General features: G+C 41.2%; 5 protein-coding genes across 18 annotated transcripts; 2 read left to right on the top strand and 3 right to left on the bottom strand.

The window, feature by feature from the left end:
- The first annotated feature begins 392 nt into the window (after nt 1–392).
- LOC127452178 (gastrula zinc finger protein XlCGF49.1-like) lies at nt 393–9,812 on the top strand. Its single transcript, XM_051717483.1, has 2 exons — nt 393–649; nt 8,116–9,812. Exons 1-2 carry the CDS (start codon nt 568–570, stop codon nt 8,667–8,669), a joined length of 636 nt encoding a protein of 211 aa, XP_051573443.1. The 5' UTR covers nt 393–567; the 3' UTR covers nt 8,670–9,812.
- A 528-nt stretch (nt 9,813–10,340) lies between these two features.
- Nucleotides 10,341–23,244, bottom strand: LOC127452171 (gastrula zinc finger protein XlCGF7.1-like). 2 transcript variants are annotated; one of them, XM_051717470.1, is made up of 4 exons: nt 22,509–23,244; nt 20,194–20,266; nt 15,906–16,829; nt 10,341–14,318 (listed from the first exon to the last, which is right to left on the bottom strand). In XM_051717470.1, the coding sequence occupies exons 2-4, from the start codon at nt 20,264–20,266 to the stop codon at nt 14,290–14,292; spliced, it is 1,026 nt and encodes a 341-aa protein (XP_051573430.1). In that variant the 5' UTR covers nt 22,509–23,244; the 3' UTR covers nt 10,341–14,289. The 2 variants fall into 2 exon arrangements, with proteins under 2 accessions (XP_051573430.1, XP_051573431.1); XM_051717471.1 differs by lacking the exon at nt 20,194–20,266 and having other exon boundaries at nt 22,509–23,241.
- LOC127452166 (soluble calcium-activated nucleotidase 1-like) lies at nt 10,341–64,913 on the bottom strand. 6 transcript variants are annotated; one of them, XM_051717457.1, is made up of 11 exons: nt 64,867–64,907; nt 54,994–55,656; nt 52,804–53,007; nt 47,570–50,527; nt 47,192–47,361; nt 46,245–47,091; nt 45,299–46,127; nt 43,084–43,189; nt 42,387–42,884; nt 12,759–12,805; nt 10,341–12,678 (listed from the first exon to the last, which is right to left on the bottom strand). In XM_051717457.1, the coding sequence occupies exons 1-4, from the start codon at nt 64,868–64,870 to the stop codon at nt 50,157–50,159; spliced, it is 1,242 nt and encodes a 413-aa protein (XP_051573417.1). In that variant the 5' UTR covers nt 64,871–64,907; the 3' UTR covers nt 10,341–12,678; nt 12,759–12,805; nt 42,387–42,884; nt 43,084–43,189; nt 45,299–46,127; nt 46,245–47,091; nt 47,192–47,361; nt 47,570–50,156. The 6 variants fall into 6 exon arrangements, with proteins under 6 accessions (XP_051573417.1, XP_051573418.1, XP_051573419.1 ...); XM_051717458.1 differs by having other exon boundaries at nt 42,387–42,828; XM_051717459.1 differs by having other exon boundaries at nt 42,387–43,189; nt 64,769–64,913.
- Nucleotides 56,801–142,405, top strand: LOC127452149 (transmembrane channel-like protein 6). 8 transcript variants are annotated; one of them, XM_051717405.1, is made up of 22 exons: nt 61,388–61,693; nt 71,300–71,394; nt 80,441–80,492; nt 82,104–82,218; nt 82,304–82,444; nt 82,530–82,673; nt 85,823–85,931; nt 86,028–86,115; nt 90,083–90,325; nt 90,802–90,974; nt 91,071–91,215; nt 96,243–96,398; nt 104,153–104,307; nt 113,153–113,243; nt 115,355–115,452; nt 115,528–115,623; nt 115,729–115,804; nt 115,911–116,044; nt 116,496–116,663; nt 126,275–126,353; nt 141,826–142,007; nt 142,097–142,405. In XM_051717405.1, the coding sequence occupies exons 4-22, from the start codon at nt 82,119–82,121 to the stop codon at nt 142,149–142,151; spliced, it is 2,433 nt and encodes an 810-aa protein (XP_051573365.1). In that variant the 5' UTR covers nt 61,388–61,693; nt 71,300–71,394; nt 80,441–80,492; nt 82,104–82,118; the 3' UTR covers nt 142,152–142,405. The 8 variants fall into 8 exon arrangements, with proteins under 8 accessions (XP_051573367.1, XP_051573365.1, XP_051573366.1 ...); XM_051717407.1 differs by lacking the exons at nt 61,388–61,693; nt 71,300–71,394 and adding an exon at nt 56,801–56,943; XM_051717406.1 differs by lacking the exon at nt 71,300–71,394.
- On the bottom strand, nt 67,001–76,416 carry LOC127452175 (synaptogyrin-2-like). The gene is made up of 4 exons (XM_051717481.1): nt 76,190–76,416; nt 73,446–73,683; nt 70,264–70,400; nt 67,001–68,444 (listed from the first exon to the last, which is right to left on the bottom strand). The coding sequence occupies exons 1-4, from the start codon at nt 76,286–76,288 to the stop codon at nt 68,241–68,243; spliced, it is 678 nt and encodes a 225-aa protein (XP_051573441.1). The 5' UTR covers nt 76,289–76,416; the 3' UTR covers nt 67,001–68,240.
- Nucleotides 142,406–243,793: the final 101,388 nt, after the last annotated feature.

Here is a 243,793-nt window from a genome sequence, read left to right as displayed (position 1 = left end):
ACTCTTGGATATTTGTTTTATATTGAATGATTCCAAGCAAAACAATCCCATGAGATCAGCAGTTACAGAAATACTCAAATCGGCCCGTCTGACACCAACAATCATGCCACGCTCCAAATCACTGAGATCACATTTTTCCGCATTCTGATGGTTGATGTGAAAATGAACTGAAGCTCCTGACCCGTATCTGCATGATTTTATGCATTGCACTGCTGCCACACGAGTGGCTGATTAGATAATCACATGAATAATTAGGCACCTAATAAAGTGCTCACTGCTCAGTGAGTGTGTTTGTCTGCAATTTACAACGTCTCTGGTTCAAGCTTTCAGTAGGTGGCGATAATGCGCTATATTTGTTTGTGATTCGCGCTATTAGACAAGAAGAAGATTATTCTCTGCAGAATGAGAATGAATTCGTCAGTTTCAGTTCTTTCAACAAGTTTTATTGAAGATTTTAAACGCTGTTCCAGTGTTTATTTTCAAGCAGAAAGCGGGAGAATTGCGAGTTGTCTGTAAATCAGCAAAACTCCAGGAAACAAGTGAAATCTGTGTGACACTGTTGTAAAGATGTTTATTAAAGAGGAGAGTGAAGATATGGGTTATCCAGAAGCATGCAGAATTAAAACAGAACACACTGAGGAACAAACAGGTTCGTGTTCAATCTTCATTCTTTACTTTCAGACAGTTAATCTGGGGGGTATTCCAGAAAGCAGGTTAAGCGATTTACCCTGGTAAGTTTACTCAGGTGACTGGTTCAACTTGAGGTAACTTTCAGGGTATGTTAGTAGCCATAGCAACTTACTCTCTGATCATAACCTGCTCCGGAGTAGGTTATGTTCCAGAGTTAGTTTATTTCAGGTAAATGTCAGTAAGTTTCAGAGGTTGTCCGCGCATGCGTGCACTTTTGATAGCGACACAGTGGGCGTGGAAACTTAGATTTCGCACACGATTGTACTTTTAAAGCAATATTATGGTAAAATGCAATCTTTACTTCACCTCACAAATCTTGTTCTGCCCGACATTTCCAGTCTCACACACCGCATATTTGCATTCAAAAGTGAACAAGTGTACACTGTTTTTTTAACGATTTTAATACTGTAATATTTTCAACGTAGAACACATTGGAAAGGCCTCCACATTCTTCACTGTAAACAAATGGCTTTATGTATTTATATTTAGCTTTTCTAATAAATAATTGTATTTCAGGATATTAATTTAATGAGCATATCTATAAATACATTTATTATAGCACCCACATTATTTTTTTTACAGTTCCTTCAGTCAGTGAATATTCATGTTATTTATAACATTATATTCCATCAGTATGCAGGTTATGTCTGCCAATTCAAAGCTTAAGCAATTAATCACTCGTTCTTCTTCTACACTAACTAGATAATATGTGATCATTTCACAGACCACAGATATAACATTATGGTTAGAGGTTAGAGATTTGATTTCTTCTCACTTTAATTCATGGACTTAAAGAAATGCACACATTTCCAGACTTGTTTATTGTACTTGCTTTATTATCTGCTAATATAAATGAGACATTCTGTCATTTACAGTCACCTACAGTGCTCTCCTTTAGCTGGTGGTCAAGTGATTCAATTAAAAGATGTCTTTCTGGTGTTCAGCCTCCTTTACTCCATTTGCAGCTGTATATGTTCCTTTTCTAAATTACATCTTTCAATATGAACATTTTACAGCTTCCTTTACTATTAGGAAGATATGAGACTTTTCTCTAACATTGAGATCATGAACATCTATAATGTATAATCAGACACATGATCTTCAGTTAAAACAACATAATTTCATTCAGTACCAAGTTGTTGGAGGTAGATGGATCCTCTACATGAGACTGCACGGCCATGGCCTTTTAGGAGACAAGACAACAAACAAGTTTTATTTTTGCCACACCAAATAAGAAAATGACATATCTCTGTGGTCCTCCATCATTCTCCACCTATGTTACAGCAGATCTTCATCTTATGAGTAATCATGAGTGTCCTACTGATAAACATTACATTACATCTATGACAAATTCTGACAACTGTGGGAGATCCTACAATTGAAAGAGGGTCCAGTATTACAATGAACCATCTGCAACTGTGGGAAATTAAAGGTGATATGATTCACCTTTGAGTTTTTAGAAGACCCGATGTTAAACTGAGTACATCAGATGGTATAAAAAATAAAGGAAATACATTCTGTTCGCATGACATACAGTAAAATAAAATTAGCATGCACAGAACATGATTAATCAAATTAAAATATACATTGGTGGCCAAAAGTTTGGAATAATGTACAGATTTTGCTCTGGTGAATAAAAGTACTAATTTCTTTCCATAAAAGTGGCATTCAACTGATCACAATGTATAGTCAGGACATTAATGAAGTGAAAAATTACTATTACAGTTTGAAAAAAAATGTTCAGAACTTATTAAACTACTTCAAAGAGTTCTCATCAAAAAAATCCTCCATGTGCAGCAATGACAGCTTTGCAGATCCTTGGCATTCTAGCTGTCAGTTTGTCCAGATACTCAGGTGACATTTCACCCCACACTTCCTGTAGCACTTGCCATAGATGTGACTGTCTTGTCAGGCACTTCTCACACACCTTACAGTCTAGATGATCCCACAAAAGGTCAATGGGGTTAAGATCCATAACACTCTTTTCCAATTATCTGTTGTCCAATGTCTGTGTTTCTTTGCCCACTCTAACCTTTTCTTTTTGTTTTTCTGTTTCAAAAGTGGCTTTTTCTTTGCAATTCTTCCCATAAGGCCTGCACCCCTGAGTCTTCTCTTTACTGTTGTACATGAAACTGGTGTTGAGCAGGTAGAATTATATTGTAGACTGTAGTGTACACCTTTGAATGAAATCTTCAGTTTTTTGGCAGTTTCAAGCATTGTATTGCCTTCATTCCTCAAAACAATGATTGACTGATGAGTTTCTAGAGAAAGCTGTTTCTTTTTTGCCATTTTTGACCTAATATTGACCTTAAGACATGCCAGTCTATTGCATACTGTGGCAACTCAAAAACAAACACAAAGACAATGTTAAGCTTCATTTAACGAACCAAATAGCTTTCAGCTGTTTGATATAATGGTAAGTGATTTTTCTAGTACCAAATTAGCAATTTAGCATGATTACTCAAGGATAAGGTGTTGGAGTGATGGCTGCTGTCTAGATTTGATAAAAACTGACTTTTTTCAAATAGTGATGGTGCTGTTTTTTACATCAGTAATGTCCTAACTATACTTTGTGATCAGTTGAATGCCACTTTGGTGAATTAAAATACCAGTTTCCTTCCGAAACAGCAAAATCTGTTCATTATTCCAAACTTTTGGCCACCAGTGTATAGTAAACCTATCATCATAATATTCATAGAATATGAATGTTAATACTTATACTGAAGTTCACTGCAAACTAATAACATAACGGTCGATCTATTAAAAATTAATGTAGGCAAGAGATGTCTAATATTAATGTTGAATTAAGCTTTTACATGTATGGTAAAACTTTATAGTTTTATTAATTAAAAAATTCACGCAATGATTCAGTATACTTTCTGTCAAGCAAACTCTCAGTCCTAAACCGATGCATCTCCTATCGCTATTACGATTGAAGATAAAGTAATGCTTGTTTGCTGTCATTAAAACGTAATGTTCTGTGTCACTGAAATATGGCACGTCTTTCTTCTTAGCGTCTGTTTCCATGGTGACTTGAGAATTCGGCGATCTGCTGAGAATGCATTTCTGAGTTCACCGTGAATGCACACAAACTCTGAGTTTCAAACTCATGGTTGAGTGAACTAACCCCGCGCAGGTGTTCTGGAACCCACATACCACGAGTAAGCAAATTTCGAGTTAATCAGCTGAGAGTTCAGGTTTAATGTCACAGTAAGGGAACCTTGCTTTCTGGAATACCCTTCTGTGTGATGTTTTTACCTATTCCCATTAAGATTGTTGTGTTTGCATTTCATAAGTTATATAGTGGAACTATCACAGATGAGGGCTGTAACAAGCATCTGTGAATGAGATGTGCATAAGCATAACATGACATTAAAACCATCTGCCTAATATCGTGTAGGTCCCCCTCATGCCGCCAAAAAACTCTGACCTGTCGAGGCATGGACTCCACAAGACCTCTGAAGGTGTCCTGTGGTATCTGGCACCAAGATGTTAGCAGCAGATCCTTTAAGCCCTGTAAGCTGTGAGGTGGGGCCTCCATGGATCAGACTTGTTGGTCCAGCACATCCCATAGATGCTCAATCGGATTGAGATCTAGGGAATTTGGAGGCCAAGTCAACACTTTGAACCCTTTGTCATGTTCCTCAAACCATTCCTGAACAATTTTTGCAGTGTGTCAGGGCGCATTATACTGCTAAAAGAGGCCACTGCCATCAGGGAATACCATTGCCATGAAGGGGTGTGCATGGTCTGCAACAATCTTTAGGTAGGTTGTACATATCAAATTAACATCCACATGAATGCCAAGACCCAAGGTTTCCCAGCAGAACATTGCCCAAAGCATCGCACTGCCTCTGCCGGCCTGCCTTCTTCCCATAGTGCATCCTGCTGCCATCTCTTCCCCAGGTAAACGACGCACACACACTTGGCCATCAACATAAATGCATGATGCATCAGACCAGGCCACCTTCTGCCATTGCTGCATGGTCCAGTTCTGATGCTTACATGCCCATTGTAGGCACTTTCGGTGGTGGACAGGGGTCAGCATGGGCACTCTGACCGGTCTGCGGCTACGCAGCCCCATATGCAGCAAGCTGTGATGCACTTTGTTCTGACACCTTTCTATCATGGCCAGCATTCATTTTTTCAGCAATTTGTGCTACAGTAGCTTCTGTGGGATTGGACAAGACAGGCTAGCATTTGCTCCCCACACGCATCAGTGAGCCTTGGGCGCCCATGATCATGTTGCAGGTTCACTGGTTGTCCTTCCTTGGACCACTTTTGGTAGTTACTAACCACTGAATACCGGGAACACCCCACAAGACCTGCCGTTTTGGAGATGTTCTGACCCAGTCGTCTAGCCATCACAATTTGGCCTTTGTCAAAGTCACTCAGATCATTACGCTTGCCCATTTTTCCTGCTTCCAACACATGAAATTTGTTGCATGCTGTTTATTGCCTTATTTTGGTTTAATGCATTATCACAGTTAATAGATTATCATTCTCTATCTGTTAGTGAGCGTAAACACTCATATAAATGGGCACCATACAATTTATGCAACTGTATTGTCATTTATTTCTCATTCAAATCAGCATACATTTGTTTTAAAGGCACATTTATGGTTTGTGTTACAATTGCCAAACCTTAAATAGCCAAAGTCCAAATTCCAAGCTTTTAAAAGACACACATTTTTCAAATTAGAAGCTTTTAATGAATTAGCCAGCAGTTCCAAGTTAAAGGATTAAATATTAAAACTTTTTTTTTTGTCGGGGGCCTGGGTAGCTGTAACAATGCTGGCAAAGACAGTGATGAAGACAATGACGATGAAGTAACGAACCCAAGTGCAGATTATTTTTCATATGTGGACCCAAAACCCTGACTACAAACGTGATCTAAACAAAAACAAGACAATGGCAAACATGAGGGCTTAAATAAAAGGACATGGGTAACAGGTAAACAAGACAACCAATCAGAAGACTAAACAATAAACAAGATAACAAGACTAAATTAACTTAAACCAATGAAAAGACAAGACTAATAACAAAGTAATCAAACAATGAACCAATGAAAACAAGACACATGAACAGGGGAAACACATGACAAGATCACATGAGGGAACAGGAAATGACATGACAGGAACAGGAACTAAACTTGAAAATAAGACATGAAAACAAGAACAAAACACATAAACATGACAATAGCTCAGCGAGTATTGACGCTGACTACCACCCCTGGAGTCGTGAGTTCAAATCCAGGGCGTGCTGAGTGACTCCAGCCAGGTCTCCTAAGCAACCAAATTGGCCTGGTTGCTATGGAGGGTAGAGTCACATGTGATAACCTCCTCGTGGTCGCTATAATGTGTGGTTCTTGCTCTCAGTTGCCTCCGTGTCTGAGACCGTCAATCCATGCATCTTATCACGTGGCTTGTTGAGTGTGTTACCGTGGAGATGTAGCACTTGTGGAGGCCCACACTATTCTCTGCGGCATCCACGCACAACTCACCACGGATTGACGGTCTCAGACGCGGTCTCAGGCGGCAACTGAGATTCGCCCTCCACCACTCTGATTAAGGCGAGTCACAACACCACCACAAGGACAGAGCGCATAAAAAAACTAAATATCAATATCTGTAATGTCCACAATGAGCTGTGAATTATCGGTTATTGTATCGGCCTAAAAATTCCATACTACTAACAATGACTGTAAATTGCTTTTTTTATGAATACATTTGTACCAAAGGTCTTTTCTCCATTTTGATAAATGGGATCGCTTCTAACTGTTATGTGTTTGTACTGACCATATAATAATAATTACTATTAAGTTACATAGTATATCACCCACAACATTAAAACCACTGACAGGTGAAGTGAATAACATTGATTATCTCATTACAATGGCACCTGTTAAGGGGTGGGATATATTAGGCAGCAAGTTAACAGTCAGTTCTTGAATTTCATGTGTCAGAAGCAGGAAAAATGGGCAAACGTAAGGATCTGAATGACTTTGACAAGGGCTAAATTGTGATGGCTAGACGACTGGATCAGAGCATCTCCAAAATGGCAGGTCTTGTGGGGGTGTTCCCGGTTTGCAATGGTTAGTACCTACCAAAAATTGTCCAAGGAAGGACAACCAGTGAACTGGCGACAAGGTCATGGGCGGTCAAGGCTCATTGATACGCGTGGGGAGCGAAGGCTAGCCCATCTGGTCCGATCCCACAGAAGAGCTACTGTAGCACAAATTGCTGAAAAACTTAATGCCATGATAGAAAGGTGTCAGAACACACAGTGCATCAAAGCTTGCTGCGTATGGGGCTGCGTAGCCGCAGATCGGTCAGAGTGCCCATGCTGACCCCTGTCCACCGCTGAAAGTGCCAACAATTGGCACGTGAGCATCAGAACTGGACCATGGAGCATTGGAAGAAGGTGGCCTGGTCTGATGAATCACATTTTCGTTTAGATCATGTGGACGGCCGGGTGCGTTTGTGTTTTTTACCTGGGGAAGAGATGGCAGCAGGATGCACTATGGGAAGAAGGCAGGCCGGCAGAGGCAGTGTGATGCTCTGGGCAATGTTCTGCTGGGAAAGCTTTGGTCCTGGCATTCATGTGGATGTTACTTTGACACGTACCACCTACCTAAATATTGTTGCAGACCATGTATTATCCTCTTTCAGCAGGATAATGCGCCCTGCCACGCTGCAAAAATTGTTCTGGAATGGTTTGAGGAACATGACAAAGAGTTCAAGGTGTTGACTTGGCCTCCAAATTCCCCAGATCTCAATCCGATTGAGCATCTGTGGCATGTGCTGGACCAACAAGTCTGATCCATGGAGGCCCCACCTCGCAACTTACAGGACTTAAAGGATCTGCTGCTAACATCTTGGTGCCAGATACCACAGAACACCTTCAGAGGTCTTGTGGAGTCCATGCCTCGACGAGTCAGGTTTGTTTTGTTGTGGCTGATCGGTGTATACCATTAAGTTACAGTAATATAATGCCGGTCAATGTTTTTGGGCAAATTAAACTATGTAGGCAAACACTTTGCATACATATAGATGTGATCAGGTATTTGCCTGATAAATTATATTTTAAGCTAAAATTATGTTAAAAGCGACTAATCGAGTTATAATCTGGTAAATGCTTTCAGTTCGACCTGCTGTTTTGGGAAATTCATCAAAACTACTGTACGGCATTCACGATACAATATAACTGTGACAGAGAAGTTCTTTCCAGAAAGCAAGCACTGAGACTTTGTGTTCTACTTTGTCTTGAATGTTGAAGAATGTTGTTTACTGTAGTTCATAATGCATGCTATAGGCTACATAAATGCATAGCCAACATATACCCCACTTTTTGGCCATTTAAAACAGATAAATTAAAGAATATAGATAAAGGCCACATTTATTGATTTTCATATTTTCTTTTTAGACTTAATGGAAATGAAAAAAGAAAATCAAGAACTGATAGAAGAGAAAGAAGGAAGTCAAGAACTGAAAAAAGAAAATCAAGAACTGATAGAAGAGAAAGAAAGACAAGAACTGAATGAAATGGAGGAACAACAGAATCCTGATCAGTTCATAACTGGAGAAAATTCACAGACTGGGAAGAATTCTTCAGTAAACAGAACTCAAGCCAAAAATAATTTCACATGCCATCAGTGTGGAAAGAGTTTCACACAGAAAGTAAATCTTAAGAGACACACAATAATTCACAGTGGAGAAAAACATTACACATGCCCTCAGTGTGGAAAGTGTTTTCTGCTTAAAAGAACCCTTGAAGTTCACACGAGAATTCACACTGGAGTGAAGCCTTACACATGCAATCAATGTGGAAAGAGTTTCAGTTTGTCACACAACTTAAAACGACATGAGAGAGTGCATACTGGAGAGAAGCCATACCACTGCTCTTCATGTGGGATAAGTTTCTGTCAATTAAGGTCTTTAAGAAATCATAGAAATGGGCATTGCCAAGAGTTGTTGTAGTGAGCAAACTGCAGGAAATGGTATGTCATTGGTATGAAATTTAGAGAAACTCAAATGATAGAATTGCTCTTTTGAAAGAAATATTATCGTAAAGGCTCATTTGCTACATTGCATTTACCTGTAGTGATGAATCAGCTGTCCTTCTATGTAAAAGGGTAGTAGGATGTAGAGCTGGGTGATATAGTGAAAACAAATACAGTTGTTCTGAATGTATTCAGAATTAAATCACATTCAAACTCTTTTTCAAAAGTACTGATCATCCACCTGTCATCATATTTCAGAAAGCTGAGTTAACCAACTCTGACAAACCCTGAACTCTTAGTTGATTAATCTGAGAATTGATCCCAGAATACCAGATTTGAGTTAGTTTACTCAACCCTGAGTTTGAAATTCTGTGCACAGTCACACTGAACTTAGAAAGGCATTCTCAGCAGAGCGCCCAATCCACGAGTCACAATGGAAACAGACGCTAAGAAGAAATGTGCGCCATATTTCAGTGACGCAGATCTTGAAGTCTTAATGACTATGAATGAGCATTATAACGTCATCTTTACTCGTAGTGATAGGGCATGCATCGCTTTAGGACTGAGAATTTGCTTGACGGAAAGCATCAATGTGTGAGTTTTTAAATTCATATAGTTTTAACACTTATAAAAACCAAATTCAACATTTACATTAGACCTCTCTCGCACACATTAATGTTTAATAGGTTGACCATTGTTATTTGTTTGCAGTGAACTTCAGTATAGGTATTATCATTTATATTATACAGTATTAATGTTATAAAAATGGCTTACTATATATTATTTTATTTTAAGGTTAATTTTACTGGTATTTTACCATGTACTGTGCATTATTGTGCTTTTTTTTATTTCACTGTATGTCATGTGACCTGTATGTACTCCTTTTATTTTTAATTCCATCTGATGTACCCAGTTTAACATTTGGGTTTCTAAAAATGTGCATCATATCATATCATCTTCCATTTTCCACAGTTGTCATAATTTTCCATAGATGTAATGTAATGTTTTTCAGTAGGACACTCATGATTATTCATAAGATAAAGATGTGATGGAGGACCACAGAATTATGTGTCATTTATATCCTTTACTTATTTGGTGTGGCATTAAAACTTGCTTGTTGTTTGTCCTCTAAAAGGCTGGTCGTTCTCATGTACAGTAAGGTCCATCTGCCTCAAGCAACTTGGTACTGAATGAAATGTTGTTTTAAATTGAAAGTCATGTGTCTGATTATACATTATAGATGTTAATGATCTCAAAATTGGTGGTCCATGAGATGATCACATATTATCTATTTAGTGAAGAATGAGTGAAGAATTTTATTGCTTAAGCTTTGACACAAAATAATGAAGCAAACAAAAGTTGAAAACACAATGAACATTGGTCCCAACACAACATATGGTAATTGACAGAAAATAAATATTTGTAGAGACATTTGAAGTCGCTCACTGCTGAAGTATCCCGAAAAACACATTACTGGGTTTCCACAAACTCTCACATATCCAGACCTTCAGCGGCACAAGATTGCAGCTTATTCTATCCAAGAACTGATATTTGAAGTGATCAAACACAGTTCATATTGTTGATATGCCATTTTAAAGATGGTGTTTCTAAGAAATACATCAGAAATATAAAAGACTAACATGAAAAAAATAATAAAACATTTTTTATTGTACATTACAAATAATGCAATTGTACAAAAAACACATGGAAAAATAGCAGAAATACATAGAGACTCTCAGACATATTACACGGAATATAGTTTTGCTTGAATAATGACAACATGACAAACATGAATGGAAAGCAAGTCCTGCAGTCTCTATATAGTTAACGGCAGAACAAAGTGCGATTCTATGTGCTCATTTTCATTCTGTTCCTCTCTAGACAGCAGCACAGTGCACTACACTATTTGGACTACACACACATTTCAAACAAGGTGACAAATTTAACCTCAACAATTACATCATAAATTACAAATTACGATAATTTCTCCAAGAACACAAGACTTTACACAACTGATGAATTGAATTAAAAAAAGAACAACAGATCATATCTACACACACTTGTACACAAACATGTCCAGACAAAATAAGGTCGAATATTTTTATAAAAAGGCTGTGACATCAAGGCTGTCTTTGATTCGGTCTGTCATAACGAACTCTTCCTAAAACAGATTCCGAATGAAATAGGAGGAAATGATTCTGATTTATTTATACACTCACACTAGAGGACAGAAACCGCACTGAAGAGTCAAGAGGATGGACTTCACTTCCTCACTCACTGCAGTCAATATGAGGTCATTAGAAACACACACACAACACCTCAGTTCAATATGAGTCATTTACAGTGTGTTCTTCTGTCATTATCTGAGTGTGACCTGCATTAACACACACTACAGCATGACTGAAAGTGTCAATTTACTGTGTTTTTAGTGTGTACTACATGTGTGTACTTCTGAATACTTTGACATTGTGCTTCTACACAGTCATGCACATTTGAATTTAATAGAGAGAGAGAAAAAGACAAGATTTTGATTTTGTGTGAATTATATACGCACATACATCCCAGATTAGATTACACAGTGAATGTGTGTACTGTAAGTGTGTGTGTTAGAGACGCTGTAGAAGGACAGAATGCCGGCTGGACAGTCCAGATACACTCCTACTCTATTTGAGCCTCGTGAACGAGTAGATATGACAGTTTCTTTATCATTGTGTCTGACAGTGAAATTGTTATTAGAGCAGATCAGACTCCAGAACTTTTCACTTTATCCAAACCAACAGTCATCACTCCCTCCTTTCCTGTTGATTTCTTTATATGTCACTGATATATAAACTAGTGATCGACCGATATGGGTTTTTTAATGGCTGATGCCGATATATCACACAATTTAATATAGTAAATAACAAACATAAAATTGCTAAAATTCTTATTTAGCAATATATTTACTCAATTTCACAGAACACTTTAACTTTGTAAAAAAAGAATCTAAATAATATTGTATTTTAAATGGTAGATAGCAGTTTCTTCTGATTTCTGTTTAGTCATCAAATTTGAGTAATTTATTCGCACATGAAGAAATAGTTAATATATTAGGAAGAAGGAAATAACAGTACACACAACCGTGGATGGCATGTCCACGTTAGCAATCGCATTTTCTCAAAAAATACATCTTTTTAAACGAGATATCTGCATATTTGCAGACGGTATATAATAGAAGTTTTATTGATATTTGCCTTTTATCATTAGAAAAGAAAGTTAAAAGTGACAGGGAACTGCTGAGGAGAGGCTGATAGAATATGTTCTTTAAAGGTAAATAAGTGAGGGCTCCACAGGATGCTGAATCTGTTGAAGTTGTGTGAGGTTGGTTTATTACCTCTGTTTAAACTAGATATGTGCATATTTGCAGATAGTATATGATATTAGCTTTATTGATATTTGCCTTTTTATCATTAGACAAGACAGTTAAAAGTGACAAGGAACTGTTGAGGAGAGAGAGGGAGAATGAAACATGCGAGCGCTTTCACATTATGAGCTCAAACGTGTCTGTCGTAGCTCTGATATGTGGACCGTTTAAATGACGCTGTGTTGCACACCAGTCTGTTATTGTAGGTACACGATGCACGTAACAACAAAACGAACCGTGACTGGTCGTTTACGTGTCTCAGTCTCTTCACATGCAAGCAGCTGATTCTCAGAGTCCTCAAGAAACAAATCGGCCAAACGGGAAAATGTACTGGCCGATGCAATAATTAAAAAAATCTGAATATCGGCCTTGGCCGATATATCGGCCAATCACTAATATAAACATCACGTCCACTGCATTCAAACTCCCAGTAACAGCATCCAGACAGACTCTCTCTACACATAACCTCAGGATACACAACAAATCTCTATGGATGATCAGGATATGACTGATGCTCTTCAACACGTGTCACCTTTCTAATGAGCGTTTACTGTGTTTGGATCCAGTGTGAGATCACAGGCATCTGAACACATGAAGAAAACATTTACAACACAACAATCACTGAGGCAGTGTGTGTGTGTGTGTGTGTGTGTTTGGACTTACATAGATGTAGTCATGATGTAATCATGAACTCTCCCCCATGATTCACACTATAAAAGACAAACACACACAGGTCAATTTCTTTCCCTCATATGCAGTAAAAACTGTCTGTCTCTCACACACCTACTTAAACACACAGGGGGAAAAAAATACAGACATCAAACATCAACACAGATTTCTTACACACACAATAGTGATGAATGAATGCTACATTTATAGCGCTTTTCTGACACTACACTCAAAGCAAATTACATATTGAACAGGGGACTCTCCTCAACCACCACCAGTGTGCAGCATCCACAGTGCGCTAGTACACTCACCACACACCAGTTGTTGGTGGAAAGAGAGTAGAGTTATAGAGCCAATTAATGGATGGGGATTTTTAGGAGGTCATAATGACGAAGGGCCAATGGGGGGAATTTAGCTAGGACACAAAGGTTATACCCCCTACTCTTTTCGAGAAGTGCCCTGGGATTTTTAATGACCACAGAGAAAGTCAGAACCTCGGTTTAATGTCACATCTGAAGGACGGTGCCTTTTTACAGTATTGTGTCCCTGTCACTATACTGGGGCATTGGTACCAACACAGACCACAGGGTAAGCACCCCCTGCTGGCCTCCCTAATACCTCTTCCAGCAGCAACCTTAAGTTTTCCCCAGCAGGTCTCCCATCCAGGTACTGACCAGACTCAACCCTGCTTAGCTTCAATGGGCAACTGGTCTTGAACTACAGAGTGATATGTCTACTGATCAGAAAATATTCAATCATATTTCATGAAGATAAACTGAAAGTGATAGTATTTTTTATAATGCTTTTTATAATGCATTGTTTTATCACTTGGATATATATATATATATATATATATGTTTTATTTTTTTCACTTTTTGGAAACATTGGTGAATCAAATAATAAAGGTGAAAAAAGTCAAATAATAAACAAAACTATGCAAAGTAAAAGGATATACAACCAAGACTACATGAAATACAAGTTGACAGATGAATCACACTTATGTTTATGCTTTTGCACAGCAGAGGCAACGCGCTAATGAGAGATGAATTGCCGTCAAATGGTCCTTTTACATTAAAAGCAAATGATTGCTGTTAGCACATTCAGACCTTTACAATAGCTGGTGCTAATCAACAAGCAATTTTACCACACTATGGTAGGTGGTGTAAAGCACCTTTCAGCTGGTCTGCCCTTCATCTTTCACAGATGAGAAGAAGAAATTACTTGACAACAGGGGTGTGCAGTCAGCACCTTCAAACCCTTCAGAGAAGAGGTGACATAAACTGAGATGGAAATGCTGTTCAAATAATGAAACATTCTTCCCCTGTTTATTTAACAATGTATGTGCTTTAAACAAATAAATGCATTACAATATTTAAATATACAACTTAAAAAACAACTTAAATATAATGTACACCATAAATATCTTCACATTGTTCCTGTTTGACGGATACCATATGGGAAGAGCTGTAAACTGATACCTACCTGTCGCAAGATTGTCTGTGACTTCTCTTATAAAACAGCAATTTTATCGTAGTAAACTCCACACATAGTTCACTATAAAAGGATTGTTAAGTATATAAAACATTATGTTAAAGATTAGCAGACAGGCAGTCAATTCATTAAGTGAACTGTTTCCACTCAAAAGTAGTTTATTCAGCACACTGAATCAACTCCTTAAGGCCCCGATATACTTCAGAAGAAGTTCTTCTTCATTCTTTGTTCAGTAGTAAAAAGAAAGTTCTAAACATCCAAGTAACGGTATACTGTTTGCGAACATTCAGACACCGGCCACATCGCTTTGGTTTTGATACCATAGCAAAAATATGCTAATATGATAATGTGCTATTGAACACACCATTTTAGTTATTTTTAATTATTTAATTATTATTTAAAGAATTATGGTTTAATTATTATTATTTTCCAGAAGTTTCCAGAACATTTTTTAAGTTGATTTTAGTTTCATCATCAAAATGGTGTCTAATTAATAAATTCTTAAAACTTTTAACAAGTGAAAATAGAACTTTTAAACATCTCATTGCATTTTGTTTTGCCAAAATGTTATTCAACAACTGTCTTGCTTGTGATATTTTGATTAATTATTATTATTATTACAGTGAATATTACATTTTACAATTGTAATATATTTTTATTCAATTTCAGGCATCTAGATTTTATTTTGAATCGTGCTTTTATTATGACGTGTTTTTTTCCGCAAGCTTCACTTTTCCAGATAAACAGTTCACGACACAGTGCAGTGTGATCATTGAAGACGTTTAAGTCACGTCTGAAATCTCATCTCTTTACACTGGCCTTTGAGTCTGACAAGTTAAATGTCGGACACATTTTTGAAGTGTTTGTATTTTAGATTACTGGTGTTTGCGTATGTGGTAATCTTGATTTTTTTACATTATATTCCTATGAAGCACTTTGGTCAACTCTATGGTTTTAAATGTGATATAAATAAAGCTGAGCTGAGATTAAAGCGCAAATGCTGTGATTTTAATTATATAAATATATATTTTACATGTGCTGCGTGGTTCACAGTAGATTAGAGCTCTGCTCTGTCATCTCATACAACATGAATGATTCTCAATGTCTGTGGAGTTTCTAGTGGATGAGCGGTCAGATTTATTTAAACTACGCAGCTCATCCACAGTAAGATTGCTGCCTTTAGTGGTTTAATAAATCACACTTGGACATGTCACGATTCTAATTTGACTAATTGTCCATTTCAGTGTACAAGAAGTAACAAAGTACACTTTCAAAATAAGCCAATGAGCATTTTAAAGCTGTCGTGTGTCAGTCATACAGCACGCTGGTACCGGATAGAGTCGGTGTTCGGTACTACCGGTACTGCAGAAACACTAGTATCGTAACATCTTTTTTATTTTAGTATCGTATTAGTACCGAAGCACCGGTCATTTTGACAACAATAATGGTACTATACGCATGTTATTTATTATAGTCCAGACTTTAAATGCAACACTAAAGTTGTGCAAAATGTAACAAAGGGTCCCTGCTCTGTCTCTGTATTTACCAAAGGGTCCTTAGTTTGAAACAGGTTGAAGATACCTGATCTAAACTATAACAGTGAGTTCTGCTATTACAGTGACAAGTTTATTTCAATCTCATATTACTTACACAAAGACTTTGGATGACACCTTTTCATATGAACCATTAGATTACTAATTTGGATGAAACTCCTCCCACATGAAGTGCAGTGGTATGGCTTCTCTCCGGTGTGGATCCTCTCATGTGATTTCAGACTTGATGACTGAGTAAATCTCTTGTCACAGTGTGAACACTTGAAAGGTTTCTCTCCAGTGTGAATTCTCTCATGTATTTTCAGGGATCTTCTCTGAGTGAATCTTTTGTCACAGTGTGAACACTTGTAAGGTTTTTCTCCAGTGTAGATTCTCTTATGTGCTTTAAGGGATTCTAACCGAGTGAATCTCTTGTCACAGTTTGAACACTTGTAAGGTTTTTCTCCAGTGTGACTTTTTTGGTGCTGTTTCAATTCGCCGACTGTAGTAAAAGTCTTCACACACTCAAAGCACACATAATTTTTCACACCGCTGTGTATATTCTGGTGCTTTTTTAAATCGTTCAGATGTGCAAAACTCTTTCCGCACTGATGGCAAGTGTGCGGCTTCTCTCCAGTGTGAACCTTCATGTGACTCTTTAAGTTTGCTTTATCATTGAAACTCTTTCCACACTGATCACATGTGTACGGCTTCTCTCCAGTGTGAATTCTCAAGTGCCTCATAAGATGTTCCTTTCGTATGAAACGCTTTCCACACTGATTACATGTGTACGGTTTCTCTCCTGTGTGGATTCTCATGTGATTCCGAAGTTTCGCTTTAATTGTAAAACTCTTTCCACACTGATGACATGTGTGCAGTTTCTCTGCAGTGTGAACTCTTTTGTGTTTCGAAAAGGATTCTTTACGTGTGAAACTCTTTGCATACACAGGGCAGGTAGCAGATTTTTCATCTCCTCTTCTCTTCTCTTCAGTGTGTGAGTGATGATAATGATTCTCCTTCACTTTATTGACTTCCATCAGGTCTAAAATGAACATAATAAAGTGCAGTTTTATAAGCAAGTGCAAAATAGCTACACAGCTTTCCAGAAACCAGATCTCAAAACTCAAAAACACATGATTTGACTAGACTAAGACTTTAGTGATGTGTCACTTATTAATAAAAATTATTTAGGGAATACTGAAAGAATTTATGTTTATATCTGATCAATCCATTCGGACAGCGATAAGCTGAAGTGTGCGTAATTCTAGCGATTGTAGTCGTGGCCACCAACAAAATTTCAAATATAGTGAAAACACGATTTATGAGCATGTAGCTGGTAGGAGAGCACGGGTAGGACAAACAGAATATCCGTAGGGATGCACGATATATTGGCTGCCGAATCCAATATATTATTGGCCGTTAACCGGGAAAATCAAAATATTATTATCGCGCCGATAATGGAATTACCGCCAATATTTACGCTGTTAATTTGGTATGGTTCAGTCACTTGTGGCTGTCCGAGTCTCTGCCTGAATGAAATATGCTTGCAGGCAGTCAGAGATTCTCAGCCGCAAGCGACTACATGTGCACACACAACATGCCTGTGTGAATGAAAGCAAAGCTCATATTGCTCTGTGTGGATTATTTTAACATCTCTGCACCTTGTTACGTTGTTTTGGGTCTGGTTTTAATTCGAGATCGTCTGCTGTGAGTAACGACATGCCATTTCCCATATTCTGTTTATGTTTCATGAAGCAATAAATTAAAACATCACAAAAACATGTATGTATGTTACTTGGGGGCGATCATTTTCACTTAATGAAACATAAACAGAATGTGGAAATTGCACATTGTTACTTGCAGCATGGCATTGCGATTAAACAATCCTCAAAACAACCTAACACAATTTATAGATTTTGAAGAATGTTTCACAGAGTGCATTGAGATGGCGAAGATAATTTGTGAGTGAAACGAATGTGAGTTGAGACTTTTCTAATGTTGTGACTCCTGACTAGACTTGCCACGATATCATAATTTTCACACTGGTGCGGTGTTCACGTTCAAACCGACTAACACCGGTATAGTGGTACTATGGGGTAATTTTCGTTAAGCAATAGGCAACTTGATTTCAAACTTGGAACTTTATTTATTTTAACTACAAATTCAAGTGAAACTGAAAAAAAGGAAATGCAATTAAAATGGAACTTTTTGAAAACTTTTTGAAAGATGGCTTTTCAACAGTTGTGAAGGGCATCATCTCTTTGGAAACTAATCTAATTCATCCATGCATTCTCTACCGGTCACAAAATTTCACAATTTGTTCACAATATTTTTATTTAAAAAAATAAAAATAATAATCATATATATATATCCATCCAATTACATCGTCAACCCCCCGACTGAGGGATCGGTGAATATTCTTGCTTTAGTTATTTTTCATTGAAAATTAAATTCATTTATTTAAAAAAAATAAAGAAACTAAAATCAAAGACATTTCTAAATTCAAATTGCACTTCATATGAAAAAAAAAAGGCATTAAAATAACAAAGAGGTAAAAAAAAGAAACATATTTAACCACCTTTCCATTTACCATCACGCAAGTGTCCGTCTATGACAACAGGCGGAATATTACTAATAAAATTAAGATCTGAAAACAATTATAAATGTAAACATAATTATAATAGTAATAACAATCACTGAAATATAAATCATGGTTCGAGGTGAATGTGTTTTTGTATTATTTAATCACAGACGTATAGGCTGCAGAGTTGCGCTCACAATGAACTGCTCTGTGGAAATAAAGCGAACTGAACTCAGACTGAGACTGAAACAACGAAAGAGTGAGAACCCTTTACATACGAGTGTTCCACAAGACTGCACGCCTCCAAACAAACAGCGCATCAGACATGCACATAGACTGCTTTTCTGTCATCTGTTCTTAAAAATATAATAAAGTGTGTTTCATAAAGCGCGTGTCTGTGTGTCTAACAGCATTTCTTGTGTCATTCCGAATCAGAGACGTCTTATAGTTGCCCACCATGCACATTATATTTGCTACCTGCAATTAAACATCTTCTGTCAGTGTGCGTGTCTGCCTGTGTAATTTGATACATTGGTAAAGAACATCTGGCTTTCAATGCATTATTTAGGTTCATTTATCATGGGTCGCAAACTCTTCATTAGGAAACTATTCTTTATTTAAGGCTATTCTATTTGTTAGGTTATTGTATTGATATTGGAAGTTCCATTCATAATGTTTCCACCTTTTACCCGGTATAAAATTTCACACCGGTGTTGTCCCTTGTACCAAGTAAAACCAGTAACACCGTACACCGTGGCAACTGTACTCATGACTATTCAACCTCTATAATGTTACCTATTCCCATTATGATTGTTGTGTTCACATTTCATAAGTTATACAGTGAAACTGTAAAGGATGGGCACTGTGACAATCATCTGAATGAGACACGCATAAGCACATACATAATACACAGACAGTCTAGCTGCTTTCATAAATCTTACACCATGTATACAGAGTTTAGTGTCTGTTTTGTGTGTTTTGTTGTTTTAATGTTCGTTACATGCTGTTTATTGCCTTATTTTGGTTTAATGCATTATTACAGCTTCATTATTCTCTCTCTGTTAGTGAGTCATCAGGATTATCGTAAACACTCATATAAATGGGCACCATACAATTTATGAAAGTGTATTTTCATTAATTTTTCATTCAAATCAGCATATGTTTTATAGACACATTTCTGGTTCATGTTACATCTGCCAAACCTTAAATAGCAGCAAGTCCAAATTCCAAGCTTTTAAATGACACATATTTCTCAAATGAGAAGCTTTTAATGAATTAGCTACCAGTTCCAGGTTAAAGAATTACAAATTAAAACTTTTTTTTAAATATCTGTATCGGCCACAATGAGCTATTAATTATCAGTTATCAGCCCAGAAATTCCATATTGGTGCATCCCTACAATGTCCAACGAATATTGAACCTATAACTAACTTTACTGCATTTTAGAAGCATCGGTGGCAGTTTCAATATTAGATACAGTTGAAGTCAGAAGTTTACATACACTTAGGTTGAAGTAATTAAAATTCATTTTTTTAACCACTCCACAGATTTCATATTAGCAAACTATAATTTTGGCAAGTCTTTTAGGACATCTACATTGTGCATGACATGAGACATTTTTCCAACAATTTTTTACGGACAGATTGTTTCACTTTTAATTGACTATATCACGATTCTAGTGGGTCAGAAGTTTACATACACTAAGTTAACTGTGCCTTTAAGCAGCTTGGAAAATTCCAGAAAATGATGCAATTAGCTTCTGATAGGCTAATCGGTTAATTGGAGTCAACTGGAGGTGTACCTGTGGATGTATTTTAAGGCCTACCTTCAAAAATACCTCCACAAGACTGGTTCATCCTTGGGATCAATTTCCAAATGCCTGAAGGTACCACGTTCATCTGTACAAACAATAGCATGCAAGTATAAACACCATGGGACCACGCAGCCATCACACCGCTCAGTAAGAGATGAACGTAATTTGGTGTGACAAGTGCAAAACAATCCAGAACAACAGCAAAGGACCTTGTGAAGATGCTGGAGGAAACAGGTAGACAAGTATCTATATCCACAGTAAACGAGTCCTATATCGACATAACCTGAAAGGTTGCTCAGCAAGGAAGAAGCCACTGCTCCAAAACCGCCATAAAAAAGCCAGACTACAGTTTGCAAGTGCACATGGGGACAAATATATTTTTGGAGAAATGTCTTCTGGTCTGATTAAACAAAAATTGGACTATTTGGCCATAATGACCATCGTTATGTTTGGAGGAAAAAGGGTGAGGCTTGCAAGCCGAAAAACACCATCCCAACCGTGAAGTATGGGGGTGGCAGCATCATGTTGTGGGGGTGCTTGCTGCAGGAGGGACTGGTGCACCTCACAAAATGGATGGCATCATGAGGAAGGAAAATTATGTGGACATCAAGACATCAGCATGAAGCTAAAGCTCGGTCGCAAATGGGTCTTACAAAAGGACAATGACCCCTAGCATACCTCCAAAGCTGTGGCAATATGGCTTAAGGAGAACAAAGTCAAAGTATTGGAGTGGCCTTCAAAAAGCCCTGACCTCAATCCGATAGAAAATTTGTGGGCAGAACTGAAAAAGCGTGTGCGAGCAAGGAGGCTTACAAACCTGACTCCGTTACATCAGTTCTGTCTGGAGGAATGGGCAAAAATTCCAGAAACTTATTGTGAGAAGCTTGTGGAAGGTTAACCAAAACATTTACTCAAGTTAAACAAATTAAAGGCAATGCTACCAAATACTAACAAAGTGTATGTAAACTTCTGACCCACTGGGAATATGATGAAAGTAATAAAAGATGAAATAAATCATTGTCTCCACTATTATTCTGATATTTCACATTCTTTTTTTTTATCCCCTTTTCTCCCAATACGGAATGCACAATTCCCACTACTTAGTAGGTCCTCGTGGTGGCGCAGTTACTCACCTCAATCCGGGTGGTGGAGGACAAGTCTCAGTTGCCTCCGCTTCTGAGACAGTCAATCTGCACATTTTATCACGTGGCTCGTTGTGCATGACACCGCAGTCTCCCAGAACGTGGAGGCTCATGCTACTCTCCGCGATCCACGCACAACTTACCACGCGCCCCATTGAGATCGAGAACCCCTAATCGCAACCATGAGGAGGTTACCATGTGACTCTACCCTCCCTAGCAACCAAGCCGATTTGGTTGCTTAGGAGACCTGGCTGGAGTCACTCAGCAAGCCCTGGATTCGAACTCACGACTCCAGGGGTGGAAGTCAGTGTTAATACTCGATGAGCTACCTTGGCCCCTGACATTTCACATTCTTAAAATAAAGTAGTGATCCTAACTGACCTGAGACAGGGAATGTTTTCTACGATTAAATGTCAGGAATTGTGAAAAACTGAGTTGAAATGTATTTGGCTAAGGTGTATGTAAACTTCTGACTTCAACTGTAGCTCCTGCTTCAGTTTTACTTACTGTGAGTAAAGGGGAAAAAAGTATATTAAGATTACTTAAACAGCGTGACTTTCCACGCTATTATCACCAAATCCTGTCTGTATGGCAAAGATTTTCTGTCCGACTGAATGCTTCTGAGCCCAACTTGTTTATGATCAATCTTATATTGTATTGGCAAGCGTTTATTGTTTTAAACAATAATTAAGAGGAAATATTTTTGTGTATTTTGCCAGGTTTTCAGAGTAATTAAAATACTACATGGAATATTATCTGTACCTTTAAAAAGTAATTTGTTAAACTGCAGTACCGTTTAAAATTATTTAGAATGTTTTTTTTGTTTTGTTTTGTTTTTTTTAAATGGTCTTACAAATGGTGCCAATTTTAAAATAAATGGTGAGCATTTACAAGACCTGTACATGGTCCTTATACTGCATAAATTCTAACTTCAAACATTGATTCGTCATTCATTTTGTTTAATCGTTTTACCTCATTTGACATTCTAAAGAACAAAACAACATGGCTTAAAGTTTGTGGGCAATTTTCATCATCATTTTTACTCAATTTTGGTTGGTATATTTGGTTGTCAGACAAAAGCATTATGTCAGAAAATATTAGAACTGAGAGAGAGAGAGAGAGAGAGAGAGAGAGAGAGAGAGAGAGAGAGAGAGAGAGAGAGAGAGAGAGAGAGATTGAGATTACCTGCTTCGGTCGCGACTCTCAGCTGTGATCTTATTGGCCTCTAATATTGATCGGCAGTAATTGTATTTGATGAAGAACGCACTTCTCGGCTGGTAAAACAGGACGTTCTGTTGTGTGAAGAGATTCCAGACAGACGTGTTTCTTCTTCTTCTAGTCAATGGCGGATCGCAATTTATCAGTGCATTACCGCCACCTACTGTTAGTATGGACCAGAGACGATAAACTGCAATGTTTTCTCACTATCTGAAGAGTTTCTTTACAGTATAAAACTTCAAACCTCCGATATTATAAAGACTTTTAAGAGATTAGTGACACATTTGTGTTTTAAATAATCTTTTTTTTCCCCTCCAGATTCAACAGTTGAAGAAAATGGACAACACATTTATTTTGTTCTGTTTGTGTGGTCTGGTTGGTGAGTTATAAACGCGTATCTTCCGTTTTAGTACAGAATAATAACCCCCTGTTTAAATCTGATTATTATTATTTTAACTGTTATTTGATCTTGTCCTTCGGGTGTGTTTGGTGTTGAGTGTCTGTGATGGAGAGAGATTTTGTCACTCTACACAATGATGTCACTGATGTACTGAATGGAGGTTTGGAGCTGGAAACATTTACATCTCTAATGTGACCGTGAATATTACTGCAGTACAAATGATAATGAGAGATTCAACGGCAGACTGCAAGTGGATCAAAGTGGATCTCTCACCATCACAAACATTAGAACAGTGGTTCTCAACCTTTTTTGGATGAACCCCCCTACTTCATTACCTGACCTCATGCCGCCCCCTTCCACCCCCATACCAAATTATGTGACATAATCTGAAAGCTGAGATATTTATTGTATAAGAAGAAAATATAAAACATAAAACTCAATATTTTTGTTATTTACTTAATTTGCAACTTAGTTTAATAATTGTACAGTTTTCTTCATAAATTCAGCAGGCTTTTGCACTATTAATGTGAGACCAAACCTTGCGTTTCTTGGATTCAAGCAAATGAGGGCTTTATCTGGGACCTATAAAATGAAAATGCGAAGACAGAAAATAATAATGTGATATTATTATTATTATTATTATTATTATATTTCAAAAATAAGTGAAATGACCAATAATATTGCATACTTTGTCCCAGTGAAATGCTCATTCTACAGTACGGCACTGATTTAGAGTTGGATGCAGATGTAAATTTTCTGGTATTAACAATGGTGAGGTTATCTACAACATAAGTAAAAAGTAAACACCTGATATATGTGGCTAAATAATTCTGACAGTGTGACTGTTGGTACTCCTTTCATCAGGCTCTTATTGATTCAAATCTCTTAGAATTTCTGAAGGCAAACAAAACCAGTTATATTTACACTCAAAAAAATATTTTAGCCTATTTTTATTTTTTATTTTTTGGATTTACGCATTTTACTCGTAATATTTTTTTTTTCATGTATTTTGCATTTGCCCATATGAAAATTTACCATAGTTTTTTTGTTTTCTTTTAACTGTGTTATTTGTAACAAGACCATAGTTAGCACATGGAATATGGATTTTCATTACCATGGTTAGATGTAACTTGATTTCTATAAAACTAACTATAGCATTTTTTTTAAATTATAAACCATAGGCCTGAACACATTTAAAAACAATAAATGCAAAATATAAGTAAAATACAGTGTTTACGACCGCCGTTATCAACCGGACACTGAGCACCTGCGACTTGGACGTTGCGAATGCAGGCCCCCCCGACTTCGCGCGCCCGACCGCACCACACTCACACCCACTGCCAGGTGGTTGTGATGAGTTACGAGGACAGTCAAAAAGTCCCTCCTCATACATGGAGCAAGGTAAGTGCTTCGAGGGCCCCCTCAGCACAGCCACGAGTTGGAGACGAAGCAAGGCTCCTCGACGTGGTGTCCCCTGCTCTCCCCCGCCACGAGGTCCCACCCACAGGTACGTTAGATGCAATTGTCCCCTTAGTGCCCCTTGCCCAGAGCTTGGATGCATGGTTAGCACTTTTCAACCCCTTGCGTTGGCTGGCCAGGACCATCTGACTCGGCTACGCGATTCAGTTCGCCAGGCGCCCGCCCCGGTTCAGCGGTGTCCGCTTCACCTTGGTGCAGGGCGAGAACGCCGCCACCTTGCACGTGGAGATCGTGACCCTTCTGCGCAAGGGTGTCCCTGTCCCTCCAGCCGAGATGAGGAAAGGGTTCTACAGCCCTTACTTCATCGTGCCAAAGAAAGGCAGTGGGTTGCGGCCAATCTTGGATCTGCGAGTTTTGAACCGGCCTTACACAGTCTCCCGTTCAAGATGCTGACACAGAAGCACATTTTGGCGTGTGTCCGGCGTCAAGATTGGTTCGTGGCGGTAGACCTGAAGGATGCGTACTTTCACATCTTGGTTTTACCATGTCACAGACCCTTCCTACAGTTTGCTTTCGACGGCCGGGCGTATCAGTACAAGGTCCTCCCCTTTGGCCTGTCCCTGTCCCCTCGCGTATTCACGAAGGTCGCAGAGGCAGCTCTTGCCCCGTTAAGGGAAGTGGGTGTCCGCATACTCAACTACCTCGACGACTGGCTGATTCTAGTACACTCTCAAAAGTTGCTGTGTGCACACAGGGACCTGGTGCTCAGGCACATCAGCCGTCTAGGGCTTCGGGTCAACTGGGAAAAGGAAAAGCTCTCCCCGGTTCAGAGCATCTCTTTTCTCGGCATGGAGTTAGACTTAATCTCGATGATAGCACGCCTTACAAGCGAACGCGCGCAGTCGGTGCTGAACTGCCTGAAGTCATTCAGGTGGAAGACAGCGGTTCCACTGAAACACTTTCAGAGGCTCCTGGGGCATATGGTATCCTTGGCGGCAGCCACGCCGCTCGGGATGATGCATATGAGACCGCTTCAGCACTGGCTTCAGACTCGAGTCCCGAGATGGGCATGGTGCCGCTATCACGCCACTCTGGCCACTCATTTCTGCGGGCAGGAGTCCCCCTACAGCAAGTGTCTAGATGCATCATGGTCACCACAGATGCCTCCAAGTTGGGTTGGGGTGCCGTGTGCAACGGGCACACAGCTGCTGGCTCCTGGACAGGACCACGGCTGTGTTGGCACATCAACTGCCTCGAGTTGCTGGCTGTAATGCTCGCCCTGCAATGGCTATTGCCGTTGATCTGGTGCAAGCATGTGTTGGTCCGGTCGGACAACACAGTGACAGTAGCATATATAAATCGCCAAGGCGGCCCACGCTCTCGTCACATGTCGCAACTCGCCCGCCATCTCCTCCTCTGGAGTCAGCAGAGGTCGCTGCGGGACTGAGGTCGCTGCGGGCCACTCGTATCCCAGGCAGCCTCAACGCCACAGCAGACGCGCTGTTGCGGCAGGCGGCGCTCAGCGGAGAGTGGAGACTCCACCCCCAGGAGGTCCAGCTGATTTGGAGTCGATTCGGCAAAGCACAGGTAGACCTGTTCACTTCCCGGGAATCCTCCCACTGCCCACTCTGGTATTCCCTGATGGGAGCCCCCCTTGGGACAGATGCGCTGGCACACAGCTGGCCCCAGGGGCTGTGCAAATATGCATTCCCCCCAGTGAGCCTAGTTGCACAGACCCTGTGCAAGGTCAGGGAGGATGAGGAACAGGTCACCCTAATGGCGCCGTACTGGCCCACTCAGGCTTGGTTCTTGGATCTCACGCTCCTCGCGACAGCCCCTCCCTGGCAGATTCCCCTGAGGAAGGACCTCCTCTCTCAGGGACGGGGCACCATCTGGCACCCACGCCCAGACCTCTGGAACCTCCATGTCTGGCCCTTGGATGGGACGCAGAAGACCTAAGTGGCCTACCACAAGCAGTGGTAGACATGATCGCTCAGGCCTGGGCTCCCTCTATGAGGCAGCTTTATGCCCTGAAGTGGCGTTTGTTCGCGAATTGGTGTTCTTCCCAAGGTGAAGACCCCCAGAGATGCGCAGTTGGGTCAGTGCTTTCCTTCCTGCAGGAGAGGCTGGAGGGGCGGCTGTCCCCCTCCACCCTGAAGGTGTATGTGGCCGCCATAGTGGCACACCACAACGCAGTGGATGGTAAGTCCTTAGGGAAGCACAACCTGATCATCAGGTTCCTGAGAGGCACCCGGAGGCTGAATCCTCCTAGGCCACGCCTCTTTCCCTCATGGGATCTCTCCATGGTCCACCTGGGCCTTCGGAGAGCCCCGTTTGAGCCGCTAGAGTCAGTCAAGCTGAAAGCCCTCTCTTTGAAGACGGCCCTCCTGATTGCGCTCACCTCCATCAAGAGGGTTTGGGACCTGCAGGCCGTCTCTGTCAGCAATACCTGCCTGGAGTTCGGTCCGGTAGACTCTCATGTGGTCCTGAGACCCCAGACAGGCTATGTGCCCAAGGTTCCCACGACCCCCTTCAGGGATCAGGTGTTGAGCCTGCAAGCGCTGCCCCGGGAGGAGGCAGACCCAGCCCTGTCTTTGCTGTGTCCAGTGCATGCTTTGCGCATCTACTTGGATCACACATAGAGCTTTAGACGCTCTGAGCAGCTCTTTCTCTGCTTCGGCGGACAGCGGAAAGGGAATGCTGTCTCCAAACAGAAGCTTGCCCACTAGATCGTGGATGCCGTCGCTCTGGCATACCAAACTTGCCCCTTTGGGAATACGAGCACACTCTACAAGGAGTCTGGCATCCTCGTAGGCATCCTAGCAGACATCTGCAGAGCAGTGGGCTGGGCAATACACAATACCTTTGCAAGATTTTACAATCTCCGGGTTGAGCCAGTTTTGTCCCGTGTTTTGTCAGGTACGAACAGTTTGGTAATATGGAACAGCTGGCCGGGTGTATCGCTTGCGTATAGAGCCTTTCCCCTCCATAAGGCGAAGACATGCACTTCTTCTCCCATGCGAGTTCATGAACCTGTGAACCCTGGATGTCCTTCCTCCCTAGCCCTGTGGCTCACGAATTCGGCGGAGGAAATCGCAGCCGGAACCAGTACGTTTGCTAATATGCCCTGTACTGGGGTAGGTGCTCCACAGGTGCCGGTTACTCCGGTAACCTCCTGTGATGTATTTTCCGAAGTATGGTCTCCCTGTCAGCAAACCCGCGTCTCCCTTGGGCAGAGCCCTCTCTGCCCCCGGTCGCTGTGTTGTAAAGCTCCTCCACTTCAAGGCAGGACCTACCACCGTGCCTCTTCCATGTGTGGCTGGTGAGTCCACGTGACGTATTGCCACATGTTACCTCCCCTTCGGGCAGGATGTGGTCTCCGTGGGGTCTTTTCCCCCTGAAAGAATAGGAAAGGGAAAGAACACCTTCCCCGATGCGTATAATAGCATTAGATGACCTCAGCCGAATCTAAAACTCTGTGGAGAGAAACATAGAGAGAAAAGGCCGCGGCTTGCGCTAGTTACGTCGCTTCCCCCCCTCTGGGATGTGGGGAACTACATGACGTCTTGTGGGGCGTTGGGGGAGGTTACGTGCGGACTGATGCACCTGTTATTACGCACGCAGCAGCTTGCTTGCACCTGCATCGGCAGTTCACGTAACATGGTCCAGCTGTTGTGGCATTTTTCCACAGGGACCCCTAGTGTCACTACATCGACACAACATCGAGTGAGTGACAGAAGGGGAACGTCACTGTTGTAACCTCTGTTCCCTGATGGAGGGAACGAGATGTTGTGTCCCTCTTGCCACAACGCGGTACTATCCGCTGAAATGGCCGGGACCTTGTTTCGGTTCCTCAGCACAAAACCTGAATGAGTGGTTGCGAGCCAGCTCCTTTTATACCCGTATGTCCGGGGGAGTGGCATGCAAATTCCACTCGCCAATTCTCATTGGCCTTTTCTCAAAGATTAGAGGTGTTTGGGGCTCCCAAGCGCGACCCCTAGTGTCACTACATTGACACAACGTCTCGTTCCCTCCATCAGGGAACGGAGGTTACAACAGTAACCAAGACATTGTCCTTTGTCTTTGAAGACTGTAGTGTACACCTTTGTATGAAATTCTCAGTTTTATGGCAGTTTCAAGCATTGTATAGTCTTCATTCCTCAAAACAATGATTGACTGGCGAGTTTCTTGAGAAAGTGGTTCCTTTTTTGCCATTTTTGACCTAATATTGACCTTAAGACATGCCAGTCTATTGCATACTGTGGCAACTCAAAAACAAACACAATGTTAAGCTTAATTTAAGGAACCAAATAGCTTTCAACTGTGTTTGATATAATGGCAAGTGATTTTCTAGTACCAAATTAGCAATTTAGCATGATTACTCAAGGATAAGGTGTTGGAGTGATGGCTGCTGGAAATGGGGCCTGTCTAGATTTGATCAAAAATGACTTTTTTCAAATAGTGATGGTGCTGTTTTTTACATCAGTAATGTCCTGACTATACTTTGTGATCAGTTGAATGCACTTTGGTGAATTAAATTACCAATTTCCTTCTGAAACAGCAAAATCTGTACATTATTCCAAACTTTTGGCCACCAGTGTATATATAAGGACACAACCAAGAGCTTCAGTATTAACTGTTTATATAAAGTACTGCAGTATAATTTATTCAGTCCTCTGTGAGACCCGAGTGTGACTGCTGTGACATTTTCCATTTACCTTTTCGATTTGTAATTACTAACTAGCACCAAATAAACATGCAAAAGAAAACAACTCTACAACATATAGTTTTCCCAAAAAATTATGTCCACATATGTGGACAGCAGGACCAAGTTGTGAAATTTTAAATAATACCAAGCTATACAAAGAAAGTCATATTTTTTTTTTAAATCAAATTGTTTATTATGTTTTCAGGAGTGTTGGTTATCATGTTTTTGAGACGTTATAGACATTTCATCAGAAATTAGCATAATTCATTCTGATTCAAAGTAATGGCCAGCATCATCCAATCACTACCATCCATGTTAAAATAAAATTATACATTATAAATTCTGAATCTATGTACTGATTAGTGATACCATGTCTGCCAAACATATTGAGTGGTCCAAGCATTATTTGCAGCCTGAAACTGAACTTTTGATAGGAAGTTTGGATTGAATGTACTTAGCTGCATAGAGAGCTATAGGATGCTCCCTTGCTCCCTATTTAGTGAATGACTTAACCTCCAGGTACTGTCTGTCTGGACTGATATCAGAACAGCTCAAAATGCACCTTATTTTCATCCTAACTTCATATAAAGCCTCTGAAAGAAACATTTTTCAGCTTTTGGATGCATCCATAAATTCTCAGTGTGAAAATATACAGTAAATACAGGATTTCTACGGAAAAAATGTGCTGAAGTACACATTAGTGTATATTTTGTTTAACAGCGTGTTTTTTCATGATAAACTGCTCAAATTTTTAAAATGGCATATCGGATGAAACTAGAGACTCTAATTTTGAACTCAAACAGTTTTCAATATAAAAACCTAATTAAGTTTCTTACAGATGTATTTTTTTTACGCCGTTTCTCACAAAGACAACCTCAGCTGTGGTCTGTGCCATGTTGTTTTGTCACATGACTCCATCGAAATTTAACCATTTGTTGGCAGCCCAGGTTGTCCTGAACTGAAATCAGTTGGCTTAAATTAATTTATGTGATGAGTATAGTGAAGCAAAAATACAACGTTTAACATGTGGTTAAAGACTTGTGTGCTGAACATTCCTATGTAGATAATGGTGTAATATATTTCTAACAAGGCCGTAACCATGTGTTGAACATTGTTGAACAAACCATTTTGGCGTAAAGGCGCTGAATGCAATAATTTTTGAATAAATGCTTTAAATGCGATAATGGTTTAAAAAGATCCATGTTTTTTTTAAGTTCACACAGTACAAGACAAACACTGTGTCTGCACTGCTAGCAATGCATTGTTTCAATCATCTTTTCTTTTTTTGTGCTGTCTCAAAGTAAAGATGAATATAATTAAAATTTATTTTCATCACTGATGTATCTGTAAAATGACACGACTGTGTCAGCTGGCTAGCAAAAATAAATAAAAATAAAAATAAAAATATATATTTACTGCCCTCAATTTGTCCCTTTTTATTTGAATTTATTTGAATCTTAACATAATATTTTGTTCAAGAATCCTAACGCTGCTCTTTTTCCAGTTCATATTGATGAATCCTGTCAAGCTCCAATGATTAAAAAAATACCATAAAAGTAGTCTATACAACACAAAGCTGGTCTATGTCCCCAGAAAGCTTGGAATATAGTGCACACTGTTATGATGTCTTTATACTGAACCTTTAATAGAGCTTTAAAGTATTTGTATTTTGAAGCTTGACAGATCCTGCTCACTATAAACTGTTATTCTATGGAATATTGTTAGAGCTGCTTAAAATATGTATTTAATGTTTCAAGAAAAAGTAAAAGCATATGGGTTTGGAATAACATAAGGGTGAATAAATGACAGAATTTTCCATTTTAGGTGAACTACTGATGGCTCACTTTTTTAGCACAGACCTGACAAGGACATACTCAAAATAAAACTGTTGCTGTTCATGAACCCTGGTCTCTTTTGAAAGAATACCACTTAGGAGATGCTGTACAAAAATCATAATTAATAAAAAGCCATAAAGAAATTATTTAGAAAATCTTAAATTGATTGTAAATTATTATCTAACAATATTTGTATAAAAATTATATGACACTGTCCTTGCCACAACCTAAAAACTCAATGGAAGCCACAAGTCACTGGTCTTACCATGTTCTAGTTATAATCTGTGGGTGGTAATGCTCAACTTTGTGTTTTAGACCCTTTTCTTAGACAATGTCAAGTGAATTTTCTTAAAAAGCTACTTCAAAAGCTTGCTAAATTACCACATTCATTCAATTACTTTAAATAAACACACATTCAGTCTTTGTCTTAAGCCTGATATGCTGAAAACTGCTCTGTTGTTTTCACATTCACGATTATCAGTGACAAATGAATTACTTACTGTAATGATATATTTTCAATTCAAAACGACGAGTTTTGCCAAATGGTGAATATAGTTTGCAGCCTTGGAAATTACTGTCAACTGGTACAACAATTCATTTATAAAACAGTGGGCAAACATTGCATGTTTGGTTAGATACTTACATCTCACACAACACTCTTAACCTGAACTGCTTGCTAGTTAGTTAGCATCTTAAACTTGACCCCCGCCTTTATCAGTTTGATTAGCCATCTCAAATGACATTGACGAGTAGTGTTAGGCTACTGAGCATGCTAAAAATGAAACTTTTGTTTAAACCATTATGTTACTCCTGCAACAACTTAAAAAGGTTAGTTTACCCAAAGATGAAAATCCTCTCATGATTTACTTACATGTAAGCCATCCCAGATGTGTATGACTTTCTTCTTCAGCAGAACCGAAGTGAAAAAATGTTAGCACATTTCAGCTCTTTTTGTCCATACAATGGAAGTATACAGTTGCCATCAGTCTGCTGGCTATCTGATGGTCCAAAAGTCATATTTAGGCAGCATAAATGTAATCCACCTGACTGCTGTTTGAAATGACCTAACTCTCGAATGACATTCATTCCTCTATTGTATACAAAGCATGCGCTTCTGACTTCTTGCGTGAACACGCTATTGCGCTTACGTCAATTATGCGTCGACTGATGGCAGGAAGCGATTTTTTAAAGTTAATAAAGTTTTAATTTTCGATTATTGTTTTACACAAACCTATCAATTTGCTTCAGAAGACATTAATTGAACGACTGGAGTCATATGGATTACATTTATGCTGCCAAAATATGACTTTTGGACTGTCAAATAGCCAGCAGTCTAATGGTATCTATATACTTCCACTGTATGGACAAAAAGAGCTGAAATGTGCTTATACAACTCATCACTTCGGTTCTGCTAAAGAAGGAAAGTCATACACACCTGGGATAGCTTAAAGGTAAGTAAATCATGAGAGGATTTAAATTTCTGGGTGAACTAACCCTTTAAACCTTAGATAAGAAAACTGAAGGAAGACTTTTTGAGTTTCTATTTTGTAGCTTAGTTGTCTTTAGCTTATTAATGCAGTGAAATGTTCTCATTCACTCTTCTGTCCACAAAAACCCGGTGTTATGGGGGGTTATTTTAGATTTGGATAGTAAATTTCAGCAGCCAAACATATTTGGAATTATGCAAATATGCAATTAGTGAATCTAGAGTGCTGTAAATATAATGCGCTCATCACACCAAACTCAAGCATGTCTGTTAACTCTGCATGAGAGGGAATTTGTCTCACTCTGAAAACACTATCATGAGCCTCATGCATGCTCAGTATATGTGTAATACTGCACAATATAGAGAACAGAGCTGTACATACAGCAAGTGCAGAGCAGTGCGTGCAGACTATTTTAGTACTTTTTTTTAGTATTTTGCAGTACTTTGTTTACTTAATGTAAATCCCTTTCTCACTAAAGGCCACGTGTGGACATTCGGTTTCGATGGCAATCCCTTAATAGATAAGTACACAATCTCACACATATACATGGTAATGCCCTGCACATGCCCTGTATGTGTGTGAAAGCGAGAGAGAGAGAGAGACAGACATACAGCACACAGAGAGAGAGCATTCACGTACAGTATATGATGCATTAGATTTAATTACGTTTTTGAATTGAGGTCTTGGCTGATTTCTTTTGATTTTCCCATGATGTCAAGCAAAGAGGCACTGAGTTTGAAGGTAGGCCTTAAAATACATCCACTGGTACACCTTCAATTCAGTACACCTATCGGAAGCTAACTGGCTAATTGTCTAATGGCATGACATCATTTTCTGGAATTTTCCAAGCTGCGTAAAGGCACAGTTAACAGTGTATGTGAACTTCTGACCCACTGGAATTGTGATATAGTTAATTAAAAGTGAAAATAATCTGTCTGTAAACAATTGTTGGAAAGATTACTTGTGTCATGCATAAAGTAGATATCCTAAATGACTTACCAAAACTGTAGTTTGCTAATATTAAATCTGTGGAGTGGTTAAAAACTAAGTTTTAATGACTTCAACCTAAGTGTATGTAAACTTCTGACTTCAACTGTAAATTGCTTCGGACTATATTTTGTAGGGCCTTTCAGATGATGAAAAAACTGTGACTTATATTCTGGAAAATAGAGTAATCCTACATCAGTTCTCATATAACAGACAATATGATCTTGACTGTTGATGTGTGTTTGTAAATTATCTCATTTTTTTTAGTGACAGAGGAATTCTGTTGTTCTGTGACTTCAGATCTGAGTTCAAACCCTTAATACCTGAGAGAGCTGGATCTCAGCTACATTCACCCAGGAGACTCAGGAGTGAAACTGCTCTCTGATAGACTACACAATCCACACTGCACAAACTTAAGTATGTTCAGTACTTTCAATCATTCTGTCTTTGGTAAATGTGACAGAGACACATTTTGGGGGGATTCACTAAGAATGTATTGTGCTCAGTAAAAGCGGCGGTTATTTGCACATGCTGTCTGTGCAGGTTTAGCACCTGATTCATTAAAGGAATTATTCAGATCAGCGCGTGCACACACAATTCCGATCTTCCCATTCTGATTGCTATATTAGTGGTGGATGCAGCAGACCACCGTGGTCTGATACACCCTGCTGGAACTGTACAGCATCACTAACCTCTGTTATCTAGACTCTTGAATCATCTTTTTAAGGAATAATTCACCCAAAAATGAAAATGTTCTCATTATTCACTTATCCTAATGCCATCCCAGATGTGTATGACTGTTTTTCTTCAGCAGAACACAAATGAAGATTTTTAGAAGAAGATAGAGCTCTGTCAGGTCTTTATAATAGAAGTACACGGGTGCCAGCACTTTGAAAGTCCAAAAGTCATATTTAGGCAGCAATAAAGTAATCCACACAACTCCAGTCGATCAATGAATGTCTTCTGAAGCAAATCGATATGTTTGTGTAAAAAAATTAATAGATAATTAAAACGTTATTAACTTTTAAAAAGCCCTTCCTGTCAGCAGCTGACGCGAAGCGTGATGTAAACGCACCAGCAAGTTCACACGAGAATTATGAAGTGGAGCTTATTTAAAACAGAAACGCACGTCACGCGAGAGTTCGGCCATGTCAAACGGCATCAGAGCCCTGGATGGAAGTGCTAATTATAGGTTAAAAACTTTTTAATTATCAACTTTCTTACATAAACCTATCGATTCGCTTCCAGAAGACATTCATTCATCGACTGGAGTCACATGTATTACTTTATTGCTGCCTATATATGACTTTTGGACAGTCAAAGTGCTGGCACCCATTTACTTCTATTATAAGGACCTGGCAGAGATCTATCTTCTTCTAAAAATCTTAATTTGTGTTCTGCTGAAGAAAGACAGTCATACACATCTGGGATGGCATCAGGGTAAGTGAATAATGAGATAATTTTCATTTTTGGGTGAACTATTCCTTTAACTGCAGAAAGTGCGCTTGACAACACCGCACATCTGGATATATGCCAGATTATTACACTGTTCTACATCATTTGATAATTGATGAATTACTGCTGATATGATGGATAGAAAATGTACACAAATATCTCTTTTAAATCAAATTCATTTTACCGCCTGCTTTAATCTGGTGGTAATAGTGTAATGTAAATTGCGCCAGGCAACATTCGTGAATGAAGAGCAATCTACGTATAATGAGCCTAATTCACTTAGAAAGGAGGCGTGTTTGCACTGAAAGAAATTACATACTTCAAAATCCAATGGTAAAATATGGGATACTTCACTGGCTACTGCCTGAACCTCAGATTTAAAATGAACTTTCCCAAATTTACTGCAACAAGCTTCCAGCCAGACCGCAGGGCACCTCACCAATAGGATGGTGTCAGAAACAGTGGACTTGGAAGCAGAGAAATAAACTATAATGTCTTTATTGAAGTAAAAAATGAGCAGAGAGAACTGGCAGACAATAATTACTTCTCCAGAGCAGAGTGTGAAAAATGGCAGTTGAGCTTGTAGATACGATAGACCAGAGAGTAATCCGTAACCAGGCAATAGTCGATAAAACAGACAATCAGGCAGAACAGGCGAACAGATCAAAACAGGGAGTACAACACTGGGGTACACAGGCAAGATCAAAAACACCAAACAGACAGAAAACAAACCAACTGCATTAAGATGTTGAAAGGACAATCTGACACAAAACAGCAAATAAAGGGAGCTTAAATAGATAAATAAAACGGGGTAAGAGGAAACAGTTGCAGCTGATAATGAGCGGCTGTTATAAAAAGCTGGAGCGAATCAATGAGGCCATTGCAACCGCCACTCGGCACTTGTCAAAATAAAAAATAAAAAAACACACCAGGAGAGGGAAACATGATCACGGACATGACAAGAGAAGGTGAATCACTCAGAAACCCTGACAGATGGACTAAACTCTCTTAAAAATAGAATACATAGACCAGGGGTGCCATCATCACGTCAAAGTAGTATTGCCAAATTTTCACGGCAAGGCGTATAATGCAAGAAAAAGTGGGCTTCCTGCTACAAAGCATGTTTTTTTTATTTTATTTTTTTTATTTACTGTACGTAAGCATATTATTACTGCATACTTATATACTGTATAAGTATTTTTGTGAATTTATTGTCTGTTACATCTCTTACTTTGCTGATATGTTATCAGTGGTGCCTGCCAGATTTAATCTTGGGGTACACACAGGAACATGACCAAGTAAAAAAGTGTACCCTTATTATCTGGGGGGGTCCGGGGTCATGCACCCCCATGAGAATTTTATTTTACAAAAACAAGACCAAAGCGTTCAATTATGGTGACTTTGATTTAAGCATTTTTTATCTTCCTCAGTATGTGCATTGACATTTATATAAATATTTGCTAAAAAGCATTCTTAAAAGACTTTTTCACGTGACACAGCACTAGTTGAAGTTTCTCAAAGTTACCTCTCTACTGATTTTAGATTATTATCCACTTCATCCAGCGTTCTGTTTGATATTTTTATTCTAAAAGATCCAGAAACTGTTTAACTGCATGACAAATAATCTCACCAACTGCTACCTCTAGTTTTTTCAGATGTAATTCTTTTTAAGTATACAGCCTACATTATAGCCCTTCTTTATTCACTTGTTTCCCAGCTAGACTTGCATTTATATTGTTGTTCTTGGCAGATACCTTTAACAAAAACATTTGTTAAATTAAAAAGATATCTCAGCTAAATATTTTATTTCTGTCAAAATTACTCAACTTAATGTTGTTCCCTACATAAATGTCTTATTTGTATATACAGGTTTGCAAAAACATGAAAATGTGAAGTGATGACAGACATAGCCAATTAACAGTCAATGCTCAAGTAAAATGCACTGAACATGTTAACAGATGAAATCCTATAAGAGGGGACCTTGTTGCTAAATCAGTTTTGATGTTTACTAAAGTTTATGTTATTTTTCTAAAATTATGACCGATACCCAACCTAATAGTGTACCTATGCAATCAACTCATTTCTCTGCGACAAAAATGTAAACTGCAATGGGTAGGGGAGGAGGATATTGTCATATGAGAATTATTTTATGGTAGTCAAATAAAGAAAAGCCTCCATGCTCATAGTGCTATGGAATGAGATCTACTTTTCAATTGTGTTATTGGAGCAAGATCTACCATGTATAATAAAGTCTATACATTATCACAATACCAATATTGCAGTAGTCAGTAGTGAAATTTGACGATTCGCAATACCAGCTTCAATACCACAACAAATAATAACACTAATTAATATGTTAATTTAATACGTTTTTAATTAATTATTCAAGACTACTAAACAGTCAGTAATAAAATAACAATAAAAAATGACACGCTTCCTGCCTCCTCCTCCACGTGACTCGTGACCTTACCAATGAGCTTACGTCATCCCTCTCATGAGCGCGTGTCACAGAGATGTACGGAAGTGAATATTTGTAGTTAAAAAGTATATAAGTATTGTTTTGTTTCTAAAAATAATCAATCGTTTGGGTTCAGAAGAACTTTATTTGTCGACTGGAGTCGTGTGGATTATTTTGATGCACCCTAAATATGCATTTTGGACTGTCAAAAAAATGGAGGACATTCACTACATTATTTAAAGGAGGAGGCCTGAAATGAAATCCTAAAAATCTTCAATTCTGTTTTGATGAAGAAAGAAACTCAGATACTTCTTGGATGGACTGAGGGTGAGTAAATTATCAGCAAATTTTCATTTTTGGGTGAATTATTCCTTTAATGCTGCTGTTGTTGTCTGCTGCCAGACTGCTAATGTGTTACTACTATGAATGGTTTCATTATGAGCAGATGTTTTACAGTAGCACTTGTTGTTTTGTAAAACATATTCTGATTGTCTGATACATGTAGGCTTATCTTTATTCTTATAACTATTTACTGTAATTACCCAATAATGCTGGAGATCCTATAGTTTGTTCTTTACAAATGCATATTACTCTGAGATTTGATACAGTAGGCTAGGGTCACTGAATCTGAAAAGTCAAAATTCATAGCTACCGAAATATGTTACCCCTCTTTATTTCATAATAACTGACTATAATGTTTAATAAAGTGACTCTTGTGATGTGTCAGCTCCTCTTCTTTCTATTTTATGAAGCATATTGATCAGATATTTATATATTTATAGATACAGTAGGGTCACTGAATCTGACAGGTCAACATTATAGCTACTGAAATGTGTTACCCCTCTTTACTCTAAGTCTATAAGTCTAAGTTCATCAAACTCATTCTGGTGATGTAAAATTTTCTCCTTTTTCTTATAGGTTTATTCTTGTTGTCTTTTGAGAAACAGCAGGGTCACCAATTATTAGACATTACCAAAATATTGTACCCCTCATTTAAAAAAAAAAAAATCCTCACCAAGCTAATTTATGTGATGCCTTTTAGGTTATCCTTCAGAAGGTTTGTTCCTTATGGCACCTCTAATACTGCTGAAATTTCTCTTTGTTTTTTTATTTTACATTTATGTTTGCATATCACTGAGAATTTGTAACCATTAAAATTATATTTTACTGAGATTCCCTCAGGAGGCTTTTCTGCTTACTAAGAGTATTCCTAGAATAGAAGAGATTTAATTTTAATTTCACAAGTAAAATTAGAAATGAGTTATGATTTAGCTAAGGTTGAAATGTATTTATACAGGTGCATCTCAATAAATTAGAATGTTGTGGAAAAGTTCATTTATTTCAGTAATTCAACTCAAATTGTGAAACTCGTGTATTAAATAAATTCAATGAACACAGACTGAAGTAGTTTAAGTCTTTGGTTCTTTTAATTGTGATGATTTTGGCTCACATTTAACAAAAACCCACCAATTCACTATCTCAAAAAATTAGAATACATCATAAGACCAATAAAAAAAAAACATTTTTAGTGAATTGTTGGCCTTCTGGAAAGTATGTTCATTTACTGTATATGTACTCAATACTTGGTAGGGGCTCCTTTTGCTTTAATTACTGCCTCAATTTGGCGTGGCATGGAGGTGATCAGTTTGTGGCACTGCTGTGGTGGTATGGAAGCCCAGGTTTCTTTGACAGTGGCCTTCAGCTCATCTGCATTTTTTGGTCTCTTGTTTCTCATTTTCCTCTTGACAATACCCTATAGATTCTCTATGGGGTTCAGGTCTGGTGAGTTTGCTGGCCAGTCAAGCACACCAACACCATGGTCATTTAACCAACTTTTGGTGCTTTTGGCAGTGTGGGCAGGTGCCAAATCCTGCTGGAAAATGAAATCAGCATCTTTAAAAAGCTGTTCATCAGAAGGAAGCATGAAGTGCTCCAAAATTTCTTGGTAAACGGGTGCAGTGACTTTGCTTTTCAAAAAACACAATGGACCAACACTAGCAGATGACATTGCACCCCAAATCATCACAGACTGTGGAAACTTAACACTGGACTTCAAGCAACTTGGGCTATGAGCTTCTCCACCCTTCCTCCAGACTCTAGGACCTTGGTTTCCAAATGAAATACAAAACTTGCTCTCTTCTGAAAAGAGGAATTTGGAACACTGGGCAACAGTCCAGTTCTTCTTCTCCTTAGCCCAGGTAAGACGCCTCTGACGTTGTCTGTGGATCAGGAGTGGCTTAACAAGAGGAATACGACAACTGTAGCCAAATTCCTTGACATGTCTGTGTGTGGTGGCTCTTGATGCCTTGACCCCAGCCTCAGTCCATTCCTTGTGAAGTTCACCCAAATTCTTGAATCGATTTTGCTGGACAATCATAAGGCTGCGGTTCTCTCGGTTGGTTGTGCATCTTTTTCTTCAACACTTTTTCCTTCCACTCAACTTTCTGTTAACATGCTTGGATACAGCACTCTGTGAACAGCCAGCTTCTTTGGCAATGAATGTTTGTGGCTTACCCTCCTTGTGATCAATGATTGTCTTCTGGACAACTGTCAGATCAACAGTCTTCCCCATGATTGTGTAGCCTAGTGAACCAAACTGAGAGACCATTTTGAAGGCTCAGGAAACCTTTGCAGGTGTTTTGAGTTGATTAGCTGATTGGCATGTCAAAATATTCTAATTTTTTGAGATAGTGAATTGGTGGGTTTTTGTTAAATGTGAGCCAAAATCATCACAATTAAAAGAACCAAAGACTTAAACTACTTCAGTCTGTGTGCACTGAATTTATTTAATACACGAGTTTCACAATTTGAGTTGAATTACTGAAATAAATGAACTTTTCCACAACATTCTAATTTATTGAGATGCACCTGTATAATCTGAAAAAGTAGGATACAAGGTGTATGAAAAAGTGCACACTGCAAAACAAAGCAAAACTAAATAAGACTTTTAATATTATGTAACTATAAATAACAACAAATTGGTGTCAAATCTGCTCACAGATCAACCTTTTACAAAACAAATACAGTAATACATACTGTAGTCTATAATACAATTATGTACACATGTATGTTAACTGTTTACTGTCCCTTATACATGACATTGTGTTTTTTTAAGTTTACAACACTATTTTACAATCAAATACTAATTTAATCTTGATAACCAACACCTTAATCTTGATAACCAACACCTCTGGCAATCCCCCTCCTGCTACTCAACCTGCACTTAAGATCTGTGAAGATGATGTGTGCCGTGTCTTTCGAAAACAAAATATAAGGAAAGCACAGGGCCCAAATGGTGTTTCACCTGCATGTCTTAGATCCTGTGCTAACCAGCTGGCCCCCATCTTCACACTGATTTTCAATAGATCACTGGAGCAGTGTGAAGTTCCCTGCTGCTTCAAACACTCAATCATCATTTCTGTCCCAAAGAAACCAAAAATCACAGGACTTAATGACTACAGACCTGTCGCCCTGACGTCTGTGGTCATGAAGTCATTTGAGAGACTGGTGCTGGCCCACCTGAAGAACACCACTGGACCCTTTCTAGATCCCCTTCAATTTGCTTATCGAGCAAACAGGTCTGTGGATGATGCAGTCAACATGGGATTGCATCATATCCTGCAACATCTGGACAGAACAGGGACATATGCAAGGATCCTTTTTGTGGACTTTAGTTCGGCTTTCAACACCATCATCCCATCTATACTCCAGAATAAATTACACCAACTCTCTGTTCCCTTGTCTATCTGTCAGTGGATTACCAGCTTTCTGACGGACAGGCAGCAGCTTGTGAGACGGGAAATTCACTTCCAGCACATATACAATCAGCACTGGTGCCCCCCAGGGATGTGTGCTCTCCCCACTACTCCCTCTACACCAACGACTGCACCACCAAGGACCCCTCTGTCAAGCTCCTGAAGTCTGCAGATGACACCACTGTCATCGGCCTCATACGAGATGACGATGAGTCTGCATACAGAAGTGAGGTTAAACAGCTAGCTGTCTGGTGCACTCAAAACAACCTTGAGCTGAACACACTCAAAATGGTGGAGATGATTGTGGACTTTACCCCAACACTGTCCCCCCTCACCATTCTAAACAGCACTGTGGCAGCAGTGGAGTCATTCAGGTTCCTGGGCACTACCACCTCACAGGAACTGAAGTGGGAGACCCTCATTGACTCCATGCAAAAAAGGCCCAGCAGAGGTTGTACTTCCTTTGCCAGTTGAGGAAGTTCAACCTGCCACAGGCGCTACTGATACAGTTCTACTCAGCAGTCACTGAGTCTGTCCTCTGCACTTCTATAACTGTCTGGTTTGGTTCAGCTAAAAATCACTTTGGACCCCACTCACCCTGCCCACTACCTTTTTGAACTGTTGCCTTCTGGCCGACTCTTCAGAGCTCTGAGCTTGTGTGTTCTATATATACTTTTTCAAAGTTAACAGGTTAAATGCATGCTGGGCAAAGGAACTCCTTCTCAATCCCAACACAGATGGAACCATCTGCTGCATTTTTCACATTGAATCTGAACAAGAAAATCAGAAAAAATAAATAAATAACTGAAAGCCACAAAACAAGCATATAAATGTTTTAATTTCTGTTTTGCTTTTTCTCTTGATGCCACATAATACCTTCACTTATTACCTAATAATTTTATAATTTTTATTAAGTGCAGATTCTGATATGAATAACAAAAAGCTCATATAAAAACAAGCTTAATGTATAGTTCTTAGTGCTTTTTGGAAATTATTAAGCCACTTAATGGAAGATACATGTCAGACAACTTTTGTGTAAATGAGAAAAAATTCCATACACTTTCCATGTTTTTATATAGTTTATATATTAGTGTATAAGGGACAGTGTAACGGGGAACACCCCATGTTTTAGGTAGAGAAATATTGTTAAAGTACTCATTTTTGTCTACAGAGCAGAATAAAAAAATAAATAAATAAAAACTCTTATGAAAAAAAACACATATTGTGTATCAGTGATGGTACACTAGCATAATAATTCCATGTAAACAATTTGTCTAAGAAAGACAAAGCATTTACACGCAAAAGCACTCTGCTAAAATTGAATGAAATACGCAGTCTTACCCAGTTGATTGTGGAGCAACATCTCTTTCTTTTAGGCTTTATCCCATCTTGCAAGCCATAGTAGTGACACATCTCTGAAAGATCATCTAGAAGAAACACAGCCATAGAAGGCCATACCAGGAAAATATTTCCCATAACACGTACATTTAAGTAGTTACACAAAAATTTTATAAAATGCATAATTTAGATATCCTGTTTTATTTATAAATAACAGAGTTTAATGTAACACTCAGACATATGTTGAAAGACATATGTGGTATGTGTTACCTATAATTATTAAATATACTGATAACAATAAGTGAGGGAAAATGTGAATGTTCCAATTTATTAGCATTTTCTAATCTAAATTAAGCAAATCTGTAGAGTAAACCAAAGAATAAAACCTGTCTCTTCAAGAACTGTGCGTGCCATCTCCTTCCTGTACTTTTCTAAGTCTTCTTCACTTAAAGGGAATTGAATGCAATCAACTGTCTCATTACAGAGGACATTTTCAGCAAACTGAATAAAAAATATAAATAAGTTAAAACACACACACACGTATTGGAATATGTCGCTCATTATATAAAGGTCTGTGCCCATAGTAACAATATAATGTTTGATAGTAAAAAAATCAGGAAATACTGGCAAAATAACTGTTTCTCAGCAAAACATTTACTGAAAAATCTATCTATCATTCTATCTACAGCATAACACATACTTTCAGGGAAAATACTCTGCATGATGTAGCATCCTATTGCACTGGGTGAGGAAGAGTCTCACAGGTCCACTTTTCAACTGCAAAACCCCTGCTCTTCATGAATGTCCTAATTATAAAATTCATTCTATGAGAGTCAATTAAATCAATGTAAAGAACATACAGTATAGTTAACATATACAGCTAACTTTAGTTAAACTGCTTAATTTGCTTTTGTACAATTTTCACGTTACATGGTCAATACATGTATAAGCTTGATAAACCAAACATAATTAATACTAATTACTGTAATACCCATTGCTTTCACCTGGTAATCACAACTGTTTAGCATATAAGTAGAACTGTGTGTGAGAGTTAGAGTAGAATAGGGATGCACCGATCCGATACCTGGATCGGTATCGCTCCGATACTGACATTTTAAATGGATCAGGTATCGGTCCGACGAGCCCGATCCAAATCCAATACTGTGTGTCAGTCATGTTCGTTACTGTCAACCTCAAAATATGACATAAAAGAACCATTAAAACACAAAGTAGTTCATATGACTCCATGCATTTTATTCAAAGCCACTTGAAGACGTGCGATAGCTCTGTGAATCACAAAAGGCTGTGTTTAATAAGTAAATATATAAAATGCACGTGCAGCGCCAGCCCGTTATTGAATGGCGCTGCTCTGTTTACACACACACACACACGGCTATTTTTAGCCTTCACGTGGTGTGCAATATTTCAGCGCTACTCACGAACAACATCTCAGATGTAGATGCTCAAAAGTTCGGTTCACTTATAATATGCATTTAGAATGGCACTGGAGGTGCTATTTTACCAGAATTTGAATAAGAAGCGAATTAAACTACTGTGAACTTACCTACAAACAGGACTTCTTGAGAGTTCAAAATGTCAAAATAAAAGCATGAGGGTTTAGAAGTTAAAGGTGTCACAGAGAGACTCATGGACGCAGAGATATGAACTCAGTAGCAGGGTTTATTGAACAGATGATTGAAACAGTGATGTAAACATTGTGAGTAAATCCAGTTGAGCAGAGTGGCAAACAGCAGGTGAGTAATATCCAGACAGGGTATAGACACAATGAACAGATAACTCACAACAGTCTTATGATATGTGCAGGCAATAATGAAGACACAGGTATGTTTGACATAGTAGAAAGGTCTGGAGTCTCAGAGATACTATCGATGAGAACAGACAAAGAGTGTGTGTGAAAGCGGGTATATATGCAGTCCTTGATTAGCCACTAATGATATGCAGGTGCGTGTAATCAGAACTCATGGGAGAGTGAGCACTGATGGCAGTGAGGAAGAAAGAGAGAGAGAGGCTGGTGGATCCATGACAAAAGGTGCACGATTGAGATATATTACTATATATTACTATTATAATATATTATTATTATTATCATTTGTTTACAAATGATAATAATATTTAAGTTGAATGTGTTCCAAAAAATAACTGTGTGAATGAAAAGTGGACTGATGTCTTACAACTAAATTGAACAAAAAAGAGATCTGAATCCTTAAGAGTCCAGATACAAGTTGGAAAAAAACGCTTTTTTTCTACTGATGACTTATACTGGAATTACTGTTCATTTTGCTGCTACATTATCCAGTATACTAGTTAACAATGAAGTTTTTCTTAATAAGCTATACATTTATATTGAAATAATGTGTAGTTAGAGGTTTGTGTTTCTTTACATATTAAAGAGTACTCCCAATTAGTTCCACACAATAATGTAAAGATATTCTAAACTGGTTATGCAAAAAAACAACACTGGTATCGGATCGGGATCGGTATCGGCTGATACTGAGATTTCCGATATCGGAATCGGATCGGAAGAGAAAAAGTGGTATCAGTGCATCCCTAGAATAGAGTAGACAAGACCGCAAGAGAGAGGAACACTTGAAAGAGGTAAACATGGACCCAAGTCAATGAAGTGCCTCAATAAAGTGATACTGTTAAAAAGAACTGATAAAAAGTAATTTATAAAGAACATTTTAGGGGTTCCAAATATGAAGCACATATAGAACAATTTTGGTTTCTATATAGAACCTATTGTTCCATGAGTAAGATTTTGAAAGAATGACTATTTGTGTTACAAGCGTGATCATGTTGGAATTTTGTATTAAGAGTTTTTAAAATTGTTCACATACTTGTGAAAATTGTACTAAAGCAAATGTAAAAAACTGTAATACTAACACCAACAGTACCTTGTGGACTCAAGGCATCTTGTCAGCTTCCGAGGAGTTGCTTTCAAAGGATCCAGCATGATCGTCCTCTGCTGTTTCGGGAAAATCATCTGAAATTTTAAAACCCCAACACACGCCAAACTGTCACATTACAACTCTTGGTCCATCATCATCTTTATGCTAAAATGTGTTGATAATATATCAGTTCTTTGTTTTTCAAGTCTCACCATCCAGCATCCAGTGATGGTGTTCATTCACAATACCCAAAATAAGGTTAAACCTTATAGGATCAATCTGAAACAAACTGTACATAATCTACTGCACTCACAATATTATAGTATTATTAGTTGTTGGCTTTATTACAACTACATGCAAGCATACACATCTGTTTTCTTACCTTCAATTTGGTCTTTTCATTTTCCAGATTTCAGACATTTCAAATGAATCTACAAACAGGGCCTGCTCCTGATGGGTCTTGTTGTATCTTCTCATGAGAATGAATAAATATTAATTCACAACCTTGGAATAAAAAGTACATGTCATGCAAAGATAACATGTATATGCTGAAATGTTAAAACTGTATTGTCAGGTAAACAAAATGATGTGGTTGTTACTATCTATAATAACTGGGTTCAATTTTAACTTGACAATAAGCTACAAAATTCTCAGATCAAATCAGATAGAAAGTGCTGTTAAACTATGCCTTTTACTCTTTACAGGGCCATTCTTACGTCACTCTCCAGCTCTTGATTGGGGGCAGTTCTTGCTATGTCCCACAAAAAAAGTTTATACGGTCCTATTCTTGAGAGAAGCACGTGAGGACACTTCCCATCCCAAGCGTCTCTTATGTCTGCAGATAATACATAAAGATATTTGTCTTAAATAAATAAACAAATACATAAATATTTTTATCTAAAAATAAAGATCTGGTTATTTCTGAAGATCTTGTGTACTCTGGGGAACTTACAACTTTCAACTGTATCATGTGTTGTGGTGGAGGCAGTGGTGGTGGCGTTGGAGACAGTGGTGGTGGCAGTGGTGGTGTTGGAGGCATTGGTGGCAGTGGAGACAGTGGTGGTGGTATTGGAGGCAGTGGTGGCAGTGGAGACAGTGGTGGTGTTCGAGGCAGTGGTGGCGTTGGAGGCAGTGGTGGTGGTGTTGGAGGCAGTGGTGGTGGTGGAGACATTGGTAGTGTTGGAGGCAATGGTGGTGGTGGTGGAGACAGTGGTGGTGGTGGTGGAGACAGTGGTGGTGGTGGCGTTGGAGGCGGTGGTGGTGGCGTTGGAGGCGGTGGTGGTGGCGGTGGAGGCAGTGGTGGTGGTGGTGGAGGCAGTGGTGGTGGCGGTGGAGGTGGTGATGTCTTCTACTGGGGGGCTATCATCTCCAGAGGTGGTTAGATTTTGAATGTGCAGGGGACTGTCTTGTATTAGGCCTTTTCTCTTTGCCTTTATTTTATGAGGGATTCTTGGCATCTCCTCTATATATGGCTTTAGATGGTCTATGCTGACTTTGGGGAGAACCTCGCCACAGCTATCCACAAGGTCAACAGATTTCCCCTCAACTCGGGTCACTGTAAAAGGACCAAGGTAGTCAGGATCAAGCTTTCTCCCTTTATGTTGCTGTGATCGAACGTTTTGTCTCCATACAAGATCACCAGTGTTGTACAATGTACCCTGCATTTTTTCAGTCCTTTCTTTTTTTTTTCCTACTGCATCCTGATTTTGTTTCCATAAAACCTGGAGAATTTGTTCATGCCGTTTTATCCCAGGAAAGACCTCCTCTTCTGCAACCACTTCCTTTATTGCACTGTCAACCTACACATGATAACCAAAAAGTTTAACTATTCAAATATTGGATCAGAAATCTGGACTCAGGAACAGGCAGAGATAATGAAATTTGATTATCTTCTCAAACCTGGTAGTGCTCTGGGTTTTCTGAAGGGTAGTGTTTCTCTGCCAAACATTAGGAAAAACGGAGAGTGTTTGGTTGATGGAGACTGTTTCTTGGGCCGGATTCCAAACATCACCGCATCCAAATACTGGTCCCACGTGTTTGATTTACTATTGACCAGTTTTCCCAGGGCCCTAGGTTTTCAGACATCACATTGTATTGAGTTGAAATAAAATAGATTTATATATATATTTTTGGAATAAAATAAACTGTTTCAGCGCAAAGAAAGAATAATTATAAGAAAAACAAAATCAGTACAGATGCAATAATGTTCCAGGCAGCACCTCTGGCATTTTGACCCCTAATAACAATTTAATTAACAATAATTAATCCAAATATTACCTCTGTATTGTCCCATTCATTTTCTCCACCAATCCATTGGTTTGATGATAAGGCGCACACAAGCTCCTTTTAATCCCCAAAATTTTGCATACATCTCTGTTTAACTGAAAGTACAAAATTCACTCATTATAATACAAAAAGTAATTAATTAAATATTTAATAATGAGGTGTAAAAGACAGAAAGTACAATAAAATAAAAATTTATATTTCAACTTATAATTTTTTAATGAACATTTTAGTGTATTTTTACATTTTGATTATTTACATTTATGAATCTATACCATGAAAAACAAAGAAATTAAATTAGACTTTTCACTATGGAAAAATTATATTTGCATTAACAACAACATATGTGATGATTAATGCAGCATTAACAATCCTTCCTTTCCCTGATCTGTACTTCAACTTGGGAATTAACTTTGGCTGTGTCTCATTTGGAAGGTTGCGTCCTCCTGAGGTCGTATTTCTCGGCCGCATACGTCTCGTTTCATAAAAGCGAGTAGGACACTTCAAATGCGACCTTCCTTCACGGGAATTCAGAGGATGCATGAGGTGTATCCTTCGTGGGCACTCACAACCCACAATTCTTTGCTTCAATGGACATGTGTAAAAAAAAAAAAATAACAACGCCAATTTGCCCGTAAATATGATGTTCAAACGCGAGTAATGATAATTCCCAAGTTGAAGTACCTCAATGGATGGGCGCAGAGTATATAATATGTATAATTTTTAATATATAATTAAAATAAAGTATTAGACTAAAAATACACCTGTAAAATCTATTTTCTTTTCTCTTTACATCATTATAACTCTCCTAAAATGTACCTCATACATTCCCTTCTATAGGGACTTTGTTCCCTTCTCACTCAAAGCGCTCGCACTTGTTTAAGAGTGGCGTGCTGTCATAGCAACCATGATACGTTCCGTTTCCGTTTGTTCTATGAAGGCCGTCTCGTTTAAATGAGATTTGTTGAAAGGAGGACGCTCGGTATACTGCAGCCTTCAAAGGACGCATCCTACCTAGCACGCAGCCTTCGAAACGAGACACAGCCATTACTTGCGTTTGAACATCATATTTACGGGCAAATTGGCGTCATTTTCTTTTTAGACATTTCCGTTGAAGCAAAGAATTGTGGGTTGTGAGTGCTCATGAAGGATACACCTCATGCATCCTCCGAATTCCCGCGAAAGAAGGTCGCATTCAAAGGCTGCATTCGAAGTGTCCTACTCGCTTTTCTGAAACGAGACAGCCTCGATGACGTATGCGGCCGACAATTGTGACCTCCTTCCAAACGAGGTGAATTGGTGAATTTTGGTGAATTGCCAAAACGCAGGTTCATGCTATAGAGTCATTGTAAGTTCTTCAGGGTTAATACTTTGGACTTTGCCTATTTTATCACCGCCAAAGTGTAATTTACAAAGTGTAATTTTTGAAATGCCATGGGAAACATGCTTTTTGGCACCACATAGTGTAGTTCAGGTATTTAAGCTAAGGGGGAAGACAATAACCAACCAGTTCCTGACACCTGGTTAAGGCCCTGGCAGTAACATAACTATAAAATGAAGTATTGTTTTTTTTATTACCCATATGTTTTAAAATGATCCTTAATCAACAGTTATTCATTATTTTAAAATAAAAAATCAGAACAGAAGCATACTCTTCGTGACCTCCAAATACATCAGCTTGCAATATTTGTTAACAGTAATTATGAATGAATGTGAGTTCTGTCTACATTTCCACTGATATGTTGTATGCAGCATTTCGTGTTGGTTCACTTTGAATGTGCTTTTTTATTTTTTTATAAAATCCCTAAAACCATGACAAATACAGACTGATAAAAAAAACTTCAGGTACATCAATATGATTCTTAAAAATAGTCAAGCACACATTTTCAGAAAACATAAAAAAAAAAAACAATAATAAAAAAAAAAAAACAATGATGCATCAATGGAAAATAATCATTCATAATTTTGAGACAATTCAGATTTTTTATATTTCATATATATATATATATATATATATATATATATATATATATTTATTTATTATTGTATCTGATCTTTTTACTTCATTTAGATCAAAAGAAAAACAAAAACACACATTATGAGAAATATGACATTCAGCAAAAACACATGGCAACCTCAGTGATGTTTACAAAATATGTATGAAAATTATGTTGTGTTTTCTATTGTATAGCACTTCATTCTGTTACATTCGTGACAAGTAAAGTACTGGCATGAGACCACTTGCTGTTGTAGCAAAGGTCTTTGTTGAGAATGGCAATAATAAAAAATAACAATTATATATATATAAAAAAAATAAAATACAAATTGTGCTTTTGATTAAGGCACTGACAAGTCTCATATACAAATTAAAGCATGACAATCCTAAATCATTTAGTCTAACTAACCAGAACCCAACTTTAGGCAATGGCTGCCAACAGCCAGTTGGCATTATGAGAATCAATGAGAGAAATGTCAATTCTTCATCTATTTCAACATAGAGACACCTCATTGTCCACATCTAGATGTAAATCATCTAGAAAAAGGGCATTAACCAGTTCTTGGCACGTATATGTCTCTAGCACTAAATGAACTCAAGTCCCTCATACTTTACGTCTCCAATCTTAGTTTCAGGAAGTAGAATTCGCCCATCCAGGGTGAAAACCACAATGTAAGTGGCAATTTTCCCAGCATCCTCCTCAGATTTGAGGGCAACAATAATCTGGTCGTCTGTGTTTGGGACAAACTTGAAGGAGGAAAAGCCATGGGTAGGGTTCAGAGGTCCCACCTCTCTCGCTTTGATGTCCTGGAAGTCTGGAGAGCAGCTGAGCATTATATTGATGCCCCGCCGCTCATCCGCGGTCTCATCGTACCGCTCGCTGCTAGCACGCCGTGGCAGGAAGAACCAACGTTGCAGTGTGTCGCTCCAAGCTGCCGACTCATGTATGAGGTACCCTGAGACGACCATACAATTAATTAACAGACATGAAGCATTCTTAAAAAATACTGAACAAAAGCGGATCTACAGAAACCTGTCAAGAACATATCCGTGTCATATATCAGGCTACGCAAGATTCACCCGTTTATACACTCACTGAGCACTTTATTAGGAACACCTGTACACCTACTTATTCATGTGATTATCTAATCAGCCAATCATGTGGCAGCATTGTAATGCATAAAATCATGCAGATACGGGTTAGGAGCTCCAGTTAATCCTCACATCAACCAACAGAATTGGGAAAAAATGTGATCTCAGTGTTTTTGACTATGGGATGATTGTTGGTGCCAGACGGGCTGGTTTGAGCATTTCTGTAACTGCTGATCTCCTCTGATTTTTACGCACTAGAACGACGTTTTCACATCTCTAGAATTTACTGAGAATGGTGCCAAAATGAAAATCATCCAGTGAGCGGCAGTTCTGCGGACGGAAAAGCCTTGTTGATGAGAGAGTTCAATGGAGAATGGCCAGACTGGTTCGAGCTGACAGAAAGGCTATGGTAACTCAGATAATCACTCTGTAAAATTGTAGTGAGCAGAACAGCATCTCAGAATGCAAAACACGTCAAACCTTGAGGCGGAAGGGCTACAACAGCAGAAGACCACGTCGGGCACTTTATTAGGACTAGGGCTGCAACTAACAATTATTTTGATAATCGATTAATCTTCAATTATTTTTTTCGATTAATCGAAAGGAAAAAAAACCCCAAAATTTTTATTTCCTGTATTTTATTAAAATGTGATTTATTTTTTTATTTTTATTAAATTATAAAGAATATTTGGTTTGATTTACAGTGCTGAATTTTACTACATGATTTTATACTCTCACAAAACTTTGATCAAAGCCTGAATCATGAAAAGTTAAGTTTGAATGTATTGTTATTATTAATAATATTATTACTTTCAGGACATATGAACAAGTTCCTTTCCTTTACTTGTAAAGCTTAACAAAAAGTACTATTCATTAAAGAGTAAAATGATCCATCAGGGATGGAGTGGGACAAAAAAAATCAGTCCATCAGAGGGCAAAATTACACCAGAATAAAAATATTAATAATTCTTCCCATCTGAAAAAGACATAATTATGTTACTGATTACATACATTAAGAATTTAAATTCATATTGTAAGTTTTAAAAAAGTATAGTCACTCATTACATGTTTCTAAACTATTCTATTTGAAAAAAAAAAAAAACAATTAATGGTAGTGTATGTTTATCAGTAAAATAACATTTTCCATAGAATACATGTACTGGTGAAATTAGACATTACATTTGACATTATCAGGACTATCAAATATCAGGACCCTTAGTATTATTCTACATTATATTCAGCATACAGTATATATAGTACAATCATCAGATTTACCCTTGTGCTGAAAAGTCTCATCCTAGACTTTTTGTCTAGACATCCTAAGCTCATTGCATTACATGCGCTTACATGATGAGAAGAAACCATCTAAAACATTTTAAAAGCTGGCACACTTGGACCTCTGAGACATTGTGACATTCATGAAAGCTGCATAATTGATCACATTGAAACTGAAATTGCAGTATGATGTTGCACGTGTGTAATCAAAATGATGGCTCTCCCATTCTCCACTGCAATCGGTTTGATTGATGTGGATGCGCGCGTGCGTGCTTGATAAAGTTTAATGGAGACTCGCATGTAGTAAAGACAAACGGTTTTGCGAAATGGAAATACGCGCCTGATTTTGAATTCATAACGTATACAATACAAAATAGTAGTAAAATGTAAATTATGCATTGGAGAGAAACAAGTCTTAAGCGCATTAAAACAGCACAAACCCTCTTTCAATGCACCTGATTCAGCAACCGCTGCAAAATGGCACCGCGATATGCCGAAAAGAGCGTTTTTTTCCCCCGCTTCAACTTGTCTCCGTCGTTTTTCAAACGAGTTTCATCATGCAACACATTTTACACTGGGCTGTAAAGTGACATCACTGACAGAGGATCTCCGTGATGAAATTCGTTGTCGATAATTTTCATTATCGATCATTATCAATTTTATCGATTAGTTGTTGCAGCCCAAATTAGGACCAGTGTTCCTATAAAGTGCTCAGTAAACGCAATAAGCCACTTCTGACATGATAATGGAAAAGTTTGCACCTGTTTGCAGACAATTAATACAAAGTCCCAAAGCTCTAGTCTAACTGGTATTTCACATTTCACTACCTATACATGTCAGATGTCAGTGAAAGGCTGCCGCTTACCGGGAGGACTGATACCCGCGGCGCTGCGGAGAGAGTTGTATTTAGGCACCCAGTTCATGTGCTGCACATCTCCATGGAAACCCACCACTTTCACCCACTCTGGATTTTCATTGAGCACCTCTCCTGTGGTGGTGGTCCACTCCTTCCCCAAACCTCCCACGTATAAATGCTCGTCCTTCACAGCAAGCCACTCTGCCTTAAACCCTGAGACAGAGAGAGAAAGAAAACGAGAGCCTAGCTGTAGTTTTACAGAGTTTTATATTTCGATAGTTGACATAAAATACTTTTGGAAAATGTACATGTCTAGCGATGTGACATGCTATACCCCATTTTAAACATAATTTTGGTAATTGACCCTTCACTAAGCTCTGCCCCTCTTGGTTACTATCAGTCCCTCTTACAAGCTTTGCAGAAATTGCCATAGGAATAAATGGGAGATTGCCATGAATGGTGAGTTTTTTGGCAAAACTACTCTTATAAAATGAATGGATAATATTTTTACATGGGCTGGAATGAAGAATGACATTGCAAAACATTTTAATCTGGCTTTTTTTTTTTTTTTTTTTAAGAAGTTGTAAAATTACACAGTAATTAAAAACCGTGGAGACTGTAAATCAGAATCTAGACAAACAGTTATCACAGTCACTCAAAAAGAGAAAAGCTTCATTTGATGGCGACAATTACACACCTGATAACATTAGCTTAAGTGAACAGAACTGCTCATAATGTCTCATAACACATTCACTAAGACCTGAATCAATACATACATTAATTAACGTTAAGTTATTAGCTTTAATTTATCTTGGAGCAAATGTATGTGTCCTTGCTGATGTTATACATGTTTATTTGGAAATGAAGACTGACACATATTTCCATCTATAGCATGTTCTTCTGAAGATTTATTTAAAACAAAAAATAAAACCATGTGTAACCTCTCTGGGTACCTTGCATCACTATTATAAACGACACGGCGTCAAAAAAAAGTTTTTTTTTTTTTTTTCATATTTTGGGATAGAAATTATCCAATTCTGCTGAAAACTATTTAAACACACATGACTCCCATTGATTCTCATTAGAAAAAGCAAATGCTTGTCAGATGAAAATGGTGAACGGCAACAGTTGCTTGGTAGGATTGGTCAGTAACATTTTTAATGCGGGTCTTAGTAAAGAGTCAATTGTTTTATAATTATACATGCAGATTTATGGAGCTAATATTAACTGAGAAACTTCATGGAATATTTGGACTGTTATAATTGGAATATCCATGAAATTATTAAGTATCCATTACACTTTTAAAAATGTATTTTTCATGCCATTTTTTAGTGGTCATACTATTTAAAATGCGAAAAATAATTAAAAATAGTGAAAAACTTAAAAGAAATGGTAACCAGTTACAGGACCTAAAAAAAAACATGAATAAGCAAACAAATAAACAAACAAATCTAGATTGCTCCCATTATACTCAATGCAACTGTGTACACTGGAAGCAGCAGCACATTCAGTTGAAAGACACATGGTTCCTATTTTGACAAGCTACTTTTATTTTCCTGTCCATTTAAAATAAATCATGTAATTTACAAATATCTTGTGTGAATTGATTGCTATACATTTTATTTGTTATATATTTAACTAACGTAAATTTAAATACATTGTCACGTCAAATCTTGTGATTGCTTTTAGATGCTAAATTAAATTACCTTAGATGTTCTTATAACTAGGAGTATGACTCATAAACAAAAAGACATGATGTGCCATGTCTGTAGTCAGGTCATGTACAGAATGTGCTCATCCAGAATGGTCTTTTTACTACAGAAGTATTTGTGCATTTGCAACTGTAACCCACTAAGTAGCACTATAACCAAACAATTTCAATTTGATCTCCATTTACAAATCAAAATGTCACTATTCTAGTCTATTTCATGTTCACTTAAAGGTGCAAAAATAAATAAATAAATAAATAAATAAATAAATAAATGTCCCTTTGGGCTGCCTGCCGATAATTTTGCAAATGAGTTTTGCATCTGACTTGTATGTATTTCCCGCAGCAGCTTTACCACAGGGATAAGGGTCATTCTGGTTGGTGTAGTGATTCAAGTCATCATTCAGCTCAAATCAGTGGAAACACTGGCGAGTTCTGAGAAGTACTGGTATAGGCACCATTTCAGCGGCAAAGGTACTCGAGACACTAACCTTTAGAAACAGAGCCATCACCATCTGGCAGTATGACCCAGGGAACTACCTTCTGTCCTTCTATGTTATATACTACGCCGGTACGATCATCCACACTGTACAGTTTCCCATTAAAGACCACTAATTCAGAGAGCTCCATGCCTCGACCCTTCTCTGCCAGGTGGCTTTCCAGGACCACCAGGTCCTGGTCCCACTCAACCGCCACCGTATCTCCACTCTCTGACACCAGAAGATAACCCTTCAGCATATAACTGAACCATGTCAGCTTCTTTTCACTGCGCGAGTTTGTGTCCAGGTCAGCGATGACCCCAATACGGTAGCGCATGCCCTGGGTTGTGTGTTCTGGCGGACTGAGGGGGTAAGTGTCATTGTAGTGGTCCTCCGCTTGGATCTCTGGATGGTTCAACCTCAAGCCATATCTGCCGTTTCGTTGAGGATGGAAGGGCAGAAACTGCATGTAGATGAAGAGGACGAGGGTAAGCGCTGACACGACCACCACAATGGTTTTCCATTTGATGCGGAAGCGGGAGTCCGTCGTGTTAGTCATGGAAGCGAGCATCGGGAGCCCTCCAACAGTGATGCGCAGAGAGTTCATAGGCTCATTTTGGTTAAGACGTGCATAGCCTGGAGAAACAGGCATGGAGGAGGGCGTGGCAGCCACACCTGAACAGGAAACAGAGGGTATAGTTACAGTTGAAGTCTGAAGTTTGCATACACCTTAGCCAAATACATTAAAACTCAGTTTTTCACAATTACTCACATTTAATCGTAGAAAACATTACCTGTCTTAGGTCAGTAAGGATCATTACTTTATTTTAAGAATGTAAAATGTAAGAATAATGTTAGAGAGAATTATTTATTTCAGCTTGTATTTCTTTAATCATATTCCTTGTGGGTCAGAAGTTTACATACAATTTGTTAGTATTTGGTAGCATTGCCTTTGAATTATTTAACTTGGGTCAAATGTTTTGGGTAGCCTTTCACAAGCTTCTCACAATAAGTTGCTGGAATTTTGGCCCATTCCTCCTGACAGAACTGGTACAACTGAGTCAGGTTTGTAGGCCTCCTTGCTTGCACATGCTTTTTCAGTTCTGCCCACAAATTTTCTATCAGATTGAGGTCAGGGCTTTGTGATGGCCACTCCAATACCTTGACTTTGTTGTCCTTAAGCCATTTTGCCATAACTTTGGAGGTATGCTTGGGGTCACTGTCCATTTGGAAGACCCATTTGCGACCGAGCTTTAACTTCCTGGCTGATTTCTTGAGATGTTGCTTCAATATATCCACATAATTTTCCTTCTCCATGATGCCATCTATTTTGCAAAGTGCACCAGTCCCTTCTGCAGCAAAGCACCCCCACAACATGATGCTTTCACCCCCATGCTGCACGGTTGGGATGGTGTTCTTCGGCTTGCAAGCCTCACCTTTTTCCTCCAAACATAACGATGGTCATTATGGCCAAAAAGCTTTTTTTTTTAATTTCATCAGACCAGAGGAAATTTCTCCAACAAGTAAGATCTTTTCCCCACGTGCACTTGCAAACTGTAGTCTGGCTTTTTATGGCAATTGTGGAGCATTGGCTTCTTCCTTGCTGAGCAGCCTTTCAGGTAATGTTGATATAGGACTCGTTTTACTGTGGATATAGATACTTGTCCACCTGTTTCCTCCAGCATCTTCACAAGATCCTTTGCTGTTGTTCTAGGAATGATTTGCACTTTCCGCACCAAACTATGTTAATCTCTAGGAGACAGAATGCGTCTCCTTCCTGAGCGGTATGATGGCTGCGTGGTCCCATGGTGTTTATACTTGCGTACTATTGTTTGTACAGATGAACGTGGTACCTTCAGGTGTTTGGAAATTGCTCCCAAGGATGGACCAGACTTGTGGAGGTCTTGGCTGATTTCTTTTGATTGTCTCATGATGTCAAGGAAAGAGGCACTGAGTTTGAAGGTAGGCCTTAAAATACATCCACATATACACCTCCTATCAGAAGCTAGAATTGCCTAAAGGCTTGACATCATTTTCTGGAATTTTTCAAGCTGCTTAAAGGCACAGTTAACTTAGTGAATGTAAACTTCTGACCCACTGGAATTGTGATATAGTCAATTAAAAGTGAAACTATCTGCCTGTAAACAATTGTTGGAAAAATGACTTGTGTCATGCACAAAGTAGATGTCCTAAAAGACTTGCCAAAACTATAGTTTGCTAATATGAAAGTTTTAATGACTTCAACCTAAGTGTATGTAAACTTCTGACTTCAACTGTAGGTCCACGTGACACAGTTAAGGTGATGTGTGATACTTTCTCCTATCAAAGTATTACAGTATATACAGTCAACTATTAGTAGGTTGAATTCCTGAAAAATTTGAACACTGTTGCATTATCAAATCTCTGTTTTTCTTTGTTGTTTAAGTATCCCAACAACTAACATTGGCTCAACCAATGCCATGATTATGGGGGCAGGGGGGAAACAACTATGACTTTTGCAATTACATTTGTTGACACTAGTGGTGCAGAAATTGCACACTTCAGCTTTAACAAGATATTTCCACCATATGTAGTTAAGCTGTTCATACTGAAAATTATTTTATTGAGGTAACACAATGGCTATATCCTCGTGGACATTGTATTTTGGCTTCGCTATATGCAATGCATAATTTAAATAAATTTAAACAGACTGATCTCAGTTCATGAGACATTGCGGTCAGTAAAGGGTTACATTTTCATGTGAAAAAACAACATGGTGCCGACCACAGCGGAGTTTGTCTTTGGGAGAAACATCAACAAAACTACATCTGGTAAGAAACCTAATTAGGTTTTAATTTGAAACCTTTTTGAGTCAAAAGATTAGAGTCTCTAGATTCATCCAATATGCCATTTTTAATTTAATTTTAACTTAATTTTGCCATACATTTTTAGGAAAACTATTTTTTCCTGTTTATTATGTGCTACTAGTTACAAATCAAAAAGGGAAATGAAAAATGCACGCAGCAGTCCCACTCACGTCTCAGGAGGTTAAAGTTGTGACATCACAAATCAGACATTGCTATGGCTAAAGAGCAAGATGTTTTACTCTACACATGCAATATCTAGCTGATGATATATTGTAGAGCATAGTATAGATAACTACAAAATGTATATTTATTATAGAGATTTCCATGACCTTTTCATGCCTGAAAAAAAAAATTCCTTGATGTTTCTAGGTTTTCCATAACCGTGGGAACCATGTCACTCAAAATGGGAATAAAAAGAAGAAAAAATTCAAATCGGTCACACTAATGTGTATGCACATTCTACACAAACAGGCGATGTGCATCTATCAAAAAGGTGATTGGCTCTTTTAACTTAAAGGCGGTACTTACAGCCGCCATATTTAACATTGCGATTTCTACCCTTCGGTTTCCTATGAGTGGGCCGTCTTTTCCTTATGCCGTCTCTGGTCACCGCATTATGTTGCTGCTTATTTGCATTAAGTTAAACTTTTCTCAGCCTTGTTCCTTGATATGCCCAAAGTTGTTGTCACTCCTGTCACCTCAAACTGCCAACTCTCAATGGAACTGAATGACTTCTGTTCACTATGATGCTTTAAATTGCTGCCAGTGTGAATTCACAATCTGTTTCAAGCGTAACCACCTTCTTGCAGTGCTGATATACTTGTTTAGCAGCTTTCTTCTACTATCTATTCCTCTCAATCTTTAATTCATTCATTGAAACATACCAGAAGTTTTTACATTTACAGTTGGATATTTTCCCAGCTCAAGTGCAAGACACCTCAACTAGTTAGTAAATCTCAAACATTTACTACTGACTAGATTCTCATTTAACTAACCTTTTTAAATTTTAAAAATGTAAACAAAATTAAATGCTCACATCAAAAACAAAATGAACAAACAAGTGTTAGAAGAACATTCTGGTCCTACATAATTTGGACACAAGACACCAACCACTTACCAGCATCTCTTCTGTACCCGAGTTGTCAGACTATGACAGGACACATTGAAAGGCATAGCAACACTTTCAGTAGGAAATGAACAGTGTTGACGTGGAGGTAAGGAGTGGCTTAGTGACCCGAGATTAGGCAAATAGAGTGAAAACAGGTATGGCTGGATAGTGAACCTGCTTGGTGGTTTAACACAATTGTTACTTAAATAACTAATTACAGTAATGGTAATTAGCAGCATTAATATAGGTTCTAACTGTAGTAAAGATACAATTTAAATCTTCAATCTGGTTTTAATGGCAAAAATTTTTGTTTAATATTTGATAAATTCAACACTATGTTCGCAGTTTAGGGCCATGACTGCAAGCTAAGTGTTTGACCAAATTTCAAAATATATATTTAATTTGCATATGGTTACACTTCTGTTTACTTTTATTTGATAGCTGAGACACTGTTATCTTATTTCCAGTTACATATAATCAGGGTTGGGAGGGTTACTTTTGAAATGTATTCCACTACAGATTACAGAATACATGCTATAAAATGCAATTTGTAACGTATTCCGATTACTCAAGGTCAGTAATGTAATCTAAATACTTTGGATTACTTCTTCAGCACTGGTAGATTTTTTCAATTGTTTTGACTATAAAAAATAAGCCAGTACAGTAAGTTAAAAACATATTCTCTGATAAAAGCCTAAATTGTTATGCAGTGTTGCTTCTAAAACAAGATAAAGCAAATGTATCTTGTTTTAAGGATTTTTAGATATTTTTACAGGAAAACAATACAAAATTTCTCATCAAGAATAAGATTTTTGCCCTAATACCAAAAGTCTTACTAGAAAAAAAGAAATTATGATCTAACGTGGATTTTCTTGATAAAAAATATGATCATGCCTGGTAACACGTGCAGGTAAAATGGCTAGAAATAGCATTTTAGCTTAGCGTAAAGCTGACAATTTACACAAGGTTTATTTCTATTTCTTGTGCTCCAAACTTACTTCAAACTTACTTCTCTGTCTGCTCGTATAAATGTAACACATCTTAGTGTTTCACCGCTTTTTTCAAACATTATATGGATAAATGTTTTTCACCTGAAAGGACTAAATATTAAATGAAACAAATGACAATAAAATGCAAAGTAATCTCTTCAGTAATCAAAATACTTTTTGAATGTAACTGTAATCTAATTACCAATGATTTAAATTGTAACTGTAGTGAAATACAGTTACTTATATTTTGTATTTTAAATACGTAATCCTGTTACATGTATTCCATTACTCCCCAACCCTGAATATAATTTACGCTTATGTTGGCCTGTGGTGTCAATGTAGTGCATTGTATTTTAATCATTCTTTTAAAAAGTATGCTTTTTGTCACAGACACACTTCGTTTTAGAAAAGGATTAACACTAGTCCAGGGGCCAGATTCACAAAATGTTCTTAAGAAGAAATTTCTTCTTAACTATCATTTTCTTCTTAATTTGTAACTTAAGAAAAAAGTTAAGAATATTTTGTATTCCCGAATAAACTTCTTAAGAAAAAAGATAAGAACTTTCTTAAGATTGTTCTTAAGAAAAAACTTAAGAAGAATTCAAATTCTCAAAAAAAAAAAAAAAAAAAAACTTAAATATCATCGTAAATAACATCTTAAAGTTAGGATAACATCACAGTTGTCTTAAATCCTAAAAGGTAAGATGTTTTATGAATTTACTGGGTTTTTCTTGTTGAGTCTTTATGTAGAAAATTTATTTTAGACCGAAAAACGTTTTTGACTGTTTTGTGTTTAATTATATGTTTATTTTCACCTTGTACTAAACCATGTAAATGTTATCACCAAATTCAAACAATAAATGTTGTTTTGAAGCTTCTTAATGTGGTGACCAATCATGCTAATGGATGCACTACATATAACGCTCTCTCCGCGATCTTTAGAGTTCATAGAAACATAATAATTATAACATTAGAAAGCTGAGACTCTTTTTCACCCCCCCATCCACATCCCTATCGGACTTGGGCACAGTGGAGAAAGCCTCCACCACCTTTCCCATTTACCCGCCTCTTTCCGACATGATATAATTATCAAGCTTCTCAAGGAGAACTTTTTCCTTGCAGTAATTTCCTCAGCTCTTATCTGCTGAAGTTTTTGTTTCTTTTCTTTCCTCCATGTCAAATTAAAAGTTATCAAATGGTTAGCAGCAAGTAAATTCTCCTCTGACTGTTAATGTTGTTAAACTAACACTCACACACTTTACATTCAAAATAATTATCGTGAGATGCTTGCTACTTAAAACAAAAATAAGGTTAATAGATATTTTTCGTTACGATTTACCAGTGTTGAAGTACTGAATTTGTTGTAGGCTATTAGACAAGGCAAGCCAATGAGCAGGCTGATCAGACAATGTCAGCCTGTCTTTTTAATCTTAAGAAAAATTGTACACAGAGACGTTACAACGTGGTAGGCAAACCAGGCAATTGCCTGGGGCCCCGAGCTGGAAAGGGGCCCCCTCAAGGACAGCTGATTACATTGGACCACAGCAACGACAACATGGAACCCCCTTAAATTCTTTGATGGTACAAGACACTGCAATGACACGTACGGAACCCCACTAAAGGGGCCCCCATGCTACGAGCTTGCTGTCAAAAGTTTCGTAGTTTCAGAGCGGCAATTAAATGACGGACCATGAAGCGGATTTACCCGTCCGGGCATATTAAAAGGAAACGAAAGCAAGAGGAAGAGGAAAAGAAAAAACGAGACCGTGGTAAGTGAGAATCTGTTACATTGAATGAAGTAGTAATGTCAAGGGGTTTAATTTGTCCCACCATGCATCAGAAAAGTTGGTTGTCATTTGTCTGTTCAATGCTAACAACAGCTAGTTAATCAGTAGACTAGCTTACTCTGTCTAAAACGTGTGTTGCATAAACCATAGCTAGTATATCTCTGTAAATTTGTTTTTACAATTGTATAAAATGTTAACATAAGCTATGTTCTTCTTGCCAATGTCTGTGCTGTGTATACAGAACCTTGCATAGTATAAGTTAGTTATGCCAAGCGTTTAATTTCTCCCATTAGCAGCATAATGATTTGGTTGTCAATGGCTAACAACAACGATGCTAACAACAGTTACTTTGTCAGTAGACTAGGTTAGCTTGTTCTGTCGAAACTGTCACAGTAACAGATATAATATCTTCCAAATATGTTACTAATGCATATTTGGAAGATATTATATCTGTTACTGTGATAGTTTCGACAGAACAAGCTAACCTAGTTATTTTATATATCTCACTGAATTTGCTTGTAAAAATGTTACAGTAAACAAAATGTTAACATAAGCTAAAGTGTTGTTGTTGCCAATGGCTGTTGGTGAATTATTTCACACAGGTCCCTTCTGCCTGGGCCACCAGAGTCTCTAGAAATGCCCCTGACACTTAGGAACGTTCTTACAAACTTCTTAGAATTTATCCAAAGAACGTTCTTAATTTTTTTTCTTAAGAACATTTTCTTGAATCTGGCCCCAGGACTATATACAGTATATTGTATCTTCTGCATAATGCCGCAGCCTGTTTCAGCTTACCCCCGCCCCTTCTGCCCCGTTTCGCGGCCGGCCCACCGGGAAAAGTCCCGGTTCTCCCTATGGCCAGTCCGCCCCTGCTATTGGGAGACTGATGAAGCGACCGATTTTAAGATTATCGTCATCTGCACAATTTCTGTTTTTAAATATTTTGTGAATTTCGAGGAAATATTGCGTATTATTATTATTATTTAGTATAATATCGACATTATCATGGTAATTCAAATCTTTTCATTATCAAAGTCTAAAACCTCCATAATGGTTGACCACAAATCTATATATTGATCCAATAGTAGGCACTACCAAACAATGTAGTTAAGAAATCCATAATTGTTGCAGAATTACGGAAGCTCTGAACCGCAAGGTGAAAAAAACAAACGAGTGAAAAAAAAAAGAATACTGTCTCAGTTCCTTCCTGAGCCTAAGTCTTAAAAAAATTTCTCTCTTCCTAAATTTTTTTTTCTCTCTTCAAAAAAAACAAAACATTTTTTTCTCTATTCAAAAACCTTTTTTTCTCTTCAAAAAAATGCATGCGGTACCAACCTTGGCCACCAGGTGCCACTATCAGTAAACATGTAATCTTATGCTTTTAATGCTTTCTCTGTTGCTATATAGCTGCATAATACATTTATTATTTATTTAAGGGTTTGCAAAGTCAATCTACTGTGGATTGTTAGCAATATCAAATGTTTGCCAGGATAACTGTACTTGTATTAATGGGATCAACCTGCAGTATTTCTGTATAGCACTTTGGTTAGCCCGCTCGCTGTTTTTAAAATATGCTCTATTTGTAATTAGCAGTACCAAAACCCCCCCAACAACAGAAATCATTATAGTTTTATAGCTTCACGCCCATACTGCTAATACAAAACAGGTGTGTGTAGCCTACTAGTCTTCCACCCGGCGGAACCCAGGGAGCGATACTATAGGTGATTCCTCACCCCTCACCAATTTGTTTGGGATGAGCATTTTACATCGGCGTAACTGTCTAGCTCATGTTTAGACAGACCAACAATATTTTAATATTTATTTGACATTCTTCATCTGGAATTCTTCACTTCTGCAGTAGACAGTGTGTTTCAAAAGCATAGACAACTTGTTATATTAAAATATATTATTATAATTAAATTCCACCATGAAAGTCTGCACATGACATCCCTGTTCAGTCGCGAGGATTTAATTTATAAATGATCTTTTCGTTTAGAAATTAGATTACTTACAACAATATTAACATTACCAGATGGACCAACTTCAAAAGGACATACATAATAATAATAATTTCTCCATGTTTCCCGTTTTCCTCAATACTTTCCTTCGCTTCCACCATGTAACACTGAGCAAACGGCATAGATGGTTTAGAAAGACCAACAATAAAAAAAATTTTTAAAGATCCAGTTGGTACATGACAACTAATGCCATATCAAACATATGCAACCTCATTTTGTCTTGATTAAGGTTTGCAAACCCTTAAATAAATAATAAATGTATTATTCAGCTATATAGCAACAGAGAAAGCATTAAAAGCATAAGATTACATGTTTACAGATAGTGGCACCTGGTGGCCAAGGTTGGTACCGCATGCATTTTTTTGAAGAGAGAAAAAAAAAATTTGGGGGGAGAAAAAAAATTTTTGAAGAGAAAAAAAAAACATTTAGGAAGAGAGAAAAAAATGTAAGACTTATGCTCAGGAAGGAACTGAGAAACTATTTTTTTTTTTCACCTTGCGGTTCAGAGTTTCCGTACAGAACTAAGTGGACAAATTTCAATCTTTCAGATGCTGCTCTTTCATTTCTTTAATCACGTGATGTAAACAATCACCGCTGGACCAATCAGAAAGAGCTTTTGACTCTACGTGTATCCTCTTTCACTGCTCCTTTACAATCTGATATTTGTTACTAACCAAATAAACACACCATAAAATACGCTACAATTATATTTATCCCTCTGTCCTGTGAAATATTTGATCTAAATGTGCTGATTGTATTTATAAAGTATGTTTGATATGAATCACCTCTTGACATAAGCCCTATACTGAGATCAGCCTTCACTTCCTTCTACAATCTCACATGAATCTGTCCTATACAAACGGAGAGCTATTACTCTTAAATTTCAGTAAACTTTTTTTTTCTTCAGGTGTAAATCTATTTTCACAGATTCGTGATTCCACATAACAATGTCATTGGTCAGACAGAAGCTGGTTGCTGCATAAATACAGTGCAGTTTTCTTTAACTCGAGAGCTCGAGCATTATATAAATATGGCTCACCTTACGGATGGGCGGCAGACAAGGCTAAAAATGAGTCCGTGCTCTGTTGATGTTCAAATCGCCACTCTTTGATGTTGTAAACTCTCATTCCTACATACCCATTCAAGCTGCTCTGCGCGTCCCGTTCACTTCCGCATTCGGGGGCGTACTCGCGTGCTGGACGAAACGATACTTTACGCTCATACTTGCGTAGAATTTACGCAATATTTTCTATTATTTAATGCAAAAGCACTGGGGGTACAATACAAACACAGCTACAGAATATGAAAGTACAGAAACATTACAAACAATGAAATAAATCAATATAGTAAGTAATATGTTAGTGTTCCATTACAAGCATAATTGTTCGGAATAGGATAGTACCATACTACTTAGTAGCAAGCATGTAAGTATACTATTCTGAACTTAGCCAAAAGTCATTATTATTTCAATTCTGTTTGGTGTCTCTAGTGATGCAGAAATCACACAAGAAATATCATGTATGTTTATATGTTTTCTCTTGTAATTTAAACCATTTAGGCAAAACTAGGTGTTAAAACTAAAGTTCTTCCATGAGCTGTGTCCAAATATGCATACTTCCCTACTAAATAGTATGCCATAAAGAGTAAACCAATGGATGTAGTATGTCTGAGTCCTCAGTATTCGTAAAATAGTAAGTGAGAAAAGCCTGATGACCTACTTTTCCAGAGAGTTAGAATGCCAGATTGACTGGCATTGGGGGTGCCAACAGGGACATTTCTAGGCATAGCTAAGGGAGGTAAACGAAGTGGCCATGTTTACATCGCATACATACCCGTAAATAGGTAGTTGTGCCCCTGCACATAAGACATCATGTTCAAATGCTGGATTTCAAAAACAACGGCGGAAAACTGCAAATTGAGCGTGTATAAGTGCTATATACCAAAAAAAGAGTTCCTTGTGCTTAAATAGTACTTGTTGTTTTTTTGTTTTGTTTTTTTCTCCCCAATTTGGAATTCCCAATGTGCTCTAAGTTCTCGTGGTGGCGTAGTGACTTGCCTCAATCCGGGTGGCGGAGGACGAATCTCAGTTGCCTCCATGTGTGAGACTGTCAATCCACGCACCTTATCACGTGGCTTGTTGAGCGCTTTACCGCGGAGACATAGCGCGTGTGGAGGCTTCACACTATTCTCCACGGCATCAATGCACAACTCACCACGCGCCCCACCGAGAGTGAGAACCACATTATAGCGACCACGAGGAGGTTACCCCATGTGACTCTACCCTCCCTAGCACCCGGGCCAATTTGGTTGCTTAGGAGACCTGGCTGGAGTCACTCAGCATGCCCTGGATTTGAACTCGAGACTCCAGGTGTGGTAGCCAGTGTCTTTACCACTGAGCTACCCAGTCCCCCAAAATGGTACTTTTTTAACAAAACCAGAGTAGATTATTTTCACATTTGTTGTTATTACATCATATATTCAGGTCAAGGGACAATGCCCACACTCCTGGATGAAGCATGCCTGGGAATGTATTCATACTACTCACCTGCATACCTAACAAATGTATTTTTTAAGTGCATACTAAAAGTTCGCGATTTTGGACACAGCTATTGTAATGGAGTTTGTACGTTGTAGCACTAGCATCTTCAGTAGTGACAATCAAGGAGCTGTGACAACTTTGCTATGTCCACCACATAGCACCTATGTACACCAATAATATTTGCCTACACCATTAGGGGGCACAGCATGTTGAAAATGACAAATGACATGCATTGGATGGTTCATTCTTCCCAAGTTTGCGTTTGACTCCACCAAATGAACTCTATATTTAGACTTTGATGTAAAAGTGGATCAACCTGGACTTTATCATTTATTATTTCCTCAACTAAATGTGGAGTAACTGAACAGCCATTTATGCAATACATTAAACATTTGTAATATTCTGACCTTTATATAGGCTACCCTGCTAGCTGGATGCTACTGGACATTTAAATAGACACTATAATACAGAGCATATGTCTGTACCAGTTTGAGAGGGTTTTTTTTAAATGAGCATCCAAAAAAATAAAAGTGAATGAGGCTGTCCAAGGCTGTCAGTCCCCCACATTTCTCCTTCTGTGTCAACTAATGGACTGTGCCAAGTGATATGCACCATTATGATGACTATATACCAGTTAAGCTATTTAAACAGAGAATCCTTTATATTTCCTTGAACCGTCTTGTTGGTAATTTGTCCATCAGATTTCCAAAGGCATACCACAAGTCTTGAAAATGTGTTAACATTCAAACAATCAAGTGTTTATTGGACAGCATTTCTTTACAAAAAAGAGAATGTTGCAATAAGTAAGAGTTGCAATAATAAAAAAACAGGAATACAAACCAATTATGTGCTAAGAACAGAATTGTGAAAATGAAATAAAGTTGTCTGCCTTGAACAAAACAACTCTAGTAATTATCATTTCTTATTTCTTATCATTTTTGCATTCCAATTTCCAAATTTAGGGTAGTAAAAGTGGTCTAAAAATAGTCAAGCAGAAATACATTTACAGAAAAAATCCTTGAAAATGCCAAGATACTAATTCAAAACAAGGCACAATTTTAATTGTAAGAGGTAGAAATCTTCTCTGAAAAAAAAAAAAAACAATTGCTAGAATTTGAGCAATTTTACATTTTATGATTAACATTTTGACAATCAGGTGCATAAAGTATACAAAAATAAGGCTTATCTACACAAGTAAACGGTCCATTGTTACAAATGAAATTTAAGCACTTTACAGTAGTTTCTTTGGTAGTCAATTTCCTACCTCACAACATCAGTCTAACAACTCATCAATGAGCTCTTCATTCAGTTTCAAGAAGAGTGAAGTTATTAAAACCATTTAGTGCATAGAAAGGTTTATTTTCCTTTTTATGGCAACAAAGACATTTGGCAACAAATTCAAAGTACAGCACTGATGTGTGTTAATGTATTTGGCACATGGAGTTTGTTGAGCATATCAGTAGTTTTGTTCTGATTTTGCTTTTTTTTTTTTTCCAACACCAGTTTGGAAACCAAGCCACTTTTAAGGAAACCACTGCATGTTTGTTCTATAGTGACTGTTAAATTTTTCTTATATTATATAATTGTGTAGAGCATGAAATCGATCATCTTCTAAATGTAAAACCTGCAGTTATTATTCAATCTTTTCAGTGGAACTCAATTTGGAATAAACCAACAATACAATTATTAAGATAATTCTGCAAATGTGCAAATAAATTTTGCACTTAGGGTTATATTAAGCATTTACTAGAATCAGAACAAAATAAAAATAAATAACTTCTTCATGCTCTTTAAAACATAAAAATACACACAGTCAAAGCATACCAAGTGTCAACCACAGGACATAATTTAAACTCTTATAGAAAAGTAAAACAGTGGCGTGGAGAGTATGAATCAGTCTACACAGATGAGCCTTTCAGAATTGTGTTAAAATACCTTCTCGATGCTTGTAAGGACACGAAACAGCCATCCCTTAGTAGGCAGGAGGCTGGTACCCTCCCTCTCCAGAAGAAGTGGTTGCGAATGGGGACTGCTGGTAACTCTGTGAAGCACCGGCAGGGTAGGGATATGCCGCAGGGTATGGGGAAGTGTGGTCACTTACTGGATCAGTGTAGCCTGTATCAAAACTGTCCACTCCTTGGCGGTATCGTTTCAATGCAAACACGGTAAGCAGCGCCTTGAGGAAGAAGATGATATTTGTTTTAGTTTATCAAATTGAACAAATACAAGGAGATAGGGGTGGGTGATAAGACCAAAATTATGGTATGAGTAATTTTATATCTCTGTAACTATATCACAATATAGTTATTTTTGCTTGAAACTAAAAAATGTATATATAAATAAAATATGGGTTTTGTCCAGATCTATTAAGTTATTCAGAAATACATTAAAAATGCAATTCTTACAAAACTATTTGAATACACCTCTACTTTGATAAACATGTTTTCAATTTCTGAATTTTCTTCAAAACCTTTACTGTAATATTTTTTCGGGCTTTAAGTCAAAAAAAGTGGTGTAACTGTCCAGAGTAAAAAATAAATAAAAATAATTAAAAGCTGAAATAAAAAAAGTAGTAATCTTTTACTAATATTTAAAACAATTTTGTCAAAGTCAGGTGGTGTAACCAACATAAAAAAAATAGATGTGTGAAGTTTTTACAAAATATCAACTATTTCTATGAAATGCACAATTGTTCACAACAAATGGATTAACCCCCCCCCCTCAAAAAAAACAAAAAAACAAAACGTAATGATATTTGTGACTCATAAAGTCATGATTTGTAAAAAAATAAGATCAACGCCTTTTAACTGAAGGTTGCACCACTTGACATTTTTGAAGTCATTAAATATTTGTTTGTGCACAAAAATGCTTAAAAAAAAAAAAAGTCAAATATGTACAGTATGAAAGCAACATGGTCACAAAGAATACTTTTCTATGAACTTGTAAATGTGTTTTAAACTAGATTTTTAAAAGATTTATAATTTTTATCATCTTGGAAAACCGTATTTGTCAGTGACCCCTTTGACCATGTAATAATGCTTACTTTTTTATCGTTGTCGGCATTAAATCAGAATTAAATAAATTACAAATGAAAATGACTAAAAATGTTTTGTTTTACTTTTTATATTTGGAACTTGCTTCATGCAAACCAAAAGGTAAGACTAACAGACAAATGAATGATATGTTTTGCATTAGTAAAAAAACCCCCAGCTGATTCACATTAACACTCGAATTAAAGTGACAGTTCACCCAAAAATAAAAATTCTCTCATCATTTACTCACCCTCATGCCATCCCAGATGTGTATGACTTTCTTTCTTCTGAAGAACACAAATTAAGATTTTTAGAGGAACATTTCAGTTCTGTTGGTCCATACAATTCAAGTGAATGTGACCAGAACTTTTAAGGTCCAAAAAGCACATAAGGACAGCATAAAAGTAATCCACATGACTCCAGTGATTAAATCAATGTCTTCAGAAGTGATATGATAGATGTGAATGAGAAACAAATCAATATTTAAGTCCTTTTTTACAATAAATCTCCACGTTCACATTCTTCTTCTTTTGTTTTTGGTGATTTGCATTCTTTGTGCATATCGCCACCTACTGGGAAGGAGGAGAATTTTTAGTAAAAAAGGACTTGAATATTGATCTGAAAATCTTGTTGTGTTCTGCAGAAGAAGAAAGTCATACACATCTGGGATGGCATGAGGGTGAGTAAATGATTGGGTGAACTATCCCTTTAAAAACAAAAGACTCAAAACATTAATACATTATAAATATGATTAGATGAGGCGTGTTCAAAGTCGTTGTAGACTAGCCGAAATGCGAATGCGTACCTGTGATGGTGTGACTGCATATCAGTAAAATTCTGTATTGATGTGCCAAGTTCTGACATTGCTTGTCAACCGTAAATTACCTACAGTTACACCATGTCTACACATTAAGCTGTCTAAACTATGTAGCAGGAGGTCTAATATAGTGAGATTGTGCTCACCCAGGTGGCAATGGAAAAGAAGGAGAAGGTCACCACAGCTCGGGCCGCATCAGCAGGGATGCCACCCGTACTGACCGTGTTTGACCACTGATTAGCTAGAACACAGAAACACACAAACCACAGGAACGTCCATACACCTGAAGAAAAGGGCAAGAGAAAGCAAAAGATTGAGAGTACATGAGGAATAGAAAGTGTAGCTCTGGTTCAAAACCTAGTGAGCTACCTACAGCATTTTAAGGCATCATATTCACGCTTGAAACATGAAGTCTGTTCCAAAAGCAACCTATTATTGCTGCCTTTTAAGATACCTTGTTTTTGCAAGCGAGAGTAATGTTGACTATAAATACACTACATGCGTTTCATTCTGTACTGAAAAGTGTCGGGAACCAATAGCTCAATCGAATTACAAATGGACTATTTTACCCAATATTTGTGTGCACTATGTAATTTTATACTTATTGGAGTGTCAGTATGTTATCTTAGCAACATGCTAATGGAATACTCCATTGGAATCAATTGTCAGGGTGCAATATATTATATATCTATAAAATGACAATTATATGGACAAAAATGAATAATATTATGTACATACAAGTACATTTCCATTTTGTCCCACTGAAATGCCCACTTGACAGTAAAGCATTGATTTTTAAATTTTGTAAACGTACTGACATTACTGTAGTAATTAGTCAAATGTTAACACTTTTTTTTTATGCTGGGCTAAATTAAAATACTTCGACAATGGGAATGAGTCCTTACTGATTAAAATACAGTTATCTGAAGACAAACAAAGCCCTTTTTTAAACTAGTTTAAATGCAGACACATTAGGGGTTATCATCATAGAAGTTTTAAACAAATAATCAATGCCAAATCTGCTACCCAGCCCACGCTTCTCGCAGCAATGTTTATCAGAATCAGAATGAGCTTTATGCCAAGTATGCTTACAAGTACAAGGAATTTGCCTTGGTGACAGGAGCTTCCAGTACACAACAATACAAAACAGCAACAAGACTTTTTTCTTATTTCCTTATTCAGTGTGTTCCTGGCCTGACTGTACAAGACTTTATCCCCACATCTGTAAGCATCCTCTTTGGCCTGACGGAGCTGCCTGAGTTCTGCTGTAAACCATGGTTTGTCATTGTTAAATGTTAAATAAGTCCTAGTAGGGATGCACATATCCTCACAGAAACTGATATATGATGTAACAGTATCTGTGAGCTCATCCAGATTGGTGTCTGCAGCCTCAAAAACACTCCAATCAGTGCAGTCAAAGCAGGCTTGTAGTTCCCGCTCTGCTTCATTGGTCCATCTCTTTACAGTCCTTACTACAGGCTTAGCAGATTTTAGTTTCTGTCCGTAGTTTGGAAGAAGATGAACCAGATAGTGATCAGAGAGTCCCAAAGCTGCTCTAGGGACAGAGCGATATGCATCCTTTATTGTTGTGTAGCAGTGGTTTAGTATATTTCTGTCTCTGGTGGGGCATGTAATGTGCTGTTTGTATTTGGGTAGTTCACGTGTGAGGTTTGATTTGTTAAAATCCCCAAGAATAATAATAACTGAGTCCGGGTATTGTTGTTCTGTGTCTGTGATTTGATCAGCCAGCTGTTGCAGCGCGGCATTCAAACACGCGTTTGGTGCGATGTAAACACTCACCAGAATAAACGAGGAAAACTCCCGCGGCGAGTAGAAAGGCTTACAGTTAATAAAGAGCACTTCCAAATTAGGACAGCACATCTCCTTTAACGTTGTTACATCTGTACACCAACTTTCATTGATGTAAAAGCATGTTCCACTGCCTCTCGTTTTCCCCGTTAACTCCGTGATGCGATCCGCTCTGAACAGCTGAAAGCCCGGGCAGATGTAACGCACTGTCAGGTTTCTGTGAAGCACAAGGCAGCAGAGGTTGAAAGGTCCTTGTTTGTGCGGGTGAGGAGATGTAGTTCGTCCGTTTTGTTAGGAAGAGAGCGGAGATTCGCTAGATGAATACTCTGCAGCGCTGTTCGAAAGCCGCGCCAACGGAGCTTGACCAGCGCGCCTGCTTGTCGAACTCGCCTGTGTCTCTTGAACAACACAGCCGTGCCTCCAACCAAAATGTCCAGCAAAACTGAATATTCAAAAAAATCGGGAAAAGATTGTCTGGCATATGCTGTCGAATGTTCAGCAGTTAGTCTCTGGTAAAACTGACTGGAAAAAGATTACTAAACACAGGACAAACAAACAAAAACAACAAAACAATAGGAGCACTCCACACTGAGGCGGCCATCCGCTGCGCCATCATGAAACTGATTTTTTTTTTATGGGTTTGTTCCATTCAGAAGTGATCATCCTAATGCACTATACCCTTCGAAGACTGGAGCCCTGTCTGGAGCCCTGCTAGGCATCTGCGTACAGGACACGTGACACAGATTTAGTCATCAGCTTAGTGCTCGGGCAGTGAACGCTCGATTTTTCTAACCACGTGTACTCTGAACGCACAGTATGCACATGCGCCTGGAATTATTTGCACTAATTAGCGGGTCCACAAGGTGGCAACACTCACAGTTGAGCCTTTGCTTTCAAGAACAAGTGCTAGAAGAAGATGTAATTGCCAGTAAACAACATGAGACGAATTTGGAAACAATAACCGTGGATGTGCACGTCAAGAGCGCGTGTGTGAGGAGGTCTGGAGATACCTGCATTTGTATAACTCCAGTCTGAAGGAATATAAAGGCAACTTTGTTTCTAAACTCCTAAAGAGAAATAGTCCAGTGTCTCATAGCAGTCATAGCGCGCAAGTGCCAACCTCCTGTGTATGCGTGCCCAGTCAAATAAAGTATACTTTGAAAGGATAGCATTCGACTGTACGCAGACGTTAAGCGTTCGCTTTAAAACCGAAGTATACTTTGGGCTTTAGAAAAATTGGGCTGCATGCATTCAGCGCTTGAGCACTCTGCTGATGATGAAATTTCCATCACGTGTCCAGTACGCAGACACCTAGCATTTGCCTCTAACCGAAATATATGTTGGGCTCTTGGAGGCAGTGAAGCAACTCACTAATGTTTTAGTACAGAGCCTATATCTGGCTCTTAGACACTGAAAATGACAATAAATTAGTCTATTATCAAAGTATGCATACTGTTTTAATAAAAATTAAACCTGATAATGATAAAGATAAATAACATAAATCGTCCATAAATCTTACCAGAGAAAACAAGATCACCCAGGATGATGTATTTCCTTTCCTTGGCATTGCTGATTTGGGGGAAGTAGGCATCCAGCAAAATAAAGATAACACAGGCCAGGAAGGCTAGAACTCCGATACTCACTCCATAGCTGCAAGCACTGTCACTCTGATTGAAAATGCACTTGGTGTCTTTTCCACTACTTTCGTTTAAGTAGCCTTCAGAAACGATGGTAGCAAACACCACTATGGAGAAGAGCTGTGATGGAAAGTAATAGGGCTAAATCAAAATTAGGAATTAAAAGAATCACAGTTGAAATCACATACACTAAAATCAATAAACTATTGAGAGCACTGCATATATGACAGAAAATGTACACACACACACACACAAAAAAAAAACACCACCACCACGTGTTGAATGGAAGGTATGGCCCTCTCATAACATGTTTGCTTTGATCATTAAGAACATCAACTGCCAATTATCAGTAAAGTGGGTAAAAGTAGGTGAGTTATATGGGCATTTGATAATTACACCTACAATTTTCTATCTATTTAGGCTGTCTCAATTGCTTCTGTTTCTTCATGTAATCCCAGACTGTCTCGATGTTCAGTAGGGGGCTTTGTGGGGGCCATGACATCTGTTGCAGGGCTCCCTGTTCTTCTATTCTAATCTTTTCTATTTGCAAAAGTAATGTTTGGGAGTCTAAAATTTATATTTCCTATTGACACACTAAAGCTGAAAATATAAATAACCATCTTAAGACAAATGCTTTTGTGAAACATCTTAAGTGCCTAAAACTTTTGCACAGTATTGTATATGTAGGTAAATATAAAAACAAACTGTATCACTGTATTGTGGAAAAACTGGAAAACATGCATTAATTATCTTCAACTAGATTTTTATTTCATTAAACATTTTGAATGTACTTGGCTACAGTGGCTGAGAGGATGAATTTAAAAATATGATTTAAAATCAATTTTATGTCATTTGTTAAGCAAAATTTTTTCGAAATGGGGCCCTGGGTTGGTCGGTTGCTTGGGGCCACAGAAATCATAAACCCGCCCCTGCTTAAGACCCAGGTATACTTCGTTTTTGCCCATTCCAGATCGCCTCGCGCCCGCAAATGAATAGGAATGCGTTCGATGCATGCGCACTACAACTGCTTTGTGACACTCTTTTAATATACTCAATGGCCAGCACATACGCAGAGGACGCGCACAGATGAGGACCGCGTGTGCGAGTCAAGAAAGTCTAGGCGGCATGCCGTCAAGCCACGTGGCTGTGCTGATGACGCAATTTGCATCACACATACTATGTGCGGAGGGATCCGCAACGCGCACACCCTAAAGGCCCAGGTGTACTTCAATTTGCGTGTTCCGTCTCATGCACGGTTGTGCGCACAGCTTTGAAAGTATACCTCATGCGGTTGAGCGCGAATGGACGAGTTCGACACATGCGCAGTACAATTGCTTTGTTATACGCAACCAGACATTAGAGGGCAGCACCGACACAGCACCAAGTCGTGTCATTTACAGGACATCCGCTCTGAAGGATGCAGAAGAAAACCTGAGGATTCGCCATTAGAGGAGGCAAGAACAACAACAAAACAATGGAGAAGGATATGTTCTTCGACTACTGCTTGACAGTACAGCCCAACTGTGTGTATTGCTACCTAGTGGACTCTTCTATCTCAACAGTCAAGCTTGTGCATGCACGTTTGTCCACATGGACAGAAAAATCTGGCTGCACGCGGATGTCCGCAGACACTCTTGGTGATGAAAATTATGTCACGCAGACCATCGCGGAACGCGGACAGGCGAAGTATACTTTGGCCTTTACAATGGAAGTGAATGGGGCCAGTCCATACATGCTAACATACACACTGTTTCAAAAGTATAGCCACAAGATATATACATATAAACATAAGATATATACATGTTTACATGATTTTAGTGTGATAAAACCTTATCTGTGCAAAGTTATCCAATATGACATATTTGTTGCCATGATGACATAACACCGGTAAACCCTGTCATTGATTTTATCACACTAAAATCATGTTAACAGGTATAATGTTTATGTTTTGTGGCTATACTTTCGAAACGGTGTGTATTTTAGTGCTCATGGACTGACCCCATTCACTTCCATTGTAAACGCCTAACTGTAACCTCGGTTTTTGCCTTTTTTATTTATTTATTTATTTTTTAAAGCAGTCAAGGGACGAGTTGAAATTCACTTCTGTGGTCCTCAACATTATGCAACAAATTTTGTTTACTTAGCGTAACGTGTATTGAACACACACCATTGTGTCACAATACTTTTTTGTCTTCATTTTGAACAGTATTATTTCAAACCTAACAAACTTTATTTTGTGAAATGTTTTTCCATCTTTCTTAATTTAAATGCTAAGTGACTAACTTTTTTGACAACAACAGCACACATTTACTGTAGTAGTTGGTATAACGCCAGCTAGTGCATGACGTACTCGCAAAACTAGCTCCACTAAAAGAGTGTGAGTTAGCCTAACTGGCACGGTTTTGACATCTTGATATACCCGACTTGTAGCCTTATGACCGAAACTCCCTCAAACTCCAAAACCTTTCCATCCATATGGGTCTGTGTTTTTTAACTTTTGCAAGTAGTAAAGCGTTGTTCGCCCTACATTCTCTCCACCACTGTTTTCAGGCCAGCAGGAAAGTTATAAACTTGCTCATCTGGTGAGAGCATTAGCTCGATTAGCTAACTATGACTGTGATCTCACCCAACTGAACAGCCGGAGTATCGTTTGCGGCTGCTTTATAAAGCCCGAGAAATCAAAGGCTCCTCCGGCCAGCGATGCACCGTAAGCACCCGTCTCCATTTTCGGCTTTTCGTGCGACTCTTGCCCCTCTTCTTCAGTTGTCAGATCTCCGGCAGAGGGTCCAGCTTGGTAGTGTGCTCTGCTGTTTACTTTAGCTCTTGTTTCCTGAAAGTACCGCTGCACCACCCTTCAAAGAAATACACGTCAGTCAGTAACGAACATTTCCACATGAGCAGGAGTGAGATCGAGTCACTGGAAGATTTACACAATATTTACAGCTCCTATTATGCATCAGAAAATTACATGTCAAGATATCACTTAACTTACACTGTTAGAAAAAACATATTAATGTAGATTGTTCTTCAATACGCAGACACCAAATGATTTACAAATGAATATATTAGAAGAATATTTCAGCTCTGTTGGTCCATACAATGCAAGTGAATGATGACCAGACCTTTGAATCTCCAAAAAGCACATAAAGGCAGCATAAAAGTAATCCACATGACTCCAGTGGATAAATCTATATCTTCATAAGTGATATGATAGGTGTGGTTGAGAAACAGATCAATATTTAAGTCCTTTTTACTATAAATTTCCTTTTTCACTTTTACATTCTTCTTTTGTTTTTGCCGATTTGCATGCTGAAGTGCATATCGCCACCTACTGGTCGGGGCTGATCAAAGGTGGACATTTATAGCAAAAAAGGACTTCAATATAGATCTGTTTCTCACCCACACCTATCATAACACTCCACTGGAGTCTTATGGATTATTTTTATGCTGCCTTTATGTGCTTTTTTTGAGATTCAAAGTTCTGGCCACCATTAACTTACATTGCATGGACCTACAGAGCTGAGATATTCTTCTGAAAATCTTCATTTGTGTTCAGCAGGAGAAAGTCATGCACATCTGAGATGGCATGAGGGTGAGAAAATGATGAGAGAATTTTCAATTTTGGGTGAACCATCCCTTTAATTATTTTAAAGGCAACATAATGTACATTTAGAACCAAGGTTGGCCTCTAGATGGCAGTTTTATGCTTTGTTTTGGGATAGTTTGAAATTTGTTTTGAGATTGTCAAGCTCAGCATGTTATTAATATCAGCATAATTCTGTTTGTTAAAGTTCCAAACTTTTAAATACAACTGCAAACATACAGATGTTTCAAATAAGTAATGAAAGAAATTGAGCCATTCAAGTAGAACAGACCCTCAAATTGCTTTGTAATAGACTTCCCTATTTCACTTTAAGTAAAATTACAGCTCTTGCACTTCAAACCTAGGCCAGCAGTAATATGTGTGTTTTTGGCAACGATATGTTTGTTGTTTGTTTCAAGGAGCTTCATTTAATGATTTAAATTATTTATTTTACATGGCATGCTAAAACATGGTCAGACACTATACCCAACACCCAAAAATGAAATTTTTTTGTCATTTGCTCACCCTCAAGTCATTCCAAAAGGAGATGTTAGGCAGAATTTTAAGGACTCACAGCCATAGTCCCCATTCACATTCATTGTATGGAGGTGGGAAAAAATGCAATGAAAATGAATGGTGATTGACACATGGGGGCTGCCATGTTAGACTCACACGACCAGCCGAATACTACTCGCTTAATCTCAGTAACCGTCCTGTTATTTGACACTTTCACTCATTGATTAAAGTAATCATGGCTGACTTTATGAATACTACATTTCTACAATGACATCTGAAACTGAAAACTATTGATTTTAAATGATGCTGCATCCAAGCCACTAGGTGTCAGTGTAAGTCCAAGATGACACAATGACAAAAGTTACTGAGTGCACCTTTAAGTCCAGAATCAACTTTATGCTGCTTTAAAAACACATTTTGTGTAAAAATTAAAAGGGAGAATGTCCAGTTTACTCATTTCATTTACCAGAAAGCTTAAGATTTCATGTAATTTACACTGTAAAAGGGGTATTTTAATTAAGTATTTATTTCTACCTGATCTTAAAATTATTACCTTTGTTGGTATAACTTACAGTAATGTTATCAGATTGATTCAGTCAATCATTTAAAATGAAAAATTAATTTAGATGTTGAAGCACATTTTTCCTAACACAAGCTACCAACCTTTTTACATATATCAAGTATACAATATGTATATCAAAGGCAAAACACAGTAACAACACATATCGTCCATATTAAGTCTATTAATTATGACTGGAATTGGGTCTCTTTCTTTCTTATGAAACACACAACGTAAACACATTTGTCCTGTGAAAACATTTGTGGATGAAGTTTGGTTTTATTGAAAGTGTGGGGGACATGTTCCGCGCATGTTCTACACGCATGGGTGTGGATCCCCCGGATACATGGTGTTGTGCTTCAGCAACCCTACTGCATGCTTACCAACTGTGGGGAAAAGATTCCAACTTTTATTAGAAATAATTCAGTTGTTTTTCCAACAAGAAGAATATGGCAAGAATTATTGAAAATGACGGACAGGAAAATAATGTCCTCTTTGTTTGCCTCTTTGATAGGCAATACAGTATTTTCTCATTATATTTTGTTGTAATACATTTATAGAAACTCAATTTAAGATATTACATAGAAAACACAGATCTCCATACATACTTAATACGATAGATTCCTCACACTGACCTCTATGCTCAAAATGCAAAGTTGGTATAGGAATATACACTCACTGACCACTTATTAGGTACACCTGTACACCTACTTATTCATACGATTATCTAATCAGCCAATCGTGTGGCAGCAGTGCAATGAATAAAATCATTCAGATACGGGTCAGGAGCTTCAGTTAATGTGAAAAAAAATGTGATCTCAGTGATTTCGACCATGGCATGATTGTTGGTGTCAGATGGGCTGGTTTGAGGATTTCTGTAACTGCTGATCTCCTGGGATTTTCACGCACAACAGTCTTTAGAGTTTATTCAGAATGGTGCCAAAAGCAAAAAACATCCAGTGAGCCTTATTTCTGCAGATGGAATGAGAGAGGTCAATGGAGAATGGCCAGACTGGTTTGAGCTGACAGAAAGGCTACAGTAACTCAGATAACCACTCTGTACAATTGTAGTGAGCAGAATAGCATCTCAGAATGCACAACACATTGAACCTTGAGGCGGATGGGCTACAACAGCAGAAGACCACTTTGGGAACTTTATTAGGACTTTATTTTATTTTTTTGTATTTTATTTACATAGTGTTCCTAATAAACTGCTCAGTGAGTGTATGTTCATTATTTTTGTAACTGCCCCTCGATTGTTAGATTTTGGTCCCTAATTTATCAGGAATTAAGATTCATTTTTCAACAAAGAATAGATTGGGATTCAGGTCTATATCTTTTAAGCCTATCAAGTAGGCAGGAAAAAATTAACTCCTATAACATGATGCTGTTGTATAAACTCTTGCTCCTAGAAAGAAAGTGTATTTTGTTTAATTGGATTAGTGAAAAACAACAATTACACAATTGTACAGAGAAATCTTCAAAGTTTTGCCCATGGAAAGACATTGCAAGAACTAAAGGGAATGATGATAATAATTATTACAGTGTGTGGAGATCAGTTTTAGATCATGTCCCTAATGACTTGGTAGATATCGCTGAGAGGAAATTATGTGCTAGAGTGGTTCAATTTTAACGAGACCTAGCTATTAATTGTGTACAGATTGTTATAGTACAGACTGTTATATCTCGATATTGTGAGAAAGCCGAAGGGGATTTTCTCTCTCTCTCTCTCTCTCTCTCTCTCTCTCTTCTTTGTTGCGTGTGATGGTGGGTTAGGGGGGTAATTTGTATTTATTATTTGTTTCTTGTATGTTTTTTTTTATGTAGTTAAAAAAAAAAAGTATTATATCTGTCAATCAGCTTTTTTTTTTTTTTTTTTTGGAAATATATACAAATGAATAAACATGAGGTGGCACCCTGTGTTAAGACATCTGAATGAGCTGGAACTCTCTCTATAGCAGTCAATCACCTGCCTTTCATCTTTGTCCCTTAAGGGTGCATATCAGGATACATGGAGGTCAACAATGGCAGCATAATTCTGGATGCTTACCAAGGCCCTTTATGTTCATCTTTGAAATGTTGAAATGAAAGACACTTCTTGTTACTTCCTCCTGCATGCTGACCGTGGTTTGTCACTTTATTTGCAGTCTCTTAACTGTGAAGTGTGTCTGCAACTCACAGCACGCATATTGTCACTAGATACATTTGAATTTTTTCAGATCTGCACAGTGACCACTGTGTTTGAAAATCTGTAGAGCAGCAGCCATTAACGTGAGTATCGCAATTTGTTGCACTATTTCTCATGCTGTTATCTATATGAGTCTGTGGTGTTCTGCTTCAAATTTGCCAAAATTATTAATTATGTTTACATGCAAAGTTTTCCAATTAAGCTTTTAATTCTGGCTAAGCCTTTTTTCTAATAAGATGTTTACATGCTTAATAGTTATTGGAATATTCCAATGTAAAATCAACCTACTCCGAATAAACTAAGACATGCATGTTCTTTCCTGCTAATCAGATCTGGAACTACTTGCATTTTAGTCATTTTGAACAGTAATTTAATCAATTAATTAATTCTCATTCATGTCTTTAACAATTACACACAATAGCGCTATTAATTAAAAAATGTTGTTTATGAGACTTCTACAAATGTAGGCTATGTTATTTCTTTAAGTGTTTGTAAAATGTTAGTTGAAAAAGTGTCCTCCTCACTCCACAAAGGTGTTCAATAGCTTGACTTTTCAAAATTCTGATTAATAGAGACATAATGTATTCCTGCTGTTGTATTAAGATTTCTAGAAACCAGAATATTGGCTCAATCTGGTTATGACAATCAGCTTAATGTGTTTACATGATGTTTACGTATTCAGAATATGACCAAATTCTGATGAATATCGGTCTATTCTTAATATAAATTAATATCGGAATATTCTGCTGTCTTATTAAGATTTCTGGAAAACAGAATTTTGACTCATTATGGTTATGACAATCAGGTTAATTTGTTTTCATGATGCTTATGTAATCAGGATATGACTAAATTTTTATGAATATTGGGATATTCTGAATATAAATTATTATTGGAATACAGTATTCTGTTGTCTTATTTAGATTTCTAGAAACTAGAATATCGTCTCAATATGGTTATGACAATCAGTTTAATTTGTTTACATGATACTTACATAATCAGAATATGTCCAAATTCTGATGAATATTGAAATATTCTGAATATAGATTATTATTGGAATAAAGTATTCTGCTGTCTCATTCAGATTTCTAGAAACCAGAATATTGTCTAAAAATGGTTATGACAATCAGCTTAATGTGTTTGCCTGATGTTTATATAATCAGACTATGACCAAAATTCTGTTGAATATCAGAATATTCTTAATATAAATTAATATCAAAATATTCTACTGTCTTGTTCAGATTTCTAGAATCCAGAATATTGGCTCAGTATGGTTATGACAATCAGGTTAATTTGTTTACATGATGCTTACATAATCGGAATATGACCAAATTCGGATGATTATTGGAATATTCTGAATATAAATTATTATTGGAATACAGTATTCTGCTGTCTCATTTTGATTTCTACAAACCAGAATATTGTCTTAAAATGGTTATGACAATCGGGTTAATGTGTTTACATGATGCTTATATAATCAGAATATAACCAAATTCTGATTACTGTGGAAGTTTCTTAATATAAATGAATATCAAAATATTCTGCTGTCTTATTCAGATTTCTAGAAACCCAAATATCGTCTCAATACATTTATGTCAATCGGATTAATGTGTCTTGAAAAAATCTATATTTTTCAAATATTTTGTGGGTTTTTGAGTCATGACCCATCACAAAATTTCCTGCTCTGATGCATGCAGCTCTAGGTGGCCTGGATGGCCTCTAGCCTGATCATGGAGACTGTTCCCAGTGGAGATGGAGCCCAAGACTTGATCAAGCTGCATGCTGTTAAGAGTCCCCACAGAGGAGTGAGATGTAGGTACTCAAACAGATAACACAGTGTTAGTTCTCTGTAAATGCTTTCAATGAAGCCAGAGGAATGACTCTATTTTGCTTGTAGTTGATCTGAAACATGAGAATCAAAAAGACCTGATAGAGGAGGATAGTTGCCAAGAGCCCAATCAGACGAATTCAATGCTGAGGAATGACTGGTCCACTTTAACCCAAAGGGTTCTTTCCTCCATGCCTAGTCGCTCTATCGGTGAGAGATCATTTTGGTACTGTCACACTGAACATCTGGGAGTTTCTATATCTATGAGTACCTACTGTACATCTCTTATTCTCAGGATGGAGTCAGACAGCTGTGCTCTCCCAAAATCAGAGCCGATCCAACCAGACACGCAAAAGACGACCTTATAGCACTGTCTCCACCACACCCTGCACTACAGAGCAGGACACTTTTATAAGGCTGGAAGACTACTCCAATGATGGTTTGGAACAGTACACCAAAACACTGACAATGCCAGCTATATTAACTGTGCATTTCTTTGTACAAGACACAATCTCATGTACTTCATCTACAGTTATGTCGATGATAGTGTGCAGTTATCGTAGATATATGGGTAATTTACACATAACATCAAGAGGTAAAAATCTTAGTTACAGTGAGGCACTTACAATGGAAGTGAATGAGGTCAGTCCATAAATGCAAAAATTCACACAGTTTCAAAAGTATGGCCACAAGATGTAAACATGATCCCTTTAAGCTCAGATGTGCTATCTTGCTATCTGGCTACAAACACCTTTGCTGCATCCAAAACTGCGTACTGTCACAGTATGTACTGTATTTGATGAAGGACGCACTTATCTGCTGGCCGTTCTTTTAGGTATGCATTCGAGTAGTATGAATAGATTTCATACATACTTCATCTGGGGATGTTGGCATGTAATAACAACAGCCATAAAAACTGTCTGCTTTGGTTTTGTTAAACAAGCACCATTCAGGGGGGCCCGGGGAGACTACCACACTTGGAGTCATGAGTTTGAATCCTGGGCATGCTGAGTGACTCCAGCCAGGTCTCCTAAGCAACCAAATTGGCCTGGTTGCTAGGGAGGGTAGAGTCACATGGGGTAACCTGGTGGTTGCTATAATGTGGTTCTCGCTCTCGGGGCGCATGGTGAGTTGTGAGTGGATGCCGTGGAGAATAGTGTGAAGCCTCCACACACGGTCTCTGCGGTAACCCGCTCAACAAGCCACGTGATAAGATGCATGGGTTGATGGTCTCAGACGCAACTGAGATTCGTCCTCCACCACCCGTGGGTGGGATTGAGGTGAGTCAATACGCCACCACGACGAATTAGTGCGCATTGGGAATTCCAAATTGGGGAGAAAAAAAAAAGCACCATTCAAGTACATGGAACAATTATCTTTGTATGTATAGAACCTACAGTTCGAAGATTCACCATCGTTAATTTAAATCCAGTGTTTTGAACATGATGTCTCATCAGCTCCCGAGGGATTATAGGATCATTAATTGTCCAGTCAATCCACACTTCAAAATCTCGCCGGAAATAGGTCATCCGGGCATTTCTCGCTTACTGCTTCATGACTACTGTAGATTCAGACATACTATTCCATTGGCATACTGTTTTTGGCATACTATATAGTAGAGAAGTATGGATATTCGGATGCAGCGCTGGATCAGATAACGTCATCAGAAATGCTGAAGCGTCATGTAACGTTAAACCAATAGGATTGGGTTCAAATTGCTCCAACCAGTATTTGGACAGAGAGTCATGTGATCAATCACTGTAATTACATATGGCCACCAGGAGATGACGCCAAGTACATGACACAGACTCAATGATAACTCAAATCGTATAGAATGAAACCCTGTGAAATCGTATTACTACAATCATGTCTGCATGCTATGCAAACCTTTAGTCATTGTTGTGTTTGCATGTGTAATTAGTTCATATGTACAATTATTATGTTTTATTTGTTTGGAGAGGCTTTTGGACACTTGGAGACATTTTTGGACACTAGGGTAAATTATATTTGTAGTGCTATAACTTTTGATTGCTTTGTTGTATCAACACACAATTATACTCAGTTACAGGTGTAAATTTAAAAAAAATAAAAGCAGTTTTTTTGAGCCACCTAATATATAATGTAAAATCAGAAAAATAAGAAAAAAAGTTACTTTTTTGTCTCAAGATTTTTTTTTGTGATTTTTCAGCAGTTTCTTAGACTGAGAGTCTCAGAATTTATCATAATCTATATCATAAAAAAATCAAAAAGTATTCTTTAAAATGATACCAGACACTTCGATCATACCATTTACTTCACTGGCTACCTGTAGCTGCCCGCATCAGATTCAAGGCTTTGACTCTGGCATTCAGGACAGCCAATGGAACTGCACCCTCTTAATTCAATTCACCAGGTCTATGCTCCAACTCGCTCTCTGCAATTTATGAATGAGGGGCGCCTGGTGGTCCCATCACAAAGAGGCTCAAAATCTATTTCACGATGGTTCACTTTCTCTGTTCCACTGATGTGGAATAAGCTTCCAAACTTCACACGATCTGCTGATACCATCTCAACATTCAAGAACCAGCTGAAAACACATCTGTTCCGCAAGCACTTAACCAATCCACACTAATTGCACTTACGATTGAGCTGAACTTGCACTTACTGTACACAATATATATATATATATATATATATATATATATATATATATATATATATATATGTGTGTGTGTGTGTGTGTGTGTGTGTGTGTGTGTATATATATATATATATATATATATATATATATATATATATATATATATATTTACTTCTCTCTCTTTCATCTGCGCTAGCACCAATACTACTCCAGCCACCTTGAGAGCTTGGCAGTACCATACTGTAGATGTTGTTGAACTTTGTATGACAAATAATTGCATGCTTTGATCCTCATTTCTAAGTCGCTTTGGATATAAGCATCAGCTAAATGAAAATGTAAATGCAAACACTTGACCATCCATGTTATTTTTTTTCTGTTGGGTCATAAGCCTTTCATTTTGAGTATACCACTGAAACAGGAAATCTTTAAAAATACCCTCAATGTTAACACCCTCAAAAGTTGTAATATTGGATTTAAATTTACACAGATAACGTTTGTAGGTGATATTATCACACTAAAATCATGTTAACACATTTAATGTTTATGTCTTATGGCTATACTTTTGAAATGGTGTTTATTTTAGCATTCATAGACTGAACCCATTCACTTCCATTGTTCAGTGTTTTTATTTGTTATTTTAATTACATTTTTTTTTTTTTTTGTGGTAATAAACATTATGCCACAAATGCTGTTCATTTAGGTTAACTTGTATTGAACTCGGAACATTCCTTTAAATGATCCTGCGGTGTGACACATGCATGCTTAAAAGTACATATATTCCATGTAGTCTCTCAATAATATAAATTCATAAAAGCTGTATCCATAATAATTACAAAAGAATGAGCAAAATGCTGTTAAACAGTTTTCGATAAAATATAGCAAGTGTTCATGTACACTCCACACTACTTCAGTGAGACTCTCTTTGTGAGCTTGGTTTTGAATCATCTTTCTCTGTGTTTTGGTCTTAGTGACCCAAACGAAAGGGTTGCTAGAGAACCTGCAGGGTTTGTCTGCTGGTGAATGTGTACGTCTCTTGCGTGAGATGCCTCTTACCTTCTCTGAGAAGCGTCAACTCAGGTACAACATTCAGCTTTAAATTATCTAACTTCTGATGGAAGACTAATGGAAGACAGCCTCTTTATAATCTTTGTGTATCTAAATGTGTCTCATTAGAGCTCTGGCCTGTGTTGGGGAATCGGGACAGTCTCTATTTGCTAAAAGAGCTCTGTGTTGCCATCAGGTTAAAGCTAGTGTCTTGAAGGTGAAATCCTTTTACTGTGTGCACATCAACATTAAGCAGTTACATTAAAATAAACATTATTTGATGAATATTTGGCACTCTGCATGAATAGGGTACAAAACAGGGCCAATTTTTTGTCGTATTATTATGTATGATTTTCCGGCAAGTTAAAAGTAACGAATAATATCCTGGGCCAAATGTTCTAATAGAATACAAATATGGCAGAATGACATTTGCAGATGTAGCCTAAATGAACTTTGTCACTCAGTAGGGGCTAGTTTGCAGTGTTGGGCAAGTTACTCTAAAATAGTAATAACAAGTTACTAATTACTTATATAAAATTGTAATCACATTACTTTGTTTATTACTTTTCCATAAAGTAATCACATGACTAATTACTATACTTTTAAGTTACTTTCCTTCTTGTTCATTATCGTACACACTTCAGCTGTCACAGAAACACAAACACAAACATTCACATGAACATAATTATGTTAAATGTATTTTACATAATATTATTTTAGAAATATGTGTAACCCGAGTAATGAACTTAAGTAATTGTCACGGAATACTTAGCAGGAAGAAGGACCCAAGCGCAGGAATGAGTGCAAGTAAATGTATTTATTAAAACAGAAAAACAGGTAACGCAATAATCTCACAGTGGGAGAGAAAACAAACCAAAACATAAACTAGAATAAAGACAAATAACTAGGACCAACCGGGAGCAGGAACAAGACTGGAACAGGAACAGAACTGGAACTGGAATTGGAACAGGAACAAAGGTCCTGTAGAAAAGGTCCAAATGATGTGGTGTTTCTTGAATTTTGATGATTCTTAAGTGTCAGAATTTTATGGAATACATTTTTTTCTTAATCATGCAGGTTGTATGCAAAATTTACAGATGTTTAAATTATACAAAATTTTACAGATATTACGTTTTTGCAATTAAATAAAAAATGTTTATTAAATATACATTTTTAACAGATTTTGTCAAAACTATGATGACATTAATATATGATTTTAATTGTATGGAAAAAGTCAAGAACAACATGGCATCTGTTGTTGCTTAGGCCATTTTTGCTTTTAAAATGTAATAAGACACCAGTTTGTACCCTGTAAATGGAGAGTGCCACTTCTAAATATATTAAAGGGGTCATGAAATGCTCTTTTATATATATATATATATATATATATAGATTTATTTAGTGCTGTGAGTCGATTACAATTTGTAATCGCATTTTTTTTTAATCGCGATTAATCGCAGATTTCGAAAGTGCTGAAATTTGACACTATTTATACTTCTTTTCCTGTCAAAATGCTTTTATTTCTATCTTAAGAAAGAAAACAAAACAATATGTAGCAATATAATGCTTTATTAACATTTTCCAAACAAAGACTTCCACAATATAAAGATAGAAATGCACTAAAATATCACCAATTCAAGTAACATTAAACATTTCCCAAAGTCTAAGTGGGAGTTTGACTAATTGAAAGACTACTAGTGCCCACATAGGTTGCATATTCATTGCAATGTGCATTAAATCTCTTAAATTGAAATCCTCCACAACACTAATCTGCCAGCTATCCGCTTTTTTTTTACAGCAATCATGAAGTTGCATTCATGATTTGCATCAGGGCGGCATTGCTTTGAAATCCAAATGAAGAGCGCATGCAAACAAAAACGTCTCATTCTGCGTTTTGGTGATAGTTAAGATTCGATGTGCTTCTGTGGTAATTAAAATGCGCCTTACACAGGTGGAAAAATACTTGAAGTCCCATCTGGGCTTGTTTCGTACATCAAATAGCGTTACGAGCTCCTTCATCATTTTTTCACAGAAATGCTGTTATGTGTGTGTGTGCAAAGATTATTTTATTTACTGAGATAACCTCCACGGCTCTATCATAGGAGAATGCGTAACGGTCAGCTAGCGTGTTACCATAGAATGTCTATGGGACTGCCGCGTTATGCTGTTTTATGCTAAGCTTGTAGGCTCACCTTGGTAGAAGTGCTCTGGTGTGTGTGTGTGTGTGTGTGTGTGTGAGTTGGTTTTTGTGATTTACGAGGAAATTTTTTTAGGTTACACACTAATAATTACGAGGGTATTATGCTATAAATGTGGCTTATGAGGACAACCCTAGTGTCCCTGTAATTCAAACGGCTTAAAAAACATCCTAAACAATGTTTTTTTGAAAATGTAAAAATGGCAAAAGGTTTCTATGAGGGTTAGATTTAGAGGTAGGTGTAGGGTTAGGGGTTTGTACAGTATAAAAATCATTGTCTATGGAGAGTCCTTATAATGATAGGAGTACCAACATGTGTGTGTGTTGTGAAGTGTGCGTCAGTGTAATGATTCCAGGTGGACACATTGATAAACCAGCGTTTATGCTGTATTAATGGTAAATGTGTTAATCGCGATTAAGTAAAATTAACGCGTTAAACTTTTTTAATTAATCGCATGTATTAACAAGTTAATTCTGACAGCTCTAGTTTTATTATCTTCCCTGAGTTCCACTGATAATGTTAGTAATGTTTTTTTTATTTTTTATTTTTATTTATTTTTTATTTTACAAAAAATAAGAAATCATAACTTAGTAATATATGATCATTTTCCACCCTGTCTCTGGCCCTCTGGTCTGAAATGCTCGGTTTTGGCCTAAGCGCTTCCTTAAAACTTCAGCGTAAACACCCACTGTTATGATTGGCTAACAGCGTGCAGCCCCTCGAAATCATACATATTTTAAACTCAGTCGGAAGAGAATGAACAAGCTCCACACCATTATAAAATGAAATTTCAGGGTTTACACATAACGCATATCCAACACATTGCACCTGAATATATTGAACTGTTCATCTCAAGCACAACTGTTAACACTCACACGCTGTCTACACCGGACGCGAGAGTCGCGTCAAAAGCAATAGAACCCATTATAATAAACGATGCTGTCTACCATGAAAGCGTCTGTTGCGGCATGTCACGTTGCTCCGACAGTAAACAGATGTCCCGTTCCATTTTGCACTACATGCGCTGGCGCTACTACTTCCAACGATACAAATAAAGGTTTTACAAAGTTTGTGTTGATGTTCCAGGTGTAGACAGCCTCAAGCCGTTGCATTGTGTTGCGTCGCATTGCGTCAACGGACACGCTTGGTGTAAACAGGGTTTCAGGACCATAAACTCAAATCAAAAAGTCATGACATTTCAAATATTCATGAATGGAACTTTTTACTTACTGTTTTGCATTGGGTCCAAGTGTTTTTAACTGCCTCATCCTTCAATAACAGCTCCTTTGCAAAACTTGAATCATTTTATGACTGTTCACAAGCAATCCACACTGAAGACACATCCACATGATGCACATACATAGTCTAAATCACACACATCCAGTTTCCAGTGTCATCCTGCACTGAAATGCACATCGCTGGAAACACATCTAAACAGTCAAAGACATCCATCCAGTGCATGTTTTCATACACCAACAATTAAAAGTAGTGCAGATGGGTGAAAGAACACGTCCACGACCATAAAGCGTTTGTGCTCAAAACAGCAAGAGGCAGCAGCTGAATGACACCGAATGCCTTCTCTAGAGTTGTAACTTGACACAGCATCTTTTAAAAGCGGTGCAAGATATGTATCAAGTGGTCAAAGACGTCTGTCTGTGCATGTTTAAATACAATAATAATTTTAAATAGTCCAGATGGATCCCCTTTGGTGTTCAGTAATAGTTAGGCCAAAGCAGGCCTTGCTTTTCCTTCTCTCTCAGTTAACGAACTGAAGCACCAGTGGGCGGGGCCAAGGGTGCGATGATATAAAAGTAGACGTAGAGTAGCGTTTATTGTAGAAAGACCTCTCATATGTCAAAATATCAATGAAAGTTTGATTCATCATGACATGACCCCTTTAAAATGAGATTTTCTGGAGTGTTTAATATTGAAATTAAGCTATTTCTAATTCTTAGACCTGAATGCACACCTGTTTTTGATGCATAGGTCCTGTGTGGTGGCTGGTCAGGTAGACTACAGCTGTGGCAGGGTGTGCTTAAAAGCATCAGCGCCCGCTTTGGCACTGGGGTTCTGTCCTATTTTATCTTCCTCAGAAATCTATTACACTACAACATCCTCCTCTTCCTCATCAACTGCCTCTTTCTGTTCCTGCCACAAATCACAAATCCCCCTCACTCAGAAGCCAGAACCACAGCTGCCCTGACAGACCTCTGGCTGCTTACTGGGACGGTAAGGATGCATATTTGGTAGGAACTTTTTATCAAGGCCATTTGCCAGTGTTGGACAACTGGGAACATTGTCCCCCATTAGCCCTGTTGAAATATGTTCAGTTTTGTTCAAGGTGATTTAATCAACAGTTATTCAATAACTGTCCAATAAATGAAAGGATAGTATTTGGGGTAAAAAGCCCCCTGTTGCAGGAGTTAAAAGCCCCCATAAAACACATTGTTTTTCTTAAGTGGGGCAAATTGATTTGTTATGATGAATGATCAAAGTGTGCTCACATTGACTGATCCAATCACATTTGAGATTCATTTGTTTACAGAATACTTGTTATAAAATGCCAAATGTGATTAAAATGAAAACAAGTGTTACTATCTTATGCAATTTGCTTCTCAGTTAAATTTGTCTTGCTTTAAGAATGCCTAATCAAAAATATTGATTAAAAAATGATTTTTTGCAGTGTAGTCTTTCTTCCTAAACAGGGTATTCTTACAGACTCTGGCATGTTTTATGGTTACTATTCCAACTCCACAAGCGGAAACTACAGAGCTAAAAATACAATGATGATGTGTCCTGAAAATTACAACATACCACTGGCGTATATATTTACCATTGGAATAGGCCTTTTTATCACCTGTGTAATGCTAGTGTACAGGTTTGTTTCTCTTTCTCTGTAATTCACAAATTGTGTCAATTCAGTTTTACATCATCACTTGCCTATTCACTGAATCAACTTTTGTTTCACTTGTAGCATGTCTAAATCATTCGGGAAGAGTTTCCACATATTCAAGTCTAATGGTTTCCTGGCTTTGAAGGTGTTCTGCTCATGGGACTTTAAAGTGAGCAGGAAAAGATCTGTTAAACAGCAGTCAGTGAACATCTGTAATCAGCTGAAGGTTTGTAGAAATATATTATTTAATTCATGGTAGGATTGTATGCTGGAGAGCACCAATAATTGCACTACGATATGTGATGCAAAGACAAATTGAAGTCAAATGTATTTTTTCAGTTACAGGGACTTTTATGTCCCATGAGTTAATTTTTATTAAAACTAAGAGATTTCAACTTTTTGTTATATGAAGGTCATATTAAAACTGTCAGAAAACTTTTAAAAACTTTTGGTACTTATCAAATGTCTTTTATGTATAGATTTTATCATTTCACCATTGTCCCCGACCCAAACATTTGAAAGTCCATCATAGAAATATTACTTATTACATTTTAAACTGTGATAATCTAAACAAAGAGTGAAACAAGCGTAAATCATTTAAAGGTATAGTTAACCCAAAAATGGAATTTCAGTCATTGTTTATAAAATATTGTGCTCAGTGATGTCATACAATGGCAGTTTATGGTGACTACCACTTCAAGCTTCAAAAGATAGGGCGACATTGGGGCTTTCATTAGAAAACATTTGTTTATCTAAAAACAGGTCCCCCTCAGCAAAGCGACAACAGAACACAACACAGCTGCACACAAAACAGAGAACAGAACTTACTTAACATGTCTGAAGAGTTTGTAGTCGAAGAATTGATGCATTTCTATGCCCAGCCTTATTTTTCGGAGTACTTGGAAATCAAACAGAAATATAGAGGAGGCTACAGGCAGCCACAGTCGTGCCGTGACCTAATCTGACAGCAAACGACACGCGGTAAAATTTATATTTTCTATATTAATCAGAGTTGTTGTCCTAACCAGCAGTGACGAGTGATGGTACATTCTTTCGATCACTTGTTTTCTATTTTTGCGGGTAATGCCATCCACTGTGAACTGGCACCGGTCCAAAAACAAAAAATAAATAAAAATAAGGCTGGGCATAGAAATGCATCAATTCTTCTACTACAAACTCGTCAGACATGTTTAATAAATTCTGTTCTCTCTTTGTATGTAGCTGTGTTCTGTTCTTTTGTCACTATCACTGTGGTGGACCTGTTTTTAGATTTTTTGTGCATTTTTTATGAACATATTTTTGCTTGAACGGCCCAATGTTGCGAGGGGGCTGTGTGAAATCTTGCTCTCATGCCCTATCATGAATGTGCACAGGAGATCAACAGTCAGTGAACATCTTCACTAAATAATACATTAGATTTCAGTTTGTTTCTCACCAAACCTTACTGTATACTTTCATAACAATCCTGAGTCTCATGGAATAATTTATTAGACTTCTGAATTATATTTTTGTGTTCTTTTGAAGCTTGAAGAGGTAGTCACTATAAACTGCCATTGTATGACATCACTGAGCACAACATATTTTCACAATTTCTCCCTTTGTGTAGAGAAAAAGAAAGAAAGTCATAAAGGGTTATAACAACACAGAGGTGAGTAAACAATGACTGAATTTTCATTTTTGGGTGAAATATGCCTTTAAGTATTTATTGTGTGAAAATGATATCAGTTGCCCTCAATTGTTTCCACCACAATTTTGTCCCAAAAGTGTACAAGGAAAAACAAAACAAAAAACAAAACAAAACAAAACAAAAACAATGAAATCCCTGGCAGTTATCCCTTGTGAGCTGATGATTGTGCATCATTTCAGTCATTTTAATGTTTGAAGAAACACTCATTTTTGCACATTTTCTGTTCTAATCGTGGTCAACATACTAATACTGTAGCTAGTGTAAAAAACTTGCAGTAGGTCACATATGCAATGCAAATGTGTAAGGTTTAAATAGCATATGACAGAAACGTCTTTAGAGTAGAAAAGAGAAGTCAGTGAAGGCTTGTGTTGTTGGTAGCATCTTGCACATTGATACAGATCACACCTAGAGAAACTCTTCAGACTTCAGGCTTGATTAATGTGCTTATTTTGCATTGTGACATTATTTTTATGACAGTTAGACACAGCTGTCATTGCTGTAATGCAAAAGTTCTCATTCTCATTACAGTAATGTGGAGGAAAAAACAGCAATGAAATATTAAGCTATAAAGTGTTTCTACATTATGGTAGTATTTGATGTGCTGCCTTTGATTAATGTTGATTTAAAACATTCTTGTTTTACATTATTTTTCATGCTATTACAGTAATGAGAATCATTATGAAGAGTAATACAAATTACAAAGAAATAAAAAGTAGCATATTTTTAAGTTTGTGTAAAGTGTTCTTAATAGTCATGAAAATAATATCACGATAAAAAAAAAAAAAAAACAGGCTTTATTGTCATTAAAATGTATTGTAAAAAAATAAAAAAATTCTTCTTTAGATTCACCAAAATACTCCAAAACTCCATGTGCTGTGAATGCAGCATGAATATCGCTATACTTTAACTTTTTTTTTTTCTACTTATCCTTGCTGGAAATTACAGCTAAAACCAGTTTAAAGAATTTTTGGAACATGGTCCAAGCTGGATGGTTTCTAGCTGGTTCATGCTGGTCTTTAGCAGTTCCAAGCAGGACCTGGCTCAGTTGGGTTAATTTAAGCTCAAACTGGTTTACATGAAAGCAGATTTGTTGCTGATCCGAGATGATCAATCAGCCCGTCTGTGTCTCTACTGGCTGATAATCCAGCTAGTCAACCATCTATAAACCAGGGGTTTTCAAACTGGGATCTGGGGACCAGGTTTCCGCTCGCGAGCGTTTGGAAGTCCGTAGAAAAACAAATATTTTTACTAAATGTAATTTTTATATTAAATATGTAAAATATGTTTAACTTGTTCATTTTTAACACAGTTTTACCATATCTGACATTACCATTTCATTCTTTTTCAAGACTGGTTGAAAATCATGAGATTAATCGTTGTTATTATAATTTAATAAAATATTTCTTTAAAACAACGACAATGTAAAAGGCAATTAATTAATTTAGCAAAGACCATGTTTTATTTATAATATCACAGTTACTATTTTTCTCACACTGAAAAATTGGTCTGTTGCAAAATAGTTAATGAGAATTCATCACAATACCTCTAGGTGGCAACTTTGTAGCAATGCGTACAACTTCATTAGTAAGAAAACGTATGACACACATGTGTTTTGAACCCGGAAGTGTCACTTTCTTCTGTATTACACATCAGGGCTTTTAACATAAAAGGTGCTGTAAGTGATTTTTTTTTTCATGGAAAGGTATTCAAAAAATGTTCCTACTCCCTGAAAGATATTAATGAAATAAGTGTCCTGAGATATCTCACCTGTCTCTGTGACAGCTCTAGACTCTGTAAACAGCAAACAAAAATGTGTCCGAGGACCACGGTCTCTGACGCTTTGTGCCTGTCAATCATTTTCGCGTTCTCATTGTATTGTTGTTGCAGCAAGTTATTGAGGCTTAAAGCCATTTTTATGCCAGGTTGTTCATAACAGTTGTCAGTTGAAGGCGCTATATTGCTATTTTTGCTGTTTCTGCATGATATTGTTCTCAATAAAACTCATTTGGTAGCTTTGGAGTGCGGGGTTTTGGAAAGAGGGGGTGTGGCTAATCAAATGGCTCAGTCTCATGAAAGTAGAATTACTTTCAGCACCTTTAATATCATGGTTATGTTTGTGCTCTGGGTAGGGTAAGGTGTTACACTTGATGGTTAGGTTCAGGGATGGGGTTTGGGTTAAGGGTTAAAGTTACAAAAACACAGTTTTGTATTAACATGGAACAAATGCCACATCTGGAACTACAAGGACACGAGGGAAGCATCTCTCATTGGTGGGTGTATTACTCATACTATTTTGTACGAATGAACTCGCCACCTCGTATTATTGTGACGAATTATCGTGAGATTGGGTTTGTCTTTATACATGAAAATATACAGTATATTTTACAAAGGGGTCCTCACAATGGGATCAACATATTTGGGGGTCCTTGGCATCAAAACGTTTGAAAACCTCTGATGTAAGCCATCTTGGATCATCTATCAACCATTATATACCCCCCCCCCCAAAAAAACCCTCCTGCAACCCTAAAGGGTTAGCTGACCTAAAAATAAAAATTCTCTCATTATTTACTCACCCTCATGCCATCCCAAATGTGTGTGACTTTCTTTCATCTGCTTAACACCAATGAAGATGAAAATTTTGGAGCTCCAAAAAGCACAAATATTTAGTGTAAAAGTAATCGATAAGACTCCAGTTGTTAAATCTATATCTTCAGAAGCAATATGATAGGTGTGGGTGAGAAACAGATCAATATTTAAGTCCATTTTTACTATAAATTCTCCTCCCTGCCCAATAGGCGATATGCATGAATAATACTAATTGCCAAAAACAAAAGAAAAGAGAGAGTGGAGATTTATTATAAAAAAAAAAAATGACTTGATCTGTTTCTCACCCACACCTATTATATCGCTTCTGAAGACATTGATTTAACCACTGGAGTCATATGGATTACTTTTACACTGCCTTTATGTCCTTGGAGCTTCAAAGGCCTGATTACCATTCACTTGCATTGCATGGACCTACAGAGCTGAGATATTCTTTAAAAAATCTTTGTATGTGTTCAGCAGAAGAAAGAAAGTCATACACATCTAGGATGGCATGAGGGTGAGTAAATGATGAGAGAATTAAAATTTTTGGGTGAACAATTTTTTAACTTTAAGGATCTGTAAGCACACTCTAAAAAAGGTACAAGGCCATCACTGCTACCCTTGTTTTGGGTATAATTGTACCCTTAAGGAGATAAAAGGTATGTTTTAAAGTCTATAAATGTACCTTGCTACACAATAATTCCTTAGATACAATTATTTACCCAATTCGAGTTATACATTTTAACTAGAGGCACAGAAAACATTCCCTTGAGTTTACCACCTCATTGACGGCCCTTGTACCTTAAACCGTTAGTTTTTTTGTTTTGTTTTTCAGAGTGCAGAGTTTGCTTTTCATAATCATTGTAATTTTTTCAAGTAAGCTGTGTGCAAGTTAACTTCCTGAAAGTTCTGTTTGGTGTGACTATAGTTATGCAGAAATGTAAAATTTACAGTCTCTATGCTTCTTTTTTGTGTTTTAGGAGACGTTGTCGGAGCTCAGCTGCAGTAAAAAGAAGAGAAACGTGAGGTCAACACTGGGCTGGTTAGCTATACACACACTAGCATGGACCATTTGCCTAATTAGCATAGCTGTGTGCATGCTGGCTGTTTACTACTTCTGCTGTGACATTGACCAGGTCAGACTCGAATATATATTCATCATGATGGTCATTGAGCAAAGGCTTATTTTCAGATATGTGTCTATTTGAGTCTGTGGTGCTCTGCGTTGGCAGCTGAAAGCTTATTACTAAAGAAATACAATTAGTGGTGCTTCAGACCAGTCACATCCTGTTCAATGCACAGAGCGGAGTCACTTCTGCAACCTCATCATGTACAAATAGCTTTGTGCATCTCCAAACTGTGTTCTCTGGTTGGCCATTTTCTACACATTTCTTAATGACATCTTAAACTCGACATCTTAAAATAATTTTTCTGTGAACTGCTTACTCACTATATGGTCAAAAGTATGTGGATAGCCAAACAACACTCCCATATGTTGAAATTTTACATTCAGAACCTTGACCATTAATAGGAAGTTGGACTTCCTTAACAGCTTCCATTCTCCTTAGAGGGCTTTCAACTAGATTTTTTTAACATGGCTGCAGGGATTTGCTCCCATTCAGACACAAGAGCATCAGTAAGGTCAGACACTGGTGTCGGGCATTGGGGCATGGCTCGCAGTCGGCGTCCAACTCGTCCCAAAGGTGTTCAGTGGGGTTAAAATTTGGACTTTGTGCTGGCCAGTCAACTTCTTTCACACCAAACTCAGTAAACCATTTCTCTATGGATCTCAATTTGTGCACAGGGGCAATGCCATGCGAGAACAGAAAAACGCCCTCCACAAACTGTTGGAAGGACACAGTTCTGTAGAATGTCACTGTATGTTGTACCATTAAGTTTTCTCTTCACTGGAATTAAGTGGCCAAGCCAAAAACATTCAGTAGAAGTAAATGTCTGCATACTTTTGGCCATGTAGTGGTTTTATTAACTGTCAAGGTCATTGTTGTATCTGTTACCGTAATCTAATTTTAGTCAAAAAGTGTAATGGCCCAGATATACTTCATATGAAATCGAAGAACGAACAGGTATGATGTCATTTAGAACAAAATTTGGCCAAAAAGAAGGTGTATTTGCGTTCATTTCGGTGTTTCGGAACAGCTCGTCTGGGTAAACTTTTAGGAAAACATCTAACCAGCTGCTAAACACATTCTTACTGCCAGTAGTGTTCCATGCCATCAGTAGGTGTAACATGAAGCTCCACCTACTACTACATTTATGTTTATCAGTCAGTATTCAATGTGAACACACCGGCATGCAAGACCATGTCATGCAATTTTTTGTTCTGTTTAATTAGTCTACAAAAGAAATCAAATCTACTCAAACACTATCAAGTGCCCATTCACTCATGTGCCATCTGCAGTGAAAGCCATTCACACATCTGTCCAAACTATGATATACCTCTCTTATCATTCTTTTGTCTGTATTTTGCCAATTATTACTCTTTTATACACTCATCATTGCAATAGTATCAGTGTCATCATAAATTACAATAACAGAGTGTAATAGGTGCGTATTATAGTGTGCTAGCACATTAGCATCATGAATTCACAATGTAAACAAGACAAATTAAACATTTTCTACTGCATATATATTACTTTAAATCATCATCGAGTGGTTAAAACAACTTTTACTGATCTCATGTGAATTCTACTCATAGAATAAGGCCTAATGTCATTGATAACACTTTTAAATGTCACATTAGTTAAGGTTTTACATGTAGTGTCCTCATATTTAAATGTACTTCTAGATGGTCACGTGGCACCATGCGAGGGTTGGACGTGTGAACGGCGACCTCTGCGCACTTTGCTAGTTTTTAATACTTTTTATGTCATAAACCAGTGAGATTATATACACCCTGATCCATAACTGTTCTATGAATGCAAATGCAAAGAATGCAAAATCCTCGGGCTCTGGAGACATTAAAAGACACTTATGTGCTCAAGCTGATACCCCAGACAGGGCCGCAGACCAGGGATTCAGTTTGGACGGTGCAAAAGGGTGAGATTCAGCGTCAACTGTCGAGCATGTTGGCAATGCTGGCAAAGGTCGTAGCGGACTTGGAGGATCTTGCTGTAGTACGTCGATCAATTATGGCCATGGAGACGAAATTCACTGAGAGAATCTCTCAGTATGTTTTGTGGAGTAACACTCCTTCGGAGCAGTTTGTGGATGAATCTGCACGTTATATGTTCTTATGCCTTCTATTGGTTGGAGATTGTTGTCTGGAATATTTCTTGCAATCATTCGAGTGATTAAGGCACTTGTTGCTCTTGTGTAACAGCCGAGTGGGCCTGACTAACTGAATATTCACTTGACTGTCTGAGGAAACTGAGTGCCTTTTTTGTTTCTTTTTGTGCTTGGTCCGCCTAGCGGCTGGAGTTTGTTTTATGGAGGAACACACCTTCGGAACAGTTGTGGATGAATCTACACGTCTTTGTGTTTATCCCGCCTATTGGCTGGAGTTTGTTTTATAGATTATTTTCTATTATGTAATTCTGTCTCAAAAATTTGTGTAGAAGCACCGGACTTGAGCAATCCGATGGCAAAGTTGTCGCGGGGCTCTCGTACATGGCCTGTTTGAGTTTAGAGGGATGGACGCCGGTTGGCGCAGGTTAATGCGCGGGTTAATGCGCATGTTTTTCTTTTTTATGTTTTTTTTTTTTTTTTTTTTTTCTGGGGGAAGTTTGGGGTTTGTTTGTTGCTCTGATGTCGGAATGTGGTCTTAATAATTTTGTTTGTGGCACAATCTATTTTTTCTAATATGTCAAAATGTCAAATGTTAATATGAGTGGATTGTCTCTCTCCACGTGGAATGTGAATGGGCTGGGGCACCCCATAAAAAGAAGGAAGGCTATTTCTTTTCTTAAATGTAAGAAATATGATATCGTGTGTCTTCAAGAAATGCATTTTTCCCCGCAGGAAGCTGAAAAGTTTGGGAAGATATGGGGTGGGCATGTTTTCTTTAGCGTTGGCTCAAGTAAGAGCAGGGGAGTCATTACATTGATAAGTAAACCTCTACAATTCAAATGTCTCAAACAGATTAATGATAAATTAGGAAGAGTCATTATTGTTTTAGCAGAAATTCAGGGGCAAAGGTTGAATTTGGCTAATATTTACGCACCTAACGCTGATGATCAGGGCTTTTTTATAAATCTTGAAGGGATGTTACAAGCTGCTGGCACTCCTCATGATATAATATTGGGAGGAGACTTTAATCTTATAGTTGGCGCTTTAATGTATTAATTTGGCAAAATCCTGAATTTCAACAAATGATAAAGGATGAAATAAATGTGTATATGGAGACCAACTGGTCATCAGTATCCTCTGTGGGCGTGGCTTAGGAGGCACTTAAAGTGGTTCTTAGGGGTTGGATCATACAGTATGCCTGATTCATCAAAAAATCCAAAGCACAAGAACTCGTGGAGTTGGAAAGGAATATTAAAAGTGCCGAGGTAGAGCTGAGGCACCGAATGTTGTCTGATGGCCTCAGAGAATTGACCCGATTGAAATACCGATATAATACTATTTTGTCACGGAAGGTGGAGTTTTGGCTATTCAGGGCAAGACAGTCATACTTTGAGTCAGGGGACAAAGCAGGGAAGCTTTTGGCTAGATATATAAAGCAGAGAGAGTCTTTTTCTACCATTGCCTCAGTGAAATATGCTTGTGGTGAAATATTTACCTCAGCCATTGATATTAATAATGCTTTTAAAGAATTCTATCTTGATCTTTATAGTTCCACATCTTCATCTACCGATGAAGATATTAGAAACTTTGTGGAACAATTTGAACTCCCTAAACTGATGACTGAGCAAAAAAATTCTCTTGATTCTGAGATAACCTTGGAGGAGCTCGGCAAGGTAATTAAGGCCTTGCCTACAGGCAAGTATCCGGGGCCAGATGGTTTTGCCGCTGAATTTTTTAGATCTTATGCTACAGATCTGGCTCCACTTTCATTAGAAGTTTATAAGGAATCATTGAAGAATGGAAAGCTTCCACTAATCATGACACAAGCCCGGATCAGTCTGATTCTTAAAAAGGACAAAGATCCAAGCGAGTGTAAGCGTTACCGTCCAATTTCCTTGATCCAGCTAGATAGAAAATAGAAAATATTGTCAAAAATCCTGGCTAACCGATTAAGTAAAGTTATGACACCTCTTATACATACAGATCATTTGGGGTTATTTGTGGGCTGCAGCTCTTCTGATAACATAAGGTGTTTCATCAATATTATGTGGTCAGTGGCGAATGATTAGACCCTGGAACTATTAGCAGCCGCGATAAGAAAGAAGGAGGATTTTCCAGGGGTGATGGCGGGAGGTGTTGCGCATAAGCTTCTGCTTTATGTAGATGATATTTTATTATTAATCTCTGACCCTTCTAGATCTATGCCCTGCCTCCACAGAATTATTCATTCTTTTTCTAAGTTCTCGGGATACAGAGTTAATTGGTCTAAATCTGAAGCTTTGGCTCTGACAGCATACTGCCCAATAACGGCTTTTCAGCCGGATGCCTTTCAGTGGCCCAAACAGGGCATTAAGTATTTGGGTATTTTATTCCCAGCAAATTTCTGTGATTTATGTTAATTTTGACCTTTTAATAAAAAGGTTTTTGAGCGATGTGGGCAGGTGGGCTTCATTACATTTATTGATGATTGGGAAGGTTAATGTTATTAAAATTAATTGTGTTCCAAAATTCAACTACCTGCTACAGTCACTCCCTATAGATGTCCCCCTCTCTTATTTCAAGCAATCTGATAGCATAGCGAAGTTCTTCATTTGGAATGGGAAACGTCCCAGATTCATTTCAGTAAGCTGCATAGGCCGATTGATAAATGTGGGATAGGCCTACCCAAGATTTAGTTTTATTATCATGCATTCTGTCTCAGACATTTGGCTCATTGGACACTTCCACCTGAGAGACCCCCTCCCTGGTTTTGTATTGAACAGGAAGTTTTTGCCCCTATTTCACCATTGCAAAGCCTTTCTATCAAACTAACCATAGAAGTTAAACTACACCCCATTATCTCGCATTTACACTTGGTATGGACAAAAGTGTCCATAGTGTTTAATTCAGACATTTATTTTAATGTTGCCTCGAGCTTATGGCTTAACCACAAATTATGTATTAATGTCCCCTTTCTGCTGGTTAATGTGTTCCGACCTATATAAGTGCAGAGTGTTGAGATCCTTTGAAAATCTGGTTCAACATTTTGGGATTCCTAGATCTCAGTTCTTTAGATATTTACAGCTGCACCACCTGCTCTGTACTATTTTTGGGAGTATCATACACCCCCCTAAAGCAGCAGATACTCTGGGAGTGGTGATTACTGCTTTTTGAAAAGGTCATGAGGCATCAGTGTATTACTCCCTGCTAATTCAGAGTCTGGGGGATGGAGCTTCAACTTCTCTCAAGAGATTATGGGAGAAAGATTTAAACTTGGTATTAGAGGAGGGAGAGTGGGCTAGGATTCTAAAAAACATCAAGTCTGCGTGCGCCTTATGCAATTAAAGATTTTACATAGATTCTATTGGACCTCCTCTAGATTGTATAGGCTTGGTCTTAAAGACACACCCACCTGCTGGCGATGCCAATCAGAGGATGGAGACATAACACATGTCTTTTGGGGGTGTGTTAAGATCCAGGAGTTTTGGTTGAAGGTTCTTGAGTCGTGTGTGTGATGTATTGGGCACTCGGGTTTCATTTTGTCCCAGACTCTGTATTTTGGGCAGTGGGGCAGTCATCAACGTTGAGAATAGACACATAAATAGTTGGGTACTAACCAGCATCATGATCACCAGACAGATTCTTTTAAGGGGTTGGAGGTTTGCTGGAGCGCTCTCATTTCAGGAGTGGTGCTTGGAGATGGGGAGGGTGGCGGCCTTTGAAGAAGGGTCTTTTAGAAGACTAGGGAAATTGAATTTGTTTATGGAGAAATGGGGCGGATATCTGACGTTGCTGGACGTGTGACTATTATTATTATAATTATTTAATTTTTTGTGTGTGTGTGTCTATAATCATGAGTATATACTCTTATGTGACCACAGGGATGTTTGTTGGGGGTCAGGGCGGGGTTGGGGATTGGGAGGGGGGAGGGGTGGTTGTGGGGTTTAAATGTTGATTCCATGTGTATATGTTTTGCTCTTCTTTATTTAATGAAGGAATCAATAAAAAAAGTGAATTACTTCTAAACGCCTCACACAGCAGTGTGGCGAGTGTCCGAATGTTGACAAACAGTATACAGTTGCTCGGCTGTTTAGAACTTCTTTCTACCCCTGAACGAAGAAGAACTTCTAAGGCAGTATATCGAGGCCTTAACGCATAACATTTTTAATTCTTGTAATCAGATAACAGTTACTGACTTTCAATCAAGTTAATTACTTTTAATACATTACTTGGTTTATGCTAAAGTAGTATTATTTATGTAGACTACATTTAAAACATGAATTATGCTCATATGTTGCCGTTTCTATGAAAGCACGCACCCTCTAAAGAGTCACTGTAAGGGCTAAATGAGTTTTGCTGTGTATGACTCATGTGCAACAATGAAAAAAAAAGGAAATACAGACATTATTTTGAATTTGTTGAGTAGAAAAACAAACTTTTCTGTGGAAAGCATTTTAGAAAGTAACTTAAAAGTAAAATAATTAGTAATATGATTACTTGAGGAAGTAATTAGTAAAGTAATCTGATTGCAATTTTAGAGAAGTAATGAGTAAGTTGTAGTGGATTACTTTTTTGAGTAACTTACCCATCACTGGTCTAGGTGTATGCTGAAACTGATTTAGACTACATCCACGCTAATTTGGATACATTTGAAAAGGTGTTTTCATTTTTGAAACGCTCTCCGTCCAAATTATGCTGTGTCAAACGTTTTCCATAAGTTGTTTGTCCACACTCAAATGTCTGAAAACACTAAAACCCCCTTACCGAACATGTGAAAAAAAAAAACATAAGAAATGTAAGCCCAGCGTCATTTCCATGTACGATCTGAAATACAACTGTCCTTGTGATCCGCTGTTAGACAGCAATTCCAAATAAACTTCCCATCGCTTTTGAAGGAATACAATGTGAAGGTTGTACAAAGTACCATTTATCTTTAACAATGTTATCAAAGTGGATATCAGACACAATAACACCGCAACAACATGGGCCACCATCTTGATTGTTTTGGGTTGAATGGATCACATGACTGTGTCACATGACAACAAATACGTCACAGTTTTTTTTTTTTTTTTATATTTCCGTTTCCCTATCCACACTACAACACAAAGATGCTGTTTTCAAATTTATCCATTTTAGAGCATTTTTGAATAGCTTAATTTTTCGCTGGCCATCTCAATGTGGATGGAAGGCCAAAAGGTAGTGAAATTAATGCGTTTTCAAACAAAGTATGGATGTGACCTTACTAATTTAGCCTCATTAACAGGAAAACTCACAGATATTGAATCTAGTCACATTATTTGATAAATGTAACCACATTTTGTCTAAAATAGAAAATACATTTTTAAACTAACAAACAAAACTTTTATTTATTTTTTCATCAGAATATAACCAAATTTGCATTATATAAAATAAAATAAAATAAAGTATTTTTGCTTTTATTGAAATTAAAATATTAGCTTCATGCATATTCTGAACAAATGACTTTGTCATTTGCTTTGTCCTTTTCAACCCTGTTATGCTGTGAAATTTCTCCCTTTTACAAATGAAAAACAAAATTCCATGCACCGTTTCCTGAGAATAAGCCTTATCTGATCTGCCATAGTGTTTGTGAAAACTTTATTTGAAAAAATTATACATTGCATGTGCATGCCTGTATCACATGTAGGCAAGCTCTGTTAAGGAAGATGATCCTGTGAGTTTGCTGATGTTGCCCGTGGTCGTGTCTTGCATCAGTCATCTACTGCCTGGTTTTTTCAACATCTTATCTTGGGCGGAGCATTATGAGTCACCAAACGTTCACATTTATGTCTCCATCATAAGGTCAGTAAAGGCACTTTACACTTCCACACTATTTACCACTTATTCACTTCCTGTCTAACTCTCCTGCGTGCAGCAGGAAACAACATGCTTCATTTGATCATTTTATATTGCTGCTCAATCAAGCATGACTTGTTTAAGTATTGTCACGACATGTCTCTTTAACACTGCTAAATTGCTAACTTGCTGCAAAATAATGTCTTTTCTATATATATTTTTCCTTTTACAACAGTAATTACAATATTTCATATACAGTATACAACTGGCCATATACTATAATAAATCTCTCACACACACAAACACACCTGGCACTGACGTGCACAGAACAGGGGCAGCAGGGGCACAAGCCTCTTTTGTTCACAAATCTAAAGGTGCCCTTTTGGTTGTCCAGAAAAAGGGGAGACATTTTAATAATTAAATTAAAATAGTTAAATAAAACAAAATTAAAATCTTGTCAGTCTCACAATAACAGTAATAATGTGTTATGTGATTTCTTTGTAAATCACGGGCGTGTTAATGAAAAGTAAGTGGAGGCGCATTTTAGAGCGTGCGCTACAGCAGATCGGGGGGGTACCAGTTGCAAGTGATCCTCCCTATTCCCTACTTACTCCGAACTGCAGAGCCCTTTAAGGGGGTACTCTGAAGGAAACATGGCATTACTGTCTGAATGTACCCTTCGCTAACAGTCTTATGGAAGGGCCCTCTGAGAAAAGATTCATTTTCTCACTTTCATTTTGAACAAGCTTTTGAGTGGCATCGCCCCGGAGCATCGAAGTGCCATTACCTCAGACGAGTAACAGGTCAGATAAAAAGTCCACATTTTTTGTGCTTAAGTTCATCAAAAGAATAATACTCAACTGCTAATGCATTTCCGCTTTCAGTGATTTAAATTAGTCATTTATAGAATATTGACATAAATTGAAGGAGCTGTCAGGTTCAGCCAAAGCCAGTTTGGTTTTGTTGAAACTAATAAGCCATTAGACTAATCACTTTCAGAAAAATACCATTAGGCTACCACAGTACCGCCACTCCCTATACGCATATTACGCAGTCTGCGTAGGGCACCAACTCCCTAGGGGGGCATATCATACCCTAGTGGGGCACCAGAAACTCCACCGGCTGCCCTCACTCGCATGTTATACGTTATTCAAGCACCCTGTATCATTCGCGGAACACAGTCGATCACCTCGCACTCACGTTTTCTCATCGTGCCTTCGCACCATGCACCACATTACCAGGGTAATGCCATGGTATTGAATGATTGAACATGTTCATATTTCATGATACTGTCATGGTACTCCAAGGTACTTTAAAAAATACCATGGTTTTACTATGACATATGTCATAAACATGGGGTTATCACAGACCATGTCTGAAAATAAATAAAAAAACAACAAGTGTATTACCATGGTGCTTTTTGTGAGAAATATAACAGAATAGGCTTTTATTTGTGAAAAGGGAAAAATTGAATATTGTGTGTATATATATATATATATATATATATATATATATATATATATATACTATATGGCCAAAAGTATGTGGACACCATATGTGCTTGATGAACATTTGATTTCAAAACCTTAGGCATCAATTTCCCCCTTTGCTGTAATAACAGCTTCCACTCTTTTGGGAAGGCTTTCCACTATAATGTATGTAGTAACATGGCTGCAGGGATTTGCTCTCATTCAGACACAAGGCTATCAGTGAGGTCAGGAACTGATGTTGGTCGATGGGGCCTGACTTACAGTTGCTGTTCCAGTTCATCCCAAAAGTGATCAGTGGGGTTCAGGTCTGGGCTTTGTGCAGGCCAGTCAATTTTTTCCACGCCAGACACAGTAAACCATTTCTTTATGGACCTCACTTTGTTCACAGGGGCATTGTCATGCTGGAACAGAAAAGGGCTATCCCCAAACAGTTGCCACAAATTTGGAAGCACACAAAGCCCAAGCCAAATTCGTTAATTAGAAGGGGGTGTCCACAAACTTTTGGCCATATAGTGTATATACATACAAGAAAATTGTTAAATACTCAAAAAGCAGGGGCCATGCAGGGAGGCGCTGGTGAGCAGACATGGAGTAAGTTGTGTTTTTGATGAGCTCCGTTAAATTTAGTTAAATTAATTATATTTTTGGGCGTTTTATTGCTTTAAATTGGCACTAAAACATTCTGTTGTAGTGCCTCTTGTTTTTGAACAACTTTTTTTTTAATTACTGCGGTACATAAATGGCAAAAAGTCTGCGACAGTACACATATATGGGGAAAAGTATTGCGAGTAGGCCTGGCACCTCATGCAGTGACCAGAAATCGCCGGAGAAACAAACAGAAATGGTGGATATGAAAGCAGAAATTCTGTCGCTGATGAGAAATGATATCCCTACGCTGCTCAGGGCTGAATTGAAGACTGTTCTTGTGGACGAATTCAACAATTTGAGGTCAGAATTACACGCCATTAAAACGGAGGTTGTCGGCAACATCGCGCTGTTGCACTCAGATTTAGAAACTATAAAAAAGACGGTAACCGATATAGAACACGGGTTATCGGCGTGTTCAGATGATGTGACCTCATTACAAGCATCTGTGCGTAAACTTGAAACAGCAGTTGCGGGTCTACAGGAGAAATGCATTGATATGGAGGGGAGGATGAGGAGGTCAAAGATCCGTATACTGAACGTGGCAGAGGGGCCAGGTTCGAGCTCTCCAGCCTCAGTCTCAAAGCTGCTAAAAGACGTTCTTGGCATGGACAGGGAAGTGCTTGTGGACAGATCACATCGCGGTCTCCAGTTGAGGCAGACTGGGGGTAAACCTCGGGTAATTGTGGCCAAATTGCATTATTTCCAGGATTGTGTCGAGATTCTACGCAGAGCCAGAGAGGCTGGACCCCTGCGATTCAAAGGATCCACAATTTTCATATTCCCATACTATCCTCCCAGCGTGGCTTGCGCAAGATCTGCGTTTAATGATGTTAAGAAGTTGCTACGAGGCCAAGATGGAGTATGATACGGCATCTTTCACCCAGCGAAGCTTCGAATCACTCACAATGGCAACGAAGAGGAGTTTTGCGACCCAGTCGAGGCCATGGCATATGTGAAGAGAAACATTGTGTTAGATAATGTTGCATAGCAGATAAACTTGTCGAGGACAGATACAGCATACATATTTACACACACTTAACATGTGTTTTCTTTTTTCTCTCTTTTTTTTCTATCTCTCTCCAGTTGGTGAGTAGATGACTTTGCTGTGAATATATTGTTTAATATTTAAAGATGTATGGCATGGTACTATATTTGGCGGTAAGACTTTTTTTTGTTTTTTGTTTTTGGACATGTTAATATTCATTAATATGTAATTTTTTATTTTTGTAAAAGGACCACATTGCCTTTGAGACTAATATTGTTAATAGGTTATACGCTCTTTATTTTGACTAGGAGTGCCTGCTACACTGTGATTTTCCCATAACAAGCACTTAAATGGGTGGATGTCTTTTCAATGGGTTTGGGGTTCACACTGCTCTTTTGGGTGAATGGGGGTGGGTTTTTACTGCACCAGATTCTTATTTTGTACTTTACTCAATCTGCATTTTTTCTGTTAATTTAGAGGAGGGACTACTGTTATACTTGCTCAGATCCTATGCGGTCATGGCTGGATTCTGTTTTTTTTTTTTTTTTTTTTATAAAAAATGGTTTATACAGCCAGTAGATCAGTAAACTTTACAACATGCCAGTTGTCCTAGCTAATGTATATGCACCAAATTATGATGATAGTCTTTTTTTCACAAACATTTTTTCTAGACTACCAAAACTGGACACACACTATTTGATACTAGGAGGAGATATGAATTGTGTAATGTCTTCATTGTTAGATCGTAGTTCTATCAAAGCTACCATTCCATCCAAATCAGCTGATACCATTAAATTATTTCTTGACACATATGGGATATCTGATGTCTGCCGTTTTCGCAATCATGGGTCAAGAAGTTATTCTTTTTTCTCACCTGTTCATCAAACTTATTTGTGTATAGACTATTTTTTCGTAGACAAGAATCTTCTCCCTTTAATTAGTTATTGTGAGTTTCATGCTATTGTTATCTCAGATCATGCCCCGCTATCAATGACATTATGCATACCAGTTACATATGACAGATATCGTCCCTGGCGCTTAAACACTTTGTTGCTTTCAGATGAAGCATTTGTTAAACTTAAATCGTCTAAGATAAAAACATTTCTTGAACATAACCAAACCCCGGGAATGCCTTTTTCAGTTATATAGGAAGCAATGAAAGCATATTTGAGAGGAGAAATAATATCTTACAGTTCCCACATTAGAAAAGCACAAACTGCCAGACTTGAGAAATTAGAAAATGCTATACTAAAAATAGATGCAACCCTGACCCAGAAATCATCGCCTAATTTATATAAACAACGATTATCACTTCAAACAGAATATAATCTTTTAAGTACTAAACACATTGAAAATCTGATGAACAAAACATGCTATAAAACATATGAACATGGTGAGAAGGCTGGGAGAGTTTTGGCTCATCAACTGAGACAAAAGACGGCGGATCACACTATATCCCAAATAAATGATAAATTAGGCCTTAGGTATACAGAACACTCACAGATCAATCATTGTTTTTATGAGTTCTATTCAGAATTCTATACTTCTGAATCCCATAAGGATAAGAAGCTGTTTTCTTCATTTTTTGATAAGATTACCATTCCTCCAATTGACAGCGAGACAGCAGTTGAACTCAAAACTCCCTTTTCGGTTGAAGAAATTAACGCCTCAGTAATATTAATGCAAAATGGAAAATCGCCTGGCCCAGATGGGTTTCCGAGCGAGTTTTATAAAAAATTTAAGAATGAATTATCTCCACTTTTATTAAATGTATTTGAGGAATCTTTTTCTTCTGGTACCCTACCTCCAACTATGCGACAAGCAGTCATATCACTCATTCTCAAGAAAAAAAAAGATCCCCTTGACTGTGGCTCTTATCGCCCCATCTCTCTTCTTAATGTGGACAGTAAAGTCCTGGCTAAAATGTTGGCTCGTAGGTTAGAAACTGTTCTGCCTTCTATAATATCCAGTGATCAAACTGGATTTATCAAAAATCGACAATTGTTTTTTAATATACGTCGGCTCTTAAATATTCTTTATGATCCCACTCCATCTGATGTCCCTGAGGTAATACTATCACTCGATGCTGAGAAAGCTTTTGACCAGGTGGAGTGGGACTATCTGTTTTATGTTTTGAAGAAATTCGAGTTTGGTTCAAAATGTACTCAATGGATTAAAGTTCTTTATACATCCCCTGTACGTACAAATAATAACTTATCTCCCTTTTTCTCTCTACAGCGTGGCATGAGACAGGGTTGTCCTTTATCACCCCTTTTATTTGCGTTAGTAATTGAACCACTAGCTGTGGCTTTACGTGAGCAGATTGCTATTAGGGGAATTCACAGAAGAGGTATCGAACATAAAGTTTCTTTCTACGCAGATGATATGCTTGTATACTTATCAGGGCCATGCTAATCTTCTCTGTATCAATCCAGTTTTTTTGTATATGTGCTTGCTAAGGCATGGCCCCTGCTTTTAGGGTGACACACACACACACACAGCTCCGTGTGTCTTTCTCTCTCTCTCTCTTCTCTCTCTCTCTCTCTCTCTCTCTCTCTCTCTGAAGTCCCCGGCTCCTCCATTATCCCTCTCCCGCTGATTGGGCAACTCAGCGCCGAGCATGCATCCTCATGTCCTTGCCACGTCCTCCTCCTCGTCACATGCATCACGCAACTTTCAATATTTATAAGTGACATTTAATAATAATAACATATGGGAAAAAAGCTAAAAGCTCAGAGTGGCTCATAATAAGCAGACTTGGCAACAACTTTGATTATCTTTCTTATATCAACCTATATCTATTCTCTTACAATAACAATTTTATTTCCAGATCTGTTAATAGAAGTTTAGCATAATATATTACTATTATTTGATGAAAATTTCAAAAAGTAGTGAAGCAACTAGTGTGATGTAATCAACATACAGGAAGCCATTGCGTTGGCAAAAAACAATGATGCCACAGATATGACCCCTTTTGACCCTCATGACTGTTTGTCAAGGTCAATAATTCTCTAAAAATATAAACAAATTTTTATATTTTCAGTTTATCCCAGAGAAAATATATATAAAGCCAATGTATGTAACTTTTTCGGTGTTACTATACTTTCTCTATCCCAACTTAATATGCAGAGACAACTATAAGTAAGCCATTCATTGGTTAACTTCCTCAAAAACTTTAAAGTCTGTCTTTGTGGTGCTATAAACATTGAAGTTTGTTTTGAGCGACCCATCTAGCCTGACACAACAACATTGGCTTGACCAATGGCTCAAGTTTGTGGTAGGATTTTCTGTTTGCTCGACCAGTGGCAGACAGAGAATGTATACGGAGCGCTCTTTGAAAACAAACCTTGCTTTGAAATCGTGTACTGTCAGAGTATGTACTGTATTTGATCAAGGATGCACTTCTCGATCAGTAAAACAGTATGTTCTTTTAGGTATGCATGTATGAGTAGTACTGTATGAATAGATTCTGGACACACCTCATCCGGGTATGTGGGTACTGACCCGTGACCTGAATATATGAGGTAATAACAACAATCAATCTACAAAATAATCTACTCTAGTTTTGTTAAACAAGCACCATTTAAGCACAAGGAACAACTTTCTTGATATATATAACAAAGGCTATCCTGTCTGGTCCGAACCGAAAGAAGATCTACAGTGGCACAAGTCACAGAAAACTTTAATGATGGTTAGAGGAATGAGTCACAACACAAAGTGCATCGCACCCTGCTGCGTATGGGGCTGCGTAGCCGCAGACCGGTTAGAGTGCCCATGATGACCCCTGTCCACTGTTGAAAGCACCTACAATGGGCTTTGGAGCTGGACCTTGAAGCAGTGGAAGAAGGTCGCCTGGTCCGATGAGTCCCATTTTCTTCTAGATCACGTGGACGGCTGTGTACGTGTGCACCGTTTACCTGAGGAAGTGATGGCACCAGGATGCACTGTGGGAAGACGACAAGCAGGTGGAGGGAGTGTTATGCTCTGGGCAATGTTCTACTGTTAAACCCTGGGTCCACCCATTCATGTGGACATCAATTTGACACATGCCACCTACCTAAACATCGTTGCAGACCAGGTACACCCCTTCATGGCAATGGTATTCCCTGATGGCAGTGGCCTCTTTCAGCAGGATAATGCGACCTGCCACACTGCACACATTGTTCAGGAATGGTTTGAGGAACATGATAAAGAGTTCATGGTGTTGCCCTGGCCTCCAAATTCCCCAGTTCTCAATCCGGTTTGAGCATCTGTGGGTCCGATCCACGGCAGCTCCACCTCACAACTTACAGGACTTGAAGGATTTGCTGCTAATATCTTAGTGCCAGATACCACAGGACACCTTCAGGGGTCTTGTAAAGTCCATGCCTCTGCAGGTCGGTGCTGTTTTGGTGGTATGTGGAGGACCAACAGCATATTAGGCAGGTGGTCATAATGTTTTGGCTTATCTATGTATATCACTTGCAGTTGAAAATAGCCACGCGACTCGTGATTCATTGCCGTTCCTTTAACTTTTTCGCACGTGAGTTTCTCCTGTACTGATGGACCCCCCCCCCAGCATGGGTTCTTTAATGCGTGCTGTAATAAAAAAATAATAAATATTTACCTTGCACTGAAGGACAGATTATATCACAGCAGGTGCACTGAAGGTCAGTTTATATATTATCAAACATATAATGTGGTTTTTAGATGTTTATAATGATTGAATATGATAGATAAGATGCGATCGTTAATGCTCTTGCCGGCTATGCGTGCCGTCATATTGTTAACATGCAATGCAACATGGGATTCTGAGTTCATGATAGAAGCATAGAAGATTCTAAAATACTAGCACTTCCACTTTCCCAACACTGGAAGTGGTTCGAATGAGTGATGGACGGAATGCGAGAAAGCTCGGGTGGACTGACTAGTTTGTATATTCTTTGTTTGACGTTAGAAAACATAGCCACATCGCTGCATCCAATCAGTGCGCTCCGATGGTAATGGCTTTAAACGTTTATTTAGTGATTGTTTGAATGTTTGTAACATATAAAAATAAAGATATTGTGATGTTGAAAAGACTATCTGAGCAGCTGGTTCATTATGACAACTGCTTTAGTCACTCATTTGCTTGTAAACAGCAGCATGAATGCAGATTACACTGGTTTGATCGTACACCTCTGAGCCCAGCCTAGTGTAATCACACTGGTTTGATTTCAAGTGCGAAAGGGTAAAATCCAGCATTTGAACGTGACGTCTCCTCGGCTCCAGAGGGATTATGGGATCGTAAAGTGTCCAGTCAATCCAGACTTCAGAATCCCGCCGGAAACAGTAGGTCGTCTGGGTATTTCTCGCTTACTGTTTTATGAATATTGAGGATTCAGACATACTGTTTTTGGCATACTATATAGTATGGATATTCGGATGCAGCGAAAGTTTATTTCTTCAGTACCGTTCGGTGAAAAAAACCCTTGTTGCTGGGTCACTCACGGTTAAGTTTAGGGAAAGTGTTAGGTTAGGGGCTCCCTATATCTTTAATGTCTATTGTCCTACTTCTCTCATGTGATTTAATTAATTTTCTTAATGTGAGTAATTCTGTAATACTTATCAAATTGTCTAATACTAATGTACATTTACTAGTAAAACTTGGCACAATTCATAATCGTGAGTTCCTGATAAGTTTGTTAACATATAAATAGACCGTTATCAAATGAATCAAATATCATTTTTGTTTCTTCCTTTTTCACAGGAACTTGTTGTTGAAGGGTTGTATTTTTAGTGTGTTGTGTTACCACTGGCTGGGGAAGATTGCTGCCAAGCCGGAAGCACAAAATATACAGGTGACCAGAAAACATGAAACCTTAAGTGATCTTTCTGAATCTAGTTACGCAATGTTGTTACAGGTGTTGCAAATGACAATCATGGCAATCGATCAAGCTGTCAATCCCAACCATTAGGATGCATGTGGATAATAACTTTGTACTTTTTATTTTTAGATGTACAGTTGAAGTCAGAAGTTTATGTACACTTAGGTTGAAGTAATTAAAACTCATTTTTTAACCACTCCACAGATTTCATATTAGCAAACTATAGTTTTGGCAAGTCGTTTAGGACATCTAATTTGTGCATGACATGAGTAATTTTCCCAACAATTGTTTACAGACAGATTGTTTCACTTTTAATTGACTATATCACAATTCCAGTGGGTCAAAAGTTGACATACACTAAGGGTACGTTTACATGACAACGATGTACAGTACTAAAAACGGAAACGTTTTTCCTTTGCGTTTTTGAAAAGTTTTGCGTACAGACGACAACGTTGTCAAAACGATCCCCGTTCACACGGATCCGTAAAAACGACTAAGAATGCTGTATTATGCATGCCAGGCCAGTAGCTGGCGATGTCACTTTGTAAAGAAACACTACTCACCTGCACACATAAGCATTCTTCCACAGAGTGGTGAATACAAACAATGAAGATGGCGAAAGCATCGAGCAATTTTGTCTGGACAGACGATGATGTTGCTTTATTACTACAAGTCTTGAGCAGCACAAACACAGTCCTGTAGTCTGCCATTGTAGTTTTGAATGTCTCGCTTTTTGTATGTTTACACGGAGACGATAACGGCATAGTTTTCAAAAACTTGCACTCTGAAACCCGTTTTTAAAAGTTTGCATTTTCAGGCCCCAAAACGCCATTGTTGTGTAAATGAACAGCCAAAACGCATAAAAGGTTTTCAGTTTTTAGTTGAAAATGTTGTCGTGTAAACGGCCCCTAAGTTAACTGTTCTTTTAAGCAGCTTCTTTATGGAAAATTCCATAAAATTATGTCAAGCCTTTAGGCAATTAGCCAGTTAGCTTCTGATAGGCTAATTGGCTAACTGGAGTCAATTGGAGGTGTACCTGTGGATATATTTTAAGGCTTACCTTAATCAGCCAAGACCAAGAAAACTGTGGACCTCCACAAGTCTGGTTCATCCTTGGGAGCAATTTCCAAATGCCTGAAGGTACCATGTTCATCTGTACAAACAATAGTATGGAAGTATAAACACCATGGGACCACGCAGCCATCATACCACTCAGGAAGGAAACGCATTCTATCTCCTAGAGATGAACGTAGTTTGGTGGGGAAAGTGCAGATCAATCCCAGAACAACAGCAAAGGACCTTGTGAAGATGCTGGAGGAAACAGGTGGACAAGTATCTATATCCACAGTAAAATGAGTCCTATATTGACATAAGCTGAAAGGCTGCTCAGCAAGGAAGAAGCCAATGCTCCAAAACTGCCATAAAAAAGCCAGACTACAATTAGCAAGTGCACATGGGGACAAAGATCTTACTTTTTGGAGAAATGTCCTCTGGTCTGATGAAACAAAAATTTAACTGTTTGGCCATAATGACCATCGTTATGTTTGGAGGAAAAAGGTGAGGCTTGCAAGCCGAAGAACACCATCCCAAACGTGAAGCATGGGGGTGGTAGGATCATGTTGTGGGGGTGCTTTGCTGCAGGAGGGACTGGTGCACTTCACAAAATAGATGACATCATGAGGAAGGAAAATTATGTGGACATATTGAAGCAACATCTCAAGACATCAGCCAGGAAGTTAAAGCTCGGTTGCAAATGGGTCTTCCAAATGGACAATGACCCCAAGCATACCTCCAAAGTTGTGGCAAAATGGCTTAAGGACAACAAAGGTATTGGAGTGGCCATCACAAAGCCCTGACCTCAGTCCGATAGAAAATTTGTGGGCAGAACTGAAAAAGCATGTGCGAGCAAGGAGGCTTACAAACCTGACGCAGTTACACCAGTTCTGTCTGAAGGAATGGGCCAAAATTCCAAAAACTTATTGTGAGAAGCTTGTGGAAGGCTGAGTTTAAATGTATTTTAGATGATTATTATATGACAAGGGTTTGTTTACAATATAAATGTTTTCAATTGTGTTTCCTTGCAGTGCTGGGAGACATTTGTTGGTCAAGAGATTTATCGTCTGGTTTTGATGGATCTCATATTTGCAGTGCTTTACATCATCTTTGGAGAGTTTCTGTGGGGGTGAGTTCATGTGATTCTGTATTGTGACAGTGACTGATGTTCACCTGGGTTTGTTGATGCTTTCTGTCCCCTCAGGCAATGTACTCAAAACATATCATTGAGAAGAAGGAAACTAGTGTTTGACATTGCACGAAATGTGCTGGAGCTAATCTATGGTCAAACGCTTGTGTGGTAATGTCATCTCCCTCTGCCAGTCATGAAGAAACATATCATCCCCACTTGAGCTGTTGTTCAGTTTGTTTCTCTCAAACAGTCTTTTCTTTGTTCTCTTTGTAGGATTGGTGTGCTGTTTGCCCCGCTGCTGCCTGCAGTACAAACTGGGAAACTGTTTCTCCTGTTCTACATGAAAAAGGTGAAGGGATAGTTCACCCAAAAAATTCTGACAAATGCATAAATGTAAATGTAAAATGTAATATCCACTGTTCACTGAGGGCCTATTTCTCTCACCCCCTTAATAGACAAGTTTGATGATGAACTTCCAAGCACCCAGGAAGCACTGGAGAGCCACACAGATGAGCACCCTCTTCATCACCCTCCTGTTCTTCCCCTCCTTCACTGGAGCCCTTGCATGTGTCGTATATACAATGTGGAGGTATGATAAGACATTTATAATCACTCTCTGCAAGACACTGCCTATGGAGGACTAAATCTGCCAAAATCAAAATCAAATAAAAACATATTCCACTGTACACTGCTCTAATCGGGACTCTATAGCTTTGCTTGAATGTAAAAGCCACACCCCCTCATTATCATATAAGGACAAAGAAATACCTAAATAAATAAATGAAAAAATAAATACAGACATGAATATATGTAAATACATTTAAATAAAAATGGATTACACTAATAAGTAGTTTAATACAAAAGTAAATAAATATGAACTATTGTTTAATTAGAATGACATCCTATAAATAAATGACATTCAAGTCCTGGTAATGCACGCTGCATGCGAGTCCAGCACACAAAACAAATTATTTCCATAATAGTTGATGTTACAATGTGAGTGTGATTTGTTAATTGGTTTATTTGATCTGTTCTCTTAGGATCAAGCCGTCGTCAGGATGTGGGCCATTCAGGAACCTCCACAACATGCTTCTATCAGGCAAGCAGTGCCTGTACGACTCGAACCCCAGTATGGCCTGGCTGAGCTGGGCGTACACCTGCCTGGTGGACAACCCTTTATTCCTTTTCATTATCGCAGGCCTGTTGCTGTGAGTATTTTTTACTCATGGGTTTGGTGGGTCAGTATAGATAGGTTTTATGTGACTTGGTAACACACTAGAATAAGGTTCTAAATGTCAACACTTGATAACTGAGAGTCTGTCTGCTCATTTATAACACCACCACCAAGGTAAAGTATCTCCTCTTGTTCTTTGAAAACAGTGTTATGTACAAAGGAGTCCAAAAGCATAGGTTTGTGTAAAAACACTATTGTTTTTTAGTTTGAGGTGTAGTGAAGCGATTGCCGACATCACGCTGTCTATGTGATTTCCCTGACAACCAAAGCCATTCATGCACACACAATGTCAGGTGGCTTTAAAAAGTAGACTATACCAGCCATATATGGTTGCCAGATATTCATCTTCGCAAAACAGCAAGTGAAAGCTAATTCTGACAGGCAATTTATGTGTTGGACCCGGAAAACGTGTCTCGAAACCGAACTTGTCTTAAAACTGATTTCAATCTAAAATAGTAAGTGAAAGCTCAGACTATATCCAAAAATAAATTCTCTAGCAATCGATAACCTAACAATTGAGTTCTGGGAACACAAACATTTAGACATGAGTCTGTAACTGGACATGTACCATTGGAACCCACGATAAGAAAACAGTGTTTGTCCACGTAAGCAAACTTAAATCCAATGTAAGTCCAATTAAAATATCAAATCTTTTGGAGATATGTGCCTTTCATTAGACTGCGATGATATACAACTTTTAAGGATTAAACAGTTAAAATGTCTCATGGGTTGGTTTGTATTGCAGTTTTAGGGTCACGGTGTCTGTATAGATAGGGTTCCGATGATGTCACGACAAGCACCGCTGCCACATTATCTGGAGACACAGATCAAAACAGTTCTCTGCTAGTGCGGTGGGAGAAAGAGTATTACTAAATACCACATAGTTAGGTACAGTATTTCAAGTTTGGTATAAACTATTACGTTTATGTACCATATGACATAGTATGTTTTTATTTTTAAATGGTAACCAGTTGTATAGTGCTATAATCTGGCCAACGGGTGAAAAAACGCAAAGGAGTGCACATCAGAGAATTTTGTAGAAAAATATGGAATACATAGTTAGTGTAATGGTAGCCAGCTGGTACGTGATAATTGTGCAGTGTGTAAACCTCACTCTCCTGGCCTTAAGGGATACACTAGTGACTGAGGCTAGAAGCTATGGCTTTTATAGCCTCCTTGTTAACGCATCCGACTCCCCTGGTGGGGATCAGCGGTTCAAATCCCACTCGGGGCAGGTCGAGTAGGACCGGAGGCATTAGCAAGGATAAATAGGAAAAAAAACTTTCAGTTAAGTGTATTCCGATCACTTATTTTAAAATAAATCTAGGAAATTTAAGGATATATATATCCCATTGTTACTGGAGTAATACAGACAAATGATTCTCCCATATGTTAGTGTTGTTCTGTTGCCATCCTGGCCCTTTAGTCAAATATTTTTATCTCTTGTACACCTGTGTAAATGCAATAAATTTAATCTTGAGGTTACAACACTAGCATTCTGTGCCTTGTTTACATAAAGCAGTCAGGACTCAAAACCATTAGCATCCGCATGCAAGCTTGCTTTCATATCTTGTGAGTAGGCTCTTATTTGCTGAATACTTCAAAATTAATAAGTGTTTGACTGTCTCAAATATTACATTTATTTTCAAGTAGACAATGTTACTTTCAAGGTAATACAAAACATGGCTGGGTCATGTTTCTAAAGTCTGTAGTAAACATTCTCAGTCACTGTAAATAAAGCAGGTATCAGCAAAGACAGAGTTATGAGATTATGAATAAAGGGAATAAAGAGACCCTTTTGAATTTATGAATGTGATAGGCTTTTTTATATATTCCTTGATCACGGTTAATGAAGTGAGCTAAAATCGTACAGTAGAGTTAAATCTATAAAAAATAAAAAAAAATACTAAAAATAAGTGATATTTCAATTCTAATATTCGACCATTACTTTGAGCTCAATGACTTCAGATAAACAAATACATAGTCCAGACCCAGTAACATCTTTTTATGTCTTTGTCTGAACAGTAGCATTTGCATATATAAAGTTTACCCATACCTTTAAGAAGAAATATTTAGTTTATTAATTTAGTATCATTTAGCATGTGCTACCATGTGTTGTTGGTGGCAATAATGCGGTCGTCTTTTCGATTGTTCTTTCCCACTGGAAAAAGTTTAATGTCCAGCACCCATCCACAGACGAAATAATATATGATTTTGAATATCTTCTCTGACTCGTTTAAGCACTAAGAGTGTGCATGAAGTTTTGAGGATATCACAGCATATGGGTAATATCAGAACCAGAAGCATTTTTTTCTTATAAGTTGGAAGGATCCAATCCACCAGTTAAATTTATCTTCAAATTTATCTTCTCTTAACAGCTTTGTGAAAAATAATCCAATGTTTCTATATAAACTTAAATGTTTTTTTTACGGTCACAATGTTTCAAATTTCTTTATATATCTTGTTGGAAACTCAGTGCTTTGTTTACTGGTATCTCCATCTAAAATAGCGGAGGGGGTGTCTTTGAAGACGTAATCAAATACTATCTATGGTTCCCTATCTGTCACTCACACTACGTTGTGTCGATATAGTGACACTAGGGGTCATTCTTGGGAGACCGAAACACCTCTGGTCTTTGAAAAAAGGTCAATGAAAATTGCATACCACTCCCCCGAACATACGGGTATAAAAGGAGCTGGTATGCAGCCACTCATTCAGATTTTCTCTTCGGAGCCGAAGGGTCGATGCTCACTGAGCTAAATTCTAATGGCTGTTCATTCACCTCTGCTGGATCACTGGTGCACTGCAGAGAACGCCCCTGGGCGCTTCGGCAGAAATAAAAGAGTATATTCTAAAAGAGTATATTTCTCTAAATGAGCGGCACACATGGAACGTCTTTTTAAAGATGCCCTTCCGTTTGTTTGTTATTCCTCGTTGCGTTCGTTTTCTCTCACCTTCTGATGGTCACGATCGCTGTCTTTCGTGTCTGGGCGCTACCCACGCGGAGACAGCATTCGTGGATGGATCACGTATTCATTGCGAGAACATAACCATGGCATAACATAATCCGACTCAGTCCTTCTACCTACGGGTATGAGGCCAGCACGGCTAGCACTGGAGGCGATTTGGGGACCCCAATGGGACCACCTCCACCGGGTATCCCCCCACGGACCTTCCATTCCCCAGCACGCTCGTTTGCCCTGATCGGGCTTCCGGATGAGTCCGCCGGCTCATCTCACGGCAAGTTTGACCTCTTGTTCGGAGCCCACGAAGGTGATGAGCTCTCGAGCGCAGCATCGGAGAGCGGGCTCGTCCAGTCGGACGCAGAAGCCTCAGCTGGGCTCCCCCCCTCGGGTACGGTCGCCCAGTCACAGGCTGACGCGGAGATGATGGACATACTTTCCCGGGCAGCCGCGAGCGTCGGGCTAGAGTGGAACCCTCCGCTCTCCCCTGAATCTTCGCGGCTCGATGATTGGTTCCTGGGCTCACGGTGCCGCTCACGGCAGCCGACAGCCACGCCCCGCCCCAGTTCCTTTCTTCCCGGAAGTGCACGAGGAGCTGTCAAGGTCATGGGAGGCTGCTCGGTTTTACTGCTCGGTCCCGATCTTTCAGTTCCCCCACCCTTACTACCCTCGATGGTGGGGTGGCCAAGGGCTATTTGGTGATCCCCCCAGTGGATAAGGCGCTAGTGGTGCACCTATGCCCGCAGAGCGCCGCCACCTGGCACAGGCGCCCAAAGCTCCCGTCCAAGGCCTGTTGGTTTATGTTGTCCCTGATGGCCAAGGCCTACGGTGCTGCTGGACAAGCCGCCTCCGCCCTGCATGCCATGGCTCTCCTACAAGTCCACCAAGCCAAGGCACTAAAGGAACTGCACGAGGGTAGTTCCGCCCCAGGATTGATGCAGGAGCTGCACTCGGCGACCAACCTCGCCCTCCGGGTGATGAAGGTCATGGCACAGTCTCTCGGGTGGGCGATGTCCACCTTGGTGGTCCAGGAGCTCCACCTTTGGCTCAACCTGGTCGAGATGGGAGAGGCCAACAAGGCACGGTTCCTTGGCGCCCCCATTTCCCAGGTTGGCCTGTTCGGTGACACCATCAAGGACTTTGCCCAGCAGTTCTCGGCGGTGAAGCAGCAGACGGAAGCTATCCGGTACATCCTGCCCCGGTGTGGCTCAAGATCCTGCACCCCATCTGCTCGACGCCAAGGCCGTCCTCCTGCGGTGACTGTACCGGTCTCCGCCGCAGCCTGCCCCCACGGCCTGGCCCCGGCGTGGAGCCCACCAAAGGAAGCAGATGCCACCCGTCTCACGGCTGGCTGCCAAGAACCCGAGAAAGGCTTTGAAGCGCCCCTGAGACGGGCGACCCAGAGACGAGGAAACCCGCTGCTCTGGAGCTGGAAAGCAGACCATTCCATCCCCCGATGGAGGGCCGGGAGGAGAATCATTTGTTACTTTTTCATTGAATTTTGCCGCATTCCCAAGTGGCTGCGGTACCCAAGAGTTCAGCAAAAGAGTGGTTTCCTTGTTCCCTGGGTCACATACCCGGTGCGCACAGCCGTCATCACGACCACCGTCCACCATTCCATTTTGGCAGGTTTGGCGCTCCAGCGGCGGTCTCCCCGCCCCTGCATGCCCAGCTGTGGCACAAATCTGCCCCCGATGTGACGGTCTCCACGGTCACGTGGACAGGCCTCTTCCTCCCCCGTCCCAGGCTGTTCTGGGGGTGGTCACAAGGAGCCAGGTAAGTGCATCGATGTCCCTGAACTCAGCACGGCCACGACATGAGGTCGCACCTCAGGCTCCTCCCCGCCGCGAGGCCCCACCCGCCGGTACGTCCAACGAGATTGTCCCCTTGGTCCCCCTCGCCCGGAGCTTGGACGCGTGGCTTGCGCTTTCCAACCCGTCACGATGGCTGGTCCGGACAGTCCGACTCGGCTATGCGATTCAGTTCGCCAGGCGTCCGCCCAGGTCCAGCGGCGTCAACTTCACCTCAGTGAAGGGCGAGAACACCGCTACCTTGAGCGCGTAAATCGCTACCCTCCTATGGAAGGGTGCGATAGAGCCTGTTCCTCCGGCCGAGATGAAGAAGGGGTTTTTCAGCCCCTACTTCATTGTACCGAAGAAAGGCGGTGGGTTGCGGCCAATCTTGGACCTGCGAGTACTGAACCGGGCTTTACACAGACTCCCGTTCCAAATGCTGATACAAAAACTTATTCTAGCGAATGTCCGGCATCAAGATTGGTTCGCGGCGGTAGACCCGAAGGACACGTACTTCCACGTCTCGATTCTACCTCGACACAGACCCTTCCTGTGGTTTGCATCCGAGGGTCAGGCGTATCAGTACAAGGTCCTCCCTTTCGGCCTGTCCTTGTCCCCTCGCATCTTCATGAAGGTCGCAGAGGCAGCCCTTGCACCACGAGGGGGGCATTCGCATCCTCAGCTATCTCGGCGACTGGCTAATCCTAGCTCACTCTCGGGATGTGTTGTGTGCGCACAGGGACCTTGTGCTTTCGCACCTCAGCTGACAAGGGCTTCGGGTCAACTGGGAAAAGAACAAGCTCCTCCCGGTTCAGAGCATCTCTCTTCTCGGCTTGGAGTTGGACTCAGTCTCGATGACGGCGCACTTCAAAAACGAATGCGCACAGTCAGTGCTGACCTGTTTGAAGGCGTGCAGACAGAAGACAGCGGTTCTAATGAAACTGTTTCAGAGGCTCCTGGGGCATATGGCATCCTCAGCAGTGGCCACTCTGCTCGGGTTGATGCATATGAGACCGCTTCAGCACTGGCTTCAGACTCGAGTTCCGAGATGGGCATGGCACTGTGGGACACATCGCGTGGCCATCATGCCAGTCTGTCACCGCCTCTTCAGCCCTTGGACCGACCTCACATTTCTATGGGCAGGAGTTCCCCTAGATCAGGTCTCCAGGCATGCCGTGGTTACGACAGATGCCTCCAAAATGGGCTGGGGCGCTATATGCAATGGGCACACAGCCGCCGGCTCCTGGATGGGCCCGCGGCTGCGTTGGCACATCAGATGCCTTGTTGTTGGCAATTCTGCTCGCCCTGCAGAGGTTTTGGCCATTGATCCAGGTCAAGCATGTGTTAGTTCGGACAGACAACACAGCAACGGTGGCATACATCAACCATCAAGGAGTTTACGCTCCCGTTGTATGTCACAACTCGCCCGCCGTCTCCTCCTCTGGAGTCAGCACCTCAAGTTGCTGCGAGCCACTCACATCCCAGGTGACCTCAACACTGCAGCGGATGCACTGTCATGACAGGTTACCCTCAGGGGAGATTGGAGACTCCACCCTCAGTTGGTCCAGCTGATTTGGAGTTGATTCGGGCAGACACAGGTAGACCTGTTCACTTCCCAAGAATCCTCCCACTGCCCGCTCTGGTACACCCTGACCGAGGCACCTCTCTGTATAGACGTGCTGGCTCACAGCTGGCCCCCTGGACTACACAAATATGCGTTTCCCCCAGTAAGCCTACTTGCACAGACCCTGTGCAAGGTCAGGGAGGATGAGGAGCAGGTCGTCCTGGTAGCACCTTACTGGCCAACCCAGACATGGTTCTCGGACCTCACGCTCCTCGCGACAGCCCCCCCCCCGGTGAATTCCCCTGAGGAAGGACCTTCTTTCTCAGGGGCAGGGCACCATCTGGCACCCGTGACTAGACCTCTGGAATCTCCATGTCTGGCCTCTGGACAGGACATGGAAGACTTAAGTGGCCTACCACCCGCGGTGGTAGACACAATCACTCAGGCTAGAGTCCCCTCTACAAGGCGCCTGTATGCCTTGAAGTGGCGTCTGTTCACTAAGTGGTGTTCTTCCCGACGCGAAGACCCCCAGAGATGCGCAGTCGGATCGGTGCTTTCCTTCCTGCAGGAGAGGTTGGAAGGGCGGCTGTTCCCCTCCACCTTGAAGGTGTATGTAGCCGCTATAGCGACACACCACGACACAGTGGATGGTAAGTCCTTAGGGAAGCACGACCTGATCATCAGGTTCCTGAGAGGCACCAGGAGGTTGAATCCCTTCAGACCGCGACTCATTCCCTCATGGGACCTCTCTGTAGTTCTTCAGGGTCTACAGGGAGCCCCCTTTGTGCCTCTGCAGTCAACTGAGCTTAAGGCACTCTCTTTGAAGACTGACCTCCTGACTACGCTCACTTCCATCAAGAGGGTAGGAGACCTGCAAGTGTTCTCTGTCAGCGAAACGTGCCTGGAGTTCGGTCCGGGCTACTCTCACGTGATGCTGAGACCCCGACCGGGCTATGTGCCCAAGCTTCCCACGACCCCTTTTAGGGATCAGGTGGTGAACCTGCAAGTGCTGGGTTAGCCTGTCTCTATCTTTTGGGCAGTCGACTTGTTCCTGAAGGGCCGTTCGACACTCATAACAGCGTTGGGGGAGGTTACGTGTTGGCCTGGTGCGCTGGCTATGAGGCAAACAGTGGTCTGCCCGTCACGCACCGCCGTTCACGTAACACAGTTCAGCTAGTTGTGGCGTTTCATATAGGGACCCCTAGTGTCACTACATCGACACAATGTCGAGTGAGTGACAGATAGGGAACGTCCTGGTTACTTTCGCAACCTCCGTTTCCTTGATGGAGGGAATGTAATGTTGTGTTCCACCTGCCACAGCGCTGGACTACCCGTTGAAATGGCCGAGACCTTGTCTCGGCTCCTCAGCACAAAACCTGAATGAGTGGTTGCATACCAGCTCCTTTATACCCGTATGTTTGGGGGAGTGGTAAGCAAATACCCCTGGCCAATTTTCATTGGCCTTTTTTCAAAGAACAGAGGTGTTTCGGGCTCCCAAGAGTGACCCCTAGTGTCACTACATCGACACAACGTCTAGTTCCCTCCATCAGGGAACGGAGGTTACGAAAGTAACCAGGACGTTCGCTATTTGTTATGTTCAGGGAAAGAAATAGTGCTGCCAAATGCAAAGTGAGAATTATCTTTACTTGGTAACAAACACTTAAACATGCTTCCTTAACTTTAAATATTTTCTAATTACTATCCAGCATTGCTGATCAACAGATTATGTTTTGTTTTGGGTGCTGGTTCCCCAGCATGGGATGCTGGTGTGCTGGTGTCTCCACAAGGCTTTTAAACTATCTTAACCAGCTTCTTCAGAAAGGCAATGCTGGTCAACTATTTTCACCAGTTATATTTTGCTGGTGACAAACATGGATATGCTGGTCCACCTGTTAAACCAGCACCAAACCTGCACTAACCAGCATAACTAACCTAGACCAGCATGGAAATTGCTTGCTGGTTAAGCTGGTCTTTTTAGCAGGGTAAATCAACATTTTAACTTAAAAATACCTGCATTATTATTTCAAACTGAACATACAGTATATTCAACATTCAGTAGCATCACTATAGAAGGAATACATTGTTGTAAAAATGGATATGAGTAGGGTCGTAATGTGGCTCAAGTGTTTTAATCATAAGCTGAAATACCAAATCTTTAACAATGGAGTATGGCTACGTATATTTGGCAATAACATTCTAATTTTTGTAAGCAAGTATGTAAACGCAGATGCGAGCACTTGACTACCACATCGCCAACATGCTGTCTGGCTGAACATGCTTAACGTGTTTTCTTGCGTTAATGTGGACAACAAACCTCAGAAAACCGCTGGAACAAACCTCAGTACTCAAGGGGGCGACAGAGTTACCTTCAAGCATCAGTGCCATTTAACTGGATGTGTTATTATTCTTGTAAGTTGCTATAAATATTTTGACTATGTCTTACTTGCTCCGCAATATTCTCTTCAAACTGTTGCACCGCCATGACAGTAGTTGTCTTGAAACAGACAAATCGCATTAAAAGTGGAATATTAATGTCTGCTATAGCGCCTCTTGTGGCAACATTGAGAATGCAACACGTACTTGCGCTGTGTTTAGAATTGTGGTCTGACACATTTTGGAATGCAACAACTCTCAAAATTGAGTTTGTATAGCTGAAAGCGTCTGCGTTCACGTACTTGCGTAGAGTATGATTCGGCTTTTATGCTCCAGATACGTTGACAGAATTCAAATGAACTGCGATACAAAAGCTGATCTCACAGTGAAATCAGAAACAGTAGGTTGACTTATCTTTTGCTAAAATTGGTTTGTGCTTACCGAAATGCAAAACAATGCCCCCAGTGGCCAAAGCGGTAAGTATTTTTGGGTCTATGGACATGTGTTAGTTCCATTTTCTGATTGGAATGTCCAAGGAGAGGCGCCAGAATTGAGTTGTGAAGCGAATTGTTTTCAACTGTAATACAGTGAGGAGGAATGCATATTTTATAAACTGAACCCCCTCTCCAAACCTAAACCTATCAATCAGCAGAGTAAAAATGGAACCTCCAAATCACTTATCGCTGATTATGCGATTACTTCCTGGTTCCAATGAAGAATCTGATCCCAGGTCTCCCATACTGCTGATGCAACACTCTTCACTTCCCATGTGATCATGTTAAAAGGATTGTTCATGTTAACTACTATGTCAACTAATGTTAATGTATACAACCTTATTATAAAATGAAACAAATTATTCTTTTTTTTAATTGCCCTCTTTGTCTCTTTCCAGAACTGTTATATACATTCACATACAAATTTTGGATGGACAAAAAAAAGTTATTGCAGTGTTACAGCAACAAATAGACTATGTGAGTATTATTATCCACTTTGAATGAGTAAAATCCTTTGAACTCCTAGAGGTAATTTTTTTTCTTTCTTTTTTTTTTTACCCAGATAGTGAATAAGTAATACAGCAGTAAGAGGGTGATAAAGCAAGAAAAGTATCCTAACTATATTTTTACATCTTCTGAAGAAAATGTGGTGCTTGCCATGATGTTAGGGTGTTATAAGTAGTTGCCAGGTAGTCGCAATGTGGTTACTAAAGCCGGCACCACACTAGCAGACTCAAAACAACTTGATTATGACCGAGAGTGTCACACATGCAAACTGTTTTGCTGAGATTTCGCTCTCTTCAGTCGGAGGTATGATGCAATTGCCAATACAAAATGGTGGAGGGGTGACAGACATACAAACTCACTGCAACTCTCTCTCTCTCTCTCTTTCTCTCTCTCTCTCTCTATCTGATTCCCTATCACGTGGAAATAGTTGAAATAAGAACAGGAGTACCGCGTGAGCATAAACAATTGTAAAAGAGTGATTTAGGATGCGATTTTTAGAGTAACTTTACTTTGCGAAAGTGTTTGTGTATTGATCCCCTCTAGGTTTGCCGTAGATTGCGTATGTCCATATCCAGCTTTCAGTGGGTAAAGAAATTATTATTAAATAAAAACAGACTCTTGTGTCTTCGCTTTCTGATTTCATTAGTCATTTTAGTGTGGAAAACATGTTTGGTGACAGAATCACAAGAGCCCGCCCCTGCAACAGAACAATTTTTTCTGTCATGTTGGATTCCTTTTTTCATTGCTGGAACCATTAACTCAGCAGAGAGTCCTGACGGTCAAGAGATTAACGATCTCTCGTTGGCAGACGCTAATGCCCCCTCTGTCTCTTACCTACTGGTCGGCGATTATGTACATGAAGCTCACACCTGAAAATCACTGGAAAAAATAGGTTAGTGTGATGCTGGCTTTGGGTGTTCTAAGTGGTTGTCAGCACATTTCTATGGGGTTGCTATGGTGCTCTTGGTGGTTTTCCAGGGTTTACTGGGTGATTTCTATAGTATGTGGTTACTTACTGACCCAAGTCAAAAGAGCCCACCCCATGTCTCTTTGGTCTTTAGATATGGCTCAAGTCCAACTTTTTTTCACGTATGTGTTTTATTGCAATAGCACACCTTATGTCAATTCAGTTAGGACAACACTCGGAATAGAATAACATATATTTTTTATTATATATATATATATATATATATATATATATATATATATGACATGGTATGGGCTTGGTCTTGGCAGACTAGATCTGCTCTACGCATGCTGCTGCTACTTGACATAAGTAAATATGCTGCTGCTGTTGCACGGAACCCATGCGCTGCTTCTACTGAACAAATATAAAATCCCCATCCCCGTAGAGCAGATCTAGACATGTGGAGGTGGAGGGAGACACGCTGCGTGTTACCATGCTGCTGCAGCCGTGCCACAACGATGCATAGGCAGATTATATATATATAATTTAAGGACAAAAGGGGTTCTGGTTGGTTAACATAGCAAGGAGTGCCAGGATGACCTATCAGCCTGCATCACAGAGTTTCTTAACTGAATCTAATTTGACAATTAAGCTGCATGATTTTAGGTTTCATTCATGTTTGTAGCATAAACGGTGCGGTACACACCGACATATTGTACTTATGGTTAGAGGTTTGTTCAAATAGAACAGTGTTTCCCAAACTGGGGTAAGCGTACCCCTCGGGGTACGTGAGGTGACGATGGGGTTACGCGAACAAAATACTGGGATTTACCGTACTTTTTAGGGATGTCATAAAATATCGAAATATCAATTATTGATTGGCACATTATTTTATCGATATATTTTTGAGGCATCAATATATTAAAATGAGCCGACATTTAAATTAAAAGCCCAATTGGCATGCTTTCCAATTTACTCAGTTGGCCTCTGTTTAACAGTCTGGCGTAATAGCATTGGGAGACAACAAGAGGGCGATATACCATTTACTGAAGGCGGTCACGATCACACATAAACACACACACAGGACGAGCTGAAGCAGCGCAGATGGCAGTCCAAAGTTACAAAGGTTTTTGTACTTCAAGAATTAACAAAGTGATGTTGACTGGTTTGCAGGTTAGTGAAACTGGTGTAACTGAAACTTATTATGCAATTTCTCTGTATGTAGCCTTGAATATGCCTTTTCATTTAAGCTGTCAAACAACCACAAATAGACATATTTGTAACTGAAAATACATTGTGTAGGCTCTATGAAAGATACTTATACACAATATACTGTATCATCCAGTTTTACTAGAGTAAATAATATTTGTCCTTTGATAGGGCTTTCAGGGCTTTGATAGGGCATTATCCTTTCGATAATGATTTGAGTCGAAATTAATGGAAAACTATGCGACTTGTGCTCCGTGGCACTTCAGAATGTTGATGCTAAGCATTGATATATATATATACATCGATAATCATTGGGAAAATCTTCCGATTATCGATACGTGAAAAAGGCATCGACCCCAAGATCTTTTAATTTCATCCCAGTCTAAAATAACATTCAAACCAAGTTCATGTATTTCTCATTAGCAAATAATAACTTTGTGCACCCTCTAGTGTAGAAACACCAAACTGATTGTGTTATAAATGTCCGATAAATTGTATACAATGAAATAACCCTATCTTTTGCGGTTAAAAAAAATGCATCTACTCATGGGGTGTTTGTCACACAAGTATCTTTTTTTCTGCAGCCCAGCACACTGATAGGTGAAGTAGCTGAGTGATAGCAAGTAAAATTGATTCTTCACAGTTTTACCAGACTCGCACTTGTCAGTCGTCCACAATTTTAGTTTATATATATATATATATATATATATATATATATATTATTATTATTATTATTTTTTTTTTTTTTTTAATCGCAGTTTTAAACGTAATTTGTATAAGGTGAGATGCATAGGGAGTTTTGATTCTGATGGTAAAAGTTTTGATGACAGGTTTCAGATGTCACACACTGGTGTGACCAAATCATTTTGCACATTCATATGCAGTAATTTTCACTCACATTTGCTCGCACCCTAGAGTTTTTTCATTGTTGTATGATGTTTTTTCAGCAAATGAGCTCAATTTCGCTGACAGTGTCAAATGTGACAATGGGCTCTATTTTCGTGAGTGCGCTAAGTGCCGCGCTAAGCCCATCTGCAATGTCTTACCCAATTTTTGTGAGAGTGATAATTCTAAGTGCAACTTTCGTGCCAGCGCAAAGTGCAAGTGGGCGTGGGAGGGAGTGTTTGTGCTTCTGTGGGTGTATGTGCACAAACTGAAGGTGTACTGGATGTAAATTAAGTGCCGCAAAGCGCAATTTGCTATTTTCCTGAGAAATATGTCCTTGTGCTAAAATGTTTGGTTCGTTAGTTGGTGCTTGAGGGCATGGACTATATAATATAATGCAGACGCAGGAATAACGGGAGAAGAACCTCAGAATTAAATGGCACTTGGTCCAGCTTTTTTGTGGTTTGCACGGGCGATTTCACCAACCCCACTTGCGCTTAGACTTAGCACATGCTTGCATGAAAATACCAAAACTTCATGGCCATGCCCATTGACTTTGCTCTTATGACTTAAGGCATTGCCCTGCACTTAACGCTTGCACTCTTAAAATAGGGCCCATAAAATGTGATATAACGTCATGGTTACTTGTGTAACCTCCGTTCCCTGATGGAGGGAACGAGACGTTGTGTCGATGTAGTGACACTAGGGGTCACTCTTGGGATCCCGTGACACCTCTGGTCTTTGATAAAAGGCCAATGAAAATTGGCGAGTGGTATTTGCATGTCACTCCCCCAGATATACATGTATAAAAGGAGCTGGTATGCAACCACTCATTCGGGTTTTATGCTGTAGGGCTTTACTGGTGTGTTTAGATCAGTGTTACTATTAGAAATAATTAATAATTATTTATTTAGTTATTAATTAATATTTAGATTAATTAATTGAATCTAACTCATTAAAACCTCATATGGGGCTACAGTAAATGTAGTGCGCTACGTTTAGGAGCGGGTTTGGTTATCAGCAATAATTATCAAAGATAATTATTAATTATTAAAATCAATAGAACATTGATGAGAATCAATGTTAGCTTTTTTTAATCCTTTAAATCAACAATTATCAAAGATAATCGTTAATTGTTAACATCGATGAAACATTAATTAAAATTAACACTAGCTTATTGATCATTCAAATTCAACAAACATCAAAGATAATTATCAATTATCAAAAATCAATAGAATATTAATAAGGATTAATACTGACAGGGCACCACCCTGGAATCAGGGACTAATAACCAGATAGTATAACAGTCTCAATATTAGATTGTTTTCTTAGGAAAATCGACATCCGAAGAATATCGATTTTCGGGAAAAAAACAATGAATGAAGGCTTGAATCCAAGCACTGACATCCCACCAGCATGATGGGATGTCAGCAAAACAAACCAAAACACTTCTCTTTGTAATATAAACAAAGTTTATTTATGCAGTAATATCAATTAATAATTAATAAAATGCAGTCAATAAACTTCCGACTTACAACTACAAACTAAACAGTGATATGATTAGATATGGAAATAAAAATAATCCTATAACACATAAGGTGTGTGTGTGTGACAGTGTGTGTGTGTAAGGAGGAACGCGCACAAAATGGCGGACGTGACTCTCGTGGAGAGTATGTCACGCGAGACTTCCGGCCAGGGAATATAACCGCGAATGGGGGCGGAGAGAAACCAGTCAATGGCGTCTACCAGTTACCGCGTGTATCCGCTTGTATGATAGCTTAGGGACAAAGCTGGGCTTTAGTATTAAGCTATCTAGGAGCCAAAAAAGTGTGCCAGAATGTTTGTGAGGGGTCGTGTGCGTGTGTGTGTGTGTGGTTAGTATGAGAGAGAGAGAAGGGAGGGCCCTAAAGCCGATTTCGCGATCGTGGGAGAGAAAGCAGCTGTTAGTTCATCGCTCAGAGACGCGGTGGACGGCTCGTAAACAGTCCCGTGTTCTTTGACTCTTTAATGGATGAACTCAGTTTACCTGTCTCAACCGCGATGGCGAAATTGCACAACAGTCCAATTTGGTTGGACCACAATACAGCAAAACAAATTCGTGATAATTAATACCCTGAGTATTAATAATGAACTGTACAAGCAAAAACCTTGAAACACAAGAATAACACACTATAATATTCTATCTCTGCCCAGACGTAAACCTCTTACTTGAATCGCATGAGGACACAGGTAGAATGTGTTTTCCTCCGTCCTTTAACTCTGACCCGGTTCCTTGAGGCTCGGGTGATGATGGGAGGCCGTTTCCTCGCTCTGTCGGTGGGCGGTACGGCTGTTGATTCTCGGCGGGCTGGCGGAGAACTCAGAAATGTCGACTTGATTGAAGATGGAAGAGAAATCTTTAATCTCTTCACTTCTGTAGGCAAACGATGAAGATGCAGATTGCTCGGCGTTCTACTTCGGATCCGTTAGAGTGTTCGGTTGAACACAGAGTAATCTCAACTCGTCCAGCGAGATGGAGATTGTATGGCCACAGTTTCAAGTCGTACATTACTTCCTTATCAGGGAACAAAGTTTGTGAACACTACTGGGAATTAATGGTGCATGTCTTCAGCTCAAAAGAAGGTGGAAGGCACTATGTGCAAGCAATACACCCGGCCAGCTATCCCGCCCTGGATCAACGGCCGAAACCTCTGCAGGGCGAGCAGAATTGCCAACAACTCGAGGCAGTTGATGTGCCAATGCAGTCGCGGGCCCGTCCACAAGCCGGCGGCTTCGTGACTGTTGCAAACAGTGCCCCAGCCCGTTTTGGAGGCACCTGGAGACCAGTTCTAGGGGAACACCTGCCCGTAGAAACGAGAGGTCGGTCCAAGGGCTGAAAAGACGGTGACAGACTGGCGTGATGACCACGCGATGTGTCCCACGGCGCCATGCTCATCTCGGGACTCGGGTCTGAAGCCAGTGCTGTAGCGGTCTCATATGCATCAACCCGAACGGGGTGGCCACTGCTGAGGATGCCATATGCCCCAGGAGCCTCTGAAAAGTTTTCAGTGGAACCGCTGTTTTCTGGACCACCTGGACCACCTGGGATGGGGGAGGTAGAGGCCTGCTCTCATGACCCGTGGAGACTGTCACATCGGGGGCGGATTTGTGCCACAGCTGGGCGCTCAGGGGTAGGAGACCTTGGCCGTCAGAGATGACGTAAACCTACAGGCCTTGGACGGGGGCTTCGGGCACCCACGCCAAGTGGTGGCGTTCTGTGGGCATAGGTGCACCGCGAGCGCCTTTATCCACCGGGGGATTGCCGAATAGCCCTTGGCCACCCCACCATCGAGGGTAGTGAGGGCGGGGAAGCTTAAAAGATCGGGACCGGGCAATAAAAAGTGCCTCCCACGACCTTGTCTGCTCTTCATGCACTTCCGGGAAGAAAGGAACGGGGGCGGGGTGTAGCTTTGGGCGGCGCCACGAGCCGAGGAACCAATCATCGAGCCGCGAGGGTTCAGGGAAGTGCGGAGGGTTCCACTCTAGCCGATGCTCGCGGCTGCCCGGGAAAGCATGTCATCATTTCCGTGTCAGCCTGTGACTGGGCAATCGTCCCCGAAGGGAGGAGTCCAGCTGAGGCTTCCGCGTCCGACTGGATGAGCACGCTCTCCGATGCTGCGCTCAAGAGCTCATCACTTTCCCGGGCTCCGAATAAGAGATCAAACTTGCCGTGAGACGAGCCGGCGGACTCATCCGGAAGCCCGATCGGGGCAGACGAGCGTGCTGGGGAATGGGAGGTCCGCGGGGGGATACCCGGCGGAGGCGGTCCCATTGGGGTCCCCAAATCGCCCCCAGTGCTAGCCGCGCTGGCCTCATACCCATGGGTAAAAGGACCGAGGTGGGGAGCCTCTGGGGTGGCTTGCTTTCTTATGAAGGCGAGCTGCGACCGCATCGTTGCCATGGACATGTCCTCACAATGAGTACATGACCATCCACGAACGCTGTCTCTGGGTGAGCAGTGCCCAGACATGAAAGACAGTGATCGTGACCGTCAGAAGGCGAGAGATAACGAGCGCAATCAGGAATAACACACAAAGGAAAGGCATCTTTATAAAGACGTTCCGTGTGTGCTGCTCTTTTAGAGAAATATACTCTTTTAGAGAAATATACTCTTATTTCTGCCGAAGCGCCCAGGGGCATTCTCTGCAGTGCACCAGTGCAGAGGAGGGAGAAGCCACTGAAATGCGGCATCAGATCCAGCAGAGGTGAATGAACAGTTGTGGGAATTCAGCTCAGTGAGCACGACCGTTTGGCTCCGAAGAGAAAATCTGAATGAATGGTTGCATACCACCTCCTTTTATACCCATATGTCTGGGGGAGTGGCATGCAAATACCACTCACCAATTTTCATTGGCCTTTTATCAAAGACCAGAGGTGTCTCGGGCTCCCAAGAGTGACCCCTACTGTCACTACATCGACACAACGTCGAGTGAGTGACAGATAGGGAACATGTTTGATATAAGAGAGTTGTTTTACAAAGATAATTGTGTTAAATACACATATTTTTTAAAATACCTTGTGTGAATGTGATCTATGCATTAGAGAGGGGGACGCAAAAGTATTAAATGTTTGAAGGGGTACACCACTAAAAAGTTTGGGAACCACTGAAATAGACATAATCTTTTGTATTAAGGAGGTTTGCCATAGTAATCGCCACAATAACCTTATAATTATGACATTTGGTTTTCACCCTTTTCTTGGCTGCATTAATGGGTAAACAAATCTGACTTTCTTAGGAGGGTGAAGATAAGAAGTTCCTTATAGCTAAACTGCAGGCACTCAATGAGCAGAGTGCTCATGAGTTATAACTCAAAGAATTCAGGTGAGACTTTCTTTGTAATCCTCTGAATTCTTTTTGGCACATTCCTTTGTACATTCTAGATGTTTGAATTTTCATTTGAGTCACAGATAAATTGAAATACCACAGCTTTTATAGTTGTTGTTCTTGTTTTCCCTCCTTCTGTAAAGGGGTTGTTTGTATCAAGGAAGGCTGGATTCTACAGAAAATTTGCAACAATACCTAATCCAGGAAACATGAGACCTGAAAAACCAGTGCATAGTAGATGGACTAGAATTAGAGCTGCTTGCTGGACTCAAATTACATGTGTGCTTTGTGGTGTTCTTGTGATGTAATCATGTTAAACTTTTTTCTTGCATCAGTTATTTATGTTGCATCTTAACGGCAACATTTTGGTATGATTAAGGAAATGATGATCATTTTAAATGATGAAGACAATCAATACACATTTATTTAGCGTTTCCCATTACACGTTAATGAGATTCAATTAAGTTTATTGTTTTGCTGTTATTTGGAGTTTTAAGATTAACAAATAAATGCAACATTTGAAGTTTTAAATGAGCAATATTTCTGAATAATTGCTGACTTTGTTGGTGAATGCCAATTATGGAATTCTGCTGTCAAATATTTTTGTATAAAGACGTCTAAACTTTATTATTGACATTTCTCGGGCAACCAATTTCCTTAGGACATTATCCTAATGTAAAGTCATTATATAATCCCTTATTTATTGTTGTTGGTGTATTTTATTTGCATGCAGGGGATGAAGTGCAAACGGCTTTACCGTACAAAAAAATATTCAAAGGAGACTACCATGCAATTGAAAAGTCATTAGACTTGAGGACAGTCTCAGTAGGACATTATTGTCATATGTAGTACAAGGACAATGCAGTGGGTCAAGTTTTGGTTTCTTAACTGTCATTTAAACTGGCCAGATTTAATTCTGAAGAAAGCTAAGAATGCCAGAAATGCATTCTCAGAGGGAGGATCTTACATATCTTGATCTGATATCCACTGTATAAAAGTGTTTTCTTTTGTGTTGTTAATATCACGCCATATCAACTACAGAAACTGTCATTCACTCACCCAAAGGAAGGTACGTTCAGCATGTATTTCTTCTTGTACTGTATACTTTTTTTTTTTTTTTAAGTACTATTACTTTAAACTATTCTGCATCTGTCAATGATTAGATTAATAGGATAACCATGCTGGTTTTGTATAACTGCTTGTTTATGGTACATCAGCACATAAGCTTGGAATTGTTTTCTATTCATTATTTATAGATACTGAGTTTGTATAGCAATGAAATCCACACGGCCCTTATACATCAGACTCCCAAAAGAATATGAAAGATCTGTTCAAGAATTTGGAGAATGGGTAAACTGTTGTTATAATTTTTTTATGCTGTAATTTTTATGTTATGCTAATAGTTTGACAACTCTGATAGACGTCATCCTCTTTATCTTTTTCACAGGACCATGGGATTGTTGTTGTAGACTTGAATCCTTGCTTGACAGAAACTGGGCTTCGGTCCTACTTCCAAAAGTTTGGGACAATTACAGAATGTGCTGTAAGTGCTTTTATAATGGAAACTTCTCATTAGCGACTTACATTGTTGTTGTGGACTCACTCGTGTTCACAATATAGTGAACACGAGCTCGGGCAATAGCAGTGGTGTTGATTCAGTAAACATTGAGACACTCATGACTTAATGACACGATTATGAGGTTGCACATTCAACACATATTAATCAACAACATCACTGTAAAATATACTATCGTACATTTTCATTGTTGAAGTTAAAAAGTACAGTGCTATTATGAAAGAGAACTATGGAAGATGCCACAGAATAAAAAATTGAAGTGGTAAGTCTGGTTTTATATCACAATTATGACTTTCTCACAATTACAAGAAATAAAGTTGCAATTGTGTGATATATTATAAACTTGTAATTGCTAAAATGTATAATTGAATAATAAACTCACAATTGCCTCTTTATTTCTTGCAATTTCAACTTTATTCCTCAATTGCAACTTTATATATCGCAGTTATGTTTATATCACACAATTGTGAAACAAAGTCAGAATTATGAGATATAAAGTCAGAATTGCCTTTTTAATTTTTTTATTTCATGGCAGGATCAAAGAACCATAGAGAATCAGAATCAGAATGAGCTTTATTGCCAAGTATGCTTACACACACAAGGAATTTGTCATGGTGACAGAAGCTTCCAGCGCAAATGCAACTGTATATACATACATACAAACATATACATTTAACATATATACATATAGTGACATAAAAATAAAAAAAAAATAAGATATAACAGATGAAAAAAGATAAATATACAATAGATCAATAATGTTGTTCGAATATTTTATATACAGAGATACAGTTATGTGCAGGTGATGTAAGGTATTGAAGAGGTAGAATATGTTAAAGAATATAAATGAAATATGGATATAAGTAGGAACGGATGGATTGAATATTGCACATGGTTGTATTGGCAAAAGAGAACATAAGCAAATAGGTAGATAAGAATAATCGCTCTGGTTACGACTGTAACCTCAGTTCCCTGAAAGGAGGGAACGAGACACTGTGCCAGTTGATTCCAATATGGGGATCTCCTCCTGAAGCCCTTTACAATCATGGAAATCTATTGGCAGATGGCGCTTGGCATTCCGCCCCGGATGCGTGCATCATCGTAGACATATAAACTGGAGCACAACACCATATCATCAGGATTTTCAGCAGAAGGGAGGAGAGCACATCTCTCAATCCCTTTACAGCAAGAAATCAGTAGTGTCAAGCATACTTAGTGTCTTGTTCCCTCCTTTCAGGAAACCGAGGTTACAGTTGTAACTAGAGTGTCCCCTTTCAAGTCTTGCATCTCGTGCTACTAGCCAAAAGGGTAGAAAAGTTCAGACATGATCTCCCCTTTGTATTGAATAATAGAAAGGAAGGAGAACCAAAATGCACAATAAATGGGTTAAAAGTCAACAATGACACTAGCCATCGAATAGTGAGACGATGTACAAATACATATACAAATGTATGGTATGCATTCACACTTGCAGTGAGTGAAAGCAAATAATGGCCACAGACCGATAATGCAAAAAGAGTATGGACGTGAGACAAAATCTGTCTGAGTAATCATCTTGAATGAAGACTTCCGAGGAGAGGATGCCGTAAAAGCAAGATGGATGCCCTTTGACTGAAGTAGCATTGGGTTCGAGTCCACATTAGTCGAGTCCGAGTCTTTAAACAGTAGAGTCTGAGTCGAGTCCGAGTCCAAAAGAGGCCGAGTCGGACTCAAGACCGAGTCCATAAGAAGCCAAGTAAGAGTCGAGTCCGAATGAATCTGTTCATGAATCTGAATTAAAACTGTAACCGTAAACTCAACATCAATATTTTAAGCTTATTTTAAACTTCACAACTAAGAAAAAGAGTTTGTCAATATAAATGTAACAAAAACACCTCTGTTGCATATCATATTCACATTTTACGATTAGAATCTTGCTGAACAGACTTCAAAGTGGTTTCAGAATGAAAGCATATGCTTTAGGTGTATGAAGACAAAACTGTCCTTCAACACAATTCTTATTGCGTTCTGTTGACATTTCAATTATTTGTTGCTTTTTCCCCTCCACTCAAACATAGACCAAAAGTGAAAGCTGCGTTAGTGATTACAACCAAGGTTATTATGTTTCGAATTTTAATTTAGTTTTTATTTCTACTTCAATTTGTCAATTCAATTTAGTTTAGTTTTATTTAAAATTATCCCTATCTAAAGAAATAATAGTCTATACTGAGATTTCTGTCTGAATCTTTTTTCTCTATCTGCCGATTGATTTGGGAAAATACAGTAGAAATGAGTCAACACAGTAGTAATTAGCACTCCCTGAGAAGTTCCGTCTCACGATTTGACTGCAAATGCTACATCCAAAAACAGTGGAAAAGCCCACTGATAATATTGGGGCCATGTCGTCACGGACATGATCTTCTAGTTAATTAGTAGGAAACCGCACAATGTAGGGCAGTTCTGCGTGCTGCTGGTGTACCTAAATCCCTGATTCGTCCGTGTGCATCTTGCAACAGCTGCCGCAGAACATAAAACTATTTTTTTTTTTTATATATTTGCTTGAGTGGCAGCCGTGTTGGTCTGCAATCAGTCTGAAATCTTTAAATACCAACCAAAGAAAATTTGACTGAGCTCTTTAACCGCAAAAACATGGAGAATAATAATTTTGAGATCAAAGAAACCTTGTTGGAATGCTACTTGCTGAAATAAGAATAATAATTTTGAGTCATAAATTTAACAGAATTGTCCTTCAAAATGTCAGATGTAGGCTAAAAAATGACGTGCATAAGTTACCAAGTGGTTTACAATAAATAAATTTAAAAAATACAAATAAAAAACGTCATAACCAAATAAATTAATCTCGTAACATGAAGTTTAGCTTCATACACAAACTGTCATCGAATAATACATTTATTTTATAGTCTATAATTAAATTATAAACAAAACATTTCACTGCCCAAAATATCCTAATATTTTATTGTGCATGGTTGAATGTTGTGAATGGTGGACAAATGCTGTAAAAGAATGTATTTTAAGCAGCTCGTCAATGCTTTGAAAATAGTCAATCAATAACAAATAGATGCTGTTTATCTGTTTAGAGTTGCTGTCTGCTTTATCAGCTTCACCCCCCCCCCCCCCCCCCCCAGACTATTTAAAAAGTTGCACAGTTAATTCATCAAGCTATTATGGACCAGTTCAAGTTGACAACACTGCGTGGACCACAAGAGACTACAGAAGCCTACATGTGTAGATACATTATGCCTAAAAAGACTTAATATCCAATATTAATACTATTTATGTATTTTTATTTCAATATGCTGTTTTTAGTAAACTGTGAGAGACATGATGTGGGTGACTTGACTCAATGAAGTTCTTGATTTTAAGTTTTTAACCATGATGAAACCGCAATGCGAGCACCGTCTTGGCTGCACAAATGCCACATGCAATTTTACCAGTTGTCAGGTCCCGTGTCGTGTGAAACTGCCTTGTTTAGTTTCTATTACATTGGATACATGCCTGTCTTTATGTTTTCATCGTGCCAGCCACCTTGGTAGTCGATGTTATACAGTAGTTTCTGTAGTAACTTTCAAGCGTATTGGTTGACTGAGTGTGCCTGTGCAACTCTGGTTACGTCTACGACTTCAGGGGCTAATACAGCTGCATGCAGACAGAGATGTGTTCATTAATTTCTGTTTTGTTATTTATTTTTATTTTTCATTGCATCACAAATATCATGGACTCGGCTGGACTCGAGAAAATCCAGAGTCCCAAAGGCTCAAGTCCGAGTCAAGTCCGAGTAAAAATGCCTCCGAGTCTGTGACTAGTCCAATTCCGAGTTCCCCAATTCTAGACTGAAGCCCATTGTCATGAGTAGTTTTGTGCCTTGTGCAACTGCAACGGGGTTCGAAAACTTCAATCATGGCACACAGCCAACAGAAACACAACTAGTGAACACACTGTAACTGTGTTCTCATTCCTGCCTCTTCAACGGTTGATAAGCGAGAGGGCTACTATGTGACATGAAGGTGCCTAAAATAGTTGTCATGCAACATGGCAGTCTTCCAGCATGGTTTCACCAACAGTAAAAACGGGCATCAGAGTGACCTGTGTCATGGCATAAACTCGTTCCCAGCTCGCAACAGCGGGGAAAGTGAGAGGGCTTCTAGCCGACGTGGAGGTGCCTAAAATCTCCTCGTTGCAACATGGCAGTCTTCTGGCATGGCGTCAACAATAGTGAAAACAGGCATCGAAGTGACCTGTGTAACGCCACAAACTTGTTCCTGGCTCGCGACAGTGGGGAAAGCGAGGGGGCTACTAGGTGAAATGGAGGTGCCTTAAATCTCTGTGATGTGACATGGCAGTCCCCTGCAACAATACCATCAAGAATAGTACAAAAAAAAAAAAAAACAGGGCAATCTGTCCTTTGGTTACAGAGAAGATGTCACACTCTCGTTCCTGGCTCACAACAGAGGAAAGAAATTAGAAGTTAATTCCTGACAAATTTAGGCAGGATCGTCACTCCACAGAACCCGGGCTGCACAGAGACCTGCCAATCTCCTGGATTCTCCAGATCATCACGGCTGTACTGGGCAGACAAAGCCGCTTTGATGGAGAAGAGAAGAGATGCAAGGCCCAAGATGGTGACAAATAATAATCAGACTCTCCTTATTCTATATGCTGACTTTGTGGACTCTCTTGTGCGGTTCTTAGAGCCGCAGAAGCTATGGAGGGAGGAGAGGGGACTGGTTCAGTTTCCAGAATGAAAACGAGTCGAGAGCAAAGCATCTTGAGTTTCATGCACTCACAGTGAACACAATAAGTCTCAACGAGCGCCGCTTATAAAAAACAACTCTCATGCCCATCAGGCAGAGGGATATATCGCTCGTCTTTTCATGTGCCTGTGGGAACATTTGCAAAACCTCATCTTTATAATGAAGCTGTTAAGCAAAAGGCTCTTTTTGTTTCTTTTCACTGAAAGAAACACACAATAAAACATAATGCACAGTATTATAGCAAACACATTGTGTTAAAACAAATAGAAATGATCCACTCACTGTAAAAGTGTGCCATTTTAAAAACGAAGCAATGACTCGGGCTCCCAGAGCATGAGAGATGTCATTGCTACCCCGAAGAAGCAAATTCTGATGAAATACCATTGTGCTCCGGTTTACATGCCCGCAGAGCCAAGTGCCATCTGCCAACGGATTAGCGTGATTTTAAAGGGCTTCAAAGATCGTCATTCCTGGGAGAAGTTCCCCATAGTGTCAGCATCTGACAGCGTCGAAGGGACCAACTTGAAAGGGAACTATGCTTTCCGAATTCGTAAAGATTTCTGCAGCTGGATCTACAGTTGTGCGCATGTGCAAATTTGCAACTGTGTTCCTACACTAACTTCTTTTAATGGATATAAAAGGCACAGCGCATATGATTTTGTAAAATATTTGAAAAGTAATTACATTTGTATACTCCAAACACTAAACCTAAATATAACAGTAAGCTGTTTTGGTCTCTATATTATCACTTGTAATAGATGAGACGTGAAAGGCACAATAGTGCGCAGCTGATGTTTGGTGGTTTTCACAGATGCACTGGAATGGGACAGACCTAGAAATGGCTGACACCCTGGCCAGTGCACTGACTACTGAGCTGGATAATGCACGTACATCTCAGAGATGTCTGTGTTAGATCTTTTCATCTGGAAAGCATCACAATCTAATTAACATCTGCTAAATATCTTAAAGATCTGATTTACAAACATTCTAAATCATTAATGTCTCAAAGACATCTGATGAATGTCTTATTGACATCTGAGAGGAAACGTCTTATAGACGGATTGCAGATGAACAAACAATTTAAAATATACATCTTCCAGATGTAAACGCACACATCAAATAAATGTCTGGGTGATGTACATGTGCTATCAGTGTAGGAAGCTGATTGAGACAAAACACTAGTATTTGTGATGAACTAGTCAAATGTGACAAACTTTCCTTGTCATGTGTAACTTTCCCCCAATGAACAGATCAAGACTGACAAGACATCAGGTTGGCCAAAGGGTGTGGGGTTTGTCAGATATTCAACTTCAGAGGAGGCTGAAGCAGCAGAGGCAGCTGGACCGCCACATCTTGGAGGGTTTCAGACGGATATCTACAAAGTTGTTACACCAAAGGTGTCAAACTGCAGTTTTTGCCCTAACAGAGCAAAGTCAGCAACATCTTAAACATTTATGATCAGATATGAAGCATCAAGACATACTCTCAGTTACAACTTTATCATCTGTCTGTCCTCAACAGGTTGCAGAGCCGGTTACTCTCCAATAACAACCCTTTCATTCAAACCTTCACATGAATTAGAAATGCCATACAGACACACCATCAGTTGCTGGCTGCAGTGATTTTTACACTAAACTCATACTCTCATATTACTCCCTCAAATTGGAACTAAATGTGTTTGTACTATATGTTATACCAATTTATTGTCATATTTTGTACTTTAATTATCACCTTCATATTCTCTTTTGGTTTTTGATGTGATTTTATGTATGTAAAATGTATTACTGTAAAGGATGCCTTTTATGTTAAAATGTTGAATAAATTAATTCTAAAAGCAGTTCTCATTGACTTGCAAGGTATATTTATTTGATTTATTTCTGTTATTTTGCCCACTAATGTAACAATTTAGGTTACACAGCAGATTTCACATAGTGTCCAGATGATGACAGTGTTTTATAAATCACTCCATTACTAAAAATCACCTTGTCATTTCTTTCTACATATTTACGCATTGATGGGGCGTGTATACATCAGGATATATATATATATATATATATATATACACTATATTGCCAAAAGTATTCACTCACCCATCCAAATAATTGAATTCAGGTGTTCCAATCACTTCCATGGCCACAGGTGTATAAAATGAAGCACCTAGGCGTGCAGACTGCTTCTACAAACATTTGTGAAAGAATGGGCCGCTCTCAGGGGCTCAGTGAATTCCAGCATGGTACTGTGATAGGATGCCACCTGTGCAACAAGTCCAGTCGTGAAATTTCCTCGCTACTAAATATTCCACAGTCAACTGTCAGTGGTATTATAACAAAGTGGAAGCGATTGGGAATGATAGCAACTCAGCCACGAAGTGGTAGACCACGTAAAATGACAGAGCGGGGTCAGCGGATGCTGAGGCGCATAGTGCGCAGAGGTCACCAACTTTCTGCAGAGTCAATCGCTACAGACCTCCAAAGTTCATGTGGCCTTCAGATTAGCTCAAGAACAGTGCGTAGAGAGCTTCATGGAATGGGTTTCCATGGCCGAGCAGCTGCATCCAAGCCATACATCACAAAGTGCAATGCAAAGCGTTGGATGCAGTGGTGTAAAGCACGCCACCACTGGATTCTAGAGCAGTGGAGACGCGTTCTCTGGAGTGACGAATCACGCTTCTCCATCTGGCAATCTGATGGACGAGTCTGGGTTTGGCGGTTGCCAGGAGAACGGTACTTGTCTGACTGCACTGTGCCAACTGTGAAGTTTGATGGAGGAGGGATTATGGTGTGGGGTTGTTTTTCAGGAGCTGGGCTTGGCCCCTTAGTTCCAGTGAAAGGAACTCTGAATGCTTCAGCATACCAAGAGATTTTGGACAATTCCATGCTCCCAACTTTGTGGGAACAGTTTGGGGATGGCCCCTTCCTGTTCCAACATGACTGTGCACCAGTGCACAAAGCAAGGTCCATAAAGACATGGATGAGCGAGTTTGGTGTGGAAGAACTTGACTGGGCTTCACAAAGTCCTGACCTCAACCCGATAGAGCACCTTTGGGATGAATTTGAGCGAAGACTGTGAGCCAGGCCTTCTCGTCCAACATCAGTGTCTGACCTCACAAATGCGCTTCTGGAAGAATGGTCAAAAATTCCCATAAACACACTCCTAAACCTTGTGGAAAGCCTTCCCAGAAGAGTTGAAGCTGTTATAGCTGCAAAGGGTGGGCCGACGTCATATTGAACCCTATGGATTAAGAATGGGATGTCACTTAAGTTCATATGCGTCTAAAGGCAGGTGAGCGAATACTTTTGGCAATATAGTGTATATATATATACCAGCTCCTTTTATACCCGTATGTCCGGGGGAGTGGCATGCAAATACCACTCGCCAATTTTCATTGGCCTTTTATCAAAGACCAGAGGTGTCTCGGGCTCCCAAGAGTGACCCCTAGTGTCACTATATCGACACAACGTCGAGTGAGTGACAGATAGGGACCGGTCATTAAGAATGCCTATTGATCAAAACAGGTAATTTAAAGAATCTTATGCTGTGCATAACATAATTATTATTCATGAGTTTTGCAGCACTGCCCCCATAGTACAATTTTCCGTAAAGTTTTATTTTTATTTAGGCCTAAATTTGTGTTAATCTTGGCTTTCAAATGAATTATTCCAGCTGAATTGCTTTAATATTTTAATTGCATGAAAAACAAAAAGCGTTAAACATATTTTGAATAAATTGTACACAGTATAATTGTACACAGCTGACGCTACATTTACCACGTTACCATGTTTTCCATTGGGTCAAAACATCCTTAAGCAGCACAAATGTGCTGTCCAGGTGCTGCAACTGCGGCATCTTTTGGCCTGTGCGACTAAACCTCCCTGTAACACGTTTCTAAGTTCGTGGGCAATGGAGTCAGGAGACAGTGAACAGTCAAAGGTGAGTATTTTATTACTCTCTCAGCGTCATACAAAACTTAAACAAAAAGGTCTCTTGGTGGCCAAAACATACAAACAGGTCAATAGTATTTATTTTATAGCTTCACAGGAACAGGCTCTGGTCTCTCTCTCCCACTCTGACTCTCTGGCGTGCCTTTTCAGGTCTCCCTCTGCCATCACTATAATTAGAGACAGGTGTTAGAGTACACACAACCCAGGTGACGAGCCTTACCACTCTCCCGCAGACCGACACATGATCTCGCCCCCCCATGCCACATACCCCCACTGCCGACTCAGGCCGGGACAACATCTGGCCTGCCTACTCCACCCACATTTCTGGAGAGAAAGTCAGCCACAACCATCTGCACCCCCGGTCTGTGGACCACCTCGAATTTAAAGGGGTGAAGAGCCAGATACCAATGGACGATCCACGGTGGAGCCACTGCAGAGGAGTGTGATCAGAGCAGAGGGTGAAGGCCCACCCCAGCAGGTAGTAGCATAGGGTAAGAAGCCCACTTAATCGCAAGACACTCCTTCTCGATGGTACTATATTTTGTCTCCCTGAAGGAGAGCTTGTGACTAATAAACAGCACTGGCCTTTCCTCCCCTCCCACCTCCTGCGAGAGCACCGCCCCCGGCTCCGTCAGATGCATCAGTCTGCAAAATAAAGGGGAGAGAGAAGTCAGGTACATGTAAAAGCGGCCCCCCACAAAGTGCAGACTTTACCTTCAGGAAAGTCTGTTGGCACAACTCTGTCCACTGGACCGAATCAGGGCCCCCTTTCTAGTAAGGTCTGTCAGCAGGCTGGTGACATCAGAATAACTAGGCACAAACCTCCGGTAGTAGCCAGCCAACCCCAAAAACTGCCTTACCTTCTTTTTGGTCTTGGGTAGCGGGCAGGCCGTGATCGCTGCGGTTTTGTTAACCTGTGGACGCACCTGCCCATGACCCAAGTGGAACCCCAGATATCTAACTTCTTCAGCCATTTAAGTTCAAGGTGGTCCACAGACCGGGAGCGCAGATGGCTGTCGCCGACTTCCTTTCCAGAAATGGGGGGGTAGACAGGCCGGATGTCTCCCTGGCCTGAGTCGGGCTGTGGGGATATGTGGCAGTGGGGGCGTGGTTGAGCGCATGTCCGGAGAGAGAGAAAGCGGTAAGGGCGCTTACACCTGAGCTAAATTATGTCTAACACCTGTCTCTAATTCCCGTGAGCTTGAGGAGAGCAGCATATAAACAGCCACGCCACCGCCAGAAGAGAGAGAGAGAGAGAGAATCTGGCAGAGTCTTTGTGATGATTAAGTGGCTGTGACTAGGAGCCTGTGACGCTAAAGAGTTTGTGAAGCTGAAGAAGTTACTGTGCCAGTGTGACTGTGTTATCCCTAAGTTTGTGATTAAAAGCTCACCTGAGACCTGAACCTTCCTGTCCCAGTGATCTCATTCCCTCACACTCGTCAATTCACAGCATTGGATGAGCGTCAAATTTGGACACCACATTCATTTTCCGGTAGTCAACACAGAACCAAATCGCTGTGTGACTCTTCTATTACGCCCATTTCAAGCATTGCCGGTGGATTCACCAACTGACATTCACCGCACACCGTGCACCATTTGCGTACATTGCCGTGAATGCCTGGCCAAAAGACACGGGCCATTACGCGGTTCAAAGTCTTTTTGTGACCTAGATGACCAGCCATTGGGTTATAGTGAGCCGCCTGGAAGAGTGTTTCCCCGACGGCTCTTTGGTACTAATAGCTGAGTTGTATTCTCTTTGGTCTGAGCATCCTGCGTCACTCGATACAACTGCTCTTTGATAATAGAAAAGTACGGGTATGTGAGCACAACATTAGGCTGGAGCTGTTGACCATCAATTACTTTCACTTGGTCAAAGGTGTGCTTTAGGGACTCGTCACATGACTGCTCCAGGGAAGCCCCTGAGTACGGGAGTTCCCTCGTCTGCATCCTTATGATGCGGAGCAGACATCAATGGACCTGGCACCACCTCTCCAGCCATATCGTCGCATGTCACACACCGCAACACCACTTTGCAGGACCCATCCACACACATTACCCTCAATACATTTTTAAAGCCAGGCCAATTGGTTCCCAGAATTAATGGAGGGGTGAGGCGGGAATTAACCGCTGTTCTCGACTCTATGCCTTTTTCCCCTGAATCGTATCTCAATGGTAACCACCTGATACTTGTGAATGTCATCATGCACACACACCCCCCTCACCCATTTATTCTTATCAAATGCCCCGCCTTGCACCAATGACCCACTCAGACATTCCTCGAGGACGCTGGGAGATGAACTGCTCCAGTACAACCAGATCGATGACATCCACGGCGCTGAAGGTTCCTTCTGCCAGCAACCATTTCCGGCCAGCATCCCGGTGCTGTTGGGCAAAAGTGAATGGGTGGTTGTGCCTCCCAAAGCTCAGGGACCTGAAGAGCTGATGACACATGACCACGCCCCCCATGCCGCACTCCCACTACAACACAAACTGTGCAATGCACTGTCCAAGCGCCACAACTGTGGTGTCTTTCGGGCCATGCGACACACTCCCACTACACTGCAAACGCGCTGTCCAAATGCCACAACTGTTCACGTGCCACAACCGCGGCACATCTTTCAGACAATGTGTCTCAGCCTCCATGGCTCCGTAACACATATTATGCCACTCATACCAAACAAACCGTCACCCACCTAGCAACTGACAACAATCGGGCTGTTTCAGGTCTTCCCTAAACAGTACACCATAAGCCTGCATCTCTGCATCAATCAATTTAATTAGAAAATAGCCTACCATACGCCCTCACGTCAAATGCCGTGTTCAACCCCTTCATACCGCAGGGTGAGTTCTTGCTTATTTGCAGTGTAAACTTTTCACACGAAAACAGAGAGTCTTCCTGTTAAACGCCGCATGAGTCCGTGCTCGAGGATTCATCCCATTCATCCTACCATTGTATGCCATGCGGGCCCATGCCTGCAGATCCAGCTGCTTGCAGCTTCAAGCGAGCTCAGTAAAATTCAGCATGAACATTCTCACACAAATCGTATGCTCTCCCATTGAATGCTGTGTGGTCCCATGCCTGAGGATTCAGCCCGTTCATAAAGTAAATGCTCATGCAAGCACATATCCTGACATTGCCTCAGATATGTTCCAGATGCCTTAGTTTTTCCATGCAACTTATTCTCTCTGCCAACATCCATCCCTTCCTACCCATGGGCCATTAGACTGGATTCACACGTGAAGCTGCCTCCGCTGGAGAACCCCGCTCCAGACCCATTCCCCTCTTCACTTTATCCCCCTCCTTTCTACCATTTTAATTTCTCCAACTCTGGAACCGTTGCCTCCGCAAGCGAACTTTGTCTCAAATCCCTCCTCAGCTAACCATAATTAAAGCAGAACATATTCCAGACTCCAAAAAAAAAAAAAAACCCTGACACCAACCCCAGTTCCTCCCCGTTCAGAACTGAAATTCTTAGAAACCCCTTACCCTAAAAACATATCAGACAGCTTAGAAATGCTTCAAAGATTTCCACCTAAATTACAATCTGCCATTTCCAGATTTTTCTCTCCTTGCCATGTTCATCTTTGCCTTCTTTGGCTTCCTCCGTTGCTCCGAACTCACCACCACAAAAAAATTCAACCCAAGAATCCATCCCACCATTTCAGACCTCCACATCCTAGACAACGACACATCAGATACTTCATCAAACAAAGCAAAACAGACCAAACCAAAAGAGGGCACCCAATTTGAATTTTCAACCATCCTAATCCCATCCAGCCCTTCCAATCGATAGCCCACTATTGACATTACAGAGGATCCCAAACCAAATCCCCTCTAGATCCTTTCTTCGTCAACGACAAAAAATCAAGCAGTATCCCGATTCTGGATCCAAAAACACCTCAAATCCATCCTGCTCAGTTCCGGCATCTCAGATAAACTATACTCAAGCCATTCCTTTTGCATCGGCGCCGCAACCACAGCAGCCCACAAAGGCCTGCCCGAACACCAAATACGATTACTGGGCCGCTGATCATCCGACACATATCTCAGCTACATCCGCACCAACCATCTTCATATAATGAAAGCACATCAAGCCCTAATCAACTAACCACAACGTTCACATTCGGGGTCAGGGGGACGCTTGCTTCATCCTTGACTTTCCAATAGGCCGGCCCCACTGTACAGACACAGCAGGGGTCCACCCTGGCCTGTCAGGAAGCCCCTCGTCCCACTATGCAGGACGGGCCTGCCTTAAGCACTCAAAGGCTCTCCTGTTCGAATCGCAGTGGGGGTTCTCGTACTCGAATGCAGTGCGAGCTAACTCGCATTTATTTGTATCGTGGGCTCCCCTGTTCAAAGTCCAGCAAGGACTCCCCCGTTCGAATGCCATGAGGGCCCCCCATTGTCAGGAGGAGAGGCTGAGGTCGTTCCGAGTGCCTAGGATTCACTCCTACACTTGGGGCGATCTGCCCTAGCAGCTGGGATTCACGCCTCCGCCTGGGTGGGTCAGACTCCTCCAGTACAATCCATCAAGGTCTCTTCCGGTCAAATGCAGCGAGAGCCCCCGTTTGATCGCAGGTTGGGCTCGCCTGCATGAGCGATTGCAGTGCCTCATCCCTCGGGGTTCACCCGTTCACTGCACGGGCCCATCCGTCAAACTCATCAAGCCTGAAGGGAGACTTAAGGTTGGTCCAGGCGGCTAGAATTCACGCCTCTGTCTGGGTTGACCTGCCCTAATGTGGGGGGCGGCCCCCACGTTCGGGCGTAACGATCCCTCCAGCACTTTTCAGCTCTCTCAGAGCTCATTTCCATGCGGCCGTACCCGCCACTGTCTCTTCAGTGCTTCCATCTATTTTCATTCTCCAACTCTACCTATTCTACACTTCCCAGTTTCCTATCCCCTGAGCGGACCCTAGTGTAAGGCTGCCTCCAATAGCAGCCCCCGCTCGTTCTATCACACTTTAGCACCTATTCTCACCTCTCACAGGGCTCAGCAAGCACCTCCCCCTCCCTCAAATTAATTTAATCGTTTCATGCTCTTTTTGGGGGGTACAAGAGGCATAATTAAATACTTTGTCTCATCTCAAATACAAGGCTCCTTAGACAACAGCTCGCTGTCCAATTTTCTGGCATCTTTTGGGGGGTATTCGTGCTCAGGTCAAGCCACGAGTCTCATGCCCTTTGCACAGGACAGAGAGCCACAAACATTTTACACTATCCTCTAAGCAGGATAACGTTAACTTGCGAACTACTAAAATGGAGTTTTATAAACAAGGCTTGGGAGGAGCAAGGTAATTTAATCCAACCAATCACATCGCTAGAGTAAGCGTATATAAACAGCCGCTTACCTCTACATGGCGTAGAGTCTTCCGGCAACCCTCCACCTCCCCTTTCTCCTTTCTCCTTCTATCTATTTACTAATAACTAATCTAAGTCCGGAGGGGTATTCATGCTCAGGTCAAGCCTCGAGCCCTTCGCACAGGACAGTGAGCCACAAACGTTTTACACTATCCTCTAAGCAGGATTACATTAACTTGTGAACTACTGAAACTGTAATTCTGAAGAAAGTTGTTTGTTGGAAGAATCAAATGAGAAATATTAACTTGCCCAAATATTTGAAACATATTTTATTGATAAGGTAACAAGTATGATGTAGGTCGAGTGGAGAAAGACAATCACTTACCATCTCATGAAGTATTCTGGGCCACCACCTGCAGTTTTATAAACTCATCAGTCAATCATTGTTTTGAGGAATGAAGGCTATACAATGCTTGAAATTGCCAAAAAAAAAAAAAAACTGAAGATTTCATACAAAGGTGTACACTACAGTCTTCAAAGACAAAGGACAACTGGCTTTAACAAGGACAGAAATAGATGTGGAAGGCCCAAATGTACAACTTAACAAGAGGATAAGTACATCAGAGTCTCTAGTTTGAGAAACAGACGCCTCACGTATCCTCAGCTGAAAGCTTCATTGAATTCTACCTGCTCAACACCAGTTTCATGTACAACAGTAAAGAGAAGACTCAGGGGTGCAGGCCTTATGGGAAGAATTGCAAAGAAAAAGCCACTTTTGAAACAGAAAAACTAAAAGAAAAGGTTAGAGTGGGCAAAGAAACACAGATAACAGATAATTGGAAAAGAATGTTATGGATCTTAACCCCTTTGAGCTTTGTGGTATCAGCAATACTGTAAGGTGTGTGAGAAGTGCCCGACAAGACTGTGTCGGGCACAGTGCTATATGAAGCGTGGGGTGAAATGTCACCTAAGAATCTGGACAAACTGACAGCTAGAATGCCAAGGATCTGCAAAGCTGTCTTTGCTGCACGTGGAGGATTTTTTGATGAGAACACTTTGAAGTAGTTTAAGAAGTTCTGAACATTTTTCAGAGATTACGTTGCATTTTTTTTTGTCATTTGTTTCATTTAATATTTAGTCCTTTCAGATGGAAAAATTTATACATATAAATGATGCAATCCAAAGTGCATTTGAACAGTGATGAAACACTTTCTTATGATGTGTTACATTCATACGAGCAAACAGAGGAGTAAGTTTAAAGTAAGTTTGGAGCAGAAGAAATAGAAATAAACCTTGTGTAAATTGTCAGCTTTACGCTAAGCTAAAATGTTATTTCTAGCCATTTTACATGCACATGTTGCCAGGCACAATCATATATATATATATATATATATATATATATATATATATATATATATATATATATATATATATTTATCAAGAAAATTCACGTTGAATATTCACGTTTTTTTATTTATTTATTTTTAGTAAGACCTTTGATATTAGGGCAAAAATCGCATTCTTGATGATTATTTTTGTATTGTTTTCCTGTAAAAATATCAAAAAATCCTTAAAACAAGATCAATTTGATATATCTTGTTTTAGAAACAACACTGCATGAGATATTTAGGTTTTTCAGAGAATGTATTTTTAACGTGTATTTTGTCTTACTGTACTGGCAGAATTTTTATAGTCAAAGCAAGTGAAAAAATCTACCAGTGCTGAAGAAGTAATCCAAAGTATTTAGAATACGTTACTGACCTTGAGTTATCTAACGGAATACGTTACAAATGACATTTTACAGCATGTATTCTGTAATCTGTAGTGGAATACATTTCAAAAGTAACCCTCCCAGCTCTGTTGGCCACCAATGTATATATTTTATTATTTTAAATGTTTGGCTGTCATAAAATTCTGTCTCTTTACCAAGATCTTTTTCAACAAAACACGTGTATTGTATTGTATTGTATTATGCATTGCATGACTGAGCCCTCTTTACTCTGCACATATGAATACATAATAGTGCATTGTAAGACTGACGTAGTGTGTATAGCTATAAATCATTGCTGACTGGCACATAAGGGTGCTTTCACACTGGCAGTTTAGTCTGAAACAGAGCACGGTTTGCATGAAAAGTTAATGTGAAAGCTGTCATGCGGGTAGCACACCGCAGTACCGAACCCGAGACTACCTGTAGGAGGTGGTCTGAGTTCGATTGCACGGGACTGTGGCACGGTTCACATGATTGAGAAAGCAACCTGGGCTGCATCCCACTTCACTTTCAACATCAACTCTCTAACTCCCCTAAGCACTTCCCCTCGGGGGAATCCCCGGCGCCATTTTGGATGTCTGTTCCACTTCGTTAAGTGAGCGAGGGAAGTTTCTGTTGACAGACCCTCAACCCCTTGATTTTGACTGAGGGAGTAAACCCACTGCACGTCTTCCACCAGTAGTGGACACTTGCGCAACGTAAGCAGTGACGCACATCCGATTCCATGAGACGGAGTGAAGTTTGCAAGGGAAGGGGATGCAAATTTAAAATGGAACGCAGCCCTGCACTGGGGTCTGCACTTGTTCAGGAAGTAAAATGACTTGCGCATGCGTTTTTGCCGATTTAAGCATGATGACATCATCAGTTGTACAAAAACAAACACACACACGTGCATCATGAGTGGCAGGGAAAAGATGAGGTGCCTTTTATATATGTGAGTGAGTGAGCTTGCAACCAGCTGTGTCCTCAAAAAAGATTGTTTGTGAGCATAAGATATAGTCTCTTTCCCCTGGACATGTACAACTGCTGAATGACAGCATGCGAAGCACAGAGGCGCAGTGTCATTCATGCTGGTGTGCATAAAGACACAAAATTAATAACAAACACACATGTGCATGTTTGTGATGATGCAAATCGATGACGTAAAAGTGCCGGGATTCAACAGAATCATACATGAGTCTGAAACCAGACCAACGCTGTGTGGGGCACCGGGAAAAATCGCACTCGGATTCAGACCGCAGAAAACGTGCCCAGTGTGAAAACCACCTAGGTCACAATAGAACTTTTTCACACTCTGGGTTTTGGAACGCGGAAATAAACGATTGCAGGGTAACCTTCGACAGAGGTGAACGGGAGATCACAGCAAATATTATTTTCACTTACACCAAAATAAAAAATCCACTCTTACATTTGAATGACTTTCCAGAAGAGTTAAAAAATAGACAGCGGTGGATTAAGACAGTCAGATGGGAGAAGTTGCGAGATTTACTGTCACTCTCTCAGCAGCTGTAATAGAAACACATTTTTTAAAACTAATTCCAGGGTAATATAACAAAGCATAAAATTATAAACTTACACTCAATATTTAAAAAAATTATCATATAAAAAAGTTTGCTAGATTTATGCTGCTAACTAAGGTGGAAACACGTCATCACAGTCTGTGCAAAAAGGTGTATTACAAACACATAAGGATTAAGTGTGTGTCAGCTATAGAATGTCTGAAACTTTTTTGTCCACCAGCCACAGTGGTGGGTGAACGCGTAATTGTACCAGCCACTTAAATTTTTTTTTACCAAATTTCACAGTGAGTGCGAGCCACTGTGGCTTGAAGGCCTCTCCAGGTCTCTGTCTAACCATTAGATGACCAGGTGGAGGATCGGTGATGGTCTGGGGGTGCTTCAGCAAGGCTGGAATAAGGCAGATTCATCTTTGTAAAGGACGCATGAATCAAGCCACGTACAAGGTTATCCTGGAAGAAAACTTGATTCCTTCTGCTCTGACAATGTTCCCCAACTCTGAGGTTTGTTTTTTCCAGCAGGACAATGCTCCATGCCATACAGCCAGTTCAATAAAGCTGTGGATGGAGGAGCAGTGGATGGAGGACCACCAGATCAAGACCCTGTCATGTCCAGCCCAACCTCCAGACCTGAACCCCATTGAAAACCTCTGAAATGTGATCAAGAGGAAGATGGATGGCCACAAGCAATCAAACAAAGCTGAGCTGCTTGAATTTTTGTGCCAGGAATGGCATAAAGTCACCCAACAGCAATGTGAAAGACTGGTAGAGAGCATGCCAAGACGCATGAAAGCTATGATTGAAAATCAGGGTTATTCCAATCAAATATTGATTTCTGAACTCTTCCTAAGTTAAAACATTAGTATTGTGGTGTTTAAAAATGAATATGAACTTGTTTTCTTTGCATTATTTGAGGTCTGAAAACACTTTTTTGTTATTTTAACCAGTTGTCATTTTTTGTAAATAAATGCTCAATGACAATATTTTTATTTGGAATTTGGGAGAAATGTTGTCAGTTTATAGAATAAAACAAAAAATTTCATTTTACTCAAACACATACCTATAAATAGTAAATCCAGATAAACTGATAATTGTGCAGTGGTCTTTGTAATCTTTTCCAGAGCTGTATATACAGTATATACACTACCGGTCAAAAGTTTTGAAACACTTGACTGAAATGTTTCTCATGATCATAAAAATCTTTTGATCTGAAGGTGTATGCTTAAATGTTTGAAATTAGTTTTGTAGACAAAAATATAATTGTGCCACCATATTAATTTATTTCATTATAAAACTAACATTTAATAAAAAAAAAGTTTTTGAAATTGATGACTTGGACCAAATAATAAAGAAAAGCAGCCAATAAGTGCCCAACATAGATGGGAACTCCTTCAATACTGTTTAAAAAGCATCCCAGGGTGATACCTCAAGAAGTTGGTTGAGAAAATGTCAAGAGTACATGTCTGCAAATTCTAGGCAAAGGGTGACTACTTTGAAGATGCTAAAATATAACACAGTTTTGATTTATTTTGGATTTTGTTTAGTCACAACATAATTCCCATAGTTCCATTTATGTTATTCCATAGTTTTGATGACTTTACTATTATTCTAAAATGTGAAGAAAAATTAAAATTATAATAAAGAATGGTGTTTCAAAACTTTTGACCAGTAGTGTATATATTATTACTAATTATGGCTTATAATTATAATATTATTTATAATTAAAACATAATTTATGTAATATATATAATTTTAACAATGATATTTTAGAATATAAAATATAACATATAATACCAAGCTATAATTATTATAATAATGATAATTTTGCAACATTCAAATGGAGGCTAAAGTGCACAAAAATAGAAACTTCTCATTCAAGAACCTTTTCTGAGGTTGTACTGAAGCATGACACATATGGCAATTCAACTGTTGTCCTAATGTTGATGCATCCTGAGATGGTCTGAAATCATATGCAGCGTTCTGATAGGCCACACACACACGGCAACTAAATTCAATTGGCAGTTCACCTTTTAGTGCTAAGGAAGTGACAACCGCATTATACAACCGAATTAACTCCCGAAAAATTCAGGTAGTGACAACCGCATTCTCAAAAAGTTCACATAGTGTGTACAGAACCGAACTGACCGCTCACGCCGTGCCAGTGAGCACCAATAAACCTCTAAACACAGCAAATCAGAAAAGCACATCGATGGGTTTTCTGTCGTCTGTTCTTCAAAATATAATCAAGTCTGCTTCTTCAAACACGTGTCTTTGTGTAAAATGGCAGTTCTTGTCATATGTCACTCCGGGATGTCTACAGGTCGCCTACCACAGTGGCGGGTAGATGAGCAAAATTACATTTTAAGAGCAATTTTAACCGTTGCCCATGTTGAAGTGGGACATTGGTTTGAATGGGAACTGGTGATTACATTTGTCAGAGCAGTAAATCGCATGTTGAATTCTTTTATTTGCAACACTAAAGCATCATATGCTGATATGTGTCACTAATATACTTTCAATTGTTTTTATTTTTTATAATGAATAATGGCTTGATTAACTATAATACTTTGAGTAACTTTCTTCAAGCATTAAATATAACAAAGTGACTGACTAATTAGAGACGGAACACTGGTCCAGTGTTATTGATTCCAACAAAGACAAGAATAAATTTAACCACAGAATTATCCATATGGAATCAACTTACAACCTTTTATACTATACTGTATAGTGTCCAGTACGTCACACACAAAGCTCTGGACCCTCAACCAAAATTCCTTGATCTTAACACATCCACAAAACACATGGGTTGTGTCCCCGTCTTCTGACTGGCATCACCAGCAGGTGGGTGTGTCTTTATGACCAAGCCTATACAATCTAGAGGAGGTCAAATAGAATCGATCCAAAATCTTAAATTGCATAAGGCACACCCTTGCATCTCCAGATGCAGACTTCACGTTTTTTAGAATCCTAGCCCACACTCCCTCCTCCAATACCAAGTTTAATCTTACTCCCATAATCTCTTGAGAGAAGTTGAAGCCCCATCTCCCAGACTCTGAACTAACAGGGAGTAATACACTGATGCCTCGTGACCTTTTCCAAAAGCAGTAAAGACTACTTCCACAGTATCTGCCACTTTAGGGGGGTGTATGCTACCCCTAAAAATAGTACAGAGCAGGTGGTGCAGCTGTAAATACCTAAAAAACTGAGATCTGGGAATCCTAAAATGTTGAACCATATTTTCAAAATATCTCAAAACTCCACTGTCATATAGGTCACCGAGTGCAGTAACCTCCCTCACAATCCACTCTGACCAGCAGAAAGGGGATTTATTAATACGTAATTTTGGGTTCATACAAATGTTCGAGGCAACATTTAAATAAATGTCCGAATTAAACATACCGAGTGCAAATGTGAGATAACGGTGTAACTTAACTTCTGCGGTTAGTTTGATAGAAAGCTTTGCAATGGCAAAATAGGGGCAAGAACTTCCTGTTCAATACAAAACCAGGGAGGGGCTCTCTCAGGTGGAAGTGACAAATGAGCCAAATGTCTGAGACCAAATGCATAATAATAAAACAAAATCTTGGGTAGGCCAAGCCCACCTTTGTCAATCGGCCTATGTAACTTAATGAAATGTAATCAGGGACGCTTACCATTCCAAATGAAGGACTTAGCTATGCTGTCAAATTGCTTGAAATAAGAGAGGGGGACATCTACAGGGAGAGACTGTAGCAGGTAGTTCAATTTTGGAATACAATTCATTTTAATAACATTAACCTTCCCAATCATAGATAATTGTAATGAAGCCCACCTGCCCACATTGCTTGAAAACCTTTTTATTAAGGGGTCAAAATGAACTAAATCACACAAATTTGCTGGGAATAAAATGCCCAAATACTTAATGCCCTGTTTACGGCTGAAAAGCCGTTACTAGGCAGTATGCTGTCAGAGCCAAAGCTTCGGATTTAGACCAATTGACTGTATCCTGAGAACTTAGAAAAGGAATTAATAAATCTGTAATAAAATATCATCCGCGTAAAGCAAAAGTTTATGCGCCATACCTCCCACCATCACCCCTGGAAAATCATCTTCCTTTCTTATCGTGGCTGCTAATGGTTCCAGTGCAGAACAATAATGGGGAAAGAGGGCAACCCTGCTGGGTGCCCCTGTCCAGAGTAAAATAATCTGAAATTAATCCATTTGTTTGCTTCTACCGGGTGTCTATAAAGTAACTTAATCCATCCAATAAAAGCATTCCCGAACCCGTATATTTCCAAAATCTTAAAAAGATAATCCCATTCTACCATATCAAAAGCCTTTTTGGCATCAAGTGAGATGGCTGCAACCGGAGTCTGATCATTTGCCACTCACCACATAATATTAATGAAATGCCTAATGTTATCAGAAGAGCTGCAGCCCCGAATAAACCCCACCTGATCTGTATGTATAAGAGATGTCATAACTTTACTTAATCGGTTAGCCAGAATTTTTGACAATATTTTTACATCTACCTGGATCAGGGAGATTGGACGGTAACTCTTACACTCGCTTGGATCTTTGTCCTTTTTAAGAATCAGACTGATCCGGGCTTGCATCATGGTTGGTGAAAGCTTTCCATTCTTTAATGATTGTAAAGAATGGAATGATTTCGTATAATTTTCTAACAAAAGTGGAGCCTGTTCTGTACATAAGATCTAATAAATTAAGTGGCAAAGCCATCTGGCCCTGGGAACCTTGCCTGTAGGCAAGGCCTTAATTACCTCGTCAAGCTCCTCCAAGTTTATCTCAGAATCAAGAGAATTTTTTTGCTCAGTCGTCAGTTTAGGGAGTTCAAATGGTTCCATAAAGTTTCTAATATCTTCATCAGTAGACGAAGACGTGGAACTATAGAGATCAAGATAGAATTCTTTAAAAGCATTATTAATATCAATGGCCGAGGTAAATATTTTACCACCAGCAGATTTCACTGAGGGAATGGTAGAAAAAGACTCTCTATGCTTTATATATCTAGCCAAAAGCTTGCCTGCTTTGTCCCCCAACTCAAAGTATGACTGTCTTACCCTGAATAGCCAAAACTCCACCTTCCGCGACAAAATAGTATTATATCTGTATTTTAATCGGGTCAGTTCTCTGAGGCCATCAGACGACACGAGTTCTCGTGCTTTGGATTTTTTTGATGAATGAGGCATACTGTATGATCCTGCCCCTAAGAACCACCTTAAGTGCCTCCCAAGCCATGCCCACTGAGGATACTGAGGACCAGTTGATCTCCATATAAACATTGATTGCAGACTTTAACATTTGTTGGAATTCAGGATTTTGGGGGGATACATTAAAGCGGCAACTATATGATTTTTTTTCTCTGTATGTGGCAACACCTCTAAACTCACCAGGGCATGATCTGAGACTAAGATTTTTCCAACTGAGCAATCAACGACAGATGAAATGAGGGACATAGATATAAAAAAAAATCTATTCTAGAATAAATCTTATGGACTGATGAAAAAAATGTATAGTCCCTACCAGATGGGTTCAAAAGACTCCAAATATCTGTAAGACCAATATTTTTACACATCCTGTGAAGCATCAATGTTGCTCTAGGGGACACTTTTGCTTCACTATGATCAAGGACTGAGTCCATCAAAAGATTCAAGTCTCCTCCCAATATTATATCATAATAGCCAGCGGCTTGCAACATCCCTTCAAGATCTATAAAAAAGCCCTGATCTGCAGCGTTAGGTGTGTAAATATTAGCCAAAATCAACCTTTGCCCATGAATTTCTGCTAAAACAATAATGACTCTTCCTAATTTATCTTTAATCTGTTTGAGACATTTGAACTGTAGATTTATTTTTCAATGTAATGACTCCCCTGCTCTTACTTGAGCCAGCACTAAAGAAAACATCATGGTTACTTGTGTAACTTCCGTTCCCCGATGGAGGGAATGAGACGTTGTGTCAATGTAGTGACACTAGGGGTCACTCTTGGGAGCCCGAGACACCTCTGGTCTTTGATAAAAGGCCAATGAAAATTGGCGAGTGGTATTTGCATGCCACTCCCCCGGACATACGGGTATAAAAGGAGCTGGTATGCAACCACTCATTCAGGTTTTATGCTGAGGAGCCGAGACAAGGTCCGGCCATTTCAGCGGGTAGTTCAGTGTTGTGGCAGGAGGGACACAACGTCTCGTTCCCTCCATCAGGGAACGGAGGTTACACAAGTAACCATGATGTTCCCTATCTGTCACTCACTCGACGTTGTGTCGATGTAATGATGCTAGGGGTCCCTATACGAAATGCCACAACTGGCTGAACTGTGTTATGTGAACTGGCGTATGTGATGGGCAGACCACAGTGTGCCTCGTAGCCAGCACGCCAGGTCAACACGTAACCTCCCCCAACATAGTTATGAGTGTTGAACGGCCCTTTGGGGACAAGTCGACTACCCAAAAGACAGAGACAGGCTAACCCAATCGTGGCCTCTTTTCCCCTTCTTTTTTCCACTCCCTATAAAAGAAGGGGGATTATCTGACTGGGCCGCCAGGTCTAGTCAGGGGTGTCCCTTCCAAGGGGAGGACACCGCAGATACCACACCTCGCCCAAAGAGAGGGGGGGATATTTAAGTGGAAAAATGTCACATGGTCTTGAAGAGCCTTCAAGGTAGATCCTACCTAATGGGGAGGAGTTACTACAAACATGGAGACTGGGACAGAGGGGCTCTGCCCAAGGAAGATGCAGTTTGCCAACAGGGAAACGAATTAGCGGAAGATATACATCGCATGGGGTTTGCCTTACAGGGAACCGCCACATGCAGAGCACCTACCCCAGAACAGTGCTCTTAGTTAGCATGTGTACTGTGCTGGCAGCGAGTCTCTCCGAAAACTCAACTGCCACAGGGCTCAGAGGAAGTCAACCAGGGAACATAGTTTGTGAACACTACTGGGAATTAATGGCGCACATCTTCAGCTAAAAAGAGGTGGAAGGCGCTATGTGCAAGCGATGCACCCGGCCAGCTATCCCAGGCTTATCCGCTTGTATTGCGTGCCACTACCTGGGATGAAACCGGTTCCACACGGAGGTTGTAGAACCTTGCAAAGGTGTTGGGTGTTGCCCAGCCTGCTGCTCTGCAAATGTCTGTTAGAGAAGCACCCCTGGCCAGGGCCCAGGGGGCCACTACACCCCTGGTAGAATGGGCTCATAGCCCTACCGGGGGCGGCATGTCCTGGGTGTGATATGCCATTGCTATGGCGTCAATGAGCCGGTGGGCGATCCTCTGCTTGGAGACAGTGCTTCCTTTCCTCTGTGCACCAAAGCAGACAAAGAGCTGCTCAGAGATCCTAAAGCTCTGTGTGTGATCCAAATAGATGCGTAAAGTGCGCACTGGACACAGCAACGACAGGGCTGGGTCTGCCTCCTCCTGGGGCAGCGCTTGCATGTTCACCACCTGGTCCCTAAAAGGGGTCATGCGAACCTTGGGCACATAGCCCGGTCAGGGTCTCAGGTTCACGTGAGACTAGCCCGGACCAAACTCCAGGCACGTTTCGCTGACAGAGAACGCTTGCAGGTCTCCTACCCTCTTGATGGAAGTGAGCGCAGTCAGGAGGGCAGTCTTCAAGGAGAGTGCCTTAAGCTCAGCTGACTGCAAAGGCTCAAATGGGGCTCTCTGTAGACCCTGAAGAACTACAGAGAGGTCCCATGAGGGAACACGGCGCGGCCTGGAGGGATTCAGCCTCCTGGTGCCTCTCAGGAACCTGATGATCAGGTCATGCTTCCCTAAGGACTTACCGTCGACTGTGTCATGGTGTGCTGCTATGGCGGCAATGCACACCTTCAAGGTGGAAGGGGACAGCCTCCTTTCCAACCTCTCCTGCAGGAAGGAAAGCACTGATCCGACTGCACATTTCTGGGGGTCTTCCCGTCCAGGGGCCACACATGGAGATTCCAGAGGTCTGGTCGCAGGTGCCAGATGGTGCCCCGTCCCTGAGAAAGAAGATCCTTCCTCAGGGGAATTCGCTGTGGGGGGGCTGTCACGAGGAGCGTGAGGTCCGAGAACTATGTCTGGGTGGGCCAGTAGGGTGCTACCAGGACGACCTGCTCCTCATCCTCCCTGACCTTGCACAGGGTCTGTGCAAGTAAGCTCACTGGGAGAAATGCATATTTGCGCAGGCCAGGGGGCCAGCTGTGGGCCAGCGCGTCTATGCCGTGGGGGGCCTCGGTCAGAGCGGGCAGTGGGAGGATTCTTGGGAGGTGAACAGGTGCACCTGTGTCTGTCTGAATCGACTCCAAATCAGCTGGACCACCTGAGGGTGGAGTCTCCACTATCCCCTGAGGGTAACCTGCCATGACAGCATATCCGCTGTAGCATTGAGGTTGCCCGGGATGTGAGTGGCTCATAGCGACTTGAAGTGCTGCTGACTCCAGAGGAGGAGACGACGGGCGAGTTGTGACATACAACGAGAGCGCAGACCGCCTTGGCGGTTGACATACACTACCGTTGCCGTGTTGTCTGTCCGAACTAATATGTTCTTGCCCTGGATCAACGGCCGAAACCTCCGCAGAGCGAGCAGAATTGCCAAAAACTCGAGGCAGTTGATGTGCCAATGCAGTCGCGGGCCCGTCCACAGGCCGGCGGCTGTGTGCCCATTACAAACAGTGCCCCAGCCCGTTTTGGAGGCATCTGTCATGACCACGACGCGCCTGGAGACCAGTTCTAGGGGAACACCTGCCCGTAGAAACGAGAGGTCATCCAAGGGCTGAAAAGACGGTGACAGACCGTCGTAATGACCACGCGATGTATCCCGTGGTGCCATGCCCATCTCGGGACTCAAGTCTGAAGCTAGTGCTGAAGCGGTCTCATATGCATCAACCCGAGCGGGGTGGCTACCACTGAGGATGCCTCAGGAGCTTCTGAAAAAGTTTCAGTGGAACCGCTGTTTTCTGTTTGAACGCCTTAAAACAGACCAGCACCGACTGGGTGCGCTCATTCATGAGGCGCGCTGTCAAAGAGACTGAGTCCAACTCCAAACCGAGGATGCTCTGAGCCGGGAGGAGCTTGCTCCTTTCCCAGTTGATCCGAAGCCCTAGCCCTTGGTGTGAGAGCACCAAGTCCCTGTTTGCGCACAACATGTCCCGAGGGTGAGCTAGGATTAGCCAGTCATCGAGATAGTTGAGAATGCGAATGCCCACTTCCCTTAATGGGGCAAGGGCTGCCTCTGCGACCTACGTGAAGATGCGAGGAGACAGGGACAGGCCGAAAGGGAGGACCTTGTACTGATACGCCTGACCCTCGAATGCAAATTGCAGGAAGGCTCTGTGTCGAGGAAGGATCGAGACGTGGAAGTATGCGTCCTTCAGGTCTACCGCTGTGAACCAATCTTGATGCCGGACGCTCGCCAGAATGCGTTTTTGCATCAGCATCTTGAACGGGAGTCTGTGTAAGGCCCGGTTCAATACTCGCAGGTCCAGGATTGGCCGCAACCCACCGCCTTTTTTTCGATATGATCAAGTAGGGGTTGTAAAACCCCTTCTTCATCTCGGTCAGAGGGACAGGTTCTATCGTACCCTTCCATAGGAGGGTAGCGATCTCCGCGCGCAAAGTAGCAGCTTTTTCGTCCTTCACCAAGGTGAAGTGGATACCGCTGAACCTGGGCAGCCACCTGGTGAACTGAATCGCGTAGCCGAGTCGGACGGTCCGGATCAGCCATCGCGACGGATTGGAAAGCTCAAGCCACGCATCCAAGTTCTGCGCAAGGGGGACCAAGGGGACAACGTCGTCGAACGTACCGGCAGGTGGGGCCTCACGGCGGGGCGGGGCGGAGCTCGAGGTGCTACACCACGTCGTGGCCGTGCTGAGTCTAGGGTCATCAAAGCACTTACCTGGCTCCTTGTGACCACCCCCGGAACAGCCTGGAGACTGCCACATCGGGGCAGGAAAAACCCGTGGACGGTAGTCGTGATGACGACCGTGCACACTGGGTATGTGACCCAGGGAAGAAGGAAACTGCTCTTTTGCTGAACTTTTGGGTACCGCAGCCACTTGGGCATGTGGCAAAATCAAACAAAAAGGCAACAAAAGATTCTCCAATGGGGGATGGAGTGGTCTTCTTACCAGCTCCAGGTGAGTGGGTTTCTTTGTCCCTGGGTCGCCTGTCTCAGGGGCGCTTTGACGACCTGTGTGGGTTCTTAGCGGCCGACTGTGAGATGGGTGGCATCTGCTTCCTGTTGTGGGCTCCACGCCGGGGCCGGGCTGAAGGGGCAGGCTGCAACGGAGCCGGTGCAGTCATGGCAGGGGGACGCCCTTGGCGACGAGCAGACGGGGTGTGGGAACTTGAGCCGCGCCGGGGCAGGATATGCCAGATAGCCTCCGTCTGCTGCTTCACCGCCGAGAACTGCTGGGCAAAGTCCTTGACGGTGTCACCGAATAGGCCAGCCTGGGAAATGGGGGCAACAATGAACCGTGTCTTGTTGGCCTCACCCATCTCGACCAGGTTGAGCCAAAGGTGGCGCTCCTGGACCACTAATGTGGCCATCATCCACCCGAGAGACTGCGCCGTGACCTTCGTCGCTCGGAGAGCGAGGTCGGTCATCGAGCGCAGTTCCTGCATCAAATCTGGGGCGGAACTACCCTTGTGCAGTTCTTTTAACGCCTTGGCTTGGTGGACCTTCAGGAGAGCCATGGCGTGCAGGGCAGAGGCGGCTTGTCCAGCAGCGCTGTAGGCTTTAGCCGTCAGGGACAACGTGAACCTACAGGGCTTGGATGGGAGCTTAGGGCGTCTGCGCCAGGTGGCGGTGCTCTGCGGGCATAGGTGCGCCGCAGGCACCTTATCCACCGGGGGAATCGCCGTATAGCCCCTGGCCGCCCTGCCATCGAGGGTAGTGAGGGCGGGGGAACTGAGGAATCGGGGCCGGGCAGTAAAAGGTGCCCCCCACGATTTTGTCAGCTCCTCGTGCACTTCCGGGAAGAAAAGCACTGGAACGGAGCGTGGCTGCTTTGAGCAGCACCGTGAGCCCAGGAACCAATCATCGAGCCGCGAGGGTTCAGGGGAGAGCGGAGGGTTCCACTCTAACCTGACGCTCGTGGCCGCCTGGGAAAGCATGTCCGTCATTTCTGCATCAGCCTATGACTGGGCAATCGTCCCCGAGGGGGGGAGCCCAGCTGAGGCTTCTGCGTCCGACTGGACAAGCCCGCTCTTCGATGCTGCGCTCGAGAGCTCATCAGCTTCGTGGGTTCCGAACAAGAGGCCAGACTCGCCGTGAGACGAGCCAGTGGACTCATCTGGAAACCCAACTGGGGCAGGCGAGCGTGCTGGGGAATGGGAGGTCCGCGGGGGGATACCCAGCAGAGGCGATCCCATTGGGGTCCCCAAATCGCCCCCAGTGCTAGCCACGCTGGCCTCATACCCGTAGGTAGACAGACCGAGGCGGGGAGCCACTGGGGTGGCTTGCTTTCTTACAAAAGCAAGCCGCGACCGCAATGTTGCCATGATCATGTTCTCGCAGTGAGAACATGAACCATCCACAAACGCTGCCTCCGTGTGGGTCGCGCCCAGACATGAAAGACAGCGTTCATGACCATCCGAATTTGAGAGATAACGACCGCAACCAGGAATAACACAATCGGAAAGGCATCTTTAAAAAGACGTGTCTTTAAAAAGACGTTCCGTGTGTGCCGCTCTTTTAGAGAAATAAACTCTTTCAGAAAATATACTCTCTTTTTTCTGCCAAAGCACCAAAGGGCGGTCTCTGCAGTGCACCAGTGCAGAGGAGGGAGAAGCCGCTGAAATGCGCCATCAGATCCAGCAGAGGTGAATGAACAGTAATAATTCAGCTCAGTGTGCATGACCGTTCAGCTCCGAAGAGAAAATCTGAATGAGTGGTTGCATACCAGCTCCTTTTATACCTGTATGTCCAGAGGAGTGGCATGCAAATACCACTCGCCAATTTTAATTGGCCTTTTATCAAAGACCAGAGGTGTCTCGGGCTCCTAAGAGTGACCCCTAGTGTCACTACATCGACACAGCTTTGAGTGAGTGACAGATAGGGAACATGTCCACCCCATATCTTCCCAAATTTTTCAGCTTCCTGCGGGGAAAGATGCATTTCTTGAAGAAACACTATATCATATTTCTTACGTTTAAGGAAAGAAATAACCTTCCTTCTTTTTATGGGGAGACCTAACCCATTCACATTCCACATGGAGAAAGACAATCCACTCATATTAACATTTGACATTTTGACATATTACAAAAAATAGATTGTGTGTCAAAAATATAATTATAAAGACAACATTCCCCATTAGTGCAACAAACAACCCCTGAGCTTCCCCTGAAAAAAAACCCCCAAAAACCCCCAGAAAAAACAGAAGAGCTCGTCTAGGAATTTCACCATATCTCAGCCTTCTTCGTTCTCAGGAATTCCAACAGTTCAGATGTTGTTTCGTCGATTACGATTCTCCAAATCCTCCAGTTTTTCCCAAACACGTTGCAAATCCACCTTGGTCGCTAGCGTGTTAGCAGCTAATTTCCACTCCGATGACTCCAGATAATCGATCCGTTTCTCGACGTCCCCCATTCTTGTAACCAACTCAGTGAATTTCGTCTCCATGGCCGTAATCGATCAACATATTACAGCAAGATCCTCCAAGTCCACTACGACCTTCGCCAGCATTGCCGACATGCTGGACAGCTGATGCTGAATCTCTTCTGCCGCACAGTCCAAACTGAGTCCCTGGTCTGTGGCCCTGTCTGGGGTATCAGCTTGAGCATGTAAGTGTCTTTTAATATCTCCAGAGCCCGATGATTTTGAATTCTTTGACATATTGTCTTCATAGAACAGTTAAGAATCAGGGTGTATCGAATCTCACTGGTTTATGACACAAATAGTAATAAAACTAGCAAAGTGCGCAGAGCTCGCCGTTCACACGACCGATCCTCACATGGTGCCACGTGACTCCGATTATGATATATTTTTAACTATTGAAAACAATTCTGTAAATCACATACACAGACACAATTTATTATATTGTTTTAAATAAATCAATCAAAATTGTAACTGAATCTGACAGCCAGTAATTACAGTATACTCTACTGAATTTTCTTAGAATGGTTGAATTACTGAAAAAAAAAAAAAAAAAAAAAATATGAACTACATTTTCTAAAGTTTACAGGCTTTATAAATTTGTCAAACAATTTCAAGATTTAAGATAGAAAATCTTAAGATTTTGCTTAAAATCATGTTTCTGAAGAACTTTCTCATGCTTTCACAGAGTATCATTTATTCTTACCCATTAGTCAATTTGGCCTTTGTACTTGCTCTCCACCAAAAATTTGCACTGTTCTGAAAGATCATCTTTTAATTTAAGATTCACAGCTTTCTTGTAATTCATGAGTGACAGGGTGAGTGATTGCTTTGTATGAGTGTTAATATTTCTGGAATGCTTAAAATCCCTTAGATGTCAGTATGTTTAAAGGAAGAAGTTCAGATGAATTTTCTTCATATTTTATCTGGTGTTGTTGACAAATCAAAAAGATCAACAGTCTCCAGTGCTGACAGAAAGCATAACACACCCAGCTTTCATTGAACAAGAGTGCTTAAAATCAGCGTTGGAATCATGCAATTGTACAACATTTAGTTGGTTTCACCCTGTTTTTCTTCCACAGCGTAGTGATGCTGTCCTGCTCATGGCTAAGATGCTGAAAGTGTTTGTTGAAGGTAAAACAAATTATACCTCATTCCATTTGTAAAAGGTCATCTGGAAAATAACTGTTCTCTCTTGAGCAGTTGTACATACAACCCCAAATAATAGTTTGTAGAATTGCGAATGTTTCAGTACCTATCCATGATAAGACCTAGGATGACTTGCATGTATTTTCATCATTGTAAAGTCTGTCTTCTTAAATACCCCTGGTTCTTTCTTTTAATGCTATTAATGTGATGTCTTAATGCTTTAGAGGTGGCACGCAGAACAGTTAAACAGGCCGACAGTGAGGACTGTGACACTGTTGATATTGAGCACTTTGAAAAGTTTCTGCCACAGTTGGTGAGTTAAAGGTTGTTCTTAGGCCATTTTTGCTATGGGTTTGTGAAAGTAAGTGAGTGAAGTGTGCGCAAGTACAAAAATTTAGTGTGGCTGTGTTAAGCACTCTTCCAAAAACTAAATAAAATAAAAGCTCTCTTCTAATACCTTATCCACACTAACGATTCCTAACATCATCTTTATACAAAGTATGTGGTAATGGAGAGCACTTTCAAAATGCTGACTTTTTTTTCTGTAGAACACAAATGAAGATTTTCAGAAGAATATCTCAGCTCTGCTGGTCCATACAATACAAGTGAATAGTGGCCAGAATTTGGAAGCTCCAAAAAGCATATAAAAGCTGCATAAAATTAATCCATGAGACTCCAATGGTTAAATCAATGTCTTCAGAAGTGATATGATATGTGTGGTTGAGAAACACCTTTTTTACTATAAATCTACTTTCAAACAGCTGTCCTATGCACATTCACAAAAGTTCTTCTCTCTTCTGCTTTTATGCTGTCTTTATGTGCTTTTTGTAGCTTCAAAGTTTTGTACCATGTTGACTAGCATTGTATGGACCTACAGAGCTGAAATATTCTCCAAAAAATCTTTGTTTGTGTTCAGCAGAAGAAAAAGTAATACACATCTGGGATGGCATGAGGGTGAGTAAATGAGCGAATTTTCATTTGTGGGTGAACTAGACCTTTAAGTAATTTCCATATTAATTAATAATTTATTTGTTTCATATTCATTTTATGTAAAACCAATGTAAAAAAATTGTGGTTCTGTGCTCTAAATGTTTTTACCGAACTGATTTTTTATGAAAATTAATGTCAGATATCATTATTATTTGCTATCAGTCTGCAATGCATCATTTTGCGTATTCTGTAACAACTGCTGCAGTTTCTCTTACAGTCTAATGTATAATTTTCTATGTAGCTTTATAGCTTAAATTTTCGCTGTGGAGCCAGAAGATGGCGATGTTACCTAGTTCTATGGATCACAAACAACCTGGATTTCACTTCACTTCCTTTGGAGCTTTCCATTTGCAACAATCTTGTCTTAACTGTGTATGTTTTTCATGTTTTTAATAAAAAAAAAATTGTATTAGTCACTTTACTTATGTATTCTTGTTATCTTTTTTTATCAGTCTATTCAACTGTTATGTTGTTTAGTAGTTTAACTGCAGCAATGCTATACGAAGATTGGCCAGTTGGAATGCCTGCTGGTTACCAGCGGTGTTATTGCCTCCTGGTAAAGGGGTCTTGAGTCTCACCCCGTCGTGGCTCTGTAGGCCACCTGTGCTCTGCTCAGCAGCAGGTGCTTCCAGCATGCTTCGCCCCGCTCCCCCATCAAAGCCTCTTGAAGCAGTTGGAATTGATTAAAGTAATAAGGGAGGCAGCAAAGCCCCTTAGATGATGACAAGTGGCAGGATAAATGAGCACCCCCCTCCAGCCACTTTGAAGTTCCCCTTTCCCCTCGCTGTCCTGCAATGTGGTATAGTTGAAGGTGTCACGGAGGTGAGAGGGCACAGAGCGGAATGTGTGTGTGTCTGTGCGCAGAGAAAGTGTAAGCCTGTTAAAATTATTGTGACCACACGCATAGTTGTTCGGTTTTAGAGGAAGCATAACAAAGCAAACTGGAACAGAAGAACATGACACAGGAAGAAAGGGGTGTAATTTTGAAGGTAAATAAACAAGACGTTGAGTCACGTAAGGGGGGCTCCCAGTCTTTCATCATGGCAGAGAGAAAACATTTTGCTCTGATAATTGTGCCCTTGGAGTCAGTTTAACCAGAGGTTTTCAAAGTCTTAAGCAGTCAAAATGTACAAGACTGCCCCCCATTGGTATTTTATTTATACATTCACAAACCACTTTAATAGGTACACCTGTACACCTACTTATTCATGCAATTATCTATTCAGCCAATCTTGTGGCAGCAGTGCAATGCATAAAATCATACGGCTCAGGAGCTTCAGTTAATATTCACATCAACCATCAGAATGGGGAAAAAAATTGTGATTTCGACCGTTGTATGATTGTAGGTGCCAGTCGTACTGGTTTGAGTATTTCTGTAACTGCTGATCTCCTGGGATTTTCACGCACAACAGTCTCTAGAGTTTACTCAGAATGGTGCTAAAAACAAAAAACATCCAGTGAGTGGCAGTTCTGTGGACGGAAATACCTTGTTGATTAGAGAGTTCAGCGGAGAATGGCCAGACTGGTTTGAGCTGATAGAAAGGCTACGGTAACTCGGATAACCACTCTGTATAATTTCAACCGTAGGTAAATGCCGTGCTGGTATACGGACAAAATGGAAGTCTTGCTCATGTGATATTGCTTTTATACAACAGTTCAACAAACAAACAAAAAAATAACTAAGGAAAACTAAGGACTGTCCCAAAAAATGCACTTGTGTGTGGAACTACTTTTTTATACCACGGATTCAGGATCTGCCATTGCTAGTTCGAAAAATGCACCCAAGTCTTCATTACTAATTCAAAAGCGTCACCTTAACCTGATGCCAATAAGTTTCCAGTAGTGAAGGTTTGCTTGCTTGCTTTTATTATTGTGTTAGCAGAGTACCTAGAAAGCTTGGGTTGTTTGTTATAGGAAACAAAAAGGTTCGTCTTACCTGAACAGGCACTGACTATATTTACATGGACACCAGCAAGCAGCTTATTGCGAGAAAGCAGTGTATTGCGAGAAAACTGCGTTCTGGTTTATGTGCACTGTATAAGCACCGTACACTTTACTCCTATATAGATGTGGCTCAGCCAGTAAGCAGCTTTCTCCACAGCAATTTTTCCCTGCGATGCTTGCGTAGATAACAAACATGGTATCCGAGGAAGACTTCTCTATTTTATTCTCCACTGCTTTAATTTATTTCTAGATATTCCAGAAATGTTGCTGTTTTTTTCCTTAACTTACTAGTAGGATTTCCCCTCTTACATAAAACTCTGGGATTCCCCTCCATGAGCATGACATTGGTGTGTATAAATGGGTATAGTTTATAGTGTATGTGCTTTTCACACTGTAGTCCCAGAAATTTTTAATTCTTTAATTCTTTACCACTTTGTTTACTTGTTGTTGGGCTTCATCCTATGATGTTTGTCTCCGGTCTGTTCACGCACATGCGCACTCTTCAAAAACCTGTTAGAACAGTGCTCATGTGTTTACACGACCACATTAAGCCGAGTTCTCTGGGAGAAACCTATAGGTGTATTAAACTCTTTCTCTTAATCTCTTAAACGGCATAAGGAAATCGGTGTTCCTATTTACATGATGTTTCAGAACGGCGCTTTCTGCAAAAACCCTGGAACAAACCGTTTTCTTAAGTGCATGTAAATGTGGTCACTGTTGTTAAAGGCTTGGAGATTTAACTGCAATACATGTTGTGTACCAGCCTAATCACTTCAATCAGGATTCCCACACTGCAAAACATCATGGTTACTTTCGTATCCTCTGTTCCCTGATGGAGGGAACGAGACGTTGTGTCGATGTAGTGACACTAGGGGTCACACTTGGGAGCCCCAAACTCCTCTGCTTTTTTGAAAAAAGGCCAATGAGAATTGGCAAGGACATACGGGTATAAAAGGAGCTGGTATGCAACCACTCATTCAGGTTTTGTGCTGAGGAGCCGAGACCAGGTCCCGAACATTTCAGCGGGTGGTTCAGTGTTGTGGCAAGAGGGACATAACATCTCGTTCCCTCCATCAGGGAACGGAGGTTACGAAAGTAACTATGATGTTCCCTTTCTGTCACTCACTCGACGTTGTGTCGATGTAGCGACACTAGTGGTCCCTATACAAAACACCACAACTATCTGAACTGTTACGTGAACTGGTGGTGTGTGACGGGCAGACCACTGTGTGCCTCATAGCCAGCGCACCAGGCCATCACGTAACCTCCCCCAACACTCTTATGAGTGTCGAACGGTCCTTCAGAAACAGGTTGACTGCCGAACGATAGGGACAGGCTTGCCCAGCCGAGGCCTCTTTTCCTTTCTTTTCTCCCCAAAAAGAGTGGAATTTGTTATCCGACTGGGAGCCATAAGTGTCTGCGTCGGGGGGTGTCTCTCCCAAGGGGAAGACACCACGGATACCACATCCCGCCCAAAAAGGGGGGGGGGTATTTTGAGTGGAATACGTCACATGGTCTTACCGAGTCTTGTCGAAAGTAGTCATGTGGAGAGGTCCCATGGTAGGTCCTACCAGAAGGGGGTGGAGTTTCTACAGAGCATGGCAACCAGGGGCAGAGGGGCCTCTACCCAAGGAAGATGCAGTTTACCGACAGGGAAACAATTTTGCGGAAGATATCATATGGGGTCACCTTCGGGGAACCAGCACATGTGGAGCACCTACCTCAGTACAGGGCACATTCTGGGCCAGCAGCGAGTTTCTCCACAAACTCAAATGCCAGAGGGCTAAGGAGGAAAGTCATCCATGGATCACAGTCTGTGAATACGACTGGGAGTCAAGAGCACACATCTTCACCTCAAGGGAGGGGAAAGGCGCTATGCGCAAGCGGTACACCTGGCCAGCTGTCCCAGGACTTACCTGCTCGAGCCTGCCAATACACGGGACGAGACCGGCTCAACCCGGAGATTGTAGAACCTCGCAAAGGTGTTGGGTGCTGCCCAGCCCACTGCTCTGCAGATGTATGCCAAAGAGGCGCCTCTGGCCAGCACCCAGGAGGCTGCCACACTCCTGGTAGAGTGGGCTCGTAACCCCACAGGGGGTGGCACGTCCTGAGCCTGATATGCCATCGCAATGGCGTCAATGACCCAGTGGGCGATCCTCTGTTTGGAGACAGCGCTTCCTTTCCGCTGTCCACCAAAGCAGACAAAGAGCTGCTCGGAGCTTCTAAAGCTCTGCGTGCGATCCAAATAGATGCGTAAAGCTCACACCGGACACAGCAATTCCAAGGTTGGGTCTGCCTCCTCCTGGGGCAGCACTTGCAGGTTCACCACCTGGTCCCTAAAAGGGGTCGTGGGAACCTTTGGCACATAGCCCAGTCGGGGTCTCAGGATCACGTGAGAGTAACCCGGACCGAACTCCAGGCACGATTCGCTGACAGAGAACACCTGCAGGTCCCCTACCCCTATGGAAGTGAGCGCAGTCAGGAGGGCAGTCTTCAAAGAGAGTGTCTTAAGCTCAGCTGACTCCAAGGGCTCAAAGGGAGCTCCCTGTAGACCCCCAAGGACTATCTACTGCATCGTGATGAGCCGAAATAGCGGCTACATACACCTTCAAGGTGGAGGCGGACAGCCACCCCTCCAGCCTCTCCTGCAGGAAGGAAAGCACCGATCCGACTGCGCATCTCTGGGGGTCTTCGCGTCAGGAAGAACACCACTTAACGAACAGACGCCACTTCAAGGCATACAGGCGCCTCATAGAGGGATCCCTAGCCTAAGTGATCGTGTCAACCACCGCGGGTGGTAGGCCACTTAGGTCTTCTGTGTCCCGTCCAAGGGCCAGACGTGGAGATTCCAGAGGTCTAGTCGCGGGTGCCAGATGGTGCCCCGTCCCTGAGAAAGAAGGCCCTTCCTCAGGAGAATTCACCAGGGGGGTGGAGTGGGGCTGTCATGAGGAGCGTGGGATCCGAGAACCACGTCTGGGTGGGCCAGTGAGGTGCTACTAGGACAATCTGCTCCTCGTCCTTCCTGACCTTGCACAGGGTCTGTGCAAGTAGGCTCACTGGAGTATATACAAGTAGGCGTATTTGTGTAGTCCAGGGGGCCATCTGTGTGCCAGCGCATCTATACCAAGGGGTGCCTCGGTCAGGGTGTACCAAAGCAGGCAGTGGGAGGATTCCCGGGAAGCAAACAGGTCTAACTCTGCTCGACCGAATCAACTCCAAATCAGTTGGACCACCTGAGGGTGGAGTCTCCAATCTCCCCTGAGGGTAACCTGACGTGACAGTGCATCCGCTGCGGTGTTGAGGTCGCCCGGGATGTGAGTGGCTCGTAGCGACTTGAGGCGAGTTGTGACATGCAACGGGAGTGTAGACCACCTTGACGGTTGATGTACGCTACCATCAATGTGTTGTCTGTCCGGACCAACACATGCTTGCCCTGGATCAATGGCCGAAACATCCACAGGGTGAGCAGTACTGCCAACAACTTTAGGCAGTTGATGTGCCAACGCAGCTGCGGGCCAGTCCAGGAGCCAGTGGCTGTGTGCCCATTGCATACGGCACCCCAGCCCATCTTGGAGGTGTCTGTTGTAACCACGACACACCTGGAGACCTGCTGTAGGGGAACCCCTGCCCGTAGAATTGCAAGGTCGGTCCAAGGACTGAAGAGGCAGTGACAGATCGGCATGATGGTCACGCAATGTGTCCCATGATGCCATGCCCATCTCGGGACTCAAGTCTGAAGCCAGTGCTGAAGCGGTCTCATATGCATCAACCCGAGCGGTGTGGCCGCCGCTGAGGATGCCATGTGCCTCAGGAGCCTCTGAAAAAGTTTCAGTGGAACCGCTGTCCTCCGTCTGAACGCCTTCAGACAGTTCAGCACTGACTGTGTGCACTCGTTCGTAAGGCGTGCTGTCATCGAGACTGAGTCCAACTCCAAACCGAGAAAAGAGATGCTCTGAACTGGGGAGAGCTTGCTATTTTCACAGTTGACCCGAAGCCCCAGTCAGCTGAGGTGCCGGAGCACGAGGTCTCTGTGTGTGCACAACAACTCTCGAGAGTGAGCTAGGATTAGCCAGTCATCGAGATAGTTGAGGATGTGGACGCCCACTTCCCTTAGCGGGGCAAGTCTGCCTCTGCGACCTTTGTGATGACACGAAGGAACAAGGACAGGCCGAAGGGGAGGACCTTTTACTGGTACATCTGGCCTTTGAAGGCAAACTGCAGGAAGGGTCTGTGTCGAGGTAAGACCGAGACGTGGAAGTATGCGTCCTTCAGGTCTACCAACGCAAAACAATCTTGATGCCGGATGCTCACTAGAATGCGTTTTTGCATCAGCATCTTGGACGGGAGTCTGTGCAAAGCCCGGTTCAGTACTCGCAGGTCCAGGATTGTCACAACCCTCTGCCTTTCTTCGGTATGATGAAGTAAGGGCTGTAGAACCCTTTCTTCATCTCGGCTGGAGGGACAAGCTCTATCTCGCCCTTGCGCAGAAGGGTAGCAATTTCCGCACGCAAGGTAGTGGAACCTGGGACGGGCGCCTGGCAACTGAATCGCGTAGCCGAGTAGGACGGTCCGGGTCAGCCATTGTGACAGGTTGGAAAGCGCGAGCCATGCGCCCAAACTCCAGGCGAGGGGACCAAGGGAATGATCACGTCGGATGTACCGGCGGGTGGGACCTCGCGGCGGGGCAGAGCTCAAGGTGCCATGTCGAGGGGACTCGAGCCCCGTGGCCATGCTGAGTCCTGGGACATCGAAGCACTTACCTGGCTCCTGCCGCCCACCATAAGATTGGCCGAGGAGGGGGGAGGAGGAATCTCGTCCCCGTAGTCCACTGGAACCCCTCCCGTGTGGGCATGTTTGTGCCACAGCTGGGCGCACAGGGGTGGGGAGTCCATGTGGAGCACCATACCTGCCAAAATGGGACGGTGGATGGTGGTCGTGAGGACGGCCGTGTGCACCAGACATATGACCCAGGAGACCAGGCTTTTGGGTGCCGCAGCCTCCTGGGCATGCGGCGACAAAAGATTCTCCTCCTGGCCTTCCACCGGGGGATGGTGTTGTTTGTCGACCAGCTCCAGAGAAGCAGATCTCCTTGCCCCTGGGTCACCCGTCTCAGGGGCGCTTCTGCTTCCTGCAGAGGGCTCCACACCAGAGCCGGGCCACGGGGGCGGGCTGCGGCGTAGAGCCGGTGTTGATGCTGCAGGAGGTGAGTTGCTGCCCTTGGCGACGAGCAGACAGGGTGTGGGGTCTTAAGCCGTGCTGGGGCAGGATATGTTGTAAGGCCTCCGTCTGCTTCTTCACTGCCAAGAACTGCTGGGCAAAGTCTTCGACGGCGTCGCCAAACAGGCCAACCTGGGAAATGGGGGTGTCAAGGAACCGTGCCTTGTCCGCCTCTCCCATCTCGACCAGTTCAGCCAAAGGTGGCACTCCTGGACCACCAGGGTGGATATCGCCTGCCCGAGAGACCGCACCGTGACCTTCATTGCCCGGAGAGCGAGGTCGGTCGCCGAGCGCAGTTCCTGCAACAATCCCGGGTCAGAACTACCCTCATGCAGTTCTTTTAGTGCTTTGGCTTGGTGTACTTGCAGGAGAGCCATGGCTTGCAGGGCAGAGGTGGCTTGTCCAGCGGCACCGCAGGCCACAGTCATCAGGGATGATGTAAACCTAAAGGCCCTGGACGGGAGCTCTGCAGACACAAGTGAACCGCGAGCACCTTATTCACCAGGGGGATCACCGAATACCTCCTGGCTGCTCCACCATTGAGGGTAGTGAGAGCGGCGGAACTGACAGACCGGGACCGGGCAGTAAAAGGTGCCTCCCATGATCTTGTCAGCTCCTCATGCACTTCCGGAAAGAAAGGGACCGGGGCGGGGCGTGGCCGTGGGCAGCGCCCTGAGCCTAGGAACCAATCGTCGAGGCGTGAGGGTTCAGGGGAGAGTGGAGGTTTCCACTCTAGCCCAACGCTTACGGCCGCCAGGGAAAGCATGTCCGTCATTTCCGCGTCGGCCTGAGACTGGGTGACCATTCCCGAAGGAGGAAGCCCAGCCGAAGCCTCTGCGTCAGACTGGATGAGCCCGCTCTCCGATGCTGCGCTCGATAACTCATCGTCTTCCTGAGCTCCGAACGAGAAGTCAAACTCACCCTGAGACTAGCCAGCGGTCTCGTCCGAGAGCCGACCAGGGCAAGCGAGCGTGCTGGGGAATGGGAGGTCTGTGGGGGTATACCCAGCGGAGGTGGTCCCATTGATGTTCTCAAATCGCCCCCAGTGCTAACCGACGTGGCCTCAAACCTGTAGGTAGAAGGGAGCCACTGGGGTGGCTTGCTTTCGTAAGAAACGCTCGACCGCAACATTGCCATTGTTATGTTCTCACAATGAGGACATGACTCATCCACGAACGATGTCTCTGCATGGGCAGTGCCCAGACACGTAAGACAGCGATCGTGGCCGTCAGAAGCGGAGAGATAACGACCGCAACCGGGAATAACACACAAACGGAAGGGCATCTTTAAAAAGATATTCCGTGTGTGCCGCTATTTTTGTGAAATGAAAATATACTCTTTTAGAATATACTCTCTTATTTTCGCTCTGCCGAAATGCCCAGGGGCATTCTCTGCACTCCACGGGTGCATAAGGGGAGAAGCCGCTGAAATGCGCCGTAAATCCAGCAGTTTTTAGGTGCGTCTTTGGAGGGAATTGAATTCAGTGCACTGAATACAACCGCTCGGCTCCGAAGAGAAAATCTGAATGAGTGGTTGCATACCAGCTCCTTTTATACCCGTATGTCCGGGGGAGTGGCATGCAAATTCCACTCGCCAATTCTCATTGGCCTTTTTAAAAAAAAGCAGAGGTGTTTGGGGCTCCCAAGAGTGTCCCCTAGTGTCACTACATCGACACAACGTCGAGTGAGTGACAGATAAGGAACCCGTTTTCTTACTCATCATTTTTGTCTTATTTATTTTAAATGAAAAACTTCTAAACATCCTTAAAACAAGATACATTTACCTGATAAGCTAATTGACATATTAAGTAATGTTTTCAGAGAAATCTTACAAAAATTTAGAGAGGTTTATGCTTAAAACAAGAAAAATAACTATTTGCCAATGGGCGAACAACGTCATGGTTACTGGTGTAACCTCCGTTCCCTGATGGAGGGAACGAGACGTTGGTGTCGATGTAGTGACACTAGGGGTCACTCTTGGGAGCCCGAGACACCTCTGGTCTTTGATAAAAGGCCAATGAAAATTGGCGAGTGGTATTTGCATGCCACTCCCCCGGACATACGGGTATAAAAGGAGCTGGTATGCAACCACTCATTCAGGTTTTACGCTGAGGAGCCGATATAAGGTCCGGCCATTTCAGCGGGTAGTTCAGCGTTGTGGCAGGAGCGACCAACGTCTCGTTCCCTCCATCAGGGAACGGAGGTTACACCAGTAACCATGACGTTCCCTATCTGTCACTCACTCGACGTTGGTGTCGATGTAGTGACACTAGGGGTCCCTATACAAAACGCCACAAGGCTGAACTGTGTTACGTGAACTGGCGGTGTGTGGTGGGCAGACTTGCTGTGTGCCTCATAGCCAGCACACCAGGTCGACACGTAACCTCCCCCAACACAGTTAGGAGTGTCGAACGGCCCTTTTTGGGGACAAGTCGACTACCCAGAGATAGAGACAGGCTTAACCCAGTCATGGCCTCTTTCCCCTTCTCTTTTTCCACTCCCTAAAAAAGAAGGGGGATTATCCGACTGGGCCGCCAGGTCTAGTCGGGGGTGTCCCTCCCAAGGGGAGGACACCGCGGAGACCACACCTCGCCCCAAGGGAGGGGGGGATATTTAAGTGGAAGAATACATCACATGGTCTTTCAAACCATGTGGAGAGCCTTCAAGGTAGATCCTACCCAATGGGGGAGGAGTTACTACAACATGGAGACTGAGGGGCTCTGCCCAAGGAAGACGCAGTTTGCCAGTAGGGAAACGAACTAGCAGAAGATATAGATCGCATGGGGTTAGCCTTACAGGGAACCGCCACATGCGGAGCACCTACCCCAGAACCGGGCTCTTAGTTAGCGCATGTACTGGGCCGGCAGCGAGTCTCTCCGAAAACTCGACTGCCACAGGGCTCGGAGGAAGTCAACCAGGGAACAACCTTTGTGAACACTACTGGGAATTAACAGCGCACGTCTTCAGCTCAAAAGGAGGTGGAAGGCGCTATGTGCAAGCGATACACCCGGCCGGCTATCCCGGGCTTATCCGCTTGTGTTGCGTGCCACTACCTGGGACGAAACCGGTTCCACCCGGAGGTTGTAGAACCTTGCAAAGGTGTTGGGTGTTGCCCAGCCCGCTGCTCTGCAATGTCTGTTAGAGAGGCACCTCTGGCCAGGGCCCAAGAAGCCGCTACACCACGAGTAGAATGGGCTCGTAGCCCTACCGGGGGCGGCATGTTTTGGGCGAGACATGCCATAGTTATGGCGTCAATGAGCCAGTGGGCGATCCTCTGCTTGGAGACAGCGCTTCCTTTCCGCTGTGCACCGAAGCAGACAAAGAGCTGCTCAGAGAGTCTAAAGCTCTGCGTGCGATCCAAATAGATGCGCAAAGCGCGCACCGGACACAGCAACGCCAGGGCTGGGTCTGCCTCCTCCTGGGGCAGCGCTTGCAGGTTCACCACCTGGTCTCTAAAAGGAGTGGTGGGAACCTTGGGCACATAGCCCGGTCGGGGGTCTCAGGATCACGTGAGAATAGCCCGGACCGAACTCCAGGCACGTTTCGCTGACAGAGAACGCTTGCAGGTCACCTACCCTCTTGATGGAAGTGAGCGCAGTCAGGAGGGCAGTCTTCAAGGAGAGTGCCTTAAGCCCGGCTGACTGCAAAACTCAAAGGGGGCTCTCTGTAGACCCTGAAAAACTACAGAGGTCCGATGAGGGAACAAGGCGTGGCCTGGAGGGATTCAGCCTCCTGGCGCCTCTTAGGAACCTGATGATCAGATCATGCTTCCCTAAGGACTCACCGTCGACTGCGTCATGGTGTGCTGCTATGGCAGCAACGTACACCTTCAAGGTGGAAGGGGACAGCCTCCCTTCCAACCTCTCTTGCAGGAAGGAAAGCACTGATCTGACTGCGCACCTCTGGGGGTCTTCCTGATGGGAAGAACACCACTTAGCGAACAGACACCACTTAAAGGCATACAGGCGCCTCGTAGAGGGAGCCCTAGCCTGAGTGAATGTGTCTACCAACGCAGGTGGGAGACAGCTTAGGTCTTCCGCGTCCCGTCCAGGGGCCAGACATGGAGATTCCAGAGGTCTGGGCGCGGGTGCCGGATGGTGCCCCTTCCCTGAGAAAGAAGGGCCTTTCTCAGGGGAATTTGCCCGGGGGGAGCTGTCACGAGGAGCGTGAGGTCCGAGCACCACGTCTGGGAGGGCCAGTAGGGTGCTTACCAGGACGACCTTCTCCTCGTCCTCCCTGACCTTGCACAGGGTCTGTGCGAGCAGGTTCACTGGGGAAAACGCATATTTGCGAATGCCAGGGGACCAGCTGTGTGCCAGCGCGTCTATGCCGAGGAAGGCCTCGGTGAGGGCGTACCAGAGCGGGCAGTGGGAGGATTCTTGGGAGGCGAACAGGTGCACCTGTGCCTGACTGAATCGACTCCAAATCAGCTGGACCACCTGAAGGTGGAGTCTCCACTCTCCCTTGAGGGTAACCTGTTGTTACGGCGCGTCCGCCGAAGTGTTGAGGTTGCCCGGGATGTGAGTGGCTTGCAGCGACTTGGTGCTGCTAACTCCGTTGGAGGAGACGGCGGGCGAGTTATGACATACAGCGGGAGCACAGACCGCCTTGGCGGTTGACATATGCTACCGCTGCCGTGCTGTCTGTCCGAACTAGCACGTGCTTGCCCTGGATCAACGGCCGGAACCGCCGCAGGGTGAGCAGAATTGCCAGTAACTCGAGGCAGTTGATGTGCCAACGCAGCTGCGGACCCGTCTAGAGGCTGGCAGCTGCGTGCCCGTTGCCAACAGCGCCCCAGCCCATTTTGGAGGCGTCTGTCGTGACCACGACGCGCCTGGAGACCAGTTCTAGCGGAACACCTGCTCGTGGAAACGAGAGGTCGGTCCAAGGGCTGAAAAGACGGTGACAGACCGACGTAATGGCCACGCGGTGTGTCCCGTGGCGCCATGCCCGTCTCGGGACTCGAGTCTGGAGCCAGTGCTGAAGCGGCCTCATATGCATCAACCCGAGCGGGGTGGCCACCGCCGAGGACGCCATATGCCCCAGGAGCCTCTGAAAATGTTTCAGTGGAACCGCTGTTTTCTGTTTGAACGCCTTCAAACAGGCCAGCACCGACTGGGCGCGCTCGTTCGTAAGGTGCGCCGTCAAGGAGACTGAGTCCAACTCCAAACCGAGAAAAGAGAGGCTCTGAACCGGGAGAAGCTTGCTCTTTTCCCAGCTGACCCGAAGCCCTAGTCGGCTGAGGTGTGAGAGCCCCAGGTCCCTGTGTGCGCATAACCCGTCTCGAGAGTGAGCTAGGATTAGCCAGTCGTCGAGATAGTTGAGAATGCGAATGCCCACCTCCCTTAACGGGGCAAGGGCAGCCTCTGTGATCTTCGTAAAGACGCGAGGAGACAAGGACAGGCCGAAAGGGAGGACTTGTACCGATACGCCTGACCCTCGAACGCAAACCGCAGGAAGGGTCTGTGTCGAGGAAGGATCGAGACGTGAAAGTACGCATCCTTCGGGTCTACCGCCGCGAACCAATCTTGATGCCGGATGCTCGCTAGAATGCGTCTTTGCGTCAGCATCTTGAACGGGAGTCTGTGTAAGGCCCGGTTCAGTACTCGCAGGTCCAAGATTGGCCGCAACCCACCGCCTTTTTTCCGGTACAATGAAGTAGGGGCTGTAAAACCCCCTCTTCATCTCGGCTGGAGGGACAGGTTCTATCGCGTTCTTCCGTAGGAGGGCAGCGATCTCCGCGCAAGGTAGCAGCGTTTCCATCTTTCACCAAGGTGAAGTGGACACCGCTGGACCTGGGCGGATGCCCAGCGAAGTGAATCGTGCAGCCGAGTCAGACGGTCCGGACCAGCCCTCGCGACGGACTGGAAAGCGCAAGCCATGCACCCGAGTTCCGCGCAAGGGGGACCAAAGGGACAATGTCATCGGATGTACCAGCGGGTGGGACCTCGCGGCGGGGCGGAGCTTGAGGTGCCACACCACATCGTGGCCGTGCTGAGTCCGAGGACATCGAAGCACTTACCTGGCTCCTTGTGACCACCCCCGGAACAGCCTGGGACGGGGGAGGAAGAGGCCTGTCCTCATGACCCGTGGAGACTGTCACATCGGGGGCGGATTTGTGCCACAGCTGGGCGCTCAGGGCGGGAGACCGCCGCTGGAGCGCCAACCTGCCAAATGAGTGGTGGACGGTGGTCGTGATGCCAGCCGTACACACCGAATATGTGACCCAGGGAACAAGGAAACCACTCTTGCGGAGCTCTTGAGTACTGCAGCCACTTGGGCATGCAGCGCAATTAAATGCAAAAGGTAACAAAAAGAAGATCTGCTTACCAGCTCCAGAGCAGCGGGTTTCGTTGTCCCTGGGTCGCCCGTCTCAGGGGCGCTTCGAAGACCTCCGTGGGTTCTTCGGTGCCGGCTGTGAGACGGGTGGCGTCGGCTTCCTGCGGTGGGCTCCACGCCGGGGCCGGGCCGGAGGGGCGGGCTGCGGCGGAGCCGGTGCAGTCACCGCAGGGGGACGCCCTCGGCGATGAGTAGATGGGGGGATCTTGAGCCACGCCGGGGCAGGACAAGCCGGCTAACATCCATCTACTGCTCTACCATCGAGAACTGCTGGGCAAAGTCCTCGACAGTGTCGCCGAATAGGCCCGCCTGGAAAATGGGGGCAGCAAGGAATCGTGTCCTGTCGGCCTCACCCATCTCGACCAGGTTGAGCCAAAGGTGGCGCTCCTGGACCACTAGTGTGGCCATCGTCCGCCCGGGAGACCGCGCCGTGACCTCCGTCGCTCGGAGAGCGAGGTCGGTCGCCGAGCGCAGTTCCTGCATCAATCCCGGGGCGGAACTACCCTCGTGCAGTTCCTTTAGCGCCTTGGCGGACTTGCAGGAGAGCCATGGCGTGCAGGGCGGAGGCGGCTTGTCCAGCAGCGCCGTAGGCTTTGACCGTCAGAGACGACGTAAACCTACAGGCCTTGGACGGGGGCTTTGGGCATCCACGCCAGGTGGCGGCGCTCTGCGGGCATAGGTGCACCGCGAGCGCCTTTATCCACCGGGGGATTGCCGAATAACCCTTGGCCGCCCCACCATCGAGGGTAGTGAGAACGGGGAAGCTGAAAAGATCGGGACCGGGCAGTAAAAGGTGCCTCCCGCGATCTTGTCAGCTCTTCATGCACTTCCGGGAAGAAAGGAACGGGGCGGGGCGTGGCTTTGAGCGGCACCGCGAGCCCAGGAACCAATCACAGAACCGCGAGGGTTCAGGGAAGAGCGGTGAAATCCACTCTAACCGACGCTCGCGGCTGTCCGGGAAAGCATGTCGTCACCTCCGCGTCAGCCTGTGACTGGGCGATCGACCCCGAAGGGAGGAGCCCAGACGAGGCTTCCGACTGGACGAGCCCGCTCTCCGATGCTGCGCTCGAGAGCTCATCACTTTCGCGGGCTCCGAATAAGAGGTCGAACTCGCCGTGAGACGAGCCGGCGGACTCACCCGGAAGCCCGATCGGGGCAGACGAGCGTGCTGGGGAATGGGAGTTCCGCGGAGGGATACCCGGCGGAGGCGGTCCCATTGGGGTCCCCAAATCGCCCCCAGTGCTAGCCGCGCTGGCCTCAAACCCGTGGGTAAAAGGACCGAGGCGGGAGCCTCTGGGGTGGCTCGCTTCCTTACGAAGGCGAGCCGCGACCGCAACGTTGCCATGGACACATTCTCGCAATGAGAATGTGACCATCCACGAACGCTGTCTCCGCGTGAGCAGTGCCCAGACACGAAAGACAGTGATCGTGACCGTTAGAAGGCGAGAGATAACGAGCACAACCAGGAATAACACACAATCGGAAAAGCATCTTTAAAAAGACGCGTCTTTAAAAAGACGTTCCGTGTGTGCGCTCTTTTAGAGAAATATACTCTTTTAGAGGGGAAAAATGCTCTTTCAGAAAATATACTCTCTAGTTTTTCTGCCGAAGCGCCCAGGGGCGTTCTCTGCAGTGCACCAGTGCAGAGGAGGGAGAAGCCGCTGAAATGCGCCGTCAGATCCAGCAGGTGAATGAACAGTAGTATTCAGCTCAATGAGCATGACCGTTCGGCTCCGAAGAGAAAATCTGAATGAGTGGTTGCATACCAGCTCCTTTTATACCCGTATGTTCGGGGGAGTGGCATGCAAATACCACTCGCCAATTTTCATTGGCCTTTTATCAAAGACCAGAGGTGTCTCGGGCTCCCAAGAGTGACCCCTAGTGTCACTACATCGACACCAACGTCGAGTGAGTGACAGATAGGGAACTTATTTCAAGGAACTGAGGACAAACAAGTTACTACATTGACAGAGTATTATAATTTTGTTTCTTGTTTTAAGAAGAAAGTTCACTAAAATGAAAACAAGACTTAAATTAATTTGACAAGCAAACTGAAATATTATCTTGCTCTAAAAGTGTTTAGATATTTTTACTGGAAAACAAGACAAAAATACTGATTAAGAAATGTTTTTTTGCAGTGCGTAGTCATGGCAAACCTGGAAATATCAGGGAATTTAAAAATTGTGATGTCCAGGCCTGAAAAAGTCACCCAGATTATTTTTTAAAATTCATAAAAATTTCTATGGTGAATATAAATGTTTCTAATGATCAGCAGAAAATAAGCCTAAAACACTAATCACATAATTTATTAATGTTGCAGTGCATGCTGGGAACTCACAAATCATCAACATTGTTTAATATGAAATTGTTTGTTCATAGAACACTGTTAGCCAAGTTGGGGAAATATTTTTGGTCTAACATGTGTTTTTATGTAGATGCAAAGTAATTCACATTTCGTAGTATCTGTCACTCAAAACCCCCCATAAGCTGGATAAAATACAATTTAGTTTTTTACAGTGTGGAAAAGATTGAAAAGAATTTCCAGAATGTATGGAAATCAATTGTTCAAAATGTGTGGGAACCCTGTGGCTTTTGCGGTCCATTATTTCTCCTGAAAACAATTTTCTAAAATCTTGCACTTGCAGTTCACTTCAAACTTGGCCTATTCTTTAATCTTTAATGCTAGTTAAATAAGGCATTTTTGATTGGTTTGTTATCATTTCTTTATTAAAATGCAATTTTTTAAATAGGAATGCATTCTTACAAAGAGCATATCTGATTTTACAACTCCCCATATTTAGTGCTTTTATTGTACTTGGACCTCTAGTCATCTCCAACAGAGTAGACCCTTATTCTGGGTTGTGACAAACATTTTGGGAAAGGTTTTGTTCAGACAAAATATGAAAGAAAGAACAAGAGCAAATTAATGTGAAAAAATATGAATACTTTGATATCGGTTGTAATCTTTGTAGCGGACCATCAGAACACCTAAATGGCTTACTTTCCTCTTTAAGAAATTGTTAATTTAATAGCAAAAACAATCTGTATTTAATTACATTGGGTGGTGCTGTCTCAAGAACAGTCACTTATTTACATGAGTCATTTTAAATGACTAGTTACTCTAAAAGTCAGAGAATTAATTATGCAGGATTGAAACACTGATCATTTGCAGCCATTTTATGCGACAAATGATTTTTTGATGTTAAGAAGAACTTATAAATTAATTTTGATATATCAGTTTTTGGCATTTCTATTGTTAGTATGTAGTTCTCTTGGTCCATTTTAGATTTTGTCCATTTTTAGTTTGAGGTTTGGTGTATCATTGTAACTCATTGTACATCTCAGTGGAACAAATTACCTCTAAAGGCAGCATTATTAAACATTCGAAAGCAGTTAAGAATGGAGGGGTGGGTTGAAAAGAGTAATGCATTAAAAATTTTCTTGATCCAACATTAAAAGGCAGGGAGTGTCAAAAGCCATTCCAGACACTCTGGAGAAGCTCGGGAGTGCTGAGTACTTTCCCCCGCTAGACAGATACTGATCCATCTCCAATTCAGCAGCAGAGTTTGAGCGGGCATGTACATAAGTCAGTAATCAGGGATGTAGATTGTGAGGATGATCTCGGCTGATGTTACAGAGTTACTGCAGCGAGACACTGTTGAATGCTCTACAAAGATGAACCACATCTTCTAAACTAGCTCTATGAGATTTCATAAAAAACTACAAATCCTCATTAAAAGACATAACACAATGTATGTACATAACTCACTTTTTCACTTCTGGCAAAAACATTAACTTTTGGTATAGTTTCTTCAACACAACAACCATCATGTTACCTTCTAATATGCTCCTTTGTTCAGGCTCCATTTATATTCTCTGAAACTGAGAAATAAACCAAGTCATCTCAGACAAGAACTTAATATAACTTTTGGAATGCACTCTGTACATGTGTTGTAAATGATAGCATGTCCATGTATGGTGCGAGTATGCTCTCCAACTGTTTGTAAAGAGCTGTAGTATGTGCTTTGTTGCTAGGTGACTTCAAACTTTGAAACAGTTGAGTTGGCATCAGCATAAACAGTCATCATGAGCCTGATGACATAAATAGGTCTGGTTTTATGTCATCTCATTTTCTTTACTTGTTCTACAGTATTAGGTATTTTCTCCAAGTCATAAAAATACATAATCCCATTCAAGAATTGCATTTGTCAGGTGAAATAAGTTGTGCAGTTTAGGTGCCCCATAAGATTTGTAGTGTGTACATAAAAAGACACGTTTTGCTGTCAAATGTCAAATTTGCTGTCAAATTTCCAGTGCTTGTACAATTTGTGAGTATTAGGCGTGTTTGTAAAAACTTTTTTTGAGTGTCTTTTTTTTTTCCTCAAATATAATTTCTCCACCACAAGTGTCACCAAGCGGAATTGCAAAAATTTCATAAATACTTCCCATCTGCTATTGGCTGGACAAACAGATCAAACAGTCCTGCCCCAAACTCACACCATTGTTCAAGCTGATGTTGCAATGTCGGGATGCTCAAACACACAGTAGGTGGGTTTCCATCCATATATTTTTATGTAAATGTTGGGATAGCGCATAAAGAATGCTGTACGGAAACACCAAGATACGAATAAAATGTCAAAAAAAACGCATAAAAAAAAAAAAAAAACGTATAAGCTAGCTTGAGGTGGATAAATTTTTTTGTTCAGTAAGAAGAAATCCGCATAAACTTCCATGGTAACACATTTACCAAATATATTTCTATAGAATTTATATAGGAATATAGATGCACATCAAAAGCTATGTTCAGACTGTCAGTCCACCCCCAAAAAAAACATTTTTTTTTTTTTTGTGTATCTGATTGCAATCTGATCTTCATGACTGACTGTCCGCACTGTGTATCTCAACTGATCAGATCTGATATGTCCCATTGACATCTTCATTTTCTGCCATAACTGCATTGGTTGCTATAGCAACGACATTGTGTCAGTACGCAAAAAAAAAAAAAAAAAAAAAAAAACATGAAGGGGAATGGAATAGAGATTTTAGCTTATAACATGGCCATGTGTAGCTGCGGCGCTTGACTTCTTATAAGGCAGAGGAGGAGGAGGCTGGCATGCTCTGCCTTATTTTGTGCTGCCATATCCGCCAGTATCATAGTTCAAAGCGGTTTGTGGTCCAGACAGACTAGCAGTGACTGGTGGACTCGTGTGGTAGCCACCTTTGATGAAACGATTGTCTGCACTGTGTACCTCAACGATGTGCCTGTCGAATGCACTCTGGAAGATTTTATTAATAATATTCTCTGTTAGACCTACACTCCACCACCGCACAGCTTATTAACGCTGTTTCCTGCAACAATATGTGATGTATAAAGTGTCTTTAAAAAAGTGACATATGGCAAAAAGCCACTTGAGATCTGATCAGAGCTGTCAGACTGAAACAGATTTCCAGAAATGTGATTTGAATAGGATTTCAAACCACATTTGAATGTAGCTTGAAATGTATTTGTAAAAACCGTATGATTTAAAAAAAAAAAACATTTTGCCATTCAGCCTTGCTAAATATGATCGGATTCCAATCAGATATGCACAAAAATTGGATTTGGACTGACAGTCTAAACATAGCCAAAAAGTCATTTGGCTTTGCCTCAACAAGCCATGTGAACACATTATTAGCATATATTGACATATCATCAATATCATCGCATAGCATCTGAAATGTTGCTCTGATTATTCTGAAATGCCAAAGTTGGTCATCAAAACAACTGGCTACTATAGAACGCAACAGTCTGGTTCCGTAAGTAAAAATAATTATTTTTTATAGACGAATTGATTTTCAATGATATTTATAAACCTTTAAAGACAGATCTACCTTGAGCTCTGAGGTTGTTATTCAATGGTATATGCTTCCATTGAAGCCATCAGTCTGCATTATTTCAACTTCATTGAGTTTGATAGGGGAATTCCTGGTGAACAACTACATTACCCGTGGTCCAGCAGAGAAATATCCATGAATCAGAGAACCGTAGCCAAAAAACCCACGAAACGAGCCTTGGAGCGTCCTCCCACTCCAATGATGCACTGTGAATGATGCAATCAAGTCGGTCTCCTTTTACTCTTAAACTACTTATATAGTTGTACATATTGAAATATTTCACAATAAATATTAAATATATTTTTATAGTTTTTTTTATTGAATTACACAATTTACAGTGCCTTATGGGACTGTAGTTTGTGCCCTAGTGAAAGACGGTAAGTACACAGTCTTGTACCTTTGTCTTTTTGTCTGATTTTCAAATACTTTTTTGTCTCAAAGCAAAGTTTGTAATGTTGTGATTCACGTCGAAGCTGGTTGGTTTAGTTCATGGCTTACAACTCTTTTATTGAGGATTTTATTAAAAGCCAATGCAAAAAATTTATGGGAAAAATACCCAGACATCTGAAAAAGTGGGCGGACACAGTTGCACTTTGTTACCTTCCAGAACTGTTTGACATGCTCCTGGAAAAAAGGCATCTGCCACTGAACATTTGCAAACATGAAGTTCATCAGAGTGTTTTGTCTGTGCACTCTAAACTACAAGTAATTCATTATTCATGCTTTATTTGAAGGTGACATTGTTCATTTTGTGATATTGCAATTTTGTGTGTAAATTCATAACTTGGATGGAAACAGACTACTGTTTCAACTGTTTGGTGGAATCAACCTACAATGGCTTACTTTTTCTAAATTTTCTTTGGATATTAAACTGGGATAGGATAAACTATTTTAAAATCGAAGCAGTTACACACTTCTCTACTTTCAAGAATATTTTGGAAAAACCTACATAAAGTGTTGCATGTCAAGGCCTGGAGAGATCTAGTGCTGTTCATCACTGGTTGCCTGACCTGAAGGGGGCCCACAAGCGGCTTGACCTGGCCTCTGAGGGGCCTTCCTCCAAAGACTGGCTCGGCTTCCATAGGGAGCCTCAGGCTCCATATTTGTGCTGATAAAAACATACCTGGCAGCTTCAGACACTAGGGCACTTTGCTGGGATCACTCCTAAGTGCTTTTGGCACTTGGCTGTTTTTCTGCGGCTGAGGTCGGATCGCTGCTGTGCTCTGCCTATTGACTGGTGCTCTTGAAACCACAGGGGGCGGAAAAGACTCTTCCGGAACAAGCGAGGTGGATGATAGGGTCACTGACCTTAGTGGAGCTAAAGGGATGAACAATTAGGCTGCAGACTGGGCTATTTCTGGAGCCACTCTGCCATTTCCTTTGCTGGTAACCACCATGTGGGTCGTACTAGATGCCCAAGGCACATGCAGTAACATCGAGGTAATCTCCTTACATAACAGTAGCCAGGTAAATGCCTGAAAGTCCTTCAATTAGTTTTTGGGAAGGCCTCTAAAAATAAAAGCTGCATTGTCCTGAGTGACGTCAAAAGGTTAGAAGTGACTGGGGCGATGGGAAACCCAAACTAGAAGTGACTTCTTGACTGGAGGTCAGCAGAGCACTCTATTTTTAGATCCTTCAAAGGTAGAAAACACCACTGCTGAGGCCCTGTATATACTTGTCCATGCTTTGTAGACCTAGTGCACCATAATGTCATGTACTTCAGACTCTGTGATATTTGAAAAGTAACAACTAACGACTGAAATCTCTTTAGGAGCCCACAGGTCACTTGTGGTGAACGCAGTATGGCAACACACCTTAGTTAAACCTCATCTGTTAGAAGAAAATTTAGCAGGATTGTATGAGCAAGTATTTGCTTGTAACTCTCTCTGCTTTCTGGCATTCATTTGATCAGAATAGCCCATATTGTTAAAGGTGAGGTGTGGTAATCATCGTAAATGAAGAATTCTTAACTGCTTAAAGTGGTGCGTTAAGAACCTGGTTTTGGATCCAGACTTTGGATCCTTGAAATTTAGGATCCAAAGCTTGCATTGAATTCTGCTATGCTAGACAGGGATTACTTGCACCTTGAAACAAATTAATCTGCCTGCTGAGTTTAAATTACACTGGCTGCCAAAAGGCTTTATACAGTATATGTATGAATCTGAAATGATGACCTTAAAAACTGGGATCTTTTGAATGTTTCAGCTGTGAAATACTGGGTATTTTGAATGCTTTATAGATTAATTTATGTTCGTGAGTAATGTGTTGCCTTGTTTTGGTTAGTAAGTGCACCTGTTGTGTAATTAAATTGTGTCGAATATAAAACCTCAAGATTTGTATTATTTTAGAAACACATAAAACCTCAAACAAATCACAATGTTGGGTTAAGAAGGACATTTTTTTGTGTTGTTTATGGCAAGAGAACAAGAAGACACTATTCAAACTGCTTTTACGTCTCTGCGGCAGGAAATCTAATAAAACAAAGAGTGAGCGGCAGAGGTGATTTACCAACCTGTCTTGACATCAGAGCTGAAATAAAGCAGAGCTGTTGAAAAGTGGTTGGTTTGAGGGAGGAAGAGCTATAACTCACATGGCACATTCGACAGGCCCACACAGCGGTCAAACACATGGCTATCCCATCCTCTCTTGGATCAGTAAATGGTGAATAAATGCCCACTGAATTGTGTCTTGGGCTGGACAGTATGTGACTGTCTATACCAAATGCTGGAGATTTTGCTATACCGTACATAACGTGGTAGATATTTATGCGACTATCTGTGGACAAGACTGCTTTACATTATTTACACGTGAGAGCATCAAATACACTCAATGGCCACTTTATTAGGTACACCTGTACATCTGCTTATACATGCAATTATCTAAGCAGCCAGTCTAGTGGCAGCAGTGTAATGTATAAAATCATTCAGATACGGGTCAGGAGCTTCAGTTAATGTTGACATCAACCATCAGAATGGGAAAAAATGTGATCTCAGTGATTTTGACCGTGGCATGATTGCTGGTGCCAGACAGGCTGGTTTGAGTATTTCTGTAACTGCTGATCTCCTGAGATTTTCATGCACAACAGTCTCTAGAGTGTAAAAAGAATGGTGCGAAAAACAAAAAACATCTAGCGAGCAGCTGTTCTGTGGGCAAAAAGGCCTTGTTAGTGACAGAGGTCAGAGAAGAATGGCCAGACTGGTTTGAACTGACAGAAAGGCTACGGTAACTCAGATAACCACTCTGTATAATTGTTGTGAGCAGAATAGTATATCTGAACATACAACATGTCGAACACTGAGGCGGATGGACTACAGCAGCAGACACCAACACACCCCTTCCAACACTACTCAGCAACTCTGGTATCATCTAGATCTCCAAGATGTAGGCCACATAAGCAAATTAAGTGGAGTTTACTTGTTTTCATTTGCCAAGCAACAACGCAACTTGCCGCATAAATATACCATCCTGAGACCCGAGCGTGACTGCTGTGTGCATTTTCCATTTCCCTTTTAGATTTGTATCTAGTAGCACCTAATAAACAAGCAATATATATATATATATATATATATATATATATATATATATATATATATATAGTGTGGCAAGGAGGAGGGCGGGGCCAGGCCGTGATATGTACGCCTGGCCTCTAATCAGGCTAATCAAGCCGACGAGAGGGATAAAGGCCACCAGAGGTGGCAGTTCGGGAGAAAGAGAGCTACAGGCAGCTGCCCTGTATGTGGTTATGTTTATGTTTATTAGCCTGATTAGGGGCCAGGCGTGCATCATCACGGTCCTGCCCCGCCCTCCTCCTTGCCACACTCCTCCCTCCTTTCCTTCAGACCGGATAAAAATAATTAATACAATATACAATATATAATATACGCATGACGTACATCCCCCCCTTCTTTCTGGGGGGTGAGGGGGTGGGGGGTGCCCTTCTGGCCCCGCCTGCCAGCAGGTCTTCCCCGCTTTCTCGGACCTGGGAGGGAGACAAGGGGAGGGAATAACAACAATAAAAGAAAGAAAGGGAAAGGCCAACACAGAGTGACAGTGGGAGAGAGAGAGGAGAGAGAGAGAGAAAAAAAAAACGTACTTGCCGGTTCTCTGATATGCCGTAGCCTGGTCCTCGGTCACCCCTCCACCCTCTAGTGGATGACAGCCACTCCTCCCTAGGTGGATCGGAGGTAGTCCTCCGGCCCCTGGCGGACAGAACGCCCTGCCGCATCATCCAAATTTTAGATGAACCCATTTGTTCTAAATGTGAAAATGCACAGTAAATATAGGAATGCATTTACTAATGTTAATGAATAGAACTGTATTGTACAGTGATAACAAAATAAAATATAAAAAATGTATATTAAAATGAAGCAAAATGACCCACAGATGTGTTGATGGTGAAACATTTTTTTTCAACTTTTGATGGAATAATATCCCAAAATCCACATATGTGGACATTATGTTTATTTGCGGGCTGATGCCCGAAACATTTATATATATATTTTTTAAAGCGGCATATCAAACGAAACTAGAGACGCTACTCTTTACACCCAAACACAATGAAAAAACGTAGAGTTTTCTTACCAGAGGCACTTTTTTGGCTCTACGCCCATAGAAGCACTTCACGGAAATCGACGTCATGTTGTAGTGTCACGTGACTCGGTGTGCCAGATGTTTAACCCTTAAATGACAGTCTAGAGTGTTGTGAACGCTATTCAGTTGGTTTAAATTAATTGAAATTATCCATTGCGTATAGCGAAGCCAAAATACAACGTCCACGCATGTGGACGCTGGGGCGCATGAGGATACAATTCAACAGGTCACAGGTATGCGTATATGAGCTAATTTATTAAATAATCGTACGTTTTCATTTGTGTCCATAATGTTTTAATAATACAATATAATTATTTAGGGCTGTCAATTGTTTGAAATTTTTAATGACATGCCAAATAAATAATCAAATTAATTGCATATTATTCCCATATAACAATATTTGCGGAGAAAGGCCCCTAAATAAAGATAATTCAGTATAAATAATACATAATTATTAAAATAATTAATACAATATATAATATAATTCAGCTGAAAATATATTGAGTAAAGAATTAATTGTACAAACAAAAAGTGGCTATAGATGTCAATATACTATAGTTTGTTTTATTCCCATATCACTGAACAAGCCTTAAGACCAAGGCAATCCATTTTGCAATTGAATTCGTCAATCAGCGTTCCGTCTACACTATTTTGAATTGTTGGTCTATGTACATATGCGTCAGATAGACACATGCGGAGTGTCTCACTGGTTTTCAGTGTTATAAATGTCATGGTTTTAGGATGCTGTGACAAGTTAAAAGTAGTTGAAACTTTGAAAGTCACATCTCGAGATCTTTTGCATTCTGTTGTACTTCGTCCAGCTGATAAGAGCTGATATGTCCTGTGTGACATACAAAGTCCTCTTTTGTGCATTTGACATGAGAAAGTCTTGTCGCAACTCTGAAAACTAAACATCAAACAAAACTCTATACCAATTCCAAATGAAATGTAAAACATATTACTGATTGACGGTGTTAGACAGAATGAGTGAAAAGTGTGTGTGTGGGAGAGAGAGATAGAAAGAAAGTCAGAATAAATTACTGGATATTATATTATATTGTTTCTGTTCTTTTTGTTTTAACATCATGCATTGGCAACACAACGAACAGTCATTCCAATAAAGGTTCAAATGTGTCATACTTGAAGTCCCAGTCATGGCTAGCACGTATAGGGTGACCAGATTTTGAAAGTCTCAAACTGGGACACCTGGGGGGTACATACATTGTATTAAAATATGTAGCTAAATTCAATATAACATCTTTTAGTATGTGAAATGTTATTTTATTACACTATATATTGTTTTATACGATTTTAATCACATTTTAGATATTTGTAAAATGTACACATTCCATATAGCCTATTCTATTCATATGATGTCATATTGCATGAGTAATAATGATATGACTTGTCAGTGCTTGAAATTTCTTGTCAGCTACATATTTTTACACAAAATTTGCAACATTGGAACTTAAAAGTTAAAATACAATTCCACGTTTCCACATTTAAATGCTTGTACTATTTAAAAAATAAAAATATGAATATTACCTGCAATCTCTTATTTAACACTGTGGCCCCATGGGAAAGTGACCATTTACAGTGACAGCAAAACATTTCAAATTCCATTTACACGTGTTGTGTAAAGAAATAGATCGGCTTTTTTCAGCTTGTTGAACATGCATTTTCATTTGTGCATTTCTAATTTGCATTGGATGATTACAGAGAGCAGCAGAGAGCGCCAAGCATGAGTCGTTGTCATGGTAACCAGATAGATTCTTAGCGGATTGCTGCAAAACTAGAATGAAAGTATCATCAAATCATCGTGCAATGCAATAAAATATCATTCCTTCCCAGCAATCGATACCAGACACGATACCAAGAAGGACGTTGAGGATATTTCATTTCAAAGAAAAAAAAAAAAAACTGAAACCGGGACATTATTAAATTTTTAGAGAAATTACGGGACATCGGGACACACCTCGTAAAACTGGGACTGACTTCTGGTCACCCTAGTTTTCTAACTGCTTTGCTTCTCTCCATGATGTACTACAGTGATTCCCTCCCACTCTCTCTTTGTTAATGTAATGAGGGCAATAGACATCTGTTAATGCTATTGCAGCCTAGTGGCATCTTCATGTTAAGATGATAGCGGGTTTAAAGGTTTAAAAATCGAAAATATTTTTTATGATTATTTTAGTTTAGTTTTTTCAGAGCCATAAAAATGTATTTTTTTAGTTTCAGTTTTTCCAATTATGTTGATGTTTCTTTCAGTTTACGAAAAAAACATTTTACATTTAGATTTCATTTACGATAATAACCTTGGTACAGGCCCCGTCCTCCCTCATACTCAGCCTCCTCCCTTGATCTAACTGTCCTACTCCTTCCCAGACATGATAAGTAAACCCTCTCCAAAAACAGCACCAGCACAGATCAAATCTCAATGAGCTGTAATTTAAAAAACGGCCCTGCTGGAAAAACAGCAATAAATTTGTAAAGCCTTCAAAGGAGCTGCCTGTGCATTTACCTTTTTGTACATAAAACAAAAGGACTTTAGCTATTGGCTATGAAGAACATCTCACAACATGCTTGCACAAAGAGCAGGACAGGAGAAACATTATGAACTGGCCTGATAGAGGGCTTTTGTTGTCGATCTGGTGAGCTGTCCAACACACAGACACTCTCTATGGGCCAGATGGTGTTAGTCCGGCATGGATCAGTGAAGTCATGCTGCTGAGAAATTGAGAGATACCCAACAGCCATATTTACCTGTAAGGATTGGGGAAGGTACTTTGAAACTGTAGCTACCAAGACTACAGAATAATGTAAAGTAGTTAAGCTACTGTCAAACTACTCTTTTGAAAAGTGTTTATAACAAAAATAGCTAACTATATTGAAGCTATCTAAGGAAGCAATATGTTTTTAATGCTCTATTGCAGTGTGTTGACTCAGGGTAACAAACCAAAGCTTTTTCTTGGTCACACCTCAGTACATCCTGGTGGTAATTTTAACATCTTTTTCTGAGAAAGAAACTTACTGCCTCTACAGCAGTAGTGTAGCATTTCATTGCGCTATACAGCTATTTGTTGTAAAAAGCATATTGTTACTGGAAAATAGTTCAACTAATACAGATATGTCAGTAACCTAGTTTCCATCCACTTTTCGCACTGTTTTGTTATCGACAAAGTGAAATTGTGTAAAAAAATGTTTGCGAACTTTGCCGTCTTTTGTCTGTTTCCATTCAAATGGCCTTTTATCGATACAAATGGTGTGCGTGATGACGTCGTGCTTAAAAAAACACTTTGTCGCAAAAGTTTTGATTTATCGCAAAAGAAATCTGCCCTTAAGGCGTTTCCATACAGAAATGTGTGTTTAGCGCTAATTGTGTACCTTTCGCCTCCAAGATGTACCTAATTCTCCCAAATAAATGCAATCAGAAGACGAGGAATTGCAATCAAAAGGGAACTGTTGCCCTTCTGATAGGACTGTAATATTGGTCCTGATGTTGTGTCTATCGAAGGTTGCCACCGGTTCTGACCCGAAAGCAAATCATCATGGCCCTGTTCAAGCTGGCAACTTGCACCAAGTAATGGGGGAAACTTTCGTTCTTAGTATAAGGACCATCCATCGATGTGTATATGCTGTGTGCACAGCTATTAAAGAAAAACTGATGCGGTGTAATGTCAGGGTTTACATATATGATACATTCCTGATATTCAATAGGCTATTTTGAACAATCATCTAATCTAAAGCATTGCCATCACAACTGCATTATGTCCCGCATATTTCTCCAGCAACTTTTAATGACCAACTGCACTTGATTGTCATCTCAAATTAATTTTAGCATCATAATGCAATTTACATTTTCTGAAGAAGCTCAGCAAATGTGATCCGAGGTAAAGAGGGTTAGATTTAAAATAATTAAAAGTTTTAAAATGTTCAAAACAGGGTAAGGCTAATTTAAGTTTGTGTAAAGAAAAGGCAATTATATAGACCTAACAATATTATTTTTTGTTTGGTAATAATTTTTTTTTATTTAATGCTTTATTCATTTGGTAATTTATTTAATTTAATACAGGGACTTTTGCCAGCATTTTTTCAGAAGTAAGCTAAACAATAATTTGATAGAATTGGGCTATATGTTAGTGTTCCAAAAAAGCATACTGAAGCTTTTCTCCTAGTATTGTAATAAATTGCAAAGAGTGGCCTTTCATTTGTTCTCCTTGCACTTGTCAATAACAGGTGCATGGTGCGAGATATTTGTGTTGGCACTCCTGGAAGTGTCATGACACAGATGTGTTTGCAGCATCGGATCTGTGCAGGTATGCCGTTAAGACCAATCCATAACAGTGCGAGTAATGCTGCATATACAATAAATTGGCTTTCAAGGATATATACCTTGTCGTCATGATTAACACAGGGTAACGATTGGTTATGTGACACTTTATTTTTGTGTTAATGTCAATTTTTTTGACAAAAAGTGTTTCCAAACCAGTTTTTCGTGAAATTTGAAATATCGACATAGAGTTTGTGCGCTAGAGTTAAACGGAAATATATTATGTCGACACTTGTGAAATTTTAGCGATAATTTGCATTTCCATCAGCTATATTGGTAAACTTTTTGATGCGCTACACTTTTTGTCGCAAAAAAAAAAAAAAACCCTTGGATGGAAATGTAGTTATTGATTCGTCAGGTATTTTTAGTACATTTAAAAGGCTAAAATAGGTGTTTATTAAAACAAAAATGTGCTGGCTTGTGTCTTATAAAGTTTGCAAATTCTTTGTGCACTACTCTTGGTTTTCAGGATTATATATCTAAATATTTGGTACTTAATGACATCTGGATCGATGTCAACACAGTTTTCAATAACTCACCAAGACAAGCATTTTGACCGTTCACACACACTGCCACAATTGTGAGTTGCGAACGCTCTTCTTGTATGGCCACAAATATGCACGAATGCTGGAAAGCGGCCACCGGACAGACAGCGTGTGTGTACTGAACTGACGCTGTATTTGGTATTATGGATACTGTATAAAGTCCAGTGTCATTACATATAAACAGAACATAATATTTATTTAAAAAATATTTAAACATATTACAGGATGTTAGTTTTCTTTGGCTTGCTCGCTGGGGGCCTAAAGACAATACATTTTAAGCAATGATTTTCAATCGCATTATTCATTTAACACCGCACAATGATGAATTTAAGATGTTATAGCTTCATTTTCTGTTACAGCATAATTTTGTGTACAGCTGCTTTGAAACGATGTGTGTTGTGGAAAGCTCTATACAACAAAAAAAAAAAAAAAAAAAAAAACATTACTTGACTTGATTTAAATATATTTATATTTTAGTATCTACTTGTTACCGAAGCACTGGTACTTTTGACATCCTTGCAAAAAAACATTCAGGGCTTAAAAGAAATATTCCAGAGTCAATACAAGTTAAGCTCAATCGACAGCATTTGTGGCATAATGTTGATTACCACAATAAACTATTTTGACTCATCCCTCCTTTTCTTTAAAAAAAAGCAAAAATCTGGGTGAGAATGAGGTCGTAAACGTTAAAATACTCACTGTTTCAAAATAATAGCAACAAGACGCAAACAATATGCATGTTAACATGATTTTTATTGTGATAAAATCACTTACTAACCTTTTCTGTGTAAAGTTAGAGCCAATTTTATAACTTTGTTTCCATTATGACGTAACGCCGTAAACTACACAGACCTTAAAAACGACGATTTAAAACAACTTTACAGCTCAAATCCACAAGTTTTAATAGCTTTTATAAAATTACAGACAGTCTAGTCACACGAGTTTAAATATTTCAACATACCTGAATCTCAAATAGAACTCCACACAGCCCCACTGGAAATGAATGATTTCTGGTCTATCGTCTTTCGGATACCATTATTGTTGTCATTTTAAAATTCAATGCACTAAAACTTTGGTCCACCTCAAATCTGGACTGGCATTAAAGCTCTATAGTTTAATGGACATGCTCAGTCTCCACAGCTCAGTGCTCAGAGTCCTGTGCCAGCATCATAGCTCACTGGACGCAGGGGCACTGATTTAAGGAGAAAATTTGGTCCTTTCTTTCCGAGCAGTCGGTCATAGGTGCAGGAAATTGTAATCCCATTTATATCCTCTCAGCAGCTCCTTGCCAAACAAAGGTGAAAAATACTCATTTCCAGGAGAGCAAGGGGGTTCACCAGAAGCAGTACATTATTCTAATTTCCAAGGGAACCTCCAAACAACCATGACATGGTTGAGTAGGGCTTTGGGTTATGAAGGAATGTCCTGTGCACGCTAATGTTCAAGCACTTTGATTCTGTGCCTAGATCACAGGCTCTACTTGTCTTTTCAGGCAGGTTCACACTGCCCCAACAAACAGTAACATACTTTTTCAAACCTTCTGATTGCAGAGACAAGAGTACTTGTACATATTAACCTGGGATAGGAGTATCAGATGGACTGGACAGTATAGTGCTGGAGTGAACCTAACATGCGCGGCTGCATATGTTGCGAACTGTGGTGGTAAACAAGGCTTATTATTTTTCTTTTACACCCTTTATCTCCAAGAATTAAAGTTCTCAAGGTGCAGTGTTGCTGAAATACACCAAAAGAACATGTACACCACTTTTAAGGTGAGGAATTTGAATACTTGCTGACTTTTGTGGCTTTATATCATCTTCCTTAATCTCTCTTGATTGTGGAAATATTGCTACAGTATTAAAAGGAAGTTAAGGCCCCTTAAAACAAAGACATCTGAGGAGTCCTGTCCTTCTATGCATCTGTGTTATTTAATGGAGAAACAAGACCTATCCACCTACAGCTGAATAAACTATTTAAGTCGATCATATACAGAGAAAGACATGATCGCAAAGACGGGACCTCAAATGTAGTAATGGAAGAAGAGATAGATAAACAAAGTTTTTGATGGCTCACAGATCACAAAAACTAATAACAAAGTTCAGTTTCTGTTCACCCATATCTCTTCACTAAGTTTCAGATTTGACAGCATACACCAGTTACCAAACACAAAGATGTGCACTGGTTCTATAGCACCGTCTCTTCTGTCAGTCTTGTCATTACTCTCTTGTTAAAGATGTAGCCTAGTCCACCTATTAATGAAAATCCTATCATCATTTACTCACCCTCATGTTATTTCAAAACTGAAAGACATTATTGTTCACCTGAGGCCTTTATCTTGGCCCTGGGATGTTGTTCCCTCATGCCTGCTTGGTGAGATAGTAGAAATTAAGTCCAAGTATTAGGTCTGTTATTAATAGCAGTCTTTCTGTGCTTTAAGCAAGTGATTGTTCAGCCTCTTCTTAAGAAGACTGACAAACTATCGGCCAATTTCTAAGCGCCTCTGTTTATCAAAAATTATGGAGAAGTTAGTTCTTGCTCAGTTGACTTCTGTTGAAGCTAAGAATAATATTTTGGATCAATTTCAGTCTGGCTTTAGGGATGGCCACAGTACTGAGTCAGTACTGCTATGGGTCACCAATTACCTTTTACATATTGGTGATTCAGGTAATGATGCTGCTTTAATTTCATTGGACCTCAGTGCAGCTTTTGACACAATAGACCATGAGATTCTCATTAGTCACTTCAGGCAGGTTGTGGGCTTCCATGGTACAGACTTAAAGTGGTTTTCATCCTAACTTGAGAGCATATCATTCTCCGTGAGGGTTGGAGATTTTTCTTCTTCCTCAACACCCATTACTTGTGGAATCCCCCAGGAAATTTTTGCAATTGTTTTGCTGATGACACACAGATTTACCTCCCTCTGAAACCTGGAGACAATAATAAGAGGTTAAAAGTTGGATGGCACTAAACCATCTTCAGCTAAATGATAGGTAGATCACAAATCATATTTTTTGTTCCTAGTGGATGTGGTGGGAAAATAATAAATGGCTTAGGTCCATGGGCTTCTAATTTACATACACAAGTTAAAAATATGGGTGTAGTTTTTGATTCATCCCTTAAATTTGATAAGCAGATAAAAGCTGTTGTGAAAAAACCATTGCCAAAATTAAACCAATTCTTTCAGTTAATGACCTTGAGAAGGTGATACATGCTTTTATTTCCTCCCGACTGGACTACTGTAATGCCTTCTGTTTGGGGACTAGTCAGGCATCTATGTCCAGATGTCCAGTTAGTCCAGAATGCAGCGGCCAGGATTCTCACAAATACCAAGAAGAGGGACCATATTTCATGTGTTTTGGCTTCTCTACATTGGTTGCCGGTTCAATACAGTATTCAATATAAGGTCCTGCTTTATGTTTTTAAAGCAGTTCACAAAATGGCTCCTGGATATGTTATGGATCTTGTTAATCTTCATCACTTATGCAGATCGCTAAGATCAGCTAACCAACTTCTTACGATCTCTCGGTTGTGCTTAAAGATAAAAGACGAACGTGCCTTTTCTGTTGCTGGTCCGAGGTTGTGGAATGGTCTTCTGCTCAATATTAGATCCACTCTACTATTTTCATTTTTAAAACTTGTTTAAAAACCTCTCTGTTTTCTCTGGCTTTCAACTCTTGATGGACTCTGTGTGTAGTGATATTATGTTGTTTTATTTGTTTATGTATATTGTTTTTATTTGATTGTTACACTGTGTGAAATGATTTTAATGTTTGCATTTTGTTTATTGTTTTACCTCTAATGTTCAGCACTTTGGTCTACATTGTAGTTTTAAAGGGATTTATAAATAAATGAGACTTGAGATATTTTGAAGAAAAATTGTCCACAGTGCTCTTCTTCATAATGGGGACTGGGGCTGCCAATTAGCTTAAAAAAATTAGTTTTCCTTATACAAGGCATATCATATGACTTCAGAAAACTTGGGACCTCAGTTACTAAGGCTAAGTCCACATTAATCCGGATACATTTGAAAACAGCATTTTCTAAATGCTCTCTGTCCATGCTGGCATTTTCAACGTTTTCCAAAAGTTGCTAGTCCACACTAAAATGTATAAAATCCTGTGCATACGAAAAATTGTTGTTCCATGTACGGTCTGAAACACAATTGTCCCCATGTTCTGCTGCTGGGAAGGAGTTCCGAGTAAACTTCCCATCTCCTTTGAAGGAATGCAATGTGAAGGTTGTACAAAGTAACATTTATCTTTAACAACGCTATCAAAGTGAAAAACAGGCACAAGAACAGCGCTACAACATGGGCCGCCATCTTGTTTGTTTTGGGTTGAATGGATCACATGGCTGAGTCACATGACAACAAATATGTCATCGTTTTCAAATATCTCCATTTCCGTTTCCAAACTGCAATGGGAAGACAGTGTTTTCAAATGTATCAACTTGGGAGAGCATTTTCGAAAAGCTCAGTCTGTGCTGTCAAAAACGCCGTCTCAGTGTGGATGGGAGGCCAAAGCGCAGAGAATAAAATGCATTTTCAAATGAAAATGTATTAATGTGGACTTGGCCTAAGATACCCAATTATCGTGTACTAGTTTACTCAATCTATCAAATTGCATATTGCAGATGATTTACTAAGAAAAACTGTGCAAATAAGCACACGTGTAAATAAGTTGGTCACACCCTCAAAATGGAGGCTTTTGAGTGTAGTAATTGTACCACATGTAACCATAACGCTCACTTACGTCTCTCACTGAATAGGCCTACTGTTTTATTTTTTATTTAATATAATGTAGGGTATGGCAATTATTACAGATGTCATTTTTAATTGGCTTATATTTATTTATACGGTTATTTGATATCATTAGAAAATCCCTGCTATTTAATATATTTCAAACTGCAAATATCTTGACCATGGTAAATTTAGCTATGCTTAGTTAAAGGTGCTGTAAGCGATTTTAGCCATTCTAGAATTTCCACAAACTGAGCTGTTGGATTAGCCATGCCCCCTTTTTCCAAAACCCACACTCCAAAGATGCCAAATCGTTTTATTGAGACCGACACAAGCAGAAACGGTTGTCAAAAACAATAGTAGTAAAATAGCTCCCTCAACTGACAACTTTTATGAGCAACATGGAATAAAAATGGCATTAAGCCTAAATAATTTGCTGCAACTACAATACTATGAGAATGTGCAAAATGATTGACAGGCAGAAAGTGTCACTGTCCGTGGCAAGCAGACACGTTTTTGTTTGCTGTTTACACAGTCTAGAGCTGTCACAGAGACTAGTGAGATATCTCAGGACACTTATTTCATTAATATCTTTCAGGGAGTAGTAAACTTTTTTGCAATACTTTCCCATAAAAAAAACTTTTAAAAGCAATGTTTAAAACATTGAAATATGACATAATTTGGACATACATTGGTGAGACAAAACATTATCACCACCTGCTTAATATGCTGTTGGTGCTATGAGTGCAGCCAAAACAGCACCGACCTGCCGAGGAATGGACACTACAAGACCCCTGAAGTTGTCCTGTGGTATCTGGCACCAAGACATTCGCAGCAGATCCTTTAAGTCCTGTAAGTTGTAAGGTGGGGCCGCCATGGGGAATTTAGAGGCCAGGGCAACACCTTGAACTCTTCATCACATTCCTCAAACCATTCCTGAACAATGTGTGCTGTGTGGCAGGGCACATTATCCTGCTGAAACAGGCCACTTCCGTCAGGGAATACCATTGCCATGAAGGGGTGTACCTGGTCTGCAACAATGTTTAGGTAGGTGGCACGTGTCAAATTGACGTCCACATGAATGGCTGGACCCAGGGTTTCCCAGCAGAACATTGCCCAGAGCATAACACTCCCTCCACCGGCTTGTCGTCTTCCCACAGTGCATCCTGGTGCCATCACTTCCCCAAATAAACAGTGCACACATACACAGCTGTCTACGTGATATAAAAGAAAATGGGACTCATTGGACCAGACGACCTTCTTCCACTGCTCCAAGGTCCAGTTCTGACACTCGCGTGCCCATTGTAGGAGCTTTCGACGGTGGACAAAGGTTAACGTGGGCACTCTGACAGGTTTGTGGCTACGCAGGCACAGCGCGATGCACTGTGTGTTGTGACAAATTCCTCCTGTAACTATCATTATCATTTTCTGTGACTTGTGCCACAGTAGACCTTCTGTCGGTTCGGACCAGATGAGATAGTCTTCTTTGCCCTCGCACATTGATGAGCCTTGGGCGTTATGTTATTATTATCAGTTATGATTTTGTGTTCTAATTATTTTTTTTCATAAGAAATAATTTTATATCGCATTAATGCGTGTCATCAATGGGTGTTCTATATGTTGAGTGTACTACGGTTTTGCCACAGTGACTGCATGATGCACAGTGCAAATCAGATTAATACCTGCCAGCAGGTGCAATTTTAACACATTTCCATTGGCCCTTCATTTTGCACATGTTGGAGGTACACCTTAAATTGCATATTGATTAAGGCAAACCTGACAAAAATCACAATAGACTATGTTAGTAGATCAGCTTTGACATATTTTTGTGCATGCAATCAAGTTTGCACGTGTTTTTATACACGCAAACCTTTATTAAATCAGGGCTTTTGAGTATAGAGCATGTGTTGACTATTTTTTCATTTTTGGAGCTCAGCAGCCCCAGTGCCAATCCTCTGTCATTGTTTGGACAATAGCAGCTTGGTCATTCTGCCTGACAGCTCATTTTGGGTTTCACAAAAGAAAGATAACCATATATATTTGGAGTGACGATTAAATTTTTGGTTGATCTGTTCCATTAACCCACCTGTGGCAAACCCTTCTGACATGAGATAAGCGGTGTAATTGTTTCCTCTTTGTCAACCGCAAATTTGGCTAAATCACCTGTGCTGTAACCCCCATTTAAAAGGACAGAAATTCTAATGGTTTCCACTAATACCAGGCCGAGTGTGTGTTATAGGCCATATTTCTTTAGCATTTAACCAATTGCATTGTTTTTTTTATTACAGATATTGGTCCCTAATGATTAGTGTTGCCAAATGTCCCGTATTAGCTGGGATGTCACATATTTTGGACGAAAAGAAGGCATCGAAATGAAGTGTCTCATATTGAAGCAACAAAATTCTCCCCCAGTCAGACGGCAAACTAAAACCAATACAATTCCCATTATAACTATTAAAACCTTTATAATGTTTGTAAAGGTTTCTGAAGGTTTATATATATATATATATATATATATATATATATGTACAGGGTTGGGAGGGTTACTTTTGTAATGTATTCCACTACAGATTACAGAATACTGTAACACCTGAGCGGTCTCCTGCCCACCAGAGGGAGCCCTCACCTGAATTCTGAACTGTCACTTCCTGTTTCCTGCCACATCAGTTCCTGTATTGTCATTTCCTGTTTGCCTAGTATATAAGCCATGCATGCTCTTTCATATATTGTGAAGTTTTGCCAGATCATCTGCCTTACCAAGCATTTATATCATTGCCTGATTGCCTGATTGCCTGATTGCCTGATTGCCTGATTGCCTAGTGTTTTGACCTGTTTGTTTTGACTTCTCTTTTGGATCTTCCCTTTTGTCTGTTTGCCTGGTTGGACTGCTTTACTGTGTTTTTGACCTCACTGCCTGTTTTTCTGACACTGTGTTTGGATTTCGATGGACTGTTTGAATAAACATCCGCATATGGATTCTTCCTCGGCTTCCGCCTCTCCATCATTACAGAATACTTCGCCTACTATGAATCCAGCGGAAGTTTCTCAGCTTCAAGCGGCATTCGCTTATCAGAGCGAAATGCTGAAGAACTACCAAGAGCAGCTCAACAAGCTGCAGTCAGCAAACGATCATTTGACCCACTATATTCGATCGCTTCCTTCAGCTGCACCACCAACGGTAAAACTGGCATTGCCAGACAAGTTTGATGGCTCTGCAGGACAATGTCATGGTTTTATCAGACAAGCATGCATTTATGTTGAAAGCCAGAGAGATCAGTTTCAAAATGAAGCAAGTAAATGCACTTTTCTGATGTCATTGTTATCTGGTAAAGCGATTGATTGGGCTGCAGCGGTCTGGGAGATGGATTCACAGTTTCGTTCCTCCTCTGCATACTTCTTACAACTACTCAGAGATGTGTTTGAATATCCCGAGGGGGGAAAGGATATTTGCACTCAATTGTTACACATGTCTCAAGGCAACCGTACCGCTGCAGATTTCGCTATTAAATTTAGAACCCTTGCCGCTCAAAGTGGATGGAATGATGTGTCTCTAAGGGCTGTTTTCAAACAGAGTCTAAACCTTGAGCTTCAGACGGAACTGGCCTACAAGGGTGAGGATTTAACGTTCTCTGAGTTTGTTACTATGGCTATCAAGATAGATAACCTGTTGAGAAACAATCCTAAGAGGAAATCTGCTCATCTGCCTCACACACTTCCTCACTACACCAACCGTCAACCAAGAACCCATGCAAATAGGCTATGCACATTTATCTGATGAAGAGAGAACTCGACGCCGCCAACATGATCTGTGTTTTTACTGCGGTGAAGCAGGCCATCGTAACGTAGAGTGCCCACACAAAGTCGGGAGAGCCACCACTACTACCAGACGGGTGAGTGTTAATCAATGCTCTCTTCAGATTTCAAAATCATTGTTGATTCCTGTTCAGCTGACTACAAAAAAAGGTCCCATTACCTTGACAGCGTTGATTTGACTCTGGTGCTGCTCTGAATTTGATCAACAAAGATATTGTCAAGAAATACAGTCTACCTACGTTACCTTGTGTTCCCACAATTTGCATCACTAATGTCAACAATAAACCCATTGAGGGAGGTATCACCCGACAAACTGCACCTGCACAGCTACAGATTGGTCTGTTCCATAGTGAAAACATATCACTCTAAATCATTGACTCAGGTATGAAATCATCCTTGGACATCCATGGTTATCTGTTCACGATCCTGTACTATCATGGTATCATGGAGAACTGTCTCACTGGTCCAAATTCCGCCTAACCCATTGCATGAACATCAATATGCCAAGACCATGTCTCGCCACGAGTGTTGAGAGTCCGTTCACTGCCCCCAGTCCCAAAATTCCTGCCTGCTATCATGACTACTTAGAGGTATTCAGCAAAGTCAAAGCTACACAGCTACCACCACACCGCCCCTGGGATTGCCCCATCGACCTTCTGCCCAATGCCATGCCACCTAAGAGTAAAGTCTACCCACTATCGCGTCAAGAATCTCAAGCCATGGAAGATTACATCGAAGAGGCTATTAACCCTGGATTCATTAGACCTTCAACCTCACCAGCAGCAGCAGGTTTCTTCTTCGTTGAGAAGAAGGATGGATGTCTACGACCATGCATTGATTATCGTGGACTTAACAACGTGATGGTGAAATTCCGCTATCCGCTCCCTCTTGTTCCTGCTGCCCTAGAACAACTTCGTGAAGCAAAGATATACACCAAGTTAGATTTAAGAAGCGCTTATAATCTCATCCGGATTAAGGAAGGTGATGAGTGGAAGACTGCATTTCTCACCACCAGAGGTCACTGAGTACTTGGTGATGCCGTTTGGGCTAGCCAACGCGCCAGCTGTGTTTCAGTCATTCATTAACAATATCTTCAGAGATATCTTGAACCAGTATGTTATTGCCTACATTGACGATATCCTGATTTACTCCAAGTCGGAAGCTGAACACATTGAACATGTCCAAAACATCATCTCTCGTCTTCTTAAGCATCAACTCTATGTAAAAATTGAGAAATGTGAGTTCCATGTTCAGAAAACAACGTTCTTGGGATATCACATAAGTCATCAGGGAGTGGAGATGGACACTACCAAGATCCAGGCAGTCACTGAATGGCCCCAACCATCCACAATCAAGGAACTTCAAAGATTTCTAGGTTTTGCCAACTTCTACCGCCGTTTCATCAGGAATTACAGCATGATCGCCTCTCCTTTGACGTCTCTTATGAGAGGGAAACCATCCAAGTTAAAGTGGACAAACAAAGCCACCATCGCCTTCACAAAACTCAAGTCAAGTTTTACTTCGGCACCTATCCTGAAACACCCTGACCCTAACCTCCCATTTATAGTGGAGGTGGATGCATCTGACTGCGGAATTGGAGCAGTACTGTCACAGCGTCAGGGTCAACCAGCTAAGTTGTACCCGTGTGCATTTTTTTTTTCAAGAAAACTCACTTCTGCTGAAAGAAACTATGATGTTGGAAATGAGGAGTTACTGTCCATGAAAGCTGCGATAGAGGAGTGGAGACACTGGTTGGAGGGAGCCATTCACCCGTTCCAAGTTATCACCGATCACAAAAATCTTGAGTATGTAAAGAGTGCCAAGAGACTAAACTCACGTCAGGCCAGATGGTCACCGTTCTTTTCAAGATTCCAATTTACTGTGACACTTCGCCCAGGAAGTAAGAATAGCAAGGCAGATGCCCTCTCCAGACGTCATGACCCTCCTCTTCAAGATCATTCTCCTGAACCCATTCTCCCTTCTTCTGTAATTATCACTCCTGTGAACTGGGACATCATGGAGGAGATCCAAAGAGCCACGCAGCAAAATCCTCCGCCTGCTATGTGCCCCTCGAACAAACAATATGTTCCCCAGGAACTACGACAACAGGTCATGCAATGGGTTCATACCTCCATCACCTCAGGTCATCCAGGTCTCTCACGCACAATCAAATTAATCAACACTTTCTGGTGGTCAACGATGAATGGAGATGTAACTGATTATGTGAAAGCCTGCCAAGTTTGTGCACAATCAAAGACCCCAAGGAACTGCCATCTGGTCTTCTGCAACCACTACCCATCCTGCAACGTCCATGGTCTCACCCGTCAATAGACTTTGTTACTGATCTCCCTTCATCCGAAAATTTCACAACAATTCTTGTCATCATTGATAGATTCTCCAAGTCTTGCCGTCTTATTCCCCTCAAGGGTCTGCCAACCGCCATGGAAACGGCTCAAGCCCTGTTTCACCAGGTTTTCCGCATCTATGGTTTACCTGAAGACATCGTCTCTGATCGGGGGACTCATTTCACATCTCAGGTTTGGAAAGCCTTCTGCCTACAATTAGACATCAATGTGAGTCTGACGTCAGGATATCACCCCCAGTCTAACGGTCAAGTCGAGAGACTGAATCGGTAGATATCTGAGAACATACTGTAGCCGGGAACAGAATCGGTGGGCAGAGTTCTTGCCATGGGCAGAATATGCACAGAATTCATTAACCCATGCCTCTACAGGACTAACCCCATTCCAATGCATGCTAGGATATCAACCTCCTTTGTTTCCGTGGTCTGGCGAACCTTCCTCTGTTCCTGCGGTCAATGACTGGATACGTCGTAGCGAGAGGGTATGGGATAGCGCTCATGTCCATCTTCAAAGAGCCGTACGAAGGCAAGAACTCCAGGCTAACCGAAGACGGCGCCCACATCCTCGCTACCAACCGGGACAGAGGGTCTGGCTCTCTACGAGGGACATCAAGTTACGTCTGCCGAGCAAGAAGCTCAGCCCAAGGTATGTTGGCCCATTCAAAATCGTAAAACAGATAAATGAGGTTACATATCAGCTTGAGCTTCCTGTTAACTACCGCATCTCTCATTTCATGTCTCGCTCCTCAAACTGGTCCACCTGAATGCTGATCCCAACGCTGAGTCTCAAGAACCACCGCCTCTGCTGGACATTGACGGATCGCCAGCTTATAGGGTGAACTTGCTGCTGGACTCGGCGTAGATGTAACTGTATTCTAATTACCACAAGCCATCAAACAAAGTCGAGCTGCTTGAATTTTTGTGCCAGGAGTGGCATAAAGTCACCCAACAGCAATGTGAAAGACTGGTAGAGAGCATGCAAAGACTCATGAAAGCTATGATTGAAAATCAGGGTTATTCCACCAAATATTGATTTCTGAACTCTTCCTAAGATAAAACATTAGTATTGTGTTGTTCAAAAATGAATATGAACTTGTTTTCTTTGCATTATTCGAGGTCTGAAAACACGGCATTGTTTTTGTTCATTTGACCAGTTGTCATTTTCTGCAAATAAATGCTCTAAATGACTATTTTTATTTGGAATTTAGGAGAAATTTTGTCAGAACTGTATAGAATAAAACAAATGTTAATTTTACTCAAACTCATACCTGTAAATTCAGAGAAACTGATAATTCTGCAGTGGTCTCTTAATTTTTTCCAGAGCTGTATATTATTCTGACTGAAATTCTGACTGTTTACTCTTTGCACCTCAGTTTGCAGCTTGTTCTAGTGGTCATAGATGATGCACTCTTCTATATGTGGATAAATACAGAATGTTCTGTATATTAGCAGACACTAAGGAAACTGAAGAGCACAGCAACATCATACTTTGATCTGCTAATTACTGTGGAAAATTACTTGGCAGACTACAGGCCTTTTTATTTAACTGCATTAGCAGAGTTTTCCACTTTAAAAGGGACATTTATTGAACCATAAATCTGTAAAAACACAGTAAGTGGTATAGGTTTGTGTACTGTTAAGCTGCCAATGATTAGTCATTTTTATGTAATGCACATTTGGATGTGCACCTCAGAAGACAATGTGAGTTGGCAGCTGTTTTTGCATATGAAGGGAACTAGAAGGTGTCTAACCTTTGTCTAACCTTATCCTCTTTGTAGTGTCTAGAGTTGTTGTTTTAAATTGATGGTGTCACGATAACAACATCTACTGTTGAGTTCAATCTTCCTTTTAGAACGCAAATTCAAATGAATGTAAATTGTCATCTTTATCACCCAGAGTCTTTGAAGTCCTCCCTAAGAGGTCATATCTGCACCTTGGTGATGACTTCAGTAACTGTTCAACACTGAGTAACCACAACTATAAACTGGGCTCTTAATAGTTGCATGTTTAATGAGGTTGTTACTAAGAGATGTGCTGTGCCAGCTCCACCAAAGGCAGGTTCCTCAATTCAGCCCCCCAGGCAGGATAAGACCTACTATGGAGGTCTTAGGGGCACTAGTCCTGAACCCCATGATGGGACTGCAATGGGCACAGGGCGCAAACATAAAGGCATCCAATACAGGGGCATGCATCTTTCTACTGTGGGAGAGGTCATGAACATTGTACCAAATAACAGCACTAAGACTTGCAAAGAGGCCAGTGCTTCGGCGATCACCAGCTGCTGCACTTTCATATCACCTGCTTTTGTGTAGGAATATATTCGTGTATGCGCCTACATATACAAACAGATTTCTCTTCACTCCCACTCACATACAGAGACAAGCAGCAAACAAAGGACATAAAATAACAAAGGCATCATGCAAGCCCCTTGTCAGATTTAAGATGCGACACATAGTTTAGTCTCATGTGGAGTCCTCCGCCCCCGAGGACTGTTGGTATTGCTTTGATTCTTTATTTTGCACTGTGTCCTCTCTTGTTTCTTCACCAGCACCCCCTGCCCTTAAGTCCAGCTGATGGGAGGCTCTTTTGTCCAGTAGCACCCAGGCAACGACATCAAAGGATTCAGGGTACAACTGAAGTTCCTCCAAAAACAAAACACATTAAAATATAAAATAGAGTTCTCAAAGAGGTTGTTGTAAAGAAGACAAGTCAGGAGTGGAAGAAAGATCTGTGATTCACTGGTTTAACACTTGCAGACTCAGTGGATATCTCTCAGCATCTTTACATTAACCAGCACAGAGGAGCTTTTGTGGGTCACAGTTAAATGGTGATCAAAATACCCCTTAAAACAACATAAAAAGAATAAACGGCATGCAAACTAGGGTTGGGAACCAAACCAAAAACTGGTTCTTTAAATGGTATGATTTTAATGACTTTTGGTTCCATTAACAGTTCCCGAACATTTATATTTCTGCCGATGTGGACAGAATACCGTACTAAAATAGTGTTACCTGCTGCGGCACTCATCGACAGCACTGCCCCACCACTGAATCCACAGCGTGAAACACACAGTGTCCAGAGTAGTCCGATTCCCGAAAAATGACTCTTATGAGCCAGCTCTTTTGGATCTACAGCACTAAACAAACTGCACATCCAGTGTAGTCAAATTCCCCAACTAATGATTCTTATGAACCAGTTCTTTTTAATCTACATTGCGAAACACAGCACACCCAGTGTAGACCGATTCACAAACGACTGACTCTTATTTGCTGGTTTTTTGAATCTACAGCATGAAACAGCAAGCCCAGTGAAGTCTGATTCACAGACAAATGACTCTTATGAGCCGGTTCTTTTGAATTCACAGCTCAAAACACAGCAAGCCCAGTGTAGTCTGCTTCACGGACAAATTACTCTTATGAGCCGGTTCTTTCGAATCTACAGTACGAAACACAGCAAGCCCAGTGTAGTCCGCTTCACAGACAAATGACTCTTATGAGCTGGTTCTTTTGAATCCACAGTATGAAACACAGCAAGCCCAGTGTAGTCCGATTCATGGACAAATGACTCTTATGAGCTGGTTCTTTAGAATCTACAGTATGAAACACAGCAAGCCCAGTGCAGTCCGATTCATGGACAAATGACTCTTATGAGCTGGTTCTTTAGAATCTACAGTATGAAACACAGCAAGCCCTGTGCAGTCTGATTCAAGGAAAAATGACTCTTATGAGCTGGTTCTTTTGAATCTACAGCACGAAACACAGCAAGCCCAGTGTAGTCCAATTCACGGACAAATTACTCTTATGAGCCGATTCTTTTGAATCTACAGTACAAAACCCAGCAAACCCAGTGTAGTCCGATTCAAGGACAAACGACTCTTATGAGCCAGTCCTTTTGAATCTACAGCACGAAACATACAGTGTGACAAGTGATCTCATCATTTGGCAACAGACTGCTGAGAGCAGTAAATGGGAAAAAAATGCATTTCTTATTTTCAAGTATCTTCCTTAAATGTAAGAATTGTTAACCGTTAAGGAATCGGAATCATTAAATTGCTTACGATTCCCATCCTCAGTGCAAACTTAATTGATTCTCACTAATATTTCAAGGCAGCAGGTTTGAATGTGCTGAAGTGTGGCTGAGATTTTAGAGCTAGGGACGAAGGCAAAATTCCCAGTGAATAACAACTTACGTTTTTGTCAGTTGCTCGCACAAAGATATCGTAAGGCTTTAGAAGACAATATAATGCACAAGTGGTGGTCTAATCTTATGATCTTATTTTTTTTGTAGCTTGATACCCCAGTTAAAGACTATCCCTTTAGTTACGATCAACTTAATTACCACTTACAATACAAATCCAAATCTTTCTCATTCAGATTTGCATTGATCTTTCAGGGAACCCTCTGTGTCTGGAAGACTCTAGCATGCATCCTTGCAAAAGACCGCCTTGTCTGTGGTCCGCTCATATAGGGCTGACTGCCCGCTCTAAGGCTGGCACCAGGTTGCCTACCAATGTAGTGCAAGCCCTCTATTCAGACCGACGACAGAGATGCTCCTCGATCCGGGCCTAGCTTGTAATTAAAAGTCCAGACCTCAAAGAGCACAACATTTCAATCTTAATGGTAGGCTTCTTTCCAAGGCCCTAGTTTAATACTAACACAGCACCCATAAACCAGTGATGTGGACAGAAAGGAAGAAAGATATTAAGACTACAAAGTGCCTGTGTCCCATCTCGGATTAGAGGTTCACTGTCCCTTTGTAGTACTAAGTGGTAGATGCACACCAACAAAAATAATAACTTAATTTGAGTCTCTCTTATTGTCTTGTCCTTTGCGCTATATTAAGACTGCACAACAGTGTTCAAAAGCAGCGACAGGAAAATGTCTGAAAGCTGTGGGGAGAAAATTAATGCATTTCATGTTTAGAGAGCATGTTGTGCGATTAAGGGAAGCCCACATCAAATGGTGCGGCTTTAGAAAACCACCACTTGAAAAACAAGATGCTTCTTCTTTGTGGAACTGTGGAGAAAAGAGGTGTTGTTTTGGAGAGGACCAAGCCCATGTTAACAGTTTCCTGGTGCGATATGAGTCAGGAGACATATCCAAAACATAGACTTGTTCAATAAACAATAGACATGCAAATGGTTATTTGCTCATGGAACATCAAACACTTGGAGATCTCAAAACAAAGCTTCAAAAAATAATTCAGTCTTGAGGTATCTTGGTACACTATGCAACTCTGGCCTCTCTGATGACACCTGTGGTTGAAACCTAAAATTGCAAGTTACTTGTTAAGGATCATGGCAATTCATGGCAAATTTGCTGCAAACTTGCCGCAAATTTGCCACTGATAATGTTCACATGCAAATAAGCTTTGTTTTTTGCAACTTGCGACAAATTGTTAATTGTTGCCAAAGGTTTGCTGGAGGTTCACCACTACCCGTGAAGAGATGCAAACTTCTGGCAAACATTTGCAGCAAATCAAAAGCTCATTTCCGTGTGAAAATAACGAGAGGCAAATTTGCTGCAAGATTGTGGCTAGTTTAGATTTTTTGTAAGGGGACCCAGCAGAAGTCTCTGTCAACAGGTTGGTTTGGTATTGAACTGAATTAAAGCATTAATGGTCTACTATCTATTTATAGTCACTAATATTAAGAAGAACAGTACAGGACATCTGAAATATATGTCTTTGTTTATAGAGTTTAACACAATAACAGATGCCTAAAACTTCATGCCAAATTGAACCCTCTAAAATGTAAAATCTTTACTGTAGGCTTACCGTAGTCACCGTAAGGGAACATAGTTTAGAACACAGATTTCTATGTACTGGATTCATAGTTTTACTATACCTAAATTTTAGAAAAATTATTTTTACAGCTCATGGCTCGTTGTATGTATCATGGCAAATTTAGTGAAGTAAAATGGCAGATTTATCAGTTCATAAGCACTTAGTTTTCACACTGTTCCTCACACAATGCTATTTTATGACATCTTAACACTTTTACTATAGCGCATAACTTGTAAGGTGATATATTTGAACATTTGCATTACATAACCAATTACATTTACAAGCTTGTTTGAGTGTGAACAAATTGCACAGTAGCTCAACTAATAAAGTGTTGCACTTGTGATGCAATAGACCAGCATTTCTTAAATTATGGGTCGCGACTCATGGGGTCGCATAGCCATACATGTTGGGTCGCAACGTATTTTGATATACATGTAATTATTCCCTTAGTAAAAGTAACTGAAATTGTTAAGAGGCAGGGCCGGGCTGGGATTTTCTGGTTGGGAGTTGCATATCACTGCGCCGTTTTGTGGCACGTTCTGTATAACGTGGCGGCCCATGCGGCCCCATTTTGCGGCCGGCCCACCGGGAAAAGTCCTGGTTCTCCCAGTGGCCAATCCGCCGATTTTTGTGTTGAAAAAAAAAAAAAAAAATTCTATTGACTGCTAGTCATTACAACGGGCCCCACAAGTGCAAACACTGTGATACTGAAACTTTAAAACATATAAAACCACTGTAAATGTGATGAGTGGATTTTTTTTTTTAGAAAAAGCACTAAACATAAGCACTTTATAGATCAGACAAATAACATGTCCGAAAACTCACACAGATGTTAGGTTGAAATGAACATGAAAGTACAAGGGAAAGTGTGTATTTTAGGTGCTGTGACAAGTCAGCATTTCTTCAAAGTTTTTCAAGATCTTAATCACCTTTCAACTTTTATCCAGAAGTGCAAATAAACTATTGTCTTAGTTAATATGAGTATACTTAACAACAAGTATAATAATAATATATTATATATGTATAAATAGATATACAAGTATATAATATGTTTAGATGAAGAAAGTGTCACACAGCAGGACACTGATGATAATGCTTAAAATTTCATGTCAATTACCCACATAACTAAGTTTAAATGTTTAAAAATGTTTTAAAAAAAAAACAATCAATGAAAACAAAGTTGGACAGAATTTGTACATATATAAATATTTGTAAAAAATAATAATAAACACCTCTTAAAGTGTAGATTTTTGCAGATATTTTGCAGATTAATTGCTCATATTTTCGCTCTATGTGAGTTTGTTGCATCTTTATATCTGCAGTGTTATAATTCCTTCCCCAGATTATACTTGAGAAAAAGTGAAAAGCCCTTTGCTTTGTCAAGCACTGTTTCTGCTATCATTTAAACAAAGCAAGACTCAAATAGCCACAAAGTAATATTTTTCATGACTAATTTTCTGCATTTTTAGGCATGAGCATTATTCAGCAAGCCACACTTCAGCTCACAGTAATGCTTTGCGATATTAATAAATTATGCAAATAACTATGTACTGCTCATAGCTTTACTATTTGCAGATTTTATATACACTGCTGTTATTGTATTTGTTGTAACTTGCAGTTATTTGTCATTTTGTGATTATTCAGAGCTCATCTTATACTTAATATTTTGTCTTGGGTTGTCACCATTATTGTGATTTGTATGTCAGATAATGAACTCCATGCGAGTTACAGAGTGAACACGCACCTATGGAAACCGTACCACTGTGTAAGCTATTTCAAAATAAGAGTCATTATATTGTTACGACCTTACTAAGTTTATTGAATTCTCGCTTTGTTACTAGGGATGGGCGATACCACTTCATACAAATCATTTGAAGTCCAATTTTGTTGACACTGATACAAATACCGTTACTTCTATTAAACTTTTTATTTTTTGCGATAAAATGGGTAATTTAAAATATACGTTTTAGTCATAATTCAAGTCATTATTATTGACTCATATCTATGGGTAAAGCCCTACAAAATGCATATATCTGATTTCATTTCCGTCTATATTTTGTTTCCGCCATTTTGAATTTTATGAAAAACCTACTTTTTCAACCTTCTCCTTGACCATTTGTCCGATCAGCACATAATATGGTATACATTATCTACAGACCCCCTTGACAAAAAAAATTCAAAAAAATTACAATACGTGAAATCGTTCCGAAGATATTAACGATACAATTCCTGCGAATTAATGCAATTTGAGTAATTGATCAATATCTGCTCAAAGCAAACTCCAAAATGAACCAAACTCAGTACAAATATTCAACAGGACGTTTAGAAGACGTCAGCAAAGTTTCGTACAATTTCACCCCTAGAGGGCACTACAACTAAAAAACAGTCATATCTTTATGAGCGACAAAGTAAATCAAATATGCATCTCCTTTGGTTCAAATGCTAACATATTCTTAAAAATCGATTCAACAAATTAACAAAAATGGCTGCCAACAGCCAATCAAATTTCAGCACCTTATAACTTGTATTGGTTATGGAAATTCGTATACACAAGCAGGGTATCAACTCGAAGCCGCATATCAAATTTTGTGACAATCGGCCACACGGTGGCGGTATAAATAGCTAATTTGCATTTTTGCTCATTACTCCGGAACCGTATAGGCTACAATACAAATGTGTAGCTTCTCTGAATCCATCAGTGCCCACAATGATATGGTCACTTGAATTTCTATTTCCACAAGAAACCTTTTTGACAATTTCTATTTATTCGAAAAACATACTTTTTTTAACTCGTCCTAGGCCGTTTGCCCAATTCTCATGAAACTTGGTATATATCATCTACAGACCCTCCTGAAAAAAATTATCAAAAGAATTTTGATGTGTCGGATCATTCCAAAGATATAAGCAAATATGTTTTGGCCATGGCTTATAATGACTAATTAGCCTGTATCTTTTGAGTGCAATTTTCAAACTTAACAAAATTTGTACACATGGACAAGAGAACACACAGTGGTAACATAATGTCCTGGTTTCTTTCATAACCTCTGTTCCCTGATGGAGGGAACGAGACATTGTGTCGATGTAGTGACACTAGGGGTCACTCTTGGGAGCCCCAAACACCTCTGCTTTTTGAAAAAAGGCCAATGGGAATTGGCGAGTGGAATTTGCATGCTACTCCCCCAGACATACTGGTATAAAAGGAGCTGGTATGAAACCACTCATTCAGGTTTTGTGCTGAGGAGCCGAGACAAGGTCCTGGCCATTTCAGCGGGTAGTTCAGTGTTGTGGCAAGAGGGACACAACGTGTCATTCCTCTCCATCAGGGAACGGAGGTTACGAAAGTAACCAGGATGTTCCCTATCTGTCACTCACTCGAAGTTGTGTCGATGTAGTGACACTAGGGGTCCCTATACAAAACGCCACAACTAGCTGAACTGTGTTACTGGTGGTACGAGACGGGCAGACCGCTGTGTGCTTCGTAGCCAGTGCACCAGGCCATCACGTAACCTCCCCCAACACTCTTATGAGCGTCGAACTGTCCTTCGGGAACAAGTCGACTGCCCAAAAAATAGGGACAGGCTAGCCCAGCCGTGGCCTCTTTTCCTCTTTTTTCTCCCCGACTGGGGACCATAAATGTCTATGTCGGGGGGTGTCACTCCTAAGGGAGACGCAGTTTACCGACAGGGAAATGATTTAGCGGAAGATATCACATGGGGTCATCTACGGGGAACCAACACATGTGGAGCACCTACCTTAGTACAGGGCCTAATTAGCACATGTACTGGGCTGGCAGTGAGTTTCTCTGCAAACTCTTCTGCCACAGGGCTAAGGAGGAGAGTCATCCAGGGATCACAACTTGTGAACACGACTAGGAGTCAAAAGCGCATGTCTTCACCTCATGGGAGGGGAAGGGTGCTATGCGCAAGTGGTACACCCGGCCAGCTGTCCCGGAACTTACCTAATCGGACCTGACAACACACGGGACGAAACCGGCTCAACCCAGAGATTATAGAACCTCGCAAAGGTGTTGGGTGTTGCCCAGCCCGCTGCTCTACAGATGTCTGCCAAAGAGGTGCCACTGGTCAGGGCCCAGGAGGCCGCTACACTCCTAGAAGAGTCGGCTCGTAGCCCCATGGGGGGGTGGCACATCCTGGGCGTGATATGCCATCATGATGGCGTCAACAATCCAGTGGGCGATCCTCTGTTTGGAGACAGCGCTTCCTTTCCGCTGTCCACCAAAGCAGACAAAGAGCTGCTCGGAGCTTCTAAAGCTCTGCATGTGATCCAAATAGATGCGTAAAGCATGCACCGGACACAGCAACACCAAAGCTGGGTCTGCCTCCTCCTGGGGCAGTGCTTGCAGGTTCACCACCTGATCCCTAAATGGGGTCGTGGGAACCTTTGGCACATAGCCCGGTTGGGGTCTCAGGATCACGTGAGAGGAACCCGGACCAAACTCCAGGCACGATTCGCTGACAGAGAACATCTGCAGATCTCCTACCCTCTTGATAGAAGTGAGCGCAGTCAGGAGGGCAGTCTTCAAAAAGAGTGCCTTAAGCTCAACTGACTCCAGGGGCTCAAAGGGAGCACCCTGTAGACCCAAAAGGACTACAGAGAGCTCCCACAAGGGCATGAGGCATGGTCTGGAGGGATTCAACCTCCTAGCGCCTCTCAGGAACCTGATGATCAATTCGTGCTCCCCTAAATACTTACCATCCACTGCCTCGTGATGTGCCAAAATGGTGGCTACATACACCTTCAAGGTGGAGGGGGACAGCCACCCCTCCAGCCTCTCCAGCAGGAAATAAAGCACCGATCCGACTGCGCATCTCTGGGGGTCTTCGTTTCGGGAAGAACACCACTTAGCTAACATATGCCACTTCAAGGCATACAGGCGCCTCGTAGAGGGAGCCCTAGCCTGAGTGATCGTGTCTACCACCACGGGTGGTAGGCCACTTAGGTTTTACACGTCCCATCCAAGGGCCAGACGTGGAGATTCCAGAGGTCTGGTCACGGGTGCAAGATGGTGCCCTGTTCCTGAGAAAGAAGGTCCTTCCTCAGGGGAATTCGCCGGGGGGTTGGGGGGGCTGTCGCGAGGAGCGTGATGTCCGAGAACCACATCTGGGTGGGCCAGAAGGGTGTTACTAGGACAATCTGCTCCTTGTCCTTCCTGACCTTGCACAGGGTTTGTGCAAGTAGGCTCACTGGGGCAAACATGTGTAGTCCAGGGGGCCAGCTGTGTGCCAGTGCGTCTATACCGAGCGGGCAGTGGGAGGATTCCCGGGAAGCAAACAGGTCTACCTGTGCTGTACAGAATCGACTCCAAATCAGCTGGACCACCTGGGGTGGAGTCTCCACTCTCCCCTGAGCGTAACCTGTCGTGACAGTGCATCTGCTGCGGTATTGAGGTCGCCTGGGATGTGAGTGGCTTGTAGCGACTTGAGGCGCTGGTGACTCCAGAGAAGGAGACGGCGGGTGAGTTGTGACATGCAACGGGAGCGTAGACCACCTTGACGGTTGATGTACGCTACCGTCGCCGTGTTGTCTGTCCGGACCAACATGTGCTTGCCCTGGATCAACGGCCGGAAGCTCCGCAAGGCGAGCAGTACTGTCAATAACTCGAGGCAGTTGATGTGCCAACCCAACCGCGGGCCAGTCCAGGAGCCAGCGGCTGTGTGCTTGTTGCATACGGCACCCCAGCCCATCTTGGAGGCATCTGTCGTAACCACGACGTGCCTGGAGACCTGCTTTAGGGGAATCTCTGCCCGTAGAAATGCAAGGTCGGTCCAAGGGCTGAAGAGGCGGCGACAGATCGGCGTGATGACCACACGATGTGTCCCGTGGCGCCATGCCCATCTTGGGACTCGAGTCTGAAACCAGTGCAGAAGTGGTCTCATATGCATCAACCCGAGCGGTGTGACAACCTTTGAGGATGCCATATGCCCCAGAAGCCTCTGAAAAAGTTTCAGTGGAACCACTGTCTTCTGTATGAATGCCTTCAGACAGTTCAGCACCGACTGCGCGCACTCGTTCGTGAGGCGTGCCGTCATCGAGACTGAGTCCAACTCCAAGCCGAGAAAAGAGATGCTCTGAACCGGGGAGAGCTTGCTCTTTTCCAAGTTGACCCGAAGCCCCAGTCGGCTGAGGTGCATAAGCACCAGATCCCTGTGCGCACAGAACACATCCCGAGAGTGAGCTAGGATTAGCCAGTCCTCGAGATAATTGAGGATGTGGATGCCCACTTCCCTTAGCGGGGCAAGGTCTGCCTCTGCGACCTTCGTAAAAATGAGAGGGGACAAGGACAGGCCAAAGGGGAGGACCTTGTACTGGTATGCCCGGCCCTCAAAATCAAGGAAGTACGCGTCCTTCAGGTCTACCGCCGTGAACCAAACTTGATGCTGGATGCTTGCTAAAATGCATTTTTGCGTCAGCATCTTGAACGGGAGTCTGTGCAAGGCCCGGTTCAGTCCTTGCAGGTCCAAGATTGGCCGCAACCCACCGCCTTTCTTTGGTACAATGAAGTAGGGGTTGTAAAACCCTTTCTTCATCTCGGCTGGAGGGACAGGCTCTATCGCACCCTTCCGTAGAAGGGTAACAATCTCTGCACGCAAGGTAGCAGCGTTCTCACCCTTCACCGAGGTGAAGCGGACGCCACTGAACCTGGGCGGGCACCTGGCGAACTGAATCACGTAGCCGAGTCGGATGGTCCGGGTCAGCCATCGCGACGGGTTGGAAAGCGCGAGCCACGCGTCCAAACTCTGGGCGTGGGGGACCAAGGGGATAATAAGTGGGGCCTCGCGGCGGGGCGGAGCCAGAGGCACCACACCGAGGGGGCTCGAACCCTGTGGCCATGCTGAGTCCAGAGACTTCAAAGCATATTGGTCGAGGAGGGGGGAGGAGAAACATCGTCCCTGCAGTCCGTCGGAACCAACCTGGTGTGGGCATGTTTGTGCCACAGTTGGGCGCGCAGGGCGGGGGGTCCGCCGCTGGAGCGCCAAACCTGCCAAAATGGGACGGTGGACGGTGGTTGTGATGATGGCCGTGCACAACTGACATGTGACACAGAGAACAAGGAAACCACTCTTTTGTTGAAGTTTTGGGTACCCAGCCTCACAAAAGGTTCTCCTCCCAGCCCTCCACTGGGGGATGGAGTGGTCTGTCTACCAGCTCCGTAGAAGCTGGTCTCCTTGCCCCTGGGTCGCCCCTCTCAGTGGCGCTTCGAAGCCTTCCTAGGGTTCTTGGCGGCCGGCAGCGAGGGTGGGCTGTGGCAGAGCCGGTGCCCTTAGCGGCAAGCAGACAGGGTGCAGGGTCTTGAGCCGTGCTGGGGCAGGATGTGTTGAATGGCCTCCGGCTGCTGCTTCACCGCCGGGAGCTGCTGGGCAACCTCCTCGACGGTGTCGCCGAACAGGCCAACCTGGGAGATGGGGGAGTCAAGGAACCATGCCTTGTTAGCCTCTCTCATGTCGACCAGGTTGAGCCAAAGGTGCCGTTCCTGGACCACCAGGGTGGACAACGCCTGCCCGAGAGACTGCGCCATGACCTTTGTCGCCCGGAGAGCGAGGTTGGTCGCCGAGCACAGTTCCTGTATCAATCCCGGGTCAGAACTACCCTCGTGCAGCTCTTTTAGCACCTTGGCGTACCTGCAGGAGAGCCATGGTGTGCAGGGCGGAGGCGGCACCGTAGGCCTTAGCCGTCAGAGATGACGTAAACCTACAGGCCCTGGACGGGAACTTTGGGTGCCCACGCCAGGTGGTGGCGCTCTGCAGGCACAAGTACACCGTGAGCACCTTATCTACCTGGGGGATCACTGAATACCCCTTGGCACCCCACCATCGAGGGTAGTGAGAGTGGGGGAGCTGAAAGATCGGGACCGGGTAACAAAAGGCACCCCCCACCATCTTGTCAGCTCCTCATGCACTTCTGGGAAGAAAGCAACCGGGGTGGGGCATGGCCGTGAGCGGCACTCTGGGCCCAGGAACCAATCATCGAACCCGAGGGTTCAGGGGAGAGTGGAGGGTTCCATTCTAGCCTGACACTCGCGGCTGCCCGGGAAAGCATGTCCGTCATCTCCGTATCGGCCTGAGACTGGGTGACCACACCTGAAGGGGGAAGCCCAGCCTCCAAAGCCTCCACGTCAGAGTGGACGAGCCCACTCTCCGATGCTGCGCTCGATAACTCATCAAATCAAATCAAATCACATTTATTGTCACACAGCCATATACACAAGTGCAATGGTGTGTGAAATTCTTGGGTGCAGTTCCGATCAATATAGCAATCGTGACAGTGATGAGACATATACCAATTACAATAACATCAAATGAACACAACACAATTTAAAGTCTAATATACACATATTTACACACAACAATATACAAATAATAACATACACTGTACAGTATACAATACGCACAATATAGATACACATTATTCAATAAAAATAAAAAAGTATATATAGTAGTATATATAGAATGTACAGTAGGCTGTATTGTACTGTATTGACATTCAGGCTGTTGGTTGATAGTAAGTTGTTAAGAGAGAATATATATAATAATAATATAATTTATGACAATCCGGTGTGAGATATAAGAGTAATAAAGTGCAGTGCTGATGTATTTTGATCGTGGGAGATCAAGAGTTCAAAAGTCTGATTGCTTGGGGGAAGAAGCTATCATGGAGTCGGCTGGTGCGGGTCCTGATGCTGCGATATCACCTGCCTGATGGTAGCAGTGAGAACAGCCCATGGCTTGGGTGGCTGGAGTCTCTGATGTCTCCTTGTATATATTTCCTGGAGGAAGGGAAGCTCACCTCCGATGATGTGTCTGGCAGTTCGCACCACCCTTTGCAGTGTTTTGTGGTTGTGGGCTGTGCTATTGCCGTACCAGGCGGAGATGCAGCCAGTAAGGATGCTCTCTACAGTGCAGGTGTAGAACCATGTGAGGATGTGGTGGTTCATTCCAAACTTCCTCAGCCATCTCAGGAAGAAGAGGCGCTGATGAGCCTTCTTCACAACGACTTCAGTGTGGATGGACCATGTGAGTTCCTCAGTGATGTGGACACCCAGGAACTTGAAGCTGCTGACTCTCTCCACTGGTGCTCCATTGATGGTGATGGGACTGTGTTCTCTGTCTTTTGTTCTGAAGTCCACCACAAGCTCCTTTGTCTTACTGACGTTGAGGGAGAGGTTGTGTTCCTGACATCAGTGTGTCAGAGTGTGCACCTCCTCTCTGTAGGCTGTTTCATCATTGTCAGTGATCAGACCTACCACCGTCGTGTCATCAGCAAACTTAATGATGGCACTGGAGCTGTGTGTTGCCACACAGACATGTGTGTACAGGGAATACAGGAGTGGGCTGAGAACACAGCCCTGTGGGGCTCCAGTGATGAGGGTCAGTGATGAGGAGATGTTGCTGCCTATTCTAAACACCTGGCGTCTGCTTGACAGGAAGTCCAGGATCCAGCTGCACAGTGAGCTGTTTAAACCCAGAGCCCGGAGTTTCTCATCTAGCTTGGAGGGCACTATGGTGTTGAATGCTGAGCTGTAGTCTACAAACAACATTCTCACATAAGTGTTCTTTTTTCCAGGTGGGAGAGAGCAGTGTGTATTGTAGATGCAATGGCATCATCAGTGGAGCAGTTGTTGCGGTAAGCAAACTACAATGGGTTAAGAGAAAGAGGCAGCACAGAGCAGATGTAATCTCTGATTAGTCTCTCAAAGCATTTGCTGATGATGAGGGTCAGAGCAACAGGACGCCAGTCATTTAAGCAAGTTATTTTTGATTGCTTTGGAACAGGCACAATGGTGGATGTTTTAAAGCATGTGGGGACTACAGACAAAGAGAGGGAAAGGTTGAAAATATTTGTAAAAACACCAGCCAGTTGGTTTGCGCACGCTCTGATGACGCGGCCCGGAATGCCGTCTGGGCCCGCGGCTTTGCGTATATTCACCCGTCGGAAGGATCGAGAGCTCTCTCCGCGAGGGCGGTGTTATTTCCCTCAAAACGAGCATAAAAAGTATTTAGCTCATCTGGGAAAGAGGCAGTGGTGATCATGGCGGAGTTTTTATTCCCTTTAAAGTCCGTGATGATGTTAATTCCCTGCCACATGCTTCTAGAGTTGGTGGTGTTAAACTGTCCTTCAGTCTTGTTCCTGTACTGGTGTTTTGCTGTTTTCAGAGGGCATAACTGGCTTGTTTATGCTCCTCCGCATTCTCGGAATTGAAAGCGGAGGTCCGCACATTAAGTGCCGTGTGAACAATGCTATTTATCCATGGCTTCTGGTTCGGATAGATCCGTGTTGTTCTGGTTGGAATGACGTCCTCCATGCACTTTTTGATGAAACACATTACGCTATCAGCGTAAACCTCAATGTCGTCATCAGAGGCGGACCGGAACATCTCCCACTCCGTGTGATCAAAACAGTCTTGTAGCATAGAGTCTGATTGGTCTGACCAGCACTGGATCGTTCTGAGGGTGGGCGCTTCCTGTTTCAGTTTCTGCCTGTAAGCGGGCAGAAGCAGAATGGAAGAGTGGTCCGATTTGCCAAATGGTGGGTGGGGGAGGGATTTGTAGCCATCCCGGAAGGAAGAGTAGCAATGGTCCAAAACCCGGTCCCCTCGTGTGTTGAAACTAATGTGTTGGTGGTATTTTGGTGCGACTGATTTGAAACTGGCTTTATTAAAGTCCCCGGTCACAATGAACGTGGCCTCAGGGTGCGCGGTTTCCTGCTCACTTAAAATCCCATACAGTTTCTTGAGTGCCCGGTCTGTGTTGGCTTGTGGCGGGATATACACAGCAGTGATAATGACCGCTGTGAATTCCCTCGGTAGCCAGAATGGTCGACACAGAAGCATGAGAAATTCCAGATCAGGAGAGCAGAAAGACTTGATAGAATGTACGTTCCTCTGATCACACCAGCATTTGTTAATCATAAAACATACACCACCACCTCTGCTTTTACCTGAGAGGTCTTTTGCTCTGTCCGCTCGGTGCACGGAGAACTCCACGGGTTCAATGGCTGAGTCTGGAATCTCCGCAGACATCCAAGTTTCCGTAAGGCAGATAATGCAGCAGTCCCTCGTCTCTCGTTGGAAAGAGATCCGCGCTTTCAGCTCGCAGAGCTTGTTATCCAGAGACTGAACATTTGCCAGTAGAATACTGGGTAGCGGGGGTCGATTTGCGTGGCGTCTTACTCTGATGAGAACGCCGGCTCTGTTTCCCCTTTTCCTCCTCCGTTTCCGCGGCTGTGCAGCCCAGATAAAGGGCTCCGCTTGTGTGTTTGTAAACAGCAGGTCGGCATTGAGGAATTTGAAGTCCGGTTTATGGTGTGAAATTGCTGAACCAATGTCCAAAAGTGTTTGTCTGTCGTAGACAATAAGGCAGACAACATCCAAGACAAAAAACATAAGAATTGTGAACAAAACAAACAAAACACTGCCATGTTGTGTCGGAGCTCGCAATGCAGCAGCCATACTCGGCGCCATCTTAAGTTCATCATCTTCCTGGGTCCCGAATAAGAGGTCTTGAGGGCCCCGAACTCGCCCTGAGATAAGCTGGCGGTCATCCGAGAGCCTGACCGGGGCAAGTGAGCATGCTGAGGAATGGGAGGTCCGTGGGGGGTTACCCGGCGGAGGTGGTCCCATTGGAGTCCCCAAATCGCCCCCCAGTGCTAACCGACGCGGCCTCATACCCGTAGGTAGAAGGACCAAGGCGGGGAGCCGCTGGGGTGGCTTGCTTTCTTACAAAGGCAAGCTGCGACCGCAACGTTGCCATGGTCATGTTCTCGCAATGAGGACAAGACCCATCCACGAATGAAGTCTCCGCTTGGGCAGCGCCCAGACATGTAAGACAGCGATCGTGGCCGTCAGAAGCGAAGAGATAACGACCGCAACCAGGAATAATAAACAAGTGGAAAGGCATCTTTAAAAAGATGTTCCGTGTTTGCTGCTGTTTTAGAATTGAAAATATACTCTTTTAGAATATACTCCCTTTTTTTGTTCTGCCGAAGCACCCAGGGGCGTTCTCTGCACTCCACGGGTGCAGAGGGGGAGAAGTCGCTGAAATGCACCGTAAAATCCAGCAGTTTGAGGTGATCGGTAGGGAGAATTGAATTCAGTGCACTGAATGCAACCGCTCAGCTCCGAAGAGAAAATCTGAATAAGTGGTTGCATACCAGCTCCTTTTAAACCCGTATGTCCAGGGGAGTGGCATGCAAATTCCACTCGCCAATTCCCATTGGCCTTTTTTCAGGTTTGGGGCTCCCAAGAGTGACACCTAGTGTCACTACATCGATACAACGTTGAGTGAGTGACAGATAGGGAACGAGTTTCATAAATTTTTTATACTAGGGGGCGCTATAACTTAAGACAATCCTATTTTTGCAACTGTGCTCAAAGCAGGTGAAATGTCATACCAAAATAGCTGTCCATAACATCCACAGGATCTTTTCTGTCAAATTTGTTTGTTTTGTCATCTCGCCATATGTGCTTGGCCTCCAACAATAGATGCTTGCGGCTATATTTTTTTTTACTTTTGTGAGCCTAAATAGAAAATTATTAGACTTCTGTTTTGTTTACCCTTACAAAAATTAACAATGCTTTCACTACAGTAACTTTAGTTTAACCATTATATTTAGTTAACCCATAGATACCACACAATGAACCTTGGTTACTACTACAATATTATTGTAGTAAAACCATGGTTTCAGTACCCCCCCCAAACGAGAATTGTGATAGCGCAAGCGCTTGTCTGCTTGTGTCTTTCAGCATGCATGTTAAGATGAGCGGAAGAAGAAATAGTTCCCATCCTGCACAAGTATTTGCTAATATAGCCTAATCCTTTTTATTTAACTTTGAAGCTTATGATTATTGTTCATGATCATGGTAACCAAATAGTAATATCCCTAGTTAAAAAAATATAATAATTGAAATAACTGAATCAATATTTTTGTGTGAGGATTGATATATTTGATTCAACATCAGTTTCGGAAGTATAGATACTTCAGGATCGATCCGTCCATCTCTATCTGTTACGGGATCCGCGAGACCATGTTGGAGCCCAGGGCGGCCGCCTATATAAGACAGGCCATTACTTGCGCAGCAGCGGGCCAACACAAATTACCCAGCGGGCAGATGTGCTCTGTTCAGTGCACTCTTTCATGCTGTTGCGCTGGCTGTAACTGTTTTTCGGCTGTTTTCACAATATTATTTGATATACTCTGTCTCTCACCACGATATCAAGTGAGGCTGAGGCACAGTCAGGTGCAGAGGAGATGCGGCAACAGGTCACTAGATTTTACATCATGACACACCGCTGTTACCATGCACACTCGCCAAACATAAAGATGACAAAGTTTCAGAAAGAGCGAGGACCGCCAACAAAGCATTATGTGGGCAAGTTCAAAGTTCTGAGTTGCTCTTAATAAGATCTCCTCACACGGCACCTGCAGGTCGAGAGAAAGCCACGAAAAATTTCTCAGAACAAGGCGAAATGTTCAAATCAGGAAAATAGTAAAGAATTTATGTAGCGGTGAAGATAAGTGGAAATATACAAGTAACTTGTCAAAGTGGCACAAATGAGTAAGTTGCTTACAATCGCTCTGCTACACTGTTGTGTGTCATGCAGTTTTTCCATAGTCCAGTCCTTATATACAATAGAAAGACATCAGTTAAGTATGACGAATAATGGTCAGCATGACACTAATTTATTGATCTTATCTGCTCTGTGGAAACTATTATTCACAAATGTATGAACCTTTTACCATGGCAACCAATATTTTCTGCCAAAATACCATAGTTAGGCTACTGCAAATATTGTTACTATAAAATCTGAAATGCTTATGGTATCACTTTCAAACTGTGTAAAATGCTTGCAGAATATTTGTATCTTTTCCTGACTAAAAGTTCCGACTAGGTTTGATTATCTTTTTTATTTATTTTTATTTACAATACCTGTAGTATGGTATTAATATTATTATTTTTATTTATTTTTTGGCAGAACTATGCATATCATTGTCACAGTTATTCACCGTTCTGTTCTGTGAACTCTTATTTTGATATGGTTTTTGTATCACGCTTAGTTTACCCTGGACTACACTTCCCATAATGCACTGCCATCTGTTCCCAATCTTCCTCACCTGTCCTCCATTTCCTCATCAGCACCTGTGTGTATAAATACCCTCCAGTTTTATTCATTCCTTGTCAGATCTTGAAGTGTTATGTTGTGTTATAATGTTTAGCTTTATTGTTTTGTTCCACTCCAGTGTTTATTATTGAAAGACTTGAAGTATCTACTCCTGTGTCTCTTCCTCTCCAGTACCCAGCGTTACAGTCATGGTACATTTTTGCAGGGGTTACAAAATATGATGCTTTCCAGTTCAAAATGGATGCAATTAATTATCAAGACATTTTTGTATATTTTAGTCTTTAAAATATCACAATTATTTTAGTTATAAAAAAGTTAATAAATTAAAGGATATAGCAAATAGAACGTATTGCACGGTTTTGTAAGTGTAGGTCCCAGGTAAACACAATTTCTAATTTGGGTCCTGGGCCGAGAAAGTTTAAGATCCCCTGCAATAGACTGATCTCACAGTAAAATCGGAAACAGTAGGCTGACTTTTCTGATGCTTAAAATGTGAAACACTGGCCCTTGTGGCCAAAGCAGTAAGAGTTGTTGGGCGTATGGGCACGTGTGTGCTCCATTTTCCAGGAGAAATGTCCAAGGAGGGGCGCCAAAAGCGAGTTGTGAAGCATGTTATTTCAGCTGTAAAAGCCCCAAGATACGTTCAGGGGTAAAAAGATGTTCTAAACAGTTGAGCAACAGTATAATGTTTGCGAACATTCAGACACCCACCACACCGCTCTAGGAGGCATTTAGAGGAGCATTTAAATATGAGGATGTTACATTTCAAACCTTTAAAATGTGTTTTCAATTACTTTTTACCTCATTCTTTGAGTAAAAGTCACGGTCAGTAAAATAATTTGTTTTAACAACTCAGTGATGATTTAAAGTATTATATATGCGGTAGAAAATGTTTAATTTGTCTTGTTTACATTTTGAATTCATGATGCTTATGCACTGGCATGCTATACACGGCCATAATTTGTGCCGATTACACTCTGTTATTGTAATTTATGATGACACTGATACTACTGCAAAAATGGGTGTTTAAAAGTGTTAATGTTCATAAACAGAAAAAAGAATGATGATAGAGGCATATCTTACTCTGGGCAGATGTGTGAATGACTTTCGTGGCAGAAAGCATGTGAGTGAATGCGCACTTGAGAGTATTTTAATAAATTTGATTCCTTTTGTGGACTAATTAAAATAAAAACAAAAAACACATGACATGTTCTTGGAAAATGCGAACGATGGTACTGATTTGCACCAGCTCGCTAATAACTCTACACGCCGGTGTGTTCACTTTGAATACAGACTGAACAATATAAACAAAGTAGCAGGTGGAGCTCTAGGTCACACCTACCAATGACATGGACCAATGGCAGTAAGTTTCCTAAAAGTTCGCCCAGGTGAGCTGTTACAAACCACTGAAATGAACACAAAAACACCTTTTTGGCCAGATTTTGTTCCAAATGACGTCACACCCGTTCGTTTTTAGATTTCTTATGAAGCATATCTGGGCCTTAATACAGTGAAGAGGAATGCATATTTTTGTAACCCTCAACCCAAACCTAAACCTAACCATCAGTGGAGTAAAAATGTAATTTTAGAGTGAAAAAGGCAACCCCCGAATCGCACTCATCACTGATTATGAGAATGCGATTACTTCCTGGTTTCAACAAATGATCCGAACCCGGGTCTCCCGGGCTGCTGATGCAACATGCTTCCGGTTGCACCACAAGAGAGGTTAAACATGCTGGAGCCGATGTAAATTGTTGATTTAAGACTTGATAGAGCATTAACCTAAAAAAACTCATCTGTTTGGGAGACTATTTAACTCACTTTTAGCACCACACAGTGGAAATTTTGCCTCAGAACTTCATTGAAACATGTAAGGAACCATGTTAAAATAATTTTGCCAAAATGCCACCACAGTCACATAATTTACTTGAGATGAGGCTTATGCTGTGAAGCATATTTTTGACAGCTGACAATTTTGTTTAGTCATAGTACAATGGTAATTCACATCATTCTACAGCTACTTCACTAAAACTCTTACAAAAAATCTAATCTAGCCACAAACTTGTTATTTTCACATGCAAATGAGCTTTTGATTCACATCATATGTTTGCCAGAAGTTTGCAACTCTTCGCCGGTAGTGGTGAACCTTTGGAGACAATGGACAATTTGCCACAAAGATCATTTGCATGTGAAAATGATCATGGCAAATTTGCCATGAACTCTCGATTTTTGTAAGGGGTGTGGCAAGATAAGGACAGGTCCAGTATTTCTTACTCTTACTGCAATATTGTTGCCACATGTGTAAGGTTGTTTACTTTTTCTTGTTTTTGACTGGAGGAATTTCATGGATCAGTACACAATTTAACAGCCTAAATGTTTAACATGCTGTTTGTCTCCTTATACACATGTACACACTTATAGTGTTTTTCATATAATTATTCACACTAAATAAAATGTGTTAAATCAAAAGCCCTAGTAAATAATAATGTTGTTTAAGACCTAAATCCAAACCTAATCCTAACCATCACCTACCCCTAAATTCATAGAGAAATGGTAGGTTATAACAACAAATGTTACGCAAGCCCAAACCACAACCCTATACCTAACACTAACCCTACAATATAATTGGCTAATAGTAATGTTGATCCATGAACATGTCCTAATTGGCAGAGGGAAATAATAGTTTGATAAGAATGTCGACCCAATCCCAGCCCAAACCTTAACCAATAACTACCCCTAAAATCAGAGGGAAATATAGACTCCAGACCTCAACCCTACCCTAAAATTGGTTCATAGGAATGTTAGCAAGGATGTTAATCCAGGGACATACTCTGCAAAATCATGGACAGCAACTGGGACAGTGTGATGCTCAGAGATCCACTTTGAGGAAAGTAATTATTCTGAATTGTGGGAGATAAGCCTGAGCAGAGAGACAAATACAGACATGGGTCTGTTGGCCACATCTGTGAATGTCTTTTGGTCACCTTTTTCACCTTTGTCCTCTAGTTATCTCATCACTGCCCAAAGCATGAAGGAGGATCTCGTTTGACAAACCAGATAAGTGTGTTCTATTCTTAGCCATGTTGATCAAAGCTCTCTCGATTCTCTGATTCTCCGATATCAAATGCTGATGAGGTCACTGGCATGGCATTATCCACATTCCATTTGAACACCTCGTGGGAAGAGGGCATCAGTCAGGTTTCCAGACCTCTATACAATGAGCTTTTCCAGAGGAGGCATTGCAGGCTGTGCACCTGTTTATTGAATTGTTGTAAATCCTGAGAGTATTTCCTGTGAGTAACCTTCATGTTCCAACATTCAGAGGAAGTCAGGCTCAATGTTTTAGAATGTGATGAACAGGAGGTGGCCTAAAATTCTATTTCCCACTCTGTCTCCACTGTACATTTGTCAAACCCATTTACACTCACTGAGCACTTTATTAGGAACACCTGTTCACCTACTTATTCATGTGATTATCTAATCAGCCAATTGTGTGGCAGCAGTACAATGCATAAAATCATGCAGATACAGGTCATGAACTCAGGAGCTTCAGTTAATATTCACATCAACCATCAGAATGGGGAAAAAATGTGATCTCAGTGATTTCGACGGTGGCATGATTGTTGGTGCCAGATGGGCTGGTTTGAAGATTTCTGTAACTGCTGATCTCCTGGGAGTTTTATGGACAACAGTCTCTGGAGTTTACTCAGAATGGTGCCAAAAACAAAAAACAACCAGTGAGCAGCATTTCTGCAGACAGAAATGCCTTGTTGACGAGAGAGGTCAACAGAGAATGGCCAGACTGGTTCGGGCTGACAGAAAGGCTATGGTAACTCGGATAACCACTCTGTACAATTGTAGTTAGCAGAATAGCATCTCAGAATGCACAACACATCAAACCATGAGGCGGATGGACTACAACAGCAGAAGACCACGTTGGGCACTTTATTAGGGCCATAGTGTTCCTAATAATATTCTCAGTGAGCAATGTATGTTTCACGCTAGATTCAAAAGAAACGGCTCATAAGAATCATTCGTTCAGGAATCAGACTATACTGGTTGCCCTGTTTATTCAATAGTGGAAGAATACACATTCTATAGTAGAACCATTAACAGAACTGAAATACATGAAAATCATTTGGTTCTGGTATTTATTTATTTTTTCAATGGAACCGGTTCTGAATAATAATCAGTTCTTGGTTCCCAACCCTACTAATCACATCACTCCTTTTCTATTCAAAGCAGATTCATAAAATCTTTTTAGAACATGTCAGCCATCACTAAACCTTTACAGCATAGATAAACTATTCACCTATTGATTTCAGAATAAAATATATAGTTCACCCAAATATGAAAATACATATGTGCTGGACATGTTAGGCATAATTTGCATTTTTTTGGAACTATCCCTTTAGAAGAACTGTAAAAGTTTAAACATTGTCATGACAAAGAAGTATTTAAAAAAAACAAAAACATAAACCATGATGAAAAAGGTTTTCATAACCATTGCTTATGTATGGATGCTTACATAAACCTTTTTCCTTTCAAAAGATCAAACCTAAATGCAAAGCCATAAAGGACCATTTGAAAATGGCCTTGCAAAGTGCTATTTGCCTATATTCCATAAAATTCTGCAGAATGTATGACACTTCTCATCTCATGCAAACAGATACAATGAATATTCACAGAGGAATTAAACAGGCTCTCATGAAGACCACCCACATGAAGAGCAACAACATGACACTGACAGCCTGCTACGGCCCATACAGAAACACTCTTGGGATGGAGGATTTTCATCCATGGCTTTGATGTCTCCAGGCTTTGTTTGTATTTGTCAATCGAGGCCTTGCAGTGTAGAATGACAGAAGAGCCTTTGCATTATCTGTTTTATAAGCTTTCATTCATGCATTGCCTTATGTGTCCAATTGCAGAGGATGTCATTATATTTATTTTTCACATGTAAGGGCTCAAAGAGGAAAGACTAATGATCCTGATAATGACAAGAGAACAGACGGAGGAATGCTGGTCTAAAAATAGCATCAAAACTTTTTCCATCCCTGTTTCCTATCCCGAGCTCTATTGAAGGAGAAGAGAGGTAAACAGAGCTGGCAAGGTTTACAGAAGCATGTGCTGGTGGAAAATAAGGTCCCCTCCCACTTATCATTGCAGTTTCTGTTAAGCCTTCAGGAGGTCTATACGCACAAGTGTGCATTACCTGAATAACTGCAATGCTTTCCACTTACCCATGGAACAGACAGCGAGCACATGTTATGCAAGATTAATTTAGCTTATGTAATACAACTGTAACCATTTAATGCAAAATAATTCAAATGTAACAACCTTCTTTCCAAACAATACAGTTATGTAACATTATTACTTTCATTATCAGTAGCAAAATAATCTAACGCATTACTTTTTAAAGTAATGTTCAAGCTAATTCCAGGTTCAATACAAGTTAAGCTCAATCGACATTTGTTGCATAATGTCGATTTCCACAAAAAATTATTTTTATTTATTATTACTTGTTCCTTCTTTACTTTAAAACAGCACAACAGCTGAACCGTGTTACGTGAACTGCCGATGCAGGTGCAAGCAAGCTGCTGCGTGCGTAACAGCAGGTGCATCAGACTGCACGTAACCTCCCCCAATGCCACAAAAGACGTCATGTAGTTCCCCACATCCGTGAGGGGGGGAAGCGACGTAACTAGCATGGGAGCAGGCTGCGCCAGCTGCGGCCTTTTCTCTCTATGTTTTTTCTCCACAGAGTATTAGATTCAGCTGGGGTCATCTAACGCTATCATATGCATTGGGGAAGGTGTTCTTTTCCTTTCCTATTCTTTCAGGAGGAAAAGACCCGCGGAGACCACATCCTGCCCAAAAGGGGAGGTCAACATGTGGCAATATGACACATGGGCTCAGCAGCCACACATGGAAGAGGCACGGTGGTAGGTCCCGCCACGGAAAAAGGGGGGGGGGACTCTACAAACACAGCGACCAGGGGCAGAGAGAGCTATGACCAAGGGAGACGCGGGTCCGCCGACAGGGAGACATCACAGGGGTTACCGGAGTAATCGGCACCTGTGGAGCACCTATCCCAGTACAGGGCATATTAGACCCCGTAGTGGGGCAGGCTGTGAACTCCTCCGCCGAGTTCGTGAACCATAGGGCTAGGGAGGAAGGACATCCAGGGTCCACGACTTAGTAAACTCGACTGGGGGTAAAAACATGTTTTCGCCTCAGGGGAGGGGAAAGGCGCTATACGCAAGCGATACACTCGGCCAGCTGTTCTGTATTACTGAACTCTACCTGTTCGTACCTGAAAGAACACGGGACAAAACCGGCTCAACCCGGAGACTGTAAAATCTCGCGAAAGTATTGGGTATTGCCCAGCCTGCTGCTCTGCAGATGTCTGCTAGAGAGGTGCCATTGGCCAGTGCCCACGAGGACGCCACACTCCTTGTAGAGTGTGCTCGAACCCGCAAGGGGGCAGGCACGGCCTGGGTCTGGTAGGCCAATGCAATGGTGTCCAAGATCCAGTGGGCAAGCCTCTGTTTGGAGACGGCGTTCCCTTTCCACTGTCCACCAAAGCAGACAAAGAGCTGCTCAGAGCATCTAAAGCTCTGCGTGCGATCCAAGTAGGTGCACAAAGCACGCACCGGACACAGCAACGACAGGGCTGGGTCTGCCTCCTCCTGGGTCAGCGCTTGCAGGTTCACCACCTGATCCCTGAAGGGGGTCGTGGGAACCTTGGGCACATGGCCTGGTCGGGGTCTCAGGATCATGTGAGAATCTGCTGGACCGAACTCCAGGCAAGTTTTGCTGACAGAGAACGCTTGCAGGTCCCCCACCCTCTTGATGGAGGTAAGCGCAATCAGGAGGGCTGTATGTAAGGAGAGGTCTTTCAGCTCGACTGACTCTAGCGGCTCAAATTGGGCTCTCCAAAGGCCCAGGAGGACCATGGTGAGATCCCATGACGGGAAGAGGCATGGCCTGGGAGGATTAAGCCTCCGGGCGCCTTTGAGGAACCTAATGATCAGGTCGTGCTGTCCAAGGGACTTACCGTCGACTGCGTCGTGGTGAGTCACTATAGCAGCTACATAAACCTTCAAGGTGGAGGGGGACAGCCACCTCTCCAGCCTTTCCTGCAGAAATGAGAGCACTGACATGACTGCGCATCTCTGGGGGTCTTTGGCTTGGGAAGAACACCAATTTGCAAATAAGCGCCACTTTAGGGCATAAAGCTGCCTGGTAGAGGGAGCTCTGGCTTGAGTGATCGTGTCTACGACTGCTGGTGGTAGACCGCATAGACCTTCCGCGTCCCATCCAGGGGCAAGACATGGAGATTCCAGAGGTCTGGGCGCGGATGCCAGAGGGTGCCCCGTCCCTGAGAAAGAAAGTCCTTCCTCAGGGGAATCCACCAGGGAGGTGCTGTTGCGAGGAGCATGAGGTCCGAGAACCAAGTCTGAGTGGGCCAGTATGAGGCCACGAGGGTGACTTGTTCCTTGTCCTCCCTGACCTTGCACAGGGTCTGTGCAAGAAGGCTCACTGGGGGAATGCGTATTTTTGCAGCCCCCGGGGCCAGCTGTGTGCCAGCGCATCTGTCCCGAGGGGGGCTCCTGTCAGGGAATACCAGAGCGGCAGTGGGAGGAATCCCGGGAAGCCTCCAGCACCAGCCGGGCCGGCCTCATACCTGTGGGTAGAAGGCACAGCACGGGGGACGGCTAGAGTGGCTTTCCCTCGGAAGAAGGAAAGCTGCGACCGCAACGTTGCCATGGTCATATCCTCGCAATGAGAACATGAACCATCCACAAACGCTGCCTCAGTGTGATCGCAGCCCAGACACAGGAGGCAGCGCCCGTGGCCATTGGAGGCGGAGAGATAATGACCGCATCCAGGAAGCACACAAAGACGGAAAGGCATCTTTAAAAAGACACATCTATAAGAAGATGTTCAACGTCAATGTGTGTGCTCTAATAGAGAAAATATACTCTTTAGCAGGAATATACACTCTTTTAATGCTGTCGAAGCGCCCAGGGGCGAAACCTGCACTCGTCATGCAAAAGGAGAGAAATCCACTGGAAATGTGCCGTATATCCAACAGCATACGCTTTTTAAGAGGTGAATGGAACAGCGGTAGTATTCAGCTGCTGATAGTATTTAAAATACTTCCAACAGCCAAATCCAATGCTAAATTCTGCTGAAAAAGGGACATTCATTTGCAACGTGCTTGACTTGCATTATCATCATTGTAGGCCGCATTAAACATAGAACGTGACATGCATTTAATGAATCAACATTAGCAAATACAGGCATAATTATTGAAAACAACTGAGTGAATACTGCAGGACCAATTGAGCAACCTTAATAGCCTGTTCTAAATGGAAATCAAATCACCAAGTAAAAGTTACTTAACATATTAAAACAGTCAGGACATTGTTGAAAATAATTAACAGGTAAGCCAAATCTACGAGAGAAGAAAATGCACTGAAAAGTTTCATGACATGCATTAGCCTATGATCTAATATGACAGCTGTTCGGTTAAGAACGTTAACCAGTAACAGTTACGATGTAAAAAATAATAGCTAGGTTTGAAAAAATAGGCCTGTGAGAAATGTACAATAAACCTAATGTATTGTTCTAAACATGATGTGCGCACAGAATAAAAGGGTTTAACCCATAGAAGCAGTTGGCACACATAATTGAAAATAGCCTTCTTGATCAGTAGGGTAAAACTTTTTGCATACCTAGCCTAAAATAGTCATTTTCTAGGCTACTTACTCAAAAGCATACATTTTTGATGAACAAAATTAACATGTCAACATGGTACGGTGAAAGACGGGACTTGACTCACCTGAGGTGATTATCCTGTGCTTGAAAAGTCAGCTCAGCAGGAAAATAATTTTTAAGCATGCACAGATTTAAAGACTTAAATGTGAAAACATCTATAGCTACTGGCAAGCCAACATTTTGGAAATCCGCTTCCTGCACCACCACCATATTCCACCATATGATTTCTATAGCTACTTTGCTGTTCTTGCAAGAGAACATTTTTCTGAGAGAGGGAAGAAAGCACAGCGGTGAAATTAAATTTTGTATACATCTGCTCCAGATATCCTATTTTTTTTAATAATATTTATATTATTAATTGTATTTAATATGTGTAACATTAACCTGACAGTAATTTAAGTGCAGCCTTTGTATTATTATAAAGCCAAACGTAGATGTGTAAAAATGCTGAACAGTTTAATGGGGAATATATTGACTGACTAGTAATTCCTGTGTCGACTAGCAGCATCAGAACCGTTTAGTCGACTAGATTCGCACATCCCTACTCTTTGTAGGTGCAAAAGTTTATCCTCCGTGGCAGTGAAGCACTGTCATCATTGGACTGGTATTGGCTTCCTGTTAATATTTTATCTGGACATTGTGAAAGACAATCTTTGAGTTTGTCAGACATTGAAACGTTTTAGCCAAAAAAAACGGCATTTACTGGCTAACGGAAACCCTGAACTGTATATATTCCATTTTTCATCATTATGGCAAACAACCTAACAAAAATTTGCTCTAATGTTCCAGGTTGGCACTAATTTCTGAATTTAGTGCTTCATCCAGACATTTAACTGTCTTTGGCATTTAGAGAAGCTGCTCTTGAAGTGATCAGCATGATTGGATGATACGAATATGAGTTTAAAAGATTACTTACCTGGTGATGCTTGAGAGAATTCATGTTTATAAAAATGTTTATTTTTATAAACACTATTTTTGTAATGTATCTGAGTATTTAAAGTTGGGCAAACCTTTTTTCCAAAGTGAATAAAACACCCAGAATTATCCAGAGAGATATGACGGCGTAAACCATTCTGTTCTTTTCTGTCAAATTACTGATTTCTGTTATTAATTATACATCATAAGCTCCTTTGGAGATGTATGAAGATCATTCCTCATTAAGAAGACTGAGTGTCTGGTGGAAGAAAACAAGACAAGAAAAAAGGAGGACACATTAACCCAAGTAAAACGTTCCTAAAAAAATCAGCGGGTCCTGTCCTGTTGTATCATTATTATTTCTCTGCTTCATTTTTCAAGCAAAACATCAGGCTCTGATGTCAGTGTATCATTGTCATTTTAAACATACTCTTGGAAGTGGCACACAAGTTGTGATTGAACTCAGAAAGCTGCCATGGAGCATTCCTTTGAGGAAGAAACCACGGAACCACAGCTAATGCCTTGCAGTCCCCTGGTCTAAACTATTTTCAATAAATTTTCACTCAGCGATATACTTGAATGCGACTATCATTACAGATCCTCTCTCAGCAGAAGCTTGGGCACTGCTGACAAATGAGATGAGATAAAAGCAATAACCAAAGAAACAAAAGTGAGCTCAACTTTTTGCTTGGCAACATGCAAAGAAGCAGGGAGAGTCTGAACAGAGCTGCCTTAACATATGAACAAAACATCCCCTTTGCCTTGAAACAAAGGAACATCTTGGCGCAACATCAAGCCAGGCTCTTGTTTGTTCTGCCATTACCTCAAAGACTGTGGCGTTAGGGTCAGTCAGATGGGTTCTCTTGGAGAGGTAACTGTTTATAAAGAGAGCCAACAAAGAGACATGACATGAGAGACAAGGGTAAAACAATGGAGCATGTGGCTGATTGATTCAAGAGTAGAGAGGCACAAGAGTTGAAAGGCTCCCCTGCCTTCTTCATTTGCTTTATGTTGGATGGCGTTTTCAGGAGAACTTGGTCTGGAGATTCTCCTTTCATCCCTCACCACAAGCTGAAGAGACATATAAAAAAAGTTTGTGCTAAAGTTGCAATAGTTGTTTTTAATTCGGCCCAAACCAATCTCAAAGGCCTAATTACAGAAGAGTGGGTGACCAAGCCCTTTTTTCAAAATTACTGTACAGTAAGTTTGATGTTTTGTGTCCTTCATCCTGTTTTGTTTCTTTTTCTTTCCTTCATCTTGTGCATTATAAAGAATGCCATCAACTCACTTGTGGTTTACATATAGTCAAAGAGTGTGTCTCCTTCTGCACCCTCATGTTTCCACCCTTTTCCTGGCTTTGATCATCATAGAGACCAAACTGTCTGTTCCATGGACATTCCTTTCACACTCAAGCACCAAGTGTCCACTGTGGACCGATATTACATACACTTGCTCTAAGTAATTTGTTTTTATTTGTGCCTTCTTTACAGGTAGAGTTTCGAGCAGGTGAATTTTTACAAATCTGAAAATTAAATTATTGGAAAAAGCAGTACTGAATATGTGAGTAAAAATATCTAATTCTTTATGAGAAGTTCCAGTTTTTACTTATACTTCTCAGCACAGTATAGTATAACTTTGTGACCATTGTAACTATAAAATTTAATTTTTGCTGCAGAGAGGTAACGTCTTGTCAATTCCTGTCTCTAATGACTAAAAATGATGAAGCACTAAGGCATCCAATCAGCAGTGACGATGTTCTTCCATTCCAGAAACAACACTTCCAACTCCTTCTCTACCGTCCCCCACCAGGACATACTTCCACACCTCACCGGCCTTTGTGCAACCACCTGCTCTCTTGATTCCCTCCCCTCTACTCCTAAAAGTCTACTATCAGAACTGTCCCAACAGCATTTAAGGGAATTCCAATTCTACAGAAACCCAATGTATACTGTTCAGATGTCAAGAGCCTACTTACTACACAATACTCCCATTCATGACCAAAGCCAGATCCATTTCTATCCATATTTGAACCTTTCTTACACATAATTATTTTGACCTTAACCCAGCTTCAAACTCAGCCAGAGTAACTCTGTTCTAATTCTCATTTATTTAATTCTGGTCTGCACAGTTGCAGAGCTTGTCTTATCCTGATGGTACTTTCTTGGTTGGCAACCTATCTAGATAATAGGCCAAGCCAAGACGGGCTCACTCTCCTCACCCTTTTACCCTCAACAATGGGTATACAACAGGGACCTCTGCTTGGACCTTTGCTGTTCTCCATTTCAACATAGGGGTTAAAATGGGATTTTGGAGGTGGGGGAGTCCTAAAATTGGGTGGCATATATCAATGGATGTCAGAAATGGGTATGCAGTGGGGGGCCTGGGTAGCTCAGCAAGTAAAGACGCTGACTACAACACCTGGAGTCGCAAGTTCAAATCCAGGGCATGCTGAGTGACTCCAGTCAGGCTTCCTAAGCAACCAATTGGCCCGGTTGTTAGGGTGGGTAGAGTCATGTTGGGTTAACCTCCTTGTGGTCGCTATAATGTGGTTCTCGCTCTCAGTAGGGCACATGGTGAGTTGTGCATGGATGCCGCAGAGAATAGCATGAGCCTCCACATGTGCTAGGTCTCCGCGGTAATGCGCGCAACAAGCCACGTAATAAGATGGATTGACGGTCTCAGATGCGGAGGCAACTTTAAGCAGGAATGTCATACCTTTCTCAAAACTCTGCAGTAGCTACTAGTTTATGCTACAACTGAATTCAAGACACCATTCCTATCTTATACAGTTTCCATTGGTCAAGCCCATTATCATCCACAACACCCCAGCCCAGTCAGACTGTTTAACTTGTTTACAGTAGATGCAACTTTTAAATCCTTGCTCCTCAGTGACAGTGTCAACCCCTAACTCCTGTGAGAAGATGCAGACTTTATTTTTGAATGCCCAAAGTATATAAATGGTATTTGGTATTTACACTTTTGTGAACTTAGCCACAGCATTACCACAGTGAATGCGTGCAGTCCTCATTTGTAGTCTGTTTGAAGTCTGAATTAAGCACTGAATCAAGCATAAACTCCAGCACTATAGTCAGATTTTGAGTCCCACAATCTTCTGCGCAAGCTTATCACTCTAGACCTGTACCATTACCTACTCTATAAATCACACTGTCCTTATACACACAAGGAAGCTCTGTGAATTTTCAGCTGCCTGTCCAGCTATTTGCCAGTTACATGATCACTTTGTCACACTTTTGATATGTCACTTTGTAAGTCATTGTTTGCAATGTAATGTAGTGAAATGTGCTGTATGCTTACAACATTCATCACTTCTTAAATATACTTAAGCATGGGGGCAAACACTATACTAAGGTGTTATTACTTCTGTTGTAATTTAACTTGTAAAAGCACAATAAAATAGATGTCCTTGTTTTCCACACTTTCGCAAGATCTTGCAAATCTGCAGCGGTCCGACTTACTCCAACATGCTATGTACAAGGCCTCCCATGCTGGAAGCCCTTGTTGTTTTCAACTTTGTTTATGTGAGAATGTGGCGAAATGCTGAATGATTCCTTTTACCATTAACAGCAACTGATCTGTTCAGATTCAACACCGCTGATGGAATCTAGTAAACGGAATCCAAATTTGACAGTATGCCAAATCTGTTTTGTCGGCCTTACAGGCATGCTGGGGCTTTGGCAAACAGAGGAGCCTAGACCTCATTGTGGAAGATTCTAATAAACCCCAACCGCTACAAGATTGAGCAATGGACAAAGACATCAAAGTCTAGTAGAATTACACAGACTGTTTGATCTCTTTCTGTTTTCCCTCTCTTTTTAACATCACTTTGTACTGTTTACAGTCTGCTCTTCATTATCCTTCTCATCCATCAGACTCATTCAGACTCCATCGGCGACAAGAACATTACTTTTAGGATGATGTTAAAAAGCCCAAGCTCTAGTTTCTAAGCATTGGGCAATATTTGTATATGTGCTACCAAGTGCGGGTCTCATGAGCTTTAGGACTTAATCTTTCGCTAAAACATTCATGTTGTGGAGAAGATGACAGGTGGTACTTTAACAAATAGGAATGATATGGAAGGCCTTAAAACAAATGCCCACTCTCTGCTCAAATAAATTAAACCCATAACCATAAAAGCGCAGCTAATAAAGCATTGGATAACCACACATTACAAATAAAAGTGAGGTTTTGGCCATTGCGCAAAGCATTTTTTTTTTTTTTTTACACGGACCATATCACATTGTGGTAATAAACAGAGCTTGGGTGTTGGTAAGGCTTCATTTATCAAACATTTGCTTGCTGGCCTTGTAGTCTGAAGACTCTGGCAACTTTGGGATGGCTAATACACAATCTCGGCCAGCCTGGGTGGGTGCTAGTGAGGGAAGCCATCACAGGGATGTAGTTCAAGCATTTTCCTTGGCTAATGCTTTTCTCTTCTTCTGAAAAACATTTGATCTCCATTTTAAGTGGAAAAAGCCACAATAGCTTTACCTTCTTCCATCTGGCAGTAATAAGTCTTTTGAAAGTGTGTGTGAGTGTTTTGTACAGTGTGTTTGTGTAAATGTTTGTCAACTTTCTTTCTAAGGTATTGTACTATGTGTGTGTGTGTGTGTGTGCGTGTGTGAAAGCTTAGTGAGACAGAGACACTTGTGCCTGTGGCGTCAGGGAGAGCTCGTGACTGTGCCTGTTTAACTCTGCTAACAGAACAACTATCCTCAAATGCAGTCATGCAAGCCACATATGGCCCACAGAACACAGACAACCACACAGAAACTAACAAGGAACCATAATAATCCACAACCCCACAGCACAGACACATAAACTATAGAGAATACAAACTCCGACAAAACACTGTTCTCTCAAAACTGAACTATTGTATTTTTTCTACAAAGCCACCAACCTGTTTTTAAAGTGCGGAAAAAGTCCTTGAAACTCATTAATGGAACTGGATCGGATTCATCACATATGACTGAAGGGATAGCTACTTTGCCACTGATGACTTCTGAACATGTATTCAATAAAATTCAGTGATGTAATATTGAGTGGTCATTCTCAGGAAACTGTGCCTCAAAAGTTTGCATTATTTCATTTGAAAAGGTTACTGAACTTTCAAGAAATCATATTTTCCCACCTCCGGCTCACTCGCAGACCCTTAGGTCCTGATTTTCACATTGATTTGGTGCCAAAGTGAGACCTTGCAATATATGACTGAGAATTTATTTAATTGATCACCATTCTTAAATTTCATGGGAGTTAAGGTTTGGCTTGTTAGCTTCAGCAGTTACATAACATTATTGTGTCAGACATAAAAAAAAAAAAAAAAAAAAAAAATTTATGAAACCTGTATTGTATTGTAGTGCTGCAATTTTTCTCACCATCATTTAGCTGAATGCCTCTTTCAGAACGAGTACTGTGTTGGGCCTCATGTATTCAGATAGAAGACAAAGGCAGGCCTAACACAGTCGTAAAACCTAACTCAGGCCCACATACCAAGTCATAAATCTTACTGATAAAAACCGCGCCAAAATCAAACAAAGGGAGTTCAAAACAGACTACAAATCCCATAAAGCCTTGCTCACTAAAGGATCGAACTCTCAACTCCTATTGGATGAGACACACAACAGAACGCACCTCAACCATGACATCATCAGGAGTAGAAATACCTCTGAAATGCTTCCGGGATTTGCTTCCAGCAACTTTGCTCGCCGTGTGTAGACGCAGCTCATCGCTGCTCTCAGGTGTAGCCTCGTGGCACAAGGAAGTAGCGTCCGACTTGAAACTGTGGCCATACAATCTCCATCTCGCTGGACGAGTTGAGATTACTCTGTTCCACCGAACACTAACGGATCCGAAGGAGACCGCTGAACAATCCGCATCTTCATCCGTTTGCCTGCAGAAGTGAAGAGAGAAAAGATTTCTCTTCCATCTTCAATCAAGTCGACGTCGCTGATTTCACCGCCAGCCCGCCGAGAATCAGCAGCTGTACCGCCCGCCAACAGAGCGTGGAAACGGCCTCCCGTCATCACCCGAGCCTCGAGGAACCGAGTCGGAGTTAAAGGACGGATGAACACCCATTCTGCATCCTCATGCGATTCAAGTAAGAGGTTTACGTCTGGGCAGAGATAGAATATTATAGCATGTTATTCTTGTGTATCAAGGTTATTGCTTGTACAGTTTACGGACCACCGAGTCTGCTCATTGCAGCTAATACTCAAGGTATTTAATTATCACGAATGAGATTTGCTGTGTTGTAGTCCAACCACATTGGGCTGTTGTGCATTTCCGCCATCGCGGGTGAGACCGTCACACTGAGTTTATCCATTAAAGAATCAAAGACCGCGGGACGGTTTACAAGCCGCCCACCGCGTCTCTTGAGTGATAAACTAACAGCTGCTTTCTCTCCCACGATCGTGAAATCGGCTTTGGGGCCGTCACTTTATTCTCTCTCTCTCTCGTACTAACCACACACACACACACACACGCGACCCCTCACAAACATTCTCGCACACATTTTTCACTAGTAGATAGCTTCGTGATAAAGCTCAGCTTTGTCCCTAAGCTATCGTACAAGCGGATACACATGG

This window comes from Myxocyprinus asiaticus, chromosome 14 (assembly GCF_019703515.2).
Source record: "Myxocyprinus asiaticus isolate MX2 ecotype Aquarium Trade chromosome 14, UBuf_Myxa_2, whole genome shotgun sequence".
In the NCBI taxonomy this organism is placed as follows: Eukaryota; Metazoa; Chordata; class Actinopteri; order Cypriniformes; family Catostomidae; genus Myxocyprinus; species Myxocyprinus asiaticus.
Note: the sequence above shows the minus strand (reverse complement) of the source record. Positions and strands in the feature narration are given on the sequence as shown.

Excerpts from the sequence above, each read along its gene's own strand:
- LOC127452149 (XM_051717407.1), top strand. The coding sequence starts at position 82,119 with ATGGCCTCTAGCCTGATCATGGAGACTGTTCCCAGTGGAGATGGAGCC. Across the intron at positions 85,932-86,027 it reads TCTGAGAAGCGTCAACTCAG|AGCTCTGGCCTGTGTTGGGG; the intron begins GTACAACATTCA and ends GTGTCTCATTAG. Across the intron at positions 116,045-116,495 it reads GTCGTATATACAATGTGGAG|GATCAAGCCGTCGTCAGGAT; the intron begins GTATGATAAGAC and ends CTGTTCTCTTAG.
- LOC127452171 (XM_051717470.1), bottom strand. The coding sequence starts at position 20,266 with ATGAACGTGGTACCTTCAGGCATTTGGAAATTGATCCCAAGGATGAAC. Across the intron at positions 16,830-20,193 it reads TTGTGGAGGTATTTTTGAAG|ACCTGATGGAAGTCAATAAA; the intron begins GTAGGCCTTAAA and ends TGTTCATTTTAG. Across the intron at positions 14,319-15,905 it reads GTGTCATCCAAAGTCTTTGT|TGAACTATGTGTGGAGTTTA; the intron begins GTAAGTAATATG and ends ATCCTTTTATAG.
- LOC127452166 (XM_051717455.1), bottom strand. Across the intron at positions 53,008-54,993 it reads TGATGGCTCTGTTTCTAAAG|GGTTTAAGGCAGAGTGGCTT; the intron begins GTTAGTGTCTCG and ends TCTCTGTCTCAG. Across the intron at positions 50,528-52,803 it reads CGCGGGTATCAGTCCTCCCG|GGTACCTCATACATGAGTCG; the intron begins GTAAGCGGCAGC and ends TGGTCGTCTCAG.
- LOC127452175 (XM_051717481.1), bottom strand. The coding sequence starts at position 76,288 with ATGGAGACGGGTGCTTACGGTGCATCGCTGGCCGGAGGAGCCTTTGAT. Across the intron at positions 73,684-76,189 it reads TACTCCGGCTGTTCAGTTGG|CTCTTCTCCATAGTGGTGTT; the intron begins GTGAGATCACAG and ends TTTCCATCACAG. Across the intron at positions 70,401-73,445 it reads GGGTGATCTTGTTTTCTCTG|GTGTATGGACGTTCCTGTGG; the intron begins GTAAGATTTATG and ends CCTTTTCTTCAG.
- LOC127452178 (XM_051717483.1), top strand. The coding sequence starts at position 568 with ATGTTTATTAAAGAGGAGAGTGAAGATATGGGTTATCCAGAAGCATGC. Across the intron at positions 650-8,115 it reads ACACACTGAGGAACAAACAG|ACTTAATGGAAATGAAAAAA; the intron begins GTTCGTGTTCAA and ends TTTTCTTTTTAG.